The sequence below is a fragment of the Lissotriton vulgaris genome, chromosome 1_2 (assembly GCF_964263255.1).
Source record: "Lissotriton vulgaris chromosome 1_2, aLisVul1.2, whole genome shotgun sequence".
In the NCBI taxonomy this organism is placed as follows: domain Eukaryota; kingdom Metazoa; phylum Chordata; class Amphibia; order Caudata; family Salamandridae; genus Lissotriton; species Lissotriton vulgaris.
In genome coordinates this window covers 200,872,859-201,161,216 of record NC_141686.1, presented here as the reverse complement: position 1 = coordinate 201,161,216, position 288,358 = coordinate 200,872,859, and the positions used below count along the sequence as shown (strand labels likewise).

Sequence of the window (288,358 nt, the reverse complement as noted above, 5' to 3'; positions counted from 1 at the left end):
AGCATAATAGTAGCAAAAGGAGGATGTAAAGTGATAAAAAGACAGTGAAAGGGTGAAAAACGAAGGTGAAAGGATAAGGCAAACACAATAAGCTGAGGGAGAGAAGGAATGAGAGGTCCACTGGACCACCAGGGATGAGGCGCAGGTATAGCCTGCGGGTGGAAGAGGGCCTTAAACATCAACACTTTAGAGTGCAGGGGCTCAGGAGGGCCTCACTTGATGGTGGAGCTGCAAGGGTGGGAGAGCAATTCACTGACAATAAGTCAGTTGTCTTGCTCCTATTCGAAAAGGTAAAGGCAACCCCTTTATAAGTATTGTGCTTGGAGACCAGATTGCCTTGTGTGGAACTGCAAAAGTATTTAAGGAGTGTGGCCCCTGCATCATGGAGGGCTCAACATGCATAAGTGTCTTATTGGTGGTGAGCAGATTCATCAGCTGTGGGACCCTGTGTGGCTTGCTTCATTGATTGTGCTGCATCCCACTCATGTGGCATGTTGACTACATGCAGTTTCTGATTTACAGGTTATGGCCCTCAGAGGGAGGGAATACTCCTAGTAGTGCCTCATTCTACCTCGTGCAGCACTGCTAAACTTGCACCTGTGTGTGTGACTGGAATTGTCTGGTGCGTCCCTTATCAACAGGCACCAAGCTTTGCGCCTCATTTCCAGGGAGGTATGACATTTTAAACTCTTTGATGTGTGTGACCAGCATTGACTGATGCGACTCTTATCAATGCAAGCCAGACATTGTGACTCATTTCCAGGGAGGTATGAAATCTGCAACTCTTTGTTGTATGTGACCAGTGTTGTCTGGTGCAACTCGTGTCAATGTGCACCAGATGTTGTATCTCATTTCCATGGAGGTACAGAATTTGAAACTGTTTGTTGTATATAACCGGAACTGTCTGGTGCGGCTCGTATCAACGAGCCACAGACGCTGCATGGGCGGAAAATCCGTTCCGCTCGCGGATTTTGCGGATTTTCGGTAAATTCGCAATCCGCGAGATTTGCGAATTTCCCGCAAAATCCGCAAATCCGCGAGCAGCGGATTTTATGGCTTGCTCGCACTGTTCGCGTGAGTTCGCGGCTTCCCAGTTCAACTTCGCACCCCGCGAATAAGCGCTAAATTGCAGAAATACGATCTTAGCAAAACTGAAACTACTTACCAGGTTCAAAAGTTCAAGCTCATCATTACTAGCCATTTCCTGTAGTGCTTCCTGAGGGGCCCCTCCAGAGTTCAGTTGCCTACTTGCAACTATTATGTGACCCTGCTCTGACCCTCAGAATAGTTACACATATGCCACAAAGGTCCTGAATTACAGCTAAGGGAGACAAGCAGGAGCCAGGCTGGAAGTTCAAATCCAGTGACACATTAATCAGCCCCTAATTCATTATTGTCAGTTGGGGCAGGGCAGGTGTTGTAACTAATTTTGCAACAATGAAAGCACTTAGCAAGTGCAAAAGATCACTAATCAGGAAGCACTAAGGAAGCAGGTGCCAGCTAAAAAAATATTCTGTGACACATTAATCAGCCCCAAATTAATTCAGGTCAACTGAGGCAGGGAAGGTGTGCTTTGCTTTGCCACAATAATGTACACTGGACAATCAGAGGGTGCTGTGATGAAACAGAGGGTGGCATGGGTGGGCCAGAGGGTGGCATGAGTAGTCAGAGAGTGGCAGTGGTGACAGAGAGTGGCAGTGATGAAGAAGAGTGTCCCAAACAGGCTGGACACATAGAAACAACACGTTCGCAAAACTTGCGACCCGACAGGTAAGTTCTCGTTTGCGAAATTGTACAAAACCCTCGCGAACTGGCAGAAACCCGTGCAAACACAAAAAAAACCCAAATCCGCAAATTCGCGAGAATTCGCGGATTTTTGCGGATTGTGAGTTCGCAAATCCGCAAAATTCGCGAACGCGAGATTCGCAAAATTCGCCCATGCTTAGCTCATTTCCAGGAAGGTACTGAGTTTGTGACTCTTTATTGTGTGTGACTGGAACAGTCTGGTGCGGCTCACATCACTGCACACTAGATGTTGTGCTTCATTTCCAGGGAGGTACAGAGGAGCAGATTCATGTTCTATTGTGCCTGGATTACCAGGATGCTACTTTGACAAGTGTCTGACGGGGGGCTCCTTCTTCTAAGAGGCTCCACTACCTCACCCTCATTCATCAATTGTTCCTATTGTGTCCTCAGTGCAGCAGATCAAATGCCCTCTCTTCACTCGGCCCCTATGACTTTGTGATGCCAGGCAGTATTTCCCGGATTGTGACTGGATGGTGAAAGTAATTGCCCATGCTGAGGAACGCTTCTGAGAGCGATCAGAAGTGGGTCAAGAGACTGAGTGTCCCACCCTTTCCCCTGTGCTTCGCAGAACTGGTCTGGTGCCGAAAGGCCAATTGTGGAACCCTTTGATTAAATGACTATTGCCCTCAGCCCACTTGTGCTCCGCATACCGTGGATGAACTTACTGAGTGTTGGCCAAACCCCCATCTGTCGACTGCCAGCTAATTTGCCCTGCTACCTACCCTCACATCTTTCCCTTGGACCCTGACTTAGTGTGACTCCAGCCCCAGTCGAGCTAGTATCAGGGGGGAGGGCATTCATCTCCAAACCGTGGGCCTAGGGTTGTCAGGGATAGCAGAATGTTGGATGAGGGCGTGGGCCACGGGGTAAGCATGTCTATTATTAACAGACCTGTTGGATATCTATTGCCCCGCATTAAGGCGTTGTGTGAAAGTGCACTCCATACAGGCCTGACTATAATCTGGGGCACTCCATTATCAGTGCTGATTGAGTGTGGGGGAGTGACTGCATGAGGACCACCTGTTATTAATGACACCTCACGGCAGTGTTGCTTTACACGGGCCTAGTACTTCTAGTAACATTTCCAAATGTGATCTATGACCAGAAGTACATGATTTTCATGTTGTGTTACTTAATGAGTGAATTGAATACAAACTTTATTTACATACACCACGGGTGAAGTCTCTTTTGTGGCGCTTTCTGTATTTATTGTGTGAGTGTGCTGTGCCAAAGCTTGACACGTTGCCTCTGTGATAAGCCTGACTGCTCAGAGCCAAGCTACCAAGGCTGAGCGCAGGTTATACAGTGAGCGTCATCACCTACCCCTGACGGGAGTGGTAGGTTCTATCTGGGTGGGGCATCGCCTCAACCAACCAGAAAGTGCCAGCTCCAACATTCTGTGAGTCGCTAGGTGCCTCCCAGAGGCACTAAGGGACTGGGGAAGTGCATTCCTGTAGTGAATTGGGACTTCAAAGACTAAATCAGAAGGTAAATTATTTGACTAGGAGGAACCTCGTTGGCCTGTCGACCTGCGCCCCATTGCAGTCAGCCTCAAATTGATATTAGGTTCAGGTCTACTAAGGTCATTACACTATTAAAGGTGCTGTATGCTTCTTATTGGATTTTTTTATTCTGTTTATTAATTGTACTCTGTTTGAATTTAATTGTTTTGCATTTTTTTAGATTATTACTGCATAAATACTTTACAACTTTCCCTGAATTAAGCCTGTATGCTCTGTGCCATAGCTACCAGTGGACAGGGCTCAGGTTAATTACGTAACTTTGAGAGTTCACCCTGACAAAAGTTGTGATTATTACTTGAAGTGTGTAGTCACCCACCCCAATAGTAATCCAATTTCTTACAGTAGCTCACAGACACTTCCTTTGAATTCTGGGACTTGTAGTCCTGGTTTTATGATGGCCAGGCAGGATTACAAATCCCAGAATGCAACAAAAAAAAACAGCGCAAGTAACGAATGGAACAGGGTAACGTGAGACCTCTAGGTGTGTTTCGACTGTTATAGCGCCACAACTTGCATTTGACATTCAGAGCTCATCTGTCCAGGTGTTCGTATGTATGTCAGAGGAAGGGAGAACAGCTCGCGCCCCAGGGCCGGGCGCGCCCTCCTTCTCTGTGGTGTGGCGTGTCTCGCCCCGGGGCTTCCATTTAACTCCAAACAAGTCGTGGGATGAAAGGCTCCGGTGAGTGGCGCTGGATCAGGGGAGGCTGGCCGAGGCACCGGGCGCCGCCCCTCCAGGAAGCCCGACCGGTATAAATATGTCAGCAGCGGCGGCGGCGGGGCAGCAGCAGGAGGAAGGCACCCGACGGAACACCCGCTTCTTTGACACGACAGCTCCCGGCGTAAGTACAAGCACTTCTCTCGGGGCCTGTCCCTTCCGCCGACCCTCCGAGGACCGTAGCAAGCGCTCCCCAGTTGATAAGTTTCTGCCGAAACACGTCATTAACAAGTAGGGAGTTTATGCAACGTGAGAGCGCGGGTGTTGGGTTCCAGAGCCTGCCAAGGTGAGCGAGAGGCGCTTACCTGAAAGACAGGGGGGAGGGGGGCCGGGAGCCGCCAGGAGGGGGGGCAAAGTAAAAGGGAGAAGAGGGCGTGGGTGGGAGAGAACTTGTAGAAACCGAGGGGAATATAAGTAACAGAAGAGGGAGGGGCGGTGGTTAACTGAGGTGAGGCGACGGGGGGAGTATTAGGAGGGGGGCTATGAGGGTGAAGAAGAGAGGCGATGCCGGAAAGACGCGAGGATGGGGAAAGGTGAAAAAGCAGCGAGATGGATGCAAGGGGAATCGAGATAATGACAGACGGGATGGAAGGGTGTGGCACGGGGACAGGGAAGGAAGAGGGAGTTGGGCAGGAGGAGCCGGTGGGGGGAGACGAGAGCACTAACTAGGGCATGGCCAGAATGGAGAGAAACACGCGGGGGACAGGGAGAGGAGAGCGAAGACTGAAAGGATGAGAGAGCGGGGATCCGAGCACGAATGATGAGATGCGGCCAGGAGTACAGAAACCAAGGGGCTAAAATAGGGCGATAAAGTGATTGTCTAAAGGCCTTACAACTACCAGCCCCATAGACTTATAGCTCTCAGCCAGCAGTCATAAACTCCCCAGACTGGCAGGCGTCCGAGACCTCCAAGCCCTGTGCACAAACCATCCATTATCGCAAGACCAGAAGCTTCATAACCTTAAGACCCGGGGTCTTAACCTGTCAGGGTAAGCAACCCTATGAACCCCAGGCCCTTCCGACGCCCAGAGGCAAGAACCGTAACCCTCCGAGACTACAAGGCCGGAGCTATCGATACTTTGCACTGCTGCAAAGTCACGCAAAGTGCTGCAAACCGGCGCAAAGTCTTGATGAACTGCCTGCTAGTTGTGTACTGGAAAGAAGCCCTAAAGTAATGCAAAGCAACGCTATAGGGTGTTTTACGCTACTTTAAGTCCTGGGTGTGACCCATGGGAGTTCCCTTGTAACCACCCCTGGTTTTTGATCCAACATCCTAGGTGCTAAATGAGGTATACATTGGCATAAAGCCTTGCATACCTCCTCAAGGTATACCTCGAGGCAGGTGTGAAGTTTTTTGTTTTTTTCCTTCTCTTAAAACTTTTCTAACTTTGCAAGTGTGCTGTACAGTACAGCACACATTAAAAGTTAGTGTGGTGCTGGGCGGGCACACTTCCAGTACAGAATCTATGATACATATCACAAACACCCCTTCGCCCTGTGGTTCAAGGGTGTGCGCGTGAGGCAGCCTGAAGTGCGCCAGTGCAGCGAGGGAGTCACCATGCCATATCTTAGTGTTTGCGGCACTGTCTGTTCACACAACGCAGCGCAACAACTTTGGCTGCTGTATTGGTTGCAGGAGTACTTGGGTAACTTACCTCACCGGCTCAAAAAACAACTTTTTGATTTTCCCTTTTCTGGGGTCCTCTGTAGCCCTAAAACACAAGAGCTATCTACCCACCCACTCCAAGACCCCTCTAGACTCTTGATCCAAGAGTCTCTGAGGTCCCAGGTGACCCTCTTCACCACTAGACCAAGCTCCGTAACTACCTAAATCGATGCAAGAGCAATGTATTTTATTTTGCTTTGGAGTGGGTAAGGGCAGGTCCTGGTTAGTAAAACATGATTTAACCATAGTAGCTTCCAAAAGCCACACTGGTGATTGAGCACAAGGGTTTAACGTAAGAAATGATGAATTGTGCTGGGGTGTACTACGTAGGCTCAGGGGAAGTGTGGCTCAGGGGTTAGAGGCGGCAGACCCGGAAGCTGAGATCGACCCTGGACCAGGGTTCAATTCCCTGCCTCGGCGGGTCTTGGGCTAAAAATTCCACGGTCTCGATAATTCTCGCTCCGGTGCCTTCTCGACTCCCGGGTTCACGCTCTGCGACTCTGGGCAATAGCTTGCTTAATCTCCACAACGGCCTCTCGCGGCGGGATGCCTGGCTTTCACCTTGTGGATACCCTGCCCGGGGCCTCTCACAGGGGAATACCAGGACGGGTTCCCTAGGCAAGCGCCAGGATGCCCTTTGTGGTGACAGGTCGCGCTATATAAGTATACCTACATTTACATTTAGGCCCCCGGGCCCGTTGTTGCAGTGGCCCAGGAGGGACGGCGGCCCAGAGTGTGGGCCCCAGAGTCCGCTTCTGACCGCCTTTTCATGGAGGTGGGACCACCGCAAAAAGACTATCGGAAAGGGACTTAATAAACCCAACGGCAGTGCCTGCCTCGGCACCACTGTTATTGTGGATTGTGATTCAGACCGCCACCCCATCAGGATCAGTAGATCTGTCAGACGTGGCAGTCTGTCCCCCGACCGATAAGGGTCCGACTGTCTTCATCATAATGCAGCGGTCGGACCGAAGGGCTGTCTGTAGGTGGAACCGCCACTGGTGGCCTGTTGGTGGCTGTCCCTCCGGCATCAAGATGGGCCCCCAGGTCTGAAATCCTCTGGCGTGTGACATCCTCCAAAGATGGAAATTAATAAAAGTTCTTTGTCGTGGTGAGAAGGAAGGCCTAATTCCAAGAAGTAACCTAATATTACGACATAAAACTATTGTGAAAAAGCCTCTTGCATCAGACGTAATCTCACCTCTGGGGGAAATCTGAACAGCAGCAAACACCTGACCACAAGATTAATCAGTCCCTCGGGTATGAATACACTCAAAAAAACATCCAGGTGACAGATATAACCACACAGCTCCAGGCACCGGCTGCTAGGCAGCTCCTCTCTAGGTTGTTGCGTGGTAGGATTTGCAACAGCTGGGCTAGAAATGCAAGAATGCCCTTGGGCATGAGTTATAAAAAAAATATATATATATATATATATATATATATATATATATATATATATATATATATATATATATATATATATATATATATATATATATATATATATATATATATATATATATATATATATACATACACACACACACACACACACACAGAGTAAAATAATTAAGTAGGTAAAGGCACCCGTAGTAGCACATGGTTTTGTGCACCCTTTAAGTGTGTGTTTCCCATCTAGGTTGGTACTATACAATAACCAATACATGCACACTGAATCCTGCCAGGCACATTCTGCTGTTCATGCTTCTGAGGTTGACGTCTTTTTGTTAATAGTAGCACCAGATTTTCATGCCATGTGACGCCTTCATACTCTGGCACTGTGTAAAAAGTAAGTTGTTACTATAAAGGGGCGAAGCAAACTCACACTTGTAGAGAACTTAGAGGAATAGCATAAAAACAGAAAGGTGAGTATGCTTTTGAAAGATGGGCCCAGCGGCGTCGTTTCAGTGAGGATGTTTGGGTGTTATATTCTCCCTCCCCATAAATGTATTTTTTGGTTAACAGTTTTTGGTCCAGGTGCTTTCAGTAAGGTATGGTGAGGTGGAATTGTTCCATACACACAGATAAATATGCACATATTCCCTCTCCCTCGCAGATTTAGGCCTTCAAACGTGTTAGTTATTTTACAAAAAGTCTGTCTTAAGCACCCTGTTTGTCGTATTGTGTATTTTAATGTTTATATCCCAGTGTGATTGTTGGAAAATCAAATCTACCAAACCCACCCATCACCTTCCCCAATCTTACTGACCATGTTACGCAGCTGGATAAGTCAGTCATACTACATAAGCATGCCAATTTGTTAAAGCCCCGCCTCCACCAAAGAACCCATGAATATACCGTTTTGCACCAAGGATGGCACACGAATGTAAAGCACTGGTAATTCGGATGCTTTTGACTTTAACTTGTCTAGTGCCTGTGGTTGCATCCAACAGAAACCATTGGGAAAGAAACATGCCAGCTTGGACAAATGACTGGATGTACGTAATGAGATTACTGGACAACAATGACCACTCACAGGCAGGCGAACTTTCGAAAGTTAGTGCCTTCATGCCTCATCTCCAGACACCAGCAATTTTAACAAGAATTGACAACACCAGTAGGTCTGGCTTGTATTTTGAGTTGACTAACATTAAAAAAAAGCCTGCTACAATGAAAAAAAACAAAATGGTTGTTTTCTGTACACAATGCATCTTAGAGGTAGAGTTTAATATAATTAGATTAAGTGTAGTTTTGAGATGTACAATGACCCCTCATGCATTGCAAGGACTCCATAAGAGGTGGGGTGACATATCAAACAGCCAATAACATGAGGGAGGAGAGAAATACCCCTCTGGGCAGACGCAAAGACCATCTATGACTCATTATGAGGGGCCTGCTATTTCCTGCCCTGGATTTACTGTCTTTGGGGATCCTGGTAATTCTGTGGATGAGGACATGATGGGTTTTTGGGGAATAACAATGAGAAATCACTTACCATCTTGATTTCCACGTGTCTTTCCTTGGTATTCCACCTAGGGACTTGGCTAATTGAAGCCGGTGGAATATCACTTAGCAGTGTTTCCATTTAACTAATAATTCCGATGGGCCTGGTAACTCCCAAGAGCCAGATGCGTTCTACCAGAAGCAGACTGGCCAATAGGTCACTCGGGCAGTGCCTGAAGGGCTAGTCTTACAGGTCACCATGTGGGCCATTGTTTGTGGCTTTTTACCGACCTGTTGAAGGATTGGTGGGTGGTTTTTATTTTCTGTTGATTTCCCTGATATTACCACAAACCTTGCCTGCAGATATGCATGCTGTCTCAATACCCTGCAAAGCACCTGCCTTTTCAAGTTCATAGCTGCCCCGGTTTCAAATGTGGGCCACATTTTTTAGCTAATGGGGGGCGGAGGGAGGCTCTATTTTTGTGCCTGGGTCTATTTTCTACTCCAGTCAGACTTTGGTTACCTGCATTTGTATAGCAGCCGTTCTGCCACTGGTTTAGTGCTAAAATTATTGATTTGATTCTGGAGTTAGAGCCTGCTTGTAATAATGTGTTACAAGTAGTAGTGTGCTGGTAATATTCTGGGCCTGCTAGGTGGCATTCATTGAGGTGTGGTTGTGGTGTTCAAGCTCTGTGAGCCTGAGGCTTTTGACACTCTTAGGCATCTCCTGTGTAGCTGAGCCCACTGAGTGGATGCGTACACGTCATCCTGACTTCTTGCTGTTCGTTAGTCGTAGCGACCTATATGCAGGGCCGGACTGGCCGGAGCGGGCATTGGGTGTTTCCGTGGGAGGCTGGAAGGGTGGGGGCTGGTTTTGGAGTCGCGGTGGCTGGTTTTGTTACTGGGGGCCGGTTTTGAGGCAGTGCTACGGGCCAATTTAGTTAAGCAGAAGTGCTTCACACTTGCACCATCACCTCCCCTAACCCCCTCAGTCCCATCACCCCCCAGTCCGGCCCGGACTCCATGGCGTGCCCCAGCGGGTCTGGGCGATGTCTGGAGTTCTGTCCAGTGTGTTCTGTTGAATGTTAGAGCTGGCGCGATCTGGCATCATCTGGCACACATGCCAACATTTCAAACACTGAAGTAGAAGATACCAGAAAACAGTTCGGTGAATTTGTTTTCCCCATTGCCTAACATTGAAACGGAGGCCAATTTAGTCCGAGACAGTAAAAAAGAAAGGCATTTTTGGCTTTGAAAATCGAGAATCTCCCGCCGGAATTGGATCTGTTGGTGGGAAGAACGAGAACAGATACAGGCGCTCCCAGAAGTAACTGAGAACCATCGCCGGAAAAGCAGAATTGAAACCCACCCCCTGGGACTTTGATGAATACCGGCGGGCGCGTCGGGGGCCACAGAGCAGGTGTTATTTACCGTCCTCTTCAGCAGAGTAAAAGGGAAGGTTGGGGCCTGTCAGTGAGAGGCGTAGAAGGGACACAGGGGGAGGGGCATGGGGAAATGAAAGGGGGGGGGGGGCAGATCGAAAGAGTACGAAGCAGAAACTGAAATATGAGGGTGTTGGGGCTAAGTGGGAAATATATGGTGACATGTGAATATTAAACGGTGGGGGAAGAACAGTGTTTTAGCAGGTCCTTCTGGGGCTTGAGAAAAGCCTCTGAAGTCTAGCTATGATCTGGAGCTGTGTCCTAAGCGAAGTTTGGGATTCATCCCACCCTTTCTGCTGGAGCCTTTTTTTTCTGCATTGTAAGACAATTGTCTGTTAAAATATACTGTTCCCTCTAATTCGACCCTACTAATCTGCAGTGTGTGTATATAGATAGATGGATATAAAAAATGTCTCTGTAAAGTTACCTTTGTACTGTGTTCCTCTGCACTATGTATTCCTTTGTAACCGAAAAGAGAACTAGCTGTTTTTTTGGGAAAGTGTATTTTACGAAGAAACTTTCTGTGTTGGATCTGTAGGGTTCAACATAATTGTCATAAAAATGAAGATTTTCGTGCAGAAGTGGCAAAGTGGGGAAAAAAAAGCACCTCTTGCTATTGCAAAGTTGTTCATGATGAATGATTGGAGGACAAAAACGACTTTGCACTGCCCTCTTCCTGGGCCTGAACTCCATGCAAACGTGCGTGCGGAGGACAGGCGACGCATAGAGGGTGCACCCTTGCACCTGTAGAGGGTGCACCCTTGCACCTGTAGAGGGTGCACCCCTGCACCTGCCCAATGTTCATACCATCCTGGGCCAGCCTGTCTTCTGTTGAAGAGGTTGTACCCTGCTGTAAGTATGCAATGTTGGGGTGCAGGAGTGAACCAACCCCACTGCGCGACTCAGTCCCCTCCTTTTAGAAACGGTGCAGCTTTCAGGCGTTGCTCACACGCAACCACGTGCTGCCTCAGGGGTATGCAGCTGATCTCTCCGTCTATGGCTCGGTAACCCCAAAACCCACATCCAACTGAACATCCCGTGCAGCAGCACGTAACCACCACTTCCTGTCGATTCAGCGCCTCCATGGGGCAGCTGCTGATAGGCTACGCTAGGCACACTGCCTAGGGCTCCACCAGCAAGGAACTCACGGCACACTGCCTAGGGCTCCACCAGCAAGGAACTCCCAGCAGACGGCACACTGCCTAGGGCTCCACCAGCAAGGAACTCGCTCCACCAGCAAGGAACTCCCAGCAGACGGCACACTGCCTAGGGCTCCACCAGCAAGGAACTCCCAGCAGACGGCACACTGCCTAGGGCTCCACCAGCAAGGAACTCCCAGCAGACGGCACACTGCCTAGGGCTCCACCAGCAAGGAACTCCCAGCAGACGGCACACTGCCTCCACCAGCAAGGAACTCCCAGCAGACGGCACACTGCCTAGGGCTCCACCAGCAAGGAACTCCCAGCAGACGGCACACTGCCTAGGGCTCCACCAGCAAGGAACTCCCAGCAGACGGCACACTGCCTAGGGCTTCACCAGCAAGGAACTCCCAGCAGACGGCACACTGCCTAGGGCTCCACCAGCAAGGAACTCCCAGCAGACGGCACACTGCCTAGGGCTCCACCAGCAAGGAACTCCCAGCAGACGGCGCACTGCCTAGGGCTCCACCAGCAAGGAACTCCCAGCAGACGGCACACTGCCTAGGGCTTCACCAGCAAGGAACTCCCAGCAGACGGCACACTGCCTAGGGCTCCACCAGCAAGGAACTCCCAGCAGACGGCACACTGCCTAGGGCTCCACCAGCAAGGAACTCCCAGCAGACGGCACACTGCCTAGGGCTCCACCAGCAAGGAACTCCCAGCAGACGGCACACTGCCTAGGGCTTCACCAGCAAGGAACTCCCAGCAGACGGCGCACTGCCTAGGGCTCCACCAGCAAGGAACTCCCAGCAGACGGCACACTGCCTAGGGCTCCACCAGCAAGGAACTCCCAGCAGACGGCACACTGCCTAGGGCTCCACCAGCAAGGAACTCGCTCCACCAGCAAGGAACTCCCAGCAGACGGCACACTGCCTAGGGCTCCACCAGCAAGGAACTCCCAGCAGACGGCACACTGCCTAGGGCTCCACCAGCAAGGAACTCCCAGCAGACGGCACACTGCCTCCACCAGCAAGGAACTCCCAGCAGACGGCACACTGCCTAGGGCTCCACCAGCAAGGAACTCCCAGCAGACGGCACACTGCCTAGGGCTCCACCAGCAAGGAACTCCCAGCAGACGGCACACTGCCTCCACCAGCAAGGAACTCCCAGCAGACGGCGCACTGCCTCCACCAGCAAGGAACTCCCAGCAGACGGCACACTGCCTAGGGCTCCACCAGCAAGGAACTCCCAGCAGACGACACACTGCCTAGGGCTCCACCAGCAAGGAACTCCCAGCAGACGGCACACTGCCTAGGGCTCCACCAGCAAGGAACTCCCAGCAGACGGCACACTGCCTAGGGCTTCACCAGCAAGGAACTCCCAGCAGACGGCACACTGCCTCCACCAGCAAGGAACTCCCAGCAGACGGCACACTGCCTCCACCAGCAAGGAACTCCCAGCAGACGGCACACTGCCTAGGGCTCCACCAGCAAGGAACTCCCAGCAGACGGCACACTGCCTAGGGCTTCACCAGCAAGGAACTCCCAGCAGACGGCACACTGCCTCCACCAGCAAGGAACTTCCAGCAGACGGCACACTGCCTAGGGCTCCACCAGCAAGGAACTCCCAGCAGACGGCACACTGCCTAGGGCTCCACCAGCAAGGAACTCCCAGCAGACGGCACACTGCCTAGGGCTCCACCAGCAAGGAACTCCCAGCAGACGGCACACTGCCTAGGGCTCCACCAGCAAGGAACTCCCAGCAGACGGCACACTGCCTCCACCAGCAAGGAACTCCCAGCAGACGGCAAACTGCCTAGGGCTCCACCAGCAAGGAACTCCCAGCAGACGGCACACTGCCTCCACCAGCAAGGAACTCCCAGCAGACGGCACACTGCCTAGGGCTCCACCAGCAAGGAACTCCCAGCAGACGGCACACTGCCTAGGGCTCCACCAGCAAGGAACTCCCAGCAGACGGCACACTGCCTAGGGCTTCACCAGCAAGGAACTCCCAGCAGACGGCACACTGCCTAGGGCTTCACCAGCAAGGAACTCCCAGCAGACGGCACACTGCCTCCACCAGCAAGGAACTCCCAGCAGACGGCACACTGCCTAGGGCTCCACCAGCAAGGAACTCCCAGCAGACGGCACACTGCCTAGGGCTCCACCAGCAAGGAACTCCCAGCAGACGGCACACTGCCTAGGGCTCCACCAGCAAGGAACTCCCAGCAGACGGCACACTGCCTAGGGCTCCACCAGCAAGGAACTCCCAGCAGACGGCACACTGCCTAGGGCTCCACCAGCAAGGAACTCCCAGCAGACGGCGCACTGCCTAGGGCTCCACCAGCAAGGAACTCCCAGCAGACGGCACACTGCCTAGGGCTCCACCAGCAAGGAACTCCCAGCAGACGGCACACTGCCTAGGGCTCCACCAGCAAGGAACTCCCAGCAGACGGCACACTGCCTCCACCAGCAAGGAACTCCCAGCAGACGGCAAACTGCCTAGGGCTCCACCAGCAAGGAACTCCCAGCAGACGGCACACTGCCTCCACCAGCAAGGAACTCCCAGCAGACGGCACACTGCCTAGGGCTCCACCAGCAAGGAACTCCCAGCAGACGGCACACTGCCTAGGGCTCCACCAGCAAGGAACTCCCAGCAGACGGCACACTGCCTAGGGCTCCACCAGCAAGGAACTCCCAGCAGACGGCACACTGCCTAGGGCTTCACCAGCAAGGAACTCCCAGCAGACGGCGCACTGCCTAGGGCTCCACCAGCAAGGAACTCCCAGCAGACGGCGCACTGCCTAGGGCTCCACCAGCAAGGAACTCCCAGCAGACGGCACACTGCCTAGGGCTCCACCAGCAAGGAACTCCCAGCAGACGGCACACTGCCTAGGGCTCCACCAGCAAGGAACTCGCTCCACCAGCAAGGAACTCCCAGCAGACGGCACACTGCCTAGGGCTCCACCAGCAAGGAACTCCCAGCAGACGGCACACTGCCTAGGGCTCCACCAGCAAGGAACTCCCAGCAGACGGCGCACTGCCTAGGGCTCCACCAGCAAGGAACTCCCAGCAGACGGCACACTGCCTAGGGCTCCACCAGCAAGGAACTCCCAGCAGACGGCACACTGCCTAGGGCTCCACCAGCAAGGAACTCCCAGCAGACGGCACACTGCCTAGGGCTCCACCATCAAGGAACTCCCAGCAGACGGCACACTGCCTCCACCAGCAAGGAACTCCCAGCAGACGGCACACTGCCTCCACCAGCAAGGAACTCCCAGCAGACGGCACACTGCCTAGGGCTCCACCAGCAAAACTCCCAGCAGACGGCACACTGCCTAGGGCTCCACCAGCAAGGAACTCCCAGCAGACGGCACACTGCCTAGGGCTCCACCAGCAAGGAACTCCCAGCAGACGGCACACTGCCTAGGGCTCCACCAGCAAGGAACTCCCAGCAGACGGCCATAGAAGCATCAGGTTTGAAGCGGGAAAGGGGTGTGACCCGATGTGACAATGTCACTGCCCCAGTGCTCCAATCCTTGCTCTGACTCTTGCATAGGCTTTCTTTGCTGTGAGGATGTGAAGCCTATGGCATTCTGACCCAATGATCAACTTACAAATGTGTGTGAGGAGGTGCACATGGCACCCACTAGGCACTTAGAAGGGTGCTAAATAACTCATTATCATAGACCCAATAAAAATTCATTTTTTCATTGTAAACGTGTTGGCCTCCCCTCTCCGTGTGATCAGACACTGTTTTGAGGCCTGGTCTTAGAACTGAAATCATTCCTGTCCGGTGAGCCTCTCTAATCCGTTCAAATGAAGCAAAGCAAGATTGGGACATTGCAGCACCCACAATGGATTGGGTTGTAGCATGTAAGCCCTGGAATGGAAGTGTTGTCCTTGATGAGCTGGGGTGAGGTGGCCACCCTAGCAAATCTTGTAATTCAGAATGTTAGTCCTGTTGAAGTGAACCAGGACTGCAAATCCCAGAATACAGTGGGTTGTTAAATGTAAACCATGGACTGGATTCTGGTGGCCCTGATAACATGGAGTGATTTTGTTAACCTTAGTGACTTTCAGGACCGAGCACTAGGACAGCAGCAGACTAAGCAAAGTAATGCATTGAAACCAAGGCAGCAGGTGTTTTCTTTCTAAGCACCCAGGATTTCTAATAACCACCCTGTGTCCATAACCACCGCCTCAGCGCTGCGCAAATGTAGGAAAAAGCTGAACACGTACCTCTTTAAAGAAACCTACAGCAGAATACATTGGTAATCCACTAACCAGCACCCTCTCTGATTACTCGTTGATTTGTTTATTTTTCTTATCAATGACCCTGTACAGCTCTCCGTTATCTTTGGGTTAGGTTCATGCTATAGAAATACATGCATTCTTTCTACAGTAGTATGACTATTCACTCGACCCAGTTTGCTAATTGGGTGTAAAAATCTATTTCCACTTTGAGATTCACAATATCGGATTGTGAAATTTCCTACTGGGGTTCTCCCTTATCCTCTTTCATGATTCCTAGTTAAGGATCAATGTTACAGGCGGCGGGGAGGGGGGGGGGATGGGAGGGGTAGCCTGGTACAATGCAATGAACCCTCCATAAACACAAGTCTGTGGCTATTCAATACATGTTACAGGTAGCTGCCCACCTTTGAAACTCCTTGTCTTAAAGTCACGCATCAGTGCGCATCTGGGGCAGAGAAAAGGTAACCCTACCGTATTATATGGGAGTTTAGGAAAAAAACGGTTTTCTCTGTGGAGAAAATAATACACACCTGATTTACTCGTTTTCCAGCTCATGCCTAATCACATGCATGCATTTTGTCCTGAAGAAGCTCCCCAGGAAAAATGTGACTGACACCGATTTCCAGGAGTAGTTCTGCAATTTAGTGACTTGTCGAAAATGTTCATGAAGCCCGGTTTTGTGAAAGGGTCTGACAGTGCACCCCGTGATACTGCGAGATTCCATCAGACTTGGGCGCACCGAGCCTTCCTGTTCTCACAGGAAACTGTGTGGCTTTCCACTTAGGAGGAGCAAGAGGATAGTTAACTCTAATGTGGCTGATTTTTAGGTCTCGCCTGTCGATGCGCATGCGCATCGAGCAAGGCGAGAGTATTGCGAGTTATCCACACTTTATCTGCACTGCAAGGAATCGTGGCGATTCCTTGCAGTGCCCGTGACTTTTAAGGTCCATGCGCATTAAGCTTATGCGCATGCGCATTGACCTTAAAAGTCACGGGCGCGTGCATGTCCGTCTTTGATTACCCGCTCCGCCCCCTTCCCGCCGTCTCGCATTTCCCCCTGCCGCATCAAAGGCTTTCACGGCCGGCCGGCCGGCCATGCTTTCAGTTTCACGACCGGCCGGCCGTGTCAATTACATTTCTCTCCCCGCTCCGCCCCCTGCTGCCACTTCCTTGACTGCCAGTCTGCCACATTTCCAGCCATAATGGCCGCCCGAAGCACTCCTCTGGTTTCTTTTTGAGGAGAAAATCAAAAACATAATGACCCATGTAACTAGCAGGATAAGAAAACTCGTGCCCTTGTAAAAGGCGCACACAGCAGCAGCAACATGCCCTAAACTGAAACCCACAAGTCTCTCTTCTCCACTCCCATCCCACTGGGTGGCGCTGGGAGCTAGTGTGGCATGACATGTGCTGCAGTTTTGTTTTCCAGATTTCTACAGCTTTGCCCCACGCTGCCGTCGGGAGCCGACAACTCCGCCTGTGAAGTGCAGCTCCCAACGGGCTCGGACACGTGTGATTGACTCACCCACAACTTTTAAATTCTTCACATTTTTGTACCCTGACTGCTCAAAGGATAGTCTCTTTTACATGAGGGCACAGTTGTTTAACACCTCTCCCCTCTCCGCCCCCTCCCCGCTCCGCCCCCTCCCCTTCCCTCCGTGTCGCATTTCTCCTCTCCCCCTCTCCGCCCCCTCCCCTGCCCGCCGTGTTATTTGTTTATTTTACCCGCCGTGTCTCTGCTGCTTCCCCCTGTCCTGTCTCTCCTCCTCTCTCTCTCTATACCCTCCCCCTCCTCCCCACCACTCCCATCAAGTCCCTCTGGCCCTTCCCTCCTCCCCGGACCCCTCCTCCCCTGCCCCCTCCACCCTTTCTTGTTTAACAGGGTCCTAAGTGCCATTGCCGGTGCAATCCCTTGACTTGTGACATTGTAATGTCACTTTCCAGTAATAAAGTAAGCAAAAATATGTATGCTCCCTGGCTTTCGTGTACCTTGTTAGTCAAAGCCGCTCATCCCCCTGCAAAAGGAAGTGGACTCGGAGACACAGAAAACGGTGCTCACAAACTACATGTTCCCCCAGCAACCGAGGACAGAGGACGGTAGGAGTAATCTCTTTAAGGACAAAATGTCTGAACCCTGCATTGGCCGTCCAAAGTGATGGCCGCTCAAGCCAGACCCTAAAGAATGGGCTTTTGTCACAGAACCTCAATTTCTATAGGTTTTAGACGTCAAAGGCCCGGCTATTCAAAATGGACGTCTCAGGAATGTGAGATCTTTTCTTTTTTTGTAATAGAATTTTGTTAGTCTTTTAGAGGGAATCTTCAAAGCGTAGTGGATGACTGCTCAGGTTCAAAAACGTCTGGTGTTTGGCAGCTCTGTGGTTGCATGCCTTTGGTTCATGGGGTAAGACCCTGTCACTGGAAATAATTCTTAGAGAGTAGTTGATTCTAGATTTTCTGGAAATCGGGCACTTTAAGATGAACTGCTGGCTATACCAGTCTTCAGAATGAGAGCTCCAGCCAGCGGACCTTGCAGAGGCTGTTCGTTTATTGATTTTAGCTCCTGCAATCTTTTAATAGCTCCCCTCTCTCAGCAGCGTCATCGGACCTGGTATGATTAAAAAAAAAGCGAAATTGAGTACCGAAGCATTTTCTTTGCATTTTCTCCTCCTCTCGCGGTCTATTACCATTTAACACTTTCATGCTGCCCCTGGTAATCTCAATCACATGCGGTCTTGCATAATCAAAAAAACACATCATCTTTCATAACTGATCCAGTTTGCTTTTAGAAATGCTACGATGAAACAGCCATGTGCCTGTTATCTTAGTTGTGCATTAGCTCTACTGTGGCCCTGTGTAGCTCCTTTAACTCCCTGCAGAACAGATCCCCGCGGCTTCCTTGTCTGGCGTCCGAATGAGCACCAGCGGAGTCCTGTGCAAAAACTACCAGGAGGGAATGGACAGATGCAAGAATCATACACTGCAGCGCACTCCAAGTACCTCAGGTTTAAAGAATTACTCTTGCTTCGTTGAGCAAAGCAGACCAACAGAACTTAGAATTAATGTGTTAGGCGGGTAGTCAGGCCCAACAGCGGAGAAGGACCTAAACTTGAACCTTGAATGGTCATTCAGTCAGTAGACTGTTACCAGGGTGAGCCATGCGGGAGTCCCACTGTTGACAGTGGGGGAACAGAGTACCGGTTCTGGGCACAGTGCTCTGGCCACCTCTATCTGTTGCCGCTTTGTTCTCTGCTCCAGGGCTGGGGCCTGGTTTTCCCACTTGCTCAGCACAACGTGATCCTGGAGTCACGGTTTTGGGCTCTCAGTTATGCAACTGAGACCATATTCAGTGACTTAGCGGTGTTTTGATGTCGGGTCCACCTCCTACCTGAAACGTTCAAGTGAAACTTCTCCAATATTACGAGGTACTCGAGAGTATTGCGAGTTATCCACTCTTTATCCACACTGCAAGGAATCGTGGCGATTCCTTGCAGTGCCCGTGACTTTTAAGGTCAATGCGCATGCGCATTAAGCTTATGCGCATGCGCATTGACCTTAAAAGTCACGGGCGCGTGCACGTCCGTCGTGTTTTACCCGCTCCGCCCCCTCCCGCCGTGTCGCATTTCTCCTCCCCCCCTCCCCTCGCGCCGTGTCGCATTTCTCCTCCCCCCTCCCCTCTCTTCCCTCCGTCTTGCTTGTTCTTATTGCCAATTTCATCGGCTCCGTTGCTCACGGAGATGCCCTTCAAGACTTCTAGAGTTCACGCTCTTTTTTTCTGTTTGGGGGCTTGGCACCTCGAGCCGCCGTGGGGGCAGGAGGCAGGTGTTTCCTTTTGACGGCGCCACACTTCCTGGATGACCGCTCTGTAGATAACGGAAGTAGGGGCGTGTTGCTGATGGCCATCGCCTTGCTGCCAGGTGACACAGTTTGCTGCTGCTGCTTCCTCTTCTTCGGTAAAAGCAGATCTGGTCCACGCCGGTGCTGAGTGACATTCCCCGGAGAGGTGACCTCTGCTGCAATACCCGGCTGGAACCCCTGATGTGGTTTGGTAAAATGCCAAAAGTTGTACTTTATTCCTATACGACGAAAAACCATTTTTAATATAGAAAAGACCATCTTTTTTGATAGTGTACCATCGACTTTTTGACGTGCTCGCCAATTTGAAAAGGTATTGTCACAACAGCTCCGTTTGTTGCCTTTATCCTCGTTTCTTTTAAATTGTTCATTTTACACTGGTACAGTAACTTAACCCGCTCGCGGTTTGTATACTTGTAAATACTGTAGCGAGTGTTTCAAATTATGGTATAGTGAGAAAAGTGACTGCAACAAGTGTGTAATTAGTGCTTACTTTTTGAAACACTGCCGCAAAGTTGTGTGCTGCTTTTTTTGTAATCGTACGGGGTGATGTTCTTTATTTGGACTCTCACTAATCAAAATATTATACATTTCCTGTCTAACTCCCGGGCATAGCGCAGTAACTGTTTCTTTAATACTACGTGCAGTTATTAATGTATTGCTTTCATATGTCATTTCCTTGTACGCAACCGTAATCGATTCGTCCGTAGGGTGTTGGATATTTTTCCTCGTGGCAGCATATGTATCGGCGCTTTTGTACCTCGATTTCCTAATTTCCCATTGCTTTCATAATTTCCCCTCGCTTGCAGCAGACGTTCAATGTTTCTGGTTACTGTCTCGTAAGGTAAGGTAGAACTCGTCCTCTTTCCTGTATGTAATACGGTCCTGCGGCGGGATATATGGGTTCCAAATCGCGGCTCATCTCTCGCCTCCTTTGAGTACAGCTGGGAGTCCCCCAAGAGTCTGCGTGTTCCTGGATACCAAAGCCCTGCTACCTTGTACGTCAAGCAGCCCCCCCCCCCTACTTATCGCGATTTTGAGACTGGCAAGCCTCCCGTGAAATCTGAAGAAGCACGCAGCGAGCGCACTCCTCACCCTCACCCACCCTCAACCCCTCACCCACCCTCAACCCCTCACCCTCACTCACCCTCAACCCCTCACTCACCCTCACTCACCCTCAACCCCTCACTCACCCTCACTCACCCTCAACCCCTCACCCACCCTCAACCCCTCACTCACCCTCACTCACCCTCAACCCCTCACTCACCCTCAACCCCTCACTCACCCTCACTCACCCTCACCCTCACTCACCCTCACCCTCAACCCCTCACTCACCCTCACCCTCACTCACCCTCAACCCCTCACCCTCACCCACCCTCAACCCCTCACCCACCCTCAACCCCTCACCCACCCTCAACCCCTCACTCACCCTCACTCACCCTCACTCACCCTCACTCACCCTCAACCCCTCACCCTCACTCACCCTCACTCACCCTCAACCCCTCAACCCCTCACTCACCCTCACCCTCACTCACCCTCACCCTCACTCACCCTCACCCTCACCCACCCTCAACCCCTCACCCACCCTCAACCCCTCACTCACCCTCACTCACCCTCACCCTCACTCACCCTCACCCTCACTCACCCTCAACCCCTCACCCTCACCCACCCTCAACCCCTCACCCACCCTCAACCCCTCACCCTCACTCACCCTCACTCACCCTCAACCCCTCACTCACCCTCACTCACCCTCACTCACCCTCACTCACCCTCCACTCCTCACTCACCCCCACTCACCCTCAACCCCTCACTCACCCTCAACCCCTCACTCACCCTCACTCACCCTCAACCCCTCAGCCTCACCCTCACTCACCCTCAACCCCTCACCCTCACTCACCCTCAACCTCATGCTAAAGATTTACAAAAAAACCCATAAACAATTCTAAAAGCACTAACTCTAATGCTGCGAGACCTATTGCATTTCTAATGCTTGTTGGTGGTTGGTGTTAAGCACGCTTCCTACCAATCGGGCTGGAGAGTTAGGGCATGGCTGTTTGTATTTGTGCTGTCATGTTTGTAACCGGGTGTTCTGTCCACAGACACAAACTGTCCATTGGGCATTTCCCTAGTGGGCAAACAATTTGGAGGCCGCACAACTGGACTGAACACAAACCAGCCCTGGCACTGAAGTTGGACCGGCGGCGGGAGGGAACACTACCGACTCTTTTGGGGAGTCGGTATTGCAGCACTGTTTCAAATACGGCCCCCAGTAACACAATTGGCCCCCACTGCTTCAAAATCGGCCCCCACACTTCTGGCCCACCAGGAAAATGGCCAGTGCCTGGGAAATTACTGCGGGCAGGGAGGTCTTCGAGAGAGAGGAGAAAGGGAGCAGGGTGGTTTGAACATTTTTGCCAGGGCTGCTTTTGGTTCCCATGGTCCTATCCGTCCATCTGGGTTGGTAAACGGGAATGGACCTAGGAAGTGAGTACGGAGAGATTTCCGGTGTATTGGCAGGATTCAGTGCTCCAACTCCTCGGTCCACGAGTGGCTGATCTCTAATAACTTCTCAGGCTCTTCACCTGTTATTAATTTGCAATTCATCTAAATAAATATCTTTTACATGACGAAGTAATAAGACTTTGTTTGATTTAAAAACCATTAGAATTTGAAACACAATTCATTCACAAAAGACCAATGGAAAAAAAATACAGAACTTGTAAATTGTTTAAAACCCTCAGCATTGTAATTTTTACATAGTCAATGTCCAGCTTGAAAATGTGGGCTGGATTCAGTTCTGCTGACCAACCCAGTGTGGTGGATGGCATGCAGAAGTGTCCGTCGCAAGCTACCCACCAGTTTCGGTGCATGTTCCAGATTTCACAGAAGTCTGGAGTGTCAAGGCCAACTCTCGCACACTGGGCTCCTTAATCTGACCTTCAGGAGGTTGAAAATAATGGCACAGGAATCTTGAGATAGTCTTTGTGCACTATGTGTGCTCAGTGACCGCAAGGGCCACCTCTGCATGATGCACAAAGCAGCCAACGCCCTGCACCATTCCAGGCCCTGTCCACACCCAGCCTCGCCCTACCGGTGTGTGGAAGTGGCCAGACACACCCTGGGGAAAGTCCTGAGCTCCACCCACTGCCTGGCTGGTTCACGCCCACAGTGATCTAGGGCATTCCTGAGTCTATATTTGGTGTCTGAGCTTTAAGATTGTAGTCATAACATCAGTGGGCCCAGCACTGTGACTCATGGCTCAGAGTGAAATGGATTCAGGGGTGTGCAAAGTAACATGTAGTTTTCCTGTCAATACTTGACAGTTGTTTAAATAAACTTCACATTTATGAACTTTGCAAACATTAAAGCTTAGCCACGCACTCTCCTCTCAAACCTGCCCCTTGGGCACAGCCTGATTGCCCCATAGGCCAGTCCGACCCGCGTTGGACATCATTTAGAGACCATGCGAAAAAGACTGGGTTTCTACAATTTGTTGTTGTTTATTATCTGCAAATCTATACAATTAGTTTATAACCTGCTTTAAAAAAAATAACTTGCAATCTCCATCTCAGAAGGAGATGGTGCCCACATGCAGCAAGGAAAGCTGTTAGACATGTCTGTGGGTCCCTTTGATACCAGCAGAGTCAGTATGACGGACACATGGATTTTTCGTGAAGTGATGCTTTGCCGCTTCTTGTCAGCAATTTCTTGACGAGATGTATCTGAGGTTTCAAAGGCAATGTGGTACCTTCTTACCAGAGGTGCCCTAGGCGGCTGCCTAGCTCTGGCAAAAAAAGCAGTCCACAGGCCTGCTCTAGAGGGGTGAGCCTGCCCCATCCCTCGTTACCACTTTACGAGGCTTTGGCTTCAGTTTTGCAGCAATGTCGCCTTCATACTCGAGAGTGTATTGATGATCCAAATTTTAGGTTTTTTGTTTTGGCCAATGAATGCGGTTATAGATATGCTGGGATGGTGGATGGTAAACTCCATCGTACACCAACTCAACCATCAGCCCATATTCCTGTAAACATCAATTCTCAGATTTATTGCAACAGACTGTAGGATTCGCAGCTAAACGACTCCAGGAGACTCGGACCACACCCCGGGCTCCGAGCCGTGCCAGCCTGCTCTGTGCCAGTCGATGATGGCTTTTCCCCACCTTCAGTGCCAGGCTGCAGCGCCCGCTTCTCTGGCGGCGAGGACCCGTTGGCATGGCCGCGTTGTTCCGATGAACATTTAAGAACCGCCCTTCCCTCACCACAGCCGCTTTCTTCCATCTCCCAGTGTTTGTTTGCTTCGCTTCGTGCTGCAATAACTACGTTTTCTGGAAATAAGTGGTGTGCGCTGGTTTGTTGGCGTGCACCGATATATATTATGGGTTCCCGGGTCACGTGTCCGCCCCTCATAAATAAGCCTCGTATTTGAGTTTGAACGTGGGATTTCAATGCTCTCGTATATCCCAGTAGTTTGCTGGGGAGTGGGCCGGTCTAAGCGCCCTGCAGATTGACGAGGAAACACCCCGGAGCGGTGCACATTTCCCCAGCAGTGCACCGTCTGCGGGGGTCTCCAGTTCAACCCTGCCCAGGGATCAGTTTTAATTGAATGTAGTGAGGGTCTGACCGCAGAGGCATTGGGGCACTTCAGAATAGAACAGAGCAAATGCCAGGGCATGACGGCCGAACAAATCTGCCCTTTGAATTTGCACCCGAAGCAGAGCAGATCTCTTGCGCCGAATGGTCACGTGTCCCTGGTTACAAACTTGTAGTGAGGGCGGCGCGGTGGAGAATAGTGTAAGACCCCCAGATACCCCTTCATGTGCATTTTAGCAGTGAGCCCTGGCAACTCAGAAGTATGTCTTGTATAGTGTATAACACTAACCCATGGAACAATCTTGCTCACAGTTGTGTGAAGCATCACTCGTTTTTGGCAATAAAACCCAGACGTGGTCTAGAATACTTAAGTTCAGGAATACAAAATGGCCGATTCCTCAGTCCTGGTGGACAGGCAGTCTGTGTGATCTTAGACAACTTGCCACGGTGAACAGATCCCAGTGTCTGCCTTTACAGTGCTCTTATGCAGCTGCAGCGGGCGGGGCTTGACTGGAAGCACAGAACCAAGATTCTTCGAGTTTAACAACCAGAAATTGCACTTATGCCAGTGGAATATTAAAGTAATTACATATCTATTTAGGCACGACTGTGCTTGCGAAAGGCATAAATGCCGGCAGCAATTAACCCACTCACTCAAACCCTATGGCTGTAGAGTGGACTACCCTCCCTCAGTCTAGAGCAGGTATTAGCAGCCAGGGACTCCGGCATGGATTGGTGGCAGTGTAGGCAAAGTAAGCAGAATATCGGGTGCAGATCTGCCGAGGAACACACAGGGAGTCGGAGGAGAACATTGATTAAATGGGGGACTCCGTACAATAGAACAAAGTCAAAGCTCAAATTCAGCTTTCACAATAACCAACATAACGATGTGCAAAACATTCATACAACATTAGTCCTAGATGGATTGCAGGGTAAAGCCCACAAGACCTCCACACGGCAAGACTGAAGCTCAGCTTATTCTTCACCCTTCCATGCTGTCAATCAGGGGTTTGTAAAGCGCTCTACTCGCCCGTTACGGCCTCAAGGTGCTGCCATGCTGACTGCAACTACCCACATATAGGACAGTGCGGCAGGCACGGTCTGTGGATCTGATCCCTACAGTGATGTTATAATAACACTAGCAGCCTGCCCCAGCGTTGCCCGGGGCAGAAGGGGGCTGGGGGCAGCATTTGAGGCTTGCGTGCACTAAAGGGCTCTCGCCCGTCCCTCTGTGCCCACCCCCTCCCACCTGACCCCCTCCCCCTCCCGCCCCGACTCCAATGCGTCCCTTTAGGCTTGCGTGCAGTAAGGGCTCCCGCCAGTCCCTCTGTGCGTGCCCGCCCCGACTCCAATGTGTCCCATTACCTTACCTGAGCCGCCGCTCCTCCCTTCACCGCCGCTCCATGTCCACTGCTCCTCCTCGTCGCGGCCAGCGCTACGTCACGGCCAGCGCTACTTTCGGGGCACTACTTAAGTTATATTAAAATTTACGTTTAAAAAAAAAATGTATTGCCTATGTCCTTCTGTACACCCTGACAATTTCTACGATGTATCGGGTGTGTGGATTGGCGCTGTGGTTCCCGAGTTTACCTGGCTCAAGGGTTTGTGTTCTCTCTTTATAATAGTAGTACAGATATAGATGGAGCGCTTCGACTTACATAGCGCCTGGTATCATTGCGTTTTAACATTTTTTTTAACTGCATCCTGCACGTTGGCCCTGCATTGCGTTATTTACTAAGTACAGGAATAGTGTTTACTTTGGTTTGGTGTGCTAATTTTGCTCCGCTCTCACTCCGGTGCTCCGATCACGCTACCTCTCTGCCATTTTGTTCTGTTTACTTGTTGCCCATTGTCTCCTCCCAGCTGACCCTCCCACGCTCAGCCCCCCCTCCACTATCTATTTATGACAGATGCATTTACGCGCAGCCCCCGCCGTACCCAGCCCACTAGAGTCACATATGATGCCGCTTCTCTACTTGCTATCAACCCCGGACGTGCACCACAATGCTGTGTAGCCACCCCAGGACGTACCCACGGCCCAATTGCATGCCTCTCCTGCAAGTTCAACTGCTTTATAACCCTCACCAAATCCACACACAGCTCCGACTCTAACCGCCTATAGTGCATCCTGCTCAACACCCGCTCGGTCCACAGACACGCAACAGAACTCTGGGGCCTACTCGACACTGCGTCACCGGACATCGCCTTCCTTACAGAAACATGGATGAACACATCATCAGCACCCGACATCGCCATAGCCATACCGGATGCTTACAAGATTACCCGTAAAGACCGCACCAATCAAACAGGAGGAGGCATCGCCCTCGTCCACAAGAACACCATCAGAATCACGACCAGTTCCATTGATCTTGCCACCGCCGAACATCTCCACTTTCAGATCCACACCGACCCTAGGACCACACTTGGAGGCACCCTTATCTACAGGCCTCCAGGTACCCGCAGTCAATTCAGCGACGACATTACCGACTTAATCAGCCCACACGCCCTCGCCTCTGAGAACTACATTATTTTAGGAGACTTCAACTACCACCTTGAAAACAAACATGACAGCAACACCACCACCCTTCTGGACAACCTAGCCAATCTCGGACTCAAACAACTTGTTGGCACCCCCACCCATGTAGCCGGACACACGCTCGACCCTATCTTCACCTCCAGCAAGCACATCTCCTTCGATCGCACCACAGCTCTCCACTGGATGGACCACAGCTGTGTTCACTTCAGCTACAAAACCACTCTGACACACAACCGCCCACAACCTATTCCTCGGAGAAACTGGAACAAAATCACCTCCGACCAACTCCTCACATCACTCAACCAAAACCCTCCCACCCTCTCATCGGACCCAAACCAAGCGGCCACCAATCTCAAGCAATGGATCACCCACAGTGCTGACTAATTAGCACCCCTGAAAAAACACCAGATCAAATCATCCAGCAAAAAGGCTCCCTGGTTCAATGATTGTTGGACAGGCCACATGAAGGGCCGCTCTCCCCCGGCCCAACCATGCCCGAGTCCAGTCCCGCAAGTACCACCCACCACCATTGCACGTCCTCCGTCCCCTCAGGGACCCCTGCCCTCGAGCCTGTCGACCTCGTGGGTCCGATCCACTGCCGGCCCACGCGCCCAGCCTGGGGCGCCATCTTGGACACTCCACCGCGAGGCCGCCTGGCCCCCGATCGACCTCAACCCTGGGCCTGGCCGGCCTCAGACATTCCGGCACCACCCTCCACCCAGGAGGTGAGCGGGCTACTTGGCAAGTCAATGGGAGAAAGAGGTGCCGATGGCTCTCCCCCACCAAGTGCCGCTCGCCCATCACCTCCCCGGGCGCTGGCTCCACCCCCCTGCTGGGTGTCTGGACTCCCTCATCCCGGACCTCCCGACCTCCAAGTGCGAGGGTCCGGACATCAAAGCACGCCAGCCCTATAACTGGGGCAGCTCCAGAGCAGGAAGGCAGTTGTATCTTGGAGTCGAGAGACGTAAAGAGGAACTCATCCTGGACGGACTACTGGTGCTGCCGTAGCTCTGTCTTGTGCACCATCGTCCTGCCTGTTGGCGCTGCCACAGCCGTCGTAATCTTCATCACCTTCATCGTCGTCGGGACCTGCTGGCGTGGCCGCGGACCGTTGTAACCGTCATCTTCACCGGGACCTGCAGGCTCCGCCGCGGACCGTCGTTTTCCTTCGTCCATCTCGGGACCTGCCTGGCTCCGCCGCGGCCCGATCATCTAGAACGCCGAGCTCGAGGATTGAGAGCTATTTTCCACTCATTGGTAACAAAGACTGTCCCGCTACCCCTTTCCTAAACCAGAGACTAGAACCGAGGGGACCCCTGAGTCCAGACCTCCTTGTATCCATCATCGTAACCTAAGAATTGCATATAAAGTCTCGTTAACCTTCAACCTTGTGTGGTGTCCGTCTGTGGGGGGGAAGTTACTTGTCTGTACAGTCGTTGGAGACGGCTCTCCCTGGAGACCTCTCCCCGTAACCTCGGCCGACCCTCCCGGTCCGTCTAACATTGGTGGCCAGCGGCGCGATCCGAATCACCGCATAACGTACAGAGAGTAGCTCACCCCACGACGAAGTCACAATGACCACGAAAGAGAGCGGATCAACCGAGAAATTCCAAATGGAGAAATTGGAGGAGTACAACCATCGTGAACTAAAACAATTCTGCATCGAACTGGGTATCGCTACCACCGGACTGAGTACCAAGGACGATTTTAAGCATGCCCTAGAATCTTGGGCAGAGACCGGGGCTGCCGGAACCCCTGATCAAAGCACCGTAGAAAAAACGACCACGGCCCCTGAAGGGCAAAGAACGGGTCTCTCGCAAGACGAGATCCAGGAAAGAGAAAGGACCCGACTACACGAACTAGAAATGGCCCGACTTAAAATGGACGTTGAACTTAAGTTGGCCGAACAAAAAATCAACTTGGAGCACCTGCGTCTCCGAGAAGAAAGAGAGGAGAAACAGAGACAAAGGGAGCTCGAGGAAAAGAAACTAGCGTACGAACACGAACGGAACCTAGCCGAGATCAACCTACGCAAGCAGAATAAAGAAGCAGGGGTGCCCGAGCGACCCCCCCCACCTCAGGGGCCACAGACAAAAAGGTACACATCCCCAAGGATGTTGTCCGAGAATACTTCAGAGAGGACGACATCCAGCAATGGTTTAAAGCCTATGAAATCGCTATGACTGCACACCGGATCGATAGAAGCGACTGGGGAGCCGGTCTCTGGGGAAGATTCCTCAATGAGGGCCGCGACACCCTACTACAGCTCCCGGACCACCAGATGACCTCCTACGACCATATGAAAGCGGCACTCCTCACCCGCTATGGTCTCACACCCGAGATGTACCGTCAGAGGTTCCGAGACTGCACCCGCATCCCGGGTACAACTTGGGTGGACTATGTAACATACTTTAGCCGAGCCTTCGAGGGCTGGATCCGAGGAAGCAACGTCACGACCTACGAGCAACTATTTAATCTGATGGTATGGGAGCATCTGTCGAACAATTGCTTCATTGAACTCCGCCAGCACCTCCTCGACAGCAAGTTAACGGATCCCCGGCAGCTCGCAGCCGAAGCTGACCGGTGGGAGATCACCAGAGTGGGCCGGAATGGGTCCTACGAACAGAACAGGAACAACAATGGTCAGCACCGACCCAGAGGAGGAGGAGGGGGCCAAGGGCGAGGAAGAGACAATGCCCCGGTCGCCCCCGCTACCAACACCACCCCCCCGGCCAACCGGGGCAGCACCCCAGCGCGACCGGGGTACAGAGCCAATGTCACGTGTCACCGATGTCAACGAGTCGGCCACTATGCGAACGACCCAAGCTGCCCGCAGTACCAGAGCCCAAGACCCCGCCAAGTGGCCGCTGCAGCCCTAGGGGAAGAACAGATCTCCGAGGAGCAGGAAGAGTACGAACAAGAGCATCAAGAGTGGGAGCCAGCCGCCATGACTCTAGCCTGCTTAGGGGGGAAAGACATGGTCCCGCGGGTCCCCCTACCCGCTAACACCCAGAAGTACAGCCAATGGGTGAGCATCAATGGACACCAGGCCGAAGCCCTTCGTGACACCGGGGCCAGTGTAACAGCCGTCCGCTGTCACCTGGTGGCCCCAGAACAGTATCTACCGAACATTCTCTGCCCTGTACGATCAGCCGATAACTCGGAGAGCCTGTGTCGGATGGCCTGCGTCCCCTTCGAATGGGGGGGGGTCTCCGGCATGTTGAAAGTGACGGTCCGAGACGATGCCCCCGTAGACTGCCTCCTGGGCAATGACCTGGAAAGCTCTCCGTGGGCCGCCGTGGAGCGAAAGGAACACCTGGGGATGTTGGGCGTCCCAGACTGGGCGTGCGTCACCACCCGTTCCATGGCCGCCCGTGCCAACCACCAGCCAGAAGAACCCGAATGGCCGGCGCCACCGCCTCCGGTTGCCCCGGCCGAAAACACCGACCGTAACATTCCCTCCGAACCAGCTCAACCTACCGACCTCGCTAACCTCGACCAGTGGCCTCAAGAAGGGGGGCCCACGCAAGAACAATTTCGCAAAGAACAGAAGACCTGTCCTTCCCTCGAGGGACTCCGCCAGCAAGCGCTCGCCCAAAGCGCAGGGGATACCTCCGGAACTCATTGGGTCTACTGGGACAATGATCTGCTGTACAGCGAGCAAAGAATCGCCGAGCTGGGGAGCAACCGAGTACTAGTGGTACCCCTCCGTTTCAGAGACTTCCTGTTAAACCTGGCCCACGATGTCCCCCTGGCAGGACATCTGGGACAAGATAAAACCTACAGTCGCCTAGTGACCCACTTCTTCTGGCCCAAAATGAGGAACGATGTGCACCAGCATTGCCGATCTTGCCCCACGTGCCAAGCCAGTGGAAAGAGCGGCCGCAAACTAAAGGCCCCCCTGCAACCTTTTCCCGTGGTCACTACCCCGTTTGAGAGAGTCGGAATAGACATTGTGGGGCCCTTGGACCCACGCACAAAACAAGGCCATCGATTCATCTTGGTGCTAGTGGACCACGCCACCCGCTACCCTGAGGCTGTTCCTCTGCGAACTGTGACAGCCCCGGTAGTCGGCCGGGCCCTGATGGGGATCTTCTCCCGTGTGGGCTTCCCCCGAGAAGTCGTCAGCGACAGAGGCACGAACTTTATTTCCAAATACATGAAGTCCCTCTGGCAACAGTGCGGGGTCACCTACAGATTCACAACCCCCTATCACCCTCAAGGGAACGGACTCGTTGAGCGGTTCAACCGCACGCTAAAGGGAATGATCGGGGGGGTTGGAAGAGCCCCTCCGTCGCCAGTGGGATGTGCTGCTGCCGTGCCTCCTCTTCGCGTATCGAGAGGTCCCCCAGAAATCCCTGGGCTTCAGCCCATTTGAACTGCTATATGGACACCCAGTGCGAGGGCCGCTCAGTCTCGTCAAAGAAGGCTGGGAGATGCCTCCGTTAAAGAACCCTCCAGATGTCTTCCGGTACCTCCTCACCCTCCGCAACCAGACCCGGCGGTTCAGAGAACTAGCGAAGGCCAACCTAGAGGCCAGTCAAGAGGACATGAAAAAATGGTATGACCAGAATGCCTCATCCATTGAATTCGAACCTGGCCAACAGGTATGGGTGATGTCCCCCACGGAGCCATGCGCCCTACAAGACAAATGGACGGGGCCCTTCAAAGTAATAGAGCGCAAGGGTCCTGCCACTTATCTCATCGACATGGAATCCTCCCGGAACCCTCTCCGGGTCCTCCACGCTAACAGACTAAAGCCCCACTTTGTGCGAACAGAGCTCAGCCTCCTGATGGCCACAGACACTGGGGTTGAAGAAGACTCCGAGCCTCTCCCTGACCTCCTACGGACTCAAGAGCAAGACGGCTCCGTGGATGGGGTCCGGCTCTGAGGCCCTCACCAGAGAACAACGCCAAGAGTGTCAAGCCCTCCTATCACAGTTCGCCAGCCTGTTCTCCCTCACCCCAGGTGTCACTTCCTGGTGTGTGCACGATGTGGACACCGGGGACAGCCCCCCTATCCGCCACCGGGCCTACCGCGTGCCAGACCGGGTACGGGCCTGCATCCAGGAAGAAATAGCCAAGATGCTCACGCTCGGGGTCATCGAGCCCTCAGACAGTCCCTGGGCCAGCCCTGTCGTGCTGGTCCCCAAAGCAGCTGCCCCCGGCACCACACCAGAACTCCGGTTCTGCGTCGACTACCGGGGCTTGAATGCGGTCACCAGAACAGACGCGCATCCCATCCCTCGGGCAGATGAACTAGTCGACCGAATGGGAGCTGCCCGCTACCTCAGCACCTTCGACCTGACAGCAGGCTATTGGCAGATCGGCCTCACACCCCGGGCGCAAGAACGTTCTGCCTTCTCCACCCCCGATGGCCATTACCATTTCACGGTCATGCCCTTCGGCATGAAGAATGCCCCAGCAACATTCCAACGGCTCGTCAATCAGGTCCTGGCGGGGCTCGAAGGATTCAGCGCCGCCTACCTAGACGACATCGCTGTATACAGCCACCATTGGACCGAGCACCTCCACCACCTCCGAGCAGTGCTACAAGCCCTTCAGCGAGCTGGCCTCACGATCAAGGCCAGCAAGTGTCAAATTGGGCAAGGGTCTGTAACCTACCTCGGACACCAGGTGGGAAGCGGCCTAGTGGCCCCTCTACAGCTGAAAATTGCCGCCATCCAGGCCTGGCAGCCCCCCATCACCCAAACCGAGGTGCGAGCCTTCCTGGGCCTCACGGGCTACTACCGAAGGTTCGTGAAAGACTATGGTACCATAGTGGGGCCCCTCACGGAACTCACGTCAAAGAACCAGCCCAAGAAAGTCACCTGGACCCCAGAGTGTCAAACTGCATTTGAACAATTGAAGGCCGCCATGTGTTCCGCCCCTGTGCTCCAGGCCCCAGACTACAGCCGGGAGTTCGTCGTCCAGACGGACGCCTCCGACCAGGGCATTGGGGCAGTCCTGTCTCAAGTGAACACCGAAGGCCTTGATCAACCGGTGGCCTTCATCAGCCGGAGACTCCTACCACGGGAGCAACGCTGGAGCACCATAGAGAGTGAAGCCTTCGCTGTGGTATGGGCCCTCAAGAAGCTCCGGCCCTACCTTTTTGGCACCCACTTTCGGGTGCAGACCGACCACCGACCCCTGCAATGGCTGATGCATATGCGGGGGGAGAACCCAAAGTTGCTACGCTGGTCCGTCTCCTTGCAAGGTATGGACTTCACAGTCGAACACCGGCCTGGGCCAGATCACGCCAACGCGGATGGCCTGTCCCGGTTTTTCCGCCTCGACGAGGAGAGTCCCCAAGAGGATGGGTAACTCTCCCCGCCTTCAGCTGGGGGGGACGCATGTTGGACAGGCCACATGAAGGGCCGCTCTCCCCCGGCCCAACCAGGCCCGAGTCCAGTCCCGCAAGTACCACCCACCACCATTGCACGTCCTCCGTCCCCTCAGGGACCCCTGCCCTCGAGCCTGTCGACCTCGTGGGTCCGATCCACTGCCGGCCCACGCGCCCAGCCTGGGGCGCCATCTTGGACACTCCACTGCGAGGCCGCCTGGCCCCCGATCGACCTCCACCCTGGGCCTGGCCGGCCTCAGACATTCCGGCACCACCCTCCACCCAGGAGGTGAGCGGGCTACTTGGCAAGTCAATGGGAGAAAGAGGTGCCGATGGCTCTCCCCCACCAAGTGCCGCTCGCCCATCACCTCCCCGGGCGCTGGCTCCACCCCCCTGCTGGGTGTCTGGACTCCCTCATCCCGGACCTCCCGACCTCCAAGTGCGAGGGTCCGGACATCAAAGCACGCCAGCCCTATAACTGGGGCAGCTCCAGAGCAGGAAGGCAGTTGTATCTTGGAGTCGAGAGACGTAAAGAGGAACTCATCCTGGACGGACTACTGGCGCTGCCGTAGCTCTGTCTTGTGCACCATCGTCCTGCCTGTTGGCGCTGCCACAGCCGTCGTAATCTTCATCACCTTCATCGTCGTCGGGACCTGCTGGCGTGGCCGCGGACCGTTGTAACCGTCATCTTCACCGGGACCTGCAGGCTCCGCCGCGGACCGTCGTTTTCCTTCGTCCATCTCGGGACCTGCCTGGCTCCGCCGCGGCCCGATCATCTAGAACGCCGAGCTCGAGGATTGAGAGCTATTTTCCACTCATTGGTAACAAAGACTGTCCCGCTACCCCTTTCCTAAACCAGAGACTAGAACCAAGGGGACCCCTGAGTCCAGACCTCCTTGTATCCATCATCGTAACCTAAGAATTGCATATAAAGTCTCGTTAACCTTCAACCTTGTGTGGTGTCCGTCTGTGGGGGGGAAGTTACTTGTCTGTACAGTCGTTGGAGACGGCTCTCCCTGGAGACCTCTCCCCGTAACCTCGGCCGACCCTCCCGGTCCGTCTAACAATGATGACCTTAAAAAATCCAAGAAGGTATACCGCACCCTGGAGAAAACATGGAGAAAAAAAACCCAACCACCGACAACATGTCCACCCTCAAGGCAGCCACCCGCAAACACCACCAGCTGATTCGATCCGCCAAGAAATCAGCATTCAAGGATCGTCTCGACAACAGCAAGGAACTTTTCAACATCGTCGAATTCACCAACCCCACCGCAGCATCTAACTAAATCACTCCCTCCCAAGACCTCTGCGATGCATTATCCTCCTCCTTCTACAACAAAATTGCCGACATCCACAACAGCTTCAAAAATACTCCCAGCGTTCAACCCTCCCCACCCCCCTCGGATCCTACTCCGCCAACTAACAACCTTACCGCCTGGAGCCCAATCACCACTGAAGACACCATCCGCCTAATTAACTCCATCCACTCTGGCTCGCCAACTGACCCCTGCCCCCACCACATCTTCAACAAAGCGGACTCCATCGCACCCCACCTCCGTGATATCAATTGCTCGTTCAACTCATGCCACCTTTCCAGAAAGCTGGAAACACGCCAAACTCAGCGCCCTTCTGAAGGAACCCACAGCAGACACCTCTGAAATTAAAAACTACCGACCCATATCCCTCCTCCCTTTCCCGGCCAAAGTCATTGAGAAAGCCGTCCACAACCAGCTCGCCGCCTTCCTTGAATCCAACAACTCCCTCGCTCCATCTCAATCCGGGTTTCGAGCCAAACACAGTATCGAAACCGCCCTCATTGCAGCGACTGACGACATCCGAACACTACTGGACACCGGTGAAACAGTGGCCCTCATTCTACTCGACCTCTCCGCCGCTTTTGACAGTCTGCCACAGCACCCTTATACAACGCCTCAGCAACATCGGAATACAAGGAAAAGCCTTGGACTGGATCACCTCATTTCTCGCTGGGAGAACTCAGAGTCCGACTTCCCCCATTCATCTCTGAGGCCACTGAAGTCATCTGTGGTGTACCACAAGGATCCTCACTCAGTCACACCCTCTTCAACGTCTACATGAGTCCACTCTCCTCCATCGCGCGTCAACACATCCTTAACATAATCTCTTACGCCGACGACACCCAGTTAATCCTTTCCCTCACCAAATACCCTAACACCGCCAAAACCAATCTTCACGAAGCCATGAAAGAAGTAGCTGAATGGATGAATCATAGCCGCCTAAAACTCAACTCAGACAAAACGGAGGTGCTCATCCTAGGATCTTCCCCCTCTGCCTGGGACGACTCTTGATGGCCCTCCGCTCTGGGCACAGCACCCACACCCACAGACCATGCACGTAACCTTGGCTTCATCCTAGACTCCTCTCTCGATGTCCAGACAAGTCAACGCGGTCTCAACCTCCTGCTTCAACGTACTTCGCATTCTCAAAAAGATCTTCCGTTGGATCCCCTTGAGACAAGAGACTGTCACCCACGCACTGATCACAAGTCGACTGGATTATGGTAACACACTATACGCCGGAATCACAGCAAAATTACAGAAAAAACTCCAATGCATCAGCGAGACTTATATTAGACATCCCTCGCCAAGATCACATCACCTGAAACCTAAAAGACCTTCACTGGCTTCCCGTCAACAAAAGAATTACATTCCGCCTTTTCACCCACGCACACAAGGCCCTCTGAAATCTAGGACCCGAATGCCTCCACACTCGACTGTCCTACAAACCCACCCGCCAACTAAGATCGTCCAATCAAGCCCTCGCCGCTGTCCCGCGCATCCATAAATCCACCATGGGTGGCAGATCCTTCTCCTTCCTTGCTGCCAAGGACTGGAATTCACTTCCCACTCACCTCCGCCTTACTCAGAACCACTTCTCCTTCAGAAAAGCACTTAAAACCTGGCTATTCGACTAATAATGAACCCCTTACCCAAGCGCCTTGAGACCCTCTGGGTGAGCAGTGCGCTATACAAATACCCGAATTTGAACCACAGTGGACTAGGAACTCCAAGTAGGTTGTTAGCTGTGCTCATGAATTCTGGTGATCAAGTACGCAAGGGGGAAACATAAAATACAGAGCCACAATGAGCTGGAGAAGAGAAGCGCTTAACAGGAAAAAAGAACGGGAAATGAAATTGAATTTATAAAGCGCATGGCTGCCCGTAAGCGTCCCAGCGCTACCATGCAAAATTAAAAAGCTCTGAGGAAGGGCAGGGGAATTTTAAGAGGCTTTGGGAAAAAGAAAAAATTTAAGACATTTGCGGAATTTGCTAAGGGAAGGTTCAGTGCGAATGTGTCTAGGGAGGGCGTACCAGGTCTTTGCCGCGTTTACCGAGAAGCGACGGCCTCCCGAGCGAGCTTTTCTGACTCTGGGGACTATGACCAGGTTTTCAAGGTCCGATCTCAGGGCTCGTGAGGGTCTGTATGGACGTATCAGACTGCTTAGGGCTTGGGGACCTTTACCTTGTAGAACTTTGTGGATGATACATGATGATTTAAAAGAGATGCGTTCACGCACTGGGAGCCAGTGCAAGGTTTTCAGCAATGGTTTTGCTGATGCTCTTCTTGGGGCACCCAAGAGCATCCTGGCAGCAGCGTTTTGTACTCGTTGTAGCGTGTTGATAGTGGCTTCCGGGGCTGCCAGGAGCAAAGCATTACTATAGTCCAGTCTGGACAAGATCAGTCCCTGAATTAATAGTTTTCTGGACTGGAAGGGTAGTAGTGGCAGGACTTTCCGCACAGTTCGGAGCAAGCCGAAACATGTGCCTGCCACTTTCTGGGCATGTGCCCTGAAGGTCAGTTCGGGCTCGAACCATACCCCCAGACTCTTGATTTTGTCTTTAGGTGAGGGCACCTCTCCCATACACGGGGGCCAAGATGTAAAAGGTAGAGAGGAGAGTTGGTGACCCAGCATTAAAATCTCAGTTTTTGCTCCGTTTAATTTGAGCTTGGAGTTGGTCATCCAGGAGAAAATTTCCGAGAGGCAGGCTGAAAGGTTGTCTGAACATCCCGAATTTTGCGTCAACGAGACGACAAGTTGGGTGTCATCAGCGTAGGTGACGCATTTAATCCCGAACGGGGCTACTACCTCCTCCAGTGGGGCCATATAAACATTGAATAGGGTAGGGCTCAAGGATGAGCCCTGGGGGACTCCACACTGGAGGGGAGTAGATTTGGACATAAAGCCATTTTCCCAGATCTTAAAAGCTCGTTCGTCCAGAAAGGATTCCAACCATTTCAGGGCCAATCCCGTGATCCCGAGTCTTGCAAGACGGTGGACTAATATTTTGTGGTCCACCGTATCGAATGCAGCACTTAGATCCAGGAGGATCAGAACTCCAGACCCCCCTGAATCCAGGATGCATCTTGCCTCCTCAGTTACCACTATGAGGGCTGTGTCCGTGCCCTGACCCGGGCGGAAGCCCGTTTGCGAGCCACTCAACAGGTCATTGGTTTCTAAATACCCAGAGAGCTGTTTATTTACAATTCTCTCAGCAATTTTTCCTAGACCAGGCAGCAACGAGATAGGGCGATAGTTGGCCAAATCGTCCATATCTAGGCCTGGTTTTTTCAAAAGGGTCTTAATTCTTGCTTGCTTCCAGCTGGGTGGGACCACCCCTTTAGCAAAGGAAGCATTCAGTAAGTCCGTTGCAAGGGGGGTGATAGTGTCAGCCACTTTTTGGAGAATGTACATGGGGGTAGGGTCAGAGGGAGACCCGCTCTTCACTGCAGTGAGTGTGTTGCGGAAGTCATCCATAGTGATGGTTCCAAGACTGTCCAGCCGGGGTGAATGGATCGGGGCAGACGGGGCTTCATCGCCAGCAGTGGGGACAACCTGTGGGAGGGAGAGAAGTATTCTTTGGACTTTGGTGAAAAGCAGATCAACTACACTAGGAAACTAAACAAGGTTAGAGAGGCAGTAAACCAACTAGAACTAAATGGGAAGAAAGGCAGGAACTGGGGAAGAAAGATAAGTGGAGGAGTAAACGTTCAAGGAACGAGGATGCACTTGAATACTGCTAGCTCAAGACTAGGGAATTAAGGTGGCAGTGCTAGTTCAAGGATAAACTAATGCTCCTGAATCTTCTCGACAATATTAGCAAAGGTTCAGGTACTCGGAACACTGGGTCAGTCCAACAGGAACAGCGCTGCAATGAACAACACTGGGCTGAAGGGAACTGGGGCTACAACATGCTCGCTATGATGAGATGCCTCAGCTGTGAGCAGGCTAGCAGCTGCCAGCCCCAGGGGTGCTGAATTCCTCCACCCATCTACCTGAGGAGATGGAGACGAAGTAGTGAGCAGGGAATTCTAGGTATTGAAATATTTAGCAAGAAAAGCAGATTGGCTTCCACAATCCTGCATCAATCCTGAATGTATAGAACTTTCCTTATAGTGTCTTGGGGTCCTGAAATCAGTGTATGGGTATAGCAAAATGCCCAGAAGCTTGTTTGAACACGAGCTCCACATGTAGGCACCCTGGTGGTGGACAGTAGAGCAGAAGGAGCCAATTGAGAAATATTCTAGTGCAGGTTGTCCTCGCTCAGTATCTCTGGCTCTAGGGCAGGCGGTCCTCGCTCAGTATCTCTGGCTCTAGGGCAGGCGGTCCTCGCTCAGTATCTCTGGCTCTAGGGCAGGGCTCTAGGGCAGGCGGTCCTCACTCAGTATCTCTGGCTCTAGGGCAGGCGGTCCTCGCTCAGTATCTCTGGCTCTAGGGCAGGCGGTCCTCGCTCAGTATCTCTGGCTCTAGGGCAGGCGGACCTCGCTCAGTATCTCTGGCTCTAGGGCAGGCGGTCCTTGCTCAGTATCTCTGGCTCTAGGGCAGGCGGTCCTCGCTCAGTATCTCTGGCTCTAGGGCAGGCGGACCTCGCTCAGTATCTCTGGCTCTAGGGCAGGCGGTCCTCGCTCAGTATCTCTGGCTCTAGGGCAGGCGGTCCTCGCTCAGTATCTCTGGCTCTAGGGCAGGCGGTCCTCGCTCAGTATCTCTGGCTCTAGGGCAGGCGGACCTCGCTCAGTATCTCTGGCTCTAGGGCAGGCGGACCTCGCTCAGTATCTCTGGCTCTAGGGCAGGCGGTCCTCGTTCGGTATCTCTGGCTCTAGGGCAGGCGGTCCTCGCTCGGTATCTCTGGCTCTAGGGCAGGCGGTCCTCGCTCGGTATCTCTGGCTCTAGGGCAGGCGGTCCTCGCTCGGTATCTCTGGCTCTAGGGCAGGCGGTCCTCGCTCGGTATCTCTGGCTCTTGGGCAGGCGGTCCTCGCTCGGTATCTCTGGCTCTTGGGCAGGCGGTACTCGCTCGGTATCTCTGGCTCCTGGGCAGGCGGTCCTCGCTCGGTATCTCTGGCTCCCGGGCAGGCGGTCCTCGCTCGGTATCTCTGGCTCCCGGGCAGGCGGTCCTCGCTCGGTATCTCTGGCTCCCGGGCAGGCGGTCCTCGCTCGGTATCTCTGGCTCCCGGGCAGGCGGTCCTCGCTCGGTATCTCTGGCTCCCGGGCAGGCGGTCCTCGCTCGGTATCTCTGGCTCCCGGGCAGGCGGTCCTCGCTCGGTATCTCTGGCTCCCGGGCAGGCGGTCCTCGCTCGGTATCTCTGGCTCCCGGGCAGGCGGTCCTCGCTCGGTATCTCTGGCTCCCGGGCAGGCGGTCCTCGCTCGGTATCTCTGGCTCCCGGGCAGGCGGTCCTCGCTCGGTATCTCTGGCTCCCGGGCAGGCGGTGCTCGCTCGGTATCTCTGGCTCCTGGGCAGGCGGTCCTCGCTCGGTATCTCTGGCTCCTGGGCAGGCGGTCCTCGCTCGGTATCTCTGGCTCCTGGGCAGGCGGTCCTCGCTCGGTATCTCTGGCTCCTGGGCAGGCGGTCCTCGCTCGGTATCTCTGGCTCCAGGGCAGGCGGTCCTCGCTCGGTATCTCTGGCTCCTGGGCAGGCGGTCCTCGCTCGGTATCTCTGGCTCCTGGGCAGGCGGTCCTCGCTCGGTATCTCTGGCTCCTGGGCAGGCGGTCCTCGCTCATTCTCTCCATTGCTCTAGAGTGGGTTCCGCATCCAGAGACAGTTTTCCAGAGAAGGTGAGGTTTCCTTCACACCAAGCAGGGATCATATAAGCACAATTCCACAGATTGCTTTTCCTGAGGATAGGTACCAGCTGTTAAATCAACCGTCCTCTCAAGAGTGCAGTGCGAGGAGCTTGGGAGCTTAATTTCTACCGGTGGTAGTGGAAACCTCACCCACAACATTTAACTGTTCAGGGGAATTTACTGACAGTCCTGGTTAAACTCTGGAGTGGGAGCCAGTGCCAGCATCCACCCTGCATGCTTTCTCCCTTTTGTTGCTGGTAACTCCCCAAACCAAACTTGGGGTGAGGGCACATGCACCGGACTCGTGTACCAGACGTCATACTATGAGCTTCACGCAATCAATGGTTAAGATTCCAACAGATGCTTGATGCCACACACTCCTTAACCAAAGCATCGACAGTCCTACAGCAGTTTAAATCTGCTGGTTGCTGACACCTTTCCTCTCCCAAATGCTGTTAAAGAGGCAGGGAGAAAACACTGCATGGTTTCTTAAAGAATTCGGAACAGGGATTTCTGTTAACTCTCCATTGTCACCAGAGCATGAAGTCACTTAACAAAATCCTAAATGCATAATCTAGTATGTCTAGACCATAAAATGGCCTCTGATGGGCTACCCCACCAGATTTGCGTGTCTGCTCCTTCTCATTCTCTGCTTCCATCCCTTCTCCTTATTCTCTCCTTCATTGTCGTCTGCTCTTTCCCTTGACTGCCTCTCTTTGAGCCGGCTAGCAGAGGGAGTGATGTGGTCGGATATGTCTCCTGTTTGAATATCTCGCTAGCATCGGGACCATGGCCCGAGGAAGTAAAGCATATGTACATCCACAACATAATTCAATTTAAACATGTATATCTGCATGCAGCTACATAGACGCCGCTGGTTACGGAGGTGTACGTGTCCAGTGTTTCTTTCTCAATAGATCGTTAGAAGTATGTAGCTGCCTTGAACCCTGCAACGTGTGAACTCTGGACTGGTTTAAAGTTTGACAGGCAGAACTCTCTCGGGTGGAGGAGGGCATTGGGCCCGCCATCCTGACATGTTATCATCCACTAAATGTTGTGATCACTGCAGCAGTAGTCTCTGTTATTGATAGAAACCACCAACATGGCGGTTTGTGTCGAGGTACAAGAAGTGTTTCGTGGATGGTCGCAGTTTATTTGACACTCTTCCAGTTAGTGTAACACTTTTTGTTTATCAAAAGCAAACTCCCGAAGTTGCGCTAGTGGAAAAACAAACTGATGGCCCCATACCCTTGGAGGGAACACAAGGAGACGATGGACGGAGCACTGAAACTTTCAGACACTCACCCCCAGTCACAGAACTCTGTTGAAAACATCATTGTTCTTTAGCTCACTCCGCCACCTCAGTCCAGACCCAACTATATGCAAAGTCTTGATCCTGTGCCCCATGGGAACAGTCCAGCCCGAACTGCTAAACCAGGTCTCCCTGGACCAGGAAACGAGCATCCTGGGACCAGTTTCTGGGTTTTACCTTTCATCAGCCAGGCTAGCTTGAATCTAGTGGCACAGTGCTCCGTCCATCTCCTTGTGTTTGCTTTGATTGCCATAAGTTGACAGGGTATGCCCAGACATGGGTCCCTTGCTCAATGTGCCACTGGATACAAGCTAGCCTGGCTGATGAAAGGTAAAACCCAGAAACTGGTCCCAGGATGCTCGTTTCTGGTCCTGGAAGGACCTTGCTTGGCAGTTCGCTCTGCACTGTTCTCATGAGGCACAGGGTCAAGACTGATTTGCATTTGCCTGGGTCTAAACTGGGGTGGCATAGTGAGCAAAAGAACAATGGATTTAACCCAGGTCTCTTGGCTTGGGGTGAATGTATGATTTATGAAGCATTCTGTCCATCATTTGTTTGCATAGCACCCCATACCCTTGGAGGCATGTTCCAAGGCTCAGCGGAGGGTTCATTAATATTTTTTTTTTTTTCTGTACCTCGGTCTGTTTTTTTCCTGGCAATAACTGACCGAACAAAAACTAAGAACGTCTAATCTAAATAGAGTGTGCAACGTAGTCGGAAGCTTTCTGTCGAAAGAGCCAATGGAGTCTCCGTTGACGGAATACCCTGCCAACCTCTAATGCAGTCTGGGGGGAGCGTTTGAAGAACATTATCTTGTGGTGAAGACGGGCCTGTCTACCGATGATGGATTGTACCTGTTGTTAAAAATGAAAGAAGGATGCAAACAAAGGTGAGTTAATGAATGCAAACGCCTGAGCCGGCCCAGAGAGCATATTGTCCCCAGTGATGGGATAACATCAAGCAGCTACTGTAGTTAATAGTTACAGGTGTGGATAAGTAGAGCAGCAAGTATGAGGTGTCACCAAAGACCAGATGCGTGTCGTATGCACTGACCGCCTGGATCAGTTTCCTCCCCACACCTGCTCTATACAGAGGGGTCCCCTCAAAGAGCAGAGTATCAGATGAACAGCATTATGACTTTCCACCTTGGAGCAGGGTAACCTGATTAGGCAACCTTTTATCATTACAGTTTGCATATAAAAAAGATAATTCCATGCTTTGCAGGTCAACACTTTTTGATATAAGATTGTATGTTATGAAAACCACATACCTGAGAAGACCTTCAGACAGCTCACCGGGTTAAAGCCTGTGTAGAAGCACAGAGTGGAGTGCTTTGCCTTCTGCAATGCACAAGCAGTACACGTATGCCAGCTCGGTCACCCACTATTGGCGACTTCAAACCCTGCAGAGCCACCCTGTTTCCACTCCAGAAATCCCAAGTCCTTCACGCAGTCTCTCTTCCTTTCCTTTCCTTCCTCTTCTTTCATCCATGTATACTGTATGCTCCATGTAAATATATATTCTACAATAAAAAATTACAGACATTAAAAAATATATTTGTGAATATCTTTCATGGTTGCATAAACAGAATAAAGATTTGTGAACGGAACCTTAACAATACGTCATAGTGTTGAATGCGTTGAGGTAGAAGGTAAACATGAGGTCCTTTCTGGTTTGGCAGCATGGATTGCATTGAATGCAGTGGGTGGTGTGCACAAAAGCCAGCAATAACATCAGTGCCTCCATTTCAGACCCTAACTTTCTCAGTGGTGTTGTCAAATGTAACAGCAGGTATAGGAATATTCTGAAATGTCACACTGCTTGACCGTCGCTGGTAAAGGGATTTCTGGGAATGCTTTTGCTGTAAGACCCGTATCAGCAACCTCCTTTGAAAGCTGTAAAGTGTCTGTAGAAACCAGTCCTTCTGAGGAGAATCTTAAACTGTAACTGGGTCTCCCTGCTGATCTGCAGAAAGAAACAGGTGTACATCCATAGAGTGCCTGAGTGTTAGCTCCAAATCCCTCTACCCGCTGTATTTGTAAATCCCTGCATGAAAGTGTCTCGCATGATCTCCGTTTCTTTGAAACTATACCCCTTCAACATGTCTATGTATATATTCATTCCATCAAACATTTGTTTCGAACTCGCCCACAAATGTAACTCGTTAATGTACCACAAAGTAACTGGAGCAAATGCATGGATGGTTTTGATACGGCGGGATTTTTGATCTCTTATCTGATCACTATAGATCTAGATCCCGACTTAGGTCGACTGAACCTTTGTTACCTGTCATAGAGTAAAAAGCAATCCACTACTAGGTTAATCAGTTTAAGACTTTGCACAACTCTGAAGAACCACTTAATACGAATAAGTTTTAAAAGTTTTATTTTAAAGCCAAAGATAACTGGAGATACAAACATCTCAATATAAGGTTCAAAAGATACACTGGCATTAGTACAAACATGAATTCTCTAAATGCTCTTAGGCGACAGAAGAATATCACCAAAACTAATTCAAAGATCATCAAGGTTGCAAGAATAGACACAAGTTGTAACTTGTGTGACATTTACAAAAGGGAAGGAAAATCCAAATTAGACTGTCCCTACACTAGACTAAGTGACATCCCTACTTAGCAAGATCTTAACCTAAAAAGGTGTCAGCCGTGGTGACTTCCAAAGAAGATCACTCACTTTCCCTTAGTCTTTGTTGTAAATCTGTGCATCGCAGTTATGCGCTATCTGCCTACCCATCCGCTCTCTTAGGTTCCTCAGGCCATCTGCTCTACCTCCACCCAGGGGTGTTGTCCCTAATACAAAATCACAATTACAGTAGAAAACGCCCCTCACGTACACCCCTCACGTGGTGTCAGTTCTGGCTTTTTCCATGCTGATACTCCTCTGGGCTCATTGTTAGCGTTTACCTTGCTTCTCAGGCTCTTCTCCGGCAAGACGGTACCCCCCAGGAAATTCCTGTACCCTCCTCCAGGCCTGTGCCTGTCTCCCAGAACAGAGCTCTATTCATCACTCTCTTGATTGGAACCTCCGCGCACCTGCAAACAGACACCAATGAAGTGGGCCCCAAATTCCGGCCTCCAGCTTCTCACAAGTCGTAAACCTTCGAGCATGGTCCACGATTTATGCTCAACAGGGCCTGATTCTAACTAGCACATGCAGATCAAAAGAAACAACCTTATCTCTTCAGGCCTACTAGAATTACATGAAACGGGCCTGTGCACACTCTGAACCTTTATTTCTCAGCCTAAACAGTATTTTAACTTATTACACATCTGGTTATAGAGAACACTTCTATAAAACTTATATTTTCAGTTCTATGATCAATAATACTTTGAATTATGACAACAGTAATCCAGATCATGTGAAATTGTAAAGGCACGTACTGCCATGAGGCCTACACATTCCTACGTTTAGCAGCATTACATTCTCCTCTGCAACAGCCACATAACATGGAATTTAATATCATTCTAACATCTCTAAACACTCCTACATTAGCTTTTCACACTGATATATGCACTCTATATGAATTAAACACTCTTATATGTATGCACTCTATAAATTCGACACTCGTATATGTTCCTTTAACTAGACTGGTGCAACGTGCTTGTAAATATGGTGCACCTCTACATTTTACTTGATGTGCGCTCTCTGTTTCCTTGATGGCGCACAACTAATCCCATTTCCCACTGGACGAAGCACTAACTTTGGGGTTCGGAGTAGCTTGCTACTCATCGTACAGCGGTTCATCGCCTCTTTAGATACTAGGTGCTATAGACATGCAATTTCAATTTGTGAGTACAGTTGAGGACTAACCATTCTTATCCACCATTGCTACCCCATAGTGCATGCTTTAAGATTGGTTTGCTTTTTGTTTCCCTTTTTTTTTTTTATATGGATTAAATTTTTTTAAAATGTTTTATGTCGCTCTTTTAGCGGCATTATTACTTGGAGCAGTATGTCAGGACTCCAGACCTGTAGTAATAGCAAGCAGGCTTCAATTTTTGTGTAGTAATTTTTATACTTGTAACTGTTAGATTAATTATTAATAATGTATTATCGTATAATTCTACTGATTTTAACTTTGTATTAAGAGTCAGCCTCTGTAGTTTTCCTTTCTCCCCCCCCCCCCTTCCATTTCCCGTCTCGGTTTGTCTTTTTTTTTTAATTGTGTTTTTGTTTTCTGCTGGTCTTTGGAAAATATGCTGCTGCTGAGACTAAACGGTCTTTCCGCGTGGCTAGGGTGTGAGTCAGAGACACAGTGCGTCCTTGTGCAACCACAGCCCTTAAGTGGGAGGGGGGAGGTGGGGGACGGAGTTTGAGGGGGTCCTGACGAATGCACGGCTTTGCGTGTGGTTAAGAGTACAAATCTGCCGGATGCCGACTTTAAAACAATAATCAAGGGCGTGTCTTGGCTTCAAGAATTTCCTGGCTGGTGGTCACGTGACTCGGAGCAGGGTGTGGCAGTCTGCGTCACGGCTCAGTTGGGGTCTTCACACCACAAGAAATGGGGTGACAATACTCTTCGAGACTTAATGGTTCTAATGAGCGAAACTGATGAAAATAAACCTTTCTACTGTAAGAACAGCTTTCCCATATTTATTTTTTCGATCCTCTTCTTGGAGGTACACACTCAAAGTTCAGGGAAATAAAGTGTTTTGCTCAATAACCCTCCACGCTGTAAGTAAATTGGCTTAAAAGGCCATTTTATTAGGACTGGGTTGACAACCAAATTAAAACATAACATCTACCAATCCCCGAGCTCCGGTCTTTCATCAATCATAGGACTCACACTCTCCAGTTACTCTGGCCCGATTCACTCAGCGACCTCTTCCCTTGTACCATTCGCTTCCTCACTTCTCCTTCTCCTCCAGCCATCGCACTCCTGCATGCCGCACCCCCACCATGCACCTGTGCCCCCTCCCCGGAAGGGTGAGTAGGCCCGTCATAGACTCCACCCAAGGACTGTCTATAAACACTAACTTAACTCCACCCAACAACCTCCTGAACACCCAGGGGAAGACTGGTTTTGCAAAGGTCTACTGAAAACAAATTTACAGTTCACTTGGTCTTCTCAAAATTGAAATCGTGACTTTTGTGGTATTGTCACATCGTTGACGCCATCATTGTGGGTCTGCAGGAGCTATAGGTTGCAGAAAACGGCTTTTTCTTCAGAGTTAAGATTGTGCCTGCTAAAGCTTTGCAAGGAAACCCTTGGAGAGAAGCATTCTGCATACAGACTACTCCTTGTCTGGGTTCAATAGTGACAATTATGCTGATTTGCATGGAAATGAAAAAAAATGCAGGAAGAAACAGTTCAGACGAACGAAAAACGGAATGCTGCAACATGTCTCATTGGCAGTCCTGTAGCTGGCAATTGCGCTACCAGTAAACATATCTGCCTCCAGGCGCTGAGTTTCAGATGAGGGAGTAGCCAGAAAATTAAAATGCCTCCCACTTCGAACCAAAGCTCTGATGGAACCAAGAAAGCAAAGCAAGTGAGTGCGATTGCTCTCTGACTTTCCTTGTCTCAACAATCCAAACATCTGTCCGTGCTTTTCACCCTTCCATCACAGTGGCGGCTCTGACAAAAAGGCATAGGAGCGCCGCCTCACTACATTTTTTGCAGTGGAAAATAAAATGTTAACACTACGTTATTCTATTTTCCCTTTGCAATGCAGATATTTTGGGAGAGGGGCTTGGCTGTCGTTGTCGCCGCCAGCAAGATGACAGAGGGTGGGCACTTAAGTGAGCATGACTCTTTGTAGTCTCTTGGGCCGGCCAAACAGTCCTGCGCACTTTGAATGTTCCTCACCAGGCTGCATTACGCAGTCTGGTGAGGAACCTGTACAGGCTCCCCTTCACTGTCTGAGTGCCGATCAGCGGCACTCGGACCAATCCCAATGCTGCATTGCAGCATTGGCTTAGGGGAGGTAGCATGTACTTCCTGCTTCAGAGGACAATGGGACGCGAGGCAGTGGTTGACAGCAAAGTAAGTTGATTTTATATTTCAATCACCCCGCTCCACCTGTGTTACTCTGTAGCAGACGCCACTGTTCTATCCACCACCTGATATCCACTGTTTCACCTCTACATCCTGTCACCCGTTCGTTCATCCATCATTCAGTCTTTCACCATACCATCTTTTTGCCAATCTTTTGACCCATCCATCCTTTCACCTATTCACTCACCCATGTATCCTTTCTTTCATCCAACCACTCATCTTTTCATCCACCCTTTCACAAAACCATTTATCCCTTAATCCATCCATCCTTTTCACTCTTCCTCATTCATCCATCCTTTCACCTGTCTACCCCTGCATCCTTTCACCCATCCTTTCACTCCCCCCCCTTAACTCATCCACCTTTCACTCATTCTTTCATCCACCCATGCATCCTGTCACCCACCTACCCTTTCACCCATTCTTACCCATCGACCTTTTCTTTCATACATCTACCCTATCATTTTACTCATTTACCCTTTCACCTACATATAAATCCTTTTACCCATCCATCTTTTCACCCATCCTTTCACTCACTATTCTACTTCCTTTCACCTGTCCACACTTACCCCATGGTTTCACCTGCTCATTCATCCTTTCATCCCCCCTTCCCATGCAGCCTTTCACTCATCCTTCCTTTTAACCTTCCGTCCTTCTTTCCGATCAATCCACCTTTCTTTGTTTGATTAGAAGCGTTTGTCTGCTGAGATTCAGACAGAAGAGACCCATAAAAAGCCTACCCCCGCTGTGGCTGGTAAAGCGGGAGGTCCACGACGCCCCTGGTTTCAGATATGAGGTGCCAGGAAAGGGCTACAGTAGACCAAGGTAGTGAACAAAGTACATGGGGTTGGGATATGCTGTGCTTACGTGGGGGTGTCTGGAAGCAACAGGTGTGGGTGAAAGAGCAGGGAGGTGGAGTGAGGTATAGTGCACTGCAGGGGGGAAGCCTAGGTCACTCGGGAGCCTGAAGGCGCTTTGCCTAGTGGTGGTCCATCATGATGAGTATCTTCCCTCTGTCGAGAAAGGTCACTACAGTAATCCTTTGATTAACTTTGTGAAAATGGCACTCTTCCAAGGTTACAATTAAGTGTAAAATAATGTCAAGGTTCAGAGACTTTGCAACTCTCCATTCCAGTGGAACCATCCTATCCTGCCAAAGCTCCACCTACCATGTTCCCTGTCCTGTCCCTTTGAGTCTCTCTTCCTCTTTCCCCCCCCCCCCTTCCAATCCAACTACTATCCCTGGGACCTTCAACCTCCTTACCCCATGTTGTTTTTTCCTCATTCCCTGCACTCCATCACTGATTGCCCCTCTTTGACCGCCATGTTATTAATTCCTCCCCCCTCTTTGACCCGCCATGTTGTTAATTCCTTCCCCCTTAACTGATCTCTACTTCAGTGTCTCTACTCTTGTAACTCCTCTTTAAGTTGCCACCTAACTCCCTTTGTCCCCCGGGTTGTCTATTTCATTCCGTCATCATGGACACTGTTTCATGTATTGCTCTTTCTTCTTTCATCTGTCGAACCAGTTGGACCACACCCAGAGGAAATGATTGGTAGGTGAGAAGTTTCGGACTGAAATTGTGACGACATGGAGGTATCTGCCCTCACCATCTCTTCACATCCGTATTTGTCCCCACCCTTCAACTTGTCTGTCTCCAATGGCCATATTGCCCCTCATGGTGGTATTAACCCCCTCTCCCCTGCTCATTCTTAGAGTTTTACCCCACACCTCCCAGCTGTCTTTTATCCACCCATTTACCTGTCCATCACATATATGCCTCTGTCCCACCTCCTCGCTGCCATAGAAAATTCCCATCACACACTTGTTTTCTTTGGTGTCCCTTCACCTTTTTTCTGCTGCTAAGGGTTCTGATGTTCCCCAAATAGTGTGCATCGGTCCAACTTCACAGTGCTGTGTCCTGTGTTGTTCAAGGATGAATAAGGAATAGGAAGGGTTTTAATAGAATGATCCCAATTGTAGGTCTCATTATAAGAACTTTCAACTCTAGGTGCTCACTGGAAATTTTGAAAGTGGTTGCTTAAATGATTAATTAAGCGGACTCTGGTTTCTATAAAACCGGAGTAGTTGAACAGTAGATATCCGTTTTTTTTTTTAAATCGAACATTTTACCAACAACACTTTTGTGCAGTGTAATGCGCTACTGTCAATGTTCTCAATCACTGCATTTCTAAAGCGCGCTACATACCCGTGAGTGTCTAAAGGTGCTGGAGGGAGGAGGGGGTGCTACTGATCAAAGAGCCAGGTCTTGAGGTCTTCTGAAGGCCAGCAGGTCCTGAGTCTGTCGTAGGCTGGTAGGGAGAGCATTCCAGGTCTTGGCGGGGTGGTAGGAGAAGGATCTTCTGCCGTCGGTGACTTTCCGGATACGAGGATCTGGGGCGAGGTTGGCTGAGCGGAGGCTTCAGGTGGGGGTGTGGAAGCTGAGTCTGTTGGTGAGGTATGTGGGTCCGGTGTTGTGTAGTGCTTTGTGCGTGGATGAAGAGTTTGAAGGTGGTCCTCTTGTGATGGGGAGCCAGTGGAGGCCTCATTTGTGGTGTGATGTGGCTGCATCTAGGGACGTCGAGGATCAGTCGTGCCGAGGCGTTCTGGATTCGTTGTAATCATTTTAGGAGCTTGGTAGTTCCTGAGTAGAGGGCGTTTCCGTAGTCTCGTCTGCTGGTGACGAGGGCCTGCGAGACGGTTTTTCCCGTGTCGGGGTGGATCCATTTGAAGATCCTGTGGAGCATTCGGAGGGTGTTGAAGCAGGACGCGGAGACGGCGTTGACTTGCCTGGTCAAGAAGAGGGTGGAGTCTAGGAAGACCCCCCAGGTTGCGTGCTCAAAGATGAACACTGTATATTATGGTACTGGAGTCGATATGTAAGAGTGGAAGTGATTCATTCGTCTGGGAGATATTGTGCTTCAGCTAACTATTTTCTATCCCAGCCTTCTCTTCATCCCTGCTTGACTTCGTCTTTTGATGACTTAACCTGTGATCTCTTCCTTGCTCCTGCAGACTCCATGATGTTTGACCCATGCGTCCACCAGCCCGGACTTCATGTCTTCAGAGTGGAAAAGATGAAGCTGGCCTTGGTGCCGAAGGAGCAGCTCGGCACCTTCTACTCTGGAGACTCCTACCTGCTGCTCAACAATGTGGCAAATGGTGGCTCCAACCTCCACTTCTGGATCGGTAAGTGGCCCGGAGAGGGAGTGAATGTTGAGGCAAGGACATCTTGAGCACTGAAGGCCGATAACATGAAGAAGCACAGGAAGGTCTCATGAGGCTAGGACTGAAGCTTTCCACAGCAGGACACATACTTACTTAAAGCTGGGACAGACATGATGGCTTTACAGGCCTCAAAGAGGAACACTTATGTTGGGTAGCCCAGGGCAATTATAGTATTTAAAGGAAAATGATACTTAGAAGTACCAATCAGTTTGAAGGTCACAGTGCTGTAGATTCACATGCTGTGCACACTTATGCCATCTAATGTTGGGCTCAGAACTTTACAAGTTGCTATTAAAAAGAGTATTGTTTTGAGATGACTCATGGTATCTTCAGTGAAACCCATAATGCACCAGGACATAGCCCACATTCATATTTTTTCTCCAAGGCTAAGTATATAACTGTACTTGGGAAGTAATATAATGTCTGTGTAATGCACAGAAAGCATGCATGTTGGTTTTGTTTAGAATATATATGTAGGCCTTGCTCATTGCTTCCTTTTGAGAAGGTGGAGAAGGATCATGTGGATTTACAGGATGGAGAGCGATTGTTACAGGTAAATAATATTTTCAATTTACAGCATGTGTAATTCATTTTAGTGCGGTTTCCTGGACAGGTGATGCCTGACTTGTGAATGTCCACACAGTGGTGTTTAGTTCACATGTGGATGGAACTCTACACAGCAGCTTTGCAAATGTCTGCTAGTGGAATAATACCCTAGAAGGCCTTTGTGGCGCCTTTCTTGTACATGGTGTGGTGCTGCTTTTTGTAATGTATATTTTACTTTGTGGTTCTGAAGCTGAATGCATCTTACAATCGATCTAGCTAAACCTGCCTTTGGGATGTAGGTTGCCAAAAAGTGGCTGCGCAAAAGCAATAAATATTATTTTAATGAACCTATTGCATAATACATGACTACCTTCCTGATATGTAATGTGCGCAAAATGTTGTCTGGTAGCAGATGAGGCTGTAGGCAAAAGTAATGTGTTGAAGGAGCTGATTAGCATAACAAGCTGAAACTATCTGTATGAAGGGTTCATTAAATGGCAAAGCATAACGCTCACTCCACTCTTCTGAGAGTGGAAATGGCTACAAGAAATGCTACTTTCAAAGATAGAAATGGTATCAAACTTCAATGTAGTGGCTCGAAATGCCCACATATGACCTAAATGAGAACAGTGTTAAGGTCCATTTATTTTATGTGTCTAAAGTAAAACCCACACAGTAATGTCGATTTTACAGCATCAAGGGCATATAGTATACAACAAAGGCTTTCACTTTTTCTGTTTAACATTCTAAGTCTATGCTTAGAATGTGAAGTTTGACTTCCTGATTGTGAGTTTCCTGGTGCTTCCTGCTCAGCAGATCTGTAAACTTGTCTACTCCAGGAAGTTGTTCTTTTGATGATGCATTAGCCAATGCCAAATGTCTTGTGCTAGCCTTGAGAGTTGTGGGGAGGTGTACCCCCAGCTTTTTAAAGATAGTACATGGTAGCCATATGAATCCGGGCCGCTTTACGGTGAAGTCTTTCTGAAAGCTTCAAGGGCCAGATACACCTCCTATTAGCTCCAACACATAGATGTGCTGGAGGTGGTCTTATAGGGACAATTGACCATGTACTGTGAGTGTGCCATGGATGTCTCTCTTGGAGGTCACTTGTGACTGTGGCTAGAGCAATTATATGTCTAGTAACAAGTTATTTTTGCTCCATCCTTGTATTTTGGGCTAACCACTGGATTGGGTTCCACCAAAACTAGAGCACCCCAATTTTAGTTGTATGTGACCACTATCTAGCTAGATAATCTTGAATGGGACCTCTCATCCAAAACTAAAGCTGTATATGACGCCATTATTCCGAACAGTTTCATTGTTCATTCTCAATGTTGGGGGGTTAAACCTCTGAAGGAGAGGCAGCCTCTGCAAGGCCATCGCCTTCTCTTTGCCAGGGAAAGCTTACTTTGGCGTTGAGAGTTGTCCCCAGAAAGATCAGTGTTTGTTGTAGACAACAATGCGTTTTTTGGGGTGTGTTTTTTGGGTTTTATTTATGTTTTAAGCATTTATCGTGAATCCTACTTTGTCCTGTTGGGTGAGGCATTGCCTCTGACTAGACCCCTTTTAGCAGCCAATCATCCAGGTTTGGAAACACCTCCATTTTGCAGCAACATAACGCCACGAAGGCGGTACTTCTGTCTTAATACAAAATAGTGTTAAAATCACTTAACCGTTTACCACATAATTCACCTAATTTTTTTTTTTTTAGCTTCTCCCATATTCTAAGTTACCCCCCTCCAAAGCAGAATGCCAGTGAATGTCAAAATAAACCTAATGTTAGTGCATGACTTATCATAAGAATGGCCAAATTAGGTCTGGCCTGACGGAGCAGCTGTCTGAATGACATGTTAGCAATCCTTTAAAACCTGCATAGAGTGGGCTTTAGCTTGGTCCCACACAGAGGAGTATTACACTGACCTCATGCGATCAGCAGGCGATGTATCCTTCTTCCTTCCTGGAAGTGCGTCCATTCGAATGCATGAAGGACTATTTGGAATCTGAAAAATGCTGTTGATCACATTCAGTTCTTATTCTTCTACATGCATTCTACAAAGCACAGTGTTTGCTGCTTTTTACACGCATTGTCAAAGCCAGTAGGACAGGCTTTAATGTGTAAAACGTTATTTGTGCATACAATGCATGAACACAATTTGTGTGTCTGCTTTTCAAACGTGTTGGTACATTAAAGACACTTATTGGCGTTCCCATTGCATGTTTGGTGCTGTTTTTCAGTCAAGACATGGTGTACCCAGGTCTGCTCCTTTTGAAGGAGTTGAGACCACTTTTGAGGCTGATTTTCCCCCCCACCCCCCGGAGTGATCATTTTTGGTGTGTGGTGTTTAAAAAAACAAATTAAAAAATTAGGTTTGGGGTGCTCGTCTTGGGTGTCTGTGTCTACCTGTGAGATACTAGCTGGGCTGGGAACTGAAAGCCGCTCTGCCAACTTTGTTGGACCAGCCCCTCAGGTGGGAGGGGGTGCACGTGTGAAGCACTGCTTTAAAACCGGCCCCTACTAGCAAAACCTGCTCCCACCACTGCAAAATGGGCCCCCACAGTTCCAGCCTCCCAGGGTAACGCCCAAAGCCCGCCACTGCCAGGCCGGCCCTGGATCCTGGAAGTGCTCTTTGTACTTGGTGTGGACTTTGAAGGGTGGCCCTGGAGATTTAGCTCCTCCACAGCCGTAAGTCTACGGGTGATAAAGAAATGGGACTCTACTCCTTTGTGCCAATAAACAGGATGGTCCTCCCCTCCCATCATTGAACTATTAAGATCTCGGCTTCCACTCCAGACGGGTACTCACTAGGGTCCTGGCACTGTATTTCGGAATAGAGCTTCCGCCTCCTTTCCAGATGGTGCCGGGTTGTGCTCTTTGATTCAGATACTTTCCAGAAACCGAGCAGGTGCACTTGTTGTGGTCCCTCACGAAGCAGGCTGTGCAGACCTCTTATTTGTCCATGGAACTTGCTGTTGCAAGAGGAACAAAAATGTCAAAGGAGCATTCTTCAGATCCTCCTCCACCCAACTAGGCCTTCTCATGTGCCTGCTCCTGGAGTATTCTTCAGATCCTCCTCCACCCAACTAGGCCTCATGTGGCCTGCTGGAGTATTCTTCAGATCCTCCTCCACCCAACTAGGCCTCATGTGGCCGGCTCCTGGAGTATTCTTCAGATCCTCCTCCACCCAACTAGGCCTCATGTGGCCGGCTCCTGGAGTATTCTTCAGATCCTCCTCCACCCAACTAGGCCGTCTCATGTGGCCTGCTCCTGGAGTATTCTTCAGATCCTCCTCCACCCAACTAGGCCTTCTCATGTGGCCTGCTCCTGGAGTATTCTTCAGATCCTCCTCCACCCAACTAGGCCTCATGTGGCCGGCTCCTGGAGTATTCTTCAGATCCTCCTCCACCCAACTAGGCCGTCTCATGTGGCCGGCTCCTGGAGTATTCTGGAGTGTTCTTCAGATCCTCCTCCACCCAACTAGGCCTTCTCATGTGCCTGCTCCTGGAGTATTCTTCAGATCCTCCTCCACCCAACTAGGCCTTCTCATGTGGCCTGCTCCTGGATGGTCAACTGAGCACTCCAAGCAGACCCGTACCTGTCGGCAGAGAACAACCCGAGACTGGATCTGTGCTATGGCGCATTGTGGGATGTAGGAAAGGTACCACCAGCCCCTTGAAAATGAGATTTCATTTTAGAAGAAAAACAACTTGTTAGTCCGGGCATAATACCACCTGGCTAGAGTGAACACAATATATCTTTACATTCATAATTGCAAGGTGATCTGATACACCAAATACTAGCTCTTGAAATAATAAATGTGTATCTGCATTAAAACTTGGTTAATTCATACAGCCCATGTTCCATTAGGGAAACGTGGACTCTCTGGTCTATATTTTCATCATGCAGCCACTAAAATGTTCCCTCTTCAGACGCGAGGAATGCCGCTATCCATGCATTCTTGAGTCAGCCATACTCTTTCTGCTGATCTCTTGTCACACTAAAATCTAATCCTTTCTTTTTTTTTATTCTACTTTTGGTGCTTCTCTACTGCTCTTCCCCTTCTCCTCCCTCTTTGTGTTCTTCTGCCCATGTCTCTATAGGTAAGTCACTAACCCTGGCACTTGTCCCCAAGTGTGCCCAAGGTTACTTGTATGGAGTCTTTAGCTTCTCTGCAAAGCTTGTCCTGCTCATGCTGTTGTGAGCGCTTCTCCCTTGCAAGCATGAAGGCCCTGGTCACCACCACTCAGCCTGACCGGATAGTTTCTTCAGCCTGCTGTTGATGCCCGTGCAGCTGCCTTTCATGGATTCATTCTCATGGATATCCTGTCTGGTCTGACTCTGAACATGTGTATTTCCTGGCAGATGCCAACAAATTATTTATTTTGTCCACTTTAGGGAATGCTCAACCATTAGTCTCCGGAAAACCTTTTCTCGCCCCTCCTTTAGGAAAACAGTGAAACTATTACTTATTGATAGCGCACTCTACCCTTATTATTTCTCTTAATCTTCTGTAATACGTTTTTATATTTCTTGATAACTACAATGTTCGGCGTCTCCTCCCTAGCACCACTAAACCCTAGAGGAGTTTGTGCACTCTAAGCGTGCCTAATCTAATCTTTCCAGTACTTTTTTAAATACCTTGCGGTGAGTTCTTGGCTCAGGCTTTTGGGGCTCGTCTGCCCTGTGGCAAAAAGTGCACCCAGTGAAACCGGTTCTTCTGGCTGGTGGTTGGGCGCAGTGTCATCAGCCAGAGGTGGCACACCGTGTCTGGTTCTCTCGTAAACAATGAGGCTTCACAAGAGCCTCTCTGCTTTTCTTCCTCTTAGTGAGCAGAGGCTGGATAATGCCTGCCACCCCTGGGGCTGCAGTCACACCCCTGCCACGCCTGTGGGCCTCTGGCTGCTGGTGAATCACCCGGGGTTGGGTGGGTGGTTGTGCGGAGCACCTCACTCACAGACAAGAAATAGATCTAACACTGACTCAGGAGGCAACCTGTTAGTGCCCACACCGTGTTAGTGCCCACACAGTCATCCGCTCCCCCTTGCATTTTATACACTTGCCCATATAATGATTACACAGGACACATTGTTTTGGGTAAAGAACTGCTGCAGGTTTATTTTCATACAACCAAAGGTATGACATTTTAGTGTGTTATCTTACGGGCGATTCAGGGCAGGCAGCCCCTCGCTGCCCCGCCCGCCTTATGAGCCAGCCGGCACGGTAGGTCGACGCCCGGACAGTGCACCCTTTGCTGATCCCCTTACGGATCACGTGATCATGTCTTATACTCCTGCCCCTTTCAGGGCGGAGCGTGGTATGGAACACCCCGGTAGGTCAGGCACCCCCAACCGCCCGAAGGACTAACTGGGCGCCGTCGCGGTTTACCCGGAACCTCCCTGCGGATCCAGGTCTTTGGGTCAGTCACCCTTATTGTGCCAGGCAGAGGTACCCTTACTGTACCAGTCTGCCTCCAGATAGCCCTGTTACTCCACCACAGCTCTGGAGGAGGCTGCCGTCTGACGGGAGCCCCCCACGTCCGAGTTCCCCACTTACATCCTGCAGCTTCCAGTGCCTCCCGCACGACAAGGCGCAACATATCCATCCTGACCTTGCCACATTGACCAGACACTTTCTTAGTTATGTTCAAATTCTCCCTGGCGCCCCTAACAATGGGGGTCACAACGGGAATGAAGGAATAGTGCAAGGTGTCCCTCCTAAGACATTGCACATCTCGTGAAGTGCCAACCTACAGATGGCTGGACCCTGTATCCACCTGTGACCCTGGTTTCTTATACCAGTACTGGAGTCGAACTACCAGATAGCGGGTCACATGTCTAGCTATAGCCCTTCCATGGTGGATTCGCTGGGGACCCATCTATGTCCCTGCCAAAGCTGTTTCACCCACTCCGGCCCTAGCCCGTCCCTTAAACACCTCACCGCCTGCTATTCCCCCACTGCTTCGTGATGGTGTTTCGGGCCAAGCACCTGACGTCTATGCTCCTAACCTTTATCCCCCTTACAGGCGCCAGCTAGAGTGAGCGGCTGTCCCTAAACAGGCAAGGCGCACAATGGCCATCTCCCACCTGGGGACTATCCTGCCATTCTGACTCTGGCGCAGGTGTTATTATCTGACTTGCGTTATCTTACGGGCGATGGGCTTGAGCATCCATTCCTCGGTGCATGCTTGCAACCTTAATGTTATGTAATCACCTTAGTTGTGTAAGCCCCTGCCTGGCAGCAAGCTTAGCTGGGCCCCTGTTGAAATCTCCTGCCTGTGCATGCCAACCAAGCTATCTCCCTAGGCGTCCTGCCCCTAGCTACAATGCTTACCTCTCTAGGCATGTCACTAATTGTACCCATCGTGCATTGAAAGATCTTCTGAGATCTGCTTAGCCAATCTCCCTTCCCGTAGCCCATGCAGAGTGACTATTATGTCCGATTCGAGACCAGTCACCCCTATTGGGCATTTGTTGGATCCCCGGCGGCTGTTTGACAAGCACCCTGTTCAGATGTAAAATCCAGTTGAGCAACTTGGGACACTATTACTTTCTCACTATGCACATTCGGGCACGTAAATACCGCTCAAGATCTCCCCACCCTAACCTGAATACCACTATATAAATCTGACTCAGGCTGCACGCTTACTGGTGCACCGAGCCCAGGACCCTCCACTGCGTGTGAACCCTGCAGTTCGAGTTAGGACTGTTATTACCTGCCCACGTCTAGACATGGAGCACACATCTTCACCCAGTCCAACTGTTTGCTTACTGCATGCTTCTTAGTTGCATAAAATAAATAAGCTACCAAATGGCGCACACTCCCCTGGAGATCAGAGTGCTTTTGCTATCGCACCAGTCGCGTTATGGAGGCATACATTTTTTATTTTGAGGCTTTCAACGAACTTGAACCTAGGTCCTCAGCTTCATATTCGGCCGACCTAGCCGCTAAGCTACCCTCGAAGAGTCAATAGCTTCCTTGCCTAGCCAACTGGGAGCTAGCCACGACCATCCAGGTCTCAACTGCCCTGTGGACATTTCCATCCTTTCGGTGCATTATGAGTGACATTTTAAGGCTAAGAATGACACTTTATTGCTGGTAATAAAACAATGAGGATGCGGGAGACCACTTATAGTAATCACTCCCATTTGATCAGCTAGAAACTCTAAGAAGACCATGGTTTGAGGCAGCCTATGTGAGTTAACCCACCCTTGGAGTGTGCCTCCCTGCAATACTTCACCTTGCGCCATGTGTTCCCCCCCATTATCACTGAAAGGTGTCTTTTGGATCAAGTCAAAAACCTTCTATATGCTGGTTGGTAGTCACTTACTTATTTTAGTACTATTGGTGAGCTGCTGCTGTGTTACCGCACAGCAAACCATCACCATCCCCGAATATTGGGTGCAAACACATTTAGAAATTGAGGGTGTATGCCCATGGACTGCCAATAACTCTTGCCAGCGTGGGCATGAGAGCTGGCCTGTATCAAACCCAAGCCGCTCCAACCAGGGGGGGCCCGACTAAGTTTTTACCAAGGGCAATTGATATTCATACTGCCTGTGCTGTGGCGCACGAGAATGCATCCCTACCCTCAAATCTTACAAAATGCATTATAAGAACGCGCCAGGTCCCCCCCCCCCCCCCCCCCCCCCCCCAACATCCTGAAAGCGACTGTGCATACCCAGCCCGCCCCAACGCGCCCTCCCCCGGATGCACGTCACTGGTGCACCCAGCCGGGGGAGGGGCTGGTGATTGCCCGAGCCTCCCCCTCTACGACGACTGAAGGAGGGGGGGGCTCTGACTAATGGGCACTAAGGGGGCTGCCCTGCTGATGTCCCCCTGTGGGGGACGCGGGCAGCGGTATTCTTGCAAGATCTCATTTTGTGGCATTACCATGATGCTGCTTCACTTGATCCCTGGCTCCTCCAACTCTAAGCCCGTGGGGTGAGGGAGGGAGGGGGAATAGGGAGAGGGGATAGGAGGAGGAGGGAGGGGAAGGGGAGGGGGAGTTTGGCCATCCTTGCATGTTCTCGACTCACTTGAACTAAAAAACATCAAAAATAGTAAGCTTTGTAGCCGGAAGAAGGAAACGGAAGGGTGGATAATCAAGGACACAGGAGCAAACTTATGCAATGGTAGAGCACTGGAACAGCTTCTATATTGTGGGATGCAGGTACATTTTATCTCTTTGTACCCTGCTTTGGATGTTGTGTAGCTCCGGTCCATAGTGGGTAGCTGCTCTGTCCCGGGGGTACTGGTGTGCCCATGCTGCATGTCTGCCTGTTTGAATGTTCTGGTTTCACTGTAGCATGCAGCCTGGGCCTTGATGCTATCTTTGTGTACCTGCCTGTACTCGATAGAGGTGAGCAGAGTTTGTTCGCAGTGCAGCTTGAGTCTGGTCAGCGGATGCCATGAGTTGAGTCTGTTCTTCTGGTAGTAGGGTCTGCTGGGCGTTCCAGTCACTAGGGACCTTGCAGCCAGTCCTGAAGCATACCCGTGTGACCTGCACGCTTAGTGATGATTCCACATCTTTAGTGCTGGGGCCTGCAGCGGCAGGAGAGTTCCCTCTTGGACCTGGATGATCCCATGATCTCAAAATGGGACCTAATTTCTGTAGGTGGTGTCGGTGATGTGTTAGCGAGCTGGGTCAAGCATTGCGGTTTTAGCTGCGTGGTGTACAGTGAAGGTTGAGGGCCACTGCGTCCAACAGAAGGGGGTGGGAGGACTCTATGGCTGGTTCTAGATCAGCGAATGATATTACCTCCCTGTAGTTGACAGGTGATGGTGGAAAGGGCGGGATCCATCTTGCGCTCATCAGGAGTTTTCTTCAAATTGAAATAGTTGCAAAAGTCTGACATGTCAGCGGGCGCCCGCCTTAAAAATCCACACAGGATGGGGATGTTATGTTATTTATTTATTTTTTTTAAAATATATTTTTATTGCAGGAATCAGTAAATCGTTACATAATCGACCAGCATTATAAAACAAGCAATATCAATGAGACACAACCCTCCGCCCCCCGCCGTATTTCTCGTATACAGCCATTCAGCCCACAACCCTGGGGTCGGGCGGCGAGAGTCAATGGGGTCTCAGCAGGGTGTCAAAGCTGGTCCGGAAAATCCACAATCTGTCATCTGCTTTTCCAAACAAGCCTATAAACCCAGAAAGGAAAAACCCCACCCTCAAAACACCAAGAACCAAAGTAACCCCTACCCAACCCCGCCATCAGCGCACGGTAACTACCGCAACAGGATCTGCTAAAGGACCCATGGGGAATGCAACAGAGCTGAAAAGTTCAATCATCTAACGGGACATGGGGCGAGCTGCATCCTCACTGTCAGTCACTGGGGGCGCAATAATCCCTTAGGGCCTGCACTAACGTTTCCCACTCCAGCGCTGCCTCTTGTGCCTTCTCATTACGCTGCCTCCAAGCTAGCTGGTATCTCAGTGTGCTCTCCCCCGCCGCCCACTTCAAAAGTTCGCTGTGCCACCGGCTTCCCGTCGGACCAGCTCGTGCCTTCCAGTTCCTGGTCACCTCCCGTTTAGCAAGGAGCAGTCCCAAATCGATGAACTTGCTGGATATTTTGTTCTTGGGGGTATGAGGGAACCAGTGCAGGAGTCCCACCGCCGCGTCAATCGATAAGGATCTCCCCGTCACCACCTCCAGGGTCTTCCCCACTTCTACCCAATAGGATGATAATCCCGGGCAGGTCCACAACATGTGGAGAAGGTCCGCCTCCTGGGCCGGGCACCTGGGGCAGTCCGCTGAATTCGTACCAAAATATCGCCTGATTTTCACCGGGGCCAAATAAGCTCTATGGAGCACATAGTAGTGGACCAATTGAAAGCGTTCGTGGCGTGTGCCCTTCCAGGCTCGCCGCACCAGCTGGGACCAGGTCGTCTCCGGGATCTCCTTGCCAATGTCCACCTCCCAACGGGTTCTCAGAGTAGTGAGGAGAGCCAGCCCCTCATTGATCAGTCTGCCATAAAGGCAAGTGACCGCCTTCACCGTGCCCGCAGACATCATCACGTATTGGCACACCGGAGATAAAGGGGGTTCCTCCTGCCCATGTTTCCAGTGCGCCTGAATCGCTCGGATAAGGGCCGAGTGCAACAGGAAGTCACCGCGAGGAATCTCGAAGCGATCGATGAGCTCCTGAAAGGGCAAGAGCGCCTCGTCCTCGTATAGGTCACCTATCAGCTGTAAGCCTGCGTCCTCCCAGTTCGCCAACCGTGACCAATCGCCGCCATGGGGCAGAGCCGTCAGCATCCCCAAAGGTATTTCGGGCGCATACGGTATTCTCAGGTGGCCCCGGGCGTGAGCTCGGTTCCAACACAGGCGAACGGTCCGCTCCTCAAGCGATAAGTCCTGTAAGGCCAAACGTTGTCGCAGCGCTATGAAGGAGAGAACATGCCTGGCCATACCCGTACCCCTTTTGTCCTCTGGGCCCCGGAATTCCCGGGCGATCTCCTGGGTGAAGGTCTGGAGCTGCGCCGCCAAATATTACTTCTCAAAGTCCGGCACTGCAAGCCCACCCTCATCCTTCGGCCTCATCAGGGTCTTGAGGGCCACCCGCCGGCGGCCCGAGCCCCAGAGGAATCCGACCATCATAGATCGTAATAATCGAAACGTGGCCGGTGGGACCCAGATTGGCAGCGTCCGGAAATAATATAACAACCGGGGAAGCGCCACCATTTTGAGCAAAGCGATCCGCCCTGCCACCGAAAGCGGTAGCGTGGCCCAGAAATCCATGCTGCCTCGAAGCGCTCGAGTGCCGCGGGCAATGTTCCCATCCAGTAGGTCAGATGGTTCATGATAGACGTACACCCCTAGGTATTTAAAGCAGTCAGGTTCCCATCTAATCTCTCTGCTGAGAGCAGGGCTAGGGGTGCCCTTGCGAACCGGAAAAAGACAGGTCTTAGTCCAGTTCACCCGGAGGCCCGAGACCTCCCCAAACTCCGTGAGCGCCGTCGCAGCTCCATGTAAGGCAGCAAACGGGTCTTCAAGAAAGAGCAGCAGGTCGTCTGCATACAGCGAAATGTAGTGCGGGCCCGAAGAAGTCCACAAGCCCGTATAATGGGCTCCCGACCGGATGTGCAGTGCGAGTGGCTCCACCGCCAGCGCAAAGAGAAGCGGGGATAATGAACATCCCTGCCTCGTGCCCCTCTCCACCTGATACTGTGAGGAAATGAGCGGTCCCGCTCGAACCCTGGCTGATGCAGAAGCATACAGAACCTTGGTCCATCTGATGAAGCCCTCGCCGAGGCCGAACCTCCGTAGTACCGCACCAAGGTAGTCCCATGCCAGGCTGTCAAAAGCCTTCTCTAAGTCCACCGATAAGACAACCGGGCACGGGGCGTCCACCAGCGGTTCTCCCAGCAAGCGGAACAACCTGCGGATGTTCATGGTCGTGTTACGCCTGGGGATGAATCCAGCCTGGTCCTCATGTACCAAGGAGCTCATGTGCCCCAGCAGCCTCGAGGCCAAGATGCTGCTCAGTATTTTATAGTCAACCGTCGGCATTGATAAGGGACGATAAGACCCCGGATCGGATGAGTCCCTTCCGGGCTTGAGGAGGGGAACCATCAAGGCCTCGCACATCGAGCCCGGGAGTCGCCCAAGCCTCTTCGCCTCTCTGTAGACTATCAGTAACCTAGGGGCTAGGAGATCAGCATAAGCTGCATAGAACTCCACCGGAAGGCCGTCCAGGCCCGGGGTCTTATTCCTCGCCATCTTTTTAATGGCGCTACGGATCTCTCCCAATTCTATGTCGGACCCCAGGGATTTCGCCACGCCCTGCTCCACTGTTCGGAGCTCCAGAGGCTGCAGATAATGATTAAGCGAATCAGGGTCTCGGGTAGAGCGACTGCGGTATAGACTTTCGTAATATTGCCGGTAGCAACTCAGAATCTCAGGCTGAGTGCACACCACAGTCCCGTCTGCTTTGCGCATGGACGTCGTCAGTGAGGACTGGCGCGTAGGGTTGGCTAGCCATGCCAGCAGCGCGCTCGACCTATCCCCCTCTGCGATAGACCGAACCGTATAAGCCTTGTAGTCAAAACAGCGAAGCCGTTCGACCTCCGCCGCTACCGCCTCCTTCGCCTCCGCTGCGCGTATCTGTAATTCAGGGTGTCCGGGGCGGCGGAGTTCCAGCTCACGGAGTTTCCGGTCCGCTGCATCTAGGTCGGCGAGGATAATTCGCCTCATGCCGACCTTTTTAGAAATACAGTATCCCCTCACCACCACCTTAAAAGCGTCCCACTCTAGCGCTCTCGAGCTCGCAGTGCCACCGTTGGACGCAAAGTACTCCGAGATCTTATCGCCTAGGTCCGCCCTGAAAACACTGTCCTCAAGGATCTCGGGCCGTAACTTCCAGGTGGGCACCGCAGGCACCCCGGGGAACCAACGAAGGTCCAGCAGGAGGGGGTTATGATCTGATATGTTCCTGGTCAAATATTCAGACCGGACCGCTGCCGAAACTAGTTCCGGCGAGCCAAGGAACCCGTCCAGTCTAACGTGCAGCTCATGGAGGCTCGAGAAGTAGAAATAGTCCCTAGTTGTGGGGTGCTGCGCCCTCCAGATATCCGTTAAACCCCAGTGAGTCTGCCAGTCCCTACGACCCTTAGCTACGCGGCGAACCGGAGAATCAGGCAGGGGTGGATGCGATCGGTCAGTGTCTACATCTACTACCGAGTTGAAATCTCCACTGAGCAGGAGGGGCCCGGATAAGAAGTGGGCCAACGAGCCCGATAACCTGGAAAGGAAGGCAGTCTGGTCAACATTAGGAGCGTACACACAGCAAACGTTTAGGTCTCTCCCTCCCAAAGTGCCCGAAATGGCCACATATCGCCCCTCTGGATCAATCACTGTTTTTGTGACCTGGAAGGGAACCCCAGCTCTAACCCAAATCAGCGCCCCTCTGGCATACGCGGAGTACGAAGTGCAAAAGACCTGCCCCCTCCATCTACGCTGTAGCGCCGCCCCTTCCGCCTTGTTCAGATGTGTTTCCTGCAGCAGCGCCATTTGTACCCCCCGACGCACTAAATAAGCGTGGACTTTGTGCCGCCTAGACATGGTATGAAGCCCCCGCACGTTCCAAGTAACACATTTCAGATTAGCAACATTAGCCATTGTCCCAGATCGTTCTCGCAAAGTCTCCCCATCTGGGTCCCAACAAAGAAAGGACATCAATCATCCCAGCACTGATGGCGGCCATTTTCCCCAACCAAAACTTAACAACCCAAGCATGAACCAAACCCCCATCCGCCCTCCCCAGAACAGGACCCAAATAGCACCATCTAGTTCCCATCCAAACCATACCCTCCAAAAACCCACTATCCCCTACTAATCCTGCGGTCGCCACCGTTGGAAGGCCTTAAGGGCCAGGTGCGGGCCGGGCGGAGGCAGTGGGCCCTCGACGCTCAGGCCACCAGGACTAAGACAAGCCCAAAACAGTGCCAAACATGCTCGGGGCAAAAACAAGGCACCCCACCCCCCCTCCCCTGGGAATCAGCATCAAGTGTCGGCACCCACCACCCCCGTGCCGGGCCCCCTCCCAAAAAGAAGTAGCTCACCCCGTTACCCCTGTCCATCTAGAAGGTCCTCCACCGATTTCGGTGTGATCACCGGCGTATGGACGCTATCAGTCACCGATTCCTCGGAGTCCGTTGGCACCCCCTCGTCACCAGGGTCCGCTTCCTCCTCAATGGCATCGTCCCGTGAGCCGGACAGCGCAGACAACACCTCTAGCACTCCCTTCCGCTCCGTTGATGTCTCCGCAGTCGAGGGTCCGCCTGAGCGGCCACGGCGACTCCGAATTCTTTTGGACCGCCGTCTCTGCTCCGGCTATGCCGCCTGCTGTGACGAGGAGCCGAAGCCATCTTTCCCCGCTCTGTAGAGTTCGAGCCAGTTGCAGACATCCTCCGGGGTATCAAAGAATTGAGTCTTGTCATCAACAATTATGCGGAGCCTCGCAGGAAATAGGAGCGAGTACTGAATGCCCTCGCTCCTGAGCTCGCGCTTGACCGCCAGGAAGGAAAACCGTCTACGTTGAGTTTCATAAGTGTAGTCCGGGAAGATGTTCACCTGGCTGTTCGCCACTTTGAATGGACCATTGTGTCTGGCGGCATTGAGGATGAGGTCTCTGTCCCGAAAGTGCAACAACCTTGCCACCACCGGTCGCGGGGCCCGACCCTGTTGTGGTGGCCTCGCTGGGACTCTATGGGCGCGCTCCAGGGTGTAGAAGGAGGAGAGACCCTCCGGGGCCACCGTGTCTCGGAGCCAGGCTTCCAAGTATGCCACCATGTCGCCATCCTTAATCTTTTCCGGCAGGCCCACCACCCGAATGTTATTCCTCCTGTTGCGGCCTTCCGCATCCTCCGCTCTCTGCTCCAGGGCCGTAATCCGGGACAGGGCATCCTTCATAGTCGCAGCCAAGGTTCGCTGCGCCGGCTCCAAGGTTTTCACCGAGCTCTCCACTTCCTTGACCCTGTCCGAGTTTGCCATGATCCGCTCTAAGGAGGCCGAGGCTTGTCGCTACCTGGGCAATGTCCTGCTGGAGGGCCGAGCGCGTGGTCGCAATCGCCTCCAAGACGCGGTCAAATTGCTGCTGCATCGATGCACCACCAGAACTCTCCGGGTCGCCACGTTCCTCCTTGTCCTGGGACTCTGAGTCTGAGGCGGCTGGGGTAGCCCCCTTGGCTCCTCTAGGTTTCCCCATGTCGCCGGGAGCACCCCGTGCGGGTCCAGGAGTCGGCTTCTCCGAGTGCAAGCGCCGGCTGGGACTTTCCCGGTCGCTGGTCCTCAGGTCGAGTGCTGGAAATCCCCGTCTCCAGGGCCTATTGGACGTCCTCGGCTTCGGCTCGTGCCACCACCACGTCGTCTGAGGACACCAAGGAGGAGGCGGAGACAATCGTCGCCAGGTCGGGCAGGCCCGTGCGGCCGATAAGGTCCCGGAGTGAAGGTCACCGACTCCTCCGGATGATCTGCGGCGCCAAAGGGTTGCGCCTCCCATGGAAGTGGGTCGGTCAGGAAAAAGTAGCCAAGTGCAGTGTAGGGAGTGGGGTCCCCGTCGGGATCTCCAGGCGCCCGCGCGCGTGACCCACTATAGCGGGGGCATTTGCCCGTCTGAGTGCGATCCTCGTTGAAAGGGCCGATCTGACCAATGTCCAGTTCCTCACATCTCTGGGAGACGGCAGAGCAGGGGGCGCGCCGCTGCTAGTGATGTTCCATCAGTCTAATGGACCCGGCCAAGGGGACAATGAAGTCCGGGCGCCATGTTGGGTCGCACTCCGCAGTTCCACAAACTCCGATTTTCGCCGGGTCGCCGCTCGTTCGGACTCCGCCAAGGGCCACGGCAGGTCTCCGTCGGGCCGATCAGCAGAATGCTGGGGTCGGGGTGCCCCGCAGCCTCCGATTTACAGGATAATCACGGGCTCAGTCCCGGAGCCGAGCTCTCAGGCGACCATCGCCATCGGCGCCCAAGCCACGCCCTCTGGGGATGTTATGTTATGTTTTATTTATTTTATTTATTTTATATTCTTATAAAGCGCCAGACTAAACTCCCGAAGGGGTATCTCTGCGCTATGTTATGTTATGTTATGTTGCTTATTTGTATAGCGCCTATCACCGGCGGTCTCTAAGCGCTTAGAAACCGAACAACACAACACATTGTTAACCCAAGTCTCTCAGGCTACCCGTTGATTATGCTGGAGTCATCCCCCTTTTGAATAGATGGGTTTTTAATTTCTTTCTGAAGGGCAGGAACAGATTCTTCCTGGTGAGTAGTCGGAAGTGCGTTCCACAACTGTGGGAGGAGCACAGACAGGGCTCTGCCTCCTCTGGTTTTTATCTTGAATCTAGGTTGGATCAGATTAGAGGTCATCCCTGAATGCAGAGGTCTACCGGGAACGTATCTCATAAGACTTTGTTTTATGTACTCTGGTGCTTTACCAAAGAGAGCCTTGTGGGCCACACAGACATTTGAATTGTACTCTGTACATGACCGGTAGCCAGTGCAACTTTTGGAGCAGGGGGGTGGCGTGAATTTCTAGGCAGGGAGTGGATCAGCCTGGCGGCATCGTTCTGTAGTACCTGCAGCTTCCTCAACAACTTCTGTGGCAAGCCGAGGTATAGTGCATTGCCGTAATCAAGTCTTGAAATGACTGTGGCCGATACAATCGATTGCAGGGTAGAGGCTGATAAGATGGGTACCAATTTCCGCAATTGCCTCAGTACACCTGTGCAAGAGCCAACCACAGCTGCAACTTGGGGAGCCATCGAGAGGTCTGCATCAATCCTCCGACCCAGACTTTTTACCGCCCTACCAGGAGGGGGAGTAGAACCTAACTCTGGGGGCCAGTATAGGTCACTCCAGGGGTTCCCTAGGTTACTGAGGACCAGCACCCCAGTTTTTTCAGCATTCACTTTCAACAGATTGTTAGTCATCCAGTTGACAGTGAAGCTGAGCAGATTTCTCACTGATTCCTGGGCTTCAATGGTGTCATCCAGCTGAACCAGTAGCTGGGTATCATCTGCGTAGTTAAAAACTTCGCAGTTCCGGCTCATTAGCTCCTCAACCAACGGCTGCAGGTAGATATTGAACAGCAGGGGGGATAGTGCTGACCCCTGAAGCACGCCCCATGTTACATCACTAATCCCTGATAGCTGATCACCCAGCTGTACCCTTTGAGTACGACCTGATAGAAAAGACTCCAGCCACTTTAGCACTTGGCCTGTGATTCCCCAGCTTCGCGATACGGTCCAGCAGTATGGTGTGGCTGACAGTATCGAAAGCCGCCGATAGATCTAGGAGAATCAGGGCGCACGGCGGTTTATTGTCTGTCCTGACTCTCAATTCGTCGGTGACCGTGGCCATTACTAATTCCGTACTGTGTTGGGATCGAAAGCCTGCTTGCCTGGTGTGTAGGAGGTGGTGTTCCTCCAGATAGCCGGCCAGAGTGCCTAGGACATGCTTCTCCAAAAGCTTACTCAAAAAAGGAAGCTGCGAGATGGGCCTATAATTTTTTAAGGCCTTCGGGTCAGTGCCAGCTTTTTTTAATAGTGGGGAGACCCTGGCTTCTGGAAAACCTAGACTATGAACTTGGCTTCTGGTGACAATGATGTGTTTCTTCTTTCAGTGTGAGATAGAAATATGCCAAGTGGCACAACAGGATACTCCACTGTGGGTGCAGGGCATAGCATCTGAGTTTGAGTTTGAGTTTAAAAGTTCTTGTTAAGCGCACGTATACCAGCGGCTTCTTGGCGCTATAGCTAACGGGGACTGAGGGTGGAGGTAGGGAGGTCAAAGCGGGTAATTAGTCAAAGGATTTTGTAAAAAGATGGGTTTTGAGGCTTTTATGGAATTGTGAATAGAGGGAGATGGAGCGAAGTTCAAGGGGAAGGGAATTCCAGAGGGTAGGGGCGAGGACCGCAAATTTAGATCCACCCCACTTCTTTCTCCGGAAGCGTGGGATGGTAAGGAGGGACTGGGTGGAGGATCGTAGAGCCCTAGTGGGGACATAAGGGACGATCTCAGAGGAGATGAAGGCTGGTACCTATTGTCCATAGTCTACTAGTAGTATTGGGATTTACAGCGTGACCTGAACTACAAACAGGATATGAATTGATGGTCAATAGAAAAAAACTAAGCAAAGGTCTTCCCAGTGTGTTTTGTTCTTATAGATACAGAAGGCGGATAGATTCCCCCATCATAGGCACAGTGAGATGTGCATGGTTTAAAACCAGGACTGCCGGTGATGGCTGCGTAGGGATGTCCAAGTTTGTGCGACCTCAGTCCTTCAGTGTCTACATTCTTACAAAGGGAAATCCCTGCAATCCCTGCACAGCCTGGCAGACCGAACCCGGCGCAGCCTCTTGCGTTGACCTGTTCTGCTCACTGTCCCTGTACTTGCGCCTGCGCTACCACAGGGGTCGCCATCAGCAGCCTGTCAATCATCACCGATTCCTCAATGTCATCCTCATCCTGTCTTTGTTTCTAAATCTGCACAGAATGAGTGAACACGTGTCTTTACAATACAGCTATGCAGTGTGATACAAGAGGGGTAATGCATGGCCAAACATCTGATCTGTGAGTCCCAGGGGTAGCAATTGTAAGCGAAGGAGACCTCGACCCTCCCCATATAATGTTTAATGAAACAAAAATAACGACTGTGGAAAACACTGCGCTGAAGGAAAAACGCTACAGGAAGAGGGCGAATTAATTCAATAAATGGTATGTTTGCCCAAGTGTGAAATTCTGATGTCGGAGGAAACACCCGGGAAACTGTCTAAAGAACTTGAAGAATGGAGGGTGAAACCCGCACAGCAATGTGACGAAATGCAGGGCAAGGGGTGGAGACATAGTAGAATGTGGCAAAAAACCAAGATCTGCTCGAGAAACCCGTCACTAAAGTCCTGCAGCAAAACCACAACACCGCAGGGGGTGGAAAACACACAAGGATACGTGGGAGGGTAAGGCGGGATATTACGACACTGAGCGTTATGTAATGTGTGGAGTTGTGCAACGTGCCGAGCGGGATTAGCAAAACCAGAATATGGCATCAGAGGGTGATGGGCAGCTGCGTCCTATGAGTACACCTGCTGCATGCAGATTGCATACTCTGCATGGGCATGAAGTGGGCTGGTTTAATACTTAACTTCTATGAAAAGAGACCGAGGCAGAGGCAATGAAGGGGCTCGTGAAGCTCTGCCCTGGCTGCCACCAATCATGGTTGCTTTCTATCCCTTCTCCCATGCTAGGTAGAAACACCTCTGTGGATGAACAGGGGGCCAGTGCCATGTTCTGCACCCAGCTGGACACCTACCTGAATGGACACCCCGTGCAGTACCGCGAAGCTCAGGGCAACGAGTCGGAGAAGTTCATGAGCTATTTCCCCAATGGCATCAAGTACCAGGTATGGGAGTTACGGGGTTCGCGTGGTGCTCTGATATGGGGATAAACATAATTTCAGGGATTATGTACATTGTGATCTTGGGGTACCCAGTTGAGCCCGGGGTCTTTAGTACTGTGATGGAATGGACATCAGATCACATAGGCCCCTGACACTAGAGGTGGTCAACTAGCAGTCGAAGGTAGGTGGGGTGGGGCGGGGAACGGGATCATGTAATATTATGACCATGATGGATCCAGTGGGTATTGCAGATCACAGTGCAGCAACCAAACAATCCTATTTGGTTTCACAGGAAGGAGGTGTTGCTTCTGGACTACACAAGGTCCACACTGATGTGTCCCAGATCAAGAAACTCTACGTGGTTAAAGGGAAGAAAAATATCCGGGCGACTGAAGTGGCTCTCAGCTGGGCGAGCTTCAACAAGGGAGACTGCTTCATCCTCGACCTTGGCGAGGTGAGTCTTTCTATGTGATCATTTGCCGCAGAGCCTGTGTGTATGGGTCTGTCCTATATTTGCTTGTTACATCTGCGAAGGATTTATCCTACCGGGGACCATTCCCATGGCCACATACCTGTAAAAGTAGCCTTCGAGCCTGCCGAGCTGGGAATATACACACTCTGCTCACCAGTCCACTGATGGCTTGCTCATCGGGAGTGGGCAGTCCGGAAACTGCGTAAGAGGCCCTAGCAGCTTTAACGTAGCAGGAGGGTCTTCACTTGTCTTGTTGAAGTCAAGGAACCCATAGATAATGAATTGCAAATGTGTATCGCTAGCATAATAGTGAGTAAACAATGGCTAGATTATTTTCTGAAAATGGATAATAAACTGAACACCAATGTAATGCCTAATTTTCTCAAAATAACCCAAAAAAGTGCCTTTTTGTTTAGATGTACCCCGTCTGGGATGTGTGTAGCCCTCGTTTTGCCTGCAGCTAACCCAATAGTTGGGTCACTCTTTGCCCTTCACTCAACTCACTCTCCTGTAAAGCTAGCTGCTAAAACACTTGCGACCTTGCATGTTTCAAACTAGCTCATGAATGACCTGGTTTGTCACATTTTTCACAAGAATGAATCGTGAGAATTGCAGATTTATGATACGGAATGAGAAATTCTGTTTCCCACTGTGGCCTACACATTGCTATGCAAAGGCATTACAAATTGTAAAATACAGATTTATATAAGCTTATTAAATTGTCGTAAGCTCTAATATATTACAAGCCCCGTATTATGATCTTAAAGGGAAAGATGTATTAGTAATGCAACCTCAGAACTGGTGGAAAGTGGGGCTGGGGTGTGTGTTTATGTACCTCGTGTGTGTCTCTCTCAAGACACTGTTCGACTAACCATCTCGTATACCGTGCGCCTGTCTGATTCTTTAAAATACTTGCGCAGAAGCACATCCCAAATTATTTGTGCCTGTGTATCAATCTGTGGTGTCGAGCCTTTTCATTTCTATGTGCATGGGTCTATCGGAGATTGGTCATGTTTATCCTTATCAATCCCAGAGTCAGTGCACATCTACCTGGTTTGTGCATTTACCAGACTATTTGTGTATGAATTTATAATACACGGGGACCTGCAATCCCTGTCTAAAAGCCCATTTGAAATATCCTCATCAGTCGCGTTTTTGTAACTTCTCTGTAATAACGAAATGACATAGCTACTCAGCTGTAGTAAGTTTTTATAGTTGTTGGGTTGTCCTTATTCCTCCAGCCAGAGCTAGCAATCCATTTAAAGGGCCGGTCATGGATAATAAGTACAACTATGGTTTAAAACAAGCAAAATAAAGAGCATTTTTGAATCTGACTTGCATGTAACCAATTCTAATACTTTTTTCTTGTAATATATTTTTGCAACAAACTACTTTTTGATTTACTTAATTTCACACTAGAATCTGCTTTTGAGCTACGTCTATAACCATATTACTACATTCATATGAAGGAGTAAAACACCAAGGATGTGGTGATTCGTGGAAAGGGTGATGGTGTGCCCGTGTCTTATATGGAATAAAATACCCTCTGCTATGTATTTCAAGGAAATTACCAGTGGCTTAGGATTGTCCATGTCCTAATAAAAATATTCTGCCTTTGCCCTTCTGTATGGTCACAGGCGATAGCCTGGTACTGTACAGGAGGGTAAACTTGATCTCATATATATGACATGCATGGTAATGTAGAGCCTAGTGGGCAGGCCTTAATGAGCCCTTGCGTGATCGTGTGTTCCAGAAAATCCATTTGTGTGAGTGCTAGGACATACACCCTAGCGTTGGGGAGTATGTGCATGTGTCTAGCCCAGAATCTGTATTCTAACCAGTCTTAAATCCACACTACATATATTTGCCAAACCATTCCAGAGGCACAACGATTCGTTGTAAATGTATGCGTGGTTAAAGCATATAAAATGTAATGCCATGCGTTATAATGGCATTGCAGAGTCATGGTACTTTTGTAATTAAAGTATGCGGAGTGATGGTATGCGGAAAGAAAGTTGCAAAATAATGATGTTTACCCTCCCCCGGTAAGTACATTGGTGGCACGGCGGCCCTCATCTCCAGCAACATACTCATATTTGTTCACCACAGATTTGAAAAATGCACAGGTCTGTCATTGATGGCCAGAACCGACATACACTTTTAGACACACCTCCCACCACAAGTTCTAGAATTGCGAACTTTAGAGCTGGGGAGCTACGTTCGAATCTCTGCATCAGCTCCACATCCTGTAATTCCAGGCAAATCGCATTGTCTCCCAGGGCCTACCAAAAATGTGTTCTTCTGTAATGTAAATTGTGCTCCTGCCATGTTGTTGAGTTTGCGCTATATAATATTGCAAGGAAACAAAGTAGGCAAACTAGAGTTCACACTACTGAACGCGCACTCATAAGTGCATCAGCAGTGCACTGTGAATCGGAGCGTTTCACAGGCCTGTCACAGATAAGAAATGCTATCAAAACTAAATCCTACAAAACAATATACTACTGGCCGGCAGCAATTCATACCCGGACAACGTCGGACGGGCTGCTAATATATAATCTATCCAAACGAGACTTCCCAACACTCTCTCGTGCACACCAGCCGGCAATGCCGAGAGAAGAATGGGAAACGGACACGAGAAGTTCGTGGTTGAAAAGCCGGTCTTCATTTTATTCCAGCCTTAAGTCAGACTCCTTTCGAATAACTCAGTATTCTTGTTCACTATAATATTTTATCACAGAAAAATGTTGTCCAAGAGTGTGTGCTTCTAAAATATCACTGTGTAAATGGTTTGTCAGGGTCTTTGCACTGGAGAGAAATCAAATAGAAGATTGTCAAAGAATATCTGCCAAGGGTCACCCAGGTAGTGGACAAGGGTGCAGAGGGAGTCCACACTACAAGAACTCACACCTTTGAAGCAAATGAGCCTAGAGTATCGTCAAGGGCTAGCAAGATGCATGGACATTCATTAATACACTTTTAGGAACATAGTGACACACTAGAGCTCCACATAGTGAAATGAAGCTCAGGAAGTTCCTCACTCAAATTTGCAGTTGGAGTGCTCCTCTGCAAAATTTCTACAGCCGGTATCGGTGGCGTAGATTATTTTGGTAATGTAATAAAAAGTAACTTCAAGGTAGTGGTTTGAAGACAACACTAACAGTTAAGGAAAATCCCTACTAAGATTGGCAGGAACCAAGGAAACCGTGTTAGACAGTGCTGGCTTTACACATAATAAAAGGTTGCAGAAAGGCCAATTCAGAATACTGGAATTCACTGCAACATTGGGGGCCGTATTAAGTAATGGTGCGCTGTCGCCGTTTTCACCGCTTCACACCTTAAGCAGGTGCGCTAGGCGCAAACAGGAACGGAGCTCCCTGATGCAATCAGTAGGACCATGAGTGTTGTCCCTAGGCCAACTGCACTCTCGCCCTCCTTTGGTGTAGTGCGTTCAGTGAAATACAGAGTAGCTGCTTCCACGCCGCTCTGTTTCACAGTGCAGGTGGCAGCCTATTGCTATTTAACGAGTGGACAGATACCCCTGTAGGCAGGTGCAGCCAGTAACCGGTGACTAGTCTGTGGTGGTGTGGAGGAGTCAGTGGGACCCCATTTTCCACTTACTGAGGGCAGCCCTCTGGGGATGGTCTGACTGTGCACCATGCCGCCTTTATCTGGTGTGCTGTCGATGAACCCCCTAAGGTCCTGTTTGCCTCGGTGCCTCTGTCCATAGTAGAGGGCGAACACACAGGCAAAGGGAGTACCTTGTTGTGTGGGGCCACACCCTCATGAAACTAGGGAATCCCTCTCAAAATAGCAATGGCGCTTCGTTTGCCAGCACTATCCATATTACGGAAAGCTATACAAGTGTGTGCATCTCATCTGTAGTAGCATTGTGAACAACGTGGGCATACACACCTATTTTGCCCCTGTGGCTCGGTGTGGTAATCCTTTGTTCCTTGTAAAGCCAGGGGCTCTATTATGAACAGAAATGCTTTATCAATAATCCATGCTCATCTGAATCAATCGGAGGCTTTGAAAGAGCTTACTAATTATCCCATGTTTAAGATGCTTGCTATTCGAGACTGGCACCGTCGGCCACAGGAGCCCTCCACCTTCCTTGATCTCTGAGATGGGGATAAAGGTATGGGCAATGGGTTATGGGCAATGTGTTTTTGGGAGTAGAAGTACCCTGGTTGTGATATCCTCCTGTATGGGTGCACCATACATGGCAGGTTCTGAAAATTTGCCAAAATGCTGGTGATTAATATTTTGCCAGACTGCAAACTCATGGAGCCTAGTCCAATGTAGTCGGGCTGGATCAATGATATAATCTCAGACCGAGAGCTGTGCCCCAAAAGCTAAATTCCATTTAAAAGCCACATCTTAAACGTTTCCGAATGATTCTTCCTGTTACAATAGGTGCATTATCCTCATTGTCTCCTTTGCATGTAGCCAGCAGTCATGTCCATGAAAGTTTATTTTATACGATGTGAAATAATACGAACGCAAGGTTACTATAGGTTGTAGTCCTAAACCTGTGGAGTTCAAGGGCTGCTTCTAGCACCCAATCAAGTCTGGTGTCTGGGTGGAAAGTCTGAATATTGCAAGTGCGATGCATGGAATAACCGAGGGGAGAGTTCCTCCCTGAACAATGGGGGTACAAGGAGCATACCCTCAGGTGGAACATCAGAGGGTTTGTGGGTTGAGCTGAAGACTTGAACCTTCACCGGGTATCCCGCTCCCGGACTCGGCCTTCATTTTCTTTCAAAGGGAGGGGGCAGTTGGTCGGTAAGAGTCCATGGCGATGTCTTCAGGTGAAAAGAATGTGAAGTAATGTTGGTTCTGTCGGGTACCGAAGTGAAGAGGCTGCATTTTTAGTTTTGGATCTCGTTGTTGGGGAGCGTTTGACTCATTTGAGAACCTGGCGGTGTCTAGGGTGGTGTCAGTGACCGGTTCCTGCCCTCCTTTGTAGTCCCGGTGTTGGGTCTGTAGTTCTGTCGCGGAGCGGTTTACTGATTGTTTCTGGATCGTGCAGGGTCAGTGCACTCTGCCGCTCGGATCCTTCCATAAAGCGACCTGGGCTTCTCTCTCATTATTGGTAGTTTTTATAAGCATCATAGAATCTGGTCCCTGAAGCAGCCATTACTTTAATAGCCATGGATAAAAGATGGTATCAAAAAAGTACAGTCAACGGGCAAAACACTTTTGTTCAAATACTGGGGCAGATGGGCTGTCCAACTAACTGTCCTAAGTGTGTCCGTGTCTGTCGAGTTTGTCTGTCCAATACTATGTGTTTTTCTGTCTAAGAGTTGGGCTCCGCAGAGGGTGAGTGATGCACAGAACGGAGGAGCAGTCTGCAAGCCCATCTGTCCCTTTACAGTCTATGCGTGTCCGGTCTGATTTGCTATTGGCCAGACCCTCTGTAGACTGCATGTTTGCATTATTCAGACCCTCTCAATGTTGTGCTTATCGTTGTCATCCTCGCAGGCATGTATGAGTCTGTGAGGGTTTTCTTAAGGTTGTGTGTGAGTGCGTTTGCCTTTCTGGGACTTTGTATATGTCGCTCCCTTGTAAGCCTGTGTGTGGCTTCATCAGTCTCCTTGCAGATGTGCAATTTCTCTCAAACTCCAGAGCCTCTCTGTGGCTCCAGTACTCTGCCAAACTCTTATTCCAGTATGTCTCATTAGATTTCCAGTACACCATAAATATCTACCAGGACCATCTTCCCCAAAGTATGCATCTCCCAGACCCTGTCAATGCTCAGTCTGTGTTCTTCTAGGTGGGTCAGTCCGTTCATATTCACCTTCTCCCTGAATCAGATGCTCACTACGAAAACAGTGCTGCTTGGTCTTGTGTTTGGTTTTTTTGTATGCCCTGTCCAACTTTGCCAAACTGTTTCAAATTCAGCTTCACCTTGTTCATCTGCAAGTGTCTCTACGAATTAATCTCCTAACAAAGATTGTGGGGATCTCAATTGATTATTCATATGTAAATTTAGCTTAGGTGGATATCCAGAATATCTGCCATGGATCCAGCCCCTCCTGTTCCTATGTTGGACACCACTGCCCTTGTTTCCTTGTCCGCTCTCTTGGTCTCAGGGAATAATATTCAAATGCATGGAAACCAAAGACTAATTCTCACCTTGATTTTTGTTTCAGAAACTCTTTGTCTGGAGCGGTTCGCAGTCGAACATCCTAGAGCGCAACAAAGCAAAGGACGTTGCGAACCAGATCCGGGACAATGAGCGGAATTCAAAGGCTCATGTTGAGATCGTACAGGAAGGGGAGGAGCCTGAAGAGATGATTAAGGTTAGTAAGAGGAAGATCAGAGGAAATGATAGCTGAGAAAAGGACAAAGCGGCGCCATGCGTGGAATTGGAAAAAGGGGAAGTTCTAGATTTAGGTGGGGAGACAGTGAGTAAGCAAACAAGAGAACATTTTGCAATGGAGAAATTAGTGAAAGGCATGCAATAGGAAGACTGAATGCAAAGACTTGTCAGACAAAATGCTGGAAACATTGTTGGCCAAGTGTGCGGGCAGAGCGGTCTGTTTGGTTACAGGTGCACAGGAAGCAATGGTTAGTCCTGTGATCGCTGATGGAGAAGACAGTAGAGGGGTGACAGCTGCCCATGAGGGAGGGGAGAGACTAAAACAGGAATAGGGCCAGTCAAGTGTCATGTCCGACTTGATGAAGATGCTGTCAAAGTGAAATTGGGCACTCTTGGCAGCTGACTTTGGGTCTCCTTCTTTCTGAAGACCTGTCTTGATTCAGCAGGTGCAATCTTTCTTGGTGAAACCTTATTCTTTCAAAGTCCATTAGTGTTCTGCGACTGGAAGCCAGGTGTGTGACTTTTATGCCAATTTGAGTTTATGGGTGGGGAGAACACCCTAACCAGTGAGCCCTACTTCCCACGGTTCGACCCTACCCACTCTTACATCACTTCCTGGTGGATCGGCTCCAAACAATACCACAGTGCATCTCTCTGCCTAAATCCAAGATGTCAGAACCCTTCTTCCCGAGTCAGCTGTGAGTACACCCGTGGTGTGTCCAGTATAATGAACCACCTCTCAACAAACGGATTGGTTTCACTACAACGCATGCTTTTACATCGCATGCCTTTACAACGCGGTTTTTACCACACAGTCCATTACAACGCATAATGCTTTTAGGCGCTGGATAGTGAATTATTTAATTTACTATTCCAACTCCAGTCCCCGTGGATAGCAGGGAAGGTGTTGGATAGTAAATTAAATATATTCCCTATCCTAGAGCACCCCCCAGCGCAATGCGTTGTAATGGTATGCGTTGTAATGGTAGTGCGTTGTAAAAAATGCGTTGTAAGTGATGTTCCCCCAACAAACCAGTTCTGCAGCTGGTTTTCCTCCTCTGAAAGCCATGCCAGCCTCTCTACCTATACAAAGGAGGGCAAGCTTTTGTGGCTTACATTTGCCTATCAGACGGGGCCTTGTTTGAAGCTGGGCCATCTGCAGGCACAGCCCTCTTTCCATCCTGCCACTGATGGGCCACAACTTCTCCCAAGAACATGCCTTTTGCTCACTGTTCCTGGGAGCAATTCACACCTCCCGGCAGGATGGCAGCTGGCTTTCTCGGGCGATAACTGCTGTAGTTAGTAAAAAAAATGCTCTTAACAATTTGGGGCCAAAAAGTGTTAACTTTCTATAGGTACCGTTATATTAAAAGTTACTTTAAATCCAACTTCCCCGCTATGTCTGGTTTAATGTAAGAATTAATTTAATACCTCGAAGTACTATATTTGGTGGTCTCAAATAGAAGTGAGCACTAATGGTTGGGCTATTGTAACCCAACTTAGGCAATTGGACTGCCAGCCTTGCTATTCAAAACAACACATGCATTTTCAGGACATGAAAGAAACCAGTCCTTTTTATTATATAGTATCATGGGTGATTTATAAATATTAAAAAGGATAGTTTGGACTTAGCGAAAGGGTTTATTTTACCATGTTTGGTTTGCAGTTTAAACACTGCAAAACTAGGATGCAGTGGCAGGCCTAGAACAACATTTTCACTTTGTCACTGCAGTGGTGGCACAATTATGTGCTGCAGTCCACGAGTGACATTTATACCGTAACTAGCAGCCTGTCCCGACGTTGTCCGGGTAGGCTTTACGAGGTGAAAGGTACTCACCAGCATTGCGCACCCCGGACACGGGCAGCTCCTTTCTCTCTCTTACCAATCACCCCTTTTTGCCCACTTCCCCTCAAACTACCTGGCCTTCTGTTCTGAGAGCCTCAGCTTCACCTGTCCCGGCCATCCAATTTGCCGTCATAGTTTCTTTTCGGCTGCAGTTTCTGTGAAATGCTAATCTGTTTACCTGACGGCTCTCACCAGAGAGGCAGTGTTCCCCCCCCCCCCCATCACACTCCCCTCGCCCATCATCTGTAGCGGGAGGCTCCCCAGGCACATACATACCTGCCATTCCTCCCACGGGGAAGTCCGGGTGGAGGGAGAGTCCTGAAAACAAATGTGGTTGGCTGCAGCTTGTTTTCGTTTGAGAAAGCAGTCCTCAGTTGGGGAGATCCTGTATTACAGTTGACTTTTGACGACCCATGGCTTGCAGCTCAAGCCAGCTGGCAAGTTGAACGGCAGGTTGGAGTATAACAGCCTCAGTTAAACAAGGAAACTGAATGTCTTTTCCTTCTCCCAATATTTTTCTGTAAACGCAGAGGGGACAAAGGTGCTGGTTCAAAAGATAGGTGAGCTTAATATGGCGCTTAGCCAGGTACAAGGAGGAGATTCCCAGACTGATTCTGTATGTGGTGCAGTAGACAGTGGCTGGCCTGGTATCAGAAGAGAAAGATGCAGGAATTGATTCTGTATGTTGTGAAGTATACAGTGGTTGGCCAGGGGGAGAGGACAGATGTGACCCTTGGATAGATGGCATGACCAGGGATGACGAGCTACTAGACTTGAACAGCAAAAACGATGATTGGCCATGTCCAATGGAGCAAGGAGATGTTGGAAAGGTAGGTGGTGTGGAGCAATGATTGTTCAGGGTATGGGAGGAACCACGATACTTTCTCCAGCAGAGTTCATGCAATGGCTGCATCACCCGTGATAGTTAAATCTAATGTTTTCACTATGTTATACTGATGACTTGCAAGTGCTAATTTACATGATATATCCTTCCAATTAACTTCAGTCCTCTTGGGCTCAGACTTAAAATGTTCATGTTCCTTTCTTTTCCTCCTCTCAAACAGATCCTGGGCGCAAAACCCGCTCTGAAGGAAGGGAACCCAGAGGAGGACAAACAGGCTGATGAACAGCATGCACATGCCGCTGTGCTGTACAAGGTAAGTCTATTATGCTTTAAACGGTGTTAACACACTTGGTGATCAGGTGTAGCATGCATTTAGACCGCAATTATAAACATGAGGGCCTATTCACAAGCTGCATTTTGCAGTATATTTTGTTCTACCACATACATATTGCAAAATGCTATTCATAAATGTACATACTTATAGGAGAGGTTGTGTCCGCCTCGCCTGTCTTTTATTTTATGCCTAGATCTCCTGTTGTGCCTAACCCACAGCTCCTACTGCAGTGTCTCCACAGATCAGAGTATACTTTTTAGAGTAAATGTGGGAGGGACATAGAGGAGTGGGAGAAAATGGGAAATATGAACTACTAAAACTTAGATGATTAGGCGGGAATAAGTTTAGGGAGGGACGCGCACTCTCCCTCAAAAGTTACTACAGCAAAGAACGGATCCCAAACCGTATTAAACTACTTCATCTCAGAATAAATGAAACCGCATTAAATATTGTGAATTAAATTATAATATATTAAATACGTTATTTTTCCCCAACATATTATGTTAAAAGTGGTGCATAGTATTAATTAAAGTAAATGTAAATATCTTAATAAAATGTAGTCTTTGATTACTTTTAAAATTCCAACTTTTAAAACTGTTAAAATATTTCCTAATTGACAAATGTTAGGTTTTGTTCAACATTTAAGTGGTTTTTTTTCGTTTTTTTAACCATTTTAAATAACTTAATTTAACATTCTTTCTGATGGGTTTCCTTGTAGGTCCCTGCCTCAATTATTTTCTATGGGAGGGTGTTACAGTATCAGTGAATGGCCATGTGTGGTGCTGGTGCTGGACTTACTATTTCATTTTGGCAGCGGTAACTTACATTCCTACATTTCGCCCCATCCCCTTCCTGGGGATGGAGACTTGTAAGTTTTCACTTTTGAGTAACTTAGCACTCTACAACTGTTGGCTGTTCAGGAAATCAGTGCTAAGTGACTCAAAAGTGTTAGAGTAAATGTGCAAGTTGGTCACTAGTCTAAGTTACCTTTGTGATTAGCCCCGAAGGTATAGAACTAGTGTTCAGTATGTCACTGATATGCTCCAAGAAGCTTTAGGGTAGCATATTGTATGTAAACTTACCACTGGTGTAACGAAACTTGAGGCCCCCTACAAGGTACACGGAGGGGCTCCCTCCGGATTGTATAAGGAGCTCTCTGGCCGGAGTACCGAGGGGCCCCCTGGAGGCAGGGCATCCCGCACCGCAGGGGCTGCGGGAGCCTGTGTTACACCACTGAATCTTACTTGAATCTGTAAATGGTCCACTATTGTGATTGGCGGGAGTCCGGCATCTACATAGTAAGTGCTGCCCGCTCTGATCTTTACAGTATTATTCAGTTTAAGCAAGGGATACGTTATTGCATATAATGACAGCAAACTGTCAGTCAAGTAGACACTGTCTCAAGCTTCAATCTCCCCTCTTCAGTTTCTTTCGTTCTGTGTCACTTTACTTCTGCTCTCACCCTTATTAACCTAATAACTATAATGGAAATATTGTGTGCTGAAAAGCATAGGCTTATAATTCCATTTGCTTACAAGAATTCTAAAGGCATGTCCTTTGTTTCTATACTGTAATAGCCACAAAGCGCCATAAATTGCTATGCTGTAACGCAACAGTTGGTGCAAGACCATACTGGTGTTTATTTTAATGATGGAAACCTACCAGTGATGAGCTAATGTTGCAATGATCTGTTTAGTGCATGTGGTAGGCTGTTCCAAGCTACAATCAGAAATGTATGCCCCTGAGTCGGCAGAAGTCAGTTGGCGGATCGAAGTGCTATTCCGGTGGGTTTGGGGGATGTCCGCCAGAGGCATCTTCCACTGCACGCAGTGGTGTACAATATTCGCTGCGTCTATGCTGGCATCTCTGGCCCTATCAGACTTGTGGGACAAGCGAGGTTTGGAGTAGACAGAGCCACGTCTGGCTGACAGTCACTGACCAGATGTTGGCCTTACCAGGTGCTCGTGGAGAGCGAGGAGCTGCACTGTCTCGGAAGGATATGGTGGGAGAGCCCTCTAGACAATGAGGGAGGTTGGAAGCAAAGTATTGATTGTCATATATCCATATATTGAGGTGGTTGAACGTTTGCTTGGAAAGGTTTGGGGCGAGTCTAATCCATTATTATATTTGAAAATGAACCATGATGGGTGGGGTTGTTGCATCACTGTTCATATTTGTACCTGGGTATGAAAGGGTGCAATTAAAATCCTTGAGCTAGGCAGGTGAGGTGGGCTACAGGACTATTGTAATTGGTTTTATCTTGGCTTACTTAACTCTCTGAATGTCTCATGTTCAAAATATGGTAACACACCTTCTTTCTCGGGTAGCAGAATGCCATCCTCTCCATTCGCTGCCTTAGTTCCTGGTGTCAAAATGCTCCATTTTAAAATATGTATGTCAAAAAGCCTAAAAAAATCACTAGTTACAAGTGTCTTCAAAAACTGTTCACTCATTTCTCCTTCCGCTTTCAATGGGCCTCTGTCAACCTGTTATTCCTGGCCAGGGTATAAATAGCCAGGATGGTAGAACATTCTTTCAAACCACACTGCATAGCATTGTAACTCTGCCAAACGAGGTTAGAGGGTTTATCCATCATAACCAGTTTAGGAAACCGGTATTTAAAAAAATACTAGACTCGGTATGCACCTGCTTTTTGTAGCTTAACACCACGACAACCTTTTGAGAGTAACTGAGCACTTTATAAGACCAGTGTTCATTCAATAGACCAGGTGTGTTTTTGTTCTTCTCAGCTCTAAGGGACATTGTGCTGGGTTTTGAGAAGGCATTTGATTTGTTTTTGAGGCAGGGAGGTCGGAAAATGCCAAGCAGTTGGGGGAGCTTTCTTGGTGGAAAACCAAGAGATTTTCTGTAATAGGAGGCGGATGAAGGAAGTGAGCATGGAAAGTGACCATAGATACAGTTGAGATTGTGTGTGGCTCTCAGATCACTCCTGCTCAGCAACTCATTGGCTAAAGTAGATGCAAGCTTTCCTCCCATTGTTGTTCCCTTGGTTGGAAGTATTTTTGGTGTAGAAGAGACACCATTTGTGATCCACATTGCCGCTAATACTAGTATGCGCTGAACTGCATGGTACAAGGTAACCCTAGGTATGTGGCATTGTGATATCATAGGGAAGGCCTTCCTTACACTGCACGACGAATACAGACCTGGTATACAACAACACTGGAGAGTTTTACATTCTCCTGCGGTGAAAATCAGCTGGATGCCACACTTTTTCACCAAAATGGTGAAACAAATGCTACAGCAGTTGTACAAAGCCTACTGAGAAAATGGCTGCAATAAAACACTTGTGATTCTAGTCTATCACCAGGGCAAGAGTCGAATACAGAAATGACTACAATGCATAAGGTTCAGAGATTGTCATGTGTGAATGTTCACATCTGCAAAACTACCCAGCATACCTTTGAAGGCATATCCTGTTTCTCCAGCTTTGTCATTTCATTCTTGCTATCATCTTCAATGTGTGATCGTCTAGGATATTTTGAAATAAAATACTTTATTCCTGCACTTTTCATTCACTGGTCTTTTGGTCTTTTTGCCTTTTTCCCAGTTTCATACTATTGCTTCTTGATCTCCTCCTCTGCAGTAACACAAGCGGGGAGTTTAGATGCACTTTGCTGTATCTCTCACTCCTGCTATCTCCGGAGAAGTTTGATCTACTTTGCTTCCTATTTCCACTCTCCCAAATCTGACCCCTTGATGTGACCTCAAATGTCTTTCTTCTCTGGCTTCAGGTCTCCAATGCCAGTGGTAAGTTGGACCTGACCAAGGTGAGTGACAGCAGTCCCTTCGCCAAGCAGCTGCTCGACTCCAACGATTGCTTTATCCTGGACAATGGCAAGAATGGACGAATCTTCATCTGGAAAGGTGCGGTGGTGGGTCATGTGGTGGTGTCAAAGGATGGGAGGGTGCATAGGGCAGGTGAATTGGGGGGGGGGGGGGTCTGTCTTTGTTTGTTTAAAGTCTGTTGGGTAAAACTCTTTGGAGCATTGACCAGTTCAAAACTGATTGATATATGTAATGCTGTTAAAATCACAATTTAGAACCTGTACTGTGCACTGTGGTAGGTTAATCCTTTCACCTTATTGAATGACGTTGCTTGCACTAGACATGGCCCACTGAGAACCCATATGAGATGTCGCCTCAATACATGACATACCTGATTATGAGATTGAGAGTAAAGCTAGGATTGAGAAAGCAAGAATTTTTAGCAGAACTAAATATATTTTCTTTGATAATACCAATTGGTAGAACTAGTGTACTCGGAGATTTGCAGGTTAGGAAGCCAGCAGAACATAAGAGATCAAAGAACATGTCTGGACAAGGAGGAAACTAATTACTAGAGAAAGTTCTTTGAAGTTTCCTTGCACTGATTACTTCATTACTGAGGTGGAAGACAACTCCATTTATAGATGTGGTTAGATCAAAGATAAACAATAGTAGATGTGGCAATCTCCGCTATGTTCTCTACACCGAAGGACAGGTTTGGTAGAACGAGGATCTTAAGAGACAACCAGTCCACAAATAATGGAATAATGCACTGATTTTCACGAGTAAAGTTCTGCACTGTACTATGCATCTTGTAGACTCCCGCAAAAAATTGTGCCTTTCCAAAGGACTGTGTCTCCCCTCACCTTGAGTTGAAAGGCAGCAGATTGGTCTTTGGTTTCTAATGCCAACGAAGACTTGGAGCAGCACGTATGGTGGCTGCTCTGGACAACAGGCCTCTGCTGTCACCCTCCATTAGGATGATTCTAAGCATCCCATATTGGGCAGTCTTTCCGAATCAAACTGAAAACAAATTCTGTGCAAACATCGGCGTGTAGAAAATGCAATTTCCTTCTCTTCTGCACATCCTGCTGCTCTTATCCTAGTGGAGTACACAGTCCACTTCTCCTCGTATGATTTTGTATGGGCAAACCAAGACCATGAATGCCAATTAGAGGTACCCGGGGGGTTGGATGTACTAACCCTGGCCATATCTGTGATACCCCTGGCTCTCCGTGGTTTTAAGTGTCAAGGAGACCGTGGCAAATACAGGAAAAAGACAAGCGAGGCTGTGAGCCTCCATATCCCCTGAGCAGGAAACTGTTGAGTGGCTTAGGGTGGGACTTCCTGTCAACACCGTTTTATTAGGAGGTGAAAGAGTTGATATTTTTCTTCTGGTTTTTGGTGAATCCATGCCTGTTCCACATCTAAATCTATCTCTCCTTCTCTTTCTACTCAGGCAAGAAGGCCAACAAGGAAGAACGGCAGAAGTCCTTGGACATGGCCAACGAGTTCATCACACAAATGAAATATTCTAGCACCACGCAGGTGAGACCGCCTCCTCAGGGAATTCTTTCAAGAGCACAAAATGAGATGTTTTCGCACCAAAAAAATAACTTCCGTTGGACTGCTTTTTCCAGATGAGCAAACTTCAGATCACTTAGTTTTGTTTGGGTAAACTTTTCCAGCTGAAGTACCAGCAACAAAGGTGCTTGGGTGTATTTTAATGTATACTTCTAGAGTCCAATAACTGGGAGTACAAAGTAGAGGCTGTTAACCAAGGTGTGCACCCTGAATATCGAACCTACGGTATCAATGGAACAGAATATCTAGGACAAAATAATGAAATATAAATATTGACAATAGATGTCCAGAGTTTCTGTATCCAACTATGTACAGACACCCATACCTGGTACATATTTCAAGGTAAATAGATGTGGAGTCAAAAATAGTAAATCTATACTACCCTATATGCACCTACCTTTTGGTATTCTGACCCTGTCTGTTCTGACCACCAGATTCTTGTATCTCGATATTGCTTGTGTCGCTGCTCAGTAGTACAGCAGTCGTAAAGCCTCCTGTTGAGCATCCTTTCAGAGCCGATTGGTTACTGCCTGTTATATTACCCAGGTAGAATCTGGTTTGGAACCAAATCGACCCTGACCGCGGCACAGGATATGGCCTGGCAGAGAGGCTGCATTTGCCAAGGTGCTTTCAGCTACCTCTTGAAGGGGATTCTCTAGTTTGTGCAGGTCTTGGATCATGCTGCCCACTCACCAATGCTTGTTTTTTTTCTGATGCACAGGTACAGATCGTGTCTGAGGAGAACGAGAGTGGACTCTTCAAGCAGTTCTTCAAGGCCTGGGCATAACTCACCATTGCCAGTTGCCGGAAGTTGTTTCCATTTACTCGTCCACAGAAGGAATATTTTATTCAGTTTTTGCCAGTCATGAAGCAGTTTAATAAAAAATTATCCTATTTAGTGACTTCTCTTTTTTCTCCTAGGTTAAATTGAGCAGGTAGTCACTGTCAAGTGTTGAAGTAGTGTGGGATTCTGCTTAATACTAGGTGAATCAATAAACATTTTTATTCTACGTAATTTGTAAAGCATGTGGCTACCAAAAAAGTTGTCCCAGTTCTTGGATCATCTACAGACCAATTAGGACCTGCAAGTCCACTAAACGCAAAGATCAGAACATTCCAAGCATTATTATAACTGAAAGAAAGTGACTTTTTTCATAGACCTGAACAAATTAACATAAAAAATTAAATTCACATCTCTGATTCTGGAAAATATATCTCGGCTTGCAGGTTCTGTAACCTTTTCCCACTCCCTGTAGATGGCTGTAGGCTGAAGTGTGTGTATATAATGTACCCTGCTGTAGAGACTGAGCTAGTGACAGGTTCATGCACCAGTGACCTGGCAGCTTTCCTCGGGGCGGCCCAACCCATGGTTCTTTTGTGAACGGTGTTTATGCTTCAGATTAGATGTGACAAGTGCTGAGGCCACGCCCGGTGTACGCGACAGGTGTGATTTCACGCATAGCCTCAGGTGCTGGAGGGTTACAGCAGAACCGGTGCCCTGCAAGCAGCAGGTGCATTTGGGAAAAACATTTGTTGAAGATCTTGCTAAGGTCTTTCCTGTAACTTGTAACTTCATAAATTACATTTCTAGGAACGACCACAATACACAAGTGCAAAAAGAGCAATTGATGGACAGAATCCTGCACAATTTCCAACATTCAACTCCGTACAGAGAGGTCTGGGCCTAAATCAATCTGTTTGTGCTCCCCATTCCATTCCAGTTAAGACCCACCATATGCAATTCAGTCTTGACCCTGTTCCCAGTGGGAACAGTCCAGCCCAAACTGCCAAGCCAGGTTCTCCCTGGACTGTAAAAAGCATCTTAGGACCTGTTTGGGGTTTCACCCCTCATCAGCCAGGCTAGCGTGAATCCAGTGGCATGAAGAGCACGGGACAAACGTCTGAGCATACCCGTCCCACTTGGGGGTGAAAAATGCATGGCATGGGGATCAAGTAAACTAGGGATTTAGGCCCAGATCTCTGTACTGGGTTGAATGTATGACCTAGTCCTGCTTTCTGTATATCAATTGTGTTTTTGTTTTGCACGATATACAAGGCACTGGTAATATTATACACTAGGTCCCATTATGGGTCTAGGAGATAGAGTTGACAGCAAGAAAAGGCCTCTTTCACCTACAGCCCTCATCTGATCAGCACTACTCATCTTCCTACTATTATTCCATTCTCTTAGTACCTCATGATGAGCAGAGAGATCCCAGTTTATGTAGATCTCTGATCTACACAACTCACAGCATGGAACCTACAGGCATTCACACCTTCAAAATCACCTACCCTCCGAAACTCACCAAAAATATGCCAAACGCTTTAAGCATAACTTTTTAAAATCTCACCCTGAAACACCTTTTGCTGACCCGTATTTCTTCCTACATAAAGGGATCACGACCACTGACCTTTTCTTCACCAAACACAGAGCTCTATGGAGGAAAGCCTTCCTATGACTTTCATTTTCATTTTTCAAGTTTTCTATAGCGCAAACTTGACCCAAGAGGGTATCGGAGCGCTTTACATTTAGGATCGTTGCGTTACAAGTTACATCAGATACAAGAGCATAGTAAGATACAGACACATAAACAATGTTTCAATAAATCTAGGGAGGGGAGGAAGGAATAATAGCGGGGAGACGTGGAGATACTATGCCCAATGTCCGGCTGGGTAGGTGACGGTCAAGGAGGGAACCAGGGCCAATCTCCTCATTAGCTGTCCAGCAGCTCCACCAGTCATCAGCCACCATGTAACTCAGGTCTCAGCGTTCAGAAAAAAACAATTTTTAGTTTATTTGAATTGCAATGGTTATATATGGCGCTATCTAGACCCGGAGGTATCAGAGCACTTAACCTGGGGAACGTTGCATTAGGAGGTACATCAAAATAATTATAAAGCGCTGGCTAGACCCGTAGGTATCAGAGCGCTATAACAGAGGAAAATTGCGTTACAAATTGCATCAGTTCCAATATCGTAATAATGAACAGTAAACAAACAAGGAGGTTGAGAGGATTTATAGGAAAGGAGGGGATGAAGGAGCCGTAGCAGGGAGACGAGGAAGAACTGTGTCCAAAATCCGGCTGGGTAGGTGACGGTCGAGGGGGAAACCAGGGCCAATCTCCTCATTAGTTGTCTAGCACCTCCATCGGGCATCAGCCATGTCGCTCAGGTCTCAACATTTGGGAAAAAATAGAATAGATGTGTAGGCTAAGAGGATAGAAGTAAAAGATGAAGGTAGGGGGGAGGGCATAGAAACAAGCCAGAGAGGGAGTTGAGACACAACGGGGAGACCAGGTGAACTATGCCCAATGTCTGGCTTGGTAGGTGATGGTCAAGGGGGTGAACCGGGGCCAATCTCTTCTACAGCTATCTAACCGCTCCACCGGGCATCGGCCATGTCGCTCAGGTCTCCGCGGTCGGGAAGACAGGAATAAACAATTTTGAGTAGGTATATTAGCTACACTTACTTAGAATACCAAGTCCCAAATATAGGATTGAGGAGAGGCCACCCTGCTGGGACTCCCCGCTGGATGACGTTGCTGCTGAAATCAACGTGTAGGCGGAGATAGGGATGCTTGAGGTAGTCTAGCTCGGTATCAGAGAAGGAACTGGGGGTCTGTCATAGTGGCTGCGTAGTTTGGTTGATTTGCCGATTCAATTATAGGATCTACACTGTAATATTCCTTGTTAGCCAGTTTTATCAGGGACTAGATATATTTTTGCCAAATGTACATATTACATATTTATAATTTTTATCGTTGTATACCTTACAGTGGTTTTGTGGGAAAGCCTATGCTCAGTACAGTAGGTCTTAGCTGGTTTTGGTGGCAATCAAATAGCTAAAATCTAAAAAACAGAAGGTATGTTAGATGCATTATATCGGTTCTACTAATTACAAAACACAATGACAAAGGCAGTAGGCTTTACTTAGAGTGAAAAATATGTTGAAATATATGGACTTAGGGTCAGCCCTCTTCAGCCATTGGTCGGAGTTCTTCACATTCTGTTCCCGCCCATGACGGGATGGGGCAACGGGTCAGCCCACTTCATCCATTGGATCTCTTACCTTTGAGTAATACCATTTTATGTGATGTGTGATGATCACATGTGAGCATCTGCTTTAGTGTGCTTCAGTGCTAGAGCTGACTCCTACTCGTGATTTCCTCCACGAGGAAATCTGCACATGGGGTTATGATCTACATTGCACCATCACAACTCTTCCAAACGACAGCCACCATTACAAAATACAACGGAACTATTCTCATTCAGTCCACGTACCGCGGTCTTAACCTATTTGACTATATCTTCCCTATTATTAAAGAGCATGTATCTAACCCATCCACTTCCCCCTTTATGGCCATTACACCTAGCACCCCAGATACTGCAACGCCTACCCTTTTTGCCACCCTTGCCACCAAGGAGCTCTGAGCCTTACACCGCCCACAACCCTTCTTCCCCACCCGCCAGCACACTTCTTCCCTCTTCATCTAACCCCATCATACTTCCAACTGGCTCGCCAATAACTACTAACTCGCCTCTTAACGAGTCGTAAAGGTTCCCCGCAATGCCCACAGCCCCCCCTGCTATTGCCTCCTTCCCCATCAATCACTCACTGATCGTTCCACCCCTGTGGTTCCGTGATTATGAATTGGGTTCGATAGTGCTGAAACCCGATTTTATAAAGATCGTCGGAAATGGACGATTTTGGTGTCAGCAGACCGCAAATGACGAGTAATGCAGATTAGTGTTTTCGTATGAATCGATATAGGAGAACACTCTGTATTTGAGGATTTAGTTTGAACCCTCGAGTTCCATTTTGTAATGTGGCAGCCATCTTGTATGGTTGCCCTAACATAGGCCCTATGATCGTGGCCGAACGAGTCCTTGACACGTACGCCTTAGCTGACTCCTGGTTGACCTGTCCAAACTGACTCCTGGTTGACCTGTCCAAACTGACTCCTCTCCTGGGGCGAATCCTGCTGAGCCAGTTCCTTGTCCAGCAGCTGCTCTGATAAAGATCAAAGAACAGGACGTGGTCCGATTTTTATGGCCCACCGTTCCCACTCCTTTATCTCCTTTCCATCTGTTTCTGCCTTTCCTTAACGACATGTTCATCGATCTGGTTGAAGGTTTTATGATGGGTTTGTCCGGCCTGATCGAACAGGAAACTAGCATATGTGCGATCGTTTTTGTGGGCTGGACAACGGAAAGTGGGATTAACTTTGACTGTCGTGATTTGCTACTTTTTGAAATCCTACTTGTTCATTGGTTCGTTTTTGTATGCACCGAATGCAAATTGTGATGTTGCCAGAAGCGTAATTTTCGGCATAAAAGACCGAGTTTTGTTCATTGAAAGTGTGCAGTCTGTCGAACTACCCGTGTGTACTTCGTAGACCTCTGTCCCTGGTTGCAACCAATAAACTTTGGTCTTTGACGTCATCGAGAAGTATCCCGTGTCTGTTTGCCAAGACAGGGGAATCCGGGGGCTTTGGGTGTTGCCCTGACCCCGCTGGGTTATTGCAATAGTATCGGTTCCGAGAAAACCCAGTACCTCACCCCCCCCCTCTCTAACTCACCTTTAATACATTCCACTACTCTCCCTGCCTTCTCAGACCCATGGCACCCTCCACCTATTTAGCTGCAATTTCGCCCCCTCTAATGGCGCACGCCTCACCCGCTCTTGCATGTCCACCATCTACTACCCCAGAACCTACTACACTCCTAGACACACCTACCTCACCTCTTCTCCCACCTGTATCCATTCCCACCCCCCAGCACCCTTGTCAACGAAGTGCCCAATACTCTACTCCTTCCCCCCTTCATCCCCCTTGCCTTCTACCGAACTCACACCCTACTGAGCCAAACCTCCCCATCCCATTCCCCTGTCTACTTCCACTACCGTCCCAAACACCTTGGACAAGATTATGTCCACCCTTTTTCAAATTAAAGATTAACTTCACACACTCTGAGTTTATCTCGAAACCACCCTGGCACCCCACACCCAGATCCCTTTCACCCAACAAGCCCAGCACCCACCCTCCACTCTCATACAAGCATAACCCTCCTTACTGGATCTCCATTCCCTCCCGTAATTGTCCCACCCGTCCTCAGCGTAGCCCCAACCCACTTTCTGCATACAACATACACTCCCTTCTTCACTCTTATGATCTCACACTCTCGGCACACATAGCCCCCAAACACCTTCCCATCCCCACTATCCCCCCCTAACCCCATAGGTCCTCCACACAGAATGATAGAGGCATAGTTACCAATAATCTTTAAGTCACTCACTCCTGACCCCTCCTCCCTTATCACTCCCCGGCTTAAATGCTTCACTCTTGAACTGTAGATCGGCCCCCAGACACGAATCAGACTTTGCCAACCTCATTATCGCACATGACCTAGACCCGACCGTACTCACTGAAACCTGGTTAACAGAATGTTCCTCGCCACTCTTTGACATTCTAGTTCCCCCTAACTACCAAATCATCAGATTGGATAGGATTGGCAAGATTGGGGGTGGAATTGCATGTATCTACCAGAGCAACTTCTCAGTAACGAGAGCCATATCCCCTATTTTCTCCTCCTGTGAACACTTTTGCCTTGACATCAACAGCGAAGGTAATCCTGTATGCTCGCTACACATTATCTACCACCCACCAGGAGACAACCTCACCTTCTCCGAACACCTCATGGACTGGTCACGACAAATTCGGGACGACAACACACAAATATTCCTTGGTGACTTCAACCTCCATTGGAATAATCACGACGACTCTGGTCAACAGTCTCAAATTTCCTCAGCACCCTTGACCTCACCCAAATTTGCAACAGCCCTACAAATGACAAAGGCTCTATCCTGGATCTTATTTCCAAGTTAACTCCATCCAACTAGAGTCAATCCTACCCTGTGACTGGTCTGACCACCACATTATAACGTTCTACATCAATGAAAAAGTGAAATCTAACCTGGTTCAAGCCACCAGATCTAAGGTCTGGAAGAGAGACTGGAAGACACTCAATCCTAACTCTACCCTCCCCCAGCTACAATCTTCTCCTACCCCCTACTGGGGCTACCGACCTACTGGTTCTCACCGACCACTATCTCAACTAGATGTCCTCTATCAACGAAGTTGTCCCCCCTTCAGTTAAAGAGTTTCCTCTAAGAATTTCAAACCATGGTACAACGGACAGCTTAATGACGATAGGCGAGCCATTAGACTGGCAGAACGCAACTGGAGATCAGTCCCCTCAGCTATGGACCTCAAAACACTAAAGAAAAAAAAAACTTCTACTTTAGAAAAATCAAACGTTCAAGAGCATCCTTCTTCAGCCACCAACTTGACTAGGCAAGAAACCAACCTTAATCAAAACTCAATCCAGGGATGGACCTCAAAGACCACAAAACACCTCGTACACTACCGTCCTGTGAAGAATTCTCTTCTTTCTTTAATCTAAAGGCAGACACGATCAGGAAAGATCTCCTCTCTGATCTTAGACATTATTCTAACCCCACAGCAAAACACCCCTTGTTCTTAAAAAAAAAAAAAAAAAAAAAAAAAAAAAGCATTGTGGGAATCCTTTGAAACTTACTCTGAAGACTCTATTGGCAAGATTCTTAGTACACTGAAGCCCTCCAATCACCTGACTGATCCTCTACCCGCTAACGTTGTACATGACTTTATCCCATTGCTTCTCCCGCTTTGGACCAAAATCATTAACAGCACTCTGCAACAAGGTTGCATCCTGGACTCCCTCAAAGTAGGACAGGTTTCGCCCATTCTAAAGAAACCTACAGCGGACCCCACCGAGTTGATTAACTATCGTCCTATCACCAATATCCCTACTTTGGCCAAACTCTTAGAAAAATGTGTACATCTCCGACTGACAAAAGACATCGAGCACTTTCAACTCCTAAACTCACACTGAGCAGGCCACAGCACGGAATCAGCTATGACACACAATTGATGATGCACTTCAAATTCTTGATATGAATGGCACCTGCCTTCTCATCCTTTCATCAGCCTTTGATACGGTCAAACACGAGAACCTACTCGACTTGCTGAATCTCAGAATGGGTATATCGGGGACAGTACTCAAATGGTTCACATCCTTTCTTCATAACTGGACTCAGAAATTCAGGATTAACAATACCTTGTCTACTCCAGTTCTTGTAACACGGTGTTCCACAAGGATCCTCCCTATCCCTTACCTTGTTCAATCTAGTCATGGAACCACTCACCGCACTGCTTCAAGCATCTAATGTACAATTTCACATGTTATGTAGTGTCTCTGTTATAGTGCACGGCTACCCCGAGGGGTGTACCGGCGCTTTGGCAAAGAACTGAGGAAGAAAACACAACACAGCTACTCACAGAGGCCGCAGGAGATCATACAGAAAAAAGCCAGGTCTTCAACTCCTTTCTAATAGGAGACTGTTGGCCTTCCTCAAGGAGACAGGAAGCTCATTCCAACCACGTGAAGCCAAATATCGGAAGGAGCAACAACCAACTCGGGCCAGTCTGATGGGCGGGACATCGGCTTTGGCCAGCAAAGCTGACCGTAGGGTCCTCTGTGGCGCATAAAAGGCCATGCGCCTCCCGATATATTTAGGGCCAATAGAATGAAGGGCCTTAAAAGCAAGGGTCAGGATGTTGAAGGTAATTCTTTTAGAGAGGCAACCAATGCAATCTCTTTAGCAGTTCGGAGGCTTTTGCCCTCCGCGGAAGACCAAAAATGGCTCTTGCCGCCAAATTCTGCACAATTTGCAGACGGGCTAGCAAATATTTAGGCAGCCCTAGATAAAGGGCATTCGCGTAGTCCAATCGCGATCCTATTAAAGCCTGAACGACGATTTTTCTGTGTTGCAGAGACAGCAGAGGAAGAAACTTCCAAAGCATTTTCAGAATGCCAAAACATTTCCCAGACAACCCGATCTGGGGTCTGAAAGAAAGGCCGACATCACACAACACGCCAAGGTTTTTAGCTTTTACAGAGGCAGCATCAGGAGGAAACATATCATGGGGCCACCAAGTTTTCCAGCCGGGATCAGGCGGACAGCCGAAAAAAAGCAGCTCCGACTTGTCGGAGTTGCATTTCAGACGGTGCCGCCGAAACCAGTCAAAAAACTCACTCAGGCAGTCTTTGATCTGAGAGAGCGCAAGTTGAGAAAAATGTATAAGTACATCATATTTACAATTTAGATGCACAAATTTAGTTAAAGCATTTAGAAGTGTTGAAATTCTATAGAAATACATATACTTACGAGTGTTTAATCAATGTAGAATGCATATTTTAGAGTGTGAAGCTAATGTAGTAATGTTTAGAAATGCTAGAGTGCTGTCAAGACTCCATGTTATGTGACTGTTGCAGAAGAGGATCTAATGCTGCTAAACGTAGAAATGTGCAGGCCTCATGGCAATGTATGAAGAACGAAAACGTGTCTTTACAATTTCACATAAGATGGATTACTATTTAGAATATTATTGATCATACGTTAGAAATCATGTTTTGTAGAAGTGTTTTATATAATCAGTGTAATAGGTAGAACTTGCTTTAGTTTAAGAAATAAAGGTTCACAGAGTGCAGGCCTCTTGCAAAGTAATTTAGTAGGCCTGGAATGATAAAGTCGCTTCTTTGATCTGCATGTGCTAGTTAAATTCGGGTCTCGTTAAGCATAAATTGCTGACTATGTTCGAAGTTTTACGACTTGAGAGATAAACTGGAGGTCGGAATTTGGGGCCCAATTCATGGGTGTCTGTTTGCAGGTGTGAGGGGGTTCCAATCAAGAGAGTGATGAATAGAGCTCTGTCCGGGGAGACAGGCACAGGACTGGAGGAGGCTCCAGGAATTTGCTGGGGGGTACCGGCGAGCCGAGAAGAAGCCTGGGCAGCAAGGTCAACGCTAACAAGAAGCCCAGAGGAGTATCAGTATGGAAAAAGCCAGAACCGAAACCACGTGAGAGGTGTACGTGAGGGGCGTCTCTGAGGGGCGTTTCAACTGTAATTGTGATTTTGTATTAGGGACAGCACCCTGGGGTGGAGTTAGAGCAGATGGCCTGAGGAACCTTAGAGAGCGGATGGGTAGGCAGAGAGGGCATGACTGCAATGCACAGATTTACATCAGAGACTAAGGGAAAGTGAGTGAACTTCTTTGGAAGTCACCACGGCTGACACCTTTTAGGTTAAGATTCTGCTAAGTAAGGATGTCACTTAGTCTAGAGTAGGGACAGTCTAACCTGAATTTTCTCCTTTTGTAAATGACGCTTAAGTTACAACTTGTGTCTATTCTTGCAAATCTGCTAATACTCGAACTGGCTTTGGTGGTATTCTTCTGTCGCCTAAGATAGTTCAGAGAATTCATGTTTGTATTGGTGCCAGTATACCTGCTGAACCTTATATTGAGATGTTTGTATCTCCAGTTATCTTTGGCTTTATAATAAAACTTTAAAACTTATTCGTGGTAAGTGGTTCTTCAGAGTCTTGCCAATTTTTGGTTTGCTTAACCTAGTAGTGGATTGCTTTTTACTCTGACAGGCAACAAAGATTCAGTCGACCTAAGTGGGGATTTAGATCTAGAGTAATCAGATACGAGATCAAAAATCCCGCCTTCGCAGATCTTCCTACCATCAAAAACCTCTCCCTTCTTACACGTAAAAAGGAGCTGGGTGTCATCAGCATAGGATATGATCTGGGCACCGAAGGACTCCGCTACCGTTGCCAGAGGGGCCATGTAGATATTAAAAAGGGTGGGGCTCAGGATGGACCCCCACCTCTAGCGGCGGAATTTCAGCGGAGAACGGAGGTGCCCAGACCACTTGGCGGCCGGTCAAGAAGGATTTAAACCAGTTCCACACTGTCCCCCGAAGACCGATCTCCCAGAGTCTTAAAAGGAGACCGTCATGAGGGACGGTGTCGTAAGCCGCCAATAAATCCAACATAACTAGAATAGCCTTCCCCCCCAAGATCAAGGGTATCTCTGATGGCATCGGTGATCTCAAGGAGGGCTGTCTCCGTGCTAAAACTAGCCCGGAAGCCCGATTGAGAATCATGTAGAATGTTGTTGCTCTCAATAAAATTGGAAATAGAGAGCTGCACATGTTTGTCAATCACCTTTGCTAGAGCAGGAAGAAGGGAGATCGGCCTATAGTTAGCGTGAACAAAGGGGTCTAAAGTAGGCTTTTTGAGTAGCGGCAAGATCAAAGCATATTTCCACGCCGGGGGTACCTCTCCCGTAGTTAGGGAGAGATTGAGCAGCGGATTAAGCAGGATGTTAAATGCAGGCGCTACTCTGCCCAGGCATTTCGCTGGACAAGGATCCAAAGGCGAACCAGATTGAAGGCGGGACAACAGATCCAGAGAGGTATCAAAGGACAGAGGCGGAAAAGCCGAGAGAACTGGACCGAACTCTTCTGCTGGAAAGGGGAGAGAGGTTGGTTGACTAACTGAAAAAGAGTCCTGAATACACTTAATTTTATGAACAAAAAAATCTCCAAGTTGGCTGATCCAGGCTTCGGAATGAGTGAGAGGGCGCACCCAAGGGGTGGGGGAAATAAACTCCTTTACTATCCAAAAGAGTTCTTTGCTTAAATTTTCCGCCTCATCGATTCTGCGCTCCAGATATACTTTTTTTTTCCCAACAAAAATATGCTTATGATACATCCCGATATTTTAGTTTGTCATACGGATCATAATTACGCCGCCACTCTTTCGGCTTTTTTGCAGACGCATTTTCCCTAAAAAGGGGGTAAAGTAAGTCTAGCCGTAGACTTAGCTGGCTTAACAGGAGCTAATTCATCAAATCTAGCTATCAGCCACTTTTGAACAGAGTCTAGGTTTTCATCCAGATCACCAATAAGGTCACAGGGATGGCGAAGGAGCGCATCGGACAACATTTCTGCCGTAACTTGATGAAAAGACCTCCTCGACCGTTGCACTTCTTTTAGCACTCTATGACCGGTCATAACAGAGAAGAGAATACTAAAATTGATTAAAAAATTATCAGACCATAGAACTGGAAGCGGCAAGGACACATCAATCAGCCCAGTTGAAAAAATCTGATCAATAGTATGGCCTTTGATGTGGGTGGGGCAGACTATACCCAGCTCTACCTTAAAATACACACCCTTGAAGACATCAAACTTCTCAACACAACGCTTAGCAACACACAAACTTGGCTAGCAGAGAATCATCTCAGACTTAATGCCCTAAAAACAGAATTCCTCCTAATAGCTCCTCCCTCAAGTTCCCATCACTCAGTCCTGGCTTAACCATCTCACTGCACTTAACGTTCAACCTACTATCGTGGATTCAGCGAAATCTTTAGGCATAAACCTCGACTGCAATCTCAATATGCATCACCATATCAGGAATGCTACGAAAGGTGCTGACTTCCAAATCAACACATTGAGAAAGCTGAAACATTTCCTCCCTGCAAATGACCACAGAACTGCAGTCCAAGCCCTAGTTATCCCTCGAGTGGACTATGGAAGCGTTGCCCTCCCCTTATTGACTACGCACCATTAAAAGCCTCTATTAATGCTGCAGCCAGACTTATCACGGGCTCAAAAAACGGGCTCACATCTCTCCCGACTTAAGATCCCTGAACTGGCTATCATACGAAGCTAGAATACACCTGAAAATCGCATGCATGGCCGTACACAACTCACCCAGCTACCTCGCTCAAACTGACAATCTCGGGTGGCTCAAGAGCTACAAGAAGCATAGAAAAACCTTCTCTTGAAACCCCAAACGTTCCACAAGAAGACCTATATAAACGCTTCTTCTCTAGGATGGTGCCCAGGATCTGGAATTCCCTTCCTCCAGAAATCAGACTTTCTCATCCATGGCTTCCTTCAAGAAAAGTAAAATCTCTCATCTTAGATAAATTCACATGATTTTAGACTACTGCACTCTCGTTCTCATGTCTCCTCAAACTATGTACAGTTCACCACCCATACCCCGCTGCTACCTCACCTTGCTTTACATTTGCTTAACTTGTTCGCTCATCTTGGCATGACATATTTGTTTTCACTTTTATTCCTTTATTTGTGTACAGTTGACCACCTATACACCGCTGCTCCCTCACCTTGTTTATATTTGTTCAATCTGTTTTGTTAATCTTTGCATTATATTTTGTTTACCTCTTTATCCATTTTATGCCATCTGCGTGTAAAGCGCTCTGATATCCGCAAGGATCTTGTTCGCGCTCTATAAAACTTTCAAATAAAAATAAATAAAATAGCCCCACGGTCAAATTTCACCTACTGACCTCAGTCTGACCAGAGATAGATACTGGGAGTTATGCCCAAGGGACAGCACCACTGTCCTGTTACCCCTAGCATCAAATCTCAGTAAATCTGCCCCTCAGTGTCTGCAGTTTCCCAGTGTATCATACCTAATCCAACTGCAAGAGCGGAATATCCAGGCCACTGAGCACCTTGAAGCTTAGTCACCAGAGCGCTTTTATACCAGTCCTGAATGCAGCGGAATCCTCCTAGCTTGAATGCCTTACCTCATACCTGTTTGCTTTCTCATCTGTGCACTTCTTTCAGCTAAAAAAGTCCCCCCTCCACCCCATGGGAGGGAACTCGTATGGTGTGGGGACAATTAGTTTACTTTTTCTAAAAACATTCTCGAGTTTGGTTTTGTAAAAATAAACTATGTTAAACTTTGACAGACGGCCATCCTGTTTGACGGAGACACCTGTCAAACCTTTACAACACTGGCTGGGTCTGGTGTGATGGTGGTTCCTGCCAATGTTTAGAATTTCCCGCAGGGCTGGTGGACAACTCGAAATATATCCAGTGACAGTCCCTCAGACAATGGCCTCCAGCCCTCCAACAGAATAGCCTCAGACCACCCTACTCTCAACCAGCATATAAAACTAGATATTTTCAATTCCCTCCAATAGAACTCTAAATAGGCAGACCACACACAGGTGCTCCTATTACAGAACATAAGTAAATTCAATATTTCCTTTGTCTTTTGTTGTAGGATTTCCAATTCCAAGGTGTAACAGACAATGGGAGTAAAGAACGCAGTATTTAACAACTACAATCCCAGTAAGTCAGGAGTAATGAAAACACTGCCAATATCTGAAAGTGTGTGAGTATATTTAATGCCCCAACCCTGTAAGAGCAGTGGGGATAACTCTTTGCGATCACTTGTTCACCATCCATAAAGTGCCAAACTCCGTGCATGATTGGGTGTCGTGTCGATACCAAAAGCAGCATTGCTAAACATTGCAGGGACCAGCCATGGGCAACATTAGGCAAAATCTAAATCCGGAGCAGTGACTTTTTTCAATAAACCACGGGATTTGGACACTTTAAAATCTGCAGCAGATTGGGTTATTTTCATAAGTAACCACTTGTATTTTATTTCTAATTAGAACAATGGAATGTTGGGAGCTCCATTGCAGACAATGGAGTGCTCCCTGCTTCTACGGGCCGGTAAAGGCCCGCAGAGAAACATTCCAATGTTCTACAAAGGCTTCTCGAAGTTCGAGGGGATTTATATCCTCTCGAGCTTCGAGAACCCTTTGTTTAATTTGTTAGAACATTCTGTCCTCTAGTGGCAGAATGTTCTAATAGCCATATAGCTCTTCGTAGCAGGGCTATACCGGCTATTAAAGTCCAGCTGTCTCGTTAAAGTCCCTCGCCTTCGGCTCGGGGCCTTTAACTATTCAGCGGGCCTTTAATAGCCGGTATAGCCCGCTACGGCAGGCTATAAGGCTATACTGAATGATCAAGCAGAGCAAAAGCCTTCGAAAGATATTGAGTCCAGAAGGCAGGGAGTTACTTTTATATATACAAAATCTCATGTCATTCCCAAAATCAGTAGGTGCTTAGTTTATATAAAATATTTTCTTCCTGGTGATGCTTTAATTTTTGCTCATGGGAGACTCGTTTGAGTAGAAAATTTGCTACAGGACTGGACTGAGACAGCTAGAACTATGCTCCTGTCATTATAATGTGTATTTTTTCTAATGATGTTTCTTTTGTGTAAAAGCTTAAGCTTGCACAAAATGCGTTTTGTAGAATGTTTTGCATGAGCATTTTAATTCCACAAATTATGCAAGGAAAAATATTTGAACTTTCACTGCACTCTGCAAGTCCAAAGCGGAAGGTATACACATAGGCGAGCAACAGTGGAAACCTCCTTTAAGATGAAGCCGAAATCGCACTGTGAAAGCACAGTGCTGGCAATAGAACGAACGTTCTGTTAGCTCACCACGTGGTGCTTTCACTGTACTGGCAATAGAACAAACGTGCCGTTAGCTCACCACGCGGTGCTTTCACAGTGCTGGCAATAGAACGAATGTGCTGTTAGCACACCACGCGGTGCTTTCACAGCACTGGTAATAGAACGAACGTGCTGTTAGCTCACCACGCGGTGCTTTCACTCACTGTACTGGCAATAGTACGAACGTGCTGTTAGCACACCACGCTGTGCTTTCACAGTACTGGCAATAGAACGAACGTGCTGTTAGCACACCACGCAGTGCTTTCACAGCACTGGTAATAGAACGAACGTGCTGTTAGCTCACCACGCGGTGCTTCCACTGTACTGGCAATAGAACGAACGTGCTATTAGCACACCACGCTGTGCTTTCACAGTACTGGCAATAGAACGAACGTGCTGTTAGCACACCACGCTGTGCTTTCACAGTACTGGCAATAGAACGAACGTGCTGTTAGCACACCAGGCGGTGCTTTCACAGCACTGGTAATAGAACAAACGTGCTGTTAGCTCACCACGCGGTGCTTTCACTGTACTGGCAATAGAACGAACATGCTGTTAGCACACCACGTGGTGCTTTCACAGTACTGGCAATAGAACGAACGTGCGGTTAGCACACCACGCGGTGCTTACTCAGCACTGGTAATAGAACGAACGTGCTGTTAGCACACCACGCTGTGCTTTCACAGCACTGGTAATAGAACGAACGTGCTGTTGGCTCACCACGCGGTGCTTTCACTGTACTGGCAATAGAACGAACGTGCTGTTAGCACCCCACGCTGTGCTTTCACAGTACTGGCAATAGAATGAACGTGCTGTTAGCTCACCACGCAGTGCTTTCACTGTACTGGCAATAGAACGAACGTGCTGTTAGCTCACCACGCGGTGCTTTCACAGTGCTGGCAATAGAACCAACTGTTAGCACATATTCGTTCAGAACGCAAGTTGCTTCAACGACTTGCTTTAGAGGGGGTGCATTGGTTGAATGATGTTGGATTTAAAGTCCAACATCTTCCCTACTGTTCAGTAGACTGGAGTTGGAAAAGTAAATGATCCGATTCCAGAGTCTGGACTTGCGTGCTGAACGAATGCGTATTAACATGTTCGTTCTAATGACTGCATGATGCAGGCATGCAGGATTCTGTTGTACATTCAAGCAACACTGCTGGCACCGTGGGATGTACCTATTTGTTGTAATGGAAACTCCAGTGCGTTGCAGCCTTGGCTGATCAGAGGGCCCTTGAGCTGCGGATCCTTTCTCTGGAGCCGCCCAGCCCAAGTCAGTCCTTCAAGTGGGTATTCTGTTTTGTCCACTCGGTGAATGTGTCAAACTAAATGCTTCTAGTAGTGTAACTCCCAAAAAAGGTGTGGTTTAAATGGAGTACGGAGGCCTTGGCATCCGCACACACAGGTCAACAAATGTGTGTTAGAGGGACAAAAACGTGTTATTAAAATTCACGAAGAGTGTGGAGGAAAAATGAGCAGCTGTGTGATGGAGACCACATATTTCAATTAATGTTTCTAAACCTTCAAAGTTGTTGAAAATACAGTGACGTAAATGTAATTATTTCGGGCACTAAATATGACCATCAATTCAATAAATTTTGTTGGTTTTCCATTCGATTTTGTATTGCTTTAAACTAAATCTCAACCCGACGCTCAGATTTTTACGGACTTTTCTGTGTATTTGCTCGATCTTTTGGCATAACCCTAGAAGTGTGCTCTGTCTCCCGCCAAACTGTTTAACAATTAATGTAAGATGGCGCCTCTGGGCACAACAGTGGTAGACTTAATTTTCCTTCAAATATGTTGGACTATGAAGTGACAATGAGCAACAATGCTGCTGTCTCTGCCCATGATCTGCCTGAGAAATAAACCCCAAGACATTTTTCCTTCATTGTGTTTACGTGGCCATCCCAGGGGACAACAGCATGGTTGTTCCTCCACGGAAAGAACCCACATGCAAACAGGTTGTTGACTAATAAACCTGTTAAGTTTATCCCAGTCGTCAAGAAGGAGGGAGAGGGATCAGTTGATCAGACGGGCACCAATTACCGCCCAGAAAGAGGGAGGAAGGTCCAGTATCAGCTTGTGCCCGTGTAGTCTACACGTTTCAAAAAAGGGGGTTGCTGAACTGTTCCTAAGGAAGATTGAACAGATTGGCTCGACCGAAGGTGTGTGTGTTACACCTTTGGGCATCCATTATGTTGGACGTGTTTGCCTCTCACACCCAGAAGGGTGTCATGCTTCATCATAGGCGTTGCTCTTCGTCGGGGAGGCGGTGCAATCCCCGACGGGCTCACCTCAGAGAGGGGCTCTTTGGCGGAGATCTTTTTTTCCAACAGCCTATTGGTGAAGTGCGGGTATGTGGGTCAGGGCAATCAGTATCCTGAAGAGAAAGAGTGATTTAAAATGTAGCAGGAGGTGCCGGAAACCACTTTATTCTGGGGGTCCCCCTACTGCAATTAAAAAGTGAAAATAGCTCGCTGGGTGACGGCAGGTTAGGTAGCGTAACCCTAAACGAGACTAGAGTGAGGGTTGGTCAACATGTTTCCCGCATGGGACCTATTCGAGCTTGGCGGTGATGGGTAGGTGACTTCGCACGGACACGTAACTTGAGCCAGAACTATAGGCAAACCCTGTTGTACCGACCCGCCGACTACTCAGGTGGCAATTAGTCCAAGACCCTTAGGCATAGGATTACCCCCTGAGGTAAATCACACGAGACACATGACACCAGCATGGTTTCCTTTTAATCCTTTTAACCAATTTTTCACCTTCACAAGGTCCTGACGAATCGCGGGAACTTCCCATGCGAGAAACATGTTGGCCAACCCTCACTCTAGTCTTGTTTAGGGTTACGCTACCTAACCTGCCGTCACCCAGCGAGCTATTTTCACTTTTTAATTGCAGTAGGGGGACCCCAGAATAAAGTGGTTTCCGGCACCCCCTGCTACATTTTAAATCACTCTTTTTCTTCAGGATACTGATGGCCCTGACCCACATACCCGCACTTCACCAATAGGCTGTTGGACAAAAAGATCTCCGCCAAAGAGCCCCTCTCTGAGGTGAGCCCGTCGGGGATTGCACCGCCTCCCCGACGGGGAGCAATGCCTATGATGAAGCATGACACCCTTCTGGGTGTGTGAGGCAAACACGTCCAACATAATGGATGCCCAAAGGTGTAACACACACACACCTTCGGTCGAGCCAATCTGTTCAATCTTCTTTAGGAACAGTTCAGCAACCCCCTTTTTTGAAAAGTTTATCCCAGTGTCAACTAGTTTATCATATGACAAACCGCTGACGGTTGTCTGGGGTGGCAGAATCGCGCTCTGGTCACTTCTATTATTCTTGTGCACACTTATCACTTGTGTATGGCTTCCGCACCGGATCAGAAATACAGCAATTCCAAGCATCACAGCAGTGAAACATCTGATTTTTACTTATGTCATTATAGGGGAATGTTATGGTTCCATGTGTTCTCCACACCTCCCTGGATCTCCACAGACCCTAATGGATTTCCATACAGGGGAAGTCACAAAGATGGAGGTGGCTGTTGCATCTCCTATCGTCTTCTTTCCACTTAGAACCTCATGTTTCCAAGCAACACCATAGAGTACATTTAACCAGGCAGTGGAAAACTACCCTCTTTGAGATGGCAACTAATCTCACAAGTGCTGTGTATTCACACCGAGTTTTGTACCACTGCAATAATACTATCCAGGAAGAACAGCTGATAGATTACAGGAGATGACGCCATTATCTCACTTTGAGTATCTGCATTCACAATGTGTAAATGCAGGTGTAAACTCAGAAAATATCCTTCATGCTGCCCGTACTACAAACTGGCAACCACAGAGGATGAACTAATGGAGAAACCCTCAATATCTGGCTCCAAACTGATACATTTTCGACACTTCTTAAGTTTCTCTTTCCCTTCCAAGAGTAAAAGTACTGTAGATTGTCCGCGTCCATGATCGGCTACATGTACAAACGCCAGCAGTTTCTGATCTTCCTTGGCTTGCTCTCAGTTCTTTCAGTTCCTTCCTGGTGCTGAAACCATATCAGATAACTGTAGTCTTCACTTCCATAATATACTGTTTTTGTCCATAGAAAGAGTCTAGAAACAGGACTCTTCAGGTTAAATTATATTACCAGTAATATGTACAGACCTAAATTTGACTTCTTTGGCAGTAGTGTCTATTCAGTTCATATGTATAAGGCGACTAGATGAGGGATCTCTGCGATGCAGGAGTCATCTTTGGATGATCACCAGAAATCCCATGGCAACCAGCAGCATCCAAATGGATATAACTTTTATGGTCCCTCCTGAACCAGAATCTGTCCGGGAATCATAACAAAGGCACCTGTCTAATTCCAGCTCGGGAGCCCGGGAGTCCTGGTGGTTTTTGGCGCCCAAGGAGGGACTGGTGGTGACCCCTTGTTGATCTGGGATTTTGTCCCCAATGCAATCCATCCAATCTTCAGCAATTGAGCGGGGGTAACCAGTCTCTGCCTGCAGAGCGTTTTTGTTCAGCTTCCAGTACTCTGTGCCTTTAAAGATGTACACTTCACCTGGGGAAGACAGATCAGAAAAAAAAGGTAACTGATTAACTGGAGCTTAAAGAGTCAGATTGGCCTGCAGAATAAGGGAACACAAAAAAATATTTGGAGGTGATACGAACCACATACAAAACACCTGGTGGAAGAAAAGAATGAAGAAAGGCAATCTGGGAAAAGACTTACAAGAGTGAAGGATTGAAAAAAGAGGTAACCATTTTAAAATTGATTAAGAAGGGTTAGTGAAGTGGAAGAAGAGCTGGAGATATTGCAGTCGCAAAGGTCAGGTAATAAACACTTCCAGGTCAACCTACAGTTTGAAAGTCTAGACTCTGCATTAAATTTTATGAGATTTCCTCGCATAAGTCTTACTGGTGTCACTTTCCCAGGCTGAGAACGAATAGTTTCTTACCTGTCTGTGTAGTTTTGCAGCTTGAAGATCTTTCTGGATTCACTATGCTTTGCATTATTCTGCGGTCTAGTGGTTGGGTCCGGAATCGTAGTCTTTTTTTTTTTTCTCTTTTTTTTTTTCGTAGCCCAGGTGGGCGTCTACGTCCCACCTTTTGGTGTCCTTCCGTGACTTCTGCACGCTTCCAGCGGAATATCCCACCCTTGGGGGCCATCTTTGGATTCTTTTTTTTCTCGTTTTGTGTTTTTGCGAATCCTTGGCAATGTTCAAGTAAGTTATTTAATCCGCTTTGTCGTTTAAGGTATCTGTTTCATTATTGACCTTGTCTTTTACCACCTGATTCTCCAGCCTCATTTCTGGCGGAGGTGGGTGGGTTCGCTAGTGAATCAAGAAAGATCTTCAAGCTGCAAAACTACACACAGGTAAGAAACTACTCGTTTTGCAGCGTGAATCCTTCTGGATTCACTATGCTGTGCATAGACTTTGTAGCGGTTTGATACTTTTGTGGCAGCTGGGTGGAAGATGAGCGTTGGCTATTGAATATATGTTCAAGCACTTTTTGTCCTACTTGTGCTTCCTTGTTCATTTGTATATCCACACAGTAGTTCTTAGTAAACATGTGCATTGAAGCCCATGTTGCCGCCAGGTAAATGTCTTGAATGGGTGTGTTAGCCAGGAAGGTTATCGTAGCTCCCTTTTTCCTGGTTGAGTGGGCTCGCGCCCCCTCCGCAAGCTCTTGGTCTGCTTGTTTGTGGCAGAATTAAATAGTTTGTGCGATGGTCCCCTTTGTTACTGGTCTACCCAGTAAACTGCTTGTGAAGGACACAAAGAAGTGTTTTGTCTTCCTGTGTTCCTTTGTTCTTTCTATGTAGTGCATTACTGCCCATCTAGCGTCCAGAGTGTGGAGTGCCCTCTCTGCACTTGTGGTTGGTTTTTGAAAGAGACTTGGTATTTGAACTATTTGGTTGATGTGAAACCTCGACACCACCTTTGACATGAAGTGAGGGTCCGTTCTCATCACCACACTATCATTGTGAATTTGGATGTAGTATTCTTGTAGCGTTAGCGCCTGTAGTTCGCTTACCCTTCTCAGGGAGGTGATAGCCACCAAGAAGGCTGCTTTCATTGTTGGCATTTGCAGGGAAGCCTTATTAATCGGTTCAAAAGGCGCCTTCATGAGCTCTGTCAGGACTAGATTAAGGTTCCATGCTGGTGGCGGCATCCTCTTGGGAGGCGCGATCCTTTTTGCCCCTTCCATGAATCTCTTTACTATCTGTGACATAAAGAAACTCTTTCCAGTCTCTCCTCTTGTGTAGGCCACAATTGCTGCCAGGTGTACTCTCAGCGAGGATGAGCTTAGCTTTGCCTTCAGCAGGTGCGTGAGGTACCTTAGCACTGTTGACTCCCTTCTCATCTTTCTGTGTAGCTTCTTCTTGCTGCACCATTGTGTGAACCTTGTTCATTTCACCAAATAGCACCTTGGTGTGCTAGGCCTCCTTGCCTCTCGCAGTACCCGTAACGTGCTCTCCGGTAACCTCGGGTGCGCGAACTCTGTCTTCAGGAGCCATGCTGCTAGGCTGAGGCTCTCTGGTTCTTGGTGTAGTACCTCTCTGTTTTGCATGGACAGTAGGTCTTTTCTTCTCCCAAACTTGTGGGGTGCACCTTGTGCCATTTCCATTATCTGTGAGTACCATGTCTGCCTGGCCAATTGTGGTGCCACCAGGATCAGTCATGTTGCTGGTCCTGCACTTGAGTACTCTGTGTATCAGGGGTATCTGGGGAATAGCGTAAGCAAATGTCCTTGACCAGCTTATCCATAGGGCATTCCTCAGGGAGCTTTCGCCTGGAGGCGAAGCTTTGGCATTTTGCATTCTGGTGTGTTGCAAATAGGTCTATAGTCAGTGTTCCCCACCTTCTGAATAGCCTTAGCGTTTTGTGTGCATTGAGCTCCCACTCGTGAGACGCCGATGACTGTCTGCTGAGCCAGTCTGCCTCCACATTGTCTTTCCCTGGTAGGTGTATGGCTAGCAGGTCTATCTTTAGTGGGATGGCCCATCTCCTTATCTCCTGCGCTAGGTTCGATAGCGGCGGAGATTGCGTTCCTCCCTGCTTGTTGATGTAGAACATCGTCGTCGTGTTGTCCGTCGATCAACACTCTCTTGCTGTACAATTTTGTCTGGAAGGCTTTCAGGGCGAGGAACACGATCTTAAGTTCTAGGTAGTTGATGTGTTTGACCGCATCCGCTGGAGTCCACAGACCCCTCACCCTGAGCTTGCTCGTGTGCGCTCCCCATCCCTTCTGGGATGCGTCTGTGGTGATGGTCACCGTTGGGGTCGGTGGTGTTAGAGGCTTTCCCTTTGCTACGTTCTCCATGTTACACCAGGACATCTCCTCCTGCACTACGTGCGTTACAACTACTAGATCTTCCCAACTCCCTGTAGCTTGTGACCATTGTTCTTGCAGCCAGTCTTGGAATAGTCTCATTTGGAGGCGTACATTTGGTACTAATTGTATGCATGAGGCCATCATGCCCATGACTTTGCTCGCTGTTCTCACCGTCGGAGCTCGCCCTTTCTGGTAGAGGCGCGTCTCCTTCAGTAGCGCCTGTGTCCTCTTGTCGTTGGGGGAACACCTTGCTCTGTATGGTGTTGATCTGAGCCCCTAGGAAGGCTTTCACTTGCTCTGGTTCCATAGAGGATTTCCCCCAGTGAATGGAGAAACCCAGGTCCATCAAAGTCTTTGTCACGCGCTCGGCATGTTCCTTGCATGTTCTGTGTGAATTTGCCTTTATTAGCCAGTCGTCCAGGTAAGGGTATACATGGATCCCTTCCCTTCTCAGGTGCGTTGCCACTGCTGCGAGGCACTTGGTGAAGACCCTTGGTGCCGATTTTATTCCGAACGCTAGGGCTGTGAACTGGTAGTGATGTTGTTTGATGGTAAATCTGAGCAAATGTTTGTGCCGCCTGTTTATCAGGATGTGCAGGTAGGCGTCTTTGAGGTCTATGGTGGCCATTAAATCTCCTTCCCCATCAGGGGAATGACTTCCTGTAGAGAAGTCATTTTGAACTTTTGTGTCTTTATGTATTTGTTCAGGAACCTGAGGTCCAGGATGGTTCTTAGTGTTTTGTCCACTTTTGGTTCCAGGAAGTAGGTGGAGTACACTCCCTTGTTCCTTTCTTGGTATGGTACTGGTTCGATGGCCTCCTTTTGGAGCAGGTTCGCCGCCTCCCTTTGAAGCCGTTCCAGTTCTTTCCTGACTGTGCTCTCTTTTTTGGTCTTTTGTTTGGCGGTGTCCTTTCCAGTTCTATACAGTATCCGAACTGTATGATGTTCAGTATCCACTTGTCTGATATCTTCTTCCACTCTGAAGAAGTGACTTAGCCTGCGCCCTACTGGTGTTACATGTTCCATGGTATTTGGTCCGTGTAACCCTGTGTTGGTCCTCTTGTGCGCCACCCTGGGAGGCGTTGTGCGGGTGGGCACATACTGTGTGACGGCATCACTTAGAGGTGGCTAGATGGCCTCCTCTTTTGTTCTGGCCCCGTCTGTTTCCTCTCCCACGAAAGGAGTGGCCCCTTTGCTGGCTGTGCCAGGTTTGTTTTTGGTTTCCCTGCTGTGCCTGGTTATCTCCCTGGTTGGACTGCTGGAAGGTTTGGTGCGACGTTCCTGACTGTTTCCCTCCCCTCCCCCCCCCCCCTTCCATTCTGTCTCCGTGAAGGGGTAGCCCTCTTCATTCCTCTGAATTTCAAGGCCCCCATGGACCTTGCAGTGTCCTTTTCCTTTTTGAGCTGGGTGAGTTTGTCATCCACCGGCGCTCCAAACAGTGTCTCCCCATTGAATGGGGAGATAAGAATGTTGTGCTGAACCTCTTGTTTGAAACCTGAGATCCTTAGCAAGGCTTGCCTTCTTTCAGTGATTCCCAACATCATCAGCCTGCTGGATGTGTCTACTCCATCCAAGGCTGTTTTGAGGCAAGCGTTCGCCACATTCTTCCCGTCCTCCACGAGGTGTGAGGCTCTATGTTGGTACTCTTGTGGGAGATGCTTCGTCAGCTGTCCAATTTGGTCCAGGATTTGGTACTGGTGCCTATTCAGTGGGGCGTTTGAGTTCGCCATGCGCCAATGCATTGCTCCATTCCTTTCTATCTTTCTCCCAGTCAGGTCCGTCCTCCTGCTTTCCTTGTCTGGCAGTGGCCCTGATGTCATCGGCACATTTGCCCTCTTCCTTGCGGTCGCCGTGATAATGGAGTCCGCCAGGACTGTCCCTCTGATGTATGGGGGATCTTTCGTGGAATGTTTGTATTTCTTCTCCATCCTCCGCGTAACGGACCTGCATGTCGCCGGTTCCTTGAACGCCTCCTTCCCCTGAGCCTTGACACTTTCAAGAATTGGGAGATACTGGCTCCTGGTCTGCGTGGGGAGTAGGGTCTCCAATAGGAAGTCCGACTTTTGTTTCTCTTCGTCAAGTTTGACTCCAAACTCCGTTGCCGCGTTCTTGATCACCATATTGTACGCCCCAATGTTGTCTGGTGGCGAAGGCCTCGAAGGGTACATGTCTAGGCCCTCTTCTGGACTTTCGGTGTTGAGGCCCTGCCATTCCAGGTCCTGCGTCCCCGAGGATCGTCCTCTGGTCATCGTCACCCTCCTCATCATAGTAGAAGTCTTCATCCTCTTGATGTTCTAGAGTTTCGGACCTTTTCTGCGGCTCTTCGGCCTCGAAATCCTCCTCCTCTTCTTCTACTTCGACAATAACCGTCTGTGCTTTCGACCGAACCGTGAACTGTGCGAGTCGTTCGTCGAACTCCTTCTTGCTTTGTAGGATGCTATCCATTTCGACCTCAAGCCATCTCTTCTTCCTTTCCAGTTCGGCAGCCTGTTTGGCGTCCGACTGTTCTGCTGGTTTCTTTGCCGTGTATTTCGGTGTCGACGTCAAAAAGGGCCTCGTTTCCTTTGTCGACGTCGAGGCAGCCTTTGGGGCCTTCTCTTTCGAAGTCTAACGTTCCTTTTCGGGGACGTGCTTCGACGACCTTGGCTTTTTGCCGGTCTTCGCCGCCTGGGAGTCCTTCTCAAAAGATCCGCTGGGCTCTCTGTCCTTGGATGAAGCTGCGGCCGACGAAGTTTTCGGCGCCACTGCTCCCTTCGAGGACTTCGACTCCATTTTTCGAGAGTCTGATTCAGACCTTCGCTGGTCTGTCGGGGCTTTTGGGGTCGACGACTCTCCTACCTCTTTAGAAGTTTTCTTATCGGTCTCTACGACCGTGTAGCCGTCGTCTTCTCCAGCGACATTGTCTTCTTCGTCGGTCGAGAGTCCCAGGTCTCGAAGGTATGTTGGTTGGCCCTTCCATTGCATGGTGTAGTTGGCCCTTCTCTGTCGAGGAGAGCCTTCAATGTGAAGGCAGAGCAAGCGTTGCAGTCCTTGCTCTCGTGGTCGACCAGTAAGCAGAGGTTGCAAACCGGGTGCTGGTCCTTCTGAGCGTACTTGTGGTGGCAGTTACGGCAGAATTTGAAAGGGGTGTTGTCCATTTCTCGCGCTCAGAGGGCCCCCTGTATTCGCATTCTCGATTGGACCTCGAAGTTCTCTTTCTTTTTCGTCGCCCCGGCATCTATATGTTCTTCCTCGTCTTCTCAGTCTTTTCCTGCAAAATTCGACTCTTCTGTGTCTTTTCCCGTCCAAAACTCTGGAGCCTCTCGGGAACGATCCAGACCCAACGGCGGAATAAAGAATCTGAAGATGGCGCCCAAGAGTGGGAGCTTCCGCAGGAAGCGTGCCGACGTCACGGAATGACACCACAAGGTGGGACTTCAACGCCCACCTGGGCTACGAAAAAAAAGGAAAGACTGCGATTCCGGACCCAAACACTAGAGTGCGGAATAATGCACAGCATAGTGAATCCAGAAAGATTCACGCTGCAGAACTTACTTTTACCTTTTAATAAAGCAATTGCCATCAATTTTCTTCCATGGCCCTCCTAGGATTTGATGGACTCCCGTTCTCTAACATATGATTGAATCTTGTCCTGTATTACTTTATTTCCTTCTCTCCTACAAATACATCTTTTACCTTACATGGTTTCCACACAACTGTTTAGTATCAATTTGGATTTTGAGCGACCACTTTTCTCAAGCAGTGAATGTCTTTTTGCAGACTGTCTTGATTATATTTCTCAGTAACTTGCGTTGTTTATACACAAAGGATTGTTGTGTATTTAATTTACAAATTCCCTAACTCCAGATTGTCCATCTGCTCAACACTGAAGGTCTGACCTATGTTTGAGGAAGTAGTTCAGTGCTAGGATCTCACCTGAGCAGCAACGTAGGCTCGTAAAAGGAAACTTTCCATGAACAACAGCAGACTATAGATTGGAGAACTCTGATCTGGCCTGCAATGCTCAAGTATAAGAGTATGTGTTTTTTTGTGGCTCCCACAGTAGCTACATCCTGTTCAATGATATTAAATTGGAGACATGACCAGGCATCCTTTACCCGCAAGGAATGCTTGCAGATACTGTGATTTCAACAGATGTCGAAGACAGCCAACAGCATTTCCAAGCCGGCTCGCTAACTATTCAGGACATGACAAAATCGATGTCTATGCATCACATAACCTAGCCTCAGACAAACTGACCAATCGGAGACCTTATTAGTGAAGCATACATCTAAATGGTTCCCTCTTGACATTCAACAGCTTTTCCTGGTTATTACTTTTGGATTCTCTCAATGGCCTCAATTTCTGAGTCACTATAATGGACAGCAGAGCTTCACCCTATGGCTACTTGAACGGCAACCATCATCAGATCTGACACTTTGCTGCTCCCCATCTTCATATCTACCAAGAGAATATTCACTTGCCACTGCAAAACCATTTCTAGCTGTGTGCACAGCCTGTCATTCTGTGGCTATCTCGTAGTCTTCTCAAGATGCCAGGTTGTTCAGCATCTGTGATCTCCAGGAGATGCAATCATATCATTTGCATCTCTGCGTCATACGTCCCCAGTAAAGAAAGTGCATGGCAGTGCTTCATGCACCTGCATTTGTCACTGTGTAGTTGAGTGCTGGTTATAGAAAGCAGCTCCTTCCATATATGCATGCCAAGAAACATCAACAAGATTGAGGAATAATTAAACTTTTAAAGATTAAAAGTAGAGTTAAAATGTATGAATAAGGAGCATTGGAGAGCCAAGTTAAAATGTGTTGCATATAAAAAAAAAATCATGTATATGGTTTCCATTGTTTGAGCGTGAATAAATGGATTACAGTCCGGGTCTTCACTGCTGTGGTTAAAAACTGTTGTCACGGCACCCATGGGATGCCCGCGCTTCACTTTTGTTCCACCGCCTCGCCCAGATCTCCAGAGACCCAAAAGCAAGAGCAGAATGGTGGTTGGTCGGTCTCACTGGCCTTCTACCATTTCTTTGGATGCTCCACAGACACAAAGGAGATGGGAGAATGCAAGTGGTGGTGTGCCTGTACCAACCGCCCTCTATCCTGTCAACGTGGGGCTCTGCGGGCCCCTCCTGAGGGAAAATGACGCCATGCGGACGAGCAGCTCTCAGAGAGCCACTGTCTTGTGAATGCGAGTGGAAAGGCTGGCTTTGGGCTGGGAGTGTGTGGGGCTTAGCAGAGGGGGGTGGAGTAGGGGTGAGGGGGGTAGGAGGTCAGGTATTTACTTGGCAATTTCCTTCGAGGAATGGGGGTAGATGGATATATGCAATGGGTGGTGTGGGTAGATGCCAGGAGACCCAGCTTTCAGTGTGTGCTGCAGAGAGTTGTGCAGAGGGTGTTTGGGGGTGGGTGAATTGTAGGAGGGCAGTTTTTCCTTTTATTATATTAGTTATTTATTGCTCCCCTATATATGTTAGAAGATGATTTGGGGGTGCATATATGACGTAAAATTACAGCTGGGGTAACTTTCAATAATGGGGATGTTCTTGTTCTTCACATTGGAGGTGTTCACAGTTACCCATACGTAATTCTGTATATTTATGAAGGCTCAAGTATGCCACCACTCCAGGGATTCTGGCAATACATTCTGTCCAGGCAAACTCAGACTTCCATCCTCCGACGGTCAAAAAATGGTGAATCATAATAGACAATCGTAGCAATCACGATTTACAATGCTTAGCAATGGCATAAGTGTGGCAAGAAATGTAGGTTACTTAAATACAGGTATTACTGAGCCGAAAAACTTCAACTGGAGCACAAGCTGCGTTTCCAATCAGCAGAGTGGCCACGAAAACGTTTTGTTTCACTTGAGCTTCACGCAAAGAAAAGTCCTATAGGGGAGCTAGAAATGGGTGTGAGTAACGTACAATGTTTAATGAAGCTGCAGTTGATCCAGTTGAGTTTTAGGGTGTCTGACTGGAGGTCCCGTCAAAGTGGGCGTGGTTTAGAGGCTTTGTGAGAGTGACACATGCCGTGGACCTGGATTTGCTGAAAGATATATCTACCATGTGGGGGAAATGTTTTTTTTTTAATTTATATAGAAGTATGTGCCAAGTGCAGCAAGTCGCGTGCCTGAAGCGTCGTGGGTGCTTCTGCGCTCTGCTAGGGTGTAGCCGCAGTTCCTTGAGTTGACATTAGGGGCAGTATAAACACATGCATGCAAGGTACAATACCTCCAGGTTCGATTTATTATTCTGAAACTAATATATATTCCATTACAAAAAATATCTCTGTGTCCGGTATAATGTTATCTTTTTGCATGGTCTCGTCTATTCCCCTAAACTGAGGGTAAGGTTTACATCGTGTGTTGCAATGTGGCGCCCTCTTGTGGCCATTTGTTCTGACGATGTTAAGCTTAATGGAGCACAGGATCCGACTAAAAATTGCATTAATTATGGGCCAGATGTGTCAAAGGAATTTTTATTTTAATGTTTTATAGAGCGTGAACTTGACCCGTGAGGGTATCGGAGTACTTTACAAGATATATCACAGTGTACAAACAAAGTCAATGTGCAGAAATATACAGAAACTGTACAAAGGGATGGGGCGGGGCAGGAGTGTGGGGGTACAAAGGTAAGATTGCAATCATAATTAGATTCAGTAAAAAAATTAAAGGTCCAGTAAATTCTCTGCAGGAGGGTTGGTGATCTGGGAAAAACAATCGTCTTCGAAACGTCAGATTTGTGGTCAGGCATGGCAGGCATTAGGCAAGGAATTTACCCCTGAGTAATGTTTTGGCCTCCTTCTTGAAGCGAGCTAGAGAAGGGATTCTTCGGATGACTGGTGGGAAAGAGTTCCAGATTCTAGGTGCTGCCCCTACCCTTCTGTGTCTGTGGGGAACATGTGTTCATATATAGGACCCTTAGATTTTAAATTCTCCAGATGGCAGTAACACAGAGAGCTGGAGGGTAGGTATCAGGAAAATATTCATCATACAAACAAGATTTTAGGAAGGGGTGTCTGTGAACCTGCCTAATGCGCTACAGTCGACAGAAAGGTTCCTATTATCACTACCCATTTTTTGTTTCTGAAGCTGTCATACAAGACCTGTGTTTTCTTTATCCCAGTCTTCCCCTTAAACCTGCTTTGTCTGTGTGTTGTATTGGTCAATGGCCATCTTGTAAAAGAATGTCATATCTAATGTTTTTACCTCCACCTGTATTTTGTCCGGAGTACCTCTGCTATTCTTTTCAAGATCAAACCCTAACAATAATCTCAGAAACAAGAGCTTCATACAGGGTAAACAAGGGTTATCGGCTGCAATGAGGCACAATGGGAGGAATTTAGATATCTCAGGCAAAACAAAATCTTGCCTCCTGGAGAACTCCAGGTACAGTGAAAAAAGTTTCTGACAGGCTTTAGAAGTAAGTCAGCACCAGGGCACAAGTCCTAAAAAATGAAGTGGGGGGACTAACCTAGTTAATCAGTATGCAAGTGGCATCGCAGCGTGTGACATCACAGCGTGTAACATCACAGGAATTGGCATCACAAGAAGTGATATCAGATCTTAAGCCCTCACATATGTTTAGCAGGTGTTTAATCAGTACATTTGAGCACATTTCGAGTGTTCTTGCAAACCCTCCTGATTTAGGCAGAAGATTCACACTTTTGTACGCTACATATAAAACAAGGTTACCTTTTGTCAGCGTTAAGCTTGATATAGCCATTGTGCTTTAAAAGAAATAGTGATTATTATTATTATTATTTATAAAACTTATTGAGCGCACGAATACCGAGGGTGTCTCGCGCTAGACAGAGGATCAGAATATAGCTGTATTTATGAATAACTAGCGTGTTTGTTGATTGAATAGCCACGTTTTTAACTGTTTTCGGAAGAGAGTTAAGGTTGGAATACTTTTGAGGTGATTGGGAAGGGTATTCCACAATTTGGCAGTGGCAATCGCAAACTATCTGTCACCCCAAGTTGCTTTCTTTGTTTTGGCTATCTCGAGGAGGTTTGCCTTAGCGGATCTAAGAGCGCGGGCTGGCCTGTATGGACAGAGAGAATGTTTTAGAAAAAGCGGCCCTTTTTCATGTATGGTTTTGAAGGCTATGCACAAAGCCTTAAATTTGATTCTCTGCCTCACAGGTAGCCAGTGTAGTTTACGAATGACGTTTGAAATAGGTTTAAATTTAGGTGTTGCGGTGACAAGTCTGGCGGCTGCGTTCTGTACTAGCTGAAGTTTGTTTAAGACCTGTTCTTGTGTGTTGAGCAGTAGGGCATTGCAATAATCAACTCGGGACATGAGCAGGGTGGAGATCAAGGTTTTTATGGTGATTGTAGGAAGATAGGGTAGCAGTTTTCAGATCATTTTTATCATGAAAAAGGATGCGGAGACTATGTAGTTTGCCTGATGTATGTAGGATAGTTTATTGTCAAAAATCACTCCCAAGTTCCTAACTTTAGTGATTGGAGCAGGTGGAGGTCCAAGCTCTTGAGGCCACCAGGTGGGCGACCAAGTGGGGGTGAGTTTGCCAAAAACCATAACCTCGGTTTTATCCGAGTTAAGCTTTAAGCAATTTTTACTCATCCAGTTGCTGATGGCATACATTCCCTGTTTGAAGTTGTTTGCTACTTCCAGTCCATTGTTGTTGATAGCCAGGACAAGCTGAGTATCGTCAGCGTAAGATGTTACTGCTAGACGATGAGCTTTAATGATGCTCGCCAAGTCGGCCACATAGATGTTAAAAAGCGTTGGACTTAGCGAGGATCCCTGGGGGATGCCACAGGGAAGAGCAAAGGGGGAAGATGAGTAGCCACCCATGGTCACAGATTGTTCCCGATTGGCCAGGAAGGAGGAGAGAAGGGTGATGGCGCTATTGGAAATTCCGGTTCCTCTGACACGGTTGATCAGGATGGTATGATAGACCGTGTCAAAAGCCGCGGAAAGGTCTAGCATTATGAGCACCGCCGCACCTCCTCCGTCCATAATCATTCTGATTTCATCAGATGCTTTTATTAGTGCAGTGACCCTTTCTGAATCCGAACTGTGAGTCATTGAGACAGTTGTTATTGTCTATGAATTCAGAGATCTGGATGTTCATGATTTTTTCAATGATTTTTGCTGGAAATGGAAGACATGCTATTGGCCTGTAGCTGGTGACGTTGGACGGGTCAAGAGTGGTTTTTTTAAGAAGTGGTATGACTACTGTATTTTTCCATATAGATGGAAAGATACCTAATGTAAACATAGAGTTGTAAATATCGGTAAGAGTGTGACAAATGATATCAGGGGCCACTTTAAGTATAGTGGGAGGGCAAGGGTCATCAGGAGAACCTGAATTGATAGTCATCATGAGTTTGTGTACTGAATCAGGTGAAACAAGATCAAAGGAGAATGTTGGTAGGTTATTCGCGATGGGATCAGAGGAAATGATGGGATTTATGATATCGTTAGTGTGCTTACTAAATTTTGAGTAGATGTCGCACACTTTATCTTGGAAATAGGTTGATAGGGCATCACACAGATTGGGATGACTCTTTAGTAGTAGTTTTGTCCTGTCCTGTAAGATGTGAGACACCCTGAAAAAGTTGTTTAACCGAGTCTTGTGCTGACTCAATTTGGTGTTATAGTAAGTACTTTTTTGACAGATAATCATTTGTTTATATTTACTCAGTTTCTCTTTATAGCAGATTTTTTCGATTGGATCGTAGCTTCTACGCCACTTACGTTCTTGCCGTCTGCAGTTTTTCTTTTCCAGCCTAAGGGTCTCATTGAACCAAGGGGCTGAGTTGGATGTTCTGTTGGAGGATCTTTTTTTGATGGGAACTGTACCTTCAAGCGCGCTCTGAAGGCACTTGGTGTAAGTAGCGGTGGCTAATTCTGGGTTAGAAGTATTGATATCCTGCATCTTGTGCAGTTTATGGTTAAAGTCGTCAAAATTTATACTTTTCCAAGATTTGAAAGTGTTGGTATTGGAAAGTCTACTGGGAGGAGGACTAGGAGGGCAGATATTGAAACATACAGCTGCGTGGTCAGTCCATGTAAGCGGGAGTATTTTATCTATGGAAAGAGATTTAAGATTGGAAAAGATTCCATCTCGCGTGTGTCCTGCAGAATGCGTGGGGGAATGGGCTAATTGGGTTAGTCCCACTGCTTCCATTTCAGTAAGAAGGGTGATTGTATCTGGGTCTTGATCCATGTCCACATGAAAGTTAAAATCACCTATGATGGTGAAATTATTTTCTCCTGCTATAGGCTCCAGAAGGTGGCTCAGGGATATTCAAATTATTACAACGCATCCTCAAGGGTAATAAGCGTATATAAATGATTTTTTTTTTGTGCAAATACGTGGAAAGATCAACACATCTGACGTTCTAACAGTGCATGCAAATCTCCTAAACAGAGCCTGAACAAAGTGAAATGCTGCCTCTCCTAAGTATGTGTGAAATGCTAACAAGGTGTGAGCCTTTGTTTCCCCTCTGCTGCATTTGCATCAGGTGTGAGGCTCTTGACTGCTGCCAGCCAGGAGACTCCAACAAAAGGAGGATTGATGACCACTGAGACTCAGCCTTGGTTATGGCCGAGTATTCCAGCAGGGGTCAGGATTAAGAGAGCGCCGTCCCCACCTGCACGTTGTTGTGATCGAAAGCAGACAACAATGTGCAGGCGCTGCTGAATGAGTCTTGGTATTTGGAAATTACACCGGAATGGATTCAGCATCTTTTTTAGTGTGGGCCAACTTCTTGGCAGGGTGGACGGCATCCACCCTGTGAAAGAACAGGGCGGACGCTGTCCATCTACGTGGACCCCCGACTCATGCCATGGTCAGCACCACATCTACATGGTGTTCTAAGACTGCTGCTTTATTATTAGAGGTGGGCGGAATTGGTGACATTTGGTCACTCCGCTTTACACTTTAATGCAGAGTTCTGGACAAATTATGCTAATCGCAATGTGATTGAATTTTTCTCATGCGAGGCTCCAGAATATGTATGAGCTGCAAAGCACGAGTGAGATTTGGTGTCCCCTAGTGCACTTTACCCAACGGGGGCGGTCATGAGCAGTTGTGGTCAGAGGGCGGCTGTTCAAGTAGATTTTCTGCCACTCAACTAGATTTTCTACTCGAGCGACAGCAAAATGAACTCAAATGGCTGGGCTCTTGCTAAATGCGTGATGCCGCTCCCGGTAATTTTCAGCGTTGCTTGCTCTACTGGTGATAAATTGGAGCGTGAGCTGCATACTTTCTGTCCATTGGAAAATCCCACAGAATCTCACAGTTTTTCTGTAACTCTGTGGAATTCCACAGAGTGAAACTTCCTGAGTTCCACCCACCCCTACTTATTATGTCTTGTGGAATCTGCTGCTATTTGCCCTTTGGTACCCCTTGCATTCGCCTCGCTAACCCTGGTCTTGGGGATCATAGTGGCAGTAATTGCTGCTACCCCTCTAGTTTTGGTGGAACAATGTGAAAATATAATTAAAAAAAGGAGCTTTGATGTGGGACATAAATGTAAAGGAAAGATACAGAAGGAATGAGAAATACATGTTTCACTACTGACAACACACACTGCACATCATATGGGTGTACTTCTTTGAGGGCAGTATATTCTCTGAACTTGTATGCAGGAACCACCTCATGCAGGAAATGAACTATGGCATAAAAGGGAAGGAGCATAAAGAGGAAAGTAGTAGAGTGACTGAGCACGGCAGAAAGACGAAGAAAGAAAAAAGAGTTAATGTTTTGAGGATGATTGATGGAAAATATGTTCAAGAGACATAATTGGATAAACCATTGTAGAGGCACAGACCTTCTGGCCCATTGATGACATCATCCACTGGACTAGGGAGCTGGGTCCATGTCGTGTCTGCCAATGGATATCCGGGGTCCATCTGTCTGGTCACCTCATCATAACGCCAATGTTGTCCATCCTTAAAGAAATAGGTCTTCCAGTCATGAGAGTGTGAGAAGGCCCCGTCGACACCCGCCTCTGGTAAACCGAAGTCCGACACAGGGCGTGGGTACCCATCCTCTGCACCGTTATCCTTGAACACCCAGTACTGTGATCCTGGGCAGGGGAGAGGAAGATGTGGAGGCAACAGTTAAGGATACATTAGGAGGTGGCAGTGTGAGTTCATTGGGTTTGTGTTGTACACGTGTGCAGAAGACACTCAGATAGCTTAGATTAGAAAGAGTTATATAAAGAGAAAGGGACAGACTCATCAACATAAATCTAAAACCTATTCTGGCAGAGAGAAGGAAATGGTGCACACTTGAGGCAGATTGAGAGCTTAAGAGTTTTGAGGGTGGGAGAGAATGAGTGTGGGAACAAAGAAGAGACATATGTTTACTTATGAATATGTCAGTGACATGCATATAAATGCAAAAACATATAAATGGCAGAGGACGAGCGTCAGAGCACTAGTGAAACAACAGAATGAAAAGCAAATCAAGGAAGAAACCGGTGCTTACACAGGTAAGAGCAGTGGGAAGGGAGAAATGCGGGCTGTTCAGGACAGTGTCGAAGAAGAATAAGGTTACTTACCTTTAACCACTGGTTTGCAACTCGGTGCCATTCTAAATGTACATGCTGTGCTTTATCCTGCATTCTAGTGGCTGAGAAATAGCATCTTTTTTAACTGCAGGTGAAAACCCTTCGGGTGTCATCCGTTGGAATGGTTTGTGTGACTAACGCTGTGGACCTGAAACTCACAATGTCCCACACTGTGGACCCCATAGCAGTATCCTCTTGGATATGGTTGAAATAGTCTTGGGTGGTCAGAGAGTGATGGTTTTGATTTGCAACCTCCACACGTGCCAGTTTGGGTCATGGGTTTATTTTTCCCCAGTAACTAAGTTGCCTGCACAGTTGCTAAATGCATATTCTGTCTAGAAGTTCCAGCTGGCACATCCATGTATGGTTCTGCGCTGTACTTAATTTGTGCCTGTGTTTGGCGTTGCTACTTATTCATAATGGTTGAGAGACTTTATCACTCGGTTGCATTTTTTAAGTGAAATGCTACCAGTTATCTACTAACAAAGAGCACCCTTATCTCTGGCACTCCATGCCTTCTACTGCCCACATCACAGATCAGTAAAATTTTGATGCCCCCTGTGTCTTCCCTCCCATGCTGCAGGATGTGGGTGCATCGCATGAAGCTCAGATCCTGGATACCTACAACAGCGTCCATGTCCCTGGATCATGTGGACTGACTGCCCTAGGTGCATGTGAGAGTCGCATGTAGGCAGTCCAACACGGTCTGTGCATGCTGAGGGTTCTTCTGCCTACTTCCACCTTCAGCAAGATAGCACTACCTGACTGCTACAAAAAAAAAAAAAAAGTATTGTTTCCCAGGGTAATTCCAGAGATTTTTTATAGTGGGTGAAGTGCCTCATTAACATATTTTCCATCACACAACACATTCTAAAACTGAATATCGAATATCGATGGATGAAATGGTGGGACGGCCTGCCAGGTTCAAGCATGTTGCCTGATGGTTGAACACACATGGGCATATTTATCAAAAGGTTGTGTTGCTTTTGAACCACGCAACGGGCGCAACAGCTATGCAACCCTTAAGTTTGGCTTATCAAGCCACACAAGTCCACCTTGCATGGCCCTGAGTGGCTTAATAAATCCAGGGTAATGCAACAGCAGTGCAAATCGCTGCAGTGCGTTACTCTCACCAGAGAGGCGTTCGTTAGGTGGAGAGTGGGCGTTCACATGCATCCACCCATGAAATTAGTGGAATTCCCAGATTTACTATTAGAGGCAGATCTTGGAATGCGCCGAAGGGTTAAGCCGCCCCAGGTGAGGCATAACACAGAGATATATCTTTATTTCTCCTCGTTACTTTCCCTTTTTTGTGAGGAAAATGCCTCAAAAGATTGTTTTTGTGCAGGAAGGTCCTAGCAGTAATGTGGGCACCCTTAGTGAGCTGATCTCTTTTGTTAGAGGTAAGTAAATGCAAGATATTCAGGATTATGAGGTGTGTTGGAGCACTGGACTTCCAAGTTCCTCGCCACATAATTTCGGCAAGTAAAACATGGCAAATGTGCAAAGAGAAAAAATCCCAAAAGGAGAAAATAACAAAAGGAAATTGGTGCATAAACACTGATTCCTGCCATTTCCCATTCCACAGAGAGAAACGTGGTATTGGCTGGTAGTACTGCAACCAATAATTACAGTATCTCAAGGTATCCGCAACTTTTGGTGCTACTTATGCAGTTTCCCAACATCCCCCATCATGATAGCCTAATGGGATCTTTAGACCTTGGCGGATATGGGGCATTCACCAAAACACTGGAAATTCCCCAATGTCCAAACTCATCCTTCTCTTGCCTCCATTAGAGGCAGGTTTCACCCATAAAGTCTCAACCTCCTCTGCCATTGGAAATGCTTGACATGATAGCCTACTGGACCACCAGGTCACAGTGGCGACTGGCACCCTACAAGACTGGGCTGACCATCTATGCTTTTCATGGCCTGGGTTTACCACACAAGGAATGGTAGAACGGGGCAGGTAAAAGAATCAGCGGCATCAGAAAGTAATGTCCCTCCACATCAGGGCCACTGGTTCTTTGTAAATCAGAAACAACCGTTCACACAGAGAGTTTATATTTTTTAAAACAAATAAATACCAAGTGTGGTCAAAACAACATGGCTCTCATTTAGTATTTCCATCAGACTATAGTGGAGTTGCCACACTTGTGACTCTAATAACATTTTAAAAATCACCGCCAGGCAGGTATCAATCTCCAAATTAGTTAGGTGGTCCCCCACCCCGTGACTGGAGGCCACTGCATCTGTTGACCGGGCGGCCCAGCGGGCCAGCTGTGTATCTTTAAATTAACTCATTAAACTTTAGAAGGATGGTCAGTGCCAGGCACTCATTTCAAAATTGTTCTGGGGAATTCTCACGTTAAGTCAGTGGTTCTGGTATTTTGTTTGAGAATGCACCACAGCACTCAGTTTTCCTCTGAGGACACATTCACTGGGCATGTGTGCCTAAATGCAATCTTGGGACCCATTATGATTGTGCCAGTTTTTTGGACTGAAAATACTCCCTGTACCATGCAAGTACATCCACAAATGGCTAACAGGAAGTCCAGGGGAAAGGGGAATTACTGATTACTCCTGATTATGGGTTACATGTTATTTGAGGATAACATACAGGCTATGATGCTTGCCGCCTAAGTTACCCATGTCCATGTTTGACTCATTTTCATGCAGGTTTTCGCATTTATAGTTTGCATGTAAACTGGGGGAAGACACTCTGGGTCCGATCCACAGAATGAACTTAAGCCTCAATCCTAAACTTACTACTATTTCGGTATTCACAGAATGCACTTACTACTTTTTAGCATTCACAGAATGCACTTACTACTTTTGGTATTCACAGAATTAATTTACTACTTTAAGTATTCGCAGAAGTTAGGATTTTGTCTTATGTTTGTCTTAAGACAAACTTAAGTTAGGTTTTTGTCTTAAGTCTGTCTTCAATCTGTCTTCAATCTGTCTTCAATCTGTCTTAAATTTGTCTTAAATTTGTCTTAAGACAAACTTAAGACAAAATCCTAACTTCTGTGAATTCCAAAAGTAGTAAGTTCATTCTGTGAATGCCAAAAGTAGTAAGTGCATTCTGTGAATGCCAAAAGTAGTAAGTGCATTCTGTGAATACCAAAATAGTAGTAAGTTTAGGATTGTGTCTTAAGTTCATTCTGTGAATAGGGCCCTATGTTCCTGAATTACTTGTAATCCCTCTAAAGCCTGTAACCCATGTTAAATCTCTCCTACAAGAAAATGCAAAAAAAAATGTAAAAATGTAAATTGATACTTGTATAGGGCACTACACACCCGCAAGGGTCTCAAGGCGCTTGTACGAATACCGCTGTGGAACTCGTCCTGGCTTTTCCTGTGAGGCGTCCACTCCTGGGCACCCCCAGGGTGAAGGCCAGGCATCCTTAGCATTGTGGAGGCCGTTTTGGAGATTAAGCAAGCTATTGCCCAGAGTTGCAGAGTGGGACTCTATGATTAGAATAGGCACCGAGGCGAGAATTATCAGGTCCGTGGAATTTTGAGCCCAAGACCCGCTGAGGCGGGGAATTGAACCCTTTTCCCGGGCTAGACCTCTGCATCAGGGTCTGCCGCTCTAACCATTGAGCCACAGTTCTAACAAGATAGTAACTGAACCCCGTACACCTCCACAAGATGTTCTACAGCCAGGAATATTGCTGGAAAGGTTGTGGCTATTGGGGCACTTTCTTGCATAAGTGGTGGGCATGCCCGAGAGTCCAGGCCTTTTGGGACAAGGTCCTTACATAGATACACACAATAACAAACATTCCTTTGCCTCACAATAACCCCCTCATTCTCCAGGGGACCCTGGGGAACAGACTCAGAAAGTGCTAGATTACTAAAAATGTTTCCACTCTAATGTTGGCGTGGCCTGTATGAGTCCCTGGGACATCACCTGCAATGTTGGATCTCACAAGCAGAACCCCTTGATGCAGAGAAAATCTCCCCTGGAAGGAGAGTCTGAAGAGAGTTGGCTCGACTTACGAGGATGATTGGGCTCAAAAGGGGAAGAAGAGGCAGACGGCTTCTAAGGGCATGTGCCAGAAATAAAACATTTAATGAAAACAAAAAGATTCTTTGAGAAACCTGTGGCAGCACATAAGATACCTACGCCTTTAGGGGTCAAAAAGCTTAGCCAGGAGATGGAGACTCCTAAAAGTAAAGGCCCACAACAAGAGGTAGAGATGGCCGGTTGAGGAATTTCTTCACTCACATTTGGAGGCTGATGTAGAAGAAATGGTGTTTGACTTGCATGAGGAAGAATAGACACTACGGCAGGACCTGGAGGCAGATTTACCACAGGAGGAGGAGGATATGTATCCTACGAGGGCATTCCCACCTGTTGACATTTCTACATATGGGGTTGTTGATAAGGCAACAGATGTGTGTGGCGTTCAAATGGAGGTTAAGAAGAAGGGTGCAAGCTTACCTTTAAAGATTTATAATCCAGTATATTATAAAAAGTTGTTTTTACTACGCTTCCTAGCACACTGCAGCATGATAGGAAGTACTTAACCTCATCGATGCTGCAGATATTCTTCTCCGGTGCTGGGCCATAATAGAACTGGGTGTGGTCATGACGAGCTCAGCTCGTCATGAGCACACGAGCACCGTGCCTCATGACGAGCTGAGCTCGTCATGAGCATCGAAGGGGTTAATAAACCAGCAACTTCTGCGGTGGTGACGCGAAGGATAGAGAAGAAATATGCAGCATCAACTCAGTGCTCACAATACACACAATCACAGCAGAGCCAGACTCCTTCATATTGCCAGGAAAAGAGCTCAGTCACCAGCCACCATAGGCGGCAAACACAGAAGGGCAGAAAGAGCATGGAGGTGGTGGAGAGGAAGAGGGAGAGGGCTTCTGCCATCACGTCACGTGGAGGACTGCCATCTGCAATGCTCTTTTGAACAGGTATGCCCATCAGCACTGGGAAGACATGGAAGATCTGAAGTTGCATCTTCATAGGAATATCAGAAGAGGGCTAAGGTAGTGGTTAAGGAGGGGAAAACATTGTCAGCTCATACCTAAAATCAGTCCTAGATTTAGCGGACGCAGCAAGTACACAGCTGTTCACTGGCATTGTGCTTCCTGCGCATCACAGGCATGCTTGGCTGCACAGATCAGTCTTTAAAACAGAGGTTCCGGCTCATATAATAGGCATGCCCCTTATGGGCAACCACTTGTTTGGCCTGGAATTTGATCAATCGAGTGACACAGTGGGAGAGGGAACTGGGTGGAAAAATCACAGAGAAGACATGGAAGGCTATCTGGCAGATGGAGTCAAAGTCCTCACCCTGCATAGGCTACAAAGAAAATGCCTATAAAATACTAACAAGATAGTAACTGAACCCCGTACACCTCCACAAGAAGTTCGACAGCCTGGAATATTGCTGGATAGGGGCACTTCCTTGCATAAGTGGTGGGCATGCCCGAGAGTCCAGGCCTTTTGGGACAAGGTCCTTACATAGATACAGACAACAACAAACCTTCCTTTGCCTCACAATACCCCCCTCATTCTCCAGGGGATTCTGGGGAACAGACTCTATCCTACGATAACCCCACTGAGGGATATTATCTGCCCACCTTCTCTCTGGCGCCCGCCTAGGCATTGCTCAGATGTGGAAACAACAGCAGGTGCCAATACTCAGCATTTGGTGGGGGAAAGTTTGGATTATATATGACATGGAGAGACTGACTGCACTATTTAACTATAGGGTCCATAAATTTGAGAAAACATGGAGGCTATCTGTCACCTATATAAATAGAGAATAAAAAGACGGCAGAATTCACATGGTAATTTTTAAGATTCTGTATGCTTCAGGCATCGGTGAGATGTCCTCCTCCAAAGCTGAAAGTCAATCATCTGACGTGGAGCAGGTGGACTAAGTGACAGACAAACAACAATGAACAGTATTATGTATGTCTATCGAGGGCCATCCCCTGTTGCTTTATACTATGACAATTATTTGTTGTATAATGTAAAGAAATTTAATTTTGCTGTGTGTGCATTTTACCCCTAATAAATCAAAATTAAAGTAGTTTTAAAAAACTGCTCTTTTGTCCGCCCACTCCAAATAGTGTAGGCAGTCAAATGGCTAAACCTCCGACGGCCCATACTCTTGTTGTATAGTTCCTACCAATCCAGTAGGATCTGTGCATTGTTTGGACAACATAAACTAGGGACTTGGTGCCAAGACTGATTTCGGACACCAATGCAGGATATGTTGGGCCTTTAGGCCAGCTAGCTCACAGTGCCACCGTAAGCCCCCCTAACCTATCAGTGAGCCAATGGTTTTCTGGCAACCACTGAGCATGACAACCCTGACCCCTCAGGGATCGTGGAAACAGTACAGAACCTTTTGCTCAGTCACTAGTGCTTGCTTATTCTCAGAGAAATATACAGAGAATACGCAGTTGGACGTTTTTAATAATATGTATTGAACCAACGTTATTCTTGTATAAAATACGTGTGGTGCAATGATTAGTAGACAGAAGCAAATAAACAAGATTACAAGCACCAAGAGCGTAAATAGTAGATATAGCTATACCATGGTGCTAAAACAATGGGCCCGATTCACAGAACTAACTTAAGACAAAATCCTAAACTTACTACTTTTGGTATTCACAGAAGTTAGGATTTTGTCTTAAGTTTGTCTTAAGACAAAATCCTAACTTAAGTCTGTCTTAAGTTGGTCTTAAGGCAAATTTAAGACAAAATCCTAACTTCTGTGAATACCAAAAGTAGTAAATTTAGGATTTTGTCTTAAGTTAGTTCTGTGAATCGGGCCCAATGTGCGTATGCAGGCATATAAAACAAGGCAGTAATCAAGTGTGCTCATACTATGTGAACCCTGCTGCAAATGTTCCTAGAGTGTGTGTAGGTGTAGAGCCAAGAATCCCTCAAGGGATTATCCAACCCCATTAACTGATGGGATAGAGTGAAGGACCCCGTCTTGGTTACGAACCGGACACCACTCACGAGATGTCAGACTGCTGCACAGTGAATTCTCAGCATGCAAGGACCTTAGTGTCAGCAGAAGTGCCTCCTCTGTTAATCTATTGGGATGTTCATCTTTTATAATAGAAAACAGTCTTGCGATGTTCATATAGAATATTGATATTATGGATATGTAGATAAACCCTGATTGCCCCATGGATGAAGATAGTAATGACAATTGGACCTAGTGAGAAATGAGACCTTGTAAATGATATTCAGGGCGTTGTGATAATGTTGTGCGAAGTTAGATGTATAAACATATTTAGTTTCAGGAAAACAAATCCAACATTGTCATTCACACAAGTATGTGCTGTCAAATATCTGCTCCCAGAAGCTATATTTTGGCAAAAAAAATCGATTTGAGATGTATAGTGTTTTTTTAATTTTTTCAACAGAATGTTTTTCTTTAGTGCGGCAGTATGTGCATTTTGTATTGTAAATGTGCATGTTGATGCGTTTAAATGTCTATAATCTAAGACCAGACAATATGAATTGTTGGGTTTCATTACGTGAAACAACATGTTATTCATATGAGGTGCAATTCTCAATCACACTGGTATTCAAGTTGATCCAGGATCTCCCTGACTTGTTTCTTTGTGTCATGCTTAGTTGGGTACTGTCTCTGTTGTTGAGGAATTGTTTTTAATGGGATTTTGTGATGAGATGACTCATCATCCCACCCAACATGAATGCGGTAAAGTGCAAGGGCTACTGCTAATGCCCACTCCTGCACGGACAGAAAAATTGTAAATTGTGTGTCTTGTAAAGCGCACTGCTACCCGCACCGCAGGCCTCGTAGCGCTATAGACCGCTGGGGAACCCGTCCTGGCTTTCCCTGTGAGATAGTCCCTCCTGGGAGTCTCCAAGGTGAAACCAGGCATCCCCAGCGTTTGCGAGGGGTCGTTGTGGAGATGAGGCAAGCTTAATGCCCAGAGTTGCCGAGTGTGATCCCTGATTAGAGTAGGCACCGAGGCTAGAATTATCAAGTCCGCTGATCCTGGTCCAAGACCCTGCCGCGTCAGGAATCGAACCCTGGTCCCAGGGCAGTCTCTGCTCTCGGGTCTGCTGCCTCTAACCAGTGAGCCACACCACTCCACTCAAAAAGCAGGTACTTCTACCTTCATTGGGCAATCCATTATGAAATCAGGTGGCCAATATTTTTCGGCCAAAAGAATATCGTAACCATATGTCAAGTTCTCCCAAAAGAGACCCTTTACTTATCTGGGTATGTCCCCCTCCATTTAGAGGGTTATTTTGTATAAACGTTGTGGGACACTTACCCTTGTATTAGGTGTTTCCACCATATGCTCATTCAGCGCTACTGCCCCCAGATAATCCATCAGGTTCTGGCGAGCTATTGTTAATTCTACCACACTGTCCAGCATCATCACTGTCCATTTCCCATTCAGAAGCAGAGTCCTTAGTCTCTACATGGACCTAGCTTGGGAATATAACACTCTGCCACTGGCATACATAGGTTCCAGCTGCCTAAGGTTCACACCTAAAGTAGTTTCATCCTTCCATATTTACTAAGCTATAATTCTCCTGGCTTTTTTTCCGAATGCATCAGAGAGAGCCTTACACACTCTACATTTAAGGAGAGCAGTAATGTACTATATGCTAAAAATACAAGATATTAGAAGAACCATATGTTTTTTCATGGCGTGCGCCCCACAGACATCAGGTACTATTGCAAGATGGATAGCACAGGCTATTGCATTCTGATACCAGTTAGCAAATAAGACTTTAAAGGTGAGAAGAAAGGCACATTCCACCAGAAAGAAGGAGCAACACTAGTGTTCATGGCCAATGTCTTGTCACAAGACATTTGTAAAGCAGCAACATGGTCATCAAAGCACGCTTACAAGGCACTATTGCATAGGTATAGCGGCATAACTGTAGGCAGCAGTGGGACAATCAGAACGAAGGTAGCTTTTTTTGTTCTCTCTCTCATCAAAACCCCGCCACAGAAGAGATAATACCACTAAGTAATTGATGCAAAGAGAATCTAAAAGAGATTTCATCCTGTAAAAGAAACCAGTTACTTACCAGTAAGAATGGTTTTGGAGTTTGAAACTCTTCTACCTTCATATGCAATCCTCCCACTTCCAGAATGAAAGAGTAAAGTGGAGGAGAAAAACAAGAATCTGAAAGGGAGACATTGTGACCTTGTGGTCAACATCACAGTGACTCACACAGGCTCTGCATATCTTGCCCCCTATCTCAGAGTGGATAAAGCTTTTATAAACCAGCACTTCGGGACCTAACCACTAGATGGCAGAGTACCATGCATGCCATGTAGCACAAAAGGTGCTTCCCACTACAAAGGTGCACTTTTCACAGTACACCTTTTTAGTGAAGAGTGTTAGTGGGGGTGGATCAACTCACACACCCGTAGGATTTACTGAAAGCCCCATCTACTAAGAGAGACAGACTTTCTAAACCTAATATCTGCTGGAAGCAGGTGAAAACAAGAGAGAATGCATGGATTTCCCTTGGAAACGAACACATTCCCTGTGTGTTGCAGTACACAGCTCACATCCAATGCATCTGACCCTTCTATCTTTGTCATAGGAAACTTTACTCAAAGGGTATCTGTCCAGTACACATTCTATGGTAGACACAGCACACTTGTCCCTGCACCATGTTACGAGGTTGAGCATTGCGATAGGCCGACTGTTTGTACGTCAGTAGCATCAAAGCAAAATGAGTCTGCAAAATGTGGCATTTGTCATTGCGTTGCATGAAATCTTAGTAAACCCGGGCATCTGTGTGGATGTTGCTGTTCTCTATCTATTTTCTATGGTAATTCTACTGTACTACCATGATTAACAACATTTATATGTATGTATGAGGCCTTGGCATAGTGTGGACTAAACAACCTCTGATGGTTACAAGAGTGCTGTAAAACAAGGGTAAGAATAGGTACATTGAGTGTGTATAATGCTTACAACACTGCTTTGCATACATTTGGCTTATGGCAGGTGAGCAGGTGTAAATTCTGATCTTTAGGTAGCAGCCATTTGTGGTCAGTCATTGTAGGTTTGAGTGGCAAGTATGTTCTTTAATTGTTGGGTTTGCTATTTTTTGCAAACAGGTAGTATGCTCTGAGTGAAGCCAGTGTCAGGTGGCACACAACAGTGCTACATCATTTAGCGGAATGTATGCTTTTATTTAATCATTGCAAACAAAGCCAATTCTTTCATTTAAGCAGAACTTTGTGATTTCAGACTTAATCATCCGAATCTGATCAGTGTTCACTGTGTGTTGTGGACTCCATTTATTTGGATTAATGCACCTGACAGCATTGATTTGCTCAATTAGAACACAGGCCAACATAAGTGGTGTCCATAGTGAATGAGCTGTCCTGTGGATAATTTAGTACTAAGAGTCCAGGAGGAGAAATATCTCCCCGTGTACATAAAAAGCATGTGTATCAAGAGTGGTTCAGTATGGAAAAACTTCAGAGACTGCTGCAGAAAAGCACCATATTGTCACAGAAAGACCTGGCACCAACACAAACCAGTGCCCAATAAGCTTAACATGATGAATGCTGAGTAAACCTTCTTGTTAGACTTGTGATTCTGGGATATGTTTTGTTGATCTTGGCCAGTACATTCACTAGTCCTGCCAAGAATGTGTTATCCTTGATGTTTAGATAAATGTCACAGGGTCAAAGATCTCTTTTCTGTTGAGTTCTGTACACTTCTGACACCCACAGGGATCTTCTTACCGCTAAAGAAGAGGATGCGATGGTCCAGGTGCCTCTCATACACTGCGTCCAGCTTCTCTAGGCCACTGGGGAGACCATGCCAGAAGCCATGGATCCGTGCAGGGCGCAGCGATGTCAGGTGGCGAGCATGGGTTAAACGCCAGAAAAAGCGACCTATCAGATAAAGGGAATAGTATCAGGCAAGACTTCACACTCCTATCACAGCTCCTCAGTTCTAAACATGGGTCCTGGGATAGCTCATCTTCCCTGGGTCCGATTCACAGAATGAACTAAAGACTCAATCCTAAACTTACTACTATTTTGGTATTCACAGAATGCACTTACTACTTTTGGCATTCACAGAATGAACTTACTACTTTTCGGGGCAGATTTACAATAAGTGGCGCATCCCTGCATATCAGCAGGGATGCGCCACTTATTGTGCGCCATGCCTCTGCCACCATGGATGCGCCGCATTTACAATGCGGCACACCATGGGGCAAAAACGGCACAGATGCGTGACGCATCTGTGCCGTAAAAGTGGCGCATTGCTGGAGTTGCGTTGCAAGCGCGACACTGCTCCAGCAATGCTCTAGGGGGTCCTATTCTCACAATGCTGCGTCAATTCTTACGCCTGCTTCAAGCAGGCACAGGGTTTTGACGCAACATGGGCCCCCAGCCACTTTTAGGAGGCGTTCCTGCGCTGGAACGCCTCCCCCCCCCCTGCGCCAGAACGCCTCCTTTTGACGCAGGGCTTTACAACGTGATGCATCTCCCAGATGCGTCACATTGTAAATATCCCGCACCATGGCGCATCTTTTGCGCTGCCTCTGCGTCACAAAAGTGACGCAACAGCGTCGTAAAAGAGGCGCAAGGGGCTTGTAAATCTCCCCCTTGGTATTTACAGAAGTTAAGATTTTGTCTTAAGATAGACTTAAGACCGACTTAAGACAGACTTAAGATAGACTTAAGACAGACTTAAGACAAAATACTATCTTCTGTGAATACCAAAAGTAGTAAGTTCATTCTGTGAATCGGGCCCTCTGTCTTTAACTCTCAGACCACAGCTCTTCACTGGGTCTATGTACCTAAATGCCAAAATAGCATGGCTACCCTGGGTGGCATGCAATTTTATATGGTTATAAGTGTTTCCAATGGAAAAGTTACCTGACAAAACTTGGTATGGCAAATTATTTTGTCATACCCTTTATGATACATTTTTCTTCAAGAAGGGTTTTAACCAGGATGACAAAACCAACTTGGTGAAAATACTTCATGAACAAATTGCATTTCTTAACCTCCCTACCACAATCCTTTCTATCTTCTATCTACTATTAGAGAATTATGAACGGAACCACTTCCTTCCTTCGCTGAGGGTTTCATTTTCCAAGCCTTCCAAATAAGCCTCCATACTATCTACACTACTCCCACCATCAATTCCCATTTAATTTCCGACTCTTCCCTTAGTTTCACTCTACTCTTTTTTCTTCCCCCATGCCATCTTCCTCTTCCTTCAACCAGGCCCCAGCCAGGGGAGTAACACAGGCCCCCGCATCCCCCGCAGTACATGGGGGCCCAGAGATGCGGGCGGGGCCCACAGCATTGTACTCATGGCAGAGAGCTCCGGATTAAATCCAGAGCGGGCCCCTCTGCAGGCCCGAACTGGCCATAGTGGGCACCGGGCAATCCCCCAGGTTCCCAGTCCGGCCCTGCCCCTCTGTATACCTTGCAGGGGGGCCCGGGCCCCTTCAACTTTCGTTACGCCACTGGCCACAGCAGACATAAAAGGGAAACTAGAAGACTTCTGAGACCCTTTTTTAAGAAAATTTACATTTAAGTTTTCCATGGAAACTTTTTGTTGTTATGGGAAATTATTTCATCATGTTGATATGGCTTCGAATTGAAGTTTTGTCAGCCTGCTTCCACCGGTTTGACTTTCTTCATTTTGGAAATTCGTCATAATGATGGATATCTATCGTATATATGAATCAAATAACATAAAACACAATTCTATGTTACATTGGCTTGTTTATCTTAGCTTCCCTCATCCACCGAATCTCCATAAACTCCAGCCACCATCAAACAAGATCCGCCTCCTGGAGTGGCTCCAATTCACCCTCCATGATTGCTCCATCAAGACGGCTCACCGTCTCTGGCTCACACACACCCATCCACCCTTACAGTCCCCTCCCACAGCGGAGTGGATATGTATATGAGGGTAACTCACACGCATGACCTTGCCCAGCATTGCGCTATTAGTCTTGTACCCGTGCATAGCACAAACCTGTATTTGGTGACTTCACTGTGCTTGATAAGTGGAGACTTATGGTGCAATTAAAATAATTGTGCATAAACTAAAAATTAGCTGACATAATTACACTCTGTACAGACAAACCTTTAAAAAAGAATGTTTCTCCGCGGATCTGCGTGGCAGCATCAATGCCTGCGGTGCAGCGGTCTGGAACATCTTTTAGGAGTCTGAATAAAAAAGAAACACAGAAGGAAGATGATGATAAAGCAGGGCAAAGAGAGGATAAGGATCCCTGACACATAACCATAGTACAGACTTTAGAGACATGTAGGACCTGATTCACAGAATGAACTTAAGACTCAATCCTAAACTTACTACTATTTTGGTATTCACAGAATGCACTTACTACTTTTGGCATTCATAGAACAAACTTACTACTTTTGGTATTCACAGAAGTTAGGATTTTGTCTTAAGTTTGCCTTCAGACAGACTTAAGACAGACTTAAGACAAACTTAAGACAGACTTAAGACAGACTTAAGACAAAATCCTAACTTAAGTTTGTCTTAAGTCTGTCTTAAGTCTGACTTAAGTTTGTCTTAAGACAAACTTAAGACAAAATCCTAACTTCTGTGAATACCAAAAGTAGTAAGTGCATTCTGTGAATGCCAAAAGTAGTAAGTGCATTCTGTGAATTCCCAAAATAGTAGTAAGTTTAGGGTTGAGTCTTAAGTTCATTCTGTGAATCGGGCCCGTAGAATTCATTGTATTGGAGGAGGTGCACTCCAGCAGCATAAGGGTATCTTCTTTCAGTTTCGTGGATGATTTAAAACTCTATTCGAGATTTTGTCTTTGGATATGAATTGATTCAGGAGGTTTGAAATGTGTTCGAATTGACTTAACTCCTGAGGGGAACACGTGGTGACTCTTTCTTATATATATAGATATTACAGAAAGTGCAACCATTTGTTATGGGAAATGCAAGTATTTTTCATTCAATTGCTAGTTACTGCCTCAATTGCAATAATAATATATAATAGTCTGTAGATTTTGTAGTTTAGTGGGCAACACCTGAAAGATAGAGAATGCCCAGTTGAGGTGGGATCTGAAACCATCTTGAACCTTATAGCAAGTGGATCTGTGCAATGCTGGTTACAAACTAAACACGTGGTCTTATTACACAACATGTAAGACAAGAGAAGTATGGAGAAAGGTAAAGAGCTAAATAATGAAATGAGGAAAAAAGAAGAGTGAAAGGGAACCCCATGAAATGAGACAATGGGGCCGATTCACAAAGGGCCTCCACACTCATTCGTTCTTTGACCTACATTCTTATAGATAATCTAATATATAAAACAAACCATGTTTTGCATTGTGCACAGTTCAAGAATTACTCAGTTCTCTCTCTTTATGGAGAAATCAATGCCACTCAAGGCTTCCCTCCAATCAGACTCTTCTTTGCACATATAGGCTGAGTGTTACTAAGTCGAATGTTCAACCGCTGCTCCTTAAGTACATTTTAGTGTCATGTATCATGTAAATAGACTGAATGTGTTGTTATTGTAATCATATAATCATGTATTGTGATGTAAATAGACTGAATGTGTTGTTATTGTATCATATAATCATGTATTGTGATGTAAATAGACTGAATGTGTTGTTATTGTAATCATATAATCATGTATTGTGATGTAAATAGACTGAATGTGTTGTTATTGTATCATATAATCATTGTATTGTGAGGTAAATAGACTGAATGCACTGTTATTCTCCCTGGCCACATCTAATGCATTTTCTAAGTATACACCCAAGAACTCTTCCTAATCCGCCCTATTGATCCTCAACATCCCTCGTCGCAGCCACATCACCCCCCACCTGAGACACCTGCACTGGCTCCCCGTCAACAAGAGGATCACCTTCAAGCTTCTCACCCACGCACACAAAGCACTCCACAACACCGGACCAGCCTACCTGAACAGCAGACTCAGCTTCTACACCCCAACCCACCAGCTCCGCTCCGCCAGCCTCGCCTTCGCAACCGTACCCTGCATCCAACGAACAACCGCCGGCGGCAGATCCTTCTCCTTCCTCGCCGCCAAGACCTGGAACACCCTCCCTACCCACCTGCGACAGACCCAAGACCTGCTCACCTTCAGAAGACTTCTCAAGACCTGGCTCTTTGAGCAGTGGCAGCACCCCCTCCCCTCAGCGCCTTGAGACCCTCACAGGTAAGTAGTGTGCTTTACAAGTGACTGATTGATTAATTGATTGATGGTGAACAATTTACATGTACCTTAAACCAGGGTCTGCTCTTTAAAAATTGTGTCTAGCATTACAAGCAAGTTGTAGTTAGTTTCATTTTATAAACTTCAAGGGAGAAGAAAGTCTTGGCTTCTGCAGCTCAATAAATGCCTCCATGCCCTTTTCAGGAGTCCTGATCCACCTCCCACTGGGTCCCAACACCACTTTTACTGATTCACTGGGAGACACTCTCGCCCATTTCCTATTGAGATATGCCAACTTCACCTTATTTGATGGTTTCAATTTGCACCTGGAAGACAGGAATGAGCCAGATCTGGACAGCTTCCTTCAAATAACAGAAATACTTGGTCTGGACCAGATGGTTGGTGCCCTCACACACCGAGCTGGCCACACATTGGACGGGGTCTGCTCTAACTTTACCCTGCTTTCTACAGATTCCCCTATCCAACGGATATGGTCTGATCACAATTATGTTCCTCTCATCTAGACAAGCAATCTACAGCCCTCTACTCCCGGCGTAAATGGACACAACTCACCCGTAATCCTAAATTGGAGACTACGGCCCAGGCCCTGGTCCCTGCATTAAAAGGCACTACTGCAATAGACTCACATCTTTTCCACTCCTGGCTAACTGCTATTAGCAACAAACTCAGCCCACCAGAGAAGCCCAATAAGAATGTAAAACAAAAAACCCACAAATCCCCCTGGTTTACACCCACTTTTGCACAAATACATCAACAATGCAAGCAACAAGAGCGTAAGTGGAGAAGATGCTATGACGCACAAGAGAATAAAGCGCTAAAAATAAGTAGAAAGTTCTACCATACACACATTAAACTAGCCAAAAAGGAGTATTACTCTAACAAAATACAGGAGGAAAAACTAAACCAAAAAGTTATCTTTTCGGTCGTAAGGTCCTTTACCAAACATAAAGCATTACAGACAGATCTTCCGCCGTCCCAGAGCTTATGTGATCAAATTTCAACCTACTTTGAAGAAAAAATCCAAAATATTCAAAATGATTTTACAACAGACTGTATCCGTAACCAGAATACTGCCCTGGAGAACGACACTGCTCCTACCAGCTATTCCATCTGTTCATTTGAACCAGTGTCTGGTAGCATGTATATCAGGCTCTCCTTTAGATGCCCGTCCACCCGCGATTCTCCATCAGATCTTAGACACTGTCAACCCTATAATAAATCAAATTGTTAATTCCTCATTAAGCTCAGGTATAATGCCAGATGAATGGAAGCTAGCACTAGTTATACCTCCTGAAAAAGAAGCAAAATATCGACCCTTCGGTCCTTTCCAACCTCTGTCCAATATCTTTACTTCCCCTACTAGGAAAAATTACAGAAAAATGTCTTTACGAAGAGCTAAACAAATTCATCGAGGATGCCAACATCCTCCAGGAATCAGGCTTCCAGCCCAAGCACTCTACAGAGTCCGCACTCCTAGAAATCATGGATTCTCTAAAAATGATAGCCGACAGAGGAAGGAAGGCTGTGCTGATTTTACTCGATCTGTCGGCCGCATTTGATATTATTTCTCATAGTTTCCTCCTGGCAAGATTCACAGCCATGGGCATTTCTAATACTACACTTGACTGGCTAGAATCCTTTCTTTCCAATCACAGACCAGCTGTGTCCCTTGGAACTTTCCTTTTGGTCAAACGCACTATCACAACAGGAGTGCCACAAGGTTCATCGCTAAGCACGCTGCTGTTTAACATTTACATGACCCCACTCATCTCCCTGATTGCATCATTTTGGATCGAAGTTACATCCTAAGCAGATGACACCCAAAGGATCCTATCAATAGACTAAGATTCCACGGACGCCAAAGTTAATTTAAAAAAATGTCTTACCGAGGTCATCCAGTGGATGAAGGACAATTGCCTCAGGTGCAACACCGATAAAACTGAGATCCTACCAATGGGGAAAGAAGTCTTGTTTGTGCCTGGGGAGTGGTGTCCTCAAGGTACAACACCTCTGCCTAATACAGTACAGGTTGCCAGAAACTTAGGAGCACAGTTTGACTCTGGGCTCACCTTCCAGCCACAAGCAACGACTGTAGCAGGAACCTGCTTCAGCATCATAAAATCTTTGAAAAAAATTTGGGGTTTAATTCCACTCACTGCAAGGAAAACTGTAGCAGTCGCCTTGATCCTCTTGCGACTGGACTACTGCAACAGTCTCTTGGCAGGAGCCAATTAACAAACATTAAAAAGACTCCAAGTGGTCCAACACACGGCTGCGCTCCTGGTCCTAAAACTACTGCGAAGGGATTCAGCATCCGCAGCTTTAAAAACCCTTCACTAGCTCCCTCTGCAAAAAAGAATACTATTGAAAATTCTGGTAATCACCTTCAGAGCCTCACTTAAAGAAGGACCAAAGTACCTCTCAAAAAGGTTCACCCCCCTACATTACAACCAGAACCCTCAGGTCCTCATCAGCCAATCTCCTCAAACCCCCCAGATTTAGGGGCAAAACAATGGGAAAGAAAACACTGGCCGTCCTGGTGCCAAAGCTTGGAACCTATCGCCAAAGCATCTGAGGGAGTTACAAACTGAAACTTGTTGTATTTTCTATACTTATGTTTTGCTGTATCCCTTTAAGCCTGACATTCCATTTCCCTGATGTCATTCTCTATCCTGTTCTGCCTTGTCAGTTAGCTCCCTGCTTTCTGATGGGATCACCAGTTATTCTCTGTAGTGCATAATAAATGCCATATACTTGATTATCAGCCTTTTATCTTCATTTACATCACATGGCGACGAGGATGCTGGACCTCCGCAGCGCATATCATCAGATAAAATTACATCAGGATTCCAAGGCATTAACAGCCTTCATAACAACTGAGGGCATTTATCAGTTCACTCGTATGCCCTTCGGACTTGCCTCTGCAGCTGGGGTGTTTCAAAGAATGATGGGGGCTGTACTGAAGGGGGTGAACAACGTTGTGTATTTCCAAGATGACGTTTTGATATTCGGAGAGACTATCGAAGAGCACAATGTGATCTTAAAAACTGTCTTGGAGAGGATGGAACAAGCTGGATTGACTCTGAAAAAAGAGAAATGTAAATTTGCAGTGGAGGAAGTTGAATACCTTGGGTACACCCTATCGGTTGATGGTGTGAAACCCAAGAGGGATTTATTAGACTCTATTAGGAATGCACCAGCTCCAGGTGACAAAGATCAATTGAGGTCATTTCTCGGCCTCATTGAATACTACGCCAAGTTTGTGAGGGATTTTGCGGAGAAGACTGAAAATATTAAGGTGTTGTTGAGGAAGGGATGCAAGTTTGTGTGGGGTACGGAGCAAGAAGAGTGTTTTAAACGGATCAAGGTGGAGATTTGTGATGCGGGCATCCTTACACCATTTGATACCAACCGTAGGTCAGTCTTGACTGTTGATGCGAGTGCTGTGGGTGTTGGTGCGGTGTTGGCTCAAGTGCACGAGTCTGGGCTTAAGACTGTCGCTTTTGCCTCAAGGACACTCACAACGGCTGAGAGGAACTACTCCATAATCGAACGAGAAGCCTTAGCTGCAGCGTGGGGTTGTGAGTATTACAGAATGTATTTGTGGGGGTTCAAATTCACACTCCTGACGGACCACAAACCTTTGGTTAAAATCCTGTCACCTGGTGGAGCTGGGAAGGGTTCTGCGAGGTTAGCTAGACTCGCTGCTAGGATCCAAGAGTACCTGTACACGGTTGAGTACATTCCGGGTTGGAGGAACTGCCAAGCAGATGGACTCTCTAGACTTCCACTACCTTGGGAGGTGGTAGACAGGTTGGGAGTAGAATCACTCAATTCCGAAGGGTCTGTAGCTGCTGTGGATGAGGTGGTGGATATCTGTTCTGGAGCGATTAGTAAGAGCCTGTGGAACACCTCTATGGATAAGGATGTGGTGCTAAGAGAGGTAAAAGACTTGATTGTGAAGGGTCCAAGGAGAGAGAGTTGCCTGTCCCCCGCTCTTCGACCATATTTAAAAGTACTTGAACAGTTGTCTGTCTTGGATGGAGACGGCTTCTTGATTTTAATGGAAGACAAATTTATTCCTCCACAGGATGTGAGGTTTACTTTATTCAAGTTAGCTCACGAGGGCCATCTGGGCCAGTCCCTCACTAAGAGGAGAATAAGGGAGAACTTTTGGTGGCCTGGGATGGACTCAGAAATCTCTCAGTGGGTAGAGAAATGTACCGACTGCTTGGAGAGTGAAAAGAGGCTTAAGGTCGGTAGTCACGTTGGCTGTGGCTCTATAGTTGACCCTGGGTGTCCATGGCACACTATATGTCTTTATTTTATTGGCCCGTTTCACCAGCTGAGCCAAGATATGAGGTTTGGGTTGGTGGTAGTCGATATTTCTTCAAAATGGTTAGTTGTTAAATTTATGAAGGAGATCACCACGATTAACACTATCACTGTGTTGAGTGACATTTTTAGAGAGGAAGGCTTCCCGACAAGGATTGTCACCGATAATGGAACGCAATTGACTTCCCTAGAAATGGCTAATTTTTTGAAGAAGTGTGGCATTGCACACTCAAGAACCTCACTTTACAACCCTCAAGGGAACGGAATAGTTGAGAGGGCTAACCGGATGGTAAAGGGCGCAATTCAGATGGCAATCTCTTCCAGATTAGACGTGAGAGGGTTGGTTAACGACCTGGTTTGGGCCTACAGAACTACTGAAAATGGTGTGACTGGATTGATTCCTTTTAACGTTATGAGGGGACGTTCTGCTGGAACCAAGCTGGTCGCTGCTTGGATGAAAGAGCTGTTAAATGTGGGTCCTGACAATCCTGCTGTTGCGAGTGATCCGGTTGGAAGTTGTAAGATTGCAGTAAATGATTGGGTGAAAGTCAAACCTGGTCGAGTTGGCGTTGGATTGACAAAGTTCAGGGGACCATTTAAAGTCAGGTCTGTCCACAAAAGATTTATAACTTTATTCAACGGTGAGAGTTGGAACTTGAGGCGTGTGGCGTTGTACAAAAAGGCTGAATGTGACCGTGAGATTCATTCTAAGGGAGCCAGTGCCCAAGCTGAGCCTGGCCGTGAGGTTCTCCCCAAAGATGTGAGCGCCCAGGGAGCTCACAGGGTGAGGAGACCTCCAGGCTACTTACACGATTTTGTCTGCAAATAAGTTCTCTCCCTGTAATGAAGAGCATATGCTTGTATTTCGTTTTTTTTTCTTTTGCTTCTTCCTTATGAAGGGGAGAGGATATGTTGTATTTTCTATACTTATGTTTTGCTGTATCCCTTTAAGCCTGACATTCCATTTCCCTGATGTCATTCTCTATCCTGTTCTGCCTTGTCAGTTAGCTCCCTGCTTTCTGATGGGATCACCAGTTATTCTCTGTAGTGCATAATAAATGCCATATACTTGATTATCAGCCTTTTATCTTCATTTACATCAAAACTCAATACTGGAAAGTTTGAAAACTTGGATCTTCTGAGCCACTGATGAATTCTGTCTCTTTCTCATCTCAGGTCACCGGAGCTCCTTCTCACCTCCAATCCAGCGCCAGGAGGCTCATATCGGAGTGGCAGTCAGCGTTCTACAAATACTTAATTTAATTTCATTTAATTTCAACAAAAATGTGTAGGTTGCTGCAGTGTAGTCTGAATATCTCCTACACTCTTTTGCATTGCTGTCCTTGAAACAGCAAAGTCACCTACTAAAGGCAAACTTATCAAATCTGCTGCTAAAATGTAAAAAAGAGTATTTTGGAAAATATAGAACATTCACTATTAAGTAATTGTTGTGGGTTAAAGAGGCCAGCTTGAGTATCATCAGGGAACAGTTAATACATATAAAAATGAAAATATATCCCTTGCAACTAATGTTATTTGATTTCCATAAAGGTCCCAGTCTCAAGCAATGCATGCAGAATGTGTGTTTTGTCATTAGTGATCCCTTACTTGAGCCACCTTGGGTAATATGTAGAAAAAGTCTGACAAATAAGTTAATTATTGTTATCAGTGGGTTTTTGACTTGACCTTTTTATAGATTTACATGCTGTGAACATCCTCTCATCTCGCGGTTGAACCAGAAAAGTATGAAGGGCCCGATTCACAGAATTAACTTAAGACTCAATCCTAAACTTAATACTATTTTGGTATTCACATAATGCACTTAATACTTTTGGCATTCACAGAATGAACTTACTACTTTTGGTATTCACAGAAGTTAGGATTTTGTCTTAAGTCTGTCTTAAGTTTGTCTTAAGTTTGTCTTAAGACAAAATCCTAACTTCTGTGAATACCAAAAGTAGTAAGTTCATTCTGCGAATGCCAAAAGTAGTAAGTGCATTCTGTGAATACCAAAATAGTAGTAAGTTTAGGATTGAGTCTTTAGTTCATTTTGGGAATCGTTGCCCGAAGTGATTATTAACTGATTTCTGACAACAAGAAGCCAGGGCATCTTCAGACAACAAAAACATTTTTTGTAACTCATCAATAGGAAGTGTCCTGTTTTTAAGATGCACCCATGCTTAGACATTTGGCGTTCAATAGTATTTCATAGGAAGTTTCTTTCTAGCACTAATTAAACTACCAAAACTATGAATTAAAGTGAAAGATTAGTATGAAAAATAAATGTTTATTTTCTTCCAGCAGGGAACGAATTATTAAATGTCTCCAAGTAACAGGAGCAGGAAATAAGGATTTGCTCAATATTCGCTAAACAAGTAGTTGACCCCGTCTTGGGTCATATTGTTGCCCATGTTTGCGGAGAAAAAGATATTCCAAGGTCTGTCTCCCTCTCAGTTTTAATATTGAGGATAGCAAGATCTGATGCACTTAAGGATCGATAAAACAAAAGAGGCCTTTGGGGGCATGCAAATATGATCTAAATCAATTATGTGTAGACATAGTTTAGACTATATAAAAGAGCCTCACAAAATATTATACACACCCTCTTTTAGTTCATTACATTGACTTGAACATGATCCAGGTGTATTTTATTTGTCCTGTAACTGTGTAAAAGAATACCAAATATCATTAAACAAGCATTGGCAACATTAGCGCATCTGTCTCTAATATACCATAAAATGTAAACACAAGGATTCACAAATGCAGTTGCTATGTGTTGTAAGCAGGAGTATCGTTTATCACAGTAAAGCATGCCTTACTGGCTTTGTCAATGTTGAGAAAAAGGAGCACACATATTCCTTTCTGTACAGAATGCACGTAAGAGAAAAAAAAGCATTTACAATGCAATGGTCTCAGCATTAGTAAAGTTAGAGCTATTGGCATTGCTCGTGACATTATATTTATTTATGTTTTTGTTTTTAAAACATATAAATAGATGGCATTGTCATTTACAATGCCAATAGCTTAATCTCTCACAAATGTGAGATCTATTGCATTTGCACCCACACACAGAGCCACACACACAAAGCCACCCACACACACATACAGAGCCACCCACACAGAGCCACACACACAGAGCCACCTACACACAGAGCCACCCACACACACAGAGCCACCCACACACACAGAGCCACCCACCCACACAGTCATTCACATAGAGCCACCCACACACACAGAGCCACCCTCACACAGACCCACCTACACACACAGAGCCAACCTCCCACAGACCCACCTGCAAGAAAATCTACCCACACAAAGCCCAACACACACAGAGCCCAACGCACACACACACAGACAGAGCCACACACACAGACACACACACACAGACACAGACAGAGCCACACACACACACACAGACAGACAGAGCCACACACACACACAGACAGACAGAGCCACACACACACACACAGACACACAGAGCCCCACACACACAGACTGCAGCAGTGAAGGGATGGTGCAGTGGGGCTGAGGAGAGAGTGCAACAGTGAAGGGATGGGCCGGTGGGGCTGAGGATAGAGTGCAGCAGTGAAGGGACGGGCCAGTGGGGCTGAGGAGTGAGTGCAGCAGTGAAGGGACGGGACAGGGAAAGGATGAGGAGAGAGTGAAACAGTGAAGGGACTGTGCAGCGAGGGGCTGAGTTTAGAGTGCAGCAGTGAAGGGACGGGCCAGTGGGGCTGAGGAGTGAGTGCAGCAGTGAACGGATGGGACAGGGAGAGGCTGAGGAGAGAGTGAAACAGTGAAGGTACGGTGCAGTGAGAGGCTGAGGAGAGGGTGCAGTGAGAGGCTGAGGAGAGAGTGCAGCAGTGAAGGGACGGAGCAGCATTTGCAATGCAACATGTCTCGCATTTAGGCGAGTTTGAGCTATTCACATTGCAACTAACAATGCCTTTTATTTTTGTTTTCGTTTTTAAACCATAAATTAAAGGCATTGTCATTTACAATGCCAATAGCTTAAAGTTTCATAAATGAGAGACCTATTGCATGTTCTGAGTGGAGGACGAAAGGGACAGTTTTAAAGAAAATTAGCAGAGGTTTGGAAGACGCATTATGTTTGCCGCCTCCAATGTGGTTATCTATATCAGGAGGAGTAATGAAGCGTGCAAAAATCAGATGAGAAATATTTACTTAGCACCTTGATGTACTTTCCAACATTTTCATGAGCAAAAAATGAACTTAAACTGAAAACATGTAATGGACGCAATACTGTGCACCAACCATTGTCTGCATTAGTGCAGACCAGTGTTAAGGGGCGTGGTAAATTGTGGTGTAGCAAGCGCAGTGGCACCCAGTTCCAGTATAATATGGGGCCGATTGCAACACAATTATTGGTGATTTTACTAGCCAACACGCTTATTCGAGTGGTCCAATTTGCATGCTTCACTAGTGTCTATGGAATCCTTGGTACGCCACAGGCCCTGGCAACAATACCTCAACCCCAGTTATACTAACGGAGCACTGCAATCGCTGCCAACTACCCTAAACTGCATGCGGCTAGTAATGGTAGTCTCAAGCCAAACAAAGAACATTGAAAACAGCACCACATCATCAGCCCTCATTAAATGTAACAAAGTATGCGGCCCTGGTTAAGAACAGCAATTGAGATGTAGATACAGAAACAAAGACATTCTCTCTTGCTGTGTTCTACCCTCAGGGTTGCTGCTTTCCGAGCACGCTTATTGGAGTGGTACACTTTGCATGTTTCACTAGGGTCTATGGAATCCTTGGTACGCCACTGGCCCTGGCAACAATACCACAACCCCAGTTATACTAACGGAGCACTGCAATCGCTGCCAACTACCCTAAACTGCATGCGGCTAGTAATGGTAGTCTCAAGCCAAACAAAGAACATTGAAAAAAGCACCACATCATCCGCCCTCATGAGATGTAACAAAGTATGCGCCCCTGGTCAAGAACAGCAATTGAGATGTAGATGCAGAAACAAAGACATTCTATCTTGCTGTGTTCTTTCCTCAGAGCTGCTGCTTTCCGAGCATGTGATGGTTCCCACAAAGGACCCGTAATTAAACACGACAGATGAGGACCTCAGCTTGTGCCAAACAGTTCAGAAGCAGAACACTGACTGATAGAAAAGGCTGAGATACACGTGTGTCACCAAAACGCCACTTTGTTTGCTACTTTGTCTATGGAGAGGAAAACGTTTGAAACGTGCGCCTCTACGACACAAAAGTAAAGAAAAAGCACGCCTTTTGTTTCCTCTTTCAAAGATTCCTTTTATGTCTGCATTTTAGTTATTAAGAGACTTCGGGTGGGCTTCCTGCCACAGGGGTGACGCAAGAGAATACTTGCCTGTCCGTGTGCGTGTGTGTGTTGAAGAGGTGCGAGGGCTTGCACTCCAAGCAAAGGCGCCGCTTCACAGACTCATTATCACGCGAAAGCCTGATATAATCTAAGGCTAAACAACTGCAATAACCCAATCCACGGAGAAAGTAATGAATATTGCTAGCAGACTGCCACACAGGGAGTCAAGCGCCGGTAAAGCCTCCTCACACTCCGTCTCCCTTACCAAAGCGAACTCACGCTGAATATGTGTCAGTGGGGCTTCGCAAGCCTCTGGTAATTTCTTACACGGAAGAGTTTTCACGTTAGAATGAAATTATATAAGAAAATACACAGGCGAGTGGACAGGATTCTCGTACTTTGTACTGATATATAGGCACAAGAAAATGTGTTCACAAATTAAGCACATGAATCGCCAAGCAATTATGTCAGAATGGGCCGCTAATGCCGCCGTGATCCTCGGCAGGTCTTCATTACACAGACCAGAGGAGTCAAGCCCTCTCCTGCAGCAGACACAAGGTGCCGTCTCCTCACTTCTGCCTCGGTGACACTCTGAAAGCCGAGGGCGTGAGTCCCCCTGCGGTGCCTGCAGTGCAACAAGGCGCGGCTGGCACGTCTGGGCTGAGGTTCGGCTTCCTTTAGTAATCAGACCTCGAATCTTAACATTTAATAAAATGACCCCCTGCAGCTATGAACGCAAATCAGGGGGGAATGAACCGAAGAAACAGGAGAACTGTAACCAGCCAGGTGTTTGAGAATTCGAAATCCGGTTTTAACATCGACTCAATATTCCGGGAAAAGGAAACTTCCTTCCAACTTTAGCCGCAAGGAAAAATGCGCACACACACAGCTGAAATAAAACAAACTGGAGAGTGGTGCACGCGCGCCCAGCATCTGTCTTCAATTACCGCAGGCCCTGACAGCTGGTAATTGAAGAAATATGCCCTTCTGCTGAGCGTGTCCGCACGGAATATGCACCAGGCGGAGCAACTCTAATGCCTATGGCCTATTGCGTGCTGTCTTGTAAAAACACACGCATGCGAGGCCCAATTGCCATGCAGCTGCCAAAACAAACCAGCAAAAATCACACGCTTTCTGGAATTTGGTAGGTACGATGTTCGAAGCCCTCAGAAGAGGACTCTTAGGCCACGCCCACTTCGTGGGATGTAGGCCGAGCCCTAATAACTGAATATGACAAACATCATGGTTGAGTTTATTTTTAAGATTTAGAGTAATCGTTAGTTCTTTCAAATGCAAGCATTTCCTGAAAGGCGTAATGATCCATCACCAGCTGATAGTATGAGGTCAGAGAGTAATACTCCTCCTGGTTGAGGCAAGTCGTTGCCCTCTCTTTGCATGTTTAAATGAATTGCAAAAATATGTCATCCATACATTTGCCCAGTCAAGATGACCCATTATAATGAAAAGTGTAGAATAGTCATGCACTAATATTTGGTGTATTTTGCCGTTCAAGGAAATCCTGTTTTCAGGGTCATTTTGAATGTGTGGGAAGCTGTAAATAATCCAGTAAAATGTGCAGAATGTGGTTTTCAGTTCATGTAACTCTAGTTTTGCATCACAAGAAAATTAATTTATTCTGAGACTATTAGTACCAGGGCACAAGCAAAAAGCTAATGCTAATTTTACACCAAAAATTGTTAAAAAGGAGAGAGAAACAAGGCTTGTACTTGTGTCTCTAAATTTGTCGGAATTTGAGAAGATATCATGATAAATGGTTGTGGTAAAAGTATTATCCAATTGTGGTGTAATAGCAAAACATCCGACATTCTGTAATTCATTAAAGGAGCAATGCTCATTTCTTACAGATGGCAATGCGGCACAACTCCAGTGTAGGTAAACAGAGGAATATAGACCTGAAAGGGCTTTCACTGATGCTCTAAAATGTTCTTCTAACTCTCCAAAGAGATAATCTTTTCCATGTTGCTCAACAACACTAAGAGCCTTTTAACAATGCCTCTGATATCACCAGTAACTTCTCCCCAGAGTTCCCAATACTTGGGGCATGCATTGATACAGGGGCGGCTCTAGGCTCATGGCGGACCTGGGCAGGGAGCGTGGGTGGGGGGCCCAGGAAGAGGGGGTCCGGGCAGGGCGGAGCGTGAATGCCAGTGAAGAGGGGAGGGGGTCTGGGTGTTTGGAAGTGGAACTGAGCCGGAGGCCACCAAATCCCTGCCAGGGGCAGCCACGCAAATATGTATCCATCCTCAGAGGATTATTATATTAAGGACTAGCAGCCCGTCCAACTTTGTCTGGGTATGAATTGCTGCCGGCCAGTAGTATATTGTTTTGTAGGATTTAGTTTTGATAGCATTTCTTATCTGTGACAGGCCTGTGAAACACTCTGATTCACAGTGCACTGCTGATGCACTTAAGAGTGTGCGTTCAGTAGTATGTGAACTCGAGTTTCCCTACTTTATTTTTCCTTGCAATATTATATAGCGCGAACTCGACAACATGGCATGAGCACAATTTACATTACAGAAGAACAAATTCATTTGTGGTAGGCATGGGAGACAAATCGATTTGCCTGGAATCAAAGGATGTTGAGCTGATGCCGAGATTCGAACGTAGCTCCCCAGCTCTAAAGTTCGCAATTCTACAACTTGTGGCGGGAGGTGTGTCTAAAAGTGTATGTCGGTGCTGCCCATCAATGAGAGAGACCTTTGCATTTTTCAAATGAGTGGTGAAAAAATATGAGTATGTTGCTGGAGATGTGGGCCGCCGTGCCACCAATGTACTTACCGGGGAAGGGTAAACACCCATTATTCCGCAACTTTGTTTCCGCATACCATCACTCTGCATACTTTCATTACGAAAGTACCATGACTCCGCAATGCCATTATAACGCATGGCATTACATTTTGTATGCTTTTACCACGCATACACTTACAACGAAATTAGTTGTAAATGCATGAATGGTACAAGCATGTTTAAAAAAAAGAAATTGATAAGGTAAGTATGGGTATAGGGGTATATGTTTTGGGGTGTTTGGGTATTTTAAGGGTTCAGATATAGTTTTGGGTTATGGGTACAGGGGTAGTTTTAGGGTTTAGGGATGGGTATGGGTTTTGGAGTACAGGGGTATTTTTAGGGTTCAGGGCTAGGTTTGGGTTTTGGGGCATAGGGGTATTTTTAGGGTTCATGGGTAGGTTTGGGTTTTGGGGTACAGGGGTATTTTTAGGGTCCAGGGCTAGGTTTGGGTTTTGGGGTACAGGGGTATTTTAGGGTTCAGGGGTAGGTTTGGGTTTTGGGATACAGGGTTATTTTTAGGGTTCCGGGGCAGGTTTAGGTTTTGGGGTACAGGAGTATGTTTAGGGTTCAGGGGTGGGTTTGGGTTTTGGGGTACAGGGGTATTTTAAGGGTTCAGGGCTAGGTTTGGGTTTTGGGGTACAGGGGTATTTTAGGGTTATGGGGTAGGTTTGAGTACAGTGGTATTTTTAGGGTTCAGGGCTAGGTTTGGGTTTTGGGTACAGGGGTATTTTTATGGTTCAGGGGTAGATTAGGGTTTTGAGGTACAGGGGTATTTATAGGGTTCAGGGCTAGGTTTGGGTTTTGGGGTACAGGGGTATTTTTAGGGTTTAGGGATAGGTTTTGGTTTTGGGGTATAGGGTATATTTATAGGGTTAAAATGGGTTAGTGTTTAAGGGTGTTGGCGTATTTTAAGGAGTAAGGGTGGGTTATAATTATGGGGTGCAGGGGTATTTAAAGGGAGCAGGGTGGGATTAGCACACAATATGAGACATGGCATGAAGGGCGGAATGTACCACAAGCCTCCAGCGTTTGTCACGCCCACAGCACAACGCAGACACGCCCACAAGGGACTACTTTGCTGGCACGGTTCTTTTACCTTTTAAATGTATATGGTGGGTGTCTGCATAGCCTATGTCCTTCTGCTGCAACTGCCCTTTCCAACCCTGTATTGGGTGTTGTGATTGGTGCTGTGGTTCCTGAGATTACCCGCCTCAAAGGTTTGGGCTCTCTCTTTATTATATTAGTACTAGCAGCCCGTCCCGACGTTGTCCGGGAATGAATTGCTGCCGGCCAGTAGTATATTATTTTGTAGGATTTCGTTTTGATAGCATTTCTTATCTGTGACAGGCCTGTGAAACGCTTCGATTCACAGTGCACTGCTGATGCACTTAAGAGTGCTCGTTCAGTAGTGTGTGAACTCGAATTTCCCTACTTTATTTTTCCTTGCAATATTATATAGCGCGAACTCGACAAAATGGCATGAGCACAATTTACACTACAGAAGAACACATTCATTTGTGGTAGGCACGGGGAGACAAAGCGATTTGCCTAGAATCACAGGATGTTGAGCTGATGCCGAGATTCGAACGTAGCTCCCCACCTCTATAGTTCGCAATTCTAGAACTTGTGGCGGGAGGTGTGTCTAAAAGTGTATGTTGGTGCTGGCCATCAATGAGAGAGACCTGTGCATTTTTCAAATGGGTAGTGAAAAAATATGAGTATGTTGCTGGAGATGTGGGTCGCCGTGCCACCAATGTACTTACCGGGGGAGGGTAAACACCCATTATTCCACAACTTTCTTTCCGCATACCATCACTACGCATACTTTCATTACGAAAGTACCATGACTCCGCAATGCCATTATAACGCATGGCATTACATTTTATATGCTTTTACCACGCATACATTTACAACGAAATTCTTTGTAAATGCATGAATGGTAAAAACATGTTTTTTTATGTTTGGATAAGGTAAGTATGGGTATAGGGGTATATGTTTTGGGGTACTAAGGTATATGTTTTGGGGTATTTGGGTATTTTAATGGTTCAGATATAGTTTTGGGTTATGGGGTACAGGGGTAGTTTTAGGGTTTAGGGATAGGTATGGGTTTTGGGGTACAGGGGTATTTTTAGGGTTCAGGGCTAGGTTTGTATAGGAGTATAGGAGAATTCACCAGTCCCATTGCACACTAACTCCCTACACTTTACATAAATCCTGTGTACATTGTTGATTTCCACCAATGTTAGTTATGTTCTCTTCAGTGTCAAATCTGGTTCAATGTGTGTTTTATTTTATTTCTATTAACTGTAAATATTAGTTATTTATTTTGGCTGCATTTCGGGTGCACATCTAGATGATGATTTATTGTCTATTTCCTTTTTAAAGTTGCCGGTCTAATCTGGTTAAATGGTGCTCTAACAGTGTTGCAGTCAGTGATGTGAATGGATTGTTGGGTAGTGGTTTATTCCTTTCTCCGTCACAAACATTAATAGTAAAATGCAAAGCTGGAAGGGTTATACTTTTAAAAAAAATCCCTAGTAACACGACTACCTTAGCAAATGTTCTTATTTTAAAATATGTGATTGCAAGGGTAAGATAGGTACGTTTAGTTGGCTACAGGATTTCTCATTTTCTCTTTATTTTGGTGACATTTAATTGCAATCTAAAATAAAATATATTAACCAATGCACCAGCTTGCCAAAGCCAGACCTATTGGCTTTACCAGTGTTTGTTTTTTCCACGTTAAATGTAGTTTATAGGACATAACGGTATAAAGCTAGGAATCTGGCATTTTCTGCTCTCTGTACATTATCCTTTTTGCTGCTTTTATGATATTTGATTAGACTTTGTGTATAGCTGTGTCTTTTCATTGTAATTGAAAAACTCAGTAAAGAGCGTTTTTAAAAAGAACTGTGCAAGACTTAAGGGCTGATTCAGAATCTAAAGTATGTAATCAATATTCGCAGAATAGCTCCAGACAAGGGCAAGACAAAGGCAGTGAAATGAAGGACTTTAGCCAAGCAGACTGGATGACGTCTAAGATCACTTTATCTCAGTGCAGCCCATTAAAGGGCTTATTAAATGACATGGCTTGTAATCCGGTATCTTGGCAAAACCAGTTACAGCTATAATAAAATAACTAGGGTTATTTGCTGGGGGTGGCACTGGCGCCAGTGGACAGTTTTATTGACTTATGCATGAAAAATGCACCCAGTTTCCAAACTTATGAAGTTTAAATTGTACAGGAAGTCCCCACCCTTTTCCCTGATTCAGTACATCAGCATGCTGTGGACATGCTGGAGAAGAACCAGTGACAACAGGAAAGTGGTGAAAAGCAGCCATGTTCAGGAGGTCAAGGGATGGGAGGAGACTGCTCAAACCTTGTGAAGTGAAGAAGAGAAACATTTTTTTCTTTTTTTATATATTGAACCCAGGCATTTACATCTAAAAAGAGTAAGAAAAATGTTTCCAAGAAATCCCAGCAATCCACGCCTCCCCGACTAAAATACAAGGGATGTAGTTCCCTTCCCTTGGTGCTGGCGAAGAACAACGGATGCCGGTGACCGCCAACAAAATAAGATCCAAAGTCTCTTGGCTCTGCGTGCTCACTGCTCACGCGGCACAATGTTATGACTGCCAAAGAATTCCACGACACACCGGATGCAGTAGAGCTGCTCTCTTTATTCACAAATTATTTTTAAAAAACTCCAGAGAGCAAACATTTTGAGTCGCACGTAGAATGCACAAACATCCCATGGCAACACGTGTTTCAGTCCCGTATGACCCTTCCTCAGGGGATCCCTGAGAGCATTGGCTGCCTGTTGTAAATTCACTACATTCCTGCGGGTTATCGAGATGCTATAAGAACTCAGTAATTTGAGATCTTGGATTATAGATTACTAAAATCAATTCAGCTGCATGTACATTGCTGGTATACCATAACCACTGTAAGAAGTTGGCCTGATATGTGATGTCCACTATTCTAGTGGGCACCCTGTATCAGTCCAAACAACCCTTATGGTGATGGTTGTAAAGTCAACCTTATAGACCAGCTATCCTAGTGGTAGCATGGACAAAGCAGTCTTAGGCTAAACTCAAGAGGGCATGTGAAGCCAGCTGTTTTACCATATGTAATCCCTTTAATACCAAATGAAAGGACACCACATAGGTTATATATAAAATATATATGTATTTTTTTTCTAACACAACCCCTCTGAACTCTTTATGAGGTCAGAAGCACCCGCACATAACAAGATACTCAATTATCATACAATAAGTTGCACAATATACAGTAGAGCCCTAGGGGCACTTCAAACCATATACTAAAATAGTGGTATAAGAACCATGTCACGAACAAAGGATAGGCCTAGGGCCTAGGGAATCGCTGGGGCTACACTGTACTGCCAAAGGCTAGGAAGTAGGAGGCCCACGGGAGGCGTGTGCAGTGTCTTTACACACACACAAGTTACCATAGAGTTAGAATGAGAACCAAATAAATGGAAATGAGTTCTTTTAGGACACTTACGGATGGACTAGGAGAAAGCCACCGAAAAGTAGGACACTAGGATACTTAATACCCACAGGAGCACCAGAGTACTCGTGTTACCTCACCCACTGGAAGCGGCTGCATAGGTGTCAAAGTGTGTTGGGTTTCGCCGCTGAATCCCATGGAGCCTTGAAGAAAGATGCTGCAGGCGACCAGGAGAGAAGTGTCTGGTTGGATCCAAGTGCAGATCGAGGATGAAGAGTACCTGAAAGCAGAGGGGACAGAGTCTGGGTCACTAGCCAGTGACCAGGAAGGAACTAGGCGATGTTGCGGAGCAATCAGATGATGTTGTGAAGCTTGTCTCTGCAGCCACGTGGACCAGGAAGTGTCGACGACAACCAGGAGCTGGGCACGGACTGTCCCACAAAGGATATCGCTGTCGGGTGTGTTGGCTTCCGGATTGGAGTCAACAAGCCTTGGCCAAGGCAACCCACGCAGGAATCAAAGATGGCTTCTGGATCAGACCAGCAAGTTCTGATGGGCTTCTCCTTATCAGGGAAGCAAGGGCCAGCCTGGAGCAACCAGGCCAGCAAGGTTCATTGTCACAGAGGCCACTAGCCAATGGGCAAGTGACCGGACAGACGCGTCGAGCAGAAACATGCAGCAGGGCCGCACGCGGCGCTCGTGGAGTGTGGAGGGCTGATCTTCGGTGCAGATGATGCTCGGGGCTGGGGCTTCTCAATCCCCAATGCACAACTTCGAGGGTGCCTCAGAAGTTGCACGGAAAGCAATTTGCAGGCTTTCCAAGATGGCCGGTCCCACGTCTCTCGTCGCCACCACGGGTCTCAGCTTTGCTGTGGCTGTGAATCGGGCTGAAGGAAGTCTGGAAGTCTGAGTCTGTGCTCAGGCTCCGGCGGGAGCGTCGACAAAGCAAACTGTTGATCGCTTGATGGTGCCTGCTTGTGCAGGGGGGTCACTCCTTGACCACAAGGGAGATTCTTCAGTCTTCTATCTTCAAGTAGAACGTCGAAGGTCCAGAGTTTCATTTTAAGTTTCAGTCAGGATAAATCTAAAGTCTCTTGACTCAGCTCCTACCTATATACTAATCTGAGGGGCTGGATTACCTGCTAGGTCCCTCCTATGGGTGGAACCAGGGAAGGGGGTGGTTACACCCCTTTCCCTTTGTCCAGTTTCGCACCAGAGCTGGGGCTGGAGTGCCCCAGCAACTGGTTTCAACCGGACTATGCATGGGACACCTTGTGTGCCCCAGGCAGTGTCTCATTTCATTCAGCCCTCCCTGCCCCAATACACTATGGCCTGTCTGGGGTGGTGCTAGCACCTCCCAATACAGGAAACCTATTGTCCAAGCCTCCCTCGCTGGAAAGACTCCCAGCAGCAGGAGGTCAGGCTTGTGTCTGTGGCAGCTGCATCCATTTTGTGACGCTGAGGCTCTGGTTAACTTTAACAGGGTTTACTAGGAACAACATGTCTTCTCCCTCTAGAAGGGTGGAATACTACCCCCATCGCCAGAACTGGCGAGGGGGTAGTATTCCAAAGCATATGACACCTTACACGACATGTTTTGATAAAGCCAAACCAAAATTAGCATTTAACAGCGAGGATGATAATGCACTTAAGAGTATATGGTATGGCTATATCATAGAACAGCTATAAGGACATGGTTCCGAAATCTGCAGACAGGCTCAGCTCATGCTAGAGCATCATCTCACATAAAACCAAGCACTCTGCCTCCAGGATTGTTGAGGCCTGCCATAGGAGTGACTTATAGGTACATATGTGTCTATATGTAAAGGTAGGTATAGTGATACAACACCTAAGCAAGGGGTGATTACACGACCTTGCCCCAGCTGAGTGATCACCCAGTTGTGTCAATGTGAATGACCAGCCAGGGGTGGCGGCATAATACATGCTGCAGCCCCTGGTAGGCCCTGGATGCACCTATGCCCTGGGTACCTAAGGTACACTATACAGGGGCTCATAAGATGACCCAATGTCCAATTGTGGATGTACCTAAAGCACATGGAGTCCATTTTACAGTGATAGCAGATAACCTGGGGCCCTGATTAGCAGGATCTCAGGCCAACTAAGTCGAAAACCAGCTAAACACTAGGCAAAAAATCTGGGGTAACCATAGTCAGGCATCCACCTTCATACAACCACATTTTCAATCCCTTATGCAATGCAAGAGTGCAGCCGGTGTCTTTTGGCATTTTGCCCTTGTCTAGAAACAGGCCTGCTGACTGGATCAGAATAAAAGTTTGCGAAGACAGTGCTGTGGTTCTGGGCAGGATTGACTATCCTATTCCACATAATTCTGTGTAGTAATCATTAAAGGAGAGAGTCAGAATTTTTTCAAGATGCTTGCCATTGATTCAGCAGGGAGTGTTAGAAAACTGCCAACAGATGAAATAACAAATAGGAACCCCAATGTTGAACCTAGGGGAGTCGCACTGAGCTGCATGACACTGAGGGCCATGTTTATCATTTTTTCATGCAACGTGGCAAAGCAAGGGAGCTTGCTTTGCTGGGTTGTGTGAAAGGGAGTGAGCAGAAATGCTAGATAATTAAAAATATATTATCATTTCTGCTTTCTCCTTGTGCTGGTGCACTCTGTGCTGGCTAGCGCCAATGCAGGCCCTCTTGCACCTGCATTATGAGACATGATTGTTTTTGTGCAGGAAGGTGTACCTTCCTGCACAAAGAAGGTGCACCTTCCTGCACAAAGAAGGTGCACCTTCCTGCACAAAGAAGGTGTACCTTCCTGCACAAAGAAGGTGTACCTTCCTACACAAAGAAGGTGTACCTTCCTACACAAAGAAGGTGTACCTTCCTACACAAAGAAGGTGTACATTCCTGCACAAAATAAGGTGCACCTTCCTGCACAAAGAAGGTGTACCTTCCTACACAAAGAAGGTGTACCTTCCTGCACAAAGAAGGTGCACCTTCCTGCACAAAGAAGGCGTACCTTCCTGCACAAAAAAGGCGTACCTTCCTGCACAAAGGAGGTGTACCGTCCTGCACAAAATAAGGTGCACCTTCCTGCACAAAAAAGGTGTACCTTCCTGCACAAAAATGATCCAAAGAGACGTGTTCCTCTTTCTGTGTGTGATGCAGAATGCAGGAAACAGGAAATAACAAAGAGAAAAGAAGATGTTTGTCCTGGTTATGCCATGCTCTGGAAGGTGTACCAATTTGATGCTATCACATGTTTACAAACCTATGTAGATCTGAGATTGCATCAAATCTATGGGTGGATGCACAGGAACACCCATGCTCCACCCATGGAATGCCTCCCAGCTTAACATGTAATTTAGCGCAGCTCGAGCTGCTGTGTGGTGTTGCCTTCTTTATAAAGCCGCGCAAGTCGGCTCAAATTTCCCATGCGTATCTTTGTAGATCTTACTGAAGCCTTTGTGTTGTCCTTGCATCACCTTGTGTGTGGCTGTAGACCCATGGGCAGAGGCTGCATAGCATCCCAGTGATAAGAAGATTATACACAGATTTCATGCCAAAGAGAAGAGGAATTGAAAGAACTGATTGAACATTTTACTTCGAGGCGAAGCACCTTTAGTGAGCTCTTCATGTCAGTAGGTAAGACCATCATGAACACCAGAGCAGAGCAGGCTTTGCTTCTGAAATGTGCATTGATTAAACTATCTCCCTTCGACAACAAGGGCATTTTTATAAAAACCTACATGTCCTTGTACAACAGATTTACAATTGTTTTATTACACTACTTACCAAATGTGCCTTTGAACGTTGGCGCAGTGAACATAGATGCCCATTGGCTTGCACCAGTAATGTACTGTTTCTGGGAAGGATGGTAGATCACATGTCTCTTTAACAAATAATTGAATGCAATTGTTGCCTTTTTGCTTTTGAACTCATTTTCCTTCTACCTCCTAATGCAGGCTGATTGCTATGATGTAGGAATGGAGGCACAAACTGGAAACTGGTGAGGGGGCATTGTAACGTGCATCATTCATAGCTGAGCCTTTGAGGAGGTGGCATTCAGTCTGGGCGTGCCAAGTCATTGGAATAAAAGTAGGCCATTTATGCCAAATGATGTATCCCTTGCTCACTGGGCCACTGGATTCAAGCTAGCCTGGCTGATGAAGGTTAATACCCAGAAACCAGTCCAAGGATGCTTGATTCCGGGCCAGGGAAGACCTGGCTTGGCAGTTCGGTCTGGACTGTTCCCGTGAGGCACAGGGTCAAGACTGATTTGCATATGGCTGGGTCTAAACTGGGGTGGCATGGTGAGGAAAAGAACGATGGATTTAACCCAGAATGTATGATTTATTCAGCATTCCGTCCATCATTTGTTTGCATAGTACCTTATAGTAGAGCAACATGTCATATAAGCGGAGAACTCCCGCTCCTGTATCTGCCTGTAGCTTACTAAGTTTGAGCCGTGGTTTCTGATCATCCCATACTTATTTCTTAATGAGTGTACCAACTTTATGGAGCAGATAGAGCAGGAGAGTGGTTGGGATCATTCCAAAGATGCTGGTATCAACCTCATTGTTTGAATTCCATCGCACATCAGAGGACGTAGAGCCCAATTTAAGATGGCTGCCGTGCAAAGTCTGGTAGTGGAAGCAGGAGGGCCTTCCTGGAGAAAGTATGCAAGTGCGAGACAGCCAGGACATTGCAGGTAAGTGTCTCCACTCTCCGACACTCCTGAGCCATGCCACCTTGTCAGGCTATCAAGCATGAGAATACATCAGGCTCGATCATGTAAAGCTATGCTTCAAGCATGGTGGCAGGACTGTGAGGTCTTTCATGAAGATGTGGTTCTAGGTCTGATGGAATAGACAACACAACTGGTGAAATGTAGCTCAATGGTGTTAGTTCTGCTTCAAGCGCGGAAAGACCATGAGGTCCTACTTTCCACCTATGTATCTAAAAAAGTCTTTGAGCAGAAGGATCTCCACACACCTCACCTTTTTTCATCCGCATTATTTTATTGTGAAAATTGAAAGCAAAAAACAGTGCCAACAGCACTAACAGTTAATACGGTCTTGAAGTAGGAAATCTTGTTGTCCAGCCGGTCTGTGACATCAACAGACATCGTGACATCTTATGTTGTCTCTGCCTGTTAGGAGACAAATCATACTGTTCCGATCTTGGAGTTGAGGTGAAGGGAGATGGGGGCATATTATCAAGACAGGCGATAAAATTATAACCGCTTTTGAGGCAGAAAACTGCAGGTAAAACGTCGATAATGGGCTTGATAATATGCTCTATGGAATTCCAATTGAAGCCCATGTCAGATATCCTTTACATCTAACATGGGCTTCAATTGGAATTCGATAGAGCATATTATCAAGCCCATTATCGCCGTTTTAGCAGCAGTTTTCTGCCGCTAAAGGAGCGATAATTTTATCGCCTGTTTTGATAATATACCCCATGGTCTTTAGATCGAAAGCACTGATACAACCTACATGTGGCTTGGGTCCAAAGAAGCTGATGGTGGGCATTGCAGATGTTGAAGCAGCCTCAGAGAATAGAGATATGGATCATAAAAGGGTGGTCTTAATTTTACAGACTTTCATTAGTTGCAACTTCATGCAGTAAAAAAGGGGAATTCTTATTATTCAAGAATGTATACTACAGAGTATTGGTTCAATGTTCCATCCAATCTAAGATCCGCTCTAAGCTGGTACTGAGATTCATGGGCACCCACAGAAGTGTGAAGTTTTTGTCTGTAAAAATTCAGTGAGTGTTTTGTTCTGTAGCCCTACCCCTGACCCACTGAAATTGTTTTATTGCCTAACTATTTTGCCTACACAATTTTAACCCAGGAAATATTTGTTTAACCGCTACATGGAAGGCAATATATATAACTCTGGCTGTGTATTGTTTAGTCCTCTATAATTATCCCTTCTTTATTTACCCCAGCAGTATTTCCTTACTGTGGCCAGAACTGTGTAAGTGCAATTCCAGAAAATGAATATCTGGGGCAATAGCCTTTACAACACGGGCTAAGCCACACGTGCCATTTCCCCGCATGCGTACTCATGCTTGCCTTAACCATGCATAAGCCTTAACCAGGCATGTGGGTGGTTAAGATGAACACGCTGTAGATGTGCGGATGGGCGGCGAGAGTAACAGGAAGGATCGGGAGAGGAATATCCAGTCTGGTAAGTGGAGCTGGGATGGGTGGGGGTAGTTTTTAGGACTGGGGCAGGTTTTAGGACTTGGGGGGTCGGGTTGTTTTTAGACCTGGGGGCTTGGTTTTAGGACTCAGCGCAGGGGGGTAGTTTTCAGGCTTGGGGGTCAGTTTTTAGGGCTCAGGGAGGGGGAGCTGCGGTCAGAGTAGTTTATAGAGCTGGGGCCAAGAGTTAGGGCTTTGGATGGGGCTGAGGTCAGGGTAGTTTTTAAGACATTGGGGCCAACATTTGGGTTCAGTACGGGAGACAGTTTTCAGTTCTAGGGCAGTTTTAGGTCTCAGCTGGTTGGAGATTTTTCTCTCAACTTCATGCTCTTGTTTTCTAAGGAGGGTAATGTCCAGAGTTTCGTGTTTGTATTTATTGTTGAGCAGTATTTATAATTGCATTTATATAGCGCTTACTATCCCTGATGAGGCATCAAAGTGCTTTAAGCCGAGCAGCATGCTGCTCCGGGACTCAAGGTTGATGGTTAGTTTATTGTTATTGGTTACTATTTTTGTTATTGGGATTCGACTTATGCGCTCAAAGCAAACCATTCCATGCAGTCATTTCAGTCTTTTATGGTGGACTAAAGTATTAGCGGATGGTCGCAATCCTTAGTCAGGGGAGTGAGCTCAAACACATGGCTGGTGGGATTAATACAGGAGTTAGTGGAGATTATGTATTGTTGGGTTGCATAGGCATAGTATTTGTACAGAGTAAATCAACAGCACAGAAGAGCATTATCAGCTTGGGTGATTGTATACGGATAAGGATTTATACAAAGCCAGCAGACATCCTGCTTATGAACACCTGCTCGAAAAATACACACAAGCACAAAATATGTGTCAATGATGAACCCGACAGAAGCAGTCACGCTGGCATGTTAGTGGAGCAGCGTAATTTTGGCTTCACCCTTTCACGTTTAACCAGGCCATAAATACACATATATCTTTACAAATGGCTTCATGTATCATGTGATGTAATATTATTAATGTGATGTGGTGCACTAACAGTACAGTGCGCATTGCTAATGTTTTCATTAGATTAACATCGAATTGCAATTCCTATATATATATCTGCATTTGTGTGGTTTGAATAATTTTGTTAAATCATATATAATCATGTATTCATTTGAATAGTACTCTGCATCTATATTGTACTGTATAAGTAACAATATTCATGTATTTAAGCATGTATTTAGATGCTTACTACGTTACGTTGGCCAAGGGCCCTAAGCATTTGGACTTCCTAATGTTTAACCTTCAACGTGAATGTTTGCTCTGCATGCAATGATTTTCTCTCCTCTGCAAGTGCACTTCTGTGATCTTATGAATAGAAAAAGGCACATTAGGCAACAGAGACAGTGAGGCACAAAAAGAGTATCTTTTGGCAAGGACCATAACCCTTAATGGACGAAGGGAGGACTAATATTTATACAGAGATGTGGGATGGGAGGAATCCAAGGACGTTCTGATGTGTGGACCAAAGGAAAGGATTTCCAAGTGTAGTTGCCAAGTTTTACTATGTGAAGGTGGAAAATAATGAGGAACGTGATAGGGAGTTCTCGAAGGTTTTTTTGGGGGGTTTAATTGGAGATCACACTTCAGCTAGATTTAGATTCCCTTCAGACTTTGAGAGTCACAGACCTCCTTGCAACACCTCTGGTGTTGATTCATGCTGTACAATTTTCCTTCCCTTTAGAGAACTTCTACAGATGTTCTGCTACACTGACACTTTTCTCTTTTCTCTTTTAATGGATCTAATTAGGGTTTCCTCATTCAGTGTTATTAAGAGTAGATTTAGATTAGGAGATTTAGATTTTCATCATGCATAACAGGGAATAGCACCACAAATGATATACAAATCATCAAATTATTTTCCTTGTATTTTTCATTGCTATCGCTGGGTTTCTTGTATGCTTCATGTTGATGAGACTAAATGTTATCAGATGATTCAGTAAGCCAGTAGTTATTCTGTACTTTTACAATATATTCCTGAGACTGTCTGACTTTGAATTCATAATAAATCCATCCTTAATCCCATCTTCCGACTCCTGGCCTCATTTAAAAAAAAAAACTAATAAGGCAGCACGACTCCGCAAGCCATTTTGCTGTGCAGAGTTGCATCATTTTAAAAGCACAGGGATGTGTCGTATTAACAATAATATAAAGCACCCATGGGCTTTCCCCTGCACTGGTGCACAATTGGCACCAGTGCAGGCACCCTTGCGTCATGTTGCAAGGGTGCCTGTGTTGCAAGGATGATTGTTTTTGTGCAGGAAGGGGCACATGATATCCCCAGTAGAGCCATTCCTCGGCACAGGCATCAAAGTGGAGAGACTGGATTGAGCGTTGGAGACCTACTTTGTGGCTCTAGACATAGATAATGATAGACAATGCCCTATGCTCTTACTTTTAGGAGGGTGAGTGATGCACAAGTTGGAAAATCAGTCTCAAAAGCTGAACCACCTTTCAGTATGGCACCCTGAAGTGGTCACCAACAGCCCTTGTTGAACCATTAGCTAACCCTGACTATGAAGGGTTTGTGCTGCGTTAGGCCAGGCAATTACCGGAGGGATCTCATGACACTCACCTGAGAGAGTTAGCCAGCACCTGTACATTACCGGATGCAAACAACTAAATCCGAGCTCAGTTCATTCAGGGTTGTTCCTCAATGAAATTATGAGAGAACATTCCCTAAGTTCCAGGAATGCCATTGGCTGACCATGGGTAGGTCAAAGGAACTGTCCAAGGTGCGAGTCGCACACATGAAGGCAGCATTACAGCACCCGATCAAGACAGAACCAATCAATGCCTTTTTTGCTAAAACCCCGGACAAGAGGAAGGCATGGAGTAAACCAACGTCTGCGTCTAAGACATGCTATGGATGAATTATTTCGCAATGGTATGTCATTCCTCAGCGCCCCTGAAAGGTAAAAGGTCCAAACGGGTCAATGCCTTACTTGCATCAGACATTCCAGCAGAGGAAGGGGGCATGGACTATGATGACGTTGAGGGGGCGGTCCATGTGATACATGCCATGGAACCAGAGGGATGCCCACGAAAACACATCCCAAAGTGCAATAGATTCCTGGAGGGTCATCAAGCGCGGGTACTGATTGAAACTGGAGCCTCTATCAACTTCATGCCCAGGGATGTTGCTGATCTGCCAAAAAGCAGACCGCTTTCAACTCTTCGCTTTGCCCTCAGTGTACAGCAAGAAAAAGGGGATGACTTGTTAACTCAGTTTGCATCGCTGTTTGAGGGCATAGGTGTAGCATCCTGCTACTAATAATGACAGACACCTATATCTCTTTCATAGGAGCTTTATTCCTGCGTCCTACCTCCATCCTGTCCCTAATCTAACTGTCCCTTTCCTGTGTCCGCTCCTCCTCTTCCTCTGGCCCCCCTTGCTCCACCCACTCCCAACTACTAGTATGCTAACATCATGACATCTCCCCCCTTTGTGACAAAACAAACAAAACATACTGACTTCTCAGTCCGTCTCTACTATCAGTCTCTTGAGTGGATGTATGTCCCGATGAGGTCGTGGCGACCTGGCTCTCGGACTATTATTACTTAGTGTCTTAATGATCGGAGCAGTGTTCTCACGATCATCTGAGTGCAGTTCATCCGAACTGGGCGTGTCCATTTCACTCATCAGGAGTCCGGAGGTATCCTGTGACAGCTTCTCAAAGTGCGAGATGTTTCTCGTGACTCGCCACTGCTCGGACTCCGCCGTCAACATAGTTTCTTTCCTCTTCATGATTGCCAGTGGTTCGTCTTTGAATAGACAAGCTCTGTTGCTGATGTCTGGAGAGATGGAGCCTTCTGTGTCTGAGGTGCTTTTGGCAAGCTCAGTTTGATATCGGCAGTCTGCCCTCCTTTGTGGCTCTTGCTCATGTGACGATCGGCCTCTCTTCCAAAGGCATGTTATCCTAGTTCCCTGGCGAGTGTCTCCATGTATTTTTACTTCCTTTTGCTTTGTCAGGTCAAGAACAACACTGTCTTCCTGTTTCGAGTCTGGGATGCCAGCCGGTGGGGTATGAACGGTGGAGGTCATCTGGGTATGACTTGGAGATTGATTTGCTGTCTCGGGTTGTCTCTCCCACGCCTGCTCGCGCCTAGACCAGGCAGACCCTGGAACCGGCTGAATATTTGCGTGTCTTGTTCTCATCCGATGATGCTTTGGCTCTCCTGACATGTCTGTCTTCCTTTGCAGATCGACTGGTTGGTCCGTTATTATTTGGGTGCTAATGGCCATGATGTCTGATTCCATTTTATAGGACCAGGACCAGGGCCTTCGAGTCAACCTTGCTGCCCCTACCCGGGGTGACGGTGTAGTATTAGTGTCGCGATGCACCTGTGCTCGATGTGACAGGTTGTCTGGTGGAGTGATCGAGTGTGCATTGACATTGGTGTGGGACACGTCGCTCTTGACGGGAAGAGTGTCCCTTGGTTCGCTGATGTGTTCAGGTGCTTGGTTCCATGGCCGTTGTCGGGACCACGACCCTGTCGACTCAAAGGATCGGACCGAAACGCTATCTGAATCAGAGGAGTTCTCCCTCACTTCCCTCTGAGAATGTTTCTTTAAGAATGCTGCGCGTGGTCGTTGTCGGGACCATGACTCTGCCGACTCAAAGGATCGGACCGACGTGCTTTCTGACTCAGAGGGGTGCTCCGTCAGTTCCCTCTGTGAGTGTTCCTTTGGGAATGTCTTACCAGGTGGTCTTCGGAACCGGGTAGTCCGTGACGAGCTGCTTTCCACCTCGGAAGTGTCTTTGAAAAGCTTCTCCGTGTGTCTTTGTTGGAACATCTTCAATGTTGTCTCATTTGGGAGATTGTTTGAAGATTCCGTGCTTGTTCCTTGTGCTTGATCCCAAGCTTTTGCCTCTTCGTCCTTCTCGCCTCATGTTACACATCTACGCTCTGCTTCTTCATTGTCGTGGGGCCCATGGATGCTTTGGGGCCCATGAATGCATGGATCTTTTCTTGCTGGTTGTTGTTGTTGTTGTTGTGAGGGACCAGTCCGTCTTGTGTGATCTGGTTCTCCTTCCCAATTGTTTGATGCTCTAACACCTCTGATTTGGGGTTTATGTGTTCTCTGGCCAGATATTTCCTTGGACTCGTCTTCACTGCTTGTCGACTGCTGTTCCTGCGCCGACTTCCGGTGTTGACCAGTGTGACCCCTTCTTCTATGGTTAGTCTTTCTCTCCCACTTGCTGTGTAGGATGCCTTCTTGTCCAGGAGTGCGATCGGTCCCACTTGATGCTCTTTCCTCATCAGAGTATGGTGTGTCATACTTTGAATGACTCCCTGAGGAACTCCTGGGGGGTGAATAGCTTCTTGGAATTGTCTTTTGGATGGTTGACTCTGGGTCATCTGACTCTGAGTAATCCGTGTCATTTTCTTTGTCACTGTATCTTTCCCGTTGTCATTTTGCTGGTCTGTCTTCCCTCTCTCTCCTTTCAGTTCTGTTTGTTATCTGAGTTCTGTCTTCCCAGGTATCTTGATGGTTTGCTCTTAGGTGCACGTCCTTCAATCCTTCTCTTGCTTTGATTTGCATTCCAATTTCGGCCTTCTTGATGATTTCCTTTAACGACCAATGCCCTTGCAGGATCTTGCGCTTTATGTCAGGGTTTGTGCAGCCTTCAATTATCCGAAGTCGAACCGCATCCTCATTTGTAAAAGTGTTGAAGTGGCAGCCTCGTACCATACTTTGCAACCGAGTGATGAAGTTTTGCAATGGTTCGCCTGGTTCCTGCCGTGCTGTATTGAAAACCATGCGATTATGGTGTACATCTCTCTGTGCGTTGAGATGGGCACAGAGTTCCCTTTGGAGTCTTTTATAGATTTCTGTATCCTTTTTGGAAAATGTCCTGATTGGGCATCGGCCCTCCGGACCCACCAAATGGAGGAGTAGCATCAGACATTTTCTCTCTCTTTGCTCACCATTGGCTCTTAAGAAATCTTCTAATGCTTTGAGCCACCGGTGTCGTTTGAGATCCGAGATCCAATCATCAGTCTGCATCGCTGGAGGCGGTACTTCACTGTATGAAGTGACCCGCTGTGCTGCGTCTCCTCCCGTCATGAGAGGAGGATTTTGATGGATCATGTTCGCAGGGCACGGGCTGTTCACTCGTCTTCGTAGTTGATCCTCTTTAGTCGAAACCTGCGGTCTGGTCATGTGCTGGGACGTTGGCAATGCTTGTTTGGCCATCGCCAGTACTCGTTTGGTCTTCGCTAATGCTTGATTCTGTTATGTTCGCCAATGCTTGTTTGGTTTTCGCCAATGCTTGTTTTCTTCCTTTGCTGCAATTTATCCAATGCTTGTTGATCTGCGTGTATCAATGCATGCGTCTCTTTGCATGAATCAATGCTTGTTTCTTTGCACGTACCAATGCTTGTTGATTTGCATGTATCAATGTTTGTCTAATTGCATGTATCACTGCTTGTTTATTTGCATGTACCAGTGCTTGTTTACTCTTAGCCAATACTTGTCTTTGCATGCACCAATGCTTGTTGATTTGCATGTATCAATGTTTGTCTAGTTGCATGTAGCGCTGCTTGTTTATTTGCATGTACCAATGCTTGTTTACTTTCTGGCTGTTGCCTGACTCCAAGATGGCCGCCTAGGAATCACACAGGGTATGTCCTTGAAACCCGCCTGACTCAAAGATGGCCGCCGCTATGGGAATCTTGTTTCCCACGAGATCTCAGTCTCATTCAGGCCTCCAGACTCACGTCTCTTCACTCGGCACTCACCGGCAGCCGATTTTCAGGCGGACAGCACTTCCAGACACACATCCGGGCATCAGCGTGGCAGGTAGGATCGGGGTGAGCTCCCGACCTCCGTTTCTTCAGCTGCCCCACCACTCCTCACGCATCCGGGGTGAGCACCCGGTCCTAGCGCTCGGTAGCGCTTTTCCCGCCGGGGGCAGATCCAGCGTTCTCTCGCTCGGGCCCCACTCACCGGGTGCAGGGACTCACTGCTGCATGATGGGACATCCACCGTCTCCACTCCAGCGACGGACACCACGGGGAAAGATCGGGGTGGGCTCCCGACGTCGCGTCCCTTCCCTTGGACTCACGCTTCAGGGGTGAGTTATTTGAAGTCCATTTTGGCGCGCGATTGCGCTCGCTGATTCTTCCAGCAATTCACTCACCGAGCAGCATGCTCCACGCAGCCTTCTCGTCCACGGAGCTTCAGGCAGGCAGGCAATGTTTCCGGCGGCTCACTCCTCGCCGCAATGTTCCTTTTTATCTCGATGGTCACGATGGCAAAACTCCTCATCAGCGCCACCTGGGACAGGATCACACAGTGTCACGAGATCGGTGTGGTGTGCACGATGTGCCCGATCCCACCCTCGTCGCCAGCTGTAGCATCCTGCTACTAATAATGACAGACACCTATATCTCTTTCATAGGAGCTTTATTCCTGCGTCCTACCTCCATCCTGTCCCTACTCTAACTGTCCCTTTCCTGTGTCCGCTCCTCCTCTTCCTCTGGCCCCCCTTTCTCCACCCACTCCCAACTACTAGTATGCTAACATCATGACATCAGGGTGTTTGAAAAACTGCTTGATACTCTTACCTTTCAATAATTCGATCCAGCTGATAGCTCTGGAGCATCAACAAGATGTGCTCCACCTCAGGCCAAAAGTGGAAGAGGAACTACTCAAACTGGAACAGGCAAATATCATCAAGAATGCTGATGGCCTGACTCCCTGGGTGTCCCCAGTTGTAGTAGCACACAAACCTAAACAACCCAGAGAGATTTGAATATGCATGGACATACGTCTACCTAAACTGCCTATCACACGGGAGCAGATTCTGACTCCCACTGTGGATGATATCATGTCCGAAGTGAGTGGCTCAAAGTATTTTAGCAAAAACGGACTTAGGAGCTGGTTATCACCAACTGATGTTGGACCCCAAAATCCTGAGCCATCACCACTTTCTCCACCCGCGTGGGCCTGAGGAGATATAAACGTCTTGAAATCTGTAGCGCTGCTAAGGTCTTTCAGGACACCATCAGGGGTGCACTTGCCGGCCTAAAGGTAGTCATTAATTAGTGATGACATACTTAAAATCCCAGGGTGTCCGCTACAGGAAGGTTACACCCCGCTGGCCGCAAGCGAATGGCGAAGCAGAGCACTTAATGATCACTCTAATTAAGGTACTTAGAATCAATTTGGCCAATGGACACAGAATGTGGACTGTGCCCTCTCTGCTTTTCTGAGGGAGTATCTTTTGACTCCTCACTGTACCACTCATGGCAGTCTAAGTTCTCTATGCATGAATCGCACTGTCGGTGATGTTATTCCAACCCTAGACGGTCTGTCAGCAAGGCAAGAACAGGTTGCAGACAGATTGCAGAAGCCCTGAATAAGGAATAAACACATGTCCCAAACTCGTAGAGACAAACAGAGTTCCATCAAAGTGGGTGACCTGGTGATGGTATGGAATAGACACTTCAGGAAAAGGTTCATACTACCTTTTGAGCTCGATCCGTGGAAGGTGCAAACAGTGAACGAAACCATGATCACGGCGCAACGAGCTGAAGAGACCATCACCAGGAATGTCTCATTTTTCAAGATTTATCAAACTCTTGTGAACAGACCCATGATGGACCCGGGTGCACTGTTTGAAGTGGAAGTGCTGTATCAGAAAGAGCTATCACCAGTTAGTCATCCTTCCCCACTCAAGTCAACAGTGTCGCTACCCATGCTCCCTGAGGCCGGGAGGAGTTGCCCCCTGGAATTATGCTCACCTGGACCATCTGCTCTAGATGCCTCACCATCACCTGTTGTGCCAAATGAGCCAAGCGGAGATGCCAGTCGCCAAGGGACAGACAGATACAATCTTCGATCTCACCCAGCGAGGTCATCGCGTTTGAAGGATTTTCTGTTGCAATGAACACCTGATTTTGATGTCTGTTGCTCTCTCTCTCTCTTTTCCCTCTGCATGTTGTTTTCTTATCGTTGGTAAAGGAGGAATATTATGTTCACATTGGTGGGTTGCGCCCACTATGCTAACCCCAGGAGGGATGTTTTCTAAGTTAACCCTCCCTGTCAAATCCCGATGCTCACGGCCATGATGTAGGGATAAAATAACTGGCCTGGGGCATGACCTCATGGCCGTAAAGTATGCCTGTATAGTGTGTGCTCTTAATTTCATGAATAAAGCTGCGCAGTTACTAAAATTAAAACCAGGCCACTGTACAAGTGCGACACCCAACTAGTGACAGGAAGAGGGAGGGACAGATGGAGGTAGAGAGAAAGACTGAGAGAGATATAGATCGAGAGTGAGAGAGAGAGCAAGAGAGAGAATTTCAGCAAAACAGGTATCATGGCCAGCTCAAAAAATATAACAACATCAAAATAAACATTATTACCTTTACTCACACAAATCCGCACTCATAAAGTGGCACTGTTTATGGTGGAAGTGCAATGGTATGGTGTGCTGCTACTGCCTCATGCTCCACCAACACATGCCCAAAATAAAAACAAAATATAAGGCTGATCTTCAATTACCTTTTAATTTACTGGCTTTATAACACTTGAAAAACAATGTGGTATCTTCCTTACCAAAGAAGTGTGAAATTGGCTAAAAAAAATCAGAACAGAAAGATCAGTTATGCCCGTCACCTGCAGGATCCATGGAACTATGGACATGACCCACAAATGTTTTTTTTCAGGTCCCCAACTCATTCGGATATACTTCACGTAATAAACAAAGTGTAACTTAACCGCTTTCTTACTGTTTTGACAAGCCAAATGAAGTGGAAACACCAGAACCAACGTAATTATAGAGAATTCAATGACTAAAGCACTGCAAAGAAAACCAGGAAGGACAGCAGCAATAACAGGAGGGAGGGGGTGGTCTGTGTGCGAGGAGGCAACTGATGGCCAGGAATGGCCAAGCAAAAGAAACAATATGTGTTGTCCTTTGGGAGGGAACCAAGCACCCAAAGGCGGGACAGACGGACATTATTGACCACCCACAGTAAAGGAATTTCCAAAAGGCAGTCCAAACAACCAACCAGAAGTACTGGGCGGAGCTTAACTCTTAAAGGCAATATTCTGAATACAGCATGTCTCAAAGAGACAGCTCAAGCTCTGGCTCAGCGAGACCTAACAAACTCTATAGAGTTGTGTGTTTGGGCGGGGGAGTGGGGAATGAGGGTTGGTATTACTGTGGACAAAGAGAGCAATGTGGTGGCGGCATCGAAAGCCCTGGAAAATCGTTGTCCATCTGTATAACAGAGACCAGTAAAAGGATTGTTTGTTCCACGATCTGGCCAGCAGATGGCAGAACATGCAAGCTGACGATTTTACTAATGCTCTTACGTTGAAGAAACGTAGGTGCTCAAATGCTTTTTTATGTATTTATTTATTTTTTGTGTGGCGGAATTAGCCCGTGGCACTTGCCCCCTACCCGAGTTTATTATCTGTAGTGGGGCCACAGCTCTTAATTGCCCCCAACCCTCTCTTTGCCCTCATGCCATCCTCCCAAAGGTCTTTCCGAAAACTGTTGCTGATACTTTCGGTCTTGAACTGTTTGTTTTCGAAGACCCATTATCTATGATATACTGTACATAGACTTCGCTTTGGGTCAGACTGGCTGACGTATATCCTTCCACTGTTGATGTGATGTCACATAACAATACTCTGAATTTTCATATGTTTTTTTCCTTTTTGCAAGGATCTGGTAGCTGAACAGTAATACTTGGCCTCTTGGTTTTTGCCATTTTCCCCAGCTCTGTCAACTTTACATCTCTTCCTGCCCTCATGTCACCATCCTTCTGCCTCCTGCCCTGCATTGCAAGGTTCTCTTACCCTTACGGTCCTAGCTCCTCGCATCCTTTTCTACTTTTTAAAAAGTTTTTTTATGATGACCCAGCTTCTGCCACTGGCCGGCTCCCATCTCTACCATTGAGCAGCATTTTACATGCGCTTTTTTAAAAATCACTATTTAAGACAGACACCCACCATTTCTTTCACTATAGTAAAAATCCCTGCAACTGGTGGCAGTGTGTGTAAGCGAATGTGCAGTGGAGATCTAGGGATTTGAAAAGTTAGACCGACCTATTGGCTTTCGCCAGTGTTTGTTCCTTCACTAATACTAATAAAACCCAGTTCACTATAGGTACTACCTTTAATGTGAATGTCATATTTAACTTCTTACTCTCCTCCTAACAAGTCCCACCTCTCGCATTTCCTATATCTAATTTGATGTACCTTTAAAACACTTTTTAATAGTCAGATTACCTTATGATTACTTCTCAGGAAATGTTAGAAAACAAAGGTAGTTTGATTCGAAATAATTGCGAATTCACAAAAATTCTGTGACCATTACAACGTGGAAGTCCACAAGCCAAAGAGGACAGATGGAAGTGTTGCCAAAACCAGAGAGTGTTCTATCAAGAAACTGCTGGCCAGTTCAAAAATTACAAGCTCACTTGCCATGCCATGCTGTGTATCACGCTAGAAGCTACTACAACTTTTGGGAGCTACCTCAATCTTTGTAAGCTACCTCAAGCTTTGGGAGTTGTCTCAAGCTTTGGGAGCTCCCTCAAGCTTTGGGAGCTAACTCAAGCTTTGGGAGCTACCTCAAGCTTTGGGAGCTAACTCAAGCATTGGGAGTTACAACTAGCTTCGGGAGCTATCGCAAGTTTTGTGCCATCTCAAGCTTTGAGAGCTATCTCAAGCTTTCGGAGCTATCCCAAGCTTTGGGAGCTACTTTAAGGTTTTGGAGCTATCTCAAGCTTTGGGAGCTACCTCAAGCTTTGGGAGCTAACACAAGCATTAGGAGCTACAACTAGCTTCAGGAGCTATCGCAAGCTTTGAGCCATCTCAAGCTTTGGGAGCTATCTCAAGCTTTCGGAGCTATCTCAAGCTTTGGGGGCTACCTTAAGGTTTGGGAGCTATCTCAAGCTTTGGGAGCAACCTCTAGCTTTGGGAGCCAGCTTAAGGTTTGGGAGCGATCTAAGCTGTGGGAGCTACCTTTAGCTTTGGGAGCCAGCTTAAGGTTTGAGAGAGATCTAAAGCTTAGGGAGCTACCTTTAGCTTTGGGAGCCAGCTTAAGGTTTGAGAGAGATCTAAAGCTTAGGGAGCTACCTCTAGCTTTGGGAGCCAGCTTAAGGTTTGAGAGTGATCTAAAGCTTTGGGAGCTTCCTCAAGCTTTGGGAGCTATCTCAAGCTTTAGGATCCAGCTTAATGTTTGAGAGCGATCTAAAGCTTTGGGAGCTCCCTCAAGCTTTGGGAGCTATCTCAAGCTTTAGGATCCAGCTAATGTTTGAGAGCGATCTAAAGCTTTGGGAGCTCCCTCAAGCTTTGGGAGCTACCTCAAGCCTTGGGAGCTAACTCAAGCATTGGGAGCTACAACTAGCTTCAGGAGCTATCGCAAGGTTTGAGCCATCTCAAGCTTTGGGAGCTATCTCAAGCTTTCGGAGCTATCTCAAGCTTTGGGAGCTACCTTAAGGTTTGGGAGCTACCTCAAGCTTTGGGAGCGACCTCTAGCTTTGGGAGCCAGCTTAAGGTTTGGGAGCGATCTAAAGCTTTGGGAGCTACCTCTAGCTTTGGGAGCTACCACTAGCTTTGAGAGCTACCTTAAACGTTTAAAGTGTGCCGCCTCTACACACAGTGGCAAATGCTGGGGTGGGGGCCTGCTATGGATAAAAGACTTCTGCTCCGCATTCACATATTATCTGAATATTCATAGAGGGTACATTTGTGTATAGTGGAGAAGCGTGGCTCAATGGTTAGAGCGGCAGACCCTGATGCAGAGGTCTGGCCCGGGACCAGGGTTCAATTCCCGCCTCGGCGGCTCTTGGACTCAATCTCCCCGGACCTGATAATTCTCGCCTTGGTGCCTAGTCTTATCATGGGTCCCACTCTGTGACTCTGGGCAATAGCTTGGTTAATCTCCACAATGGCCCCAGCAGCGCTTGGATGCCTGGCTTCACCTTGGGGGTGCCCAGGAGTGGACATCTCACAGGAAAGCCAGGATGGGTTCCACAGGGGTATGAATACAGCGCTATGAGACCTCTGGGTAGAAGGCGCTATATATATACAAACACATTTACATAGTAAACCTAAGTCATGATCCATAAATCAAGCTTGCTTTGGCCATCCTTGATCTGCATTGGACACCCCTGACCAGGGCCATAGGTTTATGCCAGTCTCCATTAATAAACTAATTATCTGGGCCAGACATCCATTCATTCACTACAACTGCTACACAGCTCCTACAAACTAAGCTCCTGTTGATCTGTGTCAACTTAAGATCCTGCCCCGGATGAGCTGTATCACAGCAGGAGATGGGGTCGATGCTCCCACCTCTCCAGAGTCCCATATGACGTGGCTCTAAGGAAGAACATTACTGGAGATTAAAGAAGGATTGCTGTGCTCTTCAGTGTTCCAGGACAGAGGCCTGTAGACTTTGCTTCAGCTCAGGGGTAACACAACAGGCACGTCTGCTAAACTATTAAGGACAGAGCTTCAGGTAGGGTAGCAGGAATTCAGGAATAGGAGCACTTAAAAACAAAAGAATCACACTTTAAAACAGTGGTACAAAACCTTAGGTAGAGCAGGCATTGCTGATAACCCTTGAAAACACCTGCATCTCCTGATGCAGTTGAATGTAAAAGTGGTCAGTGTCTTTACTCTTCTGTTATAACATCCCATCTGTTCTACCATGCGCTATCTCTGTGCATTACTCACCCAAAACATACGCATCTACTTAACACTACATACCCTGCCCCACATACGAAAGAGAGGATGTGGATAACATCCATGGCACCAGACATGACACATGCAGACAAAAATACTTCAAATTGCTTCACTGACATGAAAGTCCCAAAGGCGAGTGATGCTTAGTTCCTTAGTTGCTCACTTCCTTAGTTCCTTGGCAGTTTCTTTCTAGTGAGTGCTCACATTTTCAGCTGCTTTCTCTTTGAATCAACCTGTCAGTGCCACATGCATTTACCATAGTGCAGAGAGCCAGTGACCCCTGAGGAGGTGCTTATAGGACTAGGAGGCGTGTTTGTGGTATTAATGCATGCAAAGAAAGGTAAGCACACTGCAATAAGTTCTTCATTGCCATCTGTAGTCATCCATCTGTTGGCATGTTCATCGAAAGCAGCTAAGGCCTGTTTAGGGCTTAGTAATATAGCGTGGCTCAGGCATGTTTATACATTTCTTAAAAGTTGTAGCTGACTTTCTGTCTTTTTATTGTCAAAATGATGGCTCTGTGACTGTTTGCACACTAATCATTGTGCCCTGAGTTCCAATCACTTTGTAATGCTTATTTTATCAAAACACGACTCTACCCTGTTCGCATTGAATTAACTGCCATCAGTCAAGCCTATTTTCCTAGCAGAATTATTTGAGCACTGCAGATTATAAGGAGTTTGGCTGGGCTTCTAAGCTGTTTTACATTTGGGAACACTTTGCTAACAGCTTCTGTTCATGAGTGTGACTTGGCACTCTTTCAAGTGTTTGTTTGAAGGCTGCTCTCCAAACATAGCTTTCGTGTAAAGTGATGCTTATAGCATTCAGCACCAGAGCTGGGTCTGAGCAGAAGTCCTCACAACATGGGCACATGATATGAGATGACAGCAACTAGCTCTCATCAGCCTTCTTGAAGCAGCAATCACTGACAGGCAGCAGGGAGCCTAGAAATGTCCTCACCTTGAACAGCATTAACCACAATCCCACCCCTCACCCCTACCACACACCACATGGCAGGGCCCTGAAAGAACTTATCAGCAGCATGAGAGAGCGCAATTTGAATAAAAATCATGTCTGCATCATATTCACAAGCTTGTAGCGTAAAGTTAGCCTATGTCACTTAAAGAAATAAGAATATGTATCTGTATTTACTCTAGAGTGTTTATTAGAAGTAGAAAGGCCTGTATACATGATGGGCCAATGTAGAAATGTGTGAAAATGCTTAGAAACAGTTGAATGTGTTGAACAGAGTTCATGTATGCAGATACCACACGAAGAAAGAGATGAAATGTAAAATGAAGAAACGTGCAGACCATATAGCACTGTGTAAGAACGAAAGGGAATCATTGTATCTCTCATGCAACATGGATTCGATATTGTTAATGATTTGCTTATTTTATATGTGTGTGTTAAAATCTATATCCTATAGAAGAGTTTTGAATAATTATAGAGTGGTGTGTTCATATGTTATTCTAAGCTAACGAAGTAAGAGTTCACAAAGTGTAGTCCACTGCATATAATTTAGTGGGCTGGGAGAGATAGGGGAGAGCTTTGATCTGCACGTGCGAGCCAAGAGTCAAAAGTCTCGTTAAATTAAATTGCCAATGCTGGTCGAAGTTTTATGGCCTAGTGAGATAAGGGATGCTTGGAATTTGGGGCCCTGTTTCGAAGTGTCTGTTTCCAGGTGCGAGGGGGGTACCAATCACAAATGCGATGAATAGAGCTCTGTTTGAGGAGATAGGCTCTGGTCCGGAGGAGTCGACCGGAATGTCATGGGGGTACCAGCACGATGGAGACGGCGCCTGGGAAGCAAGGTCAACTTAACAGACGATTCAAAGAAACGAAACTATGGAAAAAACCAGAAGCAGGACCACGTGAAATGTGTACGTGGTGGGCGTCTCAAAGGGGCGTTCCACCCATACTGTGATTTTGTATTAGGGACAGCACCCCGGGGAGAAGGCAGAGCAGTTGGCCTGAGGACTCTTAGAGAGCGGATGGGTAGGCAGAAAGGGTACTGCTACGCGACATAGGTTTCATTCTTAGATTAAGAGAGTTTGAACTTCTTCGGGAGTCAAACGGCTGACACCTTTTTAGGTAAAGATTCGCTAAGTAGGGATGTCATCTAGCATAGAGTAGGGACAGTTTAACCTGTTTCATTTCTTTTCTGTAAATGACGCTTCAGATCCACCTTGTGTCAATGATATTCAACTTATTGATCTTCGAATTAATTTTGATTGTTTTCTTCTGTAGATTGAGATTTTTGAGGGAATTCATGTTCCTTCTTGTACCTGTATACCTGTTGAACCTTATACTGAGGTGCTTGTACTTGCAACTAATTTTGGTTTTATAATAAACCTTTAAACTTTTACCGTTGTAGGTGGTTCTTTAGAGTTGCGTCAGTCTATGGGGTTGATTTAACCTATGTGGGTTTGCCTTTTACTCAATGACAGTCAATAACCGATCCAAAAAGGGATTTAATGAGATAGGTATCTAGGTGATCAGATAAGAGATCAAAATCTCATTTCCCGCAGTTGGTAGCAGAGAAAGATGGTTGGCTTCTTGAGGAAGGCGACCTAGGTTAGGTCTAGATTACCCCAAGGTCCCTAGTCATCGACGACCAGAAGAAGAACTACCTGCCGAAGAAGGTGTCGATGGTGCGAGAGAGAAAAAGCAGCAGAGTCGGTCGAGAGTGAGTATAAGGGTCATGCGTTGCCAGATTGCGGTGTTTTGTGTTGTACCTGTGTTGTAATGTCAAGCGGAGTTGAATGTCTGTAGTGTGATTGTGAGACGGTTGTGAGCGCGCGCAACCGGTGAAAATCTTAAGTCCAGAGGAGGGCTTGAGTGGTTCGGGTGTATCGGACATCCAGAGTAATTGTCTACCGTTGTGAAGGGGGTCATGAGGTACCATTGATCGCCCGTAGGACCGTGATAGGGGGAACGTCAGAGTGAGTGTATGAGTAACGGACGCTGGACGGACGTTTACTGTGTGTAAGCAACCTATCAGTTAAGGCGAGCGTCTGAACGTTAGTGAAAGACGTCTCGTCAGTTGAGGTGACAATTACAGTTAGACTGTGGACGTACAGTCAGGAAAAGTGATCGCTTGGTCGGAAGTAGTCATTTTTTCGGTGTATGAATGGGACGCATGCAAGACCGGGAGACAAGCTGAGAAAGGAGGGGAGCTGCTGCAAAGGGGACGAGTGACGTCAGAGCGAGTCGCGCTGGGATTGGCTGGTTGGTGTAAAGCCGCGCTGGGATAGGCTAGTCAGCGAGACCGCGCAGAGATTGGTGGTTCGCCATCGGGAAGTAAATAAGGAAGGGATTTAAGGAAATCGTAGAGTTTTGAAAATGAAGTGTTTTAAATGTCTAAGGGCGATCTTTAAGAGAGACAGAGGGAACTCATATGCGGGGGAAGAGGCCCCACCGGAGGGCACACCAGCTTATTATATGGCTGTGAATGTAGGGTTACACTCGATATTGTGGATCTCCGAGTGGAGCAAGTTAACAGAGGGAAACGAGGAACTGACGTTCCCGAGATACGGGACGTTTAGGTTAGAAGCATTGAATCAGTTGAAAGCAGTAATGCTCGCAACGAGACCTCTACCCAGGCCAACACAGTTCGAAGCCCTCAATGCATGGTTCAGGGCGGCGTACGACAGGAGCCTGAACAGGCGCCAAGAAAGAGTGAGACGATCGGTAAGAGCAGTACAGGATGCTAAATGGGATGATGAGGCTAAAAAGTGGAGAGTACAGAGAATAGACGCAGACAAGCTGTACCCAGTGCTAGAGGTTACAGGAGAAAAGAAACCTCCAGAGGAGGATGAGGAGAGCGAGACGGATGATAGTCTGATAGATAGGCTAATATCTGACAGACCGCCTCCGTACAATAGAGAAGCCGAACGTCCTGAACTCCAACAGGGGGACGGGGCTGGGAAGGGGGAATATAGACCGCTCCCCATATCAGATTGGGAACCCAAGAAAGGTGAGGAAATACCTCAACCTAGTCCAGTACAGAGAGTAGTCGGAAGATTTGTGGTACAGAAGGTGCCGGAAACGGAGTGTGCAAGGTCGTATCAACTGCCGGACGCCCTCCAAGTACCTGTTACCATAGGCCCTGGAGTATCCATCTACAACCCAGAGAGAGCACAGGAGGAGGAACAGGCACGTTGGGACAGGGAAAGAGCAGAGATGGAGAGTAGGTACAATACGATTAATTCTCAAAGGCAGTTGCTAGGACCAAGGGGTCGGAGTACCCCATTGGATACGGAAACGGATCCCTTAATAGAGCGGGGGGGTCAGAGAGGACAGATGGATTTGAGGGGACCAAAACCGAAATCCTTTAAAGAATTAAGTGAGTATTTGAAGGAATGGGATACTGCTGTAGAGACACAGAATAAAAGAATAGAAACGGAAGCCGAATGGAGAGGCCAGGATAACAGGATCCTCTCTCACTGCGGGGCTGGCGAAAGCAGTCCCGAGTGGGAGCGAGGGAGTCAAGAAAGTAGGAGAGATACTTGCCATATCATTAGTGGCAATGGACAGATGTGTGAAGGCAAGGGTGCAGGATGTGGGGAGGTGCCTCGCCACACCCTTAGTGAGGGAGAACGAAGAACACAGGAGTACCGAGATAGTTACAGGTGCACTCACCATGCACCAGGCGAAAATGTGCAACATTGGAGTCACGGGAGTATGGGGAGTCGCGAGAGGTCTCACCATGTGTCCGGTGATCATGGATGGGATCGCGGAAACGTGGAGAGCTGTGAGGGACCTTATCGTTTACTGAGTGACACCAGACAGCAAGCGACTTGCGGTGATCTAGAACGTAACGGGGGATCCTATCTTGCATCTAGAGGGTCAGAGCCGAAGAGTCAGAACGGAGTGGTGGGAAATAGGACATTGTTTCACCATACACCTAGGGAAGATGGAAAAGCTTGGGACTTAGAAAGGTGGGAACAAAGAGAATCAAGGAGAACTCCTCATAGCTCACCTGTGCCTAGACGTAGGACTCGGAGTTGGGACGAGAGAGACGTGAACGGACCACCTAGGGGAGAGATACTGAGAGCTGAGATAAAGGCAAAAAGGCTCGATGTAACCAGTTTAAAATCAGATCTGGATGAAATAATAGACGGCACATTGCCAATGGAAAGGATCGACCTGTATGAGCAGGATGAGGTATTGTTTATGGCTAAGGATGTTACTCGGAAGGCGAGGTCAGTCCATGAAAAACTATCTGAGTTGGCAACCAGGTATATGATAGACTTGTCAAGAACAAAAGCCTTACAAGGTAACCATAGACTGAATTGCACAGATCAGGATCTAGATGAACGGAGGACGATTGGGCTGAAAATACACATAAAGGAACTGATCCTAGGTATTAGAACGTGGAGGGATTTGGATTAATGGGAGGAACGATGGTCCAAGAGGGGAACCGTCAGAAGGAGTACAATTGGGATGTCCCCAGAGGGAGGGCCACCGCGGATGGAAGCTTTCCCTTTGCGAGAAATCGCGAATGGAAACTACGTGCATGTGCCCTGGAGTAGGGGGGATTTAGCGGCATTTACCAATTCCTTCCCCAAGCTGAGGGAGAATCCCGTAGAGTGGTACAAACAGGTAGAGAGGTTTGTGAAGATCTCTAAAGTGCTGTGGGTCGATTTGAACACCCTATTTGACATTGTAGTGCCAGGGGATCTGTGGACGGCATGTAAGCTAAGTGTTGAATGGCCCATCTGTGAACCGGATAGGGATGCCCTGACGAATGGGCCGTCAGAGAGAGTCATGGAGAAGTACGAGAGAGTAATGGCATGGTTGAAAGAGAAAGTGCTGTTACAGGACATAGATTGGGTTAAAATAGACCGAACCACTCAGGAACCTAAAGAGACCGTTCACGAGTATTATGAGAGACTGTTGAAAGCATTCAAACAGTACAGTGGGTTGGACGTAATGGATCCTAAAGACATAGGACAGTTTGTGTCAAAGTTTGTTCTAGGGTTGAGACCTGACATTAGCTTAATGATTCAACAGCATTTGATTTGTTGGCAAAACAAACCCTTAGATGAAATCCTGAGATATGCAAGGTACTGCAGCGATGAAATAGACTCGAAAGCAAAGAAACTTGAGGAGAAGCTGATGTTGGTACAGATGCAATCAGCTGGAAAGGGTGGACAGCGACAACAGGGAACCGGAACTCTAGGGAAAAAACAGAATAATCAAAGCAAAGACGATGAGGAAAGACAGAGACCTAGGGTAGATATCGCGACACTGAAAAAGACGACGAGGTGTCACCAGTGTAACGAGGTGGGACATTGGAAACGCGAGTGTCCATATAATGTCGAGACGGGGGAATTAGAACCGGAGGAGGAGGATGTTCAGAACAGTCTGGTGAAGGGAACAGCGATACCAAAGGGAAAGTTTATCAAAGGGGGGACTCAGACTCCTCGAGCCCAGTTCCCTCAACCGCCTCGTATTGCAAATGGAGGGAAAACCTATAGACAACTGCCACTGTTCGTAGGGGGAGAGGAATGCTACTACGTTGATCCCCTTACGGGACAACGAGTGAATAGAGAAGAAGATTGTACCTTAGGAGCAGCCCTGGAGGTAGACCAGAGAGGACCATATGTGGAGGCTGAGGTGGCAGGATGTCCTACGACCTTTTTGGTGGACACGGGGGCCACTCGATCCACTCTAAGATCGGCACTGGTCCCAGGTCTGCCAATGTCGGGAGAGACGATCCAGGTGGTAGGCGTCGCAAATAGGAGGATGACAAACCCTCTGACAGAACCAGTGTTGGTGAAAATAGGGAAATACAGTGATGAGCACCAGTTTGTGATTTGCGATTCCAGTCCTGTGTGTCTGTTGGGAAGAGATCTGCTATGTAAACTAAATTGTACAATATATTGCACACCTCAAGGAGTAGAAGTGCAGACTAACGATGATGATGCCGATTTTAAGGTTGCAAATTCACAGGTATGCGTGGAGCTATATCCTACCTTAACGGTGGAGGAGCTTCCATGGGATTTGAGAGGTGCGGTGTCACCTGAGGTGTGGGATTTCACTGGAGAAGAAATAGGACTGATCAAAGGGGTAGAGCCGGTAAAGATCATGGTAAAACCAAATGCCGAGTATCCAAGAACACCCCAATACAAGTTGACCCCGGAGACGATTGCAGGAATAAAGCCTGTGATCGAATCTATGATTAAACAGGGAATACTGAAGGAGATCGTGGGAAGTCCATGTAACTCCCCGATTATGGGTTTGCAGAAGCCTAGTGGGAAATACAGAATAGTGCAGGACCTTCGAAAGATTAATAATATAGTTGTTTCATGTTGTCCAGTGGTACCGAATCCATCAGTGATATTGTTCCAGATACCATTCCAAGCTGAATGGTTCACGGTGATAGACCTGTGCCAGGCCTTCTTTTCAATCCCCTTAGATGAGGAAAGCCAATATCTTTTCGCTTTTAAGCTGGAAAATCGCGTTTTAACATGGTGTCGTATTCCCCAGGGGTATACAGAAAGCCCATCGATTTTTAACCAGTTGCTGAAGAAAAATCTTGAAAGTCTATTACTGCCCATGAACTCGGTTCTGGTCCAGTACATAGACGACCTGCTTGTGGCGTCAGAAACTGAGGAAGCTTGCAAAATAGACACCATCACCTTACTAAATCACTTGGCCGAGAACGGACACAAGGTGTCTCCAAGTAAATTGCAGTACTGTTTGACAGAAGTGCAATACTTGGGCCACAGGATTGAAAAGGGAAAACGGAAGGTGTCTCCAGACAGAATAGAGGCGATCATGAAAATGAGTGCGCCCACAACACAAAAAGAAGTCAGGATGTTTCTAGGCATGGTCGGTAATTGCCGGCAGTGGATAGCCAACTTTTCACTGAAGGCAAAACCTTTACAAAAACTGACGCACAAGGGGGTGAGTGATCCGGTACCATGGGACAAGGATTGTTTGATGGCGTTTTTGCAGCTGAGGGAGGACTTGTGTCGTGCCCCGGCTTTGGGAATGCCTGATTACGAGAAACCATTCTTGCTTTATTGCTGTGAAAGAGAAGGTTGTGCTTTGTCAGTTTTGGCCCAGATACACGGAAATGCCCGTAGACCAGTCGCATACTTTTCGGCTACCTTAGATCCAGTAGCCGCAGCGTTGCCCGGATGTCTCAAATCCGTTGCTGCAACGGGTGTCAGCATTGAAAGGTGTGAAAACGAGGTCATGGGACATCAGTTAGTGGTGTATGTACCGCATTCTGTAGAATTGTTAATGACCAGGACCAAGACACAGCATCTGACGAATAGCAGGCTCACTCGCTATGAGCAAGTCATATTGGCTGCTGAGAATGTGACCCTAAAGAGATGCTCTGTTTTGAATCCTGCCACTTTGATGCCACTTCCAAATGATATTGATGATGAAGTTTGTACAGATCATGACTGCCTTGATGTGACTGAACTATGCACCAAACCGAGACCAGATATCGTAGATGAGCCATTGACTGACCCCGATGAAATATTCTTTGTTGATGGTTCATGCGTAAGAGACGATATTGGTCAGCTGAGAGCAGCTTATGCCGTTTGTACAATTACCGGAGTTGTGGAAGCCGCCTGCCTGGAAGGAGTACATTCCGCTCAGGTAGCTGAAATCATTGCTTTGACCCGTGCCTGTTTGGCAGGCAATAAAATTTGAGTCACCATATACACCGATAGCCAGTATGGTTTCGGGGTAGTTCATGACTATGGGCAGTTATGGTCTCAAAGAGGTTACATGACTTCCTCGGGTTCTCCTATTAGGAATGGAGAATTCGTGAGATTATTGTTATAGGCATTACAAGGTCCAGCAGCTATTGCAGTTGTTAAATGTACCGCGCACACAAAAAACACAGATTTTGTGTCGCAAGGTAACAGGTATGCGGATGAAGTCGCACGTTACTGTGCGGAACAGGGGTATTCTCTCACCGAGGTAGAAGTGGGGGGAATACAGGAAAGGACTGAATTGACTATGTTGTTAGAAACTGTAGACACGTGGGATGAGTTGAAATGTATCCAAGAGAATGCACCTGATTTTGAGAAAAAGGCATGGGAGACAGCAGGTTGTACCAAAAGTGAGATGGATTTTTGGATCTCTGCAGATGGGAGAGCAGTTTTACCAAACGAACTCGTTAGTCCAATGGCAAGGAGATTGCATGGACCAGCACACATAGGTAGAGATGCCATGGTAAGGGTATTCAGACAAACGTGGTACAACCCGAAGTTTAGAGTAGCGGCAGAAGCAGTATGTCAACGTTGTGTAATTTGTCAACAACTGAATGTAGGAAAGAGAACACCAGTTACATTAAGCCACATAGGGAGATCTGGGGGGCCTTTCAATAGAATGCAACTAGATTTTATTGAAATGCCCAAGTGCAATCGACTCAGATACGTTTTAGTGATTGTCTGTATATTTTCCAGATGGGTTGAGGCTTACCCCACACGTAGGTGCGACACACTTACAATAGCAAAACTGTTGCTTAGAGAATTGATCCCGAGGTTTGGGGTGCCAGCCTCTTTGGAATCGGATAGAGGAACTCATTTCAACAGCGAAATAGTGAAGATGCTTTGTTCAGCCCTAAGTATAGACCAGAAGCTCCACTGTAGTTATCGACCAGAAGCTTCGGGGATCGTAGAGCAAATCAACAGCACCATTAAATCCCGACTAGCCAAAGTTTGTTCATCGACATCCTTGAGCTGGCCTGATGCACTTCCACTTGTCCTCATGAGCATACGTAGCACACCAGATAGAAGGACAGGTCTCTCCCCACATGAAGTGCTAATGGGGAGGGCTATGAGATTGCCATCGGTTCCAACTGCAGCACTATTGAACATCACAGATGATTTGATCCTGGATTATTGCAAGGGACTATCTGACGCCATTCATTCTGTGTCCCTTCAGGTGCAGGCTGCAGAGGTTCCATCAGCTCAGGACCTGTGCCATGACCTGTGTCCGGGGGACTGGGTCTTGGTGAAGAAACACGTCAGGAAGAACTGTCTAGACGTGCGCTGGCGTGGACCGTTCCAAGTCATTCTGGTCACGAACACGGCAGTAAAGTGTGGAGGCTTTCCCAACTGGATCCACGCCTCACATACCCGAAGAGTTCCAGCACCTCTGGAAGAAACAGCTCCTCTCTCGGATGACAATCCAGCTGAAAGCGGAGAAGCCACAGAGAGGGAAAGTCAAGTTGTAGAGGTGATTGAAGAAGCTGAGGCCGTGTCTGACCAGGCCGAGGACGGTCAATACACCAGTGAGACTGAAGCCGCCTCAGAAGGAGAAAGCAGCTGGGAGTTCGAGTCAGATACCGAACAAGCTGTAAGTGGTCAAGAGACGAGTGCAAGAACAAGGAGCAGGAGGACAAGGAGTGGAGAAGCTAGCTGGCCAGAAAGAAGGAGAAGGCCAAGCTTGAGAGCAGATCCAGAGAGAACGCTTGTCCCGATTTCTGAAGATTCAGATCTAGACGAAGGTGCAACGGACTCAGGCTCTGAGAGTCCGAGAAGATCAAGGAGGGTGCGTGTGCCCTGCAGAAGATACGCCACCCCTGAGTGGACCTACCTAGCAGCAGATGTCTTGGGGACAGAGATCCGGGAGGGTGAGGGAAGTGCAGGTGACCAACCTCGATCCAATTGTAACGGTGGAAGTACGGCTGTTGACACCTGGAATCGAAACTGAAGGGTTACTGACATTCACTCTCCCCGTTCCCCTTTACCTAAGTCGAATCAAGGACCTGGTGCTGAATAGATTAGAGTTTCCAACCTTGGGTCATCCAGTACCAGCACAAGAAGAAACCATCCTTCGTTTAGAACTGTTGAAATATGCTATTAGAGCTGCTGGCACTAGAATCATTGTAGATACATAAAGACTTTTGAAATTCAGCCATAAAGAAAGAAGATAACCTAGCGCCGAGTGGAAAGAAGAAGAAAATTAGGGATTTCATTTAGAGGACGGAGAAGGGTTAGGGCTGTCTGTTACTGAAAATAAAAGACTTTGTCGAAAAAGAGACTTTGTTGGTTAAGAGTGTTTCACAGACTGAGAATTCAAATAATCCGAATGAAGATCTAAAAGGGATTTTCTTTTCCTCTAAAAGGGAAGAGCTACGCTGTCTGATAACATGGAGACTGGCAGTCCAAACCGAAAGGCCAAATGTATAATAGGCACACTTATAGCAGTAGTAATTTCTCTCATAATCACAGTAGTTACAGTGTCATACATAGTAGGACATGCAAGTGTAAAGGAGACAACAAATGTAAAGCCTGTAACGACTTTGAAACCTGCTCTTGTTGGAAAGAAGGAGGAGAGCAATGTAATCCGTGAAAAGGCGTTACTGGCAGATGAAGCCCGTAGGTTACATGTAGATGAGTCGCAGGGAAACTTTAGATCAAACGCATACGCCAAGTTATTGTACGAGTATATTGATGCCATGGAGTCCAAAGATTGCTATGTTTGTATGCAATTGCCGGCTTCCGTAGATGAAGGCATCAGATATCATCACCTTCCACTGACATATGGGGTAACATGTAGTTTACTGCTCAGTATATTTTATGGTCGAGAAGGGTTTGAGTACTACTTTTCAAATTATGATTCGGTACTGCCTGAAGTCCCGAATTATAAACAAATGAATTAGTGGGACTACTATAAAAAGGAAGATAGATTAGCAAAATTCTTTCTTCCTTGGGATACATTAGATACTTCATATGCACGCCGAAATAATCTGACTTGCAAAGTGTCAGAGATTGAGAAAAGGTTCACTGGACAAGTTGATGACCGTTACAGGAGGCAGAAGATTCTGAAAATGTCAGGACAATGGAAAACAGATTGGACCGAAGAGGAAAAGGCGCACAAAAAGAAGGGTAGTAATGGTCCAATAGCTTTAGATAGAACGCAGAAAGGAATGTTATGTTTGACTCGAAGCAAGACATACTATGAGAGTGTATTTGTTGGAGAAGTTAGTTGTGTTTTTTTTTTTTTTTTTTAATATTTTTATTTTTCCCCTTTTTCTTGTTAACTTGCACATTAGATTACAAAACAAAACAAAACTGAACATTTTTACATTTTACAGAGTATCACTGGTTTGACGCTTTTCAAAACAAAAACCAAAATACATTTATAACACCAAATCATATAGCAGAAGAACCTAACCTTAAATCTCCATCACTTACTATGCCATCCTCCCTTTCCATATGTTTATTGGTTCCCAAATTTTCAACCCCAATCTCCTTCCCCTCTTCCCCTTCCGAGCATATATAGCTCTCTCAAGATTATAGCTAGCTAGCAGATTTGATAGCCATACCTGTAAGTCAGGGGGTACCTTGTCCAACCATACTCTTGCAATTATTAGTCTCAGTACTGCCATTGCCACAAACATGAATTCCTTATGAACCAATCCAACTTGGTTATCTACTCCAAACAGAATCATCCTAGGCGTTAGTTTAATTCTTATATCAAGAGTGTTATTAATAAAATCTTCTATACTTTGGATTAAGGTATATAACTGAGGGCAAGTAGCAAACATATGGATAATGTCGGCAGCTGCTGCATTACACCGTGGACAAGTAACTCCAGTGGACCCTCCCCACTTAGCTAGCCTCGCTGGGGTGTAATACAGCGAGTATAGCGTCTTATAGTGTTGCGATTGCAAGGGTCCAGAGCGCAGGATGGTACATCCCAAGTTTAAAGAATCTTGAAAGCTTCCTGCATCCTCTCCCAACTTTCCGACCCACTTAGTGCTAACTTTCTCCAGATCATCCATCTTCCCTTTGGTTAGTATTGCATAGAAAGATCTAATTGTGCAATCCCCTCCTGCTTTTATCTTTTCCAAGAGTTCATTTTTATTAAACCCCTCCCTGCCGCCTTGCTTGTGCAATAAAAAACTCCGTACCTGCAGGTATTTGAAGAAGTCCTTTCTCTCAATCCCATATTTAGCACAAAGATCTATGAACTGGATTACCCCATCCCCATCTATTATATCCCCAATCTGTTCTATCCCTTTTTGCATCCATCCCAACATTGTTGAGTCACCAAAAATTTCCATCGGAAAGGAACAGTTTTTGTAAAGCCTTACATACCTATTATATCTGCCCATTCCCATTCTCTTAAGAAATGTATTCCATATTCTAGTTGCTGCCATCATGGTCTTAAACCTTGTTCTTTTATAATATCCAAATTCTACTCTATTTAACAAATTATTTTCTGCCTCCGCCCCCAATATAATGGCATACACTTCCGTAGACAATGTCCCAACCCTTGCACCACTTCCTCCACCCCCAATTATTCCCTGCATGTATTGTAATGCAGCAGCCATCTGATACATCCGAAAGTCAGGGGCTCCCCATCCCCCTCTCTCTCTGGGTAAAGTCATGTACCTATACGCTCTACGGGTCTTTCCATGTGCCCAGATAAATCTGTTCAGAGTCCTTTCTATTAAATTAAACCATTTGGCTTCGAAAATTAAAGGAATAGTGCGGAAAAAATATAAAAATTTTGGTAAAATTAACATTTTGACAACATTTGTGCATCCCATAAGGGAAAGGTGCAGGTTATTCATTCTTTCAAGGTCTTTCTTAACTTTGCCTATTAGGGGATCCAAATTTAACTCTACTACTCTTTCCAATTTTGCAGTTAGTGCTACTCCTAGATATACTGCTGAATCAACCACCCTGGTATCCACACACGGTGTATGTCTATTTTTAATAATCTGGGTCTTAGTTCTATTTAAGCTGTACCCTGATAGTTTCCCAAATTTCTGAGCCTCTAACTCTATCTCCTTTATAGCTAGAGTAGGGTTCGGAGTTAAAATTGCCACGTCATCTGCGTAGGCTAAGGACTTCACCACATTTTCATTTCTTTTCATTGGAGGTATCCTTGCATTCTCCTCCAACCTACGTAGCAGGGGTTCCAGATATAGTGCGAACAATAGGGGAGAGGAAGGGCATCCCTGTCTGGTCCCCCTAGCTATTTTTACTACATCTGAAAGCCCCCCATTCACCCTTATCCTCGCTGCCGGATTCTTATACAGTACCTGGATCGCTTTTATAAAGGATTCACCCAACCCACACCATCTCATTACACACCAAAGGTATTTCCAGTCCACCCTATCGAATGCCTTCTCGGCATCGAGAAAAAGTGCTGCTACAGGATCTCCTAGTATTTCTGCGTGGTCGAATACTGTAATTACAGTTCTTACATGTTGCGTAGTCCCTTTCCCAGGTATGAAGCCATGCTGGATAGGGGTCACTAACTGCTCAATCACTCCTGCAAGTCTCTTCGCTAGAATCTTAGAATATATCTTAATATCCGAGTTCATTAATGTTATTGGCCTGTATGATCCTGGCGTTTCTGGTGGCTTTCCTTTTTTTAAAATTACTATTATATTAGCCCCCCCCCCATGACTCTGGGCTAGTGTCTCCTACCTGTGCTTGTTGCATAATTATACACATGTCTGCTAATAGTTCGTTTTTGAAAGTCTGATAAAATTCTAACGGAATTTGGTCTGGCCCTGTTGCTTTACCTTTCGGCAAGCTGTCCAGAGCTTCCTCCACCTCTCCTAACAATATTGGACTGTCCAATATTTCTTTATCCTCTTCTGAGATCGCCGAAGGGGATATGTTATCTAAATACTCCTCAATCTCCCCCAAGTTTGGTACCTCTTCTGGAGTATATAAATCTGCGTAGAACTTCCTAAATACCTCTCTTACTGCATCTGTCTCCATAACCAAATTTCCCTGTATATCCCGTATCTCCTTTACTCCTGCTTCGGCTGCTCTCTGCCTAGTTCTAACTGCCAGCACCCGCCCTACCTTTTCACTAAGCTCATATGTCTTTTCTTTGTTGGACAGAAACTTATCTACCGCCTGCCTAGCCAGACCTTCCACTGCCTCTGCCTTTAATGCTATTATTTTAAACAGACAATCCTCCAGAGGACTATTATTCCTTATTAACCTACTTAGATTCTCCTCCTCCCTTAGTAATTTGTGCTCTACCAGCTCTATCCTTACCCTTTCTCTTTTTTGTCTACCCAACACAAAGCTCAATGTTTCACCCCTTATTCCTGCTTTAAATGTATCCCAGACTACTCCTACACCTGCCGTCCCCCTATTAATATCCCAAAACCCTTTAATGCATTTTGACATGTGCTCCTTATATGCAAGATCCCTTAAAAGTCCCCTCTCAAACGTCCATTGTGCAGGCGATCTTTGTGAGCAATTATTTTCAATGGTAAGTATTACTGGGCTGTGATCTGAGACCACCCTTGGGAGTTTCTCAATCTGTGCCCCCGATAACAAGCTACTAGTTATAAGAAAATAATCCAGCCTAACCAATATTTTATGAGGGGCCGAGAAAAAGGTACTTCCATCAAGATGTGGATGTAATTTTATCCAAGGATCAATCAAAGAGTTATTCCTAACCATGTCCGCCAGTGCCCTGAACACCTTCCTTTTCCTCCCTCTATAAATTGCATCTATCTGTGTAAATGAGCTCTCTAGATCATGTAAATTGAGATCACCACAACAGATTATGGGTTCAGGCCACTGCGCCAGCTCTGCATCAAGAAACTGAAATACCTCAGGATCATCTTCAGTGGATCCGTAGATGGTGGCTAATGATATTTTCTGTCCCCGAAAGGAAATTTCCGCTATAGCCCACCTTCCCCATTTATCCTCCTTCTTTTTCCCCACTACCATATCCCTGTGTTTGCCCAAAATTGCCACTCCTCTAGTCCTAGTTTCTTGTTTAGAACTGGCCAATACCCTGAACCCAAGTTGTTCCATTAGATACATCTTGCTCGCCTCAATATGGGTTTCCTGCAGACATATCAAGTCCAACCGCAAGGTTTTTAAATATGCAGCTACCTTCATTCTCTTATTCAAATCATTTAGACCGCACACATTAATTGATGCTATCCTACATATCATTGCATTAACAAGTGTATATACCAACTAAAACAGTCAATCTTTATCAGCCTCAAACCAATCTGTATATCTCCTCTACCTCCCACCAACATACCAATGTGCAAAATCATAATTAACCAACTGTTATTCTCCCCCCCCACACCCCCCTCCCTTGCCGCCCCTGCTCTACTCACCCCTCCCCATCCCCCCCCCTTCACAGGCAAATAGGTCAGCCGACCTATGTGTGCCCGCCTTGTGTTGCGCAAATCGCTTCCCTCTCTCATCCGCCTATTTGCTTTTTCATGTCACCCACTGATCCCTTTATATCCTATATACTCCCCCGGGCACTTATGCTCCTTTTTGTTTCTTCATTTCCTCTAGAAAGATTCCTGCTTTGATTTCTGAGTTAAACATCCAGGTTTTCCCTCTGACAATTACCTTTAATCTAGCAGGGTAGAGTAAATACGCCTCAGAACCAAGAGCCTGAAATGGTGCAATCAGCTGCCTCATCTTCCACCTCCTCTCTACAGTAAAATGACAGAAGTCAGGCCTGGCGAAAAAGGTACTATTCTCAAAAGTTCTCCTACTCTCTGGCCTTGCTTTGGCTAGGATCTCTTCCCTAAGCAGAAAATTCCCAACATAGACTAGTATAGCCCTTGGCTGATTTTTTTGCCCACCTCTTCCTGCTCCCCCTACTTCTCCCCCCGAGAAGATCAAGGAGGGTGCGTGTGCCCTGCAGAAGATACGCCACCCCTGAGTGGACCTACCTAGCAGCAGATGTCTTGGGGACAGAGATCCGGGAGGGTGAGGGAAGTGCAGGTGACCAACCTCGATCCAATTGTAACGGTGGAAGTACGGCTGTTGACACCTGGAATCGAAACTGAAGGGTTACTGACATTCACTCTCCCCGTTCCCCTTTACCTAAGTCGAATCAAGGACCTGGTGCTGAATAGATTAGAGTTTCCAACCTTGGGTCATCCAGTACCAGCACAAGAAGAAACCATCCTTCGTTTAGAACTGTTGAAATATGCTATTAGAGCTGCTGGCACTAGAATCATTGTAGATACATAAAGACTTTTGAAATTCAGCCATAAAGAAAGAAGATAACCTAGCGCCGAGTGGAAAGAAGAAGAAAATTAGGGATTTCATTTAGAGGACGGAGAAGGGTTAGGGCTGTCTGTTACTGAAAATAAAAGACTTTGTCGAAAAAGAGACTTTGTTGGTTAAGAGTGTTTCACAGACTGAGAATTCAAATAATCCGAATGAAGATCTAAAAGGGATTTTCTTTTCCTCTAAAAGGGAAGAGCTACGCTGTCTGATAACATGGAGACTGGCAGTCCAAACCGAAAGGCCAAATGTATAATAGGCACACTTATAGCAGTAGTAATTTCTCTCATAATCACAGTAGTTACAGTGTCATACATAGTAGGACATGCAAGTGTAAAGGAGACAACAAATGTAAAGCCTGTAACGACTTTGAAACCTGCTCTTGTTGGAAAGAAGGAGGAGAGCAATGTAATCCGTGAAAAGGCGTTACTGGCAGATGAAGCCCGTAGGTTACATGTAGATGAGTCGCAGGGAAACTTTAGATCAAACGCATACGCCAAGTTATTGTACGAGTATATTGATGCCATGGAGTCCAAAGATTGTTATGTCTGCATGCAATTGCCTGCTTCCGTAGATGAAGGCATCAGATATCATCACCTTCCACTGACATATGGGGTAACATGTAGTTTACTGCTCAGTATATTTTATGGTCGAGAAGGGTTTGAGTACTACTTTTCAAATTATGATTCGGTACTGCCTGAAGTCCCGAATTATAAACAAATGAATTAGTGGGACTACTATAAAAAGGAAGATAGATTAGCAAAATTCTTTCTTCCTTGGGATACATTAGATACTTCATATGCACGCCGAAATAATCTGACTTGCAAAGTGTCAGAGATTGAGAAAAGGTTCACTGGACAAGTTGATGACCGTTACAGGAGGCAGAAGATTCTGAAAATGTCAGGACAATGGAAAACAGATTGGACCGAAGAGGAAAAGGCGCACAAAAAGAAGGGTAGTAATGGTCCAATAGCTTTAGATAGAACGCAGAAAGGAATGTTATGTTTGACTCGAAGCAAGACATACTATGAGAGTGTATTTGTTGGAGAAGTTAGTTGTGTTTTTTTTTTTTTTTTTTAATATTTTTATTTTTCCCCTTTTTCTTGTTAACTTGCACATTAGATTACAAAACAAAACAAAACTGAACATTTTTACATTTTACAGAGTATCACTGGTTTGACGCTTTTCAAAACAAAAACCAAAATACATTTATAACACCAAATCATATAGCAGAAGAACCTAACCTTAAATCTCCATCACTTACTATGCCATCCTCCCTTTCCATATGTTTATTGGTTCCCAAATTTTCAACCCCAATCTCCTTCCCCTCTTCCCCTTCCGAGCATATATAGCTCTCTCAAGATTATAGCTAGCTAGCAGATTTGATAGCCATACCTGTAAGTCAGGGGGTACCTTGTCCAACCATACTCTTGCAATTATTAGTCTCAGTACTGCCATTGCCACAAACATGAATTCCTTATGAACCAATCCAACTTGGTTATCTACTCCAAACAGAATCATCCTAGGCGTTAGTTTAATTCTTATATCAAGAGTGTTATTAATAAAATCTTCTATACTTTGGATTAAGGTATATAACTGAGGGCAAGTAGCAAACATATGGATAATGTCGGCAGCTGCTGCATTACACCGTGGACAAGTAACTCCAGTGGACCCTCCCCACTTAGCTAGCCTCGCTGGGGTGTAATACAGCGAGTATAGCGTCTTATAGTGTTGCGATTGCAAGGGTCCAGAGCGCAGGATGGTACATCCCAAGTTTAAAGAATCTTGAAAGCTTCCTGCATCCTCTCCCAACTTTCCGACCCACTTAGTGCTAACTTTCTCCAGATCATCCATCTTCCCTTTGGTTAGTATTGCATAGAAAGATCTAATTGTGCAATCCCCTCCTGCTTTTATCTTTTCCAAGAGTTCATTTTTATTAAACCCCTCCCTGCCGCCTTGCTTGTGCAATAAAAAACTCCGTACCTGCAGGTATTTGAAGAAGTCCTTTCTCTCAATCCCATATTTAGCACAAAGATCTATGAACTGGATTACCCCATCCCCATCTATTATATCCCCAATCTGTTCTATCCCTTTTTGCATCCATCCCAACATTGTTGAGTCACCAAAAATTTCCATCGGAAAGGAACAGTTTTTGTAAAGCCTTACATACCTATTATATCTGCCCATTCCCATTCTCTTAAGAAATGTATTCCATATTCTAGTTGCTGCCATCATGGTCTTAAACCTTGTTCTTTTATAATATCCAAATTCTACTCTATTTAACAAATTATTTTCTGCCTCCGCCCCCAATATAATGGCATACACTTCCGTAGACAATGTCCCAACCCTTGCACCACTTCCTCCACCCCCAATTATTCCCTGCATGTATTGTAATGCAGCAGCCATCTGATACATCCGAAAGTCAGGGGCTCCCCATCCCCCTCTCTCTCTGGGTAAAGTCATGTACCTATACGCTCTACGGGTCTTTCCATGTGCCCAGATAAATCTGTTCAGAGTCCTTTCTATTAAATTAAACCATTTGGCTTCGAAAATTAAAGGAATAGTGCGGAAAAAATATAAAAATTTTGGTAAAATTAACATTTTGACAACATTTGTGCATCCCATAAGGGAAAGGTGCAGGTTATTCATTCTTTCAAGGTCTTTCTTAACTTTGCCTATTAGGGGATCCAAATTTAACTCTACTACTCTTTCCAATTTTGCAGTTAGTGCTACTCCTAGATATACTGCTGAATCAACCACCCTGGTATCCACACACGGTGTATGTCTATTTTTAATAATCTGGGTCTTAGTTCTATTTAAGCTGTACCCTGATAGTTTCCCAAATTTCTGAGCCTCTAACTCTATCTCCTTTATAGCTAGAGTAGGGTTCGGAGTTAAAATTGCCACGTCATCTGCGTAGGCTAAGGACTTCACCACATTTTCATTTCTTTTCATTGGAGGTATCCTTGCATTCTCCTCCAACCTACGTAGCAGGGGTTCCAGATATAGTGCGAACAATAGGGGAGAGGAAGGGCATCCCTGTCTGGTCCCCCTAGCTATTTTTACTACATCTGAAAGCCCCCCATTCACCCTTATCCTCGCTGCCGGATTCTTATACAGTACCTGGATCGCTTTTATAAAGGATTCACCCAACCCACACCATCTCATTACACACCAAAGGTATTTCCAGTCCACCCTATCGAATGCCTTCTCGGCATCGAGAAAAAGTGCTGCTACAGGATCTCCTAGTATTTCTGCGTGGTCGAATACTGTAATTACAGTTCTTACATGTTGCGTAGTCCCTTTCCCAGGTATGAAGCCATGCTGGATAGGGGTCACTAACTGCTCAATCACTCCTGCAAGTCTCTTCGCTAGAATCTTAGAATATATCTTAATATCCGAGTTCATTAATGTTATTGGCCTGTATGATCCTGGCGTTTCTGGTGGCTTTCCTTTTTTTAAAATTACTATTATATTAGCCCCCCCCCCATGACTCTGGGCTAGTGTCTCCTACCTGTGCTTGTTGCATAATTATACACATGTCTGCTAATAGTTCGTTTTTGAAAGTCTGATAAAATTCTAACGGAATTTGGTCTGGCCCTGTTGCTTTACCTTTCGGCAAGCTGTCCAGAGCTTCCTCCACCTCTCCTAACAATATTGGACTGTCCAATATTTCTTTATCCTCTTCTGAGATCGCCGAAGGGGATATGTTATCTAAATACTCCTCAATCTCCCCCAAGTTTGGTACCTCTTCTGGAGTATATAAATCTGCGTAGAACTTCCTAAATACCTCTCTTACTGCATCTGTCTCCATAACCAAATTTCCCTGTATATCCCGTATCTCCTTTACTCCTGCTTCGGCTGCTCTCTGCCTAGTTCTAACTGCCAGCACCCGCCCTACCTTTTCACTAAGCTCATATGTCTTTTCTTTGTTGGACAGAAACTTATCTACCGCCTGCCTAGCCAGACCTTCCACTGCCTCTGCCTTTAATGCTATTATTTTAAACAGACAATCCTCCAGAGGACTATTATTCCTTATTAACCTACTTAGATTCTCCTCCTCCCTTAGTAATTTGTGCTCTACCAGCTCTCTCCTTACCCTTTCTCTTTTTTGTCTACCCAACACAAAGCTCAATGTTTCACCCCTTATTCCTGCTTTAAATGTATCCCAGACTACTCCTACACCTGCCGTCCCCCTATTAATATCCCAAAACCCTTTAATGCATTTTGACATGTGCTCCTTATATGCAAGATCCCTTAAAAGTCCCCTCTCAAACGTCCATTGTGCAGGCGATCTTTGTGAGCAATTATTTTCAATGGTAAGTATTACTGGGCTGTGATCTGAGACCACCCTTGGGAGTTTCTCAATCTGTGCCCCCGATAACAAGCTACTAGTTATAAGAAAATAATCCAGCCTAACCAATATTTTATGAGGGGCCGAGAAAAAGGTACTTCCATCAAGATGTGGATGTAATTTTATCCAAGGATCAATCAAAGAGTTATTCCTAACCATGTCCGCCAGTGCCCTGAACACCTTCCTTTTCCTCCCTCTATAAATTGCATCTATCTGTGTAAATGAGCTCTCTAGATCATGTAAATTGAGATCACCACAACAGATTATGGGTTCAGGCCACTGCGCCAGCTCTGCATCAAGAAACTGAAATACCTCAGGATCATCTTCAGTGGATCCGTAGATGGTGGCTAATGATATTTTCTGTCCCCGAAAGGAAATTTCCGCTATAGCCCACCTTCCCCATTTATCCTCCTTCTTTTTCCCCACTACCATATCCCTGTGTTTGCCCAAAATTGCCACTCCTCTAGTCCTAGTTTCTTGTTTAGAACTGGCCAATACCCTGAACCCAAGTTGTTCCATTAGATACATCTTGCTCGCCTCAATATGGGTTTCCTGCAGACATATCAAGTCCAACCGCAAGGTTTTTAAATATGCAGCTACCTTCATTCTCTTATTCAAATCATTTAGACCGCACACATTAATTGATGCTATCCTACATATCATTGCATTAACAAGTGTATATACCAACTAAAACAGTCAATCTTTATCAGCCTCAAACCAATCTGTATATCTCCTCTACCTCCCACCAACATACCAATGTGCAAAATCATAATTAACCAACTGTTATTCTCCCCCCCCACACCCCCCTCCCTTGCCGCCCCTGCTCTACTCACCCCTCCCCATCCCCCCCCCTTCACAGGCAAATAGGTCAGCCGACCTATGTGTGCCCGCCTTGTGTTGCGCAAATCGCTTCCCTCTCTCATCCGCCTATTTGCTTTTTCATGTCACCCACTGATCCCTTTATATCCTATATACTCCCCCGGGCACTTATGCTCCTTTTTGTTTCTTCATTTCCTCTAGAAAGATTCCTGCTTTGATTTCTGAGTTAAACATCCAGGTTTTCCCTCTGACAATTACCTTTAATCTAGCAGGGTAGAGTAAATACGCCTCAGAACCAAGAGCCTGAAATGGTGCAATCAGCTGCCTCATCTTCCACCTCCTCTCTACAGTAAAATGACAGAAGTCAGGCCTGGCGAAAAAGGTACTATTCTCAAAAGTTCTCCTACTCTCTGGCCTTGCTTTGGCTAGGATCTCTTCCCTAAGCAGAAAATTCCCAACATAGACTAGTATAGCCCTTGGCTGATTTTTTTGCCCACCTCTTCCTGCTCCCCCTACTTCTCCCCCCGAGAAGATCAAGGAGGGTGCGTGTGCCCTGCAGAAGATACGCCACCCCTGAGTGGACCTACCTAGCAGCAGATGTCTTGGGGACAGAGATCCGGGAGGGTGAGGGAAGTGCAGGTGACCAACCTCGATCCAATTGTAACGGTGGAAGTACGGCTGTTGACACCTGGAATCGAAACTGAAGGGTTACTGACATTCACTCTCCCCGTTCCCCTTTACCTAAGTCGAATCAAGGACCTGGTGCTGAATAGATTAGAGTTTCCAACCTTGGGTCATCCAGTACCAGCACAAGAAGAAACCATCCTTCGTTTAGAACTGTTGAAATATGCTATTAGAGCTGCTGGCACTAGAATCATTGTAGATACATAAAGACTTTTGAAATTCAGCCATAAAGAAAGAAGATAACCTAGCGCCGAGTGGAAAGAAGAAGAAAATTAGGGATTTCATTTAGAGGACGGAGAAGGGTTAGGGCTGTCTGTTACTGAAAATAAAAGACTTTGTCGAAAAAGAGACTTTGTTGGTTAAGAGTGTTTCACAGACTGAGAATTCAAATAATCCGAATGAAGATCTAAAAGGGATTTTCTTTTCCTCTAAAAGGGAAGAGCTACGCTGTCTGATAACATGGAGACTGGCAGTCCAAACCGAAAGGCCAAATGTATAATAGGCACACTTATAGCAGTAGTAATTTCTCTCATAATCACAGTAGTTACAGTGTCATACATAGTAGGACATGCAAGTGTAAAGGAGACAACAAATGTAAAGCCTGTAACGACTTTGAAACCTGCTCTTGTTGGAAAGAAGGAGGAGAGCAATGTAATCCGTGAAAAGGCGTTACTGGCAGATGAAGCCCGTAGGTTACATGTAGATGAGTCGCAGGGAAACTTTAGATCAAACGCATACGCCAAGTTATTGTACGAGTATATTGATGCCATGGAGTCCAAAGATTGTTATGTCTGCATGCAATTGCCTGCTTCCGTAGATGAAGGCATCAGATATCATCACCTTCCACTGACATATGGGGTAACATGTAGTTTACTGCTCAGTATATTTTATGGTCGAGAAGGGTTTGAGTACTACTTTTCAAATTATGATTCGGTACTGCCTGAAGTCCCGAATTATAAACAAATGAATTAGTGGGACTACTATAAAAAGGAAGATAGATTAGCAAAATTCTTTCTTCCTTGGGATACATTAGATACTTCATATGCACGCCGAAATAATCTGACTTGCAAAGTGTCAGAGATTGAGAAAAGGTTCACTGGACAAGTTGATGACCGTTACAGGAGGCAGAAGATTCTGAAAATGTCAGGACAATGGAAAACAGATTGGACCGAAGAGGAAAAGGCGCACAAAAAGAAGGGTAGTAATGGTCCAATAGCTTTAGATAGAACGCAGAAAGGAATGTTATGTTTGACTCGAAGCAAGACATACTATGAGAGTGTATTTGTAGGAGAAGTTAGTTGTGAACATGCTTTCCGGTTAGAATATTATACGAAAGATTTCATGAAAGGGATGCAAGTGATTCCTAATGTATATTTTGTATGTGGAAGAAATGCCTATGTAAAATTGCCTGACAATTGGTATGGTACATGTTATTTGGCAATTGTCTTCCCCAAAATATATCATGCAAAGGATTTAGAGATCATAGAGGGAAAGGCTTCGACAAGAGGGAAAAGGAATGTAGGAGATGCTGAGGTAGTTGGAGACGTATTTGGAGCCATGTTTCCTCTTCTAGGTTTGATACTTAATGATGTTAAGATCAGGAGATTAGCTACCGTCGTAGATAGATTGTCTGCCAGTACTGCAAGGTCATTGATGCTAGTAGAAGGGGAGATGCAATCGATTAGGGCAATGGTTCTTCAAAACCGTCTTGCTTTAGATGTCCTGTTAGCAAAAGAGGGCGGAGTCTGCAAGGCTTTGAAGGTTCAGGAATGTTGCACTTACATTCCAGACAATTCAAAACCACTTGAGAAGGTTATACAAAATATTACTAAGATACATCAAGAAATCGAAGATTTGACAAAGATAAATGTTTGGGAAAAAGTAGGTCATGGAATGGGTAAAGTTGGAGGTTGGTTTGCCAATCTCGGTAAAAGTGTTGTTTGGTTCATCCTGAAGCCTATCTTCATAATATTGATTTGCGTAATCGTATTGTGGGGTTTAGTGAGACTGTACAAATGGTATAGATCAAACCGGTTGCAAAGATCCATGAGAGAGCAAGAAAGGAGATTAGCTGCTTTACAAGATCATCAATACCGAAGTCTGAGAGCTCTCGAGACGATAAAAAGAGGGAGCCTTGCAACCAGTTCTGTGTAAATTATTCAAATTGAAGTGTTAGTGATGACCCCTAGAGGTCATCAAAGAGGGGAACTGAGAGAGCGCAATTTGAATAAAAATCATGTCTGCATCATATTCACAAGCTTGTAGCGTAAAGTTAGCCTATGTCACTTAAAGAAATAAGAATATGTATCTGTATTTACTCTAGAGTGTTTATTAGAAGTAGAAAGGCCTGTATACATGATGGGCCAATGTAGAAATGTGTGAAAATGCTTAGAAACAGTTGAATGTGTTGAACAGAGTTCATGTATGCAGATACCACACGAAGAAAGAGATGAAATGTAAAATGAAGAAACGTGCAGACCATATAGCACTGTGTAAGAACGAAAGGGAATCATTGTATCTCTCATGCAACATGGATTCGATATTATTAATGATTTGCTTATTTTATATATGTGTGTGTTCAAATCTATATCCTATAGAAGAGTTTTGAATAATTATAGAGTGGTGTGTTCATATGTTATTCTAAGCTAACGAAGTAAGAGTTCACAAAGTGTAGTCCACTGCATATAATTTAGTGGGCTGGGAGAGACAGGGGAGAGCTTTGATCTGCACGTGCGAGCCAAGAGTCAAAAGTCTCGTTAAATTAAATTGCCAATGCTGGTCGAAGTTTTATGGCCTAGTGAGATAAGGGACGCTTGGAATTTGGGGCCCTGTTTCGAAGTGTCTGTTTCCAGGTGCGAGGGGGGTACCAATCACAAATGCAATGAATAGAGCTCTGTTTGAGGAGATAGGCTCTGGTCCGGAGGAGTCGACCGGAATGTCATGGGGGTACCAGCACGATGGAGACGGCGCCTGGGAAGCAAGGTCAACTTAACAGACGATTCAAAGAAACGAAACTATGGAAAAAACCAGAAGCAGGACCACGTGAAATGTGTACGTGGTGGGCGTCTCAAAGGGGCGTTCCACCCATACTGTGATTTTGTATTAGGGACAGCACCCCGGGGAGAAGGCAGAGCAGTTGGCCTGAGGACTCTTAGAGAGCGGATGGGTAGGCAGAAAGGGTACTGCTACGCGACATAGGTTTCCATCTTAGATTAAGAGAGTTTGAACTTCTTCGGGAGTCAAACGGCTGACACCTTTTTAGGTAAAGATTCGCTAAGTAGGGATGTCATCTAGCATAGAGTAGGGACAGTTTAACCTGTTTCATTTCTTTTCTGTAAATGACGCTTCAGATCCACCTTGTGTCAATGATATTCAACTTATTGATCTTCGAATTAGTTTTCATTGTTTTCTTCTGAAGATTGAGATTTTTGAGGGAATTCATGTTCCTTCTTGTACCTGTATACCTGTTGAACCTTATACTGAGGTGCTTGTACTTGCAACTAATTTTGGTTTTATAATAAACCTTTAAACTTTTACCGTTGTAGGTGGTTCTTTAGAGTTGCGTCAGTCTATGGGGTTGATTTAACCTATGTGGGTTTGCCTTTTACTCAATGACAGTCAATAACCGATCCAAAAAGGGATTTAATGAGATAGGTATCTAGGTGATCAGATAAGAGATCAAAATCTCATTTCCCGCAGTACTTACTAGCAACATCTTCATGAAATTTCTAGCGGATAAACTGTCACCGCACCCTCCTTACTTCCGTGTCTGGTTCTCCGTCATACAGTCAATCCACTTCCACTGTCTGTGAAATGTCCTCACTCTCCATCTAGTGTCATATTAAACCAAGGGAATCCATAATGGTTCCCACCGCCTTCAGTGCTTAGACTCAAACACACCGTCCTCCTACCAAACACATGCCACATGCTCTCTCTACATGCACTAAACATGCACAAGGGATGCTCGTGCCGGCTTCTGGGTCTCACATAATACCAGAACTTTACACGAAAGAGGACAGTGCATCACACTAGCTATGAAACAGGGCAAAAGGTTTTATTCAGAGAAAAAGTCTGGTCACACTATGGAATAATAAAAAATTATATGCAGCCACTAATGCCTTGCCTGATATTCCTTTTACAGGGATAGTACTCCACGGTTTCCTGATAGGGCATTCTTGTATTAAAACTCCTGCTATGTCCCTGTATATACATTCAGTCACTGCTAGGCCTGGGCTATAAATTCCGTTCAACTCCTGGAATATGCAGAATTTGGGCAATTTCGCGTTCCGCAGAGAACGTGGAATTGCCAAAAATTCCACGATAAGCGACTTCGCAGAATTTTTGGCTTGTTCGCAATTTCAAAATGCATGTTCGCAAGATATTTCTCCCCGAGCACGCAAACAGCGTTCGCAAATAGGAAAAAAGCATTGCGAATGGGCAGAACAAGCAATTCCGCATATTTTTTGAACTTTTGCAAGATTGCAGAAATTTTTTTACCATTTCGGCCGAGCTTTGCATAGCGCAACTACGCAAATTCTGCCCACCTAGTCACTGCTATATACTGCCAACCCTGAGCTGGTCAGCTGTGCTTTGGGAGGCAGCAGTTTAGCAGGAGACAGAGCATTCACCAGTCCAGAACCTAATATAGCACTATCTCACATGCAAATAATGCTATTTCTTTCTACAGTTCTGCATCCCTAGATTGCATAATTTCTCAAAAAGATACCTCTATATTCCTAAAACCCTGCATTAAAAATGTACCCCGTCTTAAAACGTTTAAATTTGGCAGCTCCTTGTTACGGTCTAATGACCCTCTCCTTTGCGTGATCATTTGCATGCCTCCTTTCTTGGAGTAACCCTTGGAATTGCAGCACATTTGCAGCACATTTGCGATTGCGATTCTCTAATGCCCATAGGAATGAATGGGAAAGCCATTCCTTATTTGCGATTTGCAGTTAGCGAATCGCAAATAATGAATCAGTAGGAATCGCAAATAACTTTGCGATTCCTACATGCATCCCGTTTTGCGAGTCTTTAATAGCAATTCCTTAAAATTCGCTATTAAGGACCCGCAAATCATAACTTTGATGCATCTGGGGGTATGTCATGTGCATGCTTAACCTCTATTACTGTATTTCTCCAATATTCCCAACCTCTTCTCTGAAACCATATCACTGAAGTGGAACAATACCTAATTTGTTAATCCCACCCATCATTTGTTTGAACTCATGTAGCCCCCCCACTAATGACCACACCGAACCCCTATCACAAAGAAACTGGAGCAAAAGTATGGAATGGTTCCCTTGAGAGCACAAGAGTAATGCCAATCACTCACCATTGGGTGAAGGACTGTGTCCTGCTACATCCTACAAACAGAGGATCCACTGACATGATAGAAGGACAAGACCAAACCGAAGTTTATTGTACTTATAGTGACCCTCCTCAACACTCAATCCAGCTGTTCAAAAGCAGGTGGTCGACATGGCTCGCTAGAGGACTCTTGGCTCTCCTTTTGTTATCTTGGCCAAACTTAAAGATCGTAGCAACACATCTACCAGGTGATAAAGAGTAAACGATTCAAATGAAATCAGATGTGTACTTGATAAACTTATACTAAGTAACAGCCAGTAAAATGGCTCCTTCTTTGGCTTCCAGCAGTGCCTGCTCATCTGGACTGCCAGTTTCAAAAGGTGTGTTTGTGGGCATTCTCCGGGGGTGGCGGGTCAGCAGTAGGTAGTGCCAAACAACTTAGTCGATGAGGATCACTCTTGTAATAAAATTATGTTTGAGCTAATGCTCAGAACATCTTTTCACCATTCCTGATTCCCCTACCAAAGAATTGCCATCAACCCAAATGAATGAGCTGTGCATAGAAGTGGTCAATGTTAGGAGCTGTAAATATTGTAAGCACATTTACTCAGAGACATTGGCATCTGAAATATGTATGCAATGATGGCAACTTTCAGTTTTTTTTCCTACATTTATTTTAAACTCAAATTTCAGTGCAAACAGACATTCACACACTTTGCCTCACTCATTCACTGTTCTTGAATTCTGAAGACAAAGATCACTGCCTTTCTTCAGGATGACCTTCCAGCACAAAAAGAACAACAAATACCTTTTCTCTGGAGAGTGGTTGAATGAGATGCATCCCAGCATGACTGAGAAGCATTAATGCAAACTACTACTCCATCTTGTTAATAAATAATGAGCAGACTGATGGAGTTCATGGATCCACTGTTAGCTGCCAAACTGAGCCCCGAGGGGCGCCCACACTGGAGCGCCTTATTCTTCTGTCAATGCAGCTGATATGGCAGTCTGTCCTCTTGCATACTACAACAGGCAATCTTAACATCTGTTTCCTGGTCAAACAATAGAGGCATCCTTTCTGGGACCCCATAGAACTTCCAAGCACTCTGCTAGGTTATTATCATCCCCAGAGAGGATATAAAACATGTCCTATCATCTGTAAATTTTGGCCACCAACCTGGCAGGACTTAAACCTCTGAGCTTGGAACCTAGTGGCACAGCCCAGTGTGCTACCAAGACTAAGTGTGCAACAACAATATTAAAAACATAATAATCCAGGGCCATGATTGGGGTTTATTCCTCCCCACTTCAAAACCTCAGAAATTTTACAGTAAGAGTCACCAGGCAGCAGCCATTTCAACTTAGCTATGACACACATCAAGATACCCAAAGCATAATGGCGCCATCAACTTCTCCAGGAACGACAGGGTACAGTATCTTGGAAGAGCACCCTAATGATAAGAGGTTCAGGCAGGAGGCTTCACTAGGGTTAGCAGTTAAATTCTGATTGTATCATAACACTCAGAGAGTCCAAGAGAGTGAGATTGATGGACACAAATCATCGTTGAGAAACACAATGGAGCAATCTGTAGTGTGGTGAATGGCGATCTACAAATCAAAAAAGTATCCCACCCAATGGAAACAATTTATTACATATAGGCACAGTTTCTAACATGACTGGGAGCAATTCCTTTTTGTATGGTAACCCTCACACACTCTAGTAGTGTCATGCTTCATCATCGGGTTCACCCTTGCTCTTAAAGGACAGGGTGGGCTCGACCGTATTCCAGTGGGCACTTTTGAGAAAATGCCAGGGGGGTTAAAGATTAAACATCCTCCAGATACTCCAGGCATCCCTTTAATATGGAGTAATGGCTATTATTATAATACATAATAGGGTGTCCGAAGGATACAATGGTCTATGACCCTACAATCATTGCCAACATGTTTCAGCCAGTGAATGGCCCTTTGGGTCCACGGCTTTCATCAGGGCAAACCACAGCGACAAATCCCTCCCTGGATATAGTTTAAACAATAATTGAGGAACAGAAAGCTGTTGCACCAACTACGCCTAGTGGGTATACTTATCCTCAGTGTAGGCGTTCAATCATTGGTTCATCCAAACCGCCGGGAGTTGCAGAACCGAGTAGGTGCTGTTGCCGGGCCAGGATCCTTGATGACTGTTTGACTATAGGACTGCCCCTCTCTGCACTCGTTGAGACGTGTGGGGTCTGCCCAAGCCAGGTTGGATGAACCAATGATTGAACGCCCACACTGAGGATAAGTATATCCACAAGGCGTAATTGGTGTAACAGCTTTCTGTTCAATGACTATTAAAGGAATACCTGGAGTAGCTGGAGAATTTTTAATCTTTAACCCCCCTGGCCTTTTCTCTAAAGTGCTCCCCGGAATACAGTTGAGCCCACCCTGGCCTTTAGGAGCCAGGGTGAACCTGATGATGAAGCATGAAACTATTAGAGTGTGTGAGGATTACCGTACACAAAGGAATTGCTCCCAGTCGGGTTAGTAACATCTGGTTTGTTTCCTGACTAGAGAACAGTGTCTATATGCAATAAATTGTTTCCATTGGGTGGAACACTTTTTTGATGTGTTGATACTTAATTGGGATTACGTATACCCTTAGTTCCTCTTCCATTAGTGTGGAAGACCCGCTCCACCCTTCAGGCCTCTGGCCGTTATTTTGTACAGGAATGGAAATCTACACCAGGTCTGTTGCTAAACTCCCCTCTCCTTCCTTAATGTCTGAGCCTTCACGCTTCCTTCTTCCTCATCCCTCTCAATGTATCATTTTATCTTGCTTGACATCACCTTTACTCCTCTCTCTTACCCTTACTGGCAGTCTGTTCAGCTGCCTTTCCTCACCTTGTCGTTGGGCGCTCTCGTGGCAACGCTGGCAGGTCGGGGAGGAGGGAGGTCGCCTCAGGTTGCAGTGTTGAGTCAGGATCTCTGCTCCCTGGAAGGAGAAAAGATGATATGTCTTTTGCTAAAATCAGGAGACTGACCAATGATACTCAAAATATGCAATATTTCATTAGCTGACTGTCAGGTCTTCTATCTCTGAATCCATGGCCCTATCAGAAAGCCCCTTTCTTGCACAGCCTGGTAATCCGCTAGCTTTAAGGGTCAAGATTACACATCGTCTATCAGTTTCACTTTCTAAAAACCAAATGTGGAATTAGCATCTGGTTGGTTCTTTATATTGCCTTGCTGTGTCCTGATCTAGTTTATACTTAAACATAGTGTTATGTCCTGTTAGAATAACCTATAGAACCCTTAAATCCTACAATGCAATAAGAACTCCTTGAGTAAGAAAGGCTGTGGGTCTGAAGCTAGAGTAGACATGCAGGTCCAGGTAACTGCAGTCAGAAAGACCCACACTGCTAAAGAGGATACACTCAGACAGAAGACACAATGGAAGCATGAGATTTATAGCACTAGCACACATACCGTTTGAAATATTGGGCAGACGGTAGGATTACAATATGGAACAGCCAGACGTGGGGGTCTATCAAAGTGTCATGACATCACAACATGCATCGGAAGGAGAAGCCTCAAGGTCATCCACAACAGAAGATGTTGACTTTAACAATTAGTCTGTAGGAGCCAAGCCGCAACCAAGAATGGCCGTTCTAGCAGGATAAATCTACTACACATTTTCAGCACTGTTGTGAGTCAAAATACTTCAAACACAACTTTGGGGACCAAGATGAAACCGTCTAGTTGTGAAGCATCAAATTTGAATTGACTGAAGGGAGGGTGTTACTTTTAACAAAAGTGCTTTATGGAACAATCAATTCCTATGGATCAGCCTACCTTGGGTGGGTCCAAAGTGAAATCATTCCCGCTTGACGGGTTTATGGTGACAATGGGCCATGTAGTGCAAAACCCCTTGGATGAATACATTCCACTGATGTTTGATCAAACAATAGTGGAGATGGGCAAGCTATGGGGCATATTTCCAAGCCTGGCGATATTAGATTATCGCCGCTTTAGCGGCCGTTTTTGTCCGCTACGCGGCGATAATTACATCGCCTGATTAGCAAGCTGTCGCTAACTGATGTTAGCGACAGCTTTGAGGCGATAGCGAGCAGTTTGGGGCCCGCTTTGCATGTCAGCGATATTTATCGCTAATGACATGCAAAGTGGGCGTACCCAAACTGTTAGCGACTGAAAACAGTCACTAACATCGTTATCACCTATTAGCAAGGCAGGCGTAGCAATGGAAATATTTGCTCTAAGCGCGAATATCTCCAAAAACTAACGCCTGCTCAGACCAGTTCTTAGCCATTATGTCCAATGGAAGGTGGATATAATGGCTAAGACCCTGTTAGCGATAATGCATGAATATTCCTGTATTCTCAGCGATATTCACGGATTTTGACACTATCGCCGGGAATTTTATCGCTTTTGAGATAAACGTTGCTAATAGCACGTTATCTCAGCGATAAAATCTAGCGATGCTTGGCGATAGAAAAATTGTCGCTAAGCCTATTTAGCGATAACTATTGCTAGTTGTTGGTAATATGCCCCTCTGTTCTTAGTCTAGGCTGCCTACTGGAAGAGGGAACTCACATCAACATTAAAGACACATCCCAATCACAAATAAAATATAACACATTAGACAGAGATGGGCCACCTAGATACACCACCCACATGCATAATATAAAGCAAACTCATGGATATTTACACTGTATTGTAGGCCACCACATAACTGCTGGAAACAACTCAAAAGATATACTACTTAGAAACACATAATACCTATTAAAGTGTACGCCCACTCCATTCACCTTAGCGTACTAACCACATTTTAAGAAACACTTAACTGGAAGCCTATATAGAAAGCTATCTTACTCATCAAGTGAGAGATAAACACTAAGGCGATACCCATATAGAAAACACAATAGAACACACAAGAGCTAACATGACAAACACCTCTAACACAGCCCAGCCTTTCCACGCAAAGAATAGATGCCTGACAATATTACTGACCTAATAGAATCAAAAACAAAATATTAAGCCGTCCAGCCGCACCTCTCCCACACCCAAAGCATGCATTCAGAGTTTAAAAAAGAGCCATTGCCGCCAATCAACAGACAAAATTGTAATGGAACTCTATGTTCAAAGTTCACATCACACAATGGACCAGTACAGTTTTAGGGATTTACCAGAACACAGCTCCACAGCACCAGTTTACACCCTGCCTCACTAACTGGCATTACCCACGCAAATAAGTACCACAAGATCACAGATACTCCCAGTCTCCTACGGGGTACACAAGGCTCCATCCTCTCTTCCTTCATCTTTAACCTCTAAAGGAACAGCTCATATCCATTCTTGCCAAATGCAGCATCAAGGACCATCAATACACAGAACATATCCAACTCTACCAAGTAAATACTTTAATTCTTCTTTGAATTCATCCTATCTTGGATGTCAAGTAACTTCCTAAAGCTAAAACTCACAAATCCTGAATTCCCCTGTTTACCAACAACACTAAACAACTGCACATTGAAACCTGGGTCTCCAGCTCAAACCTTCCAGGTGTTAGCACCCCCGACCCAGCTAACAGACAATGCAAGATCACTGGGATTCACACTGACAACAGACCTCTCATTCAAGGAACACGTCACCAGGAAGACCAAAACAGCTTGGTTTCAACTACTGCTCTTATGAAAGCCTTTTTCTGGAAGGCAATGGCAGAAGAACTGCAGGAGCCGTAATCCTCTACAATATAGACAATGTCAATGTCCTGTTCAGTGGTCTCCATGATATCCCCTCATCCCCCAGAGGGTGTCTTACACACCTCGGCGTAGCTTATCAAGTGATTGAAAAACCTCTACTGCACCACCGCCAAGTCTAAAGTCCTACACTTCCAACCCAGATCACCTTCAAGACCAGAAGCATCACTTAAAAAGCCCTTAACAATATAACCCCGGCTTAAATGGCAAACAAATTATCCACATCAGGAAGACAAAGCCAGGCCAGGCGCCTTGATCTCACCAGACGAGACAAAACAATGCAAGAAGGAAAAAAAACAAAAAAGGCAAGCCTTCCCCGTTCATAATCGTAGGATCTGGAACAGCTCCCCAGTGACATTATAGCAGCACCAACTTTTCTACAATTCAAAAAAAAGCTGAAGACATACCTCTCCAAGGAGCACCCCCCCTGACATGGCAGTCTATCCTTGACCTTCCCCCAAATTATACATCCCAGGGTCCCTACTCCCTGTTATGCTGTTGCCCACGAGCTAGGTTTGTACTCTTCAAATTGTAACACACGCATACAAACATATATATAACACAACACCAACACAATTCATCATACGGCTACTCAGACAATGGTTATTGAAGATTCCTAGGAATCACATGCCAAACAAACAGCAAAGCACAGCACATAATATTAGAAGATATGTGGTCTACAGATGCTATTAGTCAAACTATACAACATTTGTGTAGTGACCATGTGACTTCCACCTAATTTGCAGGTTCCCTGTGCTGTTACAGAGATGAACGTTTTCCCGGCATGGGGACATGGTGCAGAGGGGGACGTCTTGAGGGCTTGGGTGGTGAAAGTAGGAGGCGGGTACAAGTCTGATTTAAAATACTAATAACCATTCAGGTGTCAGTCCAATGGATGCCAAGTGGGGATGCAATTAGGGCATTTGAATTTTGGGACATTGTTCAACTGCTAAACTACACAAAGAATTGTGGTGTAAATAAAACAATGGAAAAAGAAAGGGAATTTGCAAGAGGGCTGAAGCTACAATGATATAAACGGTGGTGATGGTATTCCCCATTCAGACTTGTGTTTACTTCAAGAAATGTAATGGGTGTTTTTGTGAGGACTGTATGGACCTGCCAGCATACATGTTCACACCTGCTTAGAAAAGTAAAACGCGATGGATGGATAGGTTAAGATTAATCTCAGCAATGCCTGGGTTGCATGACAGTCCACCATTTCTTGCTCACTGTGTCACTGGAAGGAATCTCACACAGTCCGAAAGGGAGACACTGAATCATTTAAAAGCACTGCTGCAGGCCTGGTTGACTGAAGGGTGTCCTCTCAGTGATCATGAAGAAACCATGGCGCAAGTAGGTGAGCATACAAATAAAGTTAGCCCAGCTGCTACAGGTATGGTGGCCTCGAAAGGCAAAATATCTTATAGTCTACAAGCCTCTGCTATTAGGTCAGATGGGGCTAAACAGGATTATGGGTTTGGATAGGAGCATAATCGAAAATTGGTATGTTTGAGTTAAAGAGGAACAGATAATTGACGTTTAACCCAATGTATAACAGAACTTTCTATTGCTGTGACGTCACTTGTTGTGAAAAACATGTACGCTTCCTTTCACAGTGCACCGGAGGGATACTGTGTCTGGGCTTTGAGGCGCACACTCTGCTGGCAGAACATCCAGTTACAGCACCTTGTAATTCCATGTTCCAAGCTGGAACAGAGTGGTTCTGGCAGCGCCTGATATTTAGATGCTTCCATAACTCATTAGCTCTCGCTCTCATGCACACACTATCGCCCTCTCTTTCTCTCTCTCTCTCTCTCTCTCTCTCTCTCTCTCTCTCTCTCTCTCTCTCTCTCATGCACATACACTTCACCTCTTTCTCTCTCTTGTCCTCTCTCTCATGTACACACTCTTTATCTCCCTCTCAGTCTCTATCTCTCGCCCTCTCTCTGGGGCTGATTCACAGAACTAACTTAAGACAAAATCCTACACTTACTACTTTTGGTATTCACAGAAGTTAGGATTTTGTCTTAAGTTTGTCTTAAGTTTGGCTTAAGACAGACTTAAGACAGAATCCTAACTTAAGTCTGTCTTAAGTCTGTCTTAAGACAAAATCCTAACTTCTGTGAATTCCGAAAGTAGTAAGTTTAGGATTTTGTCTTAAGTTAGTTCTGTGAATTGGGCCCTCTGTTTCTCTCTCTCTCTCTCTCTCTCATGCACACACTCGCTCTGTCTCTCTTTCTCTCTCTCTCTCACTGTCTCGCTCAGTCTCTCTTTCTCTTTCTCTCTCTCTCTCTCTCTCTCTCACTGTCTCGCTCAGTCTCTCTCTCTCTCTCTCTCTCTCTCTCTCTCCCTCTCTCTGTCTCTCTCTCTCTCAGTCTTTCAGTCTCTCTGTATCTCTCGCTCTGTCTCTCTTTCTCTCTCTCTCTCTCTCTCTCTCTCTCTCTGTTTCTCTCTCTCTCTGTCTCTCTCTCACTCGCTCTCTCTCTCTTGCTCTGTCTCTCTTTCTCTCTCTGTCTCTCTTTCTCTTTCTCTCTCTCTCTCTCTCTCTCCCTCCCTCTCTCTGTCTCTCTCTCTCTCTGTCTCTCTCTCAGTCTCTCTGTATCTCTTGCTCTGTCTCTCTTTCTCTCTCTCTCTCTCTCTCTCTCTCTCTCTCTCTCCGTCTCTCTCTCTCTCTCTCTCTCTGTCTCTGTCTCCCTCAGTCTCTCAGTCTCTCTGTATCTCTCGCTCTGTCCCTCTCTCTCTCTCTCTCTCTCTCTCTCTCTCTCTCACTCTGTCTCTCTTTCTCTCTCTCTGTCTCTCCTTCTCTCTCTGTATCTCTCTGTCTCTCTCTGGCCCTCTCTTTCTCTCTTGCTCTGTCTCTCTTTCTGTCTCTCTCTTTCATCTTCTCTCATGCACACTCTCCAGCTCCCTCTCAGTGTTTCTCTCTCTCTCCCTCTCTCTTTCTCTGTCTCTCTCTCTTAGTATCTCTCTGTCTCTCTCTCTCCCTCGCTCTGTCTCTCTTTCTCTCTCTCTGTCTCTCTTTCGTCTTCTCTCATGCACACTCTCTTTCTCACTCTCGGTCTCTCTCCCTCACACACACACTCTAACTCTCTTTCTTTCTTTTTCTCTCTCTCTCTCCGTCTCTCTCTCTCTCTCTCTCTGTCTCTGTCTCCCTCAGTCTCTCAGTCTCTCTGTATCTCTCGCTCTGTCCCTCTCTCTCTCTCTCTCTCTCTCTCTGTCTCTCTCTCTCACTCTGTCTCTCTTTCTCTCTCTCTGTCTCTCCCTCTCTCTCTCTTTCGTCTTCTCTCATGCACACTCTCTTTCTCACTCTCGGTCTCTCTCCCTCACACACACACTCTAACTCTCTCTCTTTCTTTCTTTCTCTCTCTCTCTGACGGACTTGCTCTCTCTTTAACGTGGAGCTCTCTGAAATCTTGCTGTTAGGTTATTTTATTGCTGAACATACTCTGTATTCCCTTATGTTCCAATTGGCCATAGCCTGCATCATAGGATTACTAAAATGGCGGCGGAAATGCAGGTTTGAGACCTATACTTCCTTAAATTCAATCATTGAGCAAAAGGCAAAATCTGTGAATTCTCCTCAGTATGAAAAGGCACAACAGAACTTTGCCCAGTGGAAAACAGTTCCTCCACCTTTCAGTTCTTTCAAATCATGAAGCTAACAATGTTGGAAATTTGCACATCTGTTCTGCAAAATTAAGGGTCAGCGCAAACAAAAACCAAGCCGTGAAATGGCTGCCGCTTGGGAGAGCAGAGCAGAAGACGCTGTTCCACATGCGTGAACGTACCGGTGTGAGCATGAGTGATGGTCCCTGGTGAAGTTGCTGCAACCTTCTCCAGCCTCGTTGGGCTTCAAGCCCAGAACTCTGTGCCGTGTTACTGGATTAGGTATTTGGGCACCCGGCCATGGAATTGTTCAACGCAGAAGGGACGCGGCTATATGTGAAAGGCAAATAGTGCTAGTGTTACCTTGAGCGCCCTGTGTGGGTCCTCCTGGAGTTGAGAGGGAGGACCAGTGGAAGGGGCTTCCATGGATTGATGTGCATAGCAGTGAAGGACCCAGAGGGCCAGATCTTTATAACAGCTTACTGCAGAAGTGTGGCCCACATTCAATGTCAGGAACCTGGAGGCGGTCTGCACTCAACACATTTTGTTTCTTAGCCAGAATTCAACATCAGCAAGAATGTGAGTAACGTTTCATAGTGTGCTGTGTGACCGCAGGCTAGTTTTTGGATCCTGTCAGGTGTTCACATGTTCACTATGAAAACAAGTCAGCTGGATGCTGCAGCTGGATTGAAATTTGTCATCTGAAAGGATTCTGCTCTCTGCAAGACTTGAGACAAACACCTGGGTGTAAAACACGTCCGTTTATTCCCACTTGTCTTTGTTTCCTGGACCTTTATGAATTGCTCAAACACACTTTTGTACTATTGCACCTCTGATGGATATTTCTGAACAAGCATTTTTCAAAGTCGATAGTTCTAGTTCGGCTGCCAACATTTTGGCTTTGAATGGTTGGTGGCACCTAGGATAGATGCTAACTCTCAGCGCACAACCTCAGTTGAAACAGATAAGTTTCTTTAATGACTCATTCCAAATTAAATCCAAAAATTAAACCAAGTTCATCATTGAATTCTCCATGTTTAATTTCACATGTATAATTCCTCAAAATCAATGAAGTTTCATGTCATAGATGTATCCAATATCAATGAGTATGGGTGCACATCATTTCCCAATGCATTTCGGATACTAGATCCTTCATCAGGGGAATCCTAAAAACAAGATAAAGTGAACTAAGTATGATCCTCGACGGCAGAACTGTATTTATATAAGATTATCACTGTAAAAATGTCCAAGTTCCATAAAGTGCGCAAAATATAAAATAAAGTGACGTGCAAGCACCTAAGCAAAACGTGTTTGTCCGTGCTAAAGTGAAAAAATAACGTTGTGAAAAGAAGGCTAAAAGTCAGATGGTGCTCAGTGATTAGAACGTTCAAATAAAGTGACTGCTCGCATACTTATCAGTGTTGTATATAATCACACATAAAGTCCGTTATCGCCCCAAGGTAAAACATCAATCTCACGAAAGAAACATAGGCATTAAACGTCATTTAGAGTGAACTTACGAGAAACTGAAGGCAAGAACACGCATCCTGCTGTATGCGCCCTTCGCCATTAGTTGGAGAACGAAGTGTTCCGTGAGAGCGGAAGTATAACGAGAGTGACAAGAGAAATAGAGAAAGGACCATAAGTGTGGCGGCCATATTAGAGAGGTGAAATAAAACGTGAATCCCCGTCTGAGTAAGAAGGGGTGAGCTATCTGGTTCAGGTGAAAAACAGAATGTACACAATGATATGCCTGTGATTCAGAAAAAACAGGACATCGATGAAAATATAATATCTATAGTAGATGCAAAACATAAAGAGAAAATTCAAAAAATAAATCTCATGTGTTCACAGGTAAATGCTGAATGTCACATCAGTTAAAGCAGTTGCACTAAAGGTAACATTGAAACTCCATCCGATCATTAAGACCAGATGGTTTCATGGTTTGAAGAAATTTGATCCAGTGGTTTTCACGCTGCAGTAAAAAATTGTTGTTGTCCCTGTCGTCTCGCTTGTTTACCACTTCCACAGCAGCGAACCTCAACTGGCTGATGTTGTGTCTGCTTTCTTTGAAATGTAGTGCCAGGTTTGATTTGATGTTTGCTGTTCTTATATTACTCTTATGTTCGTTTATTCTCACTTTGAGTTTGCGTGTGGTTTTGCCTGTGTACATCAGTCCACAAGGGCATTTGATAACATATATGACATTTTCAGTGTCGCAAGTGGCATTCAATTTAAGTTTCACATCTGTGCCCTTCATGGGATGTTTTAGTACAGGGCCTTTGATCATATTGTTACAGTTCTGACAATTCAAACAAGGTTGATTCCCTTTGTAGTTGACATTTGTTGTGATTTTAGGGTTTTTTATAAGTTCCTTTAGGTTATTTCCCCTTTTGTAAGCGAACAATGGTTGTTCACTGAAAATTCCATTGAAGTCCTGTTCTTGGCTAACAATTGGCCAATGTTTCAAGATGGAGGTTTTGTAAGCCCTGGAGGCCTCAGAAAATTTAGATACAATTACAGGTCTTGTCTTTTGACTTTTTTGCTGAGTTGCTAATGCTTCCTCTCGTTTGATTCTATCACATCGTTCTTTAGCGTGAGTCAAGATGGTTTGAGGATATCCCCTTTTAGCAAAGCGTGTCAACATTTCGGAAGCTTGTTCTTCATATTTGTGACTGTCAGATGCAATCCGTTTAACCCGTAGGAGTTGTGAAAATGGAAGATGGTTTTTGAGTGATCTTTGATGATAAGAATTGTAATGAAGGGTGTTGTTCTTGTCAGTGTGTTTCCTGTATAGGTCAGTCTCCAAATGATCTCGCACCCTTGTCACTCGCACATCGAGGAATGTGATGGTATTCTGACTGGTTTCATGAGTAAATTGTATACGATCATTGATGTGATTCAAATCCGTTAATGCTTTGAATAGGGATTCATGATCTCCTTTCCATAGTACAAAAATGTCATCAATATATCGCAAGAATGACATGGCATGTTGAATCCAAGGTGTCTGGTTCAAGATGTGGTTCTCCTCAAAGTAAATCATAAATGCATTTGCGTAGACAGGAGCAGCGCAATTGCCCATGGATGTCCCGGACAATTGTGCATAGCATTGATCGTTCCAACGGGGATTCACGTTTTATTTCACCTCTCTAATATGGCCGCCACACTTATGGTCCTTTCTCTATTGCTCTTGTCACTCTCGTTATACTTCCGCTCTCACGGAACACTTCGTTCTCCAACTAATGGCGAAGGGCGCATACAGCAGGACGCGTGTTCTTGCCTTCAGTTTCTCGTAAGTTCACTCTAAATGACGTTTAATGCCTATGTTTCTTTCGTGAGATTGATGTTTTACCTTGGGGCGATAACGGACTTTATGTGTGATTATATACAACACTGATAAGTATGCGAGCAGTCACTTTATTTGAACGTTCTAATCACTGAGCACCATCTGACTTTTAGCCTTCTTTTCACAACGTTATTTTTTCACTTTAGCACGGACAAACACGTTTTGCTTAGGTGCTTGCACGTCACTTTATTTTATATTTTGCGCACTTTATGGAACTTGGACATTTTTACAGTGATAATCTTATATAAATACAGTTCTGCCGTCGAGGATCATACTTAGTTCACTTTATCTTGTTTTTAAGATTCCCCTGATGAAGGATCTAGTATCCGAAATGCATTGGGAAATGATGTGCACCCATACTCATTGATATTGGATACATCTATGACATGAAACTTCATTGATTTTGAGGAATTATACATGTGAAATTAAACATGGAGAATTCAATGATGAACTTGGTTTAATTTTTGGATTTAATTTGGAATGAGTCATTAAAGAAACTTATCTGTTTCAACTGAGGTTGTGCGCTGAGAGTTGGCATCTATCCTAGGTGCCACCAACCATTCAGTGATTTCCACACCTTCTTGTCGGGGGGTGATATCTCCGCAGCACACCACAAAATACTAACTTTGCTACACCGAGGAGTGCGTGACCCACACCTTCTTCTTCAACATTTTGGCTTTGTCATTGCTTGTTTTGTTTTGTCAAGGGTTTATAAGCATTATTGTTTGGGTGCTGTTGAAACCAAAAAAAATATTATGATGCCTAAAAGCATGCATTGCCACTGAAATCCATGGCATTGAAGGGAACTACTTTGAGTGCAGATGCGCTCCTTGCGAAGGAGCTGAATGCTGTCACACATAGGAAAGTTACCCAATGACTGATAGTGGCAGACCCATTGCACATGTTGTAAGCTGCAGAAGGCAGATGATAATGTGAACGACACAACAATAGACAATTCTGCAGTTTGGGCCTGTAAGATGGCTGTTTTACATTTGCCCTCTAGAGAAAGAGATATGAAGTTGGTTTGTTTGCCTGCACTCTCTTGTCCTTTTAAGGTTGAGCCCGGCCGCGCATGCGCTGCTCTGCGGCATGCTGTATTGGAGTATGGAAAAGAACATCCCCCACTTTCCGCCCACATTTGTCATTGGTTTCTGTCATCGTCCTTCGTAAATGCTGGATTCTGATTCGTTAATAGGCTTGTTAGTCCCTCCTTAGCACCGCTTTGTCTTCATTCGCAACCTCCCTTGAGGACTAGTCCTTTTACTTTGGTTGTTACTCTGTACGTCTTTTTTAGTCTGTAAGCACTATTTTCTTTAATGAGTTTTTCCTACTGCAGGTACGACATGCTTTCCTGCAACATTCAGCGGCCCATGCGTGCTTTCACGTGCCGAGAAGCCAGGACAATGGCGGCCACTTCTTTGACTATGTCTCACATTTACAAGAGTTTCAGCTATTGGCATTGTAAATGACAATTCCTTAAATGTATGCGTTAATTAGCAAAACAGATAAATGAAAGGCATTGTCATTTACAATGCCAATAGCTTAAACTTTCACAAATGTAAGGCTTATTGCACTGCAAATGCTTTTTATAATAAAGTCTCTGGTCTGTAACTCAAAATGTAGCACCTAGAAGTGAACTTATTTGTCTTTCCTGCCTTTATTGTATTGCATATATATGTCAAATCTTTTTGTACTCCGTTCCAAAATGTAGATAAGGCTCCGTGGGCCCGATTCACAGAATGAACTTAAGACTCAATCCTAAACTTACTACTATTTTGGTATTCACAGAATGCACTTACTACTTTTGGCATTCACAGAATGAACTTACTACTTTTGGTATTCACAGAAGTTAGGATTTTGTCTTAAGTCTGTCTTAAGTCTGTCTTAAGACAAACTTAAGACACAATCCTAACTTCTGTGAATGCCAAAAGTAGTAAGTGCATTCTGTGAATACCAAAATAGTAGTAAGTTTAGGATTGAGTCGTAAGTTCATTCTGTGAATCGGGCCATATGTGAGGATTCCACCAGCTACTTTGCCATTAACTGACTTTTAGCTGTGAGTTTTGACGCTGCAGCTATTGACAAGCCTTTTGTTAACAATATATATAGAATGGGCTTTGGGCCGAACATTTCAGCCACTGGCTGTCGCCAATCAGCCTCTTTCAGCTATTGGCTGTAGACTTCAATTGCGCCTTAACTCAGCCCAGTGCAGTATTCTTCTCTTACCTAATGCTATTTGCTGTTTGGATGTATCCTCCCATCTTAACACCTGTGTTGACGCTAGTGTTTGCATTGAACTGCATTAGGAAGTACTTTACAACTAAAGCCCTCTCTGCCCTCTTTTGCTGACACTTTCCCAAGGGTTTCTCTAAAATGGTTAAACCCAGACTTATTGGATTTGACAATGCTTGTGTCTTTTATCCTTCTAGAGAATGCTAAATTGGACCTGAAAAAGGGCACTTTACCTAAGGAAATAAGAACCACCATCTCTAGTTCTCAGGGTACATTGAGACCTAAACACTCTGCTAACCAGTAGTGGCTCCTCCGCTAAGCAGTGCTAAATTTGAGCCGGAGCTTTCCAGTGCTGAGCACCAGCACTTAATTGGTTTCCGGTGCTCGGCACGAGCACCAGTTGTTTAGGAAAACATTATACATAAAATAAATGCTAATACCTGCCTCCCAAGCCATTCTTTAGCTTTCGAGACCTGGAATAATCTGAACTGTCGCATTTACATGCGCAAGAGATGGTTAGTAGTTGTTTTGGCAGCGATGACAGGGGCGATGGGTGCTGCAAGCTGCAGTGGCCTCCTGGTCAGAGCCCTGGCACTTAATATTTTACAAATTAAGCACTGCCGCTAAGGCGGAGGGGTGTCACCACACTGCTGTTAAGCACTGTAAATAAAGGAAACATAAAATTTTCATAACAAAGTTATTATCATTTCATAACAAATTTAGTATCATTTTATGTTTCTGTGCTGCTTTGCGGGTGGGGTGCTTTGCTCTCAGGGCAGGGGAGGAGTTGTTTGCCCACTCCAAGTGCGCAATGACTGCCCTCTGGTGCCGGCCAAAACAGTCATGCGCACTTCGGACATTCTCCATACAGGCTGCATTATAGCCAGCCTACATGGAGAACATGCCCAGGCCCCCATTCCCTGGTTGAGTGCCGATCCATGGCGCTCGGGCCAATCACTACGCTGCATTGCAGCGTGGTGATTGGTCAGGGAAGCCTGTGGTCTTCCTGGTTCCTGTTGGGCTCCATCAGAGTCCTGATGTATAAGAGAGACACTGCGATGATACAGTAAGTTGTTGTTATTTTTTTTTTATAATACCTGCCCTCTCCTCCCCTGCACCCTCCACCTCTGATCGGTGCCGGCTGCCATTGCTGCTAACTTCTTAGCAGTGCCCACTCAAATCTGCATCACTTCCCAAGGTACATAACTTGTCCATCCTTTGTTTCTTTATAGTTAGGAGCATATCAGTGGCGTAACATTAGCCTCAGAAGCTTCCGCCGGGCAGGTAACTGGGTGGCTTGCACTATGCATGGGAGGCGGGCCCCTGCCCTGAAAGCTCCTAACTGCGTCCCGGGGACCTTCCATGTGCTTTTCCAGGTGGCCATCCCCTCAAGTTTACCACTGGAGCATATGTTTATTTGTTTCTTATATTTCATTGGTGCAAATTACATTTATATTCGTATTGGGTGTAGCTGTCCATTCAATGCATTTCCCACCTGTCCCTCCTGAGGCGCTAAAGACTCAAATCTTCAGGAAATAGTTTGTTTCTGTACCATCGTCTTTAGATCTTTGTGTGCGTCACTGCGCAGATCGAAAGACAGGGAGGAGCTAAGACTAGCCCAGCAGGTGCATTGGAGCCCTGGCCCAGGGGCCTGAGGGGCACAATGCACCCCAATTACCTGTGTTTTTAACAAAAAAAACTGCTGATGGGACAATTTTCCTTGCTTGCATTAGAACCCACTAACATTAACGCAGTCAGCACGTGTTTCACCCACTCAGCTTGCTAAGGGCTTATTTAAGAAAAAGGGCTGAATTTATCTCAGATACTCACACATTTGTAAATAGGCCCAAAATGATGAACTCCCTATTAGTAAAAGTGCAATCAATGCACCTCTCTGGCTGCACTGATTATCCTGAATGTTCCCATTTTAGATGTTAAGGGGCCAATTCACGAAGTCATTTGAGAGGATGTGCAGTAATGCACTAATTTGAGTGCTCGCCCATGCTTTTGTGATTCGGCTCCTTTGTCTTTATTAAGCTCTGAGCAATAGAGTATTCACTAGGGGCCAGATGTAGGTAAATCATATTTACCGACTCTGAAATACCGAATTTTACTGATTCGGTATTTCATAGTCGGTAAATATGAAGGGGGGAGATGTAGGTATTTCCAGATGTGGAAATACCGAATCCTTAGAATTCGGTATTTACCGATTCGGTAATTACCGAATCGGTATTCCCTATTGATTCCTATGGGCTGTGAAGCCCATACGAATGAATGGGAAATACCGATTCGGTAATTACCGAATCGGTAAATACCGACTTTTGCAAGGGTGCAGATGGTGTCACTTTGACACCCTCTGGCACCCCAAAAATAGGCATGTGCGCCATGTGGCACACAGACATGCCCTAAGGGCATGTCTGTCTGTCACATGGCTAGGTGTGCATGCACACAAGTGCATGCACACCTGAATTCGGTATTTTAACACCCAATTGGATTGGGTGTTAAAATACCGAATTTGTAGGGCCTTTGGGACTCAGAAGAGTCCCACCTACATCTGAGATTTACCGAATCGGTAAAAATACCGATTCGGTATTTTACAGAATCAGTAAATTTACCGAATCGGTAAATTTACTGATTCTGTAAAAAAATGCCCCTACATACCATTTCAGAAATACCGGTCGGTAACGGCCGAAAATACCGATTTTCGTCCGTTACCGACCGACCTACATCTGGCCCAAAGTCTTTTATGATTGGCCCCAAAATGAATGAATCCTCAGGTAAAGAGCTGCATTTGGCGATAAGAACAGCTGGTTGAATTGTTTTTTAAAAGGGTCGATTTATTGTTTCTTTTAAAGTCAATTCAATTCAGCTTCTGCTGTGCAGACATGCTCTCAGGAAACAAGCCTTGGTCTGGAGGGTGTCTGTGAGGAAAAGTAATGCGTAAGAGTGATCATGGACTGGAGTTTGTCAAACTAATTGTGCCTCATTTAATGGGATTTTTTGTGTTGTAGGCTAAATGAGCCGAGCATGGGGCCTTGGTGGTTAAGAAAACAACCAACTATGTCTTGGAAAGACTGCATTTGTTTAAAGGAAAAAAAGTATAATTTCTGGCTAACACTACATTCGTCTTAGTGTCGTGAAAATAGTTTCAGTAAAACAACTGTTCCTTGGAAAAGGTGCCAAAACTTTCAATTTATTAAACTGAACTTAACATACAATTGCAGAAGGAGACTTAACAAGACAATATACAAACCTAAAACTCGTAAAAACTGTTTGGTCCTGAAAGTTTGAGGAGGAGGTGCTTGTAGGGAGAAATGAATGAACTATTTTGTATTGAATATTAGCCCCCTTTATCGAATGTAGGGAGCAGGCCAGCCAATCGGAATGCTCCTTTCGCTGCCATAGTAACCAATAGAGTATTCCCTGGTGGCCAGCTCCTTGCCCCCTTGTGTGCTCTGCTTCACTGCCTTTCCCCTGTCCCCTGTGGTGAATTCACTTCCCTCTGGGCGAGGGGATACACGGGAAACAACCTTTACAACACAGTTATTACATCACACTACCTTTACAACGCAGTCATTATATTGCAACATCCTTTGCTTCGCATGTCACTACAACGCAGCCATTACATCGCATGTCACTACAACGCATGTCCTTACAACACATGTCACTACAATGCAGGCAGTACATCGCAAGTCGTTACAACGCATACCATTACAACGCATAGTACCCTTACACTATCTGACACTTACCCTACTGTGGCACTCACTGGAGTTAGAATAGTAATTTTTACCCCTACACTATCCAACGCTCACCCTGCTGTTGCACTAACTGGAGTTAGAATAGTTATTTTTACCCCTACGCTATCCAAAACGTACCCTACTGTTGCACTCGCTGGAGTTAGAATAGTAATTATTACCCCTACACTATCCAATACTTACCTTAAATGTGATGTAATGGTATGAGTTGTAAAAGAATGCGTTGTAAAAGATGTTGCGATGTAAAAACTGCATTGTAAAGGCATGTGTTGTAAATGTATGCGTTGTAACGTCATACATTCGGGATACACAGCTCCGGCGCAGCTCTGTCTCTTCTGTCGCAAGCTGTACTCTATGATGCGCTGTGCCAGCCCCTTACCTTCCTTCGCTTAATGGCCAGTACTGTTTGTATTGTATTTTCTGCTGCACTTACATTACTCTTAAGTGGTGGAAGGGAAAGAGCGGACGATACAAGCTCTGGAGCTGTGCAGGAGGTGTTTACCCCCTTGTCCACAGCAAGCTGAATCCACTGCTCGGGTAGCGGCAACTAGGCCCCAGAAGCGTCACTGCTCTTACCTGCAGGCCAGGAATGGCTGTTATCTTCCTCTCATTCTATGGGAGGGAATATCAGCCATATTGACCTAGGTGAGGGCAATAATGCTTAATTATGAACCGATCACGAGGAGGTTATAAGAATTTCAGCTGAAGACCCTTTAAGATTTGAGAAAGAGAAGGACTTAGAGGACTGGGTCAGCAAGATCCTCGTAGAGGTACAACCCAGATTCGATTAAGGTCGGTCTGATTAATACTAGATCCCTCCCTATCTCGCGAAGAATGCGATTGACATTTGGGCCTTTTAAACGACGATAAATGGAGTGTGGTATTCCTTACTGAGACACGTTTCAGCGCATCTTTGGGTCTGGACATTGCCCTCGCCAAACCGGATGGCAATGCTATTCTCAACTTAGATTGGGAGAATAGAGAGGGGGGAGGAGGGGTGGTCGTGATTTGCCAATCATGCTTTACCTGCACAATGAAGATTTTGGAGGTGTTGGGTCAGACGGGCTAATTCGCTATCAAAATTGTCATTGTAATTTTTCTTTTTCAGTAACCCTTATTTATTGGCTGCCAACATATGGGGCAAATGTTGGTGCGGCATTGGCTAATGTTGGCTCATCCTTTCTTTTGCAGTTTTCTAATTTCCTGTTATTGGGTGATCTAAATGTCCATATAGATGATCCTGCCTGCAACTAGTGCTTTGTTGAAGGCAATGACAGATCTAAATCTTCAACAAAAAGTAAGCGGTCCCACACATAAGTTAGGCCATTCACTTGAACAGTTTTCCTCCAATCGCCCCTTCCTAACAGTGGACAAGCTGCAACCGCAGGTATGATCTGATCACTTCTTGGTGCTGTTTTGATGTTTTTTACGGAAGCTCAGTTGAGAGAGATTTTTAAGATTGGTCCATCCTTCCTATCCACAGCAGCCAATCTTTGTGTGACAATCTCTCTCAGGATTTCCACAAGAAGGTGGCGTCCATTTACTACCATTTTGATGGAAGAAGGTTTGCATTTCTGACTATGACCCTAATGGTCGGTCATTGAGGGATGGCCTGTTACTGAACACCTTTGAGCCTATTCCTTTGAGTGATTCCAAATCAGCTATTTCTAATGAGGGTCCAGGGTCAGACTTGGGCGTGTGTCCCTCCTGTGTTCTTAAATTGGTGGTTTCAATGGTGACTGCAGTAATTAATAAGCTGTTTAATCAATCAATGGAATCAGGATCTGTTCCTTGTGATTGGAAAGCAGTGCAGGTCCCACCTCGCTTGAAGAAGTCAACTGCTGAACTTCCATCTGGAGCAATTGTAGACCAATTTCTCTGCTCCCAGCTTTGAGGGCAAAGCTGTGAACACTGCTGAACAAACAGCCTCCCCAGTTTATCGAGTAAAGCAACATATTGCATACTACACAATCGGCTTTTTGCCCCGGGTTCAGCAGTGAGCTAGCCCTTCTGGAGGTCTCAGAACTTATCAAATCAAATCTCTATCTGGGGAAGAAAGGCGTTGTAATTCTTTTAGATTGATCAGCATCTTTTGAAACCATTTCCCCCGGTAATCTGTTTTAATGTTTGGAGCTAGCAGGTGAGATCGGCAGAGACAAACAAGGGCTTCAATCCTTTTTTGGTGGATAGGGTGCAGGTCGTCCATCTCCAGGGGGTTCCCCAAGGCTCCCAAATCAGTCCAACCTTATTAAATATTTATGTGGGACGTTTGGCCAAAGCAGGTAAAACACTGACATTTCAATATAGTGTCCTATGCAGGCGACACTCAGTTAATGCTGTCGTTTCAACAGATCGACGATTCTTTGGTGGAGAGGTTCCAGGGATGTCTTTCTAATGTGGCAAAATGGATGAAATGGAGCTGTCTAAAGCCGAACTCTAGAAAATCTGCGCTACTTTTTTGGGCAACTATTGGCAGTCCATCCTATACCACGGGTGGTCCCATCTACAGTGGTAAGAAACGTAGGAGTAAAGTTCGCTCCAAGTCTCTCATTTAAGCCACAGATTCGAGCAACCACAGCGACCTGTTTAGGCACATTGACATTTCTAAAAAAAGATTCAAAAGGTTTTACCAGCACAGACTCAGAAGTAGATTGTGCTATCTCTAGAGTAACTTCTCGATTAGATTATATCCCCTCACCGTACCTTGAAGCCTCAGTATATTTGATACATAAATTACAGATGGTTTAAAATGCAGCTGCACGGCTGATTTTCAACTGTCCACAAACTGTCCAAAGAAACAATCCGTTTGTGCCGGTTTGAAACAACTACATTAACTGCAGTAAAGGAACAATTTAAATTCAAGACCCTGTTGATTACCTTTCTGATGGTTCAGAAAAAGGGACCCTTTTATCTTAGAATAGGTTTTTTTTTATTTCCAATTATTTTATTAAATGTTATACATACAGTTATCATTGCTTTACCATTAAAGGGTAACAGCCAAAACTGGCTGTCCTTGTCAAGGATACAGGTAAGTGGTATATATCTTTGGCTGTCCCCTTTTCCACTGTCTTGCTAGAAGAATAAGAATGGACGAAAAGGGGAAAGATAGAGAATAAAAGAAAGAAAGGAGGAGATAGTATACAAGAAGTTTATATCAGTCGTAGGTCTGTTCTGGGCCTGTGGGGATATGCTTGTGGGCAAGCGCCCTTCTCCAGCTGAGTTCACGGGGGTTCATATCGACTTTCGCTCATCTAATCAGGGACTACTTCACGTACCTAGAGTCTTTAAGTCCTTAAGGTGCAGCCGCTCCTTCAGGCTTCTAGCAGCTAAGCTGTGGCATGGATCCCAGTTGATTTAAGAATGGTAAGAGCGCTTTTCAAAAACAGGCTACAAATCACCTGCTGGTCAGCGCTGGGATGCATCCTCTGACGCAGCTGTTGCGCTATAAAAAAGGCTATTCAATTCAAATCAATTTAATTTAGTTATTAACAGCCGGGTCACAGTCCAGCAGTGGAAATGCACTTCCTCGCCTGAGAATTTTGTGATTGAACCTTGTCTTGTCTCTTCAGGCACTCTGTCAGCAGTCTGTGAGTGACAGCCACAGAAAAGGGGAGGTGAGGCAGAAAGTAGCTGCATTATGTGAAAAAGGAAAGCCTCCTCTGCTCACCATTCCTCTACCACAATGATGGTGTGATTTACTACCACAGTCTTATGATGACACATTGAAATAAGTGCCACCTTAATGTGAACAGTCTTATTGTAGCTGGTGTATATTTTTAGTTGAAGTGTGCCTCTCCTTCCTGCCAGCACTACTTACAGCTTTATAATGATGATGTGCAAACGGAAAAAATTTAGGCAAGACAAGCAGTGGTGATAAAGAAATGATAGAGGTCAATGTAAAAAAAAAGTCCTTCTTGACTTCCAGAACTACTTTACACTCCAGAGGCGCGATGACCTCAGACTGGAGGCAGCGCCAGTTTCCAGGAACAGCCGTCAAGATGATCTGCTATTCCAATGTCACATGGAAAATATGAAGCAAAGCGACAAACCACTTTAATTCGCAGCTGCAGAATCTTCTGATCTCACGGACAGACATCCACACTCACAGCCAGCATCTTCTGTCCATACTCAATCCACTACTTCTCTTTCTCACTCATCCATTGATTGTTTTTTCTTGCCTTTCCTCAATGCTTCCTTTTCCCAAAACAGATGTAGGCTGGGATTATCGAGTCCCGAATCTCGATGGACAGAAAACCATTATAACAATTTTGAGGGACGAAATATTGAAAGGTACGTTTCTAAACATTTCTGTTGTATATTCTTACTTGGTTCAATATGGCTACTTAGTGTCTGTAGTCCTTTCTTAGTGTTCCTACCTTCTCTATCTCCCACAGTACCTAAGTGTGTTCTATCTGGTGCGTTGTTGATTCCAGCCCTGGCAGTTGGTCTGGTCAGCAGTGGGGTTTTACTGCTCTGCTGTCTTATCTTGTCTAACTTAATAAATACATCTTAATTACCTGAAGACGTGTCCTGCTGCCTACCTAACTTATTTACAACAATTTCCTATACCTAACTCCACATATACGTACTCTGGAGTATATATATCATCAAGTTATACAGATTTGGAGTTAAGGATAGTACATTCTTTCCTACCTCTGTGCACTTGTCCATATTTTGTTCCTCAATATTGTTGTAACGATATTGTGTCCCGACGATATTTAAGATCCGAAATTCCCTACTCCAATCCCCCAAACAGCTTCTTTGCCTACTGCCACCTCTTAATAGTATAACATAACATGTGTATTTGATGAAGGGCAGGTTCACCCAGAGGTATCTTGGCACTGAACGAAAGATGTGTATTGTTACCCAACTCAATGGTACTCATTAATCGACCTCAGATGGATGAAATGCTGAGTGGATCCGCCGGTATTTGAACCTGTGACAATGAGGTCGAACACAGGCCCCTGCAATGGACACATTAGTCCACTAAGCCACGAGACCCAGCATAATACCAACTCCCGTATTTAGATCATTGCGTCCCTGGATTAATGTAACCTCAATGAACGCTTGCAGTTCTTCACATGCCAGGTTCTACTCACCGTAGAGCTTCTGGATCTCAGTCCTGTCATCGGAGCTCAGTTGGAACTGCAAAGGGTCTCCCACCGGACCCTGGTAGTAAGGGCGCATGATGGAGCGCTTCAGAGAGGAGTGCGCCAAGCCCAGGGAGTGCCCGAACTCATGGACCGCCACCGCAAACAGGTCTGTCCCTAGGTCATCTGCAAGAGAAAAGTGAAACAGAGACCAATGGGAGACAGAAACATGTCACGCGAATCTGAAATTTGCTGTTGAAGGCAGCAAATACTAGGGGGAGAAGACATTATTAGCTGCAAAACGTAGAGCATTAGAAGGACAGACTGAAGCAAGGTGAAGAAAAGTTTACTGTGGTAAGTGCCAGCATACCAGCCCAGGCACCAGCAATTGGCTAAAATTGATTATTACTATATTTTCAACAGCGATAGATCATGGATCATGGAATGTCATGCAATACCAACACAAATCTGGCATATCTCCCCCCTAAAAGAGCATCAACCATACCACAAAGAAGAAAACTCAAAACACAAGACAGGAACGATGATACCCACTGTGAACAATTGAAACAATAGGAATAAAATCTAAAGGAAGTACGCAAGTACAATCAAACTATGTGCAACATGATAGCCAAAAGGAATGACAATTCGAAGAGAGTTACAAACATTGGAACAGTAACAAGAAGCTCAGGATAAAGCAAACTCCTTGTGACACTCGGGAACCCGCCTAACTTTGGATTTCCGCTAGACAACATCTGAAAAGGTGAGATTTCCATCTCCATCTCCAATGCTTTCTGACATTCTTTCCAACACGTGCCAGCCATTTTACCAGGCAAACTGAAATATGTTCCCATCATGCAACAGTAACTCACTATCTTTCACTCCCTTGGGTAAAAGAACCAAGATAAACCCTTCTTCATCCAAATGGGTTCTTTGAGCCTCACGCAATCCCCACATTTCAATTTAAACATGGTGCAGCATCTATTCCTGCGCATCATCTCTCACATTAACAACTACACTCAACTACTCAATGCCAACTTGCTTCTATCCATTCCCTGTTCATCCTGCAACTCTTCCCCTAAGTAATAAGAATGGAGACATTCCAGTGCTTAAAGGGTGTGTAGTTCTCATTGACTACAGCATGTTCCTTAAAACCAATTTCCAACTTATCCTATTCTTTATAACCAATTGCAACTGGTCTTTCACCACTCGATTAACACTTGCGCCCAAACCATCAATCCTCGGGTGATAAATTGACATCCACACATGTCTGATTCTTGCCGAATAGCCTCATTTCAATCGAGATAGCTGTGTCCCATTTGTCAGTCACAGGTACACTGAATGTGTTCCCTAGATCCATTGCCTCCATGATTCTAAACAAATATGACCACTCCACATGGTCCAACGCCTTCTCAGCGTTGAGTGAAATAAGAATCTTTTCATATTTGTCCTGTTTAACCTGCCAGAGTAGGTGGGAAAACATTCTCAAGTGGTTCGCTGAAGAGCGACCTGGCAAAACCCCACCTGTTAAGGGTGGAGTTAAAGGGAATGTAAGTTTTGAACCTAGTGGCCAAGGTCATCGCTAGGATCTTCATATCTGTATTTATAAGGGATATCAGTAATTGGCACAGTTGAGAATGTCCCTTCCTGGTTTTGGTATCAGAGGGATCACTGCCCTATGAAATTCCGTTTCTTGTTTGAGATTTCTCGGAACACTTTACCCAGTGACGTTATCATCAAAGGTTTGGTTATTTTGTAAAATTCTTTTGGGATACCATCATCTTCCAGCGCTTTCACCATTGAAATGCAGTCTATTGCCTGAGCTATTTCTTCATGACTTATATTGTCCCAAGTATAGTTGCTTGGTCTTGTGTAAGTGTTGCTAAAGGGAGTCTGCACGCAAACTCCTATTCCCCTTGTGCGCATTCCAAGTTCTCGAGGAATATAGGCGTTCCTAGAAAGCATTGAATTCTCAGAGAATGTCATCTGGGTCAGTGAGTAGTATTTTATGAGCAGTTCTAATAACTGCTATCATGGATCAAGAGTGTGCCTGCTCCAATTGCACCACCAGCAGCCTTCCAGCCTTTTCACCCCCTCTCACAGTGCCTCTGTTTCAGTCTAAAGAGTCCCGATTCTGCTTGCGCTGTGCAATTTAACAGTATGTCTGCCATCAGCAAGGATAATCGTGAAATCCTCTTTCTTTGGTTAGTGGTTGCCAGCAGTAATTGTTGCTAAGGAGTCCTGATGCCCACATTCAAAATGGCTGGTGCTAGCTCCTGGATTATAGTCCTATATTTTTTTCTTTAAGGGGCAAGAGCGTCGGTCTCAGTGTACCTGGTACTAGGATGTGGGAGATGGCAATAGGTATAGCTCAGGATGCCCACTTCATGCCATGCACCCGTGCATGTTGTTATCGTCCCAGTGAATGGGAGGCCCCCCGGTACCAATTCTCAGCAGAGGTGAAGCATACATGCCAAAAAGGAAAGCGGGAGAGTTTGAAAAAGATTTGGGAGAATGTTTTCACCCCCATTGACTTCTATTGAAGCAGGAGCAATTTTAGATAGGTGATAGCCAAAATAAAGTAATTTTTAGCTTCAGAAATCAGGAGTCTCCCTCCTGAATCGGGTCTCTTTGCATGTATACTGCTCAGGGCTGACTGCTGAAAGCTCCATCCTTCCAATCGCGGGGGCACCGGCAGGCTCAGGCAACAGGGTGGTGCTCCCGTCAGGTATGTGCGAGGTGCTCAGCACTGCTCCTTGCTGGTTTTCGCTTCTCAACGTCCAGGTCCCCCATAGGTGGCTCCCCACCTTCGTCCAGGTGGTCTCCGGCTACACACCCAGACTACATGGGTAAATGCCTGTTATTCTCTGCATTATTGACAAATATAGCATAGCCTATCCTCATTAAGTTCCACGACCTAAAATTTGGTATTTTGTTCTGCCTTTTGGAATTAATTTTTTTTTAAATTGTAAGTAAAAATTACTTCATTGACCTACAAATGGAAATCGAGCCTCGTTCCTACCTGCCATTGGAGGTGACAGTAGAAATCCTAATACTTTACATTTTTTTCTAATCTAAATGCAAAGCAGGATGCTGAGCAGCCAGTGGGGATTTGTTAGAGTAAGTAGGGTGGGGCACTGGAAATGATGAAGGGAAAATATAAACTGATTCAAAGTTAGTAGTAAGCATGCAACCAGTAGGAAGCTTTCATTTATTGGCTCATAATTCTGAATATTCGAGTTTTTGTCCTTACCAGTGTCCAGATTGGGATTAACTGAAGCCCTGATAGTAAAAATGTCTGAGATACTGACATATATCATCTCCTCATAACGTGTACACCTTTTACCCTTTGCTCTTTCCTTTCCTCTTCCACAGCATTTTTATAGTGCGCTGATGTATTTACCCCCAATTTTATTTACTTTCCAACACCATGAAATGTTATAAATAAATGAAATTCATATACATAAGTAAGTTATGGAGAGACTTATGATAAGAGTAACAGAGAGGAAAAAAATGGAAATATCATGAGTACGCAAATAAATGGACATGGAGGGAGGCAGAACGTGGTAAAATGAGAAAGATGGAGTGCTAAAGAGAGAGACAGAGTGACAGAGAGTGTGAGGGCGAGAATATTACATTAGAAACAAGAGTATCACTGAAAGGTGTGGACAGAGAGGCCTTTAACCCCTTGGCTGCGGCGGTAATTCCGCCGCAGCGCTAGGGAGAGGTGGGGCCGTGCGGAGCCGCCATGCTCGTGACGGAACCACTCCGTCACGAGACACCGGCGAGCTGTGCTTGTGACGGAGTGGTTCCGCCACGGCCCCGCCCGGTCAATAGAACGCTCAGCGCAGGCGCGAAATGGCTGCCGCGCAGGCGTGGCGGGTGGGCCATGACGGAACCACTCATTAGCACAGCGCGTCCGTGGCTGGTGACGGAGTGGTTCCGTCACCAGCATACAAGGGGATAAAGAGGCAAAGAGCTAAGCCGAGAGAGTGAAAGCAAGAGAAAGAGAAATAGAGAGGTAGACAGAAAGCAAGAACTCTAACCTGGAGATCTGAAAGTCCAGTTTTCCTCGCTGTCGAAGTGGACATTTCCTGCCCTCTGGGGATCCCCCGGGAAAAAGGCATGAGCCACCATGCCCCCAGCCCCATCAAAGGGGTATCCATCCTGGTGATCTGATTTGATGAACTCCACGGAGATATCTGGGCTGCGAGCCCCAACCTCATGGAAGGTTAAGGGAACCACCTCGCTCCACACCTTCAGTGCATAATACATCAGCACTCGCATTGTTTCGCGGCTCAGCTGGGCGTGGCGTGGGTATGTCTTTACCCTATGAGGAGGTCAAGAAAGGTATAAGGACAAACAAAAAGTACCCTATTAAACATGGAGGTATGATTCTGGGCAAGGAAATTGATCATATTAAAAAACATTAAACAATAAAGAATAACCTGTGCCTATAGTGAGTTCAGGAAGAAGGCAGGGCTGAAAACAGAGGAAACCAGCACTTAGAAATTGGTGCCAGGACAGACACACTGAGGGGGAATGGAGGGAATATATGACGTTACAATGCAAACAATTACAACGCATGCCTTTGCAACGTGGTTTTTACTTCGCAATTACCATTACAACGCATGATTTTACAACACATGCCATTACAACGCATTTTTAGAAACTACCATTACAACGCATACCATTACAATGCATACCATTACAACGCATAATACTTTTGGGGCAACAGTGGGATAAGTGTTGGATAGTGTAGGAGTAAAAATTACTATTCCCACTCCAGTGAGTGCAATAGTAGGGTAAGTGTTGGATAGTGTAGGGGTAAAAATACTATACCGATTTGCCCCAAAACCCATACCCACCCTAAACCTAAAAAAATCCCCATTACTTACCTTATAATGCGTTGTAATGGCATGTATTGTAATGGTATGCGTTGTAATGGCATGCATTGTAGTGGTATGCGTTGTAATGGCATGCATTGTAATGGCAATGGCATGCAATGCAAAGGTAGTTGCGTTGTAACAGCTGCGTTGTAAAGGTAGTACATTGTAATGACTGAGTTGTAATGGTTGTCTGCCGAAGAGAGGTGCTAGCAGGGGGAAATGCACAAATCAGAGATGATGAAAAGGGTTAGAAAGGGGCTGACAGCCTCCTGGGATGAGTCACCTACTTCCATGATAAATTTTTCTTAGTCCATGCGGATCCAACACTTCTTCCTGCTCTCGCGACACCTGAGCGCCTTATGCGGACCTTCTCCTCTGAAACTGCATCGTGCAGGTCTGGCAGCGAGCAGCGAGGCATCCGTATCAGTGCTAGCGTGGCATCATCTGTGTTGGAGAGGTAGGCAATGAGGTTCTTACTCAAGATTCAGCTGTGTGCACCACTCCTCTCAAGTATATCTGAGTTGATGAATTAAACCACTCATTTGTGCTACTGTCGACTACTCCACAATATTTGGCTGCATCCCAGATCTACTGCAGCAATACAATGTAGACTGGAACACAGCTGTTTTTGTATGTAATTTACAGTCCAAAGCTATAAGACCCACTCTCAGAATTGTCTAATCTCCCCTTAAACCTCCAGTTCCATCAACCCATCTTCCAGCTTGCTTCACCTGCCTTCAGCCGGTGCGTCACTTTTTTGATGCTCCAGTGGCGCAATGTGCCACAATATATTTACAAGGCTTAATTTACATGGCCTTGTAAATATGTGCACCTTTCACGCAGAACAATGTGTGAAAGGTGCATTATATGGGTGTTGCTGTGGGTGCTCCCGAGCAAAACCCAAGGAATCTGAAGTATTCCCAGATTTACAAGTAATCGTAAACCTGAGAATGCATCAGATTCTAACACCAACCCAGGGGTGGCTTTAGAGAGGCTCAACGACAAGAAATGTTTTCATTTATCTTCAGATTTGTCTTCTTTCTGTGTGTGCTGCATTCTGCAGCACACATGGAAAGAAGAAATCGCCTCAATTGATTTATTTTTTCCAGAAAGGTGTACCTTCATACCCTTTTCTTTTGACGTAGCGCAGCCCTTCGCCAAAATCTCATAAATGAGGCCCACAGTTTACAACTATTCCTACTGTTTGGTGCAATACCAGGTAGTTTGTCTAAAGTACTTTAAATTCGTAATCAAACCATGATAGTTTAAGACTGTCTCCCAACTATAGCTAAAATGTCAGTATAGCTTGCATCTGGTCCAAAATTTCTGCATACACCCAATTTGTGCTATAATGTCAGTATACCCACCAATTGTGCTAGGTGTTTGCATAATTCCTACCCGAACCATAGTGCCAGCATACTTTGCAACTGTTCCAGAATGTTACAATTTCTCCCAGCTGTGCCAGAGTGTCATTTTAAAGTCTACCTCGACCACAGTATCAGCAAACTTTCCAACTGTGCCAGAGTGTCAGCATGCCTCATAACGGTGCCCCAGATTTAGAACCGAAGCATTCTTTTCATCTGTGTTAGAGTGTCTGAAGCTCTGATACAGCAAGAATTACAAGTCTTGGTGTATAAAAACTGCAGAGCTGCACAGTCTAACTGGATGGAGGGAGTGATTGCCCATCCAGTGTTCTTCAGATATTGTTCTCTTGGCTTCAGGGCCTCAATTGAATGTTATTCCTTGATTGCATACAGTTTGCCTACCTGCTATTCCAGTCTCATTGATTCCAGCAAAGAGTTGCATGCTGCGGATAGCTCCTGCGACTGCCTCCCAGGTCTGCAGCTTGCCAGTTGCTGGATCTGGTGGGGGTAAGTAACCGTAGCGTGTCAGCCAATCCTGGGTAGAAGAGGAGAAAGAGAACAGGATGATGAGAGCCATAATCAATATTGTTTTACTCAACCACCAAACCAAACTGTCTTACAAACAGAGGTGAATCTGCAGTAGGTATTGCCCTAGACAGTGGCACGTGATTTCTACCCAACTGCAGATTAAAAAAAAAAATACACAATGGACCCAATTCACAGAATGAACTTAAGACTCAATCCTAAACTTACTACTATTTTGGTATTCACAGAATGCACTTACTATTTTTGGTATTCTCAGAAGTTAGGATTTTGTCTTAAGTTTGTCTTAAGACAAACTTAAGACAGACTTAAGACAAACTTAAGACAAAATCCTAACTTCTGTGAATACCAAAAGTAATAAATTCATTCTGTGAATACCAAAAGTAGTAAGTAAGTCAATACCTTAGGTGTCTTATTTTTAGAAATGTCTGGGCCTGGCAGGTTTTGCAGAGTGTGGACCATGCCCTAGCTTTAATTTGCAAGGCAAAATCTTGATGTTTCCTTCTTGTGTTTTGGGTTCTTTCCTTCCACAGGTGACAGCCCAGCCACACAAGTGAGGTAATATTGTCTTGAGGAGAAGTACAGGAATGCTGTGTTTTAGGATATATGTGGATTCCCATAGATTATGTTAGCACAGTGTGCTTTCCATTTTGTTTTGGTGTGACATAAGTGCTCAGAGCATGCTACGTAATAAAGAAAAACAAAAATAAATCACACTCTGGACTCATGGAAAGCATATCATGTCCCTTCATTGATTTTGGAAAAGAAAATGTTTCTGGTGTTTTAACCGGAAACTAAAAGTAGTGCATTTGACATCAACAGGTCGTCCTCTGTTCTAAAGCAGTTAAATCCCACCAAATCCATGCAGCCAGATGTCCTGTCCAACAAGAATGGCCAACAAGCTCCATGGATATGATGGCCACATTGCACTAATGTCTTTGTTCCACAATCGTAGGGGACTGCTTCAGTTCCAGAAGGCCCCCAGGATGGTAGGCTTCTTGAACTGAGGAACAGCGAAAAGCACAATGGCCAAAGAAAGGTGGCAGTGGCTGCTCATGGCCATCACAGCCAAAAGAAAGTTTAAGTTGCCATCAATGGTCCATGAAGAAGGCTAGGGAAAGAATAAAAACTTATTGAGAAGTACCGAGAAGATAGAGAGAAGAGGTTCTAGAAAAGGCTAGTAGAAGATGAGAAAGAAAGGGGAGTAAATAGAAAAAGCAAGTAAGAGCAGGAGAGACAGGAAGGGGAATGTAGACAGTAGCAGCAGCAAAAAGAAAGACGGCGTGAGAGGTAGGGGGACAGAAATAGGGAGATGAGAAGAGAAAAGAGAAAGTAGACTAGAGCCTCAAGGAGCAATATGAGACCTGGATACACATGGAGAAAAATGATTGGAGATGTGAAGTGGAATTAAAAGCTTATTGCAGTTTGGCCAATACACCTGTCCCAATGTGATTCAAACGCACAAATGTGCACTTTTCTAAAAGGAATATTAGTGTAAGATCAAAATATCACTTTGTTATAGTGATCTTTGAATTCCTATTATGGTCTCATTGTTACTTGATGCACATTGCTTTTTATACATTTCTTAGACACTGCACCCCTTGGGATGAATGTTACTACAACCTCTTGGTGAGACGTGCTGACATCTTCCCTTTGAATGCATTTTATGTTATTTATTTATTTATTTTCAAGGTTTTATATAGTGCGAACATGACCCTTGTGGGTATCAGAGCATTTTACAAGGGAAGAAAGATGAACAAAAGAACTCTGTATGCCATAATTATGTCTTGCTATACAAACATCCGTTATGAGGGTTAGATACATTGTTCATGTGAGTTTACTCATGAGTAGAGACTTTGCTTCTTTCTTGAAAGAAGCAGTGGAGGTATTCAGTCTGTTTTCTGGGGGCAGTGCATTCCATATCCTAGGAGCGATTCCAGAAAAGGCCCGGTTGTATGTTTTCTTTTTGGCAAATCGTTGCGGTTTCAGAAGAAGATTGCTGGAACTTCTGTAGGATCTGTTACCACATGAGAGCACTAGTTTCAGGGCTAGATAACTCAAGGTATTGTGATGAAGGGCTTTGTGAGTCATCCAAACGATTTTAGTTGAATTCTTGCTTCGAGTGGTAGCCAGTTAAGAGCTCTAAGGTCAGGGGAAATGTGGCAGTTTCTTTTGGAACCCATGATGAGCTTGGCCACTGCATTGAGTGAGGCTCTTAGAGGGGCTGTTGCAGATCTGGGAAGTCCACAAAGATTTGCACTCCTATAGTCTAGTACTAGGGCTTGTACTGCCAATTTGAAGTAATTTTCTGGAAGGAAGGGTTATAATTTTCTCATAATATTCATCTGTATGTTTGCTCCTTTTGTTGCGGCACTGATATGTTTCTGCATGTTTAGATTCCTGTCAAGTGTTAATCCCAGCAATTTCCCTGATTCAATAATTTGAGGATGGCATTTGAGCGCTGTTAATTGTTTAAGCCATTCTTGTATGATGGTTGTTTGGTTGGGTGGCGCAATTAGGAGGAATTCAGTCTTGTGGGTGTTTAGTTTCAGGTGATTTTCAGCCAGTCAAATCTGAGTTTTTGTAGAGCTAAATTGAGAGATTGGATGTCCTCCAGAGAAGTGACCTTTAAGTATAGTTGTTTATTGTCTGCGTACATGTGATAGTGGATGTTTGGGGAGCGGCGAATATTGGTTAGTGGTTTCATGAATAGGTTGAAAAGTGTAGGTGAGAGGGATCAGCCCTGCTGGACTACTAATGTAATGTGACTGGAACGGCCATTAATAATGATTGATTGGTCTTGAATCTTTGGAATCTATTTTGAAGGTAAGAGGTGAACCAATTTAGTACAGATCCAGATAAGCCTGTTCTATATTTCAGGAGGTCCAGAAGATAGTCATGTTTGACGCTGTCAAATGCTGAAGATAGGTCGAGCAGTATTAGCAGACAGGCTTCGTTTTGGTCTATGATTTTTAGTGCATCATCCACTATGTGGATCATAGCACACTCAGTACTGTGCCCTCCACGAAAGCTGGAGTAATTTGCGAGAAGAGAATCTATGAAGTGGTTAGAGGGGTTCAATGACGTGAACACTTTTAAGATTGCGTCTTCACTGGAAATTTTGAATTAGGACAATACAGCCTTATTTTTTAGGGCAAACTTTGGTGTGCATATGTTAAGGGTTGCTAGAGAGGAATATGTGGTGTCTTTGTGGGTGTCAGTATGATTTACTAAGGCCTTATGCAGGTCCATCTTCATGTTTTCTGTCTTCTCAATGAAGAAAGAGGCAAGTTCTTCACAGCTGGGTAGTGTGCTCGGTCCAACTTGAGGGGTGTATGGTAGGCCATTTGATTGTGGAGAAGTGTGGCTCAGGGGTTAGAGGCGGCAGACCCGGAATCTGAGATCGGTCCTGGACCAGGGTTCAATTCCCCGCCCCGGCAGGTCTTGGGCTAAAAATTCCACGGACTCGATAATTCTCGTCCCGGTGCCTCCTTGACTCACGGGTTCACACTCTGCGACTCTGGGCAATAGCTTGCTTAATCTCCACAACGGCCCCTCGCGGCGGGATGCCTGACTTTCACCCTGTGGACACCCTGTCAGGGCTTCTCACAGGGGAATACCAGGACGGGTTCCCTAGGCAAGCGCCAGGATGCCCTTTGTGGTGACAGGTTGCGCTATATAAGTATACCTACATTTACATTTACATTTACATTGGCCATTTGATTGTGCTTTGACTAATTCAAATAGTTTTTTGAGTCGATTTTTGGTTTGGTCTAACTGATTCCTTTGAAGGTTTGCTTTTGACCTTCTGATATTTTTATAGTAGGAGTTTCTGGTAGCTCTTAACAGCTTAAGGTGGTCAGGTGACGGTAATGATCTACCTCGATGTTAAATTAATCTTAAGGAAAGTCTATCCTCATTGAGTCTGTCGTCGTACCATGGCTTGGAATCTTTTGTGGAGAGCCTCTTCAGTTGTAGCGAAGCAACTGTTTCTATTACCATATAGTCATATAATTAAAGTAGTGGTTAGTCAGAGCTTGAACATCAGATAGGTCTTCAGGGGGAAGCAAGAGGTTGAAATAAGAGAATGTGAGTAAATCCGCGCTGGCCTTATTTAGGTTCCTTTTCCACATTTTAGGTTGTAGGGTTGGGCTGATTATAATTTTACTGCTTCATTAATGAAGAATATGATGGAATGGTGGTCAGACCAATCACTGGAGAGGATCGTTTCGAGTTGAGTCAGCATTGGAAATAACCAAGTCTAGGATTGAACTATCAAATTCCCATCTGCTCTCTTCCGCTTGTTTCGCCGTTAAGGGGTCCTTACCGGTGCACCCACTGCTGTTGGTGTCTGCCCCCCCCTTCTCGCAGCCGCTCTTTAGAATCTTCCGCCCGGATGACTAACCCGTCTGGGGTGAACACTGTGAGTATTTATAGCCTAAATGTCAGATCTCTGGTCAAACACCAGGCGGAGATCCTTGATATTGTGACTAACGATTCCCCTGATGTGTTCTTCTTGATGGAGACCTGGCTTCAGGATGCTGACATCGCGATTTTAAATCTCGCTTTCCCCCCAGAATATACTGTGGCCACTCTTAATCGCGGCTCAAGAGGGGGTGGCATTGCGATGGCTGTGAAACGTTGTTTTCCCTGCGAATGGAAAGAACTAAAACTCCTGGGCTGCGAATGTGCCCGTTTTAGAATTTCTCTTTCCCATTGTTACAGCTTCTCAGGTCTCCTAATATACCGGCCTCCGGGCTGCGATGCCGCCTTTAGAGCCGCTCTCCCGGATGTCATTAGCATAGAAGCGCTTGGCTGTGCTAATTTTAATGTGGTAGGTGATCTCAATCTGCATTTTGATTGCACTTCCCAACCTGCTATCAAGAGCTGCCTAGCCGACCTAGAAGCCTTGCAGCTCCTACAAAGAGTGTTATCCCCTACCCACTCAGGCGGCCATACTCTGGACCCGTTCTTCACCACCTTAGAGGACATAATTTTGTACCCACCTGTCCCGTTGACATGGACTGATCATATGCTGGTGAAGGCAGCTATTCCTGTGACAGACCCTATCTTTGTGGCACAGAACAAAACCTCTTTCTCTCGCCAGTGGAGCAAACTAAAACTAGAAGATTTTCATTCCCTACTTGGAAAGACTCCCTTGCCTACCTTTTCGGATGTCGACGGAGGGTATGACTCTTTCTGCATTTGGATTGAAATGGCCCTGGATTCCCTTATCCCCTTGGTACGTTCCAAGTGCCGTACTAAGGCGCATAGCCCGTGGTATGATGAGACCTTGGCGTCTCTCAAGAGAGAGTGCAGGCAAGCGGAAAGGCAATGGAGGAAAGCCTATGATCCCGTGCGCAAATCCTGCTACCTTACTGTATCCAAGGCATATCATAGAGCGGTCTCCCGAACGCGGGCTGCATATTATGCGCAGGAGTTCCGGAATAGCCCTAACCCCTCTAAACTTATCTTCAAGGTCCTAAAAGACCTGACGACTAAGAGGGCCTCTGCTGCAGAAATCTGTACAGACTCTCATTGTGAGAGTCTGGCCTCTTTCTTCGTCCAAAAGGTGCATACAATCTATCGCACCTTCCCAACTGCCGTGCACCACTCGGACTTAGATGTCGGTCCACAGGGCAATGCTCCAACTTTGGATATGCTGGCCCCCCTTTCCGAGGAGGGTTTCGATCTATTGAGCCAAAAAATTAAATCTGGCTCCCCAGCAGACCCCCTCATACCGACTCAGTTCAAAAACATGCAGGCAATATGTCGTTCTCCTTTGTTGGCCCTTATTAACATGTCTCTGACCTCAGGGATGGTGCCCACCAAGTGGAAGCAAGCGGTAGTTACCCCCATCCTAAAAAAGCCTACCCTAGATCCTGTAAAACCCGAGAACTATCGCCCCATCTCACTGCTGCCGTGGCCTGCTAAAATCACCGAAGCCCACGTGAATAGGATCCTGGCCGACCATCTCGCCAAAGCTAACATCTTGGATCCCACGCAAAATGGATTCCGTGCAGGCCACAGCACGGAGACTGCCTTGTTATACATGGTTGAACATCTGCGCTCCGTGCTGGACACCGGACGAACAGCGGCACTCTTGTTGTTAGACCTGAGTGCCGCCTTCGATACGGTGTCCCACGAGATCCTATTGCGGAGATTAGCTGAAGCTGGGGTTAGGGGCTCGGCTCTAGGATGGTTCCGCTCTTTCCTCACTAACAGATCCTTTCAGGTTGCGATACCACCTGGCAAATCCACCTCTCACCCGCTCACCCTGGGAGTCCCACAGGGTTCATCTTTGAGCCCCACTCTTTTTAACCTTTATGTGAGCCCGCTGGCTGCGGTAGTCAAACGCTGGGGCCTGACAATGGTGTCCTATGCGGACGACACGCAGCTGGCGGTCACACTAAGTGGGGACTCAGCTGTGGACGCCCTCAACTTCTGTGAGGGGCTACGTGCTGTGGCCAATTGGATGAACCTAAACTGCCTCCAATTGAACACAAAGAAGACCGAGGTGATGGTGGTGGGTAAGCAACCTGGATGGTGGAATGACAACTGGTGGCCCCCGAGCTAGGAACGATTCCTTCTCCTGCCATTGAGATAAAAAATCTCGGGGTATGGCTGGACCCTACATTGAGCTTCATCTGCCAAACTAAGAGGGTGGCTGCCTCCTGTTTTGGCATAATCAGGGGTATCAGGCCGGTGCTTAAATTTTTTGATGCCCCCACTAGACAGCTTGTAGTCCAGGCCTCGATCCTATCCAGGATAGATTATGCCAGTGTCTTACTAGCAGGTACGAACAAGGCAGAACTCATGCGGCTACAACGAGTGCAGAATGCCGCCGCTAGAGCGGTACTAGGATTGCCTCGTCGTTGCTCGGCGTCTAGAGCATTGCAATCGCTCCACTGGCTGCCTGTCGCTCGCCGGATCGAGTTCAAGGTGCTCTGCCTAGCTTTTAAAATTTTGAAAGGTATGGCTCCACCTATTTTGAGGAATTTACTGACCCCATATGTTCCTTCTCGATCCTTGAGATCGATAGGTCAGAATTTGACTGTTGTTCCACGCTTTCTGCTGAGCAGGATGGGTGGCCGCTCCTTCCGGGTAGTGGCGGCCAAATTGTGGAACTCTCTTCCCAGTGAAATCCGAGCTATGGAGGATTTACTGCTATTCAGACGTTCCATCAAAACTTTTCTTTTTAATTAATTTTTCCTGACTTTGCTGCGTTCTGTGATGTTGTGTTTATCTCTCCTGGCGCCAGGACGCCCCTTTGCTGGGGCAGCTGTGCGCGGTATAAGAACCAATAACATAACATAACAAACATAACCCTTGTCATGTGTGGGGCTGTTGCAGATTTGGGTACGGTCGTAGTCCGTGAGGAATGCTTTGAGGCTATTAACCGTAGAGTCGTTAGGGCAGCTCCAATGAAGATTGAGATCTCCGAAGAATATTTTTGTACTTTGTTGTCCTGTATTTGTAGTCACGATATCCATGAATTGTTCAATGAAAGGGAGGTTGTCAACTGGAGGATGGTAGAATGTGTGCACAGAACAAACTGGCTTGTTGTTGCTTGTGATATCAAATCAGAGGTATTCACATGAGGATAATACCAGTGAATGAGATCGGTTCACTGAGAGACTGCTTCGATGTATGCAGGTAATGCTGCTCCCTGGTCTATCAGTTCTGTCTAATCTGGTGATGTCATGGTTTGGGGGGACCAGAATATTGAGGATAGGCGTAGACGATTCATTTAACCAGGTTTTAGTAAAAATTAAGAGGTCAGGTTCATGAGTGAGTAAAAGATCAGCTATATCAGCAGCATGTCTTGAGGCTGATCTATAGTTTAGTAGTATACATTCGGAGATGGGACTTGATGGGAGCTAGAGGTTCTTGTGTGAGGGGGACTCGCGTAAGATTGTCATTCGTTATTCCTCTAATGTTGGGCTTTGGAGCTCTGTGTGGATTAGAGGGTTTCGTTTGGATTAGGCAATATTTATTTGTGTTGTCTGAGCACTCTGTGTTATGGGTGGGATGTGGGAGATCACAGGAGCAGAGTAGGGAGTAAATATCTTTGGTTGATAGAGGATACTTCCTTCAGACTGGTCGTGTTGTGGCATTGGGGTAAGGTACTGTTCTCCATCTTGTGGGCAAATGCTTCGGGATGGTGATTGCATCTTGTAGGGGTATGGGGAGAGGTTACTATGGAAGTTTGTATTTTAATCCTTATCATGCCACCTAATCTTAGGTGGATGTAAAATCAGGTCCTATAGAATTTGGTGGTCATCTTTAACTTTTTGCAATGAAAGCAAAATGTCATCAAGTCTCGGATCTAGTGATGGTTGTGTGCTTATTGTTTGGTCTGGGGGTAGGGGAGGGGTGGGTGGGCCAGGGATGGGGCTTGGGGGGTTACAATAGCCTGAGTCGACATAGTGAGACTAGCAGGGATGGCTATAGGGACGGGGGAATAGAGGGAGGCGGAGAGGCATGTACCGAGTAGATGTGAGGAGGGGCTAGGGCTGTGGTGTTGTTCAGGGTTATTGGGGTCAAATTGGAAAAAATGCTACTTATTCGGGGATTAGGTGTAGGCTGTGTACTGTTGGAGTTAGGGGGGTGGTCTTATGTATACTTATTTATATACAACAGCTGTCACATACACTGCCTTTTATTTTTCTAGCTTGTTGGACATGTACCATTGAGAGATACATTTGCTCATCACCACACCCATAAAGATAGTAATGCACCCAAACAACTGTTATAACATGTAATCTTAACGTCATATACCTATTAAATCAACTATTAACACAACTTTGGGTAGTCACACACCCCCAATGAACCACACACACATTCACTCTCCCATACAAATACTGAGTTAACTAATCAATATCTAATATAGACTTTCACGTAGCTAGTAACCAACTGGTTCAGCAGTTTACACAACAACTGACAAAGTGATACAGATATTCACACACTTTAGTCACTATCCAATATATTTAGTGAGACACTATAAATTAGTCAAGTAAATAGTCAATCACACTGCTACTAAATCCTCCAACCAGATTTTTATGTATCCTCTCATTCTTCAATGCAGATTGCTATATATACAATACATATTTAAATAACGAACCAAACCACATTCACTGGATGATGCCATCAGTGATGTCATTTGAGATGGCATCCGTGATGTCATCAGTGATGTCATCAGTGATGTCACTGACCATGTCATGAATGATGTAATATGTGACATCATCAGCAGTGGATTGCGGGCGCACGAGTTATAGTTAATAGAAGTAACTATAACAGAGGAATTTCAATGGCTTTGTACGAGTGAAATGTCTAGCTAACTATAACACCCCTGAAACCTATGGTTTTTTCAGTGAATTTCTAAGGTTTTTTAAATGCTAATTCCTAACTATAACATGTATGAAACCTATGGTTATTTCAGTGAATTTCAAAGGTTTTTTTAAATGCTAATTCCTAACTATAACATGTTTGAAACCTATGTTTCTATCTGTGCATTTCAAAGGCTTTGTAAATGACAATTTGTACATGTATTAATTGTTATATTTATTTTTTTGATACTAATTTACTAAATTTTGTTAACTATTTATTTTTAGATATTTTATTTTTAAATTACATTATAATTACATTATACATCACATTACAAAATATATTTTCTCAGAATAAATTACTTTAGTTTAAATACTTTGCAAATAGGCAATAGATTTTTAAGTACAGTAGTTACAATGGGCAACACAATTTCAAACACAATGCAACATTGAACTCAATGTGAATTTCTGGTTCAATGCAATTAGTTACTTTATGGATTACTTTTCTAACCACAGGACTGGATCCTAGATTCAGTCCTGTGACATCTCCTTTAAACAGTTGAGTAAAAGTGTTTTGGTTACAGTAGTGATTTTTAAGGCATATTATTGTATTTTAAAAGTTGACACTTAGAAAGAAATGTTTTCACATAGAATCACCATTGTTATCCTATGGGAGGAAATTCACTTAGCAGGTCTGTAGTGTTTTCCTTACTTTTTCTTACTCAGTGGTGCATCTCCTGTAAACAATTGAAAGAATGCGTTAAATCATACAGGCGATTTTTAAGGAATATTTTTTGTTTGGGAAAACAGACACTTAGGGCCTGATTCACAGAATGAACTTAAGACTAAATCCTAAACTTACTACTATTTGGTATTCACAGAATGCACTTACTACTTTCGGGATTCACAGAATTAACTTGCTACTTTCGGTATTCACAGACTAGATTTAAGACTACTAACTTTACGTCCGCACTCGGGCCGGAAATTCCGGCCCGGAGGCGGCGTTTCAGGCCTGGAGGCGGAGCTTCCATCTTGGGGCGGAGCTTGTGGCCCGGAGGCGGAGCTTGCAGCCCAGAGGTGGAGATTTTAGCCATGGCTAAATCCCCACCTCCACGCCAGAAGCTCCGCCTCTGGGCCGCAAGCGCCGCCCCAAGCCGGAAGCTCCGCATCCGGGCCGGAATTTCCGGCCCGAGTGCGGACGTAAAGTTAGTAGTCTTAAATCTATTCTGTGAATACCGAAAGTATTAAGTTAATTCTGTGAATCCCGAAAGTAGTAAGTGCATTCTGTGAATACCAAATAGTAGTAAGTTTAGGATTTAGTCTTAAGTTCATTCTGTGAATCGGGCCCACAGAAGCTTTTCTAGTGAAAACCAGACAATGGATTCCTATGGAAGATAATGCAAGTTACTGGTAAGTACGGTTAGAAATACTTTTCAGGGTCAGTGCTGAGCTAAAAGATGCAGCACTGGGTTCTCTCCTGATAACCGGTGAGTAAATCGGAATTCGTTGTTAGGATGATTTTAGGTGAATATTATATAGTTCCAAAACTCCACACTTAGAAGAAGTTCCAAGTGAAACCAGTCAATGTTAGGCTATGGAATGAGATTCAAGTTACTGGTAATTATGGTAAGAATTACTTTTCAGGATCAGTACCGGGCTCAAAGATGCAGCACTGAGGTCTCTCCTGATAACAGGTGAGTAAATGGGAATTCGTAGTTCGGCTGATTTTAGAGGAATATTTGTAAGTTTCAAAAATCAACACTTAGAAACTTTTTCAGCAAAAAGCAGGCAATGATATCCTATGGAAGGAAATTCAAGTTACTGGTAAGTACGGTTAGAATTATTTTTCAGGATCAGTACTGGGCTCAAAGATGCAGCACTGAGGTCTCTCCTGATAACAGGTGAGTAAATCGGAATTCGTAGTTCGGCTGATTTTATAGGAATATTTTAAAGTTCCAAAACTCCACACACAAAAGAATTTCCAAGTGAAACCAGTCAATGTTAGCCTACGGAAGGAAATTCACTTAGCAGGTAAGTAGTGTTATCATTACTTTTTCTTACTCAGTGGTAGATCCTGCAAACAGTTGAAAGAATGCGTTAAAGTCATACAGGCGATTTTTAAGGAATATTTGTAGTTTGTGAAAATAGAAACTTTTCTGGTGAAAACCAGACAATGGATTCCTATGTAAGGAAATTCAAGTTACTGTTAGGTACGGTTAGAATTACTTTTCAGGGTCAGTGCTGAGCTAAAAGATGCAGCACCTAGGTCTCCCCTGATAACAGGTGAGTAAATGGGAATTCAGAGTTCGGCTGACTTTAGGTGAATATTTTTAAGTTTCTTACATCAACACTTAAAAACTTTTTCCGAAAAAAGCATGCAATGATATCCTATGTAAAGAAATTCAAGTTACTGGTAAGTATGGTTAAAATTACTTTTCAGGATCAGTACTGGGCTCACAAATGCAGCACTGAAGTATATCCTGATAACAGGTGAGTAAATCGGAATTCGTAGTTCGGCTGATTTCACTTCAGTCCAGTATATATAGAGCCACTTTCGTACACCATCCCCTCCCTTCACCACTGTGCAAATAAGCCCTCTACCGCTTTTTAAGTTGGGGAAATAATTCCCCTTCAATCTTGAGGGTCCCTAGAGTCCAACTAGCCCACTAGGTACATCCAGTAAGCGCCACAGAGCTGCGTAGCAGAGAGATGTAAGAGCACGGCCTGCACCGCCTCTCTGCAACGCAGCGCAGTGGCGCTTCCTGGAAGCACCTGGTAGGCTACTTGGCCGCCATGGTCCCTCAGGATTGAAGGGGAATTGTTTTCCCAACTTAAAACGCGCCACAGGGCGTGTTGCACACATCACCTCAGGCACCGTCCCCTCCCTTCACCACTGTGTAAAAGTGCCCTGTGGCCGTTCTAAATTGAGAGATTAAGTTCCCTTTAATCCTAAGGGTCCCTAAGGTCAAACTAGCCCACTAGGTACCTCCAATAAGTGCCACAGAGCTGCGTTGCAGAGAGGTGTAAAAAGGGGCGTGGCCTCTGAACATCTGTCTGCATCGCAGCTCCCTGGCGCATACTGGAAGTACCTGTTGAGCTATTTGGCCCTCAGGGACCCTCAGTATGTAAAGAGAATTAATTCCCCAACTTAAAACGCGTCACGCATTTGCACAGTGGTGAAGGAAGGGGGCGTGGCCTGAAGTGACATGTCAGCAAACATGCCCTGTGGCGCGTTTTAAATGAGAGAATTAATTTCTCCTCAATCCTGTGGGTCCCTAGGGGCCAACTAGCCCACCAGGTACCTCCAGTATGTGCCAGGAGACTGCGTTGCAGAGAGGTGTTCAGAGGCCACACCCCTTTTTACAACACTCTGCAACGCAGCTCTGTGGCGCTTACTGGAGGTACCTGGGGGGTAGTTGGCCCCCGGGGACCCTCAGGATTGACAAGGAATTTATTCCCCAACTTAAACCGCGCCACAGGGTGTGTTTGCACACATGTGAGCTCAGGCCCCGCCCCCTCCCTTCACCACTGTGCAAACATGTCCCATGGTGCATTTTAAGTTGGGGAATTAACTCCCCTTGAATACTGAGGGTCCCTGGGGTGCAACTAGCCCACCAGCTACCTCCACTAAACCCCACAGAGTTGTGTTTTAGAGAGGTGTAAAAAGGGGCGTGGCCTCAGAACACCTCTCTGCAACGCAGCCCCCCTGGCGCATACTGGAGGTTCCTGGTGGGCTAGTTGGCCCCCAGGGACCCCCATTATTCAAGGGGAATTCGTTCCCCATATGCAAACACTCCAGGGTGCGTGTTTGCAGAGTGCAGCAGGGAGGGGGCGTGGCCTCCGACGCGTGCCGGTATTTCTAGTTTTGTTTTTTTAAGAAGGGGGGCTGCCACGGTCCCGCCAGCTCCCCACCTCCTGCGGGACCCCACGGTCCCGCCAGCTCCCCGCCTCCTGCGGGAGCCGGCATTGCTTTTCCACACAGGGAGCAGCTAACATGCTGCTCCCCATGTGGAAAAGCAATCTGCGTTGCTATTTGGAAGAGAGAGCAGGTTTCACTGCTCTCTCTTCCAAATAGCAAAGCAGTTTGCTATGGCAGGGTGGGAACTGCAAGACTCCCACCCTGTCATGGCAAGCTACAGTATTCCGGGGGTGGGCACCCCGGGACACTGCAGGAACCGGCCCTGGGGGGTGGTGGTCCCCAGGGCCCTGGAGGGCTCCAGGAGGGGGGCCGCACTGCCTCCCTCCCACCTTCTTCAAAACCCCAGGGGGTGGTCATCCGCCGGGGCGGGGGCTCCCCAATTTACATATTTAGAGCCCCAGGGAGGTGGCGGTCCCCATGGCGTGTGGGGGGTTCAAGCCCCCCCCCCACAGAGGTTTTTTTTTATTAAATAAAAAAATAAGACCCGGGGTGGCGGTCCCCGGGGCTGTGGGGGGGCAGTCTGCCCCCTGCAATGGCAATTACATTGAGCCCTGTGGGGTGGCGGTCCCCGGGGCTGCGGGGAGGCTGTGTGCTCCCGCATATATTATGTTAAAGTCCCGGGGGTGGCGTTCCCCGGGCAGTGTGGGGGAGATTGGCCCCCAACTATTTTTCATCATGCCCCCGGGATTTGGCCCCCCCGGGGCTAATTAGCCTTGAAGCGCGCGCTTCGGTTTTTTTTTTATCTGCAGGATCCGTGCAACCTGCGCGTATTTTGCCGATTTATAAAAAAAATGTGTTTACAAAATTTTGACCTTGGGGGTCCTTGTGGGACCCCCTGAACAGACCTAGGGGGTCAGGGTGTTTCTACCCTGCCCCCTTTTCGCGTTTTGCGTGTTTTTTGTATTGGTTTATTGTGCCTCGGTTCTACCTGGCTGTCAACACTTCCTGATTTGGAGTGTTGACAGCCAATTAGAATACAGCTTGTGCACTGCAGGGTGCGCTTAGGGTGCCCTGATCCTGCGTGGCCATAGATATATATGTACTTTTAAATGTCATTTTCTCTGGAACTTCTTAACAGATTTACACCATTTAAGTAAAAGGCACGAGTCTGAACTAAGGACTACCTCTTTGCCAAATTTGGTGTCATTCCGTTCAGCAGTTCGGGCTGTAGCCGCGATGAACGGTTCCTATGGAAAACTGCATGGGGAAACATGTTTTGGGACCCCCCTTTTTTCTCGGCCCATGCTTGACGAATCACCCCGAGACTTTCAGGATAGGAGTGGACCGGAGCTGGCCATTGGTTGTGAAAATTTTGCGAAGATTCGTCAACCGGCGCCAAAGTTATTCCAAATAGAATGTCGCGGATTTCCTATGGAATATAGGTCCTAACTATAACTATCTACTGGTGACAGTAGATTGGACGACCTATAGTATCTTCCATTAACAGCATGTTTGAGAATACCTCCAAATATATTGACCACTATCTTCAAGAGTTTGTAACAACATTACCCGCCTACATTAAGGACACTACGGAATTTCTTTTCTTGCTGAACCAATGCAAATGGTCTGAGGAATTTCTGTTTATAACTATGGACATAGCAACGCTCTACACGAGCATTGATCATGCTGATGGTCTCAGAGCGGTAAAATTCTATCTAAGCAAAAGACCCATTGAAATGTACAATCATAATTGCATGATTCTTAAGATGATTGACAAATGTTTGAACAACAACATCTTTTTGTTTAATAACTCCCTGTATAAACAGCTCAGAGGAGTGGCAATGGGGGCATGTTTCTCTCCCAGCTACGCGGGGCTCCACGTAGGCTGGTGGGAGGAACATGTCCTCAGGGTCCGTTTTGCCTCAACCTGTAAAAATCATATCTTAAGATACTGGAGGTACATAGATGATGTGTTTATCATATGGCAGGGATCTACAGAAGAAGCAGAGAATTTTGTTAATAACATCAATGACAACGAATTCAATCTAAAATTCACAGCCAGCATGAGTAAAACAGAGGCGGATTTTCTAGATGTACATGTGGCAGTCGATAACAATGAAATATCAACTAGCATTTTTAGAAAGAGTACATCTGGAAATACGATCCTTCATGCTGGAAGCTTCCACCCCAAACATACGATTGCAAGCATACCTTACGGTGAATTCTTACGAATTCACCGTACTTGCAGCTCTTCTACTCTTAGAGATGTACAGCAAAAGGATGCCAAATGCAGACTCATAGCTAGGGGCTATTCACCATCACTGTTAGACACTGCCATGGGTAAAGCTAATTCCCTAAACCGTCTAGACCTCCTTAACCCAAACAGGAAAAATGCTAATACTGAACCTGACAGCACGATATCCAAACAAATCAGACTCATCACTGGTTACAGCAGGCAGGCCAAGCAAATCAGCCAAATTATCAGACGTGAGTGGTCTATCATCATGACCGATTTAGTTCTGAAGGAAATAATGCCCAAAACCCCGACCATCACTTTCAGGCATGCATTTTCAATGCGTAATGAATTAGTCACCAATAGCCCTGAGACTAGCAAATGTAAAGAACTGGCTATCCCCTAAATATGGTTTTTTTAAGTGCAGTTCCTGCCGGGCCTGCACTTTTGGGGTGAACACCACATCATATAACACTCCCTTTGAAAAACCTCCGGTACCACTTAGGGCCCATTTCACATGTCGCACTGAGAATGCGGTATATGTGCTACAATGTACCTGTAATCTAGCATACGTGGGCAGTACAAAACATCCAGCCCATATCTGCATTTTACAGCACATAAGGGCGATTGTCAATACAGACTTAACATACCCCGTAGCCTGACACTTTGCTACTACTCACAACAAAGACCTTACCAACTTGCAGTACTTTGTTATTGATGCAGTAGAACAGTCAAAAAGGGGAGGTGATACAGAGATAAAACTACGACAGTTGGAGTCCATGTACATCATGAAACTAAATAGTAAGACTCCTGGGGGTCTTACCATAGGAGAAGATCTTAGTAATTTCCTCTAAATCAGGTCTACATGATATTGAAGTCCAGGCTTGGATTTCATATTCAAAGACAAAAATGATCTCACCTCTAGATACATATTTATAGAGCAGTCCCTACCTTCTATAATCAGGTTTTTTATGATCATCAATTAAGATGTATTGTTAAAATAACTGTTATCTGGAATTTTTCACAATAATTATGTCTATTTATTTTTCAACACACTGTGCACTTTTTTTACACTGCCTGTTGCGTAACGGCACAGGGAGTGTCTTCTTCCTTTTTTGCAAATGTCTCCAGCAAGATATTTTCCACCATGCCTGCTAGTTGGATTCAACTTTTACAGATATAATGTGCCTAACTACGCATTTTTTAAATACATTCCTGGGTATTACTAGTGCATTAGTGCACAATGATAGATCATGCATATTACTTGTAACCCTGTATTGATTGGTCATATGTAATATTAATGCCACAATACTATTGGAAGGCTCTTTGTCCTGCATAGGACTGTCCCACGGACAGATCTATCTTGTTTACAATTTGCACTATGCACTTTATCCGTATTATACGGTAAATTTTGGCACATGTCAAATGTTTACATGTTAGAAGCACAATAGCACTTTAATTGCAAAGTTGCACTAATCATCGAGATATGTTATGGTACTTTTTTCGCAGAATGTATGCATAGAGTGATACGAGTATTTGTACAGTATAATTGCCACCATTACATACATCTGTGAATAATTGAATAATAACATATTCTTATATTTTATGTCAACAAATGGACAAATGAAACTCTATTTTTAATGTATGGCATTCCTAAATTTGTGTCCATCAGATGGGTTGCACCTTGTATGTAATTATATGCACTCTTCGTCTGCACTATTTATTGGCCCCAGCTATGAAAAAAAAGAACATTTTAGCTTTTATATGATGTACGAATTTCGATATCTATTTGGTTAAATAGTGTTTAATAGTGTGTTTCTGTAATATAATTACATTGAGCGTTGTTCTGTGTATATCGTTCCAAAATGGCGGAACTGTTCATTTACACCCAGTGAAGCATTCCACAACAGAAGTCCATTGTTTGTGTTAATGACTGACTACACAGCGAGTTTGGCGCGCATTTTTTACTATTATGTATATTTAAATGGTGGATAGGCTATGGCAATTTGTCAGTGAGCAAGGGCACAGCCGGTGCCCGAAACGCGTTTGACGAGGCTTTGCACCCTGCATGCACGAATAAACTTCATCACGTGAAAACTACTGCAAGTCTGGCTGTGGCGTCATTTCAGGTGTCCCGTTTTTCTTGTCTGCACGGAAAGTGCTTGTGAGACAGATTGGAGTTTATATATATATATATATATATATATATATATATATATATATATGTATATATATATATATATATATTCACTGAAAAAACCATAGGTTTGACACATGTTATAGTTAGCTGGAAATTTTACTGACATAAAACCAATGAAATTCCACGTTATAGTTAGTTGGACTCACTATAACTTGCGCGTGCAATGCACTGCTGATGACGTCACATATTACATCACTCATGACATGGTCAGTGACATCACTCATGACATCACTCATGACACCATCCTTGTGACATAGTGACAGACCTCCTTTCACTGTAATGTAATCCTTGAAACACATATTCAAAAATAGAAACTGAAATTTAAAAAAAAATGCAGATACCCATATCAGTTACAACAAGTAATTCCACCATCTATATACACATCCACTCATACATATACTCACTCATCATATGAAATGATACACCTATACATCCTGTTACACACCGACAATCATCGAAAAGTTACTCACAGACATACTCACACGTGCAAATAAACTATTGAACATCCATTTATTTGAATATAGAGTTATACACACACTTCCACCTTACTTCTATTGAAAATTACACATATTTATTCTCTTAAACAATCACTTATAGAAACACATACTTATTTAAACAGGAACTCTTTCAATCTCTTACTCTCACATATACTCACTTATATACATCAATATTCACATATACTAGATTAAAACATATGTCGTTACTGATAAAGACACTAGTGAGACAGTCATTCACTCACTAACAAACACATATACACACTCATCCACCCATACAGTCCTGCACATATGCTGTCTTCAAAACACATACAAACAGAGAGTCAGTCACTCATGCATCTATGTGCTAAGTAATACCCCCACCAAACCATATAGACACTCATACTGATACTAAGAGAAACATCTAATAACCCATATACATACGCATGTAGCTACTTACCAACACATGTAGCCACTTATACACAAAGTGAAACACTAATATATATATTTAAATATTTAAACATTACTCACTAATATTTATTTTTCAGAAAGACACATATTCACTGGATGGTGTCATTAGTGATGTCATGAGTGATGTCACTGACCATGTCATGAGTGATGTAATATGTGACGTCATCAGCAGTGCATTGCACGCGCAGGTTATAGTGAGTCCAACTAACTATAACGTGGAATTTCATTGGTTTTATGTCAGTAAAATTTCCAGCTAACTATAACATGTGTCAAACCTATGGTTTTTTCAGTGAATTTCATAGGTTTTTTAAATGCTACTTCCTAACTATAACGTGTGTAAAACCTATGGTTTTTTCTGTGAATTTCATTGGTTTTTAAAATGCTAATTCAGAAAAATGTTGTGTATGCAACCTATACTTTTGGCAATAAAGTTCTGGCAATATTTTTTTCGAAAACAAGCCGTTTTCTTCACTGTTCAAGTTCCATAGAGACTCCTTGTAAAGCAATACAGAATTCGAAAGTCTGTATCTTGCCTTTTTTTAAACACATTAAAATTTGTCTGTAAATAAAAATAGCCTTACTAAACTTTCGTGCGCGACCCGGTGTGCGCACTCTCGGCAACAGTTGTCAATAAAATGGATATCGCATTTCCTGGCTTTCGTGCGCGACCGAGTGCGCGCACAGGCCTATATATTTCGTGAAAACGTTGCGATTTGAACTTATTGAAATTCTTCATACACCCCTCAAAGAACTTATAGTACGTCAAAGAGACTGTACCTAGACTTCTTTTTTATTCTTATGAAACTTTTCAGTAAATGGAGCCGAATGTCTTTTTAAACTTTCGTGCGTTACCGGATGTACACACCTTGGTATTTTTTTTTAGAAATATAAAACGTTTCATACTTTAACAATTGTGCGCTTAAATCCAGCTCAGAAGATATACAAAATCATGATGGTAGTTGGTTCAACCCGGACCGTTTATTAGAGGTAGATCGTCCGACTCCACCGGAAGACACCCCTAATAAAAAGGACATATATATAAAATGCGGACTAGCCGCTGTATCGTGCTAGCAAACTATAACATATAAATCGTTAGAAAAAACAAAAGGAATCGAGCAAAATCAGTAGGCCACTGATGAGATCTTTTTTTGACCTCGCTAAAATAGAAAAATTAGGAACAACCCCTCATGAGAAATATGAAACTAGTGAGAGAAACCGAGCCCGACGCCATGATGGCTGCAAGACAGCTCGGCTCCGCCGTCCACCCCACCCAAAATAACGACAAATATTATAAAGATACACAACACACCAGCAAAGTAACAGGGTAAAACGTTTTATTAAATAACTATTTACATGGCAGCCTACTGCAACATGAAAACAACACTTTCAATTGGTTCTTAATAGTTTCAATTCTGGAATTTACACGCAGCACTCCACCCACTTCCCTCACTATCTTTTCTACTCTCAGGAGACAACAACGTCCTACATCTTTTGGAAGACTTTGGTGAAATGGCTACCGTATCTCATTCATCTTCCGAATCTGACCAAAATGATCGACTACCTTTAATAAGAAAAAATAAATCTTTCATCTGGCAATTTTTCACTTATCCTGAAGATCAAAAGAAAGTGAATGCACCAAAAGTAACCTGCACGATATGTGACTTGGTTCTCTTAAGAAGAAATCCAGCAAAAAAATATTTCTTTTCCATACATACCATGGTGCGGCATGTCAAACAAGTGCACCCTCTGCAATTTGCAGAGGCAACGACAAGAGCCCTGGCCACGCTATTACCATTAGAGGTGGCCAGCACATCTTCTGATCGACGACCTGTATCTCCATGCAGTGCAGAGATGGACTTCAGATATTTAACTATATATGGTCTATAACCTATGGTTTTTTCAGTGTTTTTCTTTGTTTTTTAATAGCAAATATCAAAAGCTTTTTTGTGGAAAATGACTACAATTAGGTATACATAAGCGGCGTTCATTTATGTTCACCACAGCCATTGTTAAAAGTAAAGTGAAAGTCGCGAAACAGTGGCCACGCCATCTAGTCCCTTTTAGGCCCCATCATGCACGTAAGTAACAGCCATTTTCTGTGTCATGGCCTCTCTGCCCACTGCCAATAGCCTATGATTGTTCAAAATTGGTTCTCTTTGGGTCATTCTCTGTTCACAAATAAGCATAAAGTCGCAATACTCTATTTAGTTTTTGCAGATAGTGAAGGATAGGTAGTGCACACTTTTGTCCCCTTTGTAACCCGTCATGCCTATCTCTGCCCCATTTGTTGCTAGTTGGTTCAACCCGGACCGTTTATTAGAGGTAGATCGTCCGACTCCACCGGAGGACCCCCCTAATAAAAAGGACATATATATAAAATGCGGACTATCCGCTGTATCGTGCTAGCAAACTATAACATATAAATCGTTAGAAAAAACATGAATATAGAGAGAGGAACCGAGCTCGACGCCATGATGGCTGCAAGACACCTCGGCTCCGCCACCCACCCCGCCCAAAATAACGACAAACACTATGCAAATATTATAAATATATACAACACACCAGCAAAGTAACAGGATAAAACGTTGTATTAAATAACTATTTACATGGAACCTACTGCAACATGAAAACAACACTTCTAATTGCTTCTTAGTAGTTTCAATTCTGAAATTGAACACCCAGTACATCCAGAGGTCATGTCCGACAAGTTGTGCGGGGGGATACCTTGCTAATGCCGCCACCCCCACCACCTTCTGTAGGAAGGACTCTGGATATCCCTGCCTTGCACAAATGTCATAAGTTCTGGATGTTGAGAGCCATACTTCAGGGTCCGACAAGTTGTGTGGGGGGATGCCTTGCTAATGCCGCCACCCCCACCACCTTCTGTAGGAAGGACTCTGGATATACTTGGTCCCTGAGAGGCTTCGATGTCCCTGCCTTGCACAAATGTCATAAGTTCTGAATGTTGAGTGCCATACTTCAGGGTCCAAGAAACGCGGACTCGGAGGGGGCGCTTGGCTCCTGCCCCCTCCCCAAGTCTTGTTCCCCTGGTATGGCCTGAGATCGCCCACGACATAGGCGGCCGGCTCCCGGGGTCAGGCGGAACTTCTTGCCTTTTGATGCCTCTTCCATTCTGGACCTTGTCCCACAATCCGTTTGACCTGAAGACACGTCCTGCGGTGCCCTGGTCCAACCATCACATTTACACCGTCTCACCCGCCATCCGGCTGAATTGCACCCACTCTTCCGATACAGCGACAGGCGGCTGCCACGGAGCTCAGGAAATGGCGATCGGCTCCACAGACTTGGGCCTGGCCTGCAAGGATGGCTCTGGGCAACCCTGGAACTCGGACGCTTGACTGCTAGGGCATGAGCCCCATTTCCAAAAGCGTCCCGTCAGCCTTGAAGATTCTACAAGAGTCACCGAGGCCCCCGACTCCTGCAGACTTCCGGTGGGGAGCGACTGCCATGATTGCTCGCGGAATGGCCACGACGTAGCCACGAGGTGCTCTCATGCTGACGCCAGCTTCAGTCTGAAACATCCAGAAACACTGTAGACTACCAATTCGATCAGTTCCGGTGGAGCCCCAACGACGTATCGCGTTCTTGCGTAATCCGTCATATGACGCGCCGCGTTAGCGCACCCGGAAGTGCTCCGGTGCGCGAGGCGCGAAGCGCAGCTTCCCGGAAGCAATGCGGAGCGCGTAACGTAAGCAATTACATTTCAGTTGGTTCTCCCTCACAATATTTTCAATGTCACATAAAACTCACCCATCACCCACTGCCATCTCTGGCTGTTTCCATGGTAACACCTCATTCTGCACCTGGCTGAAGGCACAGGTCAAAAGTTCATATCTCAACGTTCTACAGCAAAGTAACAACACTGTTTTCCCTCCAGAAACACCTGCCAATCCACAGCTCTGTTACATGTCTTTTTTTTTCACACCCAATAGTACTTTTCGTTTAACATAAACATTAACATGCAACGTACTGTTCAATCTCCACTTCTTACAATCAACCAATCATTTTTATTTTTTAAACCACACCCAGCCTCTTCCTTTTTCTTTATTTAGAATTTCAACTTCTAACTACCATTCCACTTCCAGAACCGATCGGAGGACGACTACAAATCCCTTGAAAATGAAGGTCTGGCTAATAGGACACAGTTATATTCACTGGAGTGAAAAATATGCAGTAAGCAGACGAATTTGCAACCTCAGCTTACCAAATGTACACATAACATGGATTTCCAAAAGAGGATTGAAATGTCACCAATTGATTAGGCATGGGCGGAAAATCCGTTCCGCTCGCGGATTTTGCGGATTTTCGGGAAATCCGCAATCCGCGAGATTTGCGAATCTCCCGCAAAATCCGCGAGCAGCGGATTTTGCTCGCACTGCTCGCACTGTTCGCGTGAGTTCGCGTGAGTTCGCGCCCCGCGAATAAGTGCAAAATTGCAGAAATACGATTTTAGCAAAACTGAAAGTAACTACTTACCAGGTTCAAAAGTTCAGGCTCATCATTAGTAGCCATTTCCTGGAGTGCTTCCTGAGGGGCCCCTCCAGAGTTCAGTTGCCAGTTGAAACTATTATGTGACCCTGCTCTGAACCTCAGAATAGTTACACATATGCCACAAAGGTCCTGAATTACAGCTAAGGGAGACAAGCAGGAGCCAGGCTGGAAGTTAAAATCCATTAATCAGCCCCTAATTCATTATTGTCAGTTGGGGCAGGGCAGGTGTTGTAACTAATTTTGCAACAATGAAAGCACTTAGCAAGTGCAAAAGATCACTAATCAGGGCGCACTAAGGAAGCAGGTGCCAGCTAAAAAAATATTCTGTGACACATTAATCAGCCCCAAATTAATTCAGGTCACTTGAGGCAGGGAAGGTGTGCTTTGCTTTGCCGAAAATAATGTACACTGGACAACCAGAGGGTGTGGTGATGAAACAGAGGGTGGCATGGGTGGGCCAGAGGGTGGCATGAGTAGTCAGAGAGTGGCAGTGGTGACAGAGAGTGGCAGTGATGAAGAAGAGTGTCCCAAACAGGCTGGACACGTAGAAACAACAAGTTCGCGAAACTTGCGACCCGACAGGTAAGTTCGCAATTTGCGAAAGTGTACAAAACCCTCGCAAACTGGCAGAAACACGGGCGAACACAAAAAAAAAATCCGCAAATTCGCGGGAATTCGCGGATTTTGCGGATTGCGAATCCGCAAATCCGCAAAATTCGCGAACGCGAGATCCGCAAAATTCGCTCATGCTTACAATTGATTCCATTGGTGAAAACTTTTATGCATCTCCCAGAACCAGACCTTATAATTGTGCACTGTGGTGGGAACGATCTAGGCACAATCACTGGGGTAGGTCTGGAAATGCTTCTAAAAGACACCTTTCGACAATTGATGACACTTTTTCCTCGATCTGCCTTGGTATATTCCAATATATGCCAAAGACAGAAATGGAATTGGTCCAATCACCATTGTGCTCAATTTGAGAAAGCAAGGAGACATGTAAATAAATCTGTTTCTGCGTTCCTCAGAGATTATAGCATGGGTTCTATTTACCACAACAACTTGCGATACCACATGCAAGACGTCTATAGGAGAGACGGTGTTCATTTCACGAATGAGGGAAACAGAATCTTCCTCTGCAACATCAGGCTCTGCATCGGTACTTACTTATAAATGCAGAAAACACTCAATTAACACAATGGCTCTTTTCAGAGCCACCTTATATCTAAGCACTCAAACTTCTGATTTATCTCCATTTTCACACTCTTGTAAAAAGGTGTGCGCGACCGAGTGCGCGCACCACGCAACTTTTAAAAAAATATATATATATATATTTTCGCCTTTAAGGGCCTTACTGCACACCCTGAGAAAACCTACGCAGCAAAACAATCTCTACCTTCTCCCCTTTCCATATTCCAACGCTTTGAAATCAACAATATATTTACTCGCAATGACAAAATGGCGGTCAACACTTCCTGATTTCCTTCGAATCGAACGTTAACAGACGTCACGCAACAAAATTCCGCTCGCGCGCGCAGCCGTTTGGGTGCGCGCACGTGTGCGCGCGTATAGATATATAATTGACTTTAACTTTAATTTCCTCAGCAACTACTGAACGGATTTACACCATTCCAAAAAAAGCATAATCTGCGAGCCGGACTGTACAGTTTTGCCAAATTTCTTATAAATCCATTCACCCGTTCGACCTGTAGCCGAGTCTAAAGGTCCTATGGAAAATAACATGGAGAAAACACGTTTTGGGACCCCCCTTTTATCTCAGCCCCCACTTGACCAATCCCCCCCAAACTTTTAGGGAAGGAGCGCAGCAGACCGAGCCATCTTCTTTGAGAAATTCGCTAAGATTCTTCAACCAGGGCCAAAGTTATTCCAAATAGAATGTTGAGGATTTCCTATGGAAACTAGGTCCTAACTATAACTACCTACTGGCGACCGCCAGTAGGTAATATATATATACATATATATATATATACATATATATATATATATATATATCCAATTCATGCAGGTAGCACACAAACGAGGAAAAAGGCTGGAAGTTTAAGAATTGGTGCTTGATTTATTTCGAACTCTTGCTAGCAGCAGCCCAACAGGAAACCGGCATTATTTAACAGTTTAAGCCAGACGCATTTCAAGTACGTAAGACCTTTCTTCAGTGGCAGCAAAGACTGGAAGTTCGCGCTGCATCACAGCCTAATCATATATACCTTACACCTGCCTCAGTGGGCGTGGCACTCCTAAGCCTTCTGGTGCTTGTAGGCTGTGTGCTTTAGTATTCCCAAGTGGGTGCCTCATTGCAGTCTTTAAATTGATGCTATTAGTGAAACTCTCCGCAGTGGGTGAATGCAGCCCTTCCTGCATTGCCGCTGCCTTGCTTTCCAGAAGACGAAATGCGCTTTTGCAGACTCCACCCTGACATGAGGTCTGCTTCTTCCTCCCGTTCGTTCTCAGCATAGTGTACGGCCGAGACAGGCCCGCTTAGCAGCAGTAGTTTTTCCTCAACGGCCGTGCTCGCCGTTTATAGATCCAATTCATGCAGGTAGCACACAAACGAGGAAAAACGCTGGAAGTTTAATAATTGGTGCTTGATTTATTTCGAACTCTTGCTAGCAGCAGCCCAACAGGAAACCTACATTCTTTAACAGTTCAAGCCAGACACGTTTCAGGTACGTAAGACCTTTCTTCAGTGGCAGCAAAGACCGGAAGTTCGCGCTGCATCACAGCGTAATCATATATACCTTACACCTGCCTCAGTGGGCGTGGCACTCCTAAGCCTTCTGGTGCTCGTAGGCTGTGTGCTTTAGTATTCCCAAGTGGGTGCCTCTGTGCAGTCTTTAAATTGATGCTATTGGTGAAACTCTCCGCTGTGGGTGAATGCAGCCCTTCCTGCGTTGCCGCTGCCTTGCTTTCCAGAAGAGGAAATGCACTTTTGCAGACTCCACCCTGACATGAGGTCTGCTTCTTCCTCCCGTTCGTTCTCAGCACAGTGTACGGCAGAGACAGGCCCGATTAGCAGCAGTGGTTTTTCCTCAACGGCCGTGCTCGCCGTTTATAGATCCAATTCATGCAAGTAGCACACAAACGAGGAAAAATGCTGGCAGTTTAAGAATTGGTGCTTGATTTATTTCGAACTCTTGCTAGCAGCAGCCCAACAGGAAACCGGCATTATTTAACAGTTCAAGCCAGACGCGTTTCAGGTACGTAAGACCTTTCTTCAGTGGCAGCAAGGACTGGAAGTTCGCACTGCATCACAGCCTAATCATATATACCTTACACCTGCCTCAGTGGGCGTGGCACTCCTAAGTCTTCTGGTGCTTGTAGGCTGCGTGCTTCAGTATTCCCAAGTGGGTGCCTCATTGCAGTCTTTAAATTGATGCTATTAGTGAAACTCTCCGCAGTGGGTGAATGCAGCCCTTCCTGCGTTGCCGCGGCCTTGCTTTCCAGAAGAGGAAATGCACTTTTGCAGACTCCACCCTGACATGAGGTCTGCTTCTTCCTTCCGTTCGTTCTCAGCACAGTGTACGGCAGAGACAGGCCCGATTAGCAGCAGTGGTTTTTCCTCAACGGCCGTGCTCGCCGTTTATAGATCCAATTCATGCAAGTAGCACACAAACGAGGAAAAACGCTGGAAGTTTAAGAATTGGTGCTTGATTTATTTCGAACTCTTGCTAGCAGCAGCCCAACAGGAAACCGGCATTATTTACCAGTACAAGCCAGACGCGTTTCAGGTACGTAAGACCTTTCTTCAGTGGCAGCAAGGACTGGAAGTTCGCACTGCATCACAGCCTAATCATATATACCTTACACCTGCCTCAGTGGGCGTGGCACTCCTAAGCCTTCTGGTGCTTGTAGGCTGTGTACTTCAGTATTCCCAAGTGGGTGCCTCATTGCAGTCTTTAAATTGATGCTATTAGTGAAACTCTCCGTAGTGGGTGAATGCAGCCCTTCCTGTATTGCCGCTGCCTTGCTTTCCAGAAGACGAAATGCGCTTTTGCAGACTCCACCCTGACATGAGGTCTGCTTCTTCCTCCCGTTCGTTCTCAGCACAGTGTACGCCGAGACAGGCCCGCTTAGCAGCAGTAGTTTTTCCTCAACGGCCGTGCTCGCCGTTTATAGATCCAATTCATGCAGGTAGCACACAAACGAGGAAAAACGCTGGAAGTTTAATAATTGGTGCTTGATTTATTTCGAACTGTTGCTAGCAGCAGCCCAACAGGAAACCTACATTCTTTAACAGTTCAAGCCAGACACGTTTCAGGTACGTAAGACCTTTCTTCAGTGGCAGCAAAGACTGGAAGTTCGCGCTGCATCACAGCGTAATCATATATACCTTACACCTACCTCAGTGAGCGTGGCACTCCTAAGCCTTCTGGTGCTCGTAGGCTGTGTGCTTTAGTATTCCCAAGTGGGTGCCTCTGTGCAGTCTTTAAATTGATGCTATTGGTGAAACTCTCCGCAGTGGGTGAATGCAGCCCTTCCTGTGTTGCCGCTGCCTTGCTTTCCAGAAAACGAAATGCACTTTTGCAGACTCCACCCTGACATGAGGTCTGCTTCTTCCTCCCGTTCGTTCTCAGCACAGTGTACGGCAGAGACAGGCCCGATTAGCAGCAGTGGTTTTTCCTCAACGGCCGTGCTCGCCGTTTATAGATCCAATTCATGCAAGTAGCACACAAACGAGGAAAAACGCTGGAAGTTTAAGAATTGGTGCTTGATTTATTTCGAACTCTTGCTAGCAGCAGCCCAACAGGAAACCGGCATTATTTAACAGTTCAAGCCAGACGCGTTTCAGGTACATAAGACCTTTCTTCAGTGGCAGCAAAGACCGGAAGTTCGCACTGCATCACAGCCTAAACATATATACCTTACACCTGCCTCAGTGGGCGTGGCACTCCTAAGCCTTCTGGTGCTTGTAGGCTGTGTGCTTCAGTATTCCCAAGTGGGTGCCTCATTGCAGTTTTTAAATTGATGCTATTGGTGAAACTCTCCGCAGTGGGTGAATGCAGCCCTTCATGCATTGCCGCTGCCTTGCTTTCCAGAAGATGAAATGCGCTTTTGCAGACTCCACCCTGACATGAGGTCTGCTTCTTCCTCCCGTTCGTTCTCAGCACAGTGTACGGCCGAGACAGACCCGCTTAGCAGCAGTGGTTTTTCCTCAACGGCCGTGCTCGCCAGTTATAGATCCAATTCATGCAGGTAGCACACAAACGAGGAAAAACTGTGGAAGTTTAAGAATTGGTGCTTCATTTATTTCGAACTCTTGCTAGCAGCAGCCCAACAGGAAACCGGCATTCTTTAACAGTTCAAGCCAGTCGCGTTTCAGGTACGTAAGACCTTTCTTCAGTGGCAGCAAAGACTGGAAGTTTGCGCTGCATCACAGCCTAATCATATATACCTTACACCTGCCTCAGTGGGCGTGGCACTCCTAAGCCTTCTGGTGCTTGTAGGCTGTGTGCTTCAGTATTCCCTAGTGGGTGCCTCATTGCAGTCTTTAAATTGATGCTATTGGTGAAACTCTCCGCAGTGGGTGAATGCAGCCCTTCCTGTGTTGCCGCTGCCTTGCTTTCCAGAAGACGAAATGCACTTTTGCAGACTCCGCCCTGACATGAGGTCTGCTTCTTCCTCCCGTTCGTTCTCAGCACAGTGTACGGCCGAGACAGGCCCGCTTAGCAGCAGTGGTTTTTCCTCAACGGCCATGCTCGCCATGATACTACCCCCTACAAGCCAAAGGAGCACATTGTCTGGGAGTTTTTTAAAATCCCAAGGGGCCTCAAGAAAGTTAATGCGCCAAAGGTTACTTGTATGATCTGTGGCACTGTACTTTCCAGGGGGAACCCTGCAAAAAAATATTCTTTTGGCAACAACACCATGATTCGCCACATGCAACGCCTGCACCCTAACAACTATGCTGCGGCAGAGGTCAGAGAACTGACCAGAAACCCTCCCCAATCTTCTCCCAGCACCTCCCAAAGTACCCAACCCACTCCATCGGGACCAGAGACAAGGGAGATGGTCCCAAACATCCAAACCCAGTTTGGAGATTACAAAATAGTTTGCAAATTTTGTGGAAGGATAATTTGCTATAGTGAGCAAAGCATTAAACTCATCAACCGGGCCGGTGACAACCACAAGTGCCCAAAGAAACCTTAATTTTTTCCTGATTTTTTTTGCTCCAGTTGAGCCGTTTACAATTCCCTGTTCTTTTTAGAACTACCTCCAATTTATAAAAAAATGCTACATTTTTTTAAAAATCTGTCATTCTTTTTCCCCCATGATACGATCCCCGGTATGCTCCCCGGTGCGCTTTTATGGCCCCCACATCAAACCTAGGGGATCGGGGGGGTCTACCCTGCCCCCTTTTAGTCATTTCCCCCTTTGTTTTTGCCACCTCTTGTGTCTCGATCCTACCGAGACACAAGATGGCGGCCGCTCCGGACTGTTTGGAATGTTGGCAGACACCCGAGAGCCAATCAGCTTTCCGCTCGCGAACTCGCGTAGCGCGCTGGTACGCGCCCCAGTGCGCGTACCGGGGCGCGCTTATAGATATATATATTTTTTTGAACCTAAATTACTCAAAATCCACTGGAGCACATATCTTGAGACATAGCAAAGGCACATCTGGCTATCAGTCCCTACAATTTTGCCAAGTTTGGTGGAAATCCATTCAGCCGTTCGGGCTAAAAGTGAGTCCAACCGCCCTATGGAAATTAACATGGGAAAAACACGTTTTGGGACCCCCTTTTATCTCGGCTCCCGCTTGACGAATCCCCCCAAACTTTCAGGGAAGGAGCGGAGCGCAGCAAGGCAAATTTAAGGAAACTTACAGGCAGATTCCTCAACCGGCGCCAAAGTTAATCCCCAATAGAATGTTGCGGATTTCCTATGGAAAACAATCCTAACTATAACTACCTACTGGCGACTGCCAGTAGGTAATATATATATATATATATATATATATATATATATATATATATATATATATATATATATATATATATATATATATATATATATATATATATATATATATATATATATTTTTTTTTTTTTTAAATTTTCGTGCATAATAACACCCTTCACACACGCCTGTATAGGAAACCGACAGCGGGCAATGCGGTCCTGCATGCCAAGTCTTACCATCCGAAAAGCTTGGTAAAAAATTTACCTTACGGTGAATTTTTACGCCTGAAGAGAAATTGCTCTCTGGAGAAAGACTACAAAGTAGCAGAGAGGGAGGCGAATACCAGATTTGAGCGAAGGGGTTATAACACTACTACCCTAAAACAAGCCAGTGTGAAAGCCTCAGGAACCAACAGGAGGGACCTCCTGGTTCCTAAAACTAAAATGGAGGCTCCCGAAGAAGTACGTATGATCACTGAATTCAGTACCAAATCGGGGGAAATAGTCAACATTTTCCGTAAACACTGGCATTTACTCGCTGCAGACAAAGTCCTGAAAAAAGATCTGCCAAAGAGACCGCTGATAACCTATAGGAGATGTCCCTCTCTGGCAGATCATTTGGTCCATAGCCATTTTAAATCTCAGGCTAAATCCATCAAATTATCACAGTCAGTGGGGTTCTTCCCGTGTCTTAAATGTAAGGCATGTAAATCCAGCTGCAAAACAACAGAATACCCAAATCGCACAGGTGACAATAAACCGAATATCAAGATCAAACAGTTGTTTAACTGTAACTCGGAGTATACAGTATATTGTCTCACCTGTCCATGTAAGCTGCGATACATCGGCAGCACAATAAAACCGGTGAAACTTAGAGTTCTCGAACATATGCGGGCTATTACCAATAATGACAAATCTTATCCAGTAGCCCGCCACTTTGCACAAGAACATCAGAGCAAGTGGGAGAAACTGAGTTTTTACTGTATAGATCAGGCCCCCAAATTGGAACGTGGAGGAGACAGAGACAAGTCTCTTAGGATTTTAGAATCCAAGCACATCATTGGCCTCAAAACCATTACCCCTTGGGGACTGAATAACAACGAAGAACTTTGGGTACACCTGTAAATAGCTGTAATATTGGGTAAATATAGTGGACTAAAAAACTGTACAAAAGAACTTTGCCACTTTCCCAATCAGTATGTCTTTGATGTTCATGCCTGTTTTTCTGTCTTGCACTACGTTAAGTTTGCCCATTCAGGGCTAAATAATGAACTCAAAGTAATGAACGAAAATTGAGCGAATGTAAATGCTTTATTTCGGTTTATTATAAATTTCACTGTGAATATGTAAATGATACATAAAATGGATAACAATGTTATTGTTTTTAAATGAGCACTAAGCACTTTCACGTTACCACCTTGGATAAGTCATGGTATTTGTGGTATTTGCACGTTACAAGATGGCGCCCACCACATTTTGAGAAAAATTGTCCTCTTTCTATTTTGATTGTAAATGCAATTGACCAATGACTTTAAATGGTGGTTTTGATTCTGTCACTAACGTTGCACTGACGAAGCCTGCAAAGGCGAAACGCGTCTGCGAGGGGTGAAGGGGGGTTCTGGTAATTAAATTTTGGAAAACGGATACCAGTGTGCCGGCCTTTCTTTTTTCTGATACCGCATGGAGGCAGAAAACGTGTAGCTATATATATATATATATATATATATCAAACAAATGCTTCCAGCAGGATACCAGATAGTACCCCCAAGGGAGAAACGGACACTCCAAACAGGACTTCGTCTTGCAGAATTTTTTATTCAATTAACAAGTGAATCGTGAGGGTCACAATCCGACGTGTTTCGGCGAACCCAGTCGCCTTGCTCACCAGATGCCTGCCCTTAGAAAATATTTTTTGACCCATTCACAAAGGGGAAGGGGTTCCCTGGGGACCCCTTCCTGTTTGCAAATGGTTTACCACCTACTAGAAATAGGTGGTAAATTGCGAGTGTTTTGTGACCGCAATTGCAAAACATTCATACCTACAAATGCGAGTCGCTATTAGGAAGGGACGCCCTTGGCACGCCCCTTCCTAATAGTGAGTCGCAACCATCATTTTGCGAATCGGTAAAATTTACTGATTCGCAAAATGAGGTTTGTACATGGCCATGCCCTAAATTGCGGTTGCAAACAGGTCGATTGCCCGTTTGCTACTGCAATTTAGGGTCGTACATGTGGCCCTTAATTTTTTCAGGTGATAAATTGTTATATAAATATGCTGCAATATAAAAGTCAAAGCTTTATGAAATTATAGTTCCACTAAAGCGGATGTTAACAGTTTTGCGGCAGCAGGAAACTGTTAAAGAGAAACAGATGAGGAACAAGCAGGAAAATATGCTACAGCCAATAGAAATGGAGGAAAGGCAAGTGGCACACACAGGAACCAATGAAAAGCCAGTAAAGAGCGGAGGCAGGATGTAAGTCCCTTTTAAGTTTACATTAAAAACAATAGATTTCTCAAGCACAGCACAAGCGCTGTGCAGGCAAAACCTAAAAACCACCCTCAGAATGACTAACTTTCTTTCACTTCTGGATCTCGCTTGTATGCAGCCCTTGGACCATCAATATCACCAGGATGGAAGGTGGTCTAATTGAAGCCACAGGGGCAGTAATGGCAGCTATAAATATAAGCTAAAGCAGCACAGCTGGTATTAATGGAGGTACCATTTCATGTAATGGAAGCTTAGCTCAGCTGCATGCTGAGCTGAGCAGTAGGCTCCGGCAGGATGAATCTGTGCAGGGAAGCCGCCTACTCTGAGTCACTTGGTCGCCCATTTGAGCTTCTCTGCGGGAGAGCTTCCATATCAATTTGCCATTCATTTAATTAAATGCAGTGCAGATTCATGAAGCAGGAAATTATGTGTATGTAGGACCTCTAGTAACACTAAGCGCAGGATGTGTGTGAGGGGGAAATGTGAGTGAGGTCCAAAGCCTGGTATCAGTGCTCACAGAGGATGAGGAGAGATGTGTGAGTGGGACGCGGACATGGCCTTAGGATACATGGACGACAAAATGATGCATATGAATAAGGCCAGGAGTCTGGTAACAGGTCCCTTGGAGACTGGGGAGCCAGTTTGTGAGTAAGATACACATTCTAGTTTCAGGTCACAATGAGGCTGAAAGTAATTGTACAAAACATATCATACTAACATGAAGCCATCCTGGAGCCTTTCAGGCTATGGCCCCCAAGTACTTCCTCTGGAAGTGCTTGCCTGATTCTATTGTATTGGCCACCCCCCAGTTCCATACGTGGCCTTTGTAGACAAAGTGTTCCTTATGTGCTACCTTTTGCTGCTGGTACTGGAACCTCCTCTCAGCCCTAATAGGAAGGTTGTTGTAGAGTAATACATTTGTGGTTATTATCCCATCCTATATTGACTGCATCTCGTACCCAGCGACAAAGCAATGGCTTGTCTTATAGGAGAAGGCGCCAAGAAACAATGAATACCTGGGTAAAGCACCAGCATGAAGTGCATGTATTGTATACATCACAGTAAAGCCATGTGTCCAAGAACCAGTGACCACCCCAGTGGATGTATTTTAATAAACAGATAAACCTTCATGCTTCCCCTTATGTGTGACACAGACATGTCCATGCACAGCACCAGGTCTGCGGCAGCAACACTGGAGCACCTGTGGATCTCCCACACATAACACCCCAAGGCTTCCAACATTGATCACACTAAAGTCATACTTCATGCCAACCACGCACAAGATCATGACTTGCTACAAAATGGGCAAGGGCAGAACAGGGCTCCGGTGCCACTTCAGAAGACCGTTAAAAAACACAATAGTTAATGAGTGAAGTATCCCAATCAAAAGAGTCCCAATCACTGCCAATCCTTCGGGCGGCTTTTCAGCCTGTCGCCCTGCCAAAACTGGTCAGGGGTTGCATGGGTTTCCATCTAAATGAGATCTAGACTGGTAGTAGAAGCTGGGCTATTCCTTTTGGAGCAGAACCAAGTCAAATTTACCTATGACTGGTCACTGTCTGCAGTGGCACCGTGGGTGGAAAAATGATGGATTGGAATGAAACAGAGTAATAACGCGTTGTTGACCTTACTTGAAGAATTCTATCCATCAGACTTTCAAGGATGTGCTTTAGAAATGCAAAATACAGAACCTCCAGTGAAAGGCCACCACTTCATGGACAGTCGTGAGATAAGGATGAGTGAAACCTGAACCAAGCCAAAGAGATGTGGAAGGGTTGATGCCAATCAGTGGTCGAAGTGGGGGGCGGGAGGGTCTAAGTGGCACGACGTGCCCATAATTTTTTAATTTTAGAAAAACCGTTCCTCTACATTTTTAGATCGATCCTGGGCAGAGCATGCGCTGCTGTGCGAGGCATGCTGTATTTGAGTATAGACTTGAAGCCTCACCCACTCTCCGCCCATATTTGGCATTGGCTTGTATTAATGTCCTTCGAAAATGCTGGCTTCTAATTTGTTAATAGGATTGTTAGTCCCTCCTTAGTACCACTTTGTCTTCATTTGTAACCTCCCATGAAGACTGGGCCTTTTACTTCGGTAGTCTGTAAGCACTTTTTCTGTAATGCGTTTCCCCTACTGCAGGCAACACATGCTTTCCTGCAACATTAAGTGCACCATGCACGCTTTCACTTTCCAAGCAACCCGGGACAATGGCGGCCGCTTTTTTAATGAAATAGGTCTCAGATTTATAAGGGTTTTAATTATTGGCATTGTAAATGACAGTACCTTTTATTTATGTGTTAATTTTCAAAACAGATAAATAAAAGGCATTGTCATTTACAATAGCTTAAACTCTCGCAAATGCGAGACCTATTGCATTGCAAGTGCTTGTTGTGAGAAGACAACCGTCCCAAAATGGTTAATTCCGAGAGATGAAATGCTTCAGTTGAAGTGTCATTCAGAGATTATCCTGTGCTATGAAACCAAAGGAGTGGCAGACAGCTAAACAAGCCTTCTTGCCTGGGTGTCTGATTCCCTGAAAGAAATATAAATGGGTGCAACTCGTCAATCTGCAAACGTAAAGGTAGGTTAGAAAATCAACTGAGGCTTCCTGGTGATACAGATTTATTCTTTTTGATTGGTATTGTAAAGGAGTTACCAGCTGAGCTGTAAAGTGTGTGCTTTTAAAGGACGGTTATAACAAATAAGTACACTACGTACAGTCTGAGTATGACTAAAATCTAACTTTTTATATCTTAAACATTTGTGCACATTTTTTAGCAGCCTGTTGTATACTGGGTGATTTGCAAGTTTAAAATATTGACTTTAAAAGTTCACAATGCTTTCTGTAACTTGCATTTAATTTTCATTTAATCTATGCATTGTTTTTATATGTAGTTACCTGAAGATGAAAGGCCGAAAATGTACAGAATATTTTTGGGCCACACCTTTGACCATGCCCCCACACTGACTCACTCCGCCCCTTTGCTTGCAGCATCACAGGCCCCATACTTTTGTTAATGCACCTCGACCACTAATGCCAATTACGTCTTGGAAATGGTTTTATGTGAAATCTTTCAATGCCAATTTTCCAGACACGGTTGTAATTCCATTGAGTGCACTTGCCCTATTTATGAGATGGCCGTTAAACACTGACGCGTGCGCCAACTCCTTTTCCTGCATAAATCGGAATTAGGAGCAGTGTGATAAATGTTTCAATCGTCCTCTCTTTCCTTGTTTGGTCATTTTAAACTTGATAACACCCTCTGGGCATTGGTTGCACCTCATTAGAACCAGTTTAATACCCAAATATAGCAATAAGCAATAGAAAGGTGACCAGTACGGCTTTGCAAATGGCTGAGCTTTCAAACATTTATTCCCGAAGCTTCCCTGATCACCTCCCGATTAGTATTAATGTGGTTCTCGGGTGCTTTTACTAGAATATAATTTTCATTTTGAATTGCAATTTTCAGAATCTTGAGTAATCTCTAACAGAGACGGGTGTGATAATACTCAAGGTAGCCAGATGCACAGCTACGCGTTTCACAGGGATTTAAAACTGTGCATTCTATGGCCCCGATTCACAGAATGAACTTAAGACTCAATCCTAAACTTACTACTATTTTGGTATTCACAGAATGCACTTACTACTTTTGGTGTTCACAGAAGTTAGGAGTTTGTCTTAAGTCTGTCTTAAGTCTGTCTTAAGTTAGATTTAATACAAAATCCTAACTTCTGTGAATACCAAAAGTAGTAAGTGCATTCTGTGAATAAAAAAATAGTAGTAAGTTTAGGATTGAGTCTTAAGTTCATTCTGTGAATTGGGCCCTATGTCTTTGGAATCTGTGGGATCTACAAATGTCTTTCATTTTCCCACTGATAAGGATTAAACTCTTTACAGTTTCTCTGTGATGTGCTATTGTCTTCAGCTGTGTCTCTTCCACAAAATCTTAGAATCTGCATGACACTCTTTGGGGCATATTTACAACAAAATGGAGAGTGGCGTTAAGCAAACATTGATAACGACACGCTTCTCCATTATGAAAACGAAGGGATGCGCCGTATTCACAAGAATGTGGCGAACCCCTGAGTTTCTCTCAGCGCTGGCACTGAGTTTAGCTGCCTAGAGGCAACGCAGGCCCTTACACCACAGTGCAAGGGTGCCTGCATTGGGGGAAATTATTGTTTATGTGCAGGAAGATGTGCCTTCCTGCACATAGACAATCATTTATGGTTTTTTGAAACTTCTATGTGTGCAATGCAGCACACATCGAAGTTGCAAATCTTCTTTTTTTTTTATTGTTTATGTGCAGGAAGGGGCACCTTCCTGCACATACACAATCAATGGCAATTTTCTGTTTCTATATGTGCCGCCTTGTGCAAGCACACATAGCAAAAGCGAAGAGAAATAAAGCGTTTCTCCTCGTTTCACAGGTTTTCCCTGCTCACCGCAACACCCATTGCCCTCCCCTTTCACGCTGAATACAGCATGAATGGGTGCCTTATATACAAGGCAGCGTTAAGCCAAAGACGAAGCACCTATCGCCACCGCAAGGCCTCGTAAATATGCCCTTTTGTGTCTTCTTCAGTTCCCCCCTCATAAGAGTCTACGAAGGTGTATCACAACCCTTATTTTGCCTATACAATGTACAAATTGCTCCAATATGCTGTGAGATGAAGGCCACACTTTTCAAAAAGCTAAACAAATAAGCATGCACCGTAGGGTACAGATGATAATATTTCAGATCTCCCCACTAAATGGCCTAAGACAACAAAGGGAAGAGTGGAGAGATGCGCCCAGCAGAAAAAAGAGATGTCTCCTAGCCACGTGCTCAGTGCAGCTGACACAAGACAGGAAGGGAGGGAGGGAGTGGGAAGACTGCAGGAAGGAAACATGCATTTGAGAACAAGATGGCGTGCACAGGTGGGCAGCCTAGAAAGGTCAAAGACTGAAAGGTGGGCCCTGAGGCAGGAAACATCTCCATGGAGAGTGTATATATGCATATATACAGAGAAAGACATTGGAGGTAAGAGACAACAGGAAGATATAACAAACATTCACCCAAAGACTCCAGACTGCTCTCAAACTGGCTAGACAGTAAGCCACCGAATGATGGGCATGCAAGAGTTTGAAGGTAGGAGGAAGAGCTGATCATCCGTTCAGAGGCCCCTCCGCTGGGACTATCCACTGGCTCACATGCACTTGAATACCCTCACCCCACCACTATCACCCTTCATAAGGAGAACTCACTAGTGACATATCTAAATGTATCCATACGGTCACAGCCAGAAGACCATACTTCCCCCCTCTGCAGAGCCCCCGCCTTGACAACCCCAAAATACACAAACAAACCATTACCCTGTGAGTCCCAACAGGACCGGAAGGCCTAGAAAGTGGTGGTTGGCGATCTATTCAAAATCCGTTCAAGTGTGGTTGTGACTTATATAGTTCGGGCTGGACTGTTCCCATTTTGCACAGGGTCAAGACTGTTTGCATATGGCTGGGTTCAAACTGTAATGGTGTGGAGAACAAAAAAACGATGGATTTAGGCCCAGATCTCTGTACTGGGGTGAATGTATGACATTGTTCTGCATTCTGTTCATCAATTGTTGTTTTCGCTTCGGAGGGAGGCACAATGCTGCACTATAATGAGGCGTTACTTGAAGAGAACTGTCTCAGATATTCAAATGCCAAACGTGGAATCAATGCAGATAGAGGTGGGCATGTTTCACACACCAAGCCCCTCCCCCCATCCTCCACCACCACCTCCAGCACTAGAAGCCTCAGTCTGGCACCGGTCGTGGGAGGAGTCCCTGGAGTAGCGCTTGAAACCCTGTCCGCAAGTACAGAGCGCTGGATGCATGGAGGACCACCTGAGGCTGTGCAGACACAAATAGTGAATGAATCTAGTAAGCAAGGTGTTGTAAGTAGGTTACATAGGTAGCAGGACAAGTCTTCAGGTAATTAAGATATATTTATTAAGTTAGACAGGATAAGACAGCAGAGCAGTAACCCCCAGCTGACCAAACCAACTGCCACGGTTGGAATCCACACACACCAGCTAGAACACACTTAGGTACTGTGGGAGATAGAGAAGGTAGGAAAACTAAGAAAGGACTACAGACACCAAGTAGTCATATTGAACCAAGTAAGAATATACAACACAAGGGTTCAACTGGAGACCCCATGGGCTCTGGGGGTGAAGAGGCGGCAGACAGTGCATCAACAGTTGAGGCTTCCATCGCGTTATGAAGCCCAGGTCTGCACCTAGAAAAACGTCTCTTGACACAGAGATGGGGGTAAAGTCAGGAGCCTGTGTCCCTCCTGAACTCTACGTTACAGAGCTCTAGGGCTGGTACACGAGCCCAGAGACCCTGCCCAGGCTCCACAAGTGTCTCTCATTGGTTGATACATTACCTCAAGCTCCTTTGCTTCCAGACACGTGCTGGCCCACAATAGACCTGATCTTACCAAGAAGGAACCAGGACCCACGAAACCCTACTGCCCCTCAGGGGCTGACAACACCAGCCATCACCTCAGAGGTCTGGGGCCAGAGCCACGCGGCTCCTCACTGGAATGCCCTCCCATCGCCAGGCCATACCTCAGGACACCTACTCACGTCTTACCACCCCTAGACACACCTCACTACACCTACTCACATCTTACCATTCCTAGGACACACCTCAGGACACCTACTCACGTCCTACCACCCCTAGGACTCACCGCAGGGCTCCTACTCACGTCCTCCCACCCCTAGGATACACCATAGGACACCTACTCACGTCCTACCACCCCTAGGACACACCACAGGGCTCCTACTCACGTTGTACCAACCCTAGGACACATCGCAGGGCTCCTACTCATGCCCTCCCACCGCCAGGCCATACCTCAGGACACCTAATCATGTACTACCACCCCTAGACACACCTCAGGACACCTACTCATATCTTACCACCCATAGGACACACCGCAGGGCTCCTACTCATGTCCTACCAACCCTAGGACACACTTCAGGACACGTACTCACGTCCTACCACCCCTAGACACACCTCAGGACACCTACTCATGTCCTACCACCCCTAGGACACACCGCAGGGCTCCTACTCACATCCTCCCACCCCTAGCACACACCTCAGGACACCTACTCACATCTCCTACCACCCCTAGGACACACCGCAGGGCCCCTACTCACGTCCTACCACCCCTTGGACACACCTCAGGGCTCCTATTCACATCTCCTACCACCCCTAGGACACACCGCAGGGCTCCTACTCACATCTCCTACCACCCCTAGGACACACCGCAGGGCTCCTACTCACGTCCTACCACCCCTAGGACACACCTCAGGACTCCTATTCACATCTCCTACCACCCCTAGGACACACCGCAGGGCTCCTACTCACATCTCCCACCACCCCAGGACAAACCTCAGGGCTCCTACTCACATCTCCTTCCACCCCTAGGACACACCACAGGGCTCCTACTCACATCTCCTACCACCCCAAGGACACACCGCAGGGCTCCTACTCACATCTCCTACCACCCCTAGGACACACCCTGCAGGGCTCATACTCACATCTTCTCCCACCCCTAGGACACACCGCAGGGCTCCTACTCACATCCTAACACCCCTAGGACACACCGCAGGGCTCCTACTCACGTCCTACCACCCCTAGGACACACCGCAGGGCTCCTACTCACATCTCCTACCACCCCTTGGACACACCTCAGGACTCCTACTCACATCTCCTACCACCCCTAGGACACACCGCATGGCTCCTACTCAGGTCCTACCACCCCTAGGACACACCGCAGGGCTCCTACTAACATCCTACCACCCCTAGGACACAGCATAGGGCTCCTACTCACGTCCTACCAGCCCTAGGACACATCACAGGGCTCCTACTCACGTCCTACCACCCCTAGGACACAGCACAGGGCTCCTACTCACGTCCTACCACCCCTAGGACACAGCACAGGGCTCCTACTCACGTCCTACCACCCCTATGACACACTGCAGGGCTCCAATTCACATCTCCTACCACCCCTAGGACACACCGCAGGGCTCCTACTGACGTCCTACCACCCCTAGGACACTCTGCAGGCTTCTTCTCACTTACTACCACAACACCGCATGGCTCCTACTCCCGTCCTACCACCCGTAGGACACACCGCATGGCTCCTACTCACATCCTCCCACCCCTAGCACACACGTCAGGACACCTACTCACATCTCCTACCACCCCTAGGACACACCGCTGGGCTCCTACTCACGTCCTACCACCCCTAGGACACACCTCAGGGCTCCTATTCACATCTCCTACCACCCCTAGGACACACCGCAGGGCTCCTACTCACATCTCCTACCACCCCTAGGACACACCGCAGGGCTCCTACTCACGTCCTACCACCCCTAGGACTCACCTCAGGCTTCTTCTCACTTACTACCACAACACCGCATGGCTCCTACTCCCGTCCTACCACCCGTAGGACACACCGCATGGCTCCTACTCACATCCTCCCACCCCTAGCACACACGTCAGGACACCTACTCACATCTCCTACCACCCCTAGGACACACCGCTGGGCTCCTACTCACGTCCTACCACCCCTAGGACACACCTCAGGGCTCCTATTCACATCTCCTACCACCCCTAGGACACACCGCAGGGCTCCTACTCACATCTCCTACCACCCCTAGGACACACCGCTGGGCTCCTACTCACGTCCTACCACCCCTAGGACACACCTCAGGGCTCCTATTCACATCTCCTACCACCCCTAGGACACACCGCAGGGCTCCTATTCACATCTCCTACCACCCCTAGGGCACACCGCAGGGCTCCTACTCACATCTCCTACCACCCCAGGACACACCTCAGGGCTCCTACTCACATCTCCTAGCACCCCTAGGACACACCACAGGGCTCCTACTCAAATCTTCTCCCACCCCTAGGACACACCGCAGGGCTCCTACTCACGTCCTAACACCCCTAGGACACACCGCAGGGCTCCTACTCACGTCCTACCACCCCTATGACACACTGCAGGGCTCCAATTCACATCTCCTGCCACTCCTAGGACACTACTGCAGGCTTCTTCTCACTTACTACAACAACACCGCATGGCTCCTACTCACGTCCTACCACCCGTAGGACACACCGAATGGCTCCTACTCACGTCCTACCACCCCTAGGACACACCGCAGGGCTCCTACTCACATCTCCTACCACCCCTAGGACACACCTCAGTGCTCCTACTCACATCTCTTACCACCCCTAGGACACACCGCAGGGCTCCTACTCACATCTCCTACCACCCCTGGGCCACACCTCTCCGAGCCGATGGCTCCTTACTGTCATGTCCTACCACCACTAGTGTCACAGTTCCAGGATCTTTAGTACCAGATCACATTTCACCACTAGGCCTCACCTCTTAGTGCTGTGGTCAGAGCTTAGGACTTCTTACTGAAATGTGGTTTCACTACTAGGCCGCACCTCTTAGAAGACAGGTCTCCTTACTGACAAGTGCTGCCACCACTAGGTGTCACCTCCTAGCGCTGAGGTCAGAGGCACAAGCTCCTTACTGAGCTGTCCAGACACCACTATATGCTTCATTCTCATACCCTGGGCTCCTTATTGGCATGTCCTTTCACCGCTAGGCCACAAAACATAGACACCCTGGCCCCTTAATATAACGTCCTACCACCACTCGCCTTCAGCTCCTAGAGCACCATGCTACTTACTGCCATGTCCTTCCACTAATAGGCCACACCTCTCAAAGCCTGCGGCTCCTTACCAGCATATCACACCACCACTAGGCCACGCCTGCACCTCTCCTAGATCCTTACTGACATGCCATACCACACCTGCCCGATCTCCTGGCTCCTTACTGACATGTCTTGCCACCATTAGGTCCCATCTCCCAAAGCCCCCGGGTCCTTACTGGCATACCTTTCCGCCACTAGGCCACAACTGCAGGGCAACTGGCTCCTTACATGGCCTCCCATCACTCTGCCTCACATCTCAAAGCCCCTGGCTACTTGATTACACGCCTCCCACCACTAGGTCTCTTCTCCCAAGGCCCCGGGTCCTTACTGGCATACCTTTCCACCACTAGGCCACAACTGCAGTGCAACTGGCTCCTTACTGACATGGCCTCCCATCACTCTGCCTCACATCTCAAAGCCCCTGGCTCCTTGATTACACGCCTCCCACCACTAGGTCTCTTCTCCCAAGGCCCCGGGTCCTTACTGGCATACCTTTCCACCACTAGGCCACAACTGCAGGGCAACTGGCTCCTTACTGACATGGCCTCCCATCACTCTGCCTCACATCTCAAAGCCCCTGGCTCCTTGATGACACGCCTCCCACCACTAGGTCCCATCTCCCAAAGCCCCCAGGTCCTTACTGGCATACCTTTCCGCCACTAGGCCACAACTGCAGGGCAACTGGCTCCTTACATGGCCTCCCATCACTCTGCCTCACATCTCAAAGCCCCTGGCTCCTTGATGACACGCCTCCCACCACTAGGTCCCATCTCCCAAAGCCCCCGGGTCCTTACTGGCATACCTTTCCGCCACTAGGCCACAACTGCAGGGCAACTGGCTCCTTACATGGCCTCCCATCACTCTGCCTCACATCTCAAAGCCCCTGGCTCCTTGATGACATGCCTCCCACCACTAGGTCTCTTCTCCCAAGGCCCCGGGTCCTTACTGGCATACCTTTCCACCACTAGGCCACAACTGCAGGGCAACTGGCTCCTTACTGACATGGCCTCCCATCACTCTGCCTCACATCTCAAAGCCCCTGGCTCCATGATGACACGCCTCCCACCACTAGGTCTCTTCTCCCAAGGCCCCGGGTCCTTACTGACATGTCCTGCCACCACTAGGTCCCATCTCCCAAAGCCCCCAGGTCCTTACTGGCATACCTTTCCGCCACTAGGCCACAACTGCAGGGCAACTGGCTCCTTACTGACATGGCCTCCCATCACTCTGCCTCACATCTCAAAGCCCCTGGCTCCTTGATGACACGCCTCCCACCACTAGGTCTCATCTCCCAAAGCCCCCAGGTCCTTAATGGCATACCTTTCCGCCACTAGGCCACAACTGCAGGGCAACTGGCTCCATACTGACATTTCCTCCCACCACTAGGCCACACCTGTCAGATCCACTAGCTCCTGGCTGGAATGTCCTTCCATCACAAGGCCAGGCCTCTCAGAGGTAGGTTCAGGCCGAGGGCTCTTTGTGGGCCGAAATATGACCTCAATAGAGCTCACTCTTCCAGGCTGGGTTTGCATTGCTGGAGCTCTGAGGTCTGTAGCTGTCAGTTACACCTGCACGTGTTCTTATCACTATTATTTATTTTATTTTTATTTATGTCATTTGTAAAGCGCCTGAATCACCCCAAATGGGGTATCTCCGCACTAGGGCGAGACGAGGTAGGAATCAGTGATTAGCAGAGCAATGAGTCAGTGATTAGAAGAGCAGGGATTTTAATTTTTTTTTTCTGAGGGACATGTAGTTAGTAGAGATGCGAATATGCAGGGGAAGTTGATTCCAGAGTTTGGGGGCAAGGTAGAAAGAAGATCTACCTCCCATTCTGGTTTGTTTGATGCGAGGTATGACGAGAAGGCCTTTTTCCTCACAACGGTAAGAATGCCAAAAATGTAAGTGAATAGAGAAGGGTCATAAACAGGATATAAAAGTCTGTGGTTTGATCTTATATCGTTGTGATATCTTATATTATTGTGTGTGGTTTTTGTTGTGTTTGTCTGGTTTTCGCCATCATCTTGTGTCTGTTTATAATAAACGCAGTAGTGTAGCTTCTCTATTTTTAGGGCTTATTTATGAATGCGCCAGTATTACCAGTGTCGGTGGATTTACAAACAATTATTGGGCAATTATGATTCTTTGGTTCTGGATGAGGAAAGCATCCGGCACCCAGAATTATCCATCACCCATGTCTTTTATTGTCACTTGTTAGCCGGTGGATATAATACGGGATTGGAGAGGCAGGTTCCGGTACCCGGTGCGGTATTACCGGGTGCACAATCTTATGTGGTACAACTTGTGATAGTGCAGATTGGTATTTACACAGGAAATCTTCTGAAAACATGTTCTGCACAGCTCGTACCGAGGTCACATAGTCAAGGAGCAGGTGGCACTAATTCTCTTAAGTTACTTGCGTTCTTTTTGAGACTCAATATATGCAGGGAATGTATTTTAATGAAAACAGGTAACTGTAGTAGAGTTAAGGGTGCATGCAACGCACTTACCACTACCTCCCCGCTCTCGTCTGGTGGTGTTGGCGTGGGTGTGGTGGATGCTGACCACAGCAGCGTGCAGAGCACCAGCATTGGCCGCAGGATCGCAGTCTCGCCACGGCTCCGGTGCCCACCCCAGGAAGGACCGGCACAACATTGGCGACCCATCCTCCCCAAGGATAACCAGCTTTAGGACCAGGGGCTTGTTTTCACTTTCTGCTGGTGCTCAAGGTTATTGCTGCTTTTATGTTTTCTTTTCCCAACCCATCATGTTGTTCAGTATTTTTCTGAAGAACACTTGGTTCTTTTCAGTCTTTTCCCAAAGGACAGGTGGTTATTATAAGTGTCGTTCCAAAGGCCAAGTGGTTGTAATCATTCTCTTTCTGAAGAACAGGTGGGTGTTTTCAGTTTCTTCCTGAAGGTGAAGTGGTTATCTGTACCTTATTCTTGCAGACCGAGTGACTGTTTTCAGTTTCTTTCTTAAGACCAGGTGAGTGTATTTAACTTCATTATGCAAGCCAGGTGGTTGTTTTCAGTGTCTTTCTGAAGATCTTCTAAAGCCAAATTGTTACAAATAGTATCCTTTTGAACACGAAGTGGTTGTTTCAAGGTTTCTCGTGAACACCCTGTTGTTGTTTTCAATGTATTTTCGCAAGCACTATAGTTTTGCCTGGTTGTGGAAGTTTCTTTCAAAATGTCAGGGTGTGTTCGGTTTCTTTCTAAAGACCAGATTTTCGCAGTTCATTCCTGAAGACCACACAGTTAGTTTCAGTGCTGTCCGCTTCTTTCTAAAGTGCAGGAGTGTGTCTTCGGTGTATTTCTGAAGGTTGATTAGTGTGCAGTGGTTGATTTCAGATCCTTAATGTTTGCCATGTGGTTCCTTTCACCTTCTTTCTAAAGATCTTGTGGTGGTTCTCAGTCTCTTTCTGAAATGATGGAGGTTGCTTGCTGTTTCTTTCTGAAGACTCAGTGGGTACCTGGAGATTCTTAAAGAACACAGGTGGTTGTTTACTACTTGCATTCCAGTGGTTGTTTCCAGCTTTCTTTTTACGAGCAGGCTGGTCCTTTTAATGTATTTCTGAAGAGCATGTGACTTTAAACAACTTCTCCCTGAAAACCACGCAGTCCTTTTCAGTTTCTTTCAATCTGTTGAGTGAAATTCTGAAGGACAGGAGGTTGTCTTCATTGTCTTGGTCAAGAGTATGTAGTCGTTTGTTAAATTAAGCTCCGGTGGTTGTTCTCAGCTGTCGTTTTAAGACCAGGAGATTGTATTCCGTTTCTTCCGAAGGATCAGGTGGCCCAGGAGTCGGATGTGAACATCCTCCAGGGCTGGGGTGCGGAGCTCCCCAGATGCTGCCCGTCCGTGGCTTTGCAGCGTGCTCTGCAGACGTGAAGTTGTGTTTGGCTGGTGGGGTGTTGGGGGCGTCCCGGGAGTTGGTGTTTTATTTTAGCAGCAGGAGTGGTGCGCTGACCGCGCTCTCTGGGCGGCGGCGTGCGGCGGTGCGGGCGGCCGAGGCACGGAGGGCTTCCCCGCCCTGATGTGGGGTAGCCCGGCTCCAGCTGTTGGAAGACGGCGCTGTCCGCGGAGCTCAGCTGCTCGGCTGCCTCCGGTCCCCCTCTGAGGTGCTGGTGTTGTTGTTCTCCGCGCCAGGGCTTGGAGGGCTGGCTGGCTGCCCCCTCACACAGCTGGGAGCCTCCCATCCCACATCTGCAGGGGCTGATTCCAGAGCGCCTGCTAAGAGGGAGGAGTGGGAGGGAGGGGGCGAAGAAGGAAGACATGAATGAAGAAAACAATTACAACCCAAGGCAAAAATGAAGAACCATACAGCAATACGAAAGAAAAACAGAAGAACAGAAGAAAGAAATACAGAAAGGCAAAAACAGGAAACAAAAAAGAAGAGAAATATCAAATAGCAACGTACACATGAAATGCACTTAAAGACATGTCAGAGCCTGAGGCAGCACATCGAAGGGTCTCGTCTGCTGAAGTCTGGAACTAACCACAGTGCCACAAGGACATGGCAGAACTGCACACCAGCTTGACAAACCGGCTTCAGTCCTAATCTCCCTTCATTACCCTACCCTGCACTAACTGCACTTCACCTCAGCCAGCCACAGTCCTAACTGCACTAACCGCACTTCACTGCACCCAGCCCCAGCAGTACCCTGCACTAACTGCACTTCAACTCAGTCAGCCTCTTCCTACCTGCTTTAACTGCACTTCACCTCACCCAGCCTCAGCCCTACCCTGCACTAACTGCACTTCACCTCAGCCAACCGCAGTCCTATCTGCATTAACTGCACTTCACTGCACCCAGCCTCAGCACTACCCTGCACTAACTGCACTTCACCTCACCCAGCCTCAGTCCTACCTGCACTAACTGCACTTCACCTCAACCAGCCTCAGTCCTAACTGCACTAACTACACTTCACCTCACCCAACCACAGACCTACCTGCACTAACTGCACGTCGCATCGCCCAGCCTTAATCCTACCTGCACTAACTGCACTTCACGTCACCCAGCCTCAGCACTACCCTGCGCTAACTGCACTTCACCTCACACAACCTCAATCCCACCCAAACTACCTGCACTTTATCTAACCCAGCCTCAGTTCTACCTGCATTAACTGCACTTCACTGCACCCAGCCTCAGTCCTACCTGCATTAACTGCACTTCACCTCACCCAGCCTTTGTCGCACCTGCACTAACTGCACAGAGCCTCAGTCCTACCTGCATTAACTGCACTTTACTGCACCCAGCCTCAGTACTACCCTGCACTAACTGCACTTCACCTCACCCAGGCTCAGTTCTACCCTGCACTACCTGCACTTAACTCACTCAGCCTCAGCCCTACTTGCACCATGTGCACTTCACCTCACCCGGCCTTAGTTCTATCTGCACTAACTGCACTTCACCTCACCCCGCCTCAATCCTACGTGCACTAACTGCACTTCACCTCACTCAGCCTCAGTCCTAGCTCCACTATCTGCACTTCATCTCACCCAGCCTTTGTCCTATCTGCACTAAGTGCCCTTCACTTCCCCCAGGCTCTGTCCTACCTGCACTAACTGCACTTCAACTCACTAAGCCTCATTTCTACCTGCACTATGTGCACTTTACTTAACTTCACCTCAGACCTATCTGCACTAATTTCACTTCACCTCACCCAGCCTCAGTCCTATAGGCACTAAGTGCACTTCAACTCACTAGCCGTAGTCCTACATGCACTAAGTGCACTTCACCTCAGTCCTATCTGCACTAACTTCACTTCACATCACCCAGCCTCAGTCATACCTGCATGTAAACTCACCCAGCATTAGTCTCACTGCACTAAGTGCATTTCACCTCGCCCAGCCCCAGTTCTACCTTCACTAACTGCACTTCAACTCACCCAGCCGCAGAACTATCTGACCTACGTGCACTTCACCTCATCTAGCCTCATTCCTACCTGCACTAACTCTACTTCAACTCATCGAGCCTCATTCCTACCTGCACTAAGTGCACTTTATCTCACTTCACCTCAGACCTACCTGCATTGATTTCACTTCACCTCACCCAGCCTCAGTCCTATCTGCACTAACTGACCTTCACTTCACCCAGCCTCAGTCCTACCTGCACTAACTGCACTTCAACTCACACAGCCTCAGTCCCACCTGAACTAAATGCACTTCAACTCGCCCAGCCTCAGTCATACCTGAACTAACTGCACTTCAACTCACCCAGCCTCAGTTCTACCTGCACTAACTGCACTTCAACTCACCCATCCTCAGTCCTATCTGACCTACATGCACTTCACCTCCACAGCCTCGTTCCTACCTGAACTAAGTGCACTTCGTCTCACTGAGCCTCAGTTCTCTCTGCACTAAGTGAACTTCACCACACCCAGCCTCAGTCCTACCTGCACGTAGTGCACCTCAACTCACCCAGCCTCAGTCCTACCAGCACTAAGTGCACTTCAACTCACCCAGCCTCAGTCCTACCTGCACTAATTTCACTTCACCTCACCCAGCCTCAGTCCTACCTCCACTAAGTGCACTTCAACTCACCCAGCCTCAGTCCTACCTGCACTAAGTGCACTTCAACTCACCCAGCCTCAGTCCTACCTGCACTAATTTCACTTCAACTCACCCAGCCTCAGTCCTACCTGCACTAATTTCACTTCACCTCACCCAGCCTCAGTCCTACCTGCACTAAGAGCACTTCAACTCACCCAGCCTCAGTCCTATCTGCACTAAGAGCACTTCACCTCACCCAGCCCCAGTCCTATCTGCACTTAGAGCACTTCAACTCACGCAGCCTCAGTCCTATCCGCACTAAGAGCACTTCAACTCACCCAGCCTCAGTCCTATCTGCACTAAGTGCACTTCACCTCACCCAGCTTTAGTTCTACCTGCACTAAGTGCACTTCACCTCACCCAGACTCAATACTACCTGCACTAAGCACACTACACCTAACGAAGCCTCAGTCCTATGTGCACTAAGAGCACTTCAACTCGCCCAGCCTCAGTCCTACCTGCACTAAGCATGCTTCACCTCACCCAGCCTCAGTCCTACTTGCACTAAGAATGCTTCACCTCACCCAGCCTCAGTCCTACCTGCACTAAGAATGCTTCACCTCACCCAGCCTCTTTCCTACCTGCACTAAGCACGCTTCACCTCGCCCAGCCTCAGTCCTACCTGCACTAAGAGCACTTCAACTCACCCAGCCTCAGTCCGATCTGCACTAAGTGCACTTCACCTCACCCAGACTCAATCCTACCTGCACTAAGCACAGTTCACCTAACGAAGCCTCAGTCCTATGTGCACTAAGAGCACTTCAACTCGCCCAGCCTCAGTCCTACCTGCACTAAGCACGATTCACCGCACCCAGCCTCAGTCCTACCTGCACTAAGAATGCTTCACCTCACCCAGCCTCAGTCCTACCTGCACTAAGAATGCTTCACCTCACCCAGCCTCAGTCCTACCTGCACTAAGCACGCTTCACCTCGCCCAGCCTCAGTCCTACCTGCACTAAGCACGCTTCACCTCACCCAGCCTCAGTCCTACCTGCACTAAGCACGCTTCACCTCACCCAGCCTCATTCCTACCTGCACTAAGCGCACTTCAACTCACCCAGCCTCAGTCCTACCTGCACTAAGCACGCTTCACCTCACCCAGCCTCATTCCTACCTGCACTAAGCACACTTCACCTCACCCAGCCTCATTCCTACCTGCACTAAGCGCACTTCAACTCACCCAGCCTCATTCCTACCTGCACTAAGCACGCTTCACCTCACCCAGCCTCATTCCTACCTGCACTAAGTGCACTTCAACTCACCCAGCCTCAGTCCTACCTGCACTAAGCACATTTTACCTCACCCAGCCTCAGTCCTACCTGCATTAAGCACATTTCACCTCACCCAGCCTCATTCCTACCTGCACTAAGCACGCTTCACCTCACCCAGCCTCAGTCCTACCTGCACTAAGCATGCTTCACCTCACCCAGCCTCATTCCTACCTGCACTAGGCGCACTACAACTCACCTGGCCTCAGTCCTACCTGCACTAAGCACGCTTCACCTCACCCAGCCTCATTCCTACCTGCACTAAGCACACTTCACCTCACCCAGCCTCATTCCTACCTGCACTAAGTGCACTTCAACTCACCCAGCCTCAATCCTACCTGCACTAAGCACGCTTCACCTCATCCAGCCTCATTCCTACCTGCACTAAGCACGCTTCACCTCACCCAGCCTCATTCCTACCTGCACTAAGCACACTTCACCTCACCTAGCCTCATTCCTACCTGCACTAAACATGCTTCACCTCACCCAGCCTCATTCCTACCTGCACTAGGCGCACTACAACTCACCCAGCCTCAGTCCTACCTGCACTAAGCACGCTTCACCTCACCCAGCCTCATTCCTACCTGCACTAAGCACACTTCACCTTACCCAGCCTCATTCCTACCTGAACTAAGTGCACTTCAACTCACCCAGCCTCAGTCCTACCTGCACTAAGCACGCTTCACCTCACCCAGCCTCATTCCTACCTGCACTAAGCACACTTCACCTCACCTAGCCTCATTCCTACCTGCACTAAGCACGCTTCACCTCACCCAGCCTCATTCCTCCCTTCACTAAGCGCACTTCAACTCACCCAGCCTCAGTCCTACCTGCACTAAGCACGCTTCACCTCACCCAGCCTCATTCCTACCTGCACTAAGCACACTTCACCTCACCCAGCCTCAGTCCTACCTGCACTAAGTACGCTTCACCTCACCCAGCCTCAGTCCTACCTGCACTAAGCACGCTTCACCTCACCCAGCCTCAGTCCTACCTGCACTAAGCACATTTCACCTCACCCAGCCTCATTCCTACCTGCACTAAGCACGCTTCACCTCACCCAGCCTCAGTCCTACCTACACTAAGCACATTTCACCTCACCCAGCCTCATTCCTACCTGCACTAAGCACGCTTCACCTCACCCAGCCTCAGTCCTACCTGCACTAAGCACATTTCACCTCACCCAGCCTCATTCCTACCTGCACTAAGCACGCTTCACCTCACCCAGCCTCAGTCCTACCTGCACTAAGCACGCTTCACCTCACCCAGCCTCAGTCCTAGCTGCACTAAGCACGCTTCACCTCACCCAGCCTCATTCCTACCTGCACTAGGCGCACTACAACTCACCCAGCCTCAGTCCTACCTGCACTAAGCACGCTTCACCTCACCCAGCCTCATTCCTACCTGCACTAAGCACACTTCACCTCACCCAGCCTCATTCCTACCTGCACTAAGCGCACTTCAACTCACCCAGCCTCAATCCTACCTGCACTAAGCACGCTTCACCTCACCCAGCCTCAGTCCTACCTGCACTAAGCACGCTTCACCTTACCCAGCCTCAGTCCTACCTGCACTAAGCACGCTTCACCTCACCCAGCCTCAGTCCTACCTACACTAAGCACATTTCACCTCACCCAGCCTCATTCCTACCTGCACTAAGCACGCTTCACCTCACCCAGCCTCAGTCCTACCTGCACTAAGCACATTTCACCTCACCCAGCCTCATTCCTACCTGCACTAAGCACGCTTCACCTCACCCAGCCTCAGTCCTACCTGCACTAAGCACGCTTCACCTCACCCAGCCTCAGTCCTAGCTGCACTAAGCACGCTTCACCTCACCCAGCCTCATTCCTACCTGCACTAGGCGCACTACAACTCACCCAGCCTCAGTCCTACCTGCACTAAGCACGCTTCACCTCACCCAGCCTCATTCCTACCTGCACTAAGCACACTTCACCTCACCCAGCCTCATTCCTACCTGCACTAAGCACGCTTCAATTCACCCAGCCTCAATCCTACCTGCACTAAGCACGCTTCACCTCACCCAGCCTCAGTCCTACCTGCACTAAGCACGCTTCAATTCACCCAGCCTCAGCCCTACCTGCACTAAGCACACTTCACCTCACCCAGCCTCATTCCTACCTGCACTAAGCGCACTTCAACTCACCCAGCCTCAATCCTACCTGCACTAAGCACGCTTCACCTCACCCAGCCTCAGTCCTACCTGCACTAAGCACGCTTCACCTTACCCAGCCTCAGTCCTACCTGCACTAAGCACACTTCACCTCACCCAGCCTCATTCCTACCTGCACTAAGCGCACTTCAACTCACCCAGCCTCATTCCTACCTGCACTAAGCGCACTTCAACTCACCCAGCCTCAGTCCTACCTGCACTAAGCACGCTTCACCTCACCCAGCCTCATTCCTACCTGCACTAAGCACACTTCACCTCACCCAGCCTCATTCCTACCTGCACTAAGCACGCTTCAACTCACCCAGCCTCAATCCTACCTGCACTAAGCACGCTTCACCTCACCCAGCCTCAGTCCTACCTGCACTAAGCACGCTTCACCTCACCCAGCCTCAGTCCTACCTGCACTAAGCACACTTCACCTCACCCAGCCTCATTCCTACCTGCACTAAGCGCACTTCAACTCACCCAGCCTCAATCCTACCTGCACTAAGCACGCTTCACCTCACCCAGCCTCAGTCCTACCTGCACTAAGCACGCTTCACCTTACCCAGCCTCAGTCCTACCTGCACTAAGCACACTTCACCTCACCCAGCCTCATTCCTACCTGCACTAAGCGCACTTCAACTCACCCAGCCTCATTCCTACCTGCACTAGCACACTTCACAGCAGCCACCCTCAGCTCGCCTCTGATGTCGTCTGTTTCTCTGCACCTCTCCCTCTCTCGAAGCCGCCACTTGTGCGGTGCCTCGCGCCCTCTAAAGCACTTCTCTTGAGATCGCTCTCTGACCCCCGAGTCAGCTCTCTCACACTCGCCCTTCTTTCCACAAATGTTTCCCTTTCCCCTTCCTCTTCGGTGACACCTGCCCACTGCTCTCTACACTGTTTAGATTTGATCAGCGCTATCCACTTGTCTGCCTACATGCATGTGGGCACCTGTCTGTCTTTGTTCCTGTCTGTCTGCCTATCTGTGTTTGCCGTCCTGCCTCCACGCCTGTCTCTCTGTCTATGTGTCAATAAGCCTGGTCTGTCTGCCTGTGGCTGTCAGTCTGGCCACCCAGCCATCTCTTGTCATGCCTCTCTGCCGGTCTGTCAGCATATCTGTGTTTGTTTCTGTCTGTCTGCCTACCTGTATTTTCCCACCTGCCTCCATGCTTATCTCTCTGTCTATGTGTCTGTCTATAAGCCTGTCCGTCTGCTCGTGGCCGTCAGTCTGCTCATCCATCCATCTCTCTTCGTGCCTGTCTGAGTGTCTGCTTTGTGCCTGTTTTCGTCTGACTGTCTTCATGCTTTGACAGCGTGCCTGTATGGGGTCGCCTGTCTGCCTTTCTTTGTGTCTGTCGGTCTGTCTTTCTCCCTCCTCCCGGATGTCATCCTTGACTCCCCTTTGGGACGTGCTCGCACCGCTGTCCCTCCTCCCTCGGGCTCCTCCCGTCTGTCTCCTCTCTTGCACCGTGATCCCCTCACTCTCTTTCTCTCACTTTGCTTTCTTTCCTCGGTGTCTCGCGTGCGCCCCTGTGAGCCCCAGTCCTCGGCACCCTCATACCTGTCCGTGTCGCGCGGTGTGTGTTTCGATGTTAGTGGGTGTACGTGTACCGCCCCCTCTTGTGACCCCCCCCCCCCCATTCCACCCCCCGCCGCCCCCTTTGATTCTTCCACACGCGGCTGGCCTGGCTTGTCTGTTTTCCTGATTTCCCGCTCTCAGGGGCTTATTTACAAGCCTCGTGCGCCGCCCGTACGTCACTTTTTCCCATATTAAAAGTGACGCACCGGCGGCGCGAGAGGCTTGTAAATAAGCCCCTCGGTGTCCGGGAGACCGGTGCAAGCATCCACCCCTCTTCCAGTGCAGGCAAGGGCCCCCATCCTTCCTCTGCCGACCGCTCGGCACAGAGCCCAGTCCGAGCATGGCTGTCCCCTGAGTCCCGGCATCCCCTCTCCCCTCTAGTGCAGGCATTCCCCCCCCCCCCCTCCCCTCCCTACACACTTTTCATAGCTGCCCGTTCGGCACACAGCACGCCCCCTCCACACTTCCTCCCTTCCATCCATGGTCTGTCCCTCCCCAGCCCGAGCATGGCTCTCCCCTGAGTTCCAGCACCCCCTGTAGTGTAAGACTTCTTCCATCCCAGCTCTCAGCGGGCACGCAAGGCAGGGCCCCGCAGGGAGGGTCCCAGTCATGTACCTCTGCCTGTCCGACCTCGCTTTGCCCTGCTTTAAGGCGAGTCTTCTGCCTGCTGTGCCCTGCCACTCCCTCTGACAGCTCCGTCCTTATCTTCACAGATGTTTTCAAGGCGCTATTTCATTCCGTCTCCTACTCTAGATGTCTCCACCGTCTCCCCTGTCTTCTCCTATAGCTTGTCCCCTCCCTCCCTCACTCGTGGTTTCCCCTCTCTTGTCAATTCGCGCCTCCTCAGCGCTTTGAGACACGCTCAGTGCAGTATAAAAGCCCTATACGATGAATAAACATGATATAGCATTGCACCAGAACATAATATATAGCGTATAATAATATAGCATAGCGGACCGCTCAGCCTTTCTAGGCGTCGAGGTATAATTTTCTCCTCATGTATCATTACTGTTCCTATTGTGAAGCGCTCTGACACCTTCGGGTAAAGTCCACGCTACATAAAATCGCATAAATAAATAAATAAATAAATAAACAAATAAGCAGTCCAGGGTACTTATTTTAATTTTATTTATTTTAAAAGTTTTATATAGCGCTAGCTTGACCCGTGGGTATCAGAGCACTTTACACGCACATAAGCGAAAAAAAGAAAAGCATTACATAGCAGGACCTAAGGAAGCATAGAAGATATAAGTAAAACATAATAATTAGGCAAACAGTAAAGGGTAGGTAAAAAAAAAGAAACACATTCAAGAACCCACCTACCCTTAATGGTCAGGAGAGAGGGGAGTCCGCTAGGATATTGAAGCCCAGGTTAGTAGACGTTGGTCGGTAAAGTATTTGTTGAGGAGATGGAGTTGTTACTAGAGAAGGATTGTCACTGAGTGGTTTTCTTTTTCATTTTCAGAGGGATGACAAGAAGTGAGTTGGAACTTCTCAGAGCTCTGGATTTTCCTGCTTTAACCAGTTTGCTGTTTAGGTAGTTGGAGGGAGGTGAGTGAAGGGTTTTGTGTGTGATGTAGGCCAGTTTCTAAATGCATCTCTCTTCCATGGGAAGCCAGAATAGAGTGTTGAGGGTTGGTGTGATGTGTTCGAATTCTTTTTACACCAGTTATGAGTCGAGCGGCAATGTTAAGGACTGACCTTAGTGGGGCTAGGTGAGCTTCTGCTGTCCTGTTGGGATGGGGTTCCCATAGTCCAGTTTAGAAAGGACTAGGGATTGTACTATTGCCTTGAGATCATCCTGGGGAATTTAATTAATTTATTTATTTGAGTTTTATATAGCGCTGTCTAGACCCGAAGGTATCAGAGGGCTTTACATAAGGAACAGCGAGTTGCAAGTAACCAATTTTACATAAGTTACACAGAGATTACATAGTAACAACAGGAGTTACTAGCGAATAGCATATAAGGACACATGATGAAGCCACAATAGCACAGAAGTATGCATTACTAGTGTGTGGTGGAACAGAGAGTGGGAAAGGAAAACAGGGGAGGGGAATGCTGATAGAGGCAAGGCAGGTAGGAGGGGGGAAAGTCCATCAGGGGGAACCAAGCAGTCAGTGAGAAAAAAGATAAACCAAGAAAACCCGTAAAAAACAATGTCGGATGTCCGGCTGGGTAGGTGACTGCCAAGGGGTCCAGACTCCTCTATAGCTGCTTAAGACAGCTCCACCGGGACGCGGCCAAGGGTACTCAGTCTCCGAGGTAAGTACAAACAGTTTTGGATTCCGCCCAAGGGGTATCATCAGAGTCCCAACGACGGTAGTGCTGGCTAGACCGGAGGTATCAGAGCATTTTACCAGAGGATCGTAGAGATTAGAAGGGGGTGTTAGTCGCTGTGACTCCAAGCGGTCACCAGTAATGAATTAATAGATGCCACATAATACCCCACAAAGTATGAAGTCAGTGTGCCTGGGGAGCTCTCTAAACGCTCCGAGTACTGAAACAGACCTCCAGGCGCAAGAGGGTGGGCACACAGCTGCTCCCAGGGCTCCCAAGATGGATCGGGCAGGTCAGAGGGGTCAAAGATTTTGGGGCCAAAATAGTATTGCAGCTGAGAGCCCATTGGGCTATGGTGGGAACGCAATGCCTGCTCCTTAGTCACTCACCGCTGCACAGCATGTAGTGGAGTTTCTTTCCAGCCGCTCCCGGTCATTGCACCGCAGCGCACCAGACTAGGATATGAAAGGTTTATTTTCTGGAGGTGTTTTAGTGAGTAAAGCGCAACTTTTGCAGAGTTTTGATGTGGGTCTTCATTCATAAGTTCTTGTCAGGGTAATGCCTAGAGAATTAACTGAATTGGATAGGACGAGGGGGAAGTTTAGGGCATCAAGATTCTTGAGACAGTCTTGAATTGGTTGATGGTTACTTTTCGGGGAGAACGTTATTAATTCCTTTTTGTCCGGGTTCAGATTTAGGTGGTTTGCGTTGAACCAAGTTTGGATCTTGGTTAGGGTGACATTGAGGTGTAGAATGTTGCTATGTGATTTGATTTTTTAAAAGATTAGTGTGTCATCTGTATGTAGGTGATAGTTAACTCCTGCTTTTTTCAGAATGATAGTAAGGGGTTCCATGAAGAGATTGAAGATGGATGGTGAGAGGATCGAGCCTTGTGGAACCCCAGGTGAGACTTGTGTAGGTCTAGAGAGACAGGAGTCGATTTTAATTTGTTACGAACGGTGCTGAAGGAAGGAAGTGAACCTTTTTAGTAACCTGCCGTTAATGCCAGAGTGCCTCTTCAAGGTCTCAAGTAAAGCTGGATGATTTATAGTGACGAATGCCGCGGATATCGTCGATGAGGATGAGAAGACAAGCTTCACCTTCATCTAAGGCTCTGTGGATATCATCGGAAAAGTTGAGCATGGCTGTTTCAGTGCTACACCCTTTCCTGAAACCGGATTGAAAG

The 288,358-nt window shown here is 46.6% G+C and overlaps 2 protein-coding genes across 2 annotated transcripts; one reads left to right on the top strand and one right to left on the bottom strand.

Moving 5' to 3' along the window:
• Positions 1-4,106: 4,106 nt before the first annotated feature.
• CAPG (capping actin protein, gelsolin like) lies at positions 4,107-85,953 on the top strand. Its single transcript, XM_086953109.1, has 9 exons — positions 4,107-4,168; positions 50,193-50,370; positions 69,711-69,861; positions 70,151-70,312; positions 76,489-76,638; positions 79,569-79,661; positions 83,438-83,570; positions 84,931-85,019; positions 85,777-85,953. The coding sequence occupies exons 2-9, from the start codon at positions 50,198-50,200 to the stop codon at positions 85,840-85,842; spliced, it is 1,017 nt and encodes a 338-aa protein (XP_086809235.1). The 5' UTR covers positions 4,107-4,168; positions 50,193-50,197; the 3' UTR covers positions 85,843-85,953.
• A 17,767-nt stretch (positions 85,954-103,720) lies between these two features.
• Positions 103,721-277,195, bottom strand: LOC147734929 (matrix metalloproteinase-17-like). The gene is made up of 10 exons (XM_086953108.1): positions 275,825-277,195; positions 230,929-231,061; positions 229,450-229,606; positions 228,320-228,603; positions 224,286-224,462; positions 203,372-203,462; positions 133,343-133,425; positions 130,969-131,121; positions 119,467-119,724; positions 103,721-104,878 (listed from the first exon to the last, which is right to left on the bottom strand). The coding sequence occupies exons 1-10, from the start codon at positions 275,978-275,980 to the stop codon at positions 104,559-104,561; spliced, it is 1,812 nt and encodes a 603-aa protein (XP_086809234.1). The 5' UTR covers positions 275,981-277,195; the 3' UTR covers positions 103,721-104,558.
• Between the last annotated feature and the right edge of the window lie 11,163 nt (positions 277,196-288,358).

What these genes read in the sequence shown, in the direction of transcription:
- CAPG (XM_086953109.1), top strand. Translation starts at nt 50,198, where the DNA reads ATGATGTTTGACCCATGCGTCCACCAGCCCGGACTTCATGTCTTCAGA. An exon ending in TCATCCTCGACCTTGGCGAG is followed by an intron (nt 70,313 to 76,488) that starts GTGAGTCTTTCT and finishes TTTTTGTTTCAG; the next exon opens with AAACTCTTTGTCTGGAGCGG. An exon ending in AATATTCTAGCACCACGCAG is followed by an intron (nt 85,020 to 85,776) that starts GTGAGACCGCCT and finishes TCTGATGCACAG; the next exon opens with GTACAGATCGTGTCTGAGGA.
- LOC147734929 (XM_086953108.1), bottom strand. Translation starts at nt 275,980, where the DNA reads ATGGGTCGCCAATGTTGTGCCGGTCCTTCCTGGGGTGGGCACCGGAGC. An exon ending in CAATGAGACTGGAATAGCAG is followed by an intron (nt 229,607 to 230,928) that starts GTAGGCAAACTG and finishes TCTCCAACACAG; the next exon opens with ATGATGCCACGCTAGCACTG. An exon ending in CTGGACTTTCAGATCTCCAG is followed by an intron (nt 224,463 to 228,319) that starts GTTAGAGTTCTT and finishes TTTCTCTTGCAG; the next exon opens with ATGACCTAGGGACAGACCTG.